Source organism: Apus apus, chromosome Z (genome assembly GCF_020740795.1).
Source record: "Apus apus isolate bApuApu2 chromosome Z, bApuApu2.pri.cur, whole genome shotgun sequence".
NCBI lineage: Eukaryota > Metazoa > Chordata > Aves > Apodiformes > Apodidae > Apus > Apus apus.
The window spans coordinates 879348-1123140 of record NC_067312.1 but is presented as its reverse complement, the minus strand read 5'-3'; the positions used below and the strand labels follow the sequence as shown (position 1 = coordinate 1123140).

General features: G+C 46.8%; 1 protein-coding gene across 23 annotated transcripts; it reads right to left on the bottom strand.

Moving 5' to 3' along the window:
* Window positions 1-409: 409 nt before the first annotated feature.
* On the bottom strand, window positions 410-224861 carry TCF4 (transcription factor 4). 23 transcript variants are annotated; one of them, XM_051642456.1, is made up of 21 exons: window positions 224791-224861; window positions 222189-222280; window positions 220310-220382; window positions 151886-151947; window positions 149178-149274; window positions 113441-113505; window positions 90922-90981; window positions 88575-88704; window positions 88070-88119; window positions 37807-37912; window positions 35542-35675; window positions 32112-32244; window positions 26137-26204; window positions 24699-24777; window positions 22077-22153; window positions 19759-19962; window positions 5178-5313; window positions 4035-4197; window positions 2256-2485; window positions 1357-1501; window positions 410-868 (listed from the first exon to the last, which is right to left on the bottom strand). In XM_051642456.1, exons 2-20 carry the CDS (start codon window positions 222258-222260, stop codon window positions 1365-1367), a joined length of 2076 nt encoding a protein of 691 aa, XP_051498416.1. In that variant the 5' UTR covers window positions 222261-222280; window positions 224791-224861; the 3' UTR covers window positions 410-868; window positions 1357-1364. The 23 variants fall into 23 exon arrangements, with proteins under 23 accessions (XP_051498416.1, XP_051498414.1, XP_051498417.1 ...); XM_051642454.1 differs by lacking the exon at window positions 224791-224861 and adding an exon at window positions 224047-224373; XM_051642457.1 differs by lacking the exon at window positions 224791-224861 and adding an exon at window positions 223472-223509.
* Window positions 224862-243793: the final 18932 nt, after the last annotated feature.

Below are 243793 nucleotides of genomic sequence, written 5' to 3'. Positions count from 1 at the left end.
TCATAGGTCTATAAGATCCATCTGTTCCTCCTACCCTAAGGAATGGCTAATGTCATCGCTTCAGTTTTCGTTAGGACGTTTGCTGGTTTCGTAAATATCTGGGCAGCAAAGCTTCCCTTTTAATATCCAGTAAGTATAAACACTAGCTGTCTAGCACACCAACAAAAACGCTCATTTTTGTTTGTTTCGCTTCGTTTTGTTTCTGGTTTTCCCTTGTCTTCAGAAGTACACTTTTTCATTATTGCAAGTTTACAATTTTAAATTAAATATTTCTTTTTTTTTATTTCTTTTTTTTTCTTCCCCCCCCCCCCCAGGCTTACAAATTAATTCTATTTTTTTTTTTGTCCCTTTCTTCTTTTTTTTTTTTTTCTTTTTCCCTTTTTTTTTTTCCCCCACCCCCCCCCTTTTTTTTTTTTTTTCCTTTTTTTTTTTTCTTTTTTTTTTTCCAAAAGAAGAAGAAGTTTAGGCACAAATGCATTGTCCCACAGTGTGGAGAGGATTGCCATTCAGTCTCTAGGCTGTGCACGTACAGCTCGTCACATACTGCGTTAGACATTCTGCATGATATGTTAGAGAGAGTCGTCCCTCAAGTTGCACTTTGTTGTTGGTTGGTTGGTTGGTTGGTTCTGGTTTGTCTGTCGTTTTGTTTTGTGGTTGGTTTTGTTGGGGTTTTGTTTTTGTTTGCTTGTTTTCTCGGTCGTAATAGTCGGGAATGCTGAAATCTCTTGCGTCTGCGATTCTTAACTACTCAGACTTGTCTTATATTACAAAAAAAGGGGTTAAGGAGAAGTGTTTATGTGGGTTTAAGATAATACAGCTGTTAAGGAAGTGGTCTCTTGCTTAAATGAAGAAATGTGGCAACTTGGACCTGTGGAAGAAGTAAAAAAACTCATCAGTCAAGGAGAAGGAAGGGTATGACTCTACCCCCCCCTCCAGCAACCCAACCAAACACTGCTCTGGAAACCAAGGGCACTCCCAGGGAGACCCAAAAATCAGGTTATTAGGGGTGGGCTGGCACATCCCCCCCCCCCCCCATGCAGTACCCCGGGGGTGATCCACCCTGGAATGGGGGCTGGACTTGGGGAAACCCCCTGGAGCAGAACAGGAGGTTTAACCTGAATATGAGAAAATACTTCTTGACTCTGAGGGTGACAGAGCCCTGGGACAGGCTGCCCAGGGAGGCTGTGGAGTCTCCTTCCCTGGAGACTTTCCAGAACCCTTAAGGACGTGTTCCTGTGGGATCTGCTCTAGGGGATCCTGCTCCAGCAGAGGGGTTGGACTAGATGGTCTCCAGAGGTCCCTTCCAACCACCCCTTCAGCGCATGGCTGAGAATCACGGAACGAGAACAAACTTGCCTTTTTTTTTACATCTGTCCCATGTGATTGGAGGCATCTCCCATCCCAGGGTGGGGTCCTGCCAGGGAAAGTGGAGGAGGATCTGAAGATACTTTCTCTTCTTCCCTTCTTTTCAGACACGCTGCTTTAGGATTCAGGTTTCTTTCTGTCAAATTGAAGCAAAAGGCCATTTCAAACATTCACATTTTAATACCAGATCGGGCTGTTCAGGGCCTGGACGTTTAAAATAAGGAAGCCACAATTATTTGTCCCAGTCCTGCTCCAGGAATTTAGGGGGCTGAAGGATGCAGCCTGGTCAGGGAAATGCAGTAAACTCCATCCACGAGCTCTGCAACCCCCTCCCTGCTTCTGCTTTGTTGTGGAGTAGCCAAGCTCAATATTGAATTTAGATCCTGCTGAAGAACGTGCCCAGGCTGCCGAGGACCTACACCAGCAGCCCTGGAGCTGCAGGGGAACACCAGTGCTTGGAGGGGTCAGGATGGCTCTGGGTGCCAGGGTCAGGTCTCTCCTCTCTCCCTGGCTGGCTCTGGGTGCTCCTGCCTCTCTCCCTGGCTCTGGGTACCAGGGTCAGGTCTCTCCTCTCTCCCTGGCTGGCTCTGGGTGCTCCTGCCTCTCTCCCTGGCTCTGGGTACCAGGGTCAGGTCTCTCCTCTCTCCCTGGCTGGCTCTGGGTGCTCCTGCCTCTCTCCCTGGCTCTGGGTACCAGGGTCAGGTCTCTCCTCTCTCCCTGGCTGGCTCTGGGCGCTCCTGCCTCTCTCTCTGGCTCTGGGTACCAGGGTCAGGTCTCTCCTCTCTCCCCAGCACCCAGTGCCCTTGGCCAGCCTTTCCCTGCTCCAGAAAGGTGTGTTTGGCACCGCCGAAGCCCACGAGGGACGTAAGGAGACCTGGTGGCACACTGACCTCTGACTTGCTGCTCTAAGCTGAGGATGACAGCCACAGCCTGGTGTAAGATCAGGAGCTTGGTCTGGGGCTTGTCACTCTTCAGGTGGAGCTGCACCATCCGGCCCAACTCCTTGAAGGCCTCGTTGATGTCCCGGACGCGCAGGCGCTCCCGCGCGTTGTTGGCCATTCTCCTCTCCTTCTCCCTCTCAGCCTTCTGCTCTGGTGTCAGGTCTTCATCATCGTTATTGCTGGGAGACAAAAAGGAGGACATCATTTTCTAATGATGTGAGAAATAAGGAGGGCAAAGATTTTCAACAGACTTTGTCCACGACCAGGGCTGTCAGTCATGGACAGACTTCTGAGCAGTTCTGATTTGCTGCTCCTCGTCCACCAAACCTGTGCAAAATTCAGTCCCCCTTTAATTTTTTGCTGGGTAAAGCTTTGGCTTGTAGTGAAGCTTCACAATCTGCAAGGCAGGACTTTGGGTATTTAAAAGAAGAAAAAATAGAGGTTCTAGCACCCAAGTCCCACGTGCTCCCCACATGGGGCACAGGGCACCGAAGCACCTGTGGGCAAAGAGCCAGCAAAGTAATGAATGGCTGTGGAGGGCCCCACAGTGAACTCCTGCCTTCTCTCTGCAACAAAACTGCTTTCTATCCAGCTAAAACGATGATTTCCAATTGAAAACACATCCACTGGTGAGTCACCGGCACTCTGTAATTTGAATTGGTTATGCAAATGGAGCAATACATCCTCAGCAGCCCTAACAACACCGATTCAGACCTAGAACTAAATACCAGGAGTAACCTTTTAAAGCTGCAAGCATGTCAAAAGCAAAAAATGCTAGCCCACAAAAGCCTCAAAGCCAACATGAATATGCATAAGCAACAGATTATTGGTGGGATGAACAAGAACTATCATGGCTTCACATCAGCGTAAAGGTGCTTTCTTCTTCCTGCTGAGCACACACAAGCCTCACCTCTGCAGATGGTCTCTGCAACACATTTACCCAGAGAACATGTCAAGTGTCAGATATTTGCTCCAGCCCTAAGAGAGGTGAAGGCAATAAAAGGCCTGAGAGCCCCTCCCAGGGCCAGCTCCTCTGCTCAGACACTTCTCACCTCTTTCCACAGGCACGGACAAGGCAGGAGGACACTGCCACTCCATCGGGAACAAAAATCCCCTGGAAGATGCAGGGGGAGGCAGGTGACATTCAAGGGACACAAGTAAAACCTGTCCCTTGCTCAGGGTCACGTTCACCATGGGTGTGGGTTCCCAGCTACGACTTCACTACTACTTCCCAAAAATGTATTCAAGAATACTGCCAAAAAAAGTAAAGCCCTCTAAATGCTCCCCTTGAACCTAGAGACTTGCAGCAATGGAGGGAGTGACTGATTTATTTCAGAGGTAAAGGAAAAGCAGGCTGTTAGTTCAGAGACAGGTGTGATCAGCTCTTGGGCACATTTTAAAGAGGTGACATTCCAACACCGTATCTCAATTTTCCAGCACAGGCAGAGAAGAGGGACAGCCCAATTGAGAGATTTTTAGAGTAACATAATTCTTTATGGATTGTGGAGAACTTGCTCAGGGTCCAAATTTGTGAATTGTTGGAATTTGAGGACATCCTGGTGTACAGGTACCAGAAAGGCACTGGGTGCAGCCAGGACAGCCCTGCCCTTCCACTCAGGCTGTGGCTTTACCTGCCAGGAAAAAACCTCATAGTTTCCTCCTGTTCTGTTCACTTCATCAAAATCCAGTAAAGGAATTAAATGAAGCGACACTATTATATACTGTTACCTAGATCTTGACCTAGTAATTGATTTGATATCCTTCTTGTCATCCTCTAGTTTCTTGTCCTCAGAAGACTTGGTGTCCTGGAGGTTTTCATCTCCCTCGTCATCGGATTTGATTTCGGAGCTGCCCGAAGAGACGCTCTGCCCTTGCAGTCCAGTTGGCATTCCTGTGGGAAAACACACGGGAGGGGATGTTCAACCAACAGGATGGGCTGGGCCCGTGTCCCCTGCCCCTGGTGCAGGGTGACCCACGGCACAAACCCCAGCCATGGGGCAGAGCCAGATGTGGGGCGGCAGCTCCTGAGGAAGGGATTCAGCCAGGGCTTGGAGGTCTGGCTCTGCTCTGTGGCAGGGAGCACAGGATGCCCAGCTGCTCCTCCTGCTCCCCAGTCTCCACAGAACTTTTCCTTTGTCTTAAAAATATCTTTCAGATGTGATTTGCATAAAATAATCAAAATAGCTCTGCTTGCAAGCAAGACTTTGCAAGCCACTGGCCCAGGCTGCCCAGGGAAGCTGTGGCTGCCCCATCCCTGGCAGTGCTGAAGGGCAGGTTGGATGGGGCTTGGAGCAGCCTGGGCTGGTGGGAGGTGTCCCTGCCCATGCAGGGGTGGGACTGGATGATCTTTAAGGTCCCTTCCAACCAAAACAGGTCTGGGATTCTGAGATTCTATAACAGTCTGGGCTCTTTCCTCCTTGCTTTAATGGGAAAATCAGCTCCTCCTGGAATAACAACAGACCCGGGAATGCCCTCTGGCTTTAGTCATCTCCAAGACCACTTTGCAACGGGCCTGCAGAGGAATCTGGCATGTTCAGGGCAGTGCAACACACCTGGGAAGCCGAGGAGAGGCACTGTGGTGCCAGCCAGAGCCGGGAGGTCGGTGGGGCTGAGCTTCCCCTTCAGCTCCCCCCCTGGGCTCTGCGTCCTGCAGCGCTCCCACACTCCCACCGGCCCTGCTCAAAGCGGTGGTGACACCCAAACTCCCTGTCCCGAGGGGTCTGCTGGCACAATTCCGTAGCTGCACCAAACCTGCCACGCTCTGCGCTGCGTCCTGCTCCCCAGCACCCCCCTCCGCGGGTCCCCGCCGTCCCGCCCGCATCCCTGGGGATGCTGCAGCCGGGCTGGGCGTCCCAGGCAGCCGCTACTCACCCCTGTACGGGTCCTGGGGCGGGTTCAGGTCCGGGGAGGTGGCGGACTGCACGGGCAGCTGCGGGACCGGGACCTGGTTTGGCACGAGCGAGTGGCTCCCGCGGAGGGTGACCCCGTCCTCGCGGTGCGCCCCGACCTGCCGAGGGGACAGAGGCAGCGCTGAGACCCCCGCCCGGGGCACCGGCTGCGCGGCCGCCCGAGGGGGCCCCGGGAGGGGCTTCACTAGAGGGCGCAGCAGCACCGCGCAGCACCGCGCAGCAGCACCGCGCAGCACAGCACCGCGCAGCACAGCACCGCGCAGCAGCACCGCTCAGCAGCACCGCGCAGCAGCACCGCGCAGCACCGCGCAGCTCAGCCCAGCACCGCGCAGCAGCACCGCGCAGCTCAGCCCAGCACCGCGCAGCACCGCGCAGCACCGCACCGCGCAGCAGCACCGCTCAGCACAGCACCGCGCAGCAGCACCGCGCAGCAGCACCGCGCAGCACCGCGCAGCACCGCGCAGCAGCACCGCGCAGCAGAGCGCAGCACCGCGCAGCACCGCGCAGCACAGCCCAGCAGCACCGCGCAGCACCGCTCAGCACCGCGCAGCAGCACCGCGCAGCAGCACCGCTCAGCATCGCGCAGCACCGCGCAGCACAGCACCGCGCAGCAGCAACACCGCGCAGCACAGCACCGCGCAGCAGCAACACCGCGCAGCACAGTACCGCGCAGCACCGCGCAGCAGCAGCACAGCACCGCGCAGCACAGCACCGCGCAGCACCGCACCGCTCAGCACAGTACAGCACCGGGCTCAGCACCGCACAGCACAGCGCAGCACCGCGCTCAGCACCGCGCTCAGCACCGCGCAGCCATGCAGATCACCACGCACACCCTGTGATCTCCGTGCACATCCCCACACGCAGCGTGTGCATCACTGTGTGTGCAGCACTGCCCGCAGCACCCCTGCACGCAGCCTGGCACGCAGCCCGTCCCAGTGCACATCCCAGCATGGCACAGCCCATCCCAGTGCACATCCCATCCCAGTGCACATCCCCTCATGGCACAGCTCATCCCAGTGCACATCCCATCCCAGTGCACACCCCAGCATGGCACAGCTCATCCCAGTGCACATCCCAGCATGGCACAGCTCATCCCAGTGCACACCCCAGCATGGCACAGCTCATCCCAGTGCACATCCCATCCCAGTGCACACCCCAGCATGGCACAGCTCATCCCAGTGCACATCCCATCCCAGTGCACACATCCCATCCCAGCACACATCCCCTCATGGCACAGCCCATCCCAGCACACATCCCAGCACAGCACAGCCCATCCCAGTGCACATCCCATCATGGCACAGCCCATCTCATCATGGCACAGCCCATCCCAGCATGGCACAGCCCATCCGAGCACACATCCCAGCACAGCACAGCCCATCCCAGTGCACATCCCAGCACACATCCCATCATGGCACAGCCCATCCCAGCACACATCTCATCATGGCACAGCCCATCCCAACACACATCCCATCATGGCACAGCCCATCCCAGCACACATCCCATCATGGCACAGCCCATCTCAGCACACATCCCATCATGGCACAGCCCATCCCAACACACATCCCAGCACACATCCCATCATGGCACAGCCCATCCCAGCACACATCCCATCATGGCACAGCCCATCCCATCATGGCACAGCCCATCCCAGCACACATCCCATCATGGCACAGCCCATCCCAGCACACATCCCATCATGACACAGCCCATCCCAGCACACAACCCAGCATGGCACAGCCCATCCCATCATGGCACAGCCCATCCCAGCACACATCCCATCATGGCACAGCCCATCCCAGCAGGCCCAGGAGGCTGTGCTGCCCCGCCCCGTGCCCAGGCAGCGCAGCAGCTCCAGCAGGTACACGTCAAGCTGCCTCCCGGGTGCCGCAGCCCAGCGCGCCGGTTCCTCCCCATCTGTCTTCCATCACGTCCGCCAACAGATCTGACAATTATCTTAATGCCCATATGCTTAATTGTGGGCTTCTCAATTCCCCCACCGCCACTGGAAATCCGGCAGGAATTTCAATTTGGCACTTGGCTTTCATTTCAGGGGAGCAGACCTGCCATTCCCTGCCTCCCCCCCCTAACGCCAGCGGTGCCTCTGACAGCAGGAGCTGCACTTCCCCCCCATAACCTGTCACCTGCCTTTCCAGCCTGAGAAGCCCCTTCCAAATCAGTGCTCCTGCCTTTCCCCAACCACCGAGTCCCAAATCCAGAGGGGCACCATCCCTGCCAACGCCATAACTCCAGGTATTCCAGTAAGAAAGGTTTTATGGAACACTCCCTGAACACCACCAGAAGTCAACAGCGCTGGAGACGCAGCCACCCCTGCCCTGGCTGGGGCTCGCTGACACATCCAGGTTGCTCCTTCATTAATTAAAGGAGTTCAGGATGTGACGAGCAAAGCTGTCAGGAGCTGCTCTGATAGAAACGCAGCCAGGGCAGTGACACCTACATGGACATCTGCAGGGACAGACACGTTGTCCACACGGAAAACTCAGCTCTCTTCCTCCTCCAGGCTGTGCATCCCCTGACGCTGGGGTGCCCGGGGTGATAAACCCGGCAGAGACCTGGGAATCACTCCTCAGACTTGAAAAATAAAGACTCGGGCAGATAAAAAGATGGAGGGATGTTTCTAATCAGACTTACAAGATAATATAGGATAATTGTTAGCAGCAAGTCGAGACCGCAGGAAGAAAGATAAAAGGGAATCCTGCCAAGGGGAACTCGAGAAAATCTCTTACTACCAGACAGAATGCAAATACCCGAGAGCAAGTGTAAGAGAGCAGAGACAAAAACTCTCTCCTTGTTGAGACATTTTAATTTGAAGAACGTGTGGCACTAGGCAAAGGCTGGAACTGCTGTTATTTGGTTTTAAAAGGGAATGAGTTGTCACAGGGTGCTTGGAGCTCCTCAGCAGTTCCACTTCCTGAGACCTCAATGGAGAGAGCACAATAAAATCCTGATGACATCCTTCTGAGGAGAAATAGAAGGTTTTTGCAACACATATGAAAGAAAACACCTACTGTGGAGAAAACATCTTCTCCATCCCCAGCAATACCCAGCTCAGCTGGACATGACCCTGGGCAACCCAACCAGGAGCTGGCCCTGCCTCCAAAGGTGGCCCTGCCACGAGGGGGGTTTCACCCCGACCACCTCCACAACTGCCCTACCAGGTACATTTCTCTGTGATTCTCCAAAAGACAAAAAAACTTAGTTTTGAGGTCGAGAAAGACAAAGAAACAACTGACATGACTTCTGGTTGGCCAACAACTACCCTCCTTGGAGCAGAGCTTCTGAACCATGACTGGAAGCTGTGAAGGTGCTTTGATGCCACATCTCACTCTGCATCCCTGCCAGACTCCCCAGGCTCCATCCATGACCTCGGCAGACAGACAGACAGACAGACAGCCCACCTCCTCCCCCAGACCACCTCCATTATGGTTGACCAAAACTATCAGCTCTTTTCTTCTCTCTTACACCCCACCATGTGATCTATCTTGCTTCTTGAGACTTGTTTTCCTGCCAACTGGCAAATTCCAGGCTGGCTTGGTGAGCAAGCCCAACCTCTGTCCATCCCTACATGGAAAAAAGACCATTTCTTATGGGTGTGAAGCCCGTTTCCCCCCCTCCCCGGGTAGAAGGCAGACATCCTGGGATGGGGTGATGCTCAGGCTGCATCACCCTTCCCACCCACCATCCTGCCAGGGCCACAGCACATCCAAAACACCAACACTTCCTACCACTGCAGCTACACAAACCACCACCTTGCAATGGCCTTTCCACAGTGTGTTTTCCTGGATAACTTATTTCTCCAGCTTCAATTGCTTTCAAGAAGACTCAGGCAGCCCCATCACACTGTTACCCACACACAGCGTATCTTCTGAGACACCAAAAGACTTCAGATCCAACTCTACCAGGCTACAAACACCTTTGTGGGTCTGCTAGAGGAAAAGATCAAAACTACCCCAACACCAAGTGGTCCCCACCACCACAGTGCCCAACGTGGCCAAAACCCACCATCTCTGAGGGGATGTGACTTACAGGCTGAAGCCCACCCTGCACCAGGCGTTAGGGACAGCAAGAAGCAACACCTAGAGCTGGGGGGGTCGGCAGGTCCCACCCTCCCTGGGGACACAGGAGATGCTGCAGCTTCTGCCTCCCCCTCTCTTGGCAGCCAGCGGGGCCACCGGTGTGTCTGGTGCACAAAGCCCAGCTCTGCCCTGAGGTGGAGAGAAGATAGGAATCATTCCCCCCAGCCTGGGAGTGGAGACTGTAAATAATACTTATCTTCAGAGAATCAAACTCACTTTGAAGTTCTATTAATATTTTATTTCTTTCCATCTCTTTAAACAGGGCCCTACTGCAGCACTTGGCAGACTGGATTGGGAAAGAAAACAACCCACCCCAACAAACAACAATTCCTAAAATGTGCCGGGGAGGTGGAAGCAAATCTCTGCCTTCATTTCCCCTCTGCCATCACCATCAGAGGGACACGCAGGTCCCAAGCCCACGTGTTGCATCCTCACGGGTGAAGCTCAGTCTGCTTGGGATCGTCTGGCCAAAGGGGAACACCAGGAGAAGCCCCAGTCCTGGGGGGGCTTTGGTTCTTAAGGTTAAAAAAGCTTCTGGGAGATGAATAAATACAGGTAGGCTGATCCCAATATGCAAGGATGAAAATCAGAGAGAGGATCAAAATGGTTCTGCAGACCTGGCAGGGCAGGTCTCTTTGGAGGTACTAGCCTGATGGAACCAGCCCAAAAAACCTGGATAGACAATTCCTGAATTCCCACTTCCATGAAGTCTTTTATGGCATTTTAAAAACGTTAAGAGCTGGAAGGAGGCTAGAGCTTGTCTTCTCTTGGCATTTTCATCTCTATATCCTGTATTCAGCACAAACATCAGGTTTTTCTGGTTATGCTGGTTTGTATGAGTTCCAGATTATCTGCTCTATCTATACGTGCATCGTGACACGGGAAGCTGCTTCAAAAAATAGCTGGAAATTAAATCCTGAATACTCAGCATTTCCTGATGATGTGTACCTTAGCCCAGATGAAGAAAGCGATGCTGGGATGCTGGAAGAAAATTCCCAGTTTGAGCCTCATCCTACAAAGTGCATTTTCCCTTCTTTTTTTCACATCACTGTTCTGCTGCACGGCAGATGGATGTGTCATCCATGTCAAGTTGCACTGCACTGAACCTGGCACTTCAGTCCTCAGGAATATGATCCCAAAAGGAGGCGGGTCCAGCAGGAACAAGGTGAGGGGGGGTTCCAGGGCACCAGCACCCCCACCCCTGTGTGCCAACCACACCTGGGGGCTTCTGCCACCACTGGCAGACTTGGAAGATGCTCTGTTCTCAGGAAAGACTAAGAGAAAAGGTGTCTGTGGGGTGACCAGGCACCCACCGACACGGAAACCGGGTTTGGTGCCTCTGACATGCACCCTCTCCACGAAATCCCAGCAACACCTGGCCTGCCCCAAGCGCTGCCTCGGGGCTGGAGTTCCCTCAAGTCCTCCCTCTCACTCTGTGTGATGGAATCTTTACTCTCTGGAGCAAGGAAATCCCCACCTGACCCCAAAGTGAATCCCACAAAAGTCTCTTTCATCGCTTGCAGATGGGCATGTGAAGCTCAGGCAAGGAAAGGAGCAGACCCAAGCTGTAAAAAGCAGGGAAAAGTTTCCTATGAAGTTATGAGTGTTGCATCCCTTTCCTTCCAGTTAACCCTTCCCATGCTGCCAGGTGGCATCCACATCCACACTTCACTTCCTAAATCCAACAGAAAACCCACCATCTCTAGCCTGGATCACAGCTCTGGGCGACAGCTGGGAAGAGATTTATTCCTAACATGCCAATATCATGAATAAACACAACCAGCAACACGCTTTGTCCTTTTAAAAATGATGACCTTGTGTTATCCAATTAGATAAATAAAAACATGAGGCAGGGAAGTTGTAAGGTGCTGCATGTTAACACGTGTTCCGTATCGTCAAAATTTATAAGCCTGACAGAAAGCAGATTTGTGCAAAGCCCTTACAAACCTCTCCTGCTATAATAAAAAGGGAACAGCACAGGGCACGCTGACACAAATGGTCTCTCACTGTATGTGTGTATTATTGGTCCAAATTATTCACTCTTATTTAACTGCACCAAAGTCTTTCATCTCCACGCTATACAGTAATAGTTTCCATATGAGCGGTGGCTCAGCTATAAATAAGATCAAAAGCAACAGAAAGGATTTAATAAAAAAAAAAAAAGAAAAAAAAAAAAAGAGAGAGAGAGACATTGAGAGTGGCATTAGATCAGGAAAAGAAAAGCAAAGTTCACTTTTTTTCCCTGCAGAAAAAAAAGTAGGGCTGAGTCCTAAGCAGCTCGCTGAGGCTGCGAGGAAAGGGCTGCTTGGGAGCCAGTTGTGTGCAAAAGCCATTGAAGGGGAGCTGCAGGCAGAAGGAAGGGGAAGAAGGTGCTGATGGAAAAAAAGTCCCAGTGCCACGTCTCCAGGAGGGGCTGGGACACTGGCTGGGTGGCAGCGTGCCTGCCCCGAGGCCACGGGAGCATCCCAGGGGGTTCCTGGGGTCTGGAGGAGGTTTGGTTTGGCAGCAGGCATCGCAAGGTGGGAAGAGCCAACTTCCAGCTGCTCCCTCAGCCTCTCCTTCAGCTTCCCAGGATAATCCCCGTCCCCTGGGCAGACCACAGCCCATCATCGCATCTCCCCCAGTTCCCTGGCTCTGCTTTGCCACCATGGGAGAGAATTCAGGGATTTTCAGGGGAAACCAAGTGGTGGCCACCTATTCTGGAGAGAAGCGGGTTGCCATGGAGGAGGGAAGCCCCTGAAATAAGCACTGCGATTTCTTTCCAACGGAGATGATTATTCATGTAAGTATTGGCTAAATCTGGAGATATAAAGGCTCCTAAAGTACAGGATTAACAATATTAACTCTTCTCCACTGAAGGGCTGGGGAGGGAGGGCAGGAAACCATGCTGCAAGCAAGTCCCTGTGCCTGGATGCTTTATTTTCATTTATTCTATGATTTTGGGTTCCAAATCCAGATGGTGGGGGGTCCCATCCCAAGCATGGGGTGGCTGAACCCCCCTTGTTACTGCCTTCCTAGGAAGGGCAGCAGTGCTGCCAACCCAGGTTGGACCAGAAGATCCTTGAGGTCCCTTCCAACCTAGCATTCTGATTCCTCTGGCTCCCCAGCACCTGCCTTGGATCCACAAACCCAATTCAAACGTTGCCCCAAAAGTGGGTTTTTAAACCCAAACCAGCTGCTCCCATGGAGCCTGCACATGCCAGGCCGGCCACGTGGCGCTCGCAGGCAGCGAGCGAGGCAGAAAGGAAACCTGGGAAACCAAATATCAACGGGGCTTTTTAACCATCTGCCTAATTAGCTGGTCGGTAATGAATGGGGGCATTGTGCGAGGACAACGCTCTCCAGAAAAGGTGCCGTTTAAATATTGGTCAGTGGTTTCTCTCCTGGTCAGAATGAAGTTTATAGCTCCAAAATAATTTAGGAATATGATAAGGGCTGTAATTGTGTGGCACTAGGAATGTCAACCAATTAGGCAGAAAATGGCGCTATGTAAAAACCCCACACTGGTGCCTGTTATGTCAGATTTCATTCCATTAAGGTCATTCTGTCCAGGTTTGGGTTTTTTTTTTATTATTATTTATATTATACCTGCTAACTAAAAAACCCAGTCAAGCAAAACAAACCACAGGCCCAGCAGCTACAACTCTGCTAAAAACTGAGAAGAGAAAAAGGCAGCAAGACAACCCAGCAAAAGCCAAATCTTGTCTTTCAAACAACGCCAAGTCGCTCGACTCCTTTTGTTTATATACGAATGACATAACTGAATTACTTCATGAGCTGCTACTTTAATTCCTAGGGGTGGAAAATTCCGTAAGTTAATTTAATGTGGATGTAAGAAAAATAGAAATACACACGAACACGCTCTCTTCCTGTGGGCCCTCGTGAGAAGTGTGCAGCAGGCTGCCTGACGGGCTTCTGAGCTATCTTAAAAAATAATGTGAACTGTTTTCTGCTTTAGAAATTACTTTTGTCACTCTCTTTGTGCACCACTACACAAGAACTGTGCGATTTCAAGGATTTCTCTGCAAAAGTTAGGACCTTGCTGTTCTCTGCTCTTTGATTTGAAAGGTTATGATGAAGCCCCTGCAATCCACACAACCTCTGAAATAACAGGAAGTGTGGAAAGCCAGGAAATTCACAGTTAAAGCTGGAAGTACACGCTTAGCTCATGCCCTTGAGAGACAGAGATGGGCAGATTAAATCACCCGAAACCCCAAGTTTTTACCTTGACATGTGACTCGGAAAACTTTGGCCTCAAGGACCCTTAAAGAAACAGGAATGTCATGAGCAGCCTGACCACAAACCCCCTTCCCACATCAGCCCCATTTCTCAGCCACTTGTGCCTCTTCCCACAAGTTTCTTTGCGGGTGTCCAGGGTGGTTCTGCACCACCTCAACCTGCCTGCAGAAGGGAGGTCACCTCCATTGTGATTACAACGTTTTCAGTCCCATCGATGCTCGTGCACATGCTTAACATCAACATCATGAACAGCCCTCACGGGACGACTCATGGTAATAAAGGAAAGTGTGTTTGCAGAACCCAGGCCTGGATGGGAAACCTGAAACTCCATCTCCCCTGCTCCATTCGTGGGTCACCCCAATTTCCACCACCCCTAAACGCACCCACAAGGGGACCAGCTCTGGGTGAGCAGTTGCTGCACTCTGGCTTTGTGGCTGGGACAAACTGGAGGGATGCTGGGCACACTGGGAGGGACGCTGGGGTTCCAATTCCTCCCCTGCTCAGCCAAGGCAGCTGTACCCGACACCCTGCAAGGGTTTCCCCCCTGAGCTCCTGCATCCCAGGGCTGCGACTTGAAACTTACCCTTCTTTTGAGACTTTATTGCTGCCTTTCTCCTGCTGTAGCCCAGCTGAGCAGGCAGCTCCTCTGGGCTTTCACCACTAAAGCCAGTCTGCTGTAAACCAGCCTGAAACACACCGTGTGTTTCTAAAGGGTGTGAATTACCGCGCCTCGGTTTGCTCACGGCAGAGGGGAAATGAGAACCAGGGCCTTCAGCAAATTCCAGGGGCCTGCTAAAAATTAGGAAATGCTTAAACTCTCTCCTTACTGGGCTGCTAATAAAATAATAATAATAATAATAATTAAAAAAAAAAAAGGCACGTAACAGAAGAAACCCCTTCCAAGCCAGCCTGCTCCGGCAGAGCCCTCGCACAGGGAACGAAGCCGCGCTCCCTGCCGCACAGCTGTAAACCTGGCCCCACGCCATCCCAAGCCCAGGCCTGGAAATTCCCGTTTCCAGCAGCAGCTGACCCCACCTCAGAGCCTTCCCCGGGGCTGGAGGGAGCAGCCAGCCCCCCCAGGGCAGGCAGGGCCCGGCCCCGCTGGCTGCAGCCCCGGGAGGTGGGCACGGCCGCTTCCACCGCCGCACTCCGCAACGTTTCCGGTCCATACCTCCCACTGCTACTTTATTTACTGCAGCTGGCCAGCCTTTTATAGCCTGTTTCATGTATTAAAATTCAAATGTGGAAAACATTACCAGTATCCTCTCCTTGATTTTTTTTTTTTTAAATTTTTTTTTTTTCCCCCCCAAATTTTTCTCCCCCCCCCCCCCCTCAACTTCCTTTTCAGCGTGGAATGTATCAACTGGTCAAAGGCTAACTTCAGACTGACTCCACTCAAAAACTATTTCCTTTGTTCTTCTGTTTTTCCTTCAAAATTCATACCAGTTTTCCAAAAAAGAAACGAGCGGGCCCGACTCCTTCGCCCAAGTTACGGTTTCAGACAGTGAGTAATGCTGCTGGGCAACGGGGCAGGCTCTGGGCTTTCAGCAAAATGTCCCTGTCTCCCTGGCAAAACACCCAAATATCTGCTCAGGGACCCTGCTCTGCCCACACTCTTATTTAACAAAGTCTAAACAAAACCTGTCCCACCCCATCACTCTGCGTTTCCCCTGAAAAGAACCCCCCACCATATTCCTAAAATCACGAGGACGTTTTTCAGACGCATGACACCAGCACTTCCATTTCTCATTGTTGTTGCTTTTGGTGGTGGCTTTTGTGCTTTTTTTTTTTTTTTTTTTTGGTTTCAATCAAACTTCACCTACATCTGGTATTTAAGCGAGGAGCACATATTTATGGAACAAACTGTCTCTGAAGTGATGCCCTGGGTGCATGTTGCATCAGTTTAACATATGCAAAGCGAACAAAGCTACAAAAATTAAACTCTTTTCTCTTGATTGAGAGCAGATATGCAGAAAGAGTTGTAAGGCACAGATCTGGCTTTTAATAAAGCCAGATTCCTTCATTAAAAGCACTATTGTTTAAACACTGGAGGAAAAAATAGCTTTGTACAAACTCAAATCTTAGATTATCTTTATCCCAAGTGTATTTAACACATTACCTGAGGCCAAGCTGAATTACAATCTAGAATTTCCTTTTGTGAATTCTCAGCAACTGCCACAGAGAGCTGAACAATGTCTGGTTCATGCTAATTTTATTGGGGAAGGGGAGAGGAGATGGATTCAACTGAGTTGCTGAAAAAGCATCTTTCTACCTCTCGAAGCCTTTTTCACCAGACTATTTCCAGTTCACACTTCACATTTCCCTGAATCTGCAAACAACGCAGGCTCCGTCGTGGCTTTGACTGATATTTCACCCACAACAGAGTCACTTTTAGCAACATTTAATTTAACAAGGAGCAGAACCTGTCACAATGAAGCTCCAACAAATAAAATAAAGAAAAAAACCCTCCTTAATTTCCTTTCCCAGGTGCTTAATTGCAGCAAACTGATGTTACATTTTAACAACCTGGAGCAACAGAAGCAGCATTTAGCTTAGGGCACTGAACCTGGACCGGTCTGAAGAGGAGAAGGCCAAGGTGAGATGGGTAGGGATACCTGAAAAGCAAAGCTTGTCTTGCAGGGGGGCAGCAGGAGGCAGCTGGGATGTTTCATTTCCATCCAGGATGGCAAACCTCAGTTGCAAAATCTTTGGATGGTGGTCAGGGCTGAAGCTCAGACACAAACCCTTGCCCTGGTGGGATGGGGAGCAGGCAAAAGGCCTCTGCTGGGCCCCACTGGTTCCAGCCACGGGAGAACCTCCCCCAGCACCACATGAGGTTTAGGAACAGCTCTGCTGAGTAAAGCCCTGCTCTCAATACCACTGGAGGCTAATTATTTTATAATCACCTCCCCAGCCATCCTGACAGGTCCGAGCTGGGCATCCCCAGACTGGGGACGTGGTAATTATGGCATAATTGGCCACCAGAAGAAGCTCCTTCCTTCCCCTTGCAGTTACCTCACACTAGGGCATCAAAGTTTTCCTTTCTTTCTTTCTTTTTTCTTTTTTTTTTTTCCTTCCCTCGCAAACAAAAAAATTTCAAAAAAGGAGGAATCCTGTCTGAATCCTGTCAAATAAAACTCTAAATGTTTGCATTTTCCATATGATGTCTAATCCTATTTGGAATGCCTCTGAACATTTGGCCTTGATTACATCTTGGAGCAATGAATTTCACAGGTCATTGTGCGTTGAATAAAAAGTATTTCTTTTGGTCAGGTTCACTGAATGTCCCCTTGTTCTTTAATTATAAGGCAGGATGAATAGGAGAGCTAGATTTACCTTCTCTATGCTGTCCATTATTCTGTGTACCTCTATTATGTCTCCTCTTATTCATCTCCTTTCTAAACACAATCACCACAATCTGTTCAACCTCCCTTCACAGGAAAATCCTTCCATGCTTGCAATCGTTCCTGCTGTTTATCCCCAGACTCCTAATTCCACTACAGTTTTTGGAGACAGGAAAACCAAACCAGCTCCAGGGAAGGCACAGGCACACGTATGTATATGGAAATGCACACTCAAGGCATATACTGCCACTCCACCAGTCTTGGTGTCCTTTCTCATGTGCCTTTTCAATTCAAGGGGCTTTTGGTCTTGTTGTCCGGGGTTCTTGCACACTAGGAGAAATTTCCATGTGACTCTAGCAGAGGCCTATGCTCGCCCTCCACCTATATATAGTTAATTGAAATTCTTTCTTCTCATCTGCCCTGCCTTGCCCTTCCCATGTGGGATGAGCAGGGGATCAATTCTAGTCCCCCAGCGAACTGGTCATGGATCTGTCACGTCCTTTGCTCTCTCCACATCTTTTCCCCTAGTCTTCATTAACCTAAATAGCTTGAACCATCTGAAAATACTGCCAGATAACTCCTTGGTCCCTTCCTGCATCCCACGTGTGGGTAAGAGCTGCTACTTCTGGAATGAATTTGGAAGTATCAAAGCAAACACCTCTCGATCCCATCCAAGCACTGCTCTGGCTCAGCTCTGCACGGGCACAACCTCACCCTTCCTAACCCAGATTTGCCGCTTCTCAGCTCGTCTTGTCCTTTCACCAACTTCTGCTGAGGGACTTGGTGATTTCTACAGCCCCAAACGCATCGTGTGAACTGCTTTTATTTTTCTGACACACTAAAAGGCTGAAGAGCCATGCTTTGCCTTTGCGAGTGAGAAGGCAACTGCGCAACTTCCCCTTCGCAAAGTGTCCTGGAGACCCAAGTGGTGCGTGTTAAGGCAAATTACAGCCCTGATCCCACAGGTTTTTGTGACACACCGCTCACCCAGGCAGCAGAGACAGACCAGGGACTCCCAAAATGCAAGCAGGAGCTCACAAGCCCTTGGAGGGTGTGCAGAAGTATCCTTCCCTGCACCAGCTGTTTCACGTGAGAGAAGGGTCATGTAGCCCAGAGCGAAACGTACGCCAAGGTGAGCACACACAGCTCCAACTCTGGATTACCTTCTCCCCCCAGATTTAATCATGCATTCACAACAAGGACAGGATTACTGCCCATTGCTTAAACCTTAAACCAAACCCACGCCTTACACTGAAACTCTCACCCAGCTTCCCAAGAAGTGGTGAAACACAACGCTACCCAAATCTTCTTGAAAGCAAAAAAAAAAAATAAATGAAAGGAAAACCAAGCATTTCAGGAGCTGGGGAGGAGCAGTGACTTTATGTACAGCTGGCCCAGAAGTCTGAGAATAAATGAGCCCGTGAAGAGTTCACACCCCTTGCCACGAATGCACACACACACCTGCAATCTGTGCAGAAGGACTGGTAAACTGGGGCCGCTGGCCCTGGTCACACGGCCACCAAACCACTGATGGAAAGGTGCAGGAGAGCCCAGCCTTGCTGCTGCTCTCCCTGGCAAGCTCCTGCCATGGGGCAACTCCCCCCAGCATGTTCAACATGGGGCAGCTCCTGCAGCACACTCAGCCATGGGGCAGCTCCTCTCAGCACACTCAGCTATGGGGCAGCTCCCCCCAGCATGTTCAACATGGGGCAGCTCCCCCAGCACACTCAGCCATGGGGCAGCTCCCTCAGCGCACTCAGCCATGGGGCAGCTCCCCCAGCACACTCAGCCATGGGGCAGCTCCCCCAGCACACTCAGCCACGGGGCAGCTCTCCCAGCACACTCAGCCATGGGGCAGCTCTCCCAGCACACTCAGCCATGGGGCAGCTCCTCTCAGCACACTCAGCCATGGGGCAGCTCCCCCCAGCATGTTCAACATGGGGCAGCTCCCCCAGCGCACCCAGCCATGGGGCAGCTCCTCTCAGCACACTCAGCCATGGGGCAGCTCCCCCAGCACACTCAGCCATGGGGCAGCTCCTCTCAGCACACTCAGCCATGGGGCAGCTCCCCCAGCACACTCAGCCATGGGGCAGCTCCTCTCAGCACACTCAGCCATGGGGCAGCTCCCCCAGCACACTCAGCCATGGGGCAGCTCCTCTCAGCACACTCAGCCATGGGGCAGCTCTCCCAGCACACTCAGCCATGGGGCAGCTCCCCCAGCACACTCAGCCATGGGGCAGCTCTCCCCAGCACACTCAGCCATGGGGCAGCTCCTCTCAGCACACTCAGCCATGGGGCAGCTCCCCCAGCATGTTGAACATGGGGCAGCTCCCCCAGCGCACCCAGCCATGGGGCAGCTCCTCTCAGCACACTCAGCCATGGGGCAGCTCCCCCAGCACACTCAGCCATGGGGCAGCTCCTCTCAGCACACTCAGCCATGGGGCAGCTCCCCCAGCACACTCAGCCATGGGGCAGCTCCTCTCAGCACACTCAGCCATGGGGCAGCTCCCCCAGCACACTCAGCCATGGGGCAGCTCCTCTCAGCACACTCAGCCATGGGGCAGCTCCCCCAGCACACTCAGCCATGGGGCAGCTCCTCTCAGCACACTCAGCCATGGGGCAGCTCCCCCAGCACACTCAGCCATGGGGCAGCTCCTCTCAGCACACTCAGCCATGGGGCAGCTCCCCCAGCACACTCAGCCATGGGGCAGCTCTCCCCAGATACACCCCCCACGCCCGCAGGAAGCCAACACCCCCAGACCCTCCACGAAGGCGCTTCCACCACCCCCCTCTCCAAAAAGCTTCAACCCCCTGCAGCCCCGACCCCATTTCCCCCAGAGCACCCAGCAGCCCGTTCCCAGCTCACCATCAGGGAGTGCCGGTTGGCGGAGAGCAGCCCGGTGCCGTAGCCCGAGCCCAGCCCGGCCATGGCTCCGTTGTGCGAGGGCCCTATCAAGCCGTGCATGTCGGCGTGGCCCCCGGGCATGGCGGTGGCCGGGCCCACCGCGTGGTTGCGCAGCACGTGGATGGCGTCGTCCAGCCTCTCCAGGCGATCCTCGATCCGGCTTTGCTGTTGGCGGGAGAGAGGGAGAGCGGGAAGAGCATCAGCAGGGCGGGAATGGCCGCGCCGGCGGGCGAGGGGCGCGGGGGCACGGTCCCTGACAGCCAGTCCTTCCTTCTCAACCCCCTGGTGCTTTTCTTTGGTCGGTTTTGGCTTTTACTTTTTGTTATGATTTTCAAAATTACTTCTCTTTCTCTTCTTTTTTTTTTTTTTTTCCCCCAAGGGAAAGGAGTGGGTTTGCTTCCCTAGGGCCGTGTTTTCGTGGCAGCGTTGCGGGGAAGGAGAGAGCATGGTTAACACGAGTACAGGTTTGATTTTCATGGGCAAAACAGGTTCAATGACTCCTCATGAACATATTCATTACAGTACATATGTTGCCCTCTTATGTCTTTGAAAAGTTTTAGTGATACTTTAAAAAAAAAAATAATAAAAAATAAAATAATTATTAAAAAATAATAATCTATATATACATAAAAAAAAAGAAGTAGAAGTACAGGAACAAATACTGATTCAGTCCCTGACTGGGATTTTCCTCCCCCCGTCTAATCCCAGGATCACACACACACAGAGAGACAGAGGAACTACCGTGTCCTGCAGTCCCTCGCTGCCAGATGGGCAGATCCCTACAGAGACGTGTCCTGAAATCTCTTCTCGTCACTGGTGAAGCAGCAGGAAACACCTTCCTAACAGAGCAGCTTCGGGTGGGTGAGCAGGTGGCACCGCTGGTCCCGGGGGGCGAGGGGTGCAGGGCTGCTCCCACCCCTCAGCTGCAAAGCCCTCAGGATCCCTCCAACCAAGCACCTGGGAAGGACAGGCCCTCACCTTCTGTTGGGTCCAACCATCCTAAAACCCATCCCAGCCCCAGGGAGGGCCTTTGAGGCCCCACTGCTGCTCTTCCCAGTTACCACCTCCCAGCACCACACTCCTGCTTAGCCAGAAACCAGCCCCTGAGGTGTCCTGCCACGGGGCAAGGAGAAGCCTGGGGCTGTGGGGAATGACAACCTCAGGGCTTCAGTCCACCTCAAATGGGTCCCATCTCCAGTGCCATGCTGAGGGAATAAGCACTGGAGAGGAGAAACCCCCCTGCTCTGCTTCCTCCAGCCACACCACTGTGCCCAGCACATGCGGACCTGGGCACCTTGAGCCTTTGCTCTTCAATAACACACAGAAGGGGGAAGCTCAGCAGGGCAGTCAAAAATAACTCAGCACTGCTTACGGATTCTCATCAGCAAAGCTCTCACCCAGCCCATCGCTCTCCACAAACCAACTACTAAACCTCCAGCAGCCAGCCAGCCTAGGAAGCGCTGCAGTCATAAGGATTTCTGCAGCGGGGTGGAAGAACCACTCCGTGCTGATCCCTGAGTCTGGCAACCTTCTCACAAAGCCAACAGGACTGCAGCGTTGCCCCATGCTGGGGTTAAGCACTGGGCCCTTGGGAACTCTCTGATTGCCTTTTTTGAAAGGCAACTTTTCAGTTCTAGCACTATGGATTTTACACCCAACAGTAGGTCAGGCACTTCACACTGATTACTGAAACCCCCTAGACTTCCAGCTGAGACCAACAACCAAGTGAGGAGAGCCAGGCAGAGGACATTGGAGTCCACAGTTCTCCTCTGTCCCAACATGCTTTTGGTCACCTCCAACTCTTATTCAACCTTTCTATTAGGAAAGATAACCAATCTTGCTGAAATCCCTTTAGCCCTCTCTGCCATCCAAGTCTTGAGGACCAGCTCAGCCTGGCCAGCTCAGCCACCAGCTTCTCCCAAGGAGAGGACTCCCAGATGCTCCATCCCGTGTGACAGCCACCACAGCTTTCTATTCCCATTTTCTCTACAATCTATTCCATCTCCCTGCTCATGCTCCCCTCTTTTTGTAGTCCTTGCTCCCTTTTCCCGTAGATTCCAACTCCTGTCAAGCAGGAGACCCTGGCCAGCAGCATCTCAAACCACGTCACGTATCTAGAGCACGGGGCCCCCATGGTAGGAATTTACAGGTGGTAAAATCAAGCCCGAGGGCATAGCAGTCACTAACGAAATGAAAACCTGTGTGAGGAGAATGGATGAGAAATGGAAAGAACAGCAAGTAAAATACTGAGGCAGAGGAGGTCACTAATCAAAACATACCAAAGAGTGTAAGGGACCTTCATAATTGGGAGATGATGACGCTTGACCTCCATTTCTAGACCAAACAGCTGTGCCTGCTAATAGTAAAATTGGAATTACCATTAGAACTGTGCAAACAAAAATGGCTTTCAAACTTTTTGGACAGTTTTGTAGACATGTAAATGCCGTATTCCAGATAGACTATAGAGCAGACATATGGAGAACTTCCAAAATACACACCGATGAAAAAATAATAATAATAATAATATATATTAAAAAAATAGTAATAAAAAAGGTATTTTGTGGCAAAGCACGTAGATGGAGGCCACAAAGTTCCCCCGGGCTGCTCCTCCACATAGAGGGCTGCATTCATCCAGCAGCTGGAGCTGCCAGAGGCTCTGGGAGAAGGAAAGGTCTCAGTGGTGGAAGGAGAAGCAGGGTCCTAGGTGAGCCCAGCCCATTCTCCTAGCCTGGCTCCAGACACGCTCAGGGCCACTGATTATGTCATCCCACCATCCAATTTACAAAAGCTCACAAAAAGAAGTCAGGCCGAGCACTGCACACCACAGCCACGCAGACCCTGATAAGGTTTGAGCTCTCTTCGGACAGATTATTTGGTTTGGCCCAGTGAGACCCTCCAAGGTCTGACCTGAAAACCTTCTGGTTTGTATCCACTGCTCTAAATCTATTCCTGTTGCTGCGGGAAGACAAGGGCTCCTGGGCTCCAGCAGCATCTGCTAAGGAGAAGTTTGCCCTTGTGAAAGGAGCAAACATGGGGAAAAGAGGTTTTTTTCCCAAGTATTTTCCCCAACAGCTTTTATATATACAAATATATGTATACAATTTTTAATGCTCTTTTAATGAGTGATCTTCTGAATGGTCTCATCAAACAGGCTTAAGAATTTGAGATGGAAATATTAGGATTTTAATCTTAATGTCCACATTGAGCAGCATTTGCTTGGACCGAGACAGGCCAGGGTGGAACTCATGGCAAATTTTTTTTCAGGCTCTCAACACTTCAAATTTTTTTTCTCCTAAAAGTCAAAATTGTGTCAGTTCTAATTGAAACGCAACTCTTCCCTTCTCTGGTCCCCATGGAGCTTTTAGTTAAGGTTTTGCTACAGCCCTGAATGGAGCAGTGAACAGCAATCATAACTCCTGAAATAACTTTTAACTAGCCCTCAATATCCTTGAGGGAAAGTGTTTCGCATGCTGGACGCTTTCAGCTTTTATTTAAATGCACTTATACTCCTTATTTTTATTTATTTTGACACTCTGTTCTCCCTGTTTACCCAGCAGAGCCTGCAGGAAGCAAAGCAGCCCATCTCAGAGTGGGACTTTTCTCTTTGGCTCAGCCCCTTCCATTGGGAAGGAGGGCAGGGGCTGGCTAGAAGCACAGCCCAGTGCCAGGGGTGATCACCCTCGAGGGGCAGTCCCAGGAAAATAATGGCAGAAAGGCCTTTTTGGAGGTGTGGGACCCCCTCAAGGTATGACAGGCCAGGTGGACCTTCTCTCTGCTGCTAGGGGTGGCTTTGTGGGGACACTTGGTGACCGGATGTCACCCCAGTGTTACATGCTCCTTCACAGCAGGTGAGCGTGATGGAGGTGGTGTCTTCCTACCCCTCCTCCTGGGCCTGGTCCTGCACAGCCTGCCAGCCAGCACAAGCTTCTCTCCACCTCTCCAAAAGGCTCTCGTCACCACTATTAGGTGCAAGTCTCTGAGGCTGAGGCACCCTTTTAAAGGATCAGGAGCCCAAGAGCTCCCTCCACCTCTGTCCTGCTCCTCATGCCCCATGGAGAACGAGGGATGGGTCACACCTGCCCTACAGAAACGAAGCAGCCTTGCAGGATTCCTGGTGAGGACCCAGGGCTCATGCACAAAGGAGAGGAGACCGAGGCCTTTGGTTACGTGCGATAGAAACCTCGTCTCAAAGAGGGGATGTGAAGCCAAGAGGCCTTCTCCAAGGTGTTAGTGTGGGAGGAGAAGCCTAATGCTTCCCTAGCTGAAAAGTCTCAAGGTTTAAGAAATAGGAACTACACCCAGGTAAACATTTAAAACACCTGATGCTCACGAGAATTACCCTGGGCCCCTGGATCTTTCCCGTCTAGGTCTTTATTAGTAAAGTGGGTCTAGTTAAAGTTATTATAAAGTATATAATGAATCAACTGGATTCACAGGGGCTCAGCTTGTCCAGACAGACACTTCATGGAACAAAGAGGCTTTTGCCTCAGCCCCAGTAGGGGATGGGGGAATATAGAAGGAGATGAATCTGGGGTGGGGCTGCCACGAGGGCCTGGGTGTCCCTTCATGGTGTCCACGGTACGGGGACACGCTCTGCAGAGGGCAGAAATCATCTGCCACAAGACCCCGAGGGCACTGCAGGAAGCCAGGCTAAGGATGAGAAAACCCATGGCTTTGCTGCAAATGCATCCACCTGAGAGCTGCAACCACCTTCTCTCTGCACTGGAAACACAGCCTGCAGGAGACCTCCCTGCTCATCCCTGTGGGACCACCGGGCACGGCAACACGGGACCGCCCGGCGGGATGCCCGGCTCACACCCCGCACCGCAGGAGCTCACTGAGGCATCTCCTACCAAAAATAGGTTGAAACGTTCAGTAAAATAGAATTGTAACAACAATACCTGAGAGAGAAGGGGGAGAACCAACAGGAGTTGAAGGATTTGATGAAAAGCTGTTGTTGGTGTGATCTGGAGAATAGATCTTTAAAAGATGATACAGAATTAATCTAAAGCCATCACAAACTGATGCAGAAAGAAATATGGAGTTCTTATGCATTCAGTTCATTTAAATGAAAGCAGGACAGGTTAAAAAGCCTCTTATTCAAATATTAATACTTTCATAAAGGCAAAACTGTATTAGATGCAGGAAGCTAGACAGCAGACCCCTTCTGATGGGAACAGACACTAGCCAATTCAGCGATGGTTTCTGACTGTCCCACGGATCTGCTACGGTAGATACACACATTTTCATTGCATACACTACGAACCAGTCTCATTGAACAAGGCCTTCAAGAATGCCTGAAAATGGCTTTTTTTTTCTTTTTCCTTTTTTTTTTTGTCATGCTGAAATCCCTTAAAGGCCAAAATAAAGCAAAGGGAGCTGGGCACGGTGAAGCCTGGCACGCAACTCCAGCTCCTCCTCCGCCGCTCGGGCGGGGAAGCCCCCGCGTGCCCCGTGCCCGGGGGGTCAGCACCCCCTGGCACCCCTGCCCAGCACCCGTGCCAGTTGTCAGGGCACCACTTCAAAGTGGATTCTGTACTGTATCAGGAATTTATTGCAGGCAAACTAGAGTCTGACTTTTTGGTCTTTTGTTTGTTTGTTTGTTTCCGTTTGGGTTTGGTTGTTTTGTTTGTTTGTGGTTTGGTTTTTTTTGGTTGTTTTTGTTTGTTTGTTTTTCAATGAAGTATCGAAGGATATGCAAAAAAAATAATAAATAAAGTAAAATTAACTCTCATGAGAACTCAATGGAACCCACTCTGCCCAGAAAATAATTATAGTGGTCCTTATTAACAGCCAGCCCGTGCCAACCGGTCCCGCAGCAGTGGCCGGGGCACAGCAGGGTCTCCTCCTGCTCTGAGCTGGGAAGCTGCAGTGCCCAGGGCACCCTGGGGAGAGGTGGGAACTGCTGACTTTAACAGCAACCACGGGAACTGCTAGGTGGCAACTGAAAAAGAAAAGCTACAGGCAAATCCTGAAGGAATGCAGCCTGCAGATGGCTCGGCAGTGCAGGAGCCATCCTGGTGCTGTCCAGCCCTCCCTCGCCCTAGGAAAGGCAGCGTGTGACTGAGCCACTGCTGCTTGGCACCCACTCACTGAGGCCCAGGCTTCCCCTCTTTCCTTTCCTATTCTAGCACAAGATGAATTCTACAGCTTTTTGACCACCATTTTGCCCTGATCCTTCAGTATTTCGCTCGGCAGCAACTCCAGGCGGGTGACCTCTGAGACCAGATCTCTCCCGTTTGCTGCTCATCTTCGTCAACTCCAGGCGTCCAACTCTGATTAACAAAGTTCCCACTTTCAAAAGGGTAAATGTGAATTCCAAAGTAAATATTTCCTTACAGAGGCGAGTGCTTTCCCCAGCGCATCACCAGTCTGCGAGCTGCCTGCTGCCCCACTTCCTCTGTTTGCTGAAAAACAAGAGACTCCAGGTAAAAACAGGCAGAAAGACAGCACGGACTCCTCTTCCTGGCCCACCCACTCCCCACTTAATGGCATTTTAATGCTAGTTGTAGAAAATTCATTACCATTAATTTGCTTGCTAAGGCAGATATCAAACACATTCATCCTCCATTTTTGCAGGTAAAATATAAACTTGACATGCTGCTTTTATTTAAAATACATATGGCCTATCGATAGTGCCTGGCCATATGGCCTTTATGGCACCAATATATAACCAACATATCAACCCTCATCAACTACAACATCATCTTTGTTAGAGGAAAAACTGAAGGAAATAAAAAATAGGGGGAAACATCCCACAAGTTGCAACATCTATATGTCCATGTATAAACTAAAAGCACAGCTCTGCCTGACTGCTCCCCATGATCAAGAATTCTGCTGTCATCTCCAAGACCCCTAAAGTCAGGTGGCCAGAAAATGAGAAACAGTCAGTAATCCCCCACCACCACCCCTGAAAGCCTGGATTAATGTCCTGGAATGTGAGGATCCTGAATGCAGGGTGGGCTGAAGGGCTCCAGTCCCCTCATCTCCCCTCAAGCCCCTCGTAGGTTCTGCACCAAGAGGCCATGGCCTCCAGAGCTGGGGTTGTCCCACAGAAAAAGGGAGTCAGGGACCACACTGCTCACGTCTGCACCACCAAGTGCGAGCACAGGCACCTTTTTGGTCCCTAACAAGTAATACTGAAAAGCCTTCTCCAAGTTTCACCCTGGCGTTATTCAGTTAAATTCTCAGGGCATGGGCAGGAGCAGGGTTGGATCTACAGCCCTTTGATTTTGGCTACTGGTGGAGCTGCAGTCAGCTGAGGTCTGCCTGTGACAGGGCCCAGCGCTCGGAGCAGCTGAGCGGAGCTGCCTCCACACCCTGCAGCTCCCTGGTCCCAGGGATGTCCTGCCACCCCCTCCAGAGCAACTCTTCTGCTCCACCTCCTCCAACCTTCCCCTGAAAACATTTCTCTCACCCACTGTCTCCATTTAGCTCTTGTATGTCTTTGCTGACTCCCTTTTCTCCCCCTTTTCTTAAACTTTTATTATTGCGCATTTGAAAACGTGCTTGTCTGCCAGTGGCAGCTTATTTGTGATCTCGGCTCAGTTTGAAATCAGGCATCAAGATGTACAAAGAAAGATATATAAAGAAACGTGAAGACAGCTAGAACAGGCAGTGTCAGCTAGAGACAACTTATCAGGGTAATTTAATGTTGTAAATCACAATCTAAAGGTTTGTGACTTGCATAATACCAGGCAGATGTCCAGAAATTCAGTTACTTCGCTCTAAAGTGAACTGTGAATCTAAATGTAAATCATGCATTGTTTTTTTTCCCTTTTTCTAAGTGACTCTAACTGCATTATGCTAAAATTAAGTCCCACATTTGTCTGTCTGAAGGCTGCTTTCTCCTAATGAGATGAGCTATACTGGTCCTGTGGGAGAAGCCAGAGCAGGGACCACAGTCTTGCTCCATGTGCTCCTGACAGCGCCGAGCCGCCACGTCTTGTATCAGTTACCAGCAAGAACAAAGGGATTCTTCAGATAGACTGAATATTAAACTTTTCCTGCAAGACTTTGAAGACAAACTGCTCTGGTAGGCCTGGAAAGCATACCGGGAGAGCCTCAGCAGTGTGCAAAATTCCCTATGGTAGGGAAGAGGGAGCTTCTCTGGGGAAGGGATGCTTGAAGGGGCTTGTAACACGGGGAAGGCAAGCTCAGATCATTTCTTCGTTGCTCACCACATACAAAAACTGAAAGCCACCTATTAAAAAAGGTGGGGGTTTTTGGTGGTGCCCAGTCAGATGGGAAAACTTGTTGCTTTGAGGTATGCTAAAACCAAACATACAAATAGATTTAAAATTAACTGGACAAATGAACAGAAAAGATCATCCGTTGGTGGCTACTGAACACCAGCCACACGCCCAACTGGGGCTGGCTTGGAGCTGCAGGCTGTGAAACCCCCAGGTGGAAAAAGAGGGCACTTCCAGCTGCTGGCCAGCACTCCTGGGTTTGGGTTTTCAAGGACAGTGGAGAAAATGGGCAAAGGAAGGGGACTGCAGCCCCTTCTGTGTGGAAGACCAAGATAAACATAAGCAGACGAAGATCTTCTGAAGTGTTCATGCCTCAAAAGTAGCTGGGATGACTTGAATACAGCTAACTTCTGTAATGCAGGCTTTCCTTTCTTGCATCATAGACCATTTGACACGTGAGCTGTGATTTGCTTTAGCTAGCACTGTGCTAGTGTAAAGGATGTGACTGAAATCTGCAGGTGACCAAAGAAAACCCTGTATTTGAAGGAAGAACAGAAAATTTCAGTCTTAAGAGGAAGCACAACAAGGAGCATAGTCAAAATGAAAGAGGAGCACAAGGTGGAACATCGTGGTGCCAGGCCAAGCCTCCAGGAAAGGTTGAGTGACTTCATGGAGAAGAATGAACTCAAGCTTCTTAAACACTCAGTGCTGCACCCAATGCTGGAATAACTGGGAAAATATCAGATATCCTCACTTTGTTTTCACGTTCCTCCTAAGGGAGTCTAAGAGTCTTTTCTGAAGACAGAACCATCACATAGATGAACCTTAGGTCTGAACAAGATGTTTTCAAGTTCTCCTGCAAAACTTCATACAGCTTAGCACAAGAAACACTAGGAAATGCCTCCAAATCTGGAAGGACACAGTTTCTCCAAGATATTTCTGCATTGGCCTTCAATTGAATGAAGAAGCCAGATCCAGCCTTCAAGAAAGGTTTCAATTAATTAACTGATGATAGACGAGGCAAGGGGAAAGGAACACTTGATGAAACTTGCAGGAGAAGAAATGAAAATGGGTCAGTCAAGTCCACGTCCGCAGCGCAGGTAGCAGGCTACTGAATGCTAAGCTAGATGGGCCACCTGTCTGAAGCAGCAAGGCATTTCTGTCTACCTGTACTAGCCTTTATTTCCTCAAACTGGTCTAAATGTTCTTGGTATGAGAGAATCCAACTGCACACACCTGAGCCTGGACCCTGGCTTCCCCACTCAAGGAGGCACAGCTCTGCTGACACGAAGCATCAGCAGATTTTGGCACGGTGCAGAAAGCCAAGACAACTTGGGAACAGGATTGTAGGAGAAGACTTGAAAATGCACCCCCAAAGCTGTCGTGTCTACTCGTGAGCTACTCCTCCATGCCCAAGACTATTAATGCAGTGAAGCCCTCGTGAAAGACTCAGCCTTTTGATGGAGTGATTCAAACTCGGCTGAGGAGCGTGTTTATTGTTACAGTTAATCTCCTCAAACTTTCTCAGCATGTTTCAGCACAGAACAATTCTCCTCTGGAAGGCAAAGGGATGGAATGATGAAGTGCAGCCTTTTCACATCCTTCTGCTGGGATTCTAATTGTAAATCTTAGATTATTGAATAAACTTCTAGGAATCTGTATCTCAGCGAGTGCAATTATATCTAGTGTAACCGTTAGGCTGGAGCTTTCTAGTAGAGAATTCCAGCCAGACTTTTTATAGCTTCAACCCTCACACAAACTCAGGCTGTTCTCAGGGAACAGTGCTCTCTGCAGCAGCAGACTGGAAATTATGTTTCTATCTTAAGAAGAGTGGAAAAACTTGCAGCATCTCGTTATTCACATCACCCCAAATGATGAGGAAGCGGCATGGCTGGATAAAAGTCACATTCTTCTTACACTGTGCGACCGTTCACCACCCTCCTGGAGCTGGAAGCTTAACATTCTTGTAAAATACACAGCACAGTATTATGTGACTGCTGGGGTAATAAAATTACTGTGCAACCAGGGCCCCAAGGGGCAATGCACATCGTGCTCCTCCTGGAAAAGCTGCACGTCACAGCGCCTCATGTCACACAAACAACATGGCAGGAGAAGTGAGAGCAGCAAGGGGGATCCGTGCACACATCAGAGGGATCCAACAGACCTGCCCGGTGGCTGCTAAAGGCTCTGTCTCCAGAACCAGCTGCTTAAACCTGGCACTGCTTTGGACCTTTGAACTGGCGTTACAGGAACCACCGCCGGTGCTGTCCTAGGGTCCCCTGGAAGGGTTTGCTCCCTGCTGCCTTCCAGAGCTGAGTGACCACAGGGGAACACAGCCCATCTGCCCCAGCCTGGCTCACCAGGCTCTGTGTCCTCACCCGAGGCACCGGGATGGAGGCACATCAGCTCCCAACCAGGTCAGCTCCAACAGCTTTCTTGGGAAAACCAGGGGAAAAAGCAGAGTGTGCCCAGACTTTGGGGTCTAGGAGGAGAAAAGGAGTTGCACTGAGATCCAAGAAATACTTCTGCAATCCCCAGGTCAGACGTAGCCCAGCAGTACTACTTGTTGAACGTTTGCAGCTGCTAAAGGAATCCGCGTGTTCGTCCGGCTGCTCTCCTGGTTCACACACTGGGTTTTCCAGGGGATGAAGCCAGCTGAAAATCTGGATGTATTTTTAAGATGGGGATTTTAGGCAGGATTTTGCACCCCCAAACGTTCTCTGTAAGGCTTGGGCACAACTGGTGCCCAGAAGGCTGAATTAAATTCTCCTCTCCGAGGCTCCTTGTGAGGCAGAGAGGGGTTTTCCTCCACTGTGTGCACAGAAGCAGCAGCACACTGAGAAGGAAGAGCTCTCCATGGAAGGAGAAGACTGAGTACAGAGGTGCTCTCCTGAAACGGGACACGTTTCTCTCAGACAGTGACAGATTAAGCAGAGACTGAATTTAGTTCCTCCTTTGTTCAGAGACCTTGACAAACCTGATGGCCATGTGTTAGGGCCTGCACCCACCCTCCATCCTTACTGCCTGAGCCCTGCTGGTGGTCACTCAGGGCAGGACCACGTGTGTAATATCCAAAACGTGTGTCTGGTGACGTGTTCCCTATTTGCCCATGATTTAATTACCTGTATTTGCTCTGTGAGATACCAGCAAAGCAGTACTGTTTTCTTTCCTCTACTGAAGTACGAACCAGTACTTGCCAAATATTTCAGTTTACAGAGGTATGCTCTTCATTTAGAGTCACTCTCAGTGAGAGCAGAGTCCCTCCCAGGGACACACTGCCATCCACCTCCCTCACACCACGTGGAACCCGGCAAAGATCTGATGGGGATGAACCTTCTGATACTGAAGTATCACCTCACACAGCAGTGCAGGGGATGAAATTCCTACAGACAACAAACCCAAACTTCTAAACCAGTGGGATGGGGCACAGAGCTGCTGCCACCTCTTCCATCCAAACTCTGAAGCAAAGTGCTTTGCTGTAATTACCTTTAATTATAGAAGCATAGACTGGTTCAGGTTGAAAGGGACATTAAAGATAATTCAGTTCCAACCCCCCTGCATGGGCAGGGACACCTCCCACCAGTCCAGGTTGCTCCAAGCCCCATCCAACCTGCCCTTCAACACTGCCAGGGATGGGGCAGCCACAGCTTCCCTGGACAACCTGGGCCAGGGTCTCACCAACCTCACAGCAAAGAATTTCCTCCTCATGTCTCACCTCAATCTCCCCTCTTCCAGTTTTAATCCATTCCCCCTTGTCCTCTCACTCCCTGCCCTTGTCCAAAGTCCCTCCCCAGCTTTCCGGGAGCTCCTTCAGGCACTGGAAGGTCTCCCTGGAGCCTTCTCTTCTCCAGGCTGAACACCCCCAAACTCACAAAAAGAAGTAGTAGTAGCAAAATAGATGAGCAAAGGAGGTGAAGGTCAACCATAACGTCCACATCTCCATGAAATTCTTGCTCCCTCTGCACTTGGCTGAACTAAGCAGCTTTCCATGCACTGGGATATACCACCAAACCACCCTCCACCTTGATCCCAGCTCTGTGGCCCTAGCACAGTGCCCTGCAGCAGATGTGAGAGGAGGGACGGGGGGAGGCTGGAGAGCTGCAGAGCCCCAGCCCAACTCACCCATGATACTGTCCGTCCCGTTGGCAGGAGGTGTGCAAGAAGACGCGCTGTAATGGTTTGTGCCACTGCGGTGGAAGGTGGACATCGGAGGAAGACTGGAGTTGATGTCTGCTGAGGAGTGTGATGGGTAGCTCTGTGGCAAACAAGGGGGGAAAGAAAGGAAATGTTTTGACTCTTGAGACCACGGAAGGCAGCAGGCTGCTCACACTGCCCCAGTCCCCAGCACTGCTGTACTCCACCCAATGGAGAAAAGCAGAAGGCTGCCCTGAGACTATGGCAGGAACATGATTTTCTACCCTAACGTGACATCTTCTGGAGGAGACAAAGCACAGACCTATCTGGTATGGACCATATCCACCGTGGATGATTCACAACTGATGATGGTGCCATAGAGATGTCTTGAGAAGAAATCCAGAAAGGGAAGGTAGGTGATGTATCACTCAAACCTTTTGGAGAGGGACAGCTATTGGCTGGAGGAGAAGCCTTCCAAGGCAAGCAGTAGAAACCCCATGTTGCTTTTGACATTACACCCAAGATCTGGCTACAAGACACACATGGCTGGAGTTACAAAACATGTCAGAAGAAACACACCAGCACCCCAGGTGAGCAACTGGATCAATTTTCCCTCCCTGAGGATCAGAAGTGCGATGGACCAAGTGCTCCCAACAAGCATGGGAGCAGCACACAGAAGACTTTGGTTGCTCTGTGGCTGGATCAACACAAACCTTCTTTACTGTGACACAACAATGCTGTGGTCAAATGATTTTTGCTGTAGCTGCAGCACTATAAACCTGGCTTATGTTAGTGCCATTTGTCACCCTTGAGTAGTCTTTTCTCAACTGGTGTAAGATGCTGTGTGCAGACAGGACTGTGCCCAGCTTTTATCTCTATCACAGCCTTGCCCGAGCAGAGAAGAGGTCCCACAGAAGACCTCTAGGTTTTGGAGACTCTGATAACAAGCCCCCTTAGAAACAGGGGGAGCTGGAGACAAACAGCAGTACCTGGCTCAGGATCAAGGCACTGAAGTGTCAGAGCACGATCATCTCCAGGCCTCCTGACTCCCAAAGTGGCTCAGAGTTTGGCTGAAAACATCCTTCCCTTCATTTCTACTATTTAATTACTTTTACAGGATTTAATGTAATTAAGTGCTAAGTAACTGAACACTGTAAAGTTATCTGAAAGAATGTAAACAACAAAACCCAAACCTGTTTTTCTTCTCCACAGAAAAACGACCATCAGCACTGACTAAGGTCTGAATAACGTTTTCAGGCTTTGACTCATGCTAAACCTCTCCAGGACTCCAGCCCCAAAGCCAAGGGGCTGCCAAGGGCCCAGCTGAACAGGCTTTCTGATGAGACAGAGCAAATAAGGAGCTCTTAGGTCAATGGTCTGAACACAAGTGAGTTCCTCTGCTGAACTGCTGTTCCACGGCACGTCTCAAAGTGCTGGTTTGGGATTTTCTCATTTCTCAGGGGGAGGCATCAAACCACCACGGCCAAGTATTTTAGGAAAAACATGGGACCTGAGTAGAGCTTAGTGGAGAACTGTTCCCTGCATTTGATTCTATTTAGAAAATCCCTGAAAAGCCTGAGAAAGTAAAAATAACAAACAGCAGCTTTTCTTTCCTTCTCTTGCTGGATGCATTTTCTCCCCAGGTCACTGAGAAGTTAAGGACATTTGCAGGGAACTGAAATCACTCAAACTTTCCTCAACAAGCTGACCACAAACTGCTGACCTGCCATGGATGCTCCAGCAGAAATCATGCAGAGAGTTTTTAAAGCATCACTGCCTCCCTTCTGTTACCTAAAATAAAGAAGGCTCTGCTAGTTTAGACACAGATAATAGATGATTAACATGAGCATCATCAGCACTGAGCACCTACAGCTTGGACTGGTACCAGTGGTCCTCACTGTCTCTGATGTGTAAGATAAATATGATAGCATCTACACAGAAAAAACATTTGGAAGAGTTTAGGTGGATCATCCCTACCTGTTTTACATTGCAAAAACATTTTAGCTCTTCAGAAAAAAACCCTACCTGTTACAAACCCAAGAAGCTCAGAACTGAGGTGAACTGGAATGCAGCAACCTTGGCAGCCTTGCCCCACGAAGGCACTCTGCTGTCTTACCTCTACCCTGAGCTGCTGCCATGAAAAGCCACCTAATTCTGATGAATGAGCACCAGTGTAGATAACAAATTAGATTAAATTGGGTTTTAAAAGTTACGCTCAATTTTTATTATATATGCTTGTCACTTCAGAGCAACGTTAAGTTTGCTTAGTGCCTTAATTATGCCTTTTATAAGGACATGATTAAGCAGTTTTTGAGGCAATTCCTTTTGCTTTTGACTTCCTATTAATTTTGCATAGCAGCGTGCTAACCTCGTTACATGTGAGACTTCAAAGATTTGTTTTGCAAATGAATTTCCAGTTTGCAAGAGTGAGTTCAGTTCTTCTTGTTCCCCCCAAGCTGGCTCTGCAAGGCTCTGCAGCAACAGACTCTTTCCTCCCTTGAGCCCAGCACTCCTCTTTTTTAATGGTTTTTAAGAATGAAAAGTAAAGGCCCAGAGGAGAAAAACATGGCTCGTGATGTCTCACATATATTGAGAAAAATGACTTCACTCTGGCTGTCCATTTCTTTAAATCCTACTTCAAAACAGAACCAAACCAAAAAACGGAGGGGATTATGTAGAAATAACACTGGGTTCCATCACTTCAGCCATGATATTAGGAGAATATGCCCTAAGCCGTGCTCAGATCAGATTTAATTCCCATTTTATTCTGTTCCAATACAATAGATGGACTCAGTCCCAGCAACTTCCTCCTGCTAGGGATCAGGATGTACCGGGGGAAAGAAAAAAACCCTCCTTTTTTTAAAGCAGATGCTAGATAGTTATCTCTCAGCCCAGAGCAGCAAAGGAGACTGGCTGCCATCAATTACAAAGGCCAAAAAGCTCTGGCATGTGCAGCTCACGGGCAGGCTGGTGGCCACAGGATGAGCAGAGGGTACAAACGTGGGCTCAGCCCTCATCCTGCAACGTCAGCTGAAGGAACAGTCCACCCAGGAATTTTTTTCCCCTCTTTCCATCTCCCAGTTGCACTGGGAGAGGCTCCACAGAGAGGTGGGGATCTGCAGTGCTACTGCACAGAGGGTGAGGTTGTGGCAGAACCTCAGAACCATCCTTCCCAGGGCAGAGGCAGCCACCTCCACCTCCACTCCCGGGGGCTTCCCAGCCTGTCCTACTCCTCAGCTCCAAACTTTCCTTCCCTCAGCAGAGGGGGAATAAAACCTTCAAGCCAAAGCTGCCTGAGAATTCTCCAACTCAGAGTTAGGAACACACATGGAGAACGTTTCCATGGCACAACTGGAGAAGTGGGTGGGGAGGTGGGAGGTGCTGCCCCCCACCCCGGGCCCCCCTCCCCGTGCCTTACCAAGCGGTCGTGCGGGTGCAGGCTGCAGTAGCTGCTGGACTGGGGGATGTGGGAAGAGTTGCCCAGCATGCCCCCGTAGCCAGGCTGGTTCATCCCACTGGAGGAGCTCCACGGGTCGCTGCTGTGATGCCCATCTGTAAGACAGGAGGGAAACTCTGCTGGCCACCAGCACCAGAGCCCCCGAGCCCCCCAGAGCCCTTCCCAGCCACCCCGCCGGGGCATGCTGCTCTAGCACAGAGCCACCTACTTCAGGAAAAATGAAGCTGAACTGAGCAGAGGTGAACACTCCTGTGCCCCCCTGCAATGCTTCAGTCCAGCCACAGCACTTAGGCTTGAGAGCTTCCTGCTGCTGTATTCCTGCTCTGGCACCAGAAGCTCATATACATAAACTGCCTTGTGACAAATTTCATCAGAGACAAAAGTCTGAAGGTTGAAATGAAATACACTGAAATATAAAGAATGAGGAGCAGCTCAACCTCCTAAACGATCAGCTCATTCCTGAACTTTGACTGTTTCCACAGCCAGGAAACGGAGCTGTTACACTGTTGCTTTTGTTTGGTTTGGTTTTTTAAAAAAATATAAAGAGTAGCACCACTGGTGGGGTTTCTTCCTTTTCAGGATTTCCCAGCTGGTGTCTCTGCACCTCCTGAGCTCAGGGCTCAGCCCTGGGGCCACCTCACTGCCCAGGGACCATGGGCACCACAGAGTATGAAAAGGGCTCCCCAGATTTCACCAAGGAAAACAGCTGGCTGCATTTAACGAGACATGCTGAAATGGCATCAGAATAATGCAGGGAGATGTATTTTCTACTGGAAGCACGCCAGCCTGTGAACAAAACAAAAGCAAATCAAAAACCAAACCAAAACAAAGGTAACTTTCCCATAACTATCAGCAGACCTGCAGAAGGGGCACGGGGGCTGGAAAAGTGGTCAGCTTTTTCAAACTACAGGAGCTGGCCTCATAAAAAATTCTTGTGCCTCACCCACAGCCCTGCCTTATTTATACACTTCCAACAGCCTGGCAGCAGCAGCACTCCTAGCATCACCTTCCCGGGGCTGTTTGAACAGTCATTTAACACAGATTTATGTCTTCACCAGGAATCTGCCAGAAGATAACATTTAAACCCACAGAATGGCTGAGCACTACAAAGGGTAAATATTTGATATCATTAGAGGCCTATTAATCCCCAGCTTTACAACTCCAGAGGAGTTTCAAAGCAGGTTGCTCTTTGGGCAGTATTTATTCATGTTTTAAGCCAGGAGCATCATTTTCTTTCCAGTCACGGTCCATATTTCCCACCACCACGAAGGAAATGGTCCTGATGCTGACCCCCCAACACAGGAGGTGCCTCGTGGAAACCCAGAGCTGAGCATCCTTGGAGAGGGGGTGGAGCTCTGCAGGAGATGGCCCAGCCATCCTGGGACAGGGAGCTGAGCCATCCCTGGGGACACTGAGCAGCACCCATCACCCTCAGGGTGGGGTGGACACAAAAGGGGGTTCATTTTTATTTTTTTTTCCCCTAAGGGTGGGAATTGGAAAGTGTGTATTTCTGTATATAGAATAAAATCCAGTCCCCTGACCTCCAATACCTTGGCCTAACAGTTCTGCTGATTAAACTGATTTACTTACCCTTTACTTACTACTTTACTTAGCCTAAAGCAGAGTATATATACAAGTGCTTAGAAACTTATCCTTTCACCCTAAATATGGCAAAAGATGAGTACTCTACCTGTGTGTGGATCTTTCCAGTCTCCAGGAATCTTATTGTCTAATTTTCCTGTACTTGCACATAATCATTATGAGAAACAAAAGATTGGACACGTGCAAACTATTAATCCCCCCTCAAAGGAGAGAAACAGCTTCATTTTTTTTTACAGGTTGCTCTAATTCCTCACGCACACAAGTGGACACACTTGTAGTACTTTGCACAAGGCAAAATCTTCCTCATTAACATAAAACAACAATGCACAAATTTGTGTGTGTTCAGTATATGCATAATATACGTGCACACGCTGGGAAAAAAATGCTCCAAGAACCTCAGGTGATAAGAGACTGGGAAGTTATTCATTATGCTGCTGCACTGCAGGATCCAAACAAGATGTGCAGAGGCAGGATGGTCAAAGGTAGATGCACAGCTCTTCATTTTAATGGTAATATTGCAGACCACCAGATGACATTCCAGCAGGTCTCGACTCCTTATAAACCAAAATACAAACACAGAAAATGTATTAAAAGAGAATTCCCTTATTGAAAGCAGCATCCTACCTTGCATGAAGAAGGAGCTGGGAAAAGTGCTGGCTGCTGGTTTTGAGGATGGATAACCTGGTGAATCCCTATTGTAGTCGGCAGTGCTTGCTGACGGGGCATAAACCTAAGGAAAAAAAGACTAATTTAGTGTGCCTTTAGCAGGAAGCAGGGAAGAAATATTGAGTTTTTACCTTGCTCGGTATAAATCAGTTCACAACACCACATAATTCTTCTCTCTGAACACAAAAACCTCAGTGTACGTGTGACTGGAAAATAAATTTTGAGCTTCAAAAGAAAACTCTAGCCTGACATGTTCCAGCTCTAAACAAGGGTATTTGCAAGGTATTTGTCAAACTATGTATTTCTGTAAATAAAATGAACAAACAGATGGACATATGTTCTTCCTAGAGCATTACAGAGCTTAAAATAAACAGGAACTCGAAACAACGCTGATTTTCTCATATGAAAGGGCACAGACTTCACCCACTTCAGAACAAAACTGAAAGCACTGCAGGGAAGTAAAAAAACTTCCTTTCCCAAACTAAAAAAAAATAAATATTAAAAATACGAAAGAAAAGAAACGTAGAACAACCAGCATTATCAAGAACACTGCAAATGACAAACATATCTTGGGCTATGAAATTCCCGTGGATCAACCTCCTTCCAGAGAAGCTTGAAAGGACAATTTAAAAACCTGGAGCTACACAAGACCACCAACACAGTGTGTGGACACACCAGGGGAAAAAAAACCCTCCTTTCTTAGGACTTGGTGTATTTGTCTGTGCAGTAAACTTAGTGCATGTGCCAAAACACTCGTTTACTGTTATTTGTTTGCTAATCCACCAGAGCTTTCTGCAGCTTGCTTTTTATTTCTTTATTTCTTGCTTTAGATTGGTCCAACCAGGACAGCATTGAAAAACAAAACAAACTTCCCCCCCCCCAAAAAAAAAGAAAAAAAAAAGAAGAAAAATCCCACCCAAACCAGTCTGGGCTGATAAGAGTAATTTATGATTTCAGTGCAGTTTCTTCCCTCTGCCCATAAGCTCTCTCTGCTCCTCCGCGCTTTGTTTCTGCGCTGGAGGTGCCTCTCTCCAGATGGTCAGGAAGACTGAAGCACTGTCATCTCCTTGATGAAAATGGATACCTTCCTGCCTCCATTTTGAAGCAGGCAGCAGATCACAAAATTGGCAGAGCGCCTGCTCGCCGGCGTTCGCAGGTCACAGCAAAAAGGAAGAGAAATCCACCAGCCAAGCCTGGCCGCTGGAGGGGCTGGAAGAGCCTGGTTCTTCTCCTCTGCCAGCATCCCCCTGGCCAGGGCAGGGGGAGCAAGGGGCTTCTCCCCTTCTAAAAAAAAACCCAAACGGCACCCAGAACTGAAAAGCAGGGAGCAAAAAGCTGAGGGATGTGGTGCAGGTTCCCTAAGCAAGGAGGCTGGCACGGCAGCTCCCTGGGATCTGTGAGCCTGAACATCACCCACACGGGCAGGGCCAACAGCAGCTCCGTGTCTGTGACACAATCAACTTTACAAATCAAAGCACAAATCAAAGCCATCGTCTTGTTTTCTTTTGTTTTGGTGTTTTTTTTTTTAATAGTGCACCTTCTGCCTCTGTTGAGACCAAGGTGGGTTTGGGGTGCTCAGCACTGGGTGCTCAGGAGGAGAACTCCCCACCACCTGGGGTGCAGACACAGCTGGGAGTGAGCCCCAGGAACCCCTGAATCCCAGACTGGTTTGGGTTGGAAGGGACCTTAAAATCATCTGCCCCACAGGCAGGGACACCTTTTACCAGACTAGGTTTTTCCAAGCCCCATCCAACCTGGCCTTGAATGCTTCCTTCTCTGGCAACCTGAGCCAGTGTCTCACCACCAGCACAGTGAAGAATCTCCTCCTCATGTCTAACCTAAATCTGCCCTCTTCCAGTTTAAAGCCATGAAGAAGAAGCCATTAAGAAGACTATTTGGATGGGTGAAACAAGAAACAATGTGGCTCTACACCCAACCCACGAACCCACCCCCTGGGGGGCTGGGTGGGAGACACCAGCTTGGGATCCAACCAGTAGCACCAACAGCCACCATGATCAGGTCAGCTTTCCCTTTGGCATGCTGAGTGATGCATCAAGCTGGAGCAGTATGTTAGTGATGGCTTCAGCCTGGGGTCAAGGGAAAGTCCCTCTTGACATCAGCATCTTGCAAAGAAGAGTGCTGTGCCTCAGCTAAGGGAGGGGAGGTCAACAACACATCCTGGGAGGTAGGATGAAGGAGGGACACCCCTTCCCAACCCTGCACCCTCTCCCACTGCTGCTCCCTCAATGCCTTCAATAAACGGTCCATGGAAGTTCTGCACTTACCAGAGAACAACCCTACAGAAATGCAGGTACCTGAATGCTGAAAGATTAAAGATGGACTGAAAGGAGATGAAGAAGAACCCTCCCACATGCCCTGCCATCACTCAGCACCACCGCTCCCTCCCCTGCCCCAGGACAGGGACAGTCCCTTCTTGGCCACCTCTCTCCCCACTCAGGCTTCCCACACAGCCCAGCCCACCTGCTCACAACCATACATACCCTTTCACCTCAGCCTAAATGCCTGTTTCTTCCTACATGCCTGCAGCCACCCAGCCTAACTGCTTTCAGACATGACTTCAGCTCAACAGAAGTTAGGATGGGGCGTCCTCCCGCCGACGGAGATTCAGCTTTGCACCTCAAGACCTGCCAAGTGTGACTTACAAAGGTCTAACAGAGCCCTGTGCAAACAGGGATGGATTTTGTGCCTCTTGCTGACTTATTTCCTAATTTATGCATTGGCTCTGCTTCGTTGCATGTTGTCAAACCGACCCATAAAGCTGCAGGGTCAGAGTCTCCAAGGCCACGGCTGTCCCCGCACCTCGCCGGGCCGACAGGGCTCAAGAAGAAAACACTTCAGAAACAACCAAATCTACAGCAAGCACAACAATGAATTCACCAAAACCACAGCAGCGGGAGGTGGTGGAAGCTGTGGAGCTGGATGGGGCTGCCCACGCAGGAGCAGGACATTGCCTTTGGGTCCCACCTGCCTGCAACCTCCCTGTCAGACCAGGGGACGCGCCAGGTGAAGGAGGTCCAGCACTTCTGGGGATTAATTTCTTACTGTTCTTAGCAGTTGTATAAAACGCTTGGTGAGGCTCTGGCATGGGCCAGCCCGGGCTCCCCTGGGTGTGCAGGCTGAGCAGGGAAGGGAAGGGAAGCATCAGGAGGAGCAGGGGAGGGCGGATGATGGAGGCTGGTGGTCATGAAATGATGGGAAAACCAGCCAAAATAAATGCCAGCTTAGAAAGTGTCATGTAACTGGGTGGAACCCTTCCTCGCTAGAGACAGATCCTTGATTTATTCCTCTGTTGGTTTTGCAGCTGAATTTTCACAGTCAAAGCCGCTGGGCTGAAGCAAATTAACTCATTTCACTGTGACAGGCTCAGTCATAGGAAGAATTTGAGGAGATAGAAGGTAGCGTTTTGAAAAAAAAAATCTTTTATTTCCTAAAGAAATGCCACTCTTCCAACATAAATATTCAGTAGTTTCAGATCTTTACCACAGTGAGATTCTCATGTTATCACGACATCAGCTCAGAGCACGCATGGAACTTCCTCTCATGTTAAAATGTGGAGAAGTCTCCAGATTTGTTTCCCTCTGTATCACAGACAGGCAACAAAGAGAGTGTAGGAGACAATTAACTGGATGAATAATATTCTGACTGGCCCCTGCCTTTTTGTCATTCTTCCACAGAGCAATGTTTTTAAAAAAGCAAGAAGTGTATTATTATTTGATCCCATTAATAATCTCTCCAAAAAAGTTTGCCAGGCAATTTTACCGAGAAGGAATCATGCCAAGAACCCCATTTAAATAGAGACATAAATGATCATGAGTAGGTGCTGATAAAGAAAACAACCCAGTAACTTGATCCAGGATAGTGAAAGTAAAACAGGTTAAATTTATGGCATTGGTAAAGATGGTAACATGCTGGCTACAGAAAGGCAAAAGAGAGTAAACTGCAGATGTGTACGAGTGAGTTTCTGATTTGACAGAAAAGATATTATAGATTTAAAGATGTTAATATTCTCAAAAGAGAGCCTGAATTTAGAAAATCACTCTGACTCATGCTGGGAGGTTTGAAGAGATGATGAATAATGATCTGGGAAAAACAGATTCTGTAATATGACACAATGAAAAAATTATCACATTGTTGCCATTTTTGGGAGCCTGCCTCCAAGTTCCAAACACCTTTCCTTCTTCAGCTCTTCCAGAAAGTTCACTGTCCTGGGAACACATTTCCAGGATCTTTCATTTGTCAGTATTTCAGAGACTCCGTTTGCAGGGCTGTAGGTGCAACAGGCACTGCCCCAACACGTCCAGCCAAGCCAAGCTGAGCATCCCTAGATGCTCACGGGCTGGATGCACCATGTGCTTGCCCTCTGCCCATGGCGCTGTCCTCAAGTCTCGGGGATTCGGAGTCCACCAAATAAAGGATAAACTGCCTTGAAAATGCCCATTCATAACTTGCATTAGCTACTGAGAGAACTGGAGGTGTCCTGGTTGGTGATGGCAGGGGCTGAGGGGGAGAAACCCCAGCTCCATGGGCCAGGAACACGGTTGCCCCTTGCAGACCCCACTGGCCTGTGCTGCCAAGAACCAGGAGAAGCCTCCAGCAGGGATCCCTGCAGGGTGGGCTGTCCCCCCAACCCACCACAGTCTCCTCAGCAGGCTGGCTGAGGCAGCTGGCCACAGGCACTTGGGAATCCAGCTCGAGCAAGGAGCTGTGAGACATTGCCTTCTCCCCTTCCCTCCTGGCTCCTCAACTCCCTCCAGCTCCCCTCTGCTCTCAGGCCCTGGCCATCCCACTGCCGGAAGATTCCCCCCAAGTTGAAACGCCTCCATTTTCCCACTCAGGAGATGCTCTGAGCGAGGCAGGAAGGACGGGAGGGCTTCCCTCTGGTGTGAGGGCTGTGCTGGTGCAGCAGGGCTGGGACAGCCCCATCCTGGCCCTCACACCAGAGGTGAAATGAGGAGAAATCGACGACCTGCTGTGGCACAAACCTAAAGCAGAGCCTATAAAACAGCTGTGACCGAGAGCAGCGTATTTCCATGTACAGAGCAATCCCCTACCTGCTCTAAGGATCCATTTGCAAAGAGAACAAACCCATCAATCAGCAGCCCGGAGACTTTACAATACATGGCGAAACTCCTTTAAAATTAAGATCTCAAAGAGAGCACTTATTAAATTATAAGTGCATTACCAAATGGCAAAGCATAGCGGCTATCCGAGCTGTCAGGAGGAATAAACCTGCTCGCTGGAACAAGCTGCCCTGCATTAGCAGATGTCAGCTTCGCAGAGAAGGAAACACTCTCTGAAGGGAGCAGCTGCCCCAGCAGCCAGCCCTGGCTGCAGGAGGCCCTCAGAGCTGGCCCCACCAGCCGGGCCACGCTGCTGCTGCCCACCCACCTCCGCCTCGGTGGCACCTGTTGGCTTTTGCTAACTGGACCGGACACCTGCAAGCCCAGAATCACTCGTGCCCTCAGGTCTTATCATTTTCTTGGTCACAACCATGGCCAGGGCTGCTCCCCAGTGCCTTGATAGCCCAGGAACTGCCCATCAAGAGGAGACCTTCTCACTCTTTGCAACCGCCTGAGAGGAGGTTGGAGCCAGGGGGGTCGGGCTCTGCTCCCCAGGAACAAGGGATGGGACAAGAGGCAATGGGCTCCAGTGGTGCCAGGGGAGGCTGAGATGGGATCTTGGGCAGCATTTCTTGCTGGCAAGGGTTGTCAGGCCCTGGCCCAGGCTGCCCAGGGCAGGGCTGGAGTCCCCATCCCTGGAGGGGTTTCCAAGCCGTGTAGATGTGGTGCTGAGGGACATGGGGCAGGGGTGGCCTGGGCAGGGCTGGGGGAACGGTTGGGCTGGATGATCTTGAAAGGCTTTTCCAACCAGGACTCTATGGGTGCTAGGCTGGAGGCAGGAGCCCAGCAGACGACGTGTGCCAAGGCCAGATCTGCCCTGGGCAGCAGCAGGGGATGAGCTGGTGTAGCAGCAGGGTCCCCAGCCAGAGCACGCAGAGGGGAACACTCTCCCCAGAAACACACACACACAAATAAATTAAATAACAATATAACCCCCCCCATGATTCCTTCCTCTACAAGCACTTGAGGGACACACTCAAGCCCTCTCTCCTCCCAGCTCTGCCACCCGACCAGCCACTGCTCCTCCAGGCTGGGGATGGACTTCCCCAGCTTTTCGTTACACACGCAAGAAACGCCTGCACTTTTAATACGTGTGAGGAGCAGACCCCCCTTTCGGCGGGCTGACCTGTTCCAGGTTTCCAGCAGAAGGGCACTTTTCAAACCGCAGGTCCCTAATTTCGGCCACATGTTGCGAGGGGGCGGGCGGGGGGGGGGAGAGGAAGAGGAGCGGGGCGCGGGGGCTGATGAAAAGCCCGGCCCCACCAGCCCAGCCCGGCCGGGAAGGGGCCGGAAGGAAAACCCACCCACCTCACCCCACGTTTCTTCTATCAACCTGCAATCGGCGCAATCAAAACCAGATGTCGGCGCTTCCAGATCTTTCTCGCAGGACAAACACGCCAAAGGCCTCGGGCCTGGCGTTGCCATCAAATGCTAATTGGGACCAGATGAGGCCCGACGCGGAAAAGCACATGCAAACCACCCCCCGGCCCCGTGAGAGGGATGGAATTGCAGGTCCCGCTGAGCCGCTAAGTGCGCGGTGCACCGTGGAAAACAAGTGTACGGGGCCAGGGCAGCCACCTGTACGGCTCGGCATGGCCTCCCCCCCGCCGCAGCCAGGCTGCCTGGGGGCCATGCCAGGCTGGGTCGGTGCTGCGGGGCCGGGGGGAAGGCTGGTTCCAGACACGCATCCCTCCCCCGGCATCACCGCGGCCTTTGGGTGTCCCGGGTTCTCGGGTACCCGCCGTGTCTGCAGCGAGCACCCCAGCCCCGGGGCTCTGCCGCGGGGTCGCTCCGGCCATTCGCTCCTCTCCCGCTGCTGGGGCTTATTAAAAACTCAGCAGGCCCTCCCCGAGCAAGGCTGCGACCTCGTGAAGAGGTCTTCTTCTTCTTCTCCTCGTGAAGAGCCTCTCCACGAAGGCTCGGCCCCCGGGATGTTGGCATGGATGCGTTCAGGCTTCCTGAGGGACTGGCCCAGCACACGTGGAATGTCGCCGTTCCCTCCCGCGGCAGCATCGGCCGGGACACGCTGCCCTGCCTGTCCTCCACCTCGCACAAAGCCGGCGAGGGGCAGCCTGCTAAGACTGACACCAACTCGAAAGCAAATTGAGTGGCACTCTAAGCACCAGCTTCCCAAACCCCTGCTCGCTGGGAGGTGAAAGGCTGCAACGGGGAGCAAACCACCCATCTGCTGTTCTGCCCAAAGGGCTGCCCCGCGCTCAGCACACCCCGAACATTCACTGCCTTTTTTTTTTTTTTCCTTCCCCCCTTATCCCACCCTATACAATCCTCTAAGTCCACAGATCCTGCTCAGTTAAAATGTCTTCCAGATGGGACTGTTGAACGCTGCATCTCGTCAACGCCCAAAGTTAAAAAGGGGTCAACTAAATTAGAGAGGGAAAAAAAAATAAATTACAACATTATGTCATCCTTGTGCAGTAATACACACTCTGAAAAAGCAACAATAACATAAATAGACCCAGAGATTTTCTATTCAGACTCTTGATTTCTTTCTGCCATTTGTCTTTCTCACCCAGCTGTCCTGGACCATTCCCAAAGCAGAGTGAGAGCAAACGCCAACCCTGAGCAAAGCCCGGCCAGGGCAGGCACCACAGGTGAATTCTGCTCTAACATGTCCTGGTTTTTGTGGGATATTGGACAACTCAGGAGAGCTCACCAAACGGTCCAGCCAAGGCACAACTGGTTTCCAATAGGCATTAAGGAAAGAGAAGGAAGAGCGAGAAAAGGAGAAGAGCGGAGTGGCTAAGGAGAGACCACCTATGGCCAGAGGAAGCCCCAGGGACGAGGAGCAAAAAGACAGGAAAGCAAAACAAAAATAAGAGAAGAAATGAGGGGGAAATTTCATACCTAACTAGCAATGGGCCAGAGCAATGGGCACAGCAGAAAGATTTCAGTGTTTTTAAGAGTATATTATGGAAGGAACAAAGCAAAGGAGGATGCACAGGACTGCTGGGACCACCAATGGTGAGAACAAAATAACCAGAGAGCAGCTCCAGCCAGCAAACCTCCAGCACAGCTGAGGGACACAGCTGGGCATGGCTTTGCCACCTGGTTTTCTTTTTGAATTTATTTCTTTTTTTTTTTTTCTTTTTCTTTTTTTTTTTCCAAGCCACCAGGTCCCAGGGATGTGAGGATCAGCCTCTGGCAGGTCAGAGGGACAGGAGCAGAGAAGAACTTTGAGAAGACTTTGAGAGATCTGCCCTGACAGCACTCCAGGCTTGAGCAAGATTCCAGTTGTGCTGAGACACAACTCTGCTGTCCCCAGCCCTGCTGACATTTGGAGAACACACAGGTGAAGGGATGGAAAGACACACCAGCACAGAAGGTACAACAGAGGCTGTGGAGAAACAAGAGAGTTCTCAGATTTTGAAGATGCTGACTCCATGAAAGCTGATGAGAAGCTGGAGACTGAAGAGTGGAGAGAAAGATTTTACTAACTTACCTAAAGCATAACCCTCACGGAGAGCACTGGCTAGGTCAGCCTTGCCATGGTGGGTCTCAGGGAAGGACCCCGAGGATGCAGAGGACAACAGAAAGGAGCAGAAGACATGTCCAGGAGGAGAAGCAAGAGAGCAAAACTGAGAGGGAGTGGGCAGGAAGAAAGGACAAAAGAGCAGGGGTGTGACCGGAGAGATGGGACAAAATTAAAAAATGAAGCTGACATCCTGCAGTTACCAGGATTTCAACAGTTGCAGATGCTCGGCAAGGCAGAACCAGACCTCCAAAAAGGCAATAAAGAGGGAGCAGAGGGAAAAGAGTGGGAAAAACAGAAACAAAAGTGATGAGGCAAAGAACAAAGGTGCCACATGGCCAAGTTCCAGACGCAGTTTCCATGCGTGAATTCTTCCTCACTTTTCACTAAGATAGTTTGGTTTTAAGCATCTATTGTTTTTCTTCCCAGAAGAAAAGGAAAAGGACTATTTCATGCATTTTCCTTCTTTTTGGGATCTGCTTTCTAACTTCCTTTTCTCCACTGTGTTTATTGAGAACCATTTTGTGTTGGTTTTGTTGTTGTTTGTTTGTTGTTTTTTTTTTAAATCTTCTATGCTCTGTTTACAACTACACGCAGAGACATGTAGCAGACATCTGCCCAGATTCTCCTCTCCAATCTCTCCACAAGAGCCTTCATTTTGCAATCTTCCAGTGTTTCCGGTCATTACCTACCTAGCACAGTGGGATCAAATAACTGGAAGCATACGTCATCATTAATTAGACCTTAGCTGTCTGCCTGAGGTCCCCAGACAAGCTCCTGGGCTGCACACCCAGGGGTGTGCCCTCATGGTGGCCATCAGTCCACTGAGCTGGTCGCAGGGCCGTGATGTTCATCAGCAGGGAAGGAGAGGACCAAAGAGGGCACAAGGTGAGCTGAGAGGGGCTGGGACAACCCAAAGGAAGCCGTGCTTCACCAGAGAGCACCAGGGATGGAAACACCCCCACTTAGGACTAAGGCTGATGGAGGAAGTTGGCAACAAACTACTTCCTCACCATCAGGGCCTGCTGCCCCAGCTCCAGCCCATCCAGGCAGAGAATCATAGAACATCATAGAACCATTGATGGAAAAGACTTTAAAGAATCATGGAATGGTTTGCGTGGGAAGAGACTTTAGAGGCATCCAGCTCCACCCCCTGCACAGGCAGGGAACACCTCCCACCAGCCCAGGTTGCTCTAAACCCCATGAAACCTGCCCTTGAACATGTCTAGGGATGGGGCAGCCACAGCTTCTCTGGGCAACCCGGGCCAGGGTCTCACCAAAGCTCACTGAGTCCAACCTAACACTGCCAAGTCCACCACTAGCCACGTCCCCAAGCTCCACACCTACACCCTTCTCTACAGAGAGGTGGGTGCACCTCCCCACCAGGGAAGCCAGGATTCCACCCAGTGCCTCACGTGCACTGGGTAACTCCAGGATAACTGGATGCTCAGCCAACTCAAGCGGAAAGGAAGGTTTCACTGACAGGCCCAGAGCAGATTCCGCCTTCCTGCAGTTTGCTTTTTAGGAAGAGGTGGGTCCTGATCCCGACCTGGTGCCTCAGGCTCGTCTCAGGTCATGGATCACAAGCTGTGCCCCCTGCGGAAACGTCCTCATCTCCGGGAACGCCGGAAGTGGGGTGACAGCAGTTTCAGGTGCCGAGACACAATGCAAACAATGAGGAAAGAAAATGTTTGCTTTTTGTGTCAGCCAAGATGTCAGTACCCATTAATAAATCTATCTGCTAAATCTACTCTTATTCATGTGGGACATCACCAAGTTAAAGTAAAATAAATTATCTTTAATTAAATGGAATTGTCGTCTTCCTCCTGCTATCATCCCCAATTATTACATCCTAATCAGCCCTTTTGGGAGAAGGCATGAGGGAAGGCTGAAAGGCACATTTACTATAAACAATTTCTCTCTCTGTCAAGAGATGGAAATTTTATTTTAATTATTGTTTAGGACTGTGATTTTCACCCAGTTTCTGATGAAAGGGATTAAAAGTTGAAAACGCCATCATTCAAAGAAAGAAAGAAATCTGCTCATGTCATCGCCGGGGAGCAATTTCCTCCTGGTCCCTCCTACAATTAAAGCCCAGAGGAAAGGCAGAAGCAGTTTGGAAATATGCAAGTCATCTGCTGAAACTTCTTTATTACAGTTTCCAGCGGGAGATTTACGTTATAAAATATTTTGACTGAAAAAAGGAGGTAAATGCATTAAGTTGGAGGAGAGGGTGGGAAGGGGATGTTTGGAGGGCAGCTCCCGCCAGACCAGGCTGCAAGGATTTATGCTCTGCCCAAGTCCCTGCAGCAGCACTAGGTTTCAATAAATGCATCAGAAGTTCAACCCCCTTGAACCTTATTTCTTGGGGTGATTTGCAGGCAAAAAGCAGCCCGTGAGCTTTCTTCTTGGGCACCTCGTGCTGGGGAGAGGGGGCAGTTCTGAGCAAACTTGATGAATAGCAAGAGTATTGGGACTGTGGGAACCTGCCAGGTTCCAAGGTGGCCATGGGAAGTGCAGAAGGTTGAAGGGCAGACCTGGGCTTGGCCGAGTCTGATTCAAAACTCAAACTTTGTCACGTGAGGATGGGAGGATTCAAATGGGAAAGAAAAAAATTAAGTAAATACTAGTGCTCCAAAACTGTTGCAGTGCAGTACTGGAGAGGTTGGTTTGCTGGTGTTTAAAAAGCTCTCTGAATGAAGGGGTCTCATTTCCAAACACACTCCAAGCTGTGTTGTCTCCATCCCCATGACTGTGTGGAAATGAAGCACTTGTACCCCCAACTCCTTCCCAGCCCTTTGTACCCGGCTGTGCAGTCACTGCAATTGTGCACACGAATTAGGCACACAAAACAGCCCAGGCTGGAGAATCAAGTCTTACAGGAGGGAACAGTGTCACGTACTCAAAGACACCCAAAACTGGGGGCTGTGGTTCAAAGTGATGAGCTCTGCTTGACTTGGACAGCCCAGAAAAGCCAGGGGATGAACCAGCGAGGACACGGACAGGAAACCCAACAAGTGGAAAACTTAAAAAAAGAAACAAACAAATAATAAAAAACCACCCAAACCACAGTTTTCTTTCAGAGCTTAGCTAAATAATGTTAATAAGGTACTATAAAATATTACTACTGTAGCTTAAATAACTGCAGTTAAAGGAAAGCTAAGACAAATACACATCCTTTGAAAATCCCAGCCTGCTTCACCCGTATTCTAAGGCGAACTCTGCTCATCTAGCTGATTTTTAAGTTCCCTTCCAACCCAAACCATTCTGTGATTCTATGATCAAAAACTCCACCTCGTTTTAAAATCTGCTCCACTCACTGTCAGCCCTGCTAACCATGCTCTGGCCCCACGTAGCTTCTACACAAAGCTGGGCATTTAAGACTGACTTTGCACTGCTGACTGAGCGTTCTCATCTTTGCCTTTGCTCCAAGCTTACTGCTGAAATGCCTGAGCTCTCTGGCAAACAATAAAAATCTAACCCAAAGTATTTTTAGAGGACACATTAGAGCCATCACCTGAACTGTGCCCTTCTTGAGCATGACGTTCACTTACCAGAAACCTTTTAAGCTGTCGCTCTTAAAATAACCCCTGAAGCCAAACGAACCAATGATGCATCGAGCCTTTTCTTACGTTACTGCTGTTCAGCATCACCAGAAGTTCAAGCTGCACTTCTCTAATTAAACCTTAGGCCCTGGACGGGTTTTAAAACATGTTCCTCCCTCTGCCAGTTTTGTTTTCGCTCGCTTGTCAACTGTGGAGTCCCCGAGCACGCTCTGAGCAACTGCTGCCCAATTACGAAACCAGATATATTTCAGATAATGAAGAAATTCTTCACCAGAGAGAAAATGCAGCTTATGACGAGCAATGGAACAAGGAGGAGCCACTGAATCCTGATTAATTAATGCAGCTTTTTTTTTTTTTTTTTTTGAAAAATGCACTTTCCAGGGTGTAGCACTGTTTTCATTTAGCCCTGCTTTGAATCGCCGCCTACAGAAGTTAAAAAAAAGAAAGAAGGGGGGGGAAAAAAAAAAAAACACAAAACAAGGAAAAGAAAGAAACCACAGCTATACAAGCCTGCTGACTTCTTATAAAAGAACCAGTTTTAAACTTGTTTACACTACTGATTCCAAATGAATTCAAGATGGTGGCTAGTTAAAGAAAGGGATACCATGCCAAGGATTTTGATCAAAGAACTTCAATTCAACAATGTTCAGTTTTAATTGACCACTAATTAAGCTACATTAGTCAAAGAAAAGTCTATATCACTTCTGAGTAATGAAGAAAAGAATTCATTTAACCCTGTCCTGGCCCTCCTTCAGCCAGCTTGTAGAAAACCCGCTTCTCAAGTATCAGCCTTGGAAGCATTTCCAATATTAATATGCCAACAAATTTTTTAAAGAAGTGGAGGGGGGGAGAAAGAAAAAAAGTGTGAGGAGGGCAAGTTTTTCCCAGCTCACATTCCTTCTTCTGCCGCGTGAGCCTGCTCCCAGGCACTTCCATACAGCAGGGAATAAGCAACCGGGGGGAGAAAATCCCAAGAGTTCTCAGCTGCTGTGGTGGGAAGAGGGAGAGCTGCACCGGCACAGGGCGGCAGCGAGATAGCCCCATATGGACATGCTTAATTTTGACAAACCAGAGAAAAATCTATAAAAAGGTCCCCCCACCCCGCAGAGCCCCCCGGGCAGCTCTGCTGAGCCGCTGGGATGCTGAGCTCCCTCCCGGACCTTCACGCCTGCCTCCAGCTCAGGGTGCCAAGGGAAACCTACGCCTAATGAAAAGTCGGCTGCAAATCTGGGCTCTGCCACGCTTTGGAGAATGAAATAGTCCTCTGCAATTTAGTGCTTATGGCTTTGAAAAGGCTGCAGGATCAGATAAATTAAGGGAACCCAAGAGACGCCAAGATGAGCTGGCGGAGAGAGGGAAGGTTGGACCTGGGAACGCTGAGAGATGGCAGAGGGACAGGCAAGAGGGTTCTGAGACACGCCAGAAGTTCCCAGTATTCCCATTCCACGGTTAGGGAGAGAAGTTTGCATGATGCCATCAACACCCCCACGGCTTTGCAGCTCTGCAGTGCCACAGCACTCTTTGATGAGGACCCTACTTGTGGCCTTAACTTGCATTCAATTTTATCCTAATGATTTTTGGCAACAAACTCCTGCATTTCATAGAATAGAATTTAATGAGGACCATATCTTTTTTTAACATTCTGCCAAATGCTCATTAAAATGCACTTGTTTTTGCAACGCAATAGCTAGCTATATGAAACCAAAATATTAATGCAAATTGGCATTTCTAAGTTTAAAGTGGTATTTGCATAACAGGAACCAAACGTGGTGCAAGCTGAAAGAGAGCACACAACACAAATGCCTCTTAACACCGTAATTATTGCAAGGGGAAAAAAAAAAAATGATGGTTTGTGCACACCACCACGAGCTCCAGGATAAAGCATCTGCCAGTTTGTGACACTGTTATCTCCCAATGCCAAGTCTCACCAAGAAAAGAGTGTCTGAAAAGACTCTGCCCTCATTGGAGCTGATAAATGAGATAGGGATAAAACGCGATTTTAATAAATATTAACGTGGCTATGCAAATATGACCAGCACAAAAAATGACAAGAGGCATTTGAATACGTGGCTAGCAGCAGCAGGGAAGGATCAGCTTGTTAGTCGAGAGCCACAATCCCAGCCAAAGGTATTCCTAGCCCAATAAAGCACTCATTAGCTGCAGACATCAGGATCTCCAGGTACACACGGTTATGAACCAGACTTCAGCCTCTGACGCAGCAAGATTCAAAAAATGTGTCTGCACCACAAGGGGAAAGGAGCTACTCAGAAAGCCAGTTACTCCCCACCTATTAGCAAACGGACGTCACCAGACCAAAGGATGTCTCTGCTGTGGCATCAGCACCTGGAATAAATCTCCAGAGCTTCCCCTGGGGCATGTGCTGCTTTGCTTAACCACGGAGAGGAGCGGGCAAGGCTGGGATCTGCAGCTGGCACAGGGTGCAAGCGGGAGAGCTGAGTCTCAAAAGCAAGCTGGACAATGCTGTGGCTGCTGTCTCAGAAAGAATAAAAGTAACTCAAGAACTGATCTCACTATCATTGCCCTCAGCAGCACTGCAGACCCTCGCCAGCGTTTCTCAGGTGGTTACTGGTCATGCCTGTGGCTGATGTGGAAGGGAGTCACACCATCCAGCCTTCCCACTGTTCCAAGGCAAGCACTCAAGGTAGAAATGTTCAAAACTTCCCACCTGAAAGTGCTCCCACCTGGGTGCTGGTAACAGCAAACACACCAACACACACCTCAACATCAGGATTTACAGCTCCATTCTCTTGCTTGCAAGGAAGTCCTGGGATCTCCTCCAGCTGGGAGTTTTAGGATGCCCAGATTTCAGCACGAGTATTTCCAAGTAAGCCATTGCACCTACATGCTTGTGAGAACCTGGTCTACATCTTACTGCAGATTAAAACAACAACTATTTTTTTTTTTTTTTTTAAATCCCTTTTTCTGCAATTGACAGCCTGACAGAAGTACCTGAGACATTCTCAAATTGCACTGGGTGACCAGGCCACCAGGTTAAACAGCACAGATGGAAACCAGGATGCACAAACAGTGCAAGTCCACAGTCACATATAGAATAATTAAACATCCGTTAAAGGCAGCTCAGAACTGCAGCTGACTGAGCCAGCAGCCCAGTTGCCACCATCCACTCTTTCTGCATTAAACTTCCTGAACTTCCCCAAAATATTTTTCGTTAGAGAACGGTTGTGCTTTGACTGCACTTAGAATCTGCTTTTAAACACAAAATGTAACTGCTGTGGTGCTGGACCCAGGCTGGGGCTTGTCCAGACCACATCCCTGCATCCCAGCCCTCCACAAGGAACCTGGGGCAGACACAGGCTACTCCCCCTGGATTAAGGAGTTTGTCCCACAAGGCTAAAAATGCTGTCATTTCCTCTCAGAGCTACAGGAAACAAAAAGGATGATTTAACATGGTGTGATTTTATTTATTGTATCTTTCTTCCCTTTATTTTTTTTCTTTTTTTCCTCTAGCACAGCAAAAGTTGCTATGAAAAATAGTTCAGGCTATAAATAAGACACTGAAAGCAAATTACCATCCTATGAGTTAATGGCATACCAAATTAAAGACCTCAGTCTAGATCTTTTGAAGATCTACAACTGCAGCCTCAAAACTGTGGCAGATCTCTGCATGCAACCGGAGCAGCAGAACTGATTTCACATTCCAGCTTCCACAGATCTGTGTGTGTGGTTCAGGCAGCGAGGGGGATGATCAGAACCAGGCTTCTGCCAGAAGTGATCAGCACAGAGCTGTCTGTACATGTGTAATTTTATTTTCCCCTACAAGGTGCCCTCTCTTGGCTTTGGCAGAATCCACAGCCCTTCTCCAGGAGACAGATGTGTGCTGGCACGGCGCAGATTCGTTAACCAGGGGAGAGGATGCTCCCCGGGAATGGGGGGGGGGGAGGTGGGTGATATTTATTTCTGCTCCATGCTGCAGCAGACTATTATCCTGGGGATCCTTCAACCACACTGACTACAGATTGTCTGTGGTCACAGGGATGTTCAACAGTGGCCACCTCCACTGCCTTTCTGCTTGGAAGTGACCCGCTGCTTCTAATTCCTGTGCCACTGGTGTGAGAAAGGGGGCTGGGAGGAAAGAAAAAAAGAAAGAAGGGGGGAAAAACAAGGAAAAAAATAAAAAGGAAAAATATAAAGGAAAAGGGAAAAGGAAAAAATAAGGGAAAAGGAGAGGGAAAAGGAAAAAAAAGAGAGAAGGAAAGGGAAAAGGAAAAACAAGGGAAAAGGAAAGGGAAAAGGAAAAACAAGGGAAAAGGAAAGGGAAAAGGAAAAACAAGGGAAAAGGAAAGGGAAAAGGAAAAACAAGGGAAAAGGAAAGGGAAAAGGAAAAACAAGGGAAAAGGAAAGGGAAAAGGAAAAACAAGGGAAAAGGAAAGGGAAAAGGAAAATCAAGGAAAAGGAAAGGGAAAAGGAGAAAAGGGGGAAAAAGGAGAAAAGGGAAAAGAAAAAGGAGAAACGGAAAGGGAAAAGAAATAGAAAAAGAAAGAGGAAAAAAAGAAAAGGAAAGGGAAAAAAAAAACAGAGAAAAGAAAAAAGGAAAATAATCAAAATCATCCTACTGGATGGTGACCATCAGTCACTGGGGGCTGGCGCTGAACTGGGACCAGTCACCCTGCACCCAAGCTCTGCCTGAAGTGGATGAGCACAGACACGTTGCATTCTAGCCAGCTGCTGGAAACAACGTGTGCTCAACTTCTGAAGCAGTGACCAGTTTGTGAAATACTGAGTTTGGAAACCAACCAAACAAAAAAAACTAACCCAAAAAACCCAAAGCACAACCTTTACTGCTGCTTCCTGATAAAAATAGCCATTGGTAGGTTCTGTCCCAGAGATGGATTTATTGACCTGGTAGAAGTCTCAAATGGTGGGAAAGAAAAAGTCATATTATATTTGGCAACTCAACTTGCCTGGGAGCCCCCACCCCAGCAGCCTCAGGAACTTCCCTGCACCCTCTGCAAGGGGTTCAAAGGGAGGGTTCTGTTTCACTTTGGGATGGCTGGGAAGTGGGATTGCAATCCCAAAGTCCGGGTACCAGCTCCCATTCCCCCGCGCAGCCCGACCCCATCCCTTTTTCAGGTGTTAATGGGAAAAGCAGTTGTGCATCCTGGCAGCTGCCATCACTCCGACTCTCCCAGCTGTCCCCATTCCCAACCACACACACACACACGGATGTAACAGCAGAGAAGATGGCTGATCCATACGTATCCCTCCCTTTGCCAGCCCAGCTTCCCGTAGGGAAGCAGCAGGAGCGCACGGACATCTCACAACAGGCTGCACTGAGCCCCGAGGATTGCGGACACGAGGGATTTACCTGCTGCACTGGGCACGGGCAAGGTTTAAAGGGCAAGAAATTGATTTGGTTTTCTGCTTACATCCCCCTCCCCTCTGCCACAGCTGAGGAGTGTTTTCTCATTCTGGAAACAGCGTTAATCCTGACAAATCTCCACCCCACCAGCCACGGCACGACTGAGGACATGTTCCCGCGAGCAGTTTGCTGAGGGGCTGCATGAGGAACCCGTCAGGTGCACAGAAATCCTCGGGATTCAAATCCTGCTGCAACTCTAAATCTGTAATTGTCTAAGCACCTCAAACAACCACCACTTAAGAGACATTGATAGCTTAATCATTTCTTCTTCAGCTCTCCTGTTCTACCCACTTTACGTGGGGGCGGGCAACATTTGCGAGCAGCTGAACTGGAATATTTCTTTCCTCCCATTCCCAACAATCTAATGCAAGACGGTAAGAAGCAGAGTGTGCAGTAACAAATGTTTAGCTAAAATGCAGAAGTGAAGAGGAAAACCATGTCAGCCCTGGGAGAGGGAAGCTCCTGGGCCAGCACCCCAGCATCCCCTCAGGACAGTGGGATCGGCTGGGAGAACACTCCGATGTGCTTCCAATGGCAGACAAGGAGCACTTGACAGCAGCTGTATGAAAGCAGCTTCAGCCTCACCAAGCTGGGATCCTGCCCTAGATTAATGCTCTCTGCTGATGGGAATCTGAATCCTTTGGAAAACACAAGGCTCTCCTCGTGCACCATGGACAGTCATTCCACCTCCTTCATCTCCGTGATATTTCCTTGCAGGGACCTCACCCGGCAGGTATCCCAGAGCACCACCTCTCCCCTGGACACGGTTGTTTGGTTTTTCTTCTACCATCTACCAGAATGAGCTACCACAGAAAAAAAAAAAAAAGCCCACCCCCACTTGAAATCCACTGCTGGTCCCTTCCAGTGGCTCCCAGAGGCAGCCCAGGGAAGCAGCCCCGTGCCCCGTTTGCTCGGCAGCAAACCCGACTGCAAGGGCAGGTGCAGCCATAATAACATGCTGGGAAATCAACTTTCCCCCCTCTGATTTGTCAGTTTAGCTTCCCAACACCATTAGGAATGTAAACATTCCTGCAATTTCTATTTAAGAGTCAATAAAATAATGGGGTGCAGAACTTACCCTGTTTAATTTTTTAAGTAATACGTTTGATTATTTTAATCACGTCAGTACTTAACTGAATGGGTTTAAATATGCATGTCACAGCAATTTGGTTTGTTTTATTCATTAGAAAGCCATTGAGGAATTTTTTTTTTTATTTATTTATTCTTTTCTTTTTCTTTTTTTAAGGAAAAAGGTAGATATGCTGCACAAGGCCCTTTCCATGGGGTCGGCCTTGAGGGATGAGTGATTTGTGCCCCGTGCCTTCCAGGAGCTGTGCCTGCTGCTCGCGTGGATTTCAGAGGAAAAAAAAGGAAATCGGGCTAATAGCAGAATTTAATACCGATGATGCACCAGCTGTTGGATCAACTCTTCCCACCGCAACTCGGAAGGGCCACCCTGGTGAGCCCAGGGCTCTTCCCGCAGCAGCCGAGCGCGGGTCCTCCCGGCCGCGGCCATCCCCTTTGTCAGGCTCCGCGCCTCCCGCCCTGCCGGCTGCAGGGGTGAAAAAGCCAAGTCCAAGGCGAGCCGGGATTGTGGGATTGTTCCCGGCCCCTCTGCACTCGCCTACAACGGCGGCAGCTGCACAACACCCTGTCCCTCCGGTGCCCGGAGCCGCCGCGGGGCCGGGCAGCCCGGAGGAAGGAGCCGCCGGGGTTTGTTTTTGGGCAGCCCCGCAGCTCCCGGCTCCTCTCCCTCCTACCTGGGGCTGCAGAGCCCGCCTCGCCCCTCCAAGCTGCTTCTCATTACCGAAGGGTTTAAAGAACAATTTGATCTCGTGCACATGAGTTCTCACTCCTGTGCAGGCACCTCATAAAGCTCTGCAGGTGCACGAAATTTCCTCTGCTCAAACTTTGGGGAGGGTTTTGGGGTTGGTTTTCTTTTTGTTTGGTGGTTGTTTTTCCTTTAAAAAAAAAAAAACAACAAAAAAACAACACCACAAAACAACATTACAGGCAAAACGAAGGTACCTGAAGAGGAAAAGAATTCAGAGCTCAAATGCCAAATCGCACACTCCCAGTTGCAGAGGGTATTTGCATTTGTGTGCCTGCAAGTTTGAAATGCAGAGGGAAGGTTGGTGCTGGGTTTCCCTCTGCCTGGGAAAGAGCCATGAGCATCCAGAGCTGAAGCTCTGCCCTAGGAAACCAGAGAACCCCCAGGACAAAAGGGCAAATCCCTCAACACCAAAGGTCTCGTTCTGCTCCTCCTTAAAACTTCCAACATCCGAAGTCCCTTGGACATACAGGAGATAAGGCTGGAATAATACTTTCTCAGGAAAATAAGCCCACCAAAAAAACCAAAACAACAATAAGCAAAACCAAACAAAACCCCAAACACTTCCCCTCCCCAAAAACCAAACAACAACAAACCCCCAAAAACCTTACAAAGCAAGACAGATGAAGTAAATAAGATGAGAAAAGCAAAACCTGCCCTGAATTTTTGGGGGAGAAACCTTTCCCAGTGAAATCCCTGCTTTTGGGGAGAGTCTGTCTCGCTATGCCAGAACAAAGCTCAACACTAAATATCTGAGCTACCTGCTGAGGTCTGGGCAGGGCATCTTCCCCCCAAACCCCCAGAGACCTACAGGAACTTTTTAATGAGCCTGAGAATTTCTCCCCCGTAAAAAGGAGCAGGACAGAGAGGGAGATCATTCCCAAGGTAACGATCTCAGCCATCCGGGAGGGCAGATCTTTTGATCAAGCTAACAATTATAAATACAAGCACTTTTGATATGAAAACACTGGGTCCACACTAGCCCAGGTCAGTCAAATACAGCCCCTGATTATTTTCAGAAGTGCAGCACGATTTTTTTTATTACTGGGTGTTGGGAATGATGTGTTAAAATACAGTCCTGTGGCACTGGGATTTTGACAGGAGGATTTTAAGCTTGCTTCTACAAGTCTGCTTGGAAAAAAAACAACCTACCTCAGTAGTTGAAAGATGCCCTGGCAGGGCCAGGAGAGGAAGGCCGAGAGCCAGGCAGCAACCTCAGCACTGCAAAGTGCACCCTGAGAAGCAGGCACACGTGTTCTCACCGGATCAGCTTTATAAAAAAGCTTGTGTGTGTGTGTTTTTTTTTCTAAATAACCAAAGGAAAGCAACAAAACGGGTGGGCACCTTGTGCCCGTAGCAGTTTCCCCACAGCACTTTCCCAGCCCTGCAGAGAGGCTGACCACGGGTGCTGCCTTTCCCCCGGGCTGCAGCACTGCACCACAGTCCCCCTTCCCATCACCCCACCAGGCTGCTAAGCTGCTGAGGCTGATTAAAAATATACCTTTTTTTTTTTTTTTAATTCAATAATTAAAAAAAAAAAAGCTCCACCAGTATCATAAAATCCAAAAGCACCCGGCCAACATAGGTTACAATAGTCACTTTTTAAAATAAATGCCCTGTGCACACTAACCAAACCCCTTGTCTCCAAAGTGCCACGGCAATTTTACAGTAAACCAAGTATAATGCAAACCAGATTTATACTGAAACAGGAAACAAACAATTCTTCTGCACAATTTCCTGTAGATCAATTGGAAAGGTATTTAAAGACTGCACCAGGCATTAGATCTTTTGTTAACCCCCCCAGCCCTGCCCACAGAAAAGCAGCTCATAATATACACTATTATAAGATGTCAACACCCGAACATCATTTGCCATGTCGACCACCAATCTATAACCAAATAAAATACAATTCCATTTATAATTTCTTTTTGAGAAAAAAAAACAAACCAAAACACACAAAAAAAACACCCCCAAACAAACCACCATAATAATTTCCAAACTGGCACAGATGCAGAGGTGAAGTTCACTTCTGATCAGCATATGCAAAGCATATTTAAAACTACGATTCAACCTAACATCCTGCAGGAATATTAAGCTTTAATAATTCCTAAAATATTTCAGCAAGCTCCAGCTCTGCAAACGTGAGGCCACTCACATTCCCACCACGTCCAACGGGAAGAAAGCGATCAGACCTGCCAAGAGTAAATTTTAATTGACCAGTGAGGGATCCTGGCCCTTAAAACCAGTGCTACAGCTATTTCTGCAAACTCAAAGATTCAGAATAAATTTGTTCTAGTTCCCTTCCTCCAGGATGTAGAACACAAACCCACTGTGTCAAAACGTGTGCGTGTAAACACATAACTACACATATTGGTTTATGTATATAGCCTTAATTTATAAAATTGCTTGGTTGCTATCAGTAGGGAGCCCAAAAGATGATGCTAATTTATGATACACACATACAGTCCTTCCACAAAGCCCCCAAATATTAGGGGGCTCTTCCAGATATTCTGGCTCGCCCTGACACCAGAGTATTTTTCTACACCTACGTACATCCACACAGATGGATTTCAAATCATGCAGCCTGAGCTGCCCCTGCGTGGATGCAATTTGATGAAGGCGCTGTGAACTCAGTGTTACTTTGTAACAAAATCGATCCCTACATTTGGGTGGGGGGGGGGGAGTTTAAAGTCTCTCGTAACTTTTGCTAATAAATATGTTTTTACGACCGGTCGGTGCTTCCAACGTGCCCGACAAACGCGGCGCTGACGCTGCCCTGACAAAGACAAACCATCAACCTCACGCTGAATTACAGCTGGTTCAGCCCAAAGGGTGCCAGGCCCAGGGTCCCTCAGTCTGATGTTGAGGTTTCCTCCTCCTCGGGCTCCGAAAGCCACCATTCCCTGTGCCATTCACAACTCTGCACTTGTCAGTCCCCGCGCCTGGTACGTGGAATTATTGCACTCCTTGGCCTAGCCCAGGAGCAGGAACGATACCACGGAGCATTCATCTTCCTCCAGGAACTTTATGGAGTTGAAAAGCTTGCTAATAAGAATAGCAGACGGAATGTAAACAGGAAAAACTCATTAGCATTTACTTTTTTGTGATTTGATGACTTGACAAATAACTATTTCAAAACAACTAGTTCTGAGAGATGGGTTGAAGCTTGTTAGGATAAAGCAAAAAGAGCAATTACAATAATTATAGGTTTCCCTATATGATTTAACACATGCGCGTGGTGGGAGCGGATGGTGTGATCTTAAGATACCATTAAAAGCAAATTTTGCCACTTTTGTTTTTCATTTGCAATAATTTCTCCTCTGCAGCTCCCCACATTTCGATATATTGTCTGTGACCAAATCACACTTTATTAAAACCTCGGAGAGACGCAACTGAAAACCAGCAATCCTGAAAACCAGACAGAGGCAGGGATCCTACATCCATCCCCTTCCAGGTCATGCAATATGGCACGTCCTAAAATATCCCACACAGCTCGGGTAACAAGCAGCCAGGATTTGGGAAAAAATGGCTCTCCCGGTCTCATCGCTCCCTACGTAATCAAAGTGCTAATCTAGTTAATCACAGATAATGGTGCACACTCCTAACTCCATCGCTCCAAAGCCTTTTTTATAACATTTTAGGGGGGGGGAAAAAAAAAAAAAAAGTGATTCAGCAGTTCAACGATTCTACATTTTCTTTCCCCCAGCGCTATCACCAAGCACCAGCTTCTCTGCCTGCTTTCTTACTTGACCCGGGCAGTTCCGATATTGTTTTCAGGTTTTCTAAAGCAAATATCCCCCCGTCACGAGAGATGGGAAGGAGATTTCTCCCCGATGAGCAGCAGTGAGCAGCTCCAGGCAGAGAGCTCTGCCAGGGAGGGAGCTCTGCTGCAGCACCCTGCGAGCCAGGGCAAAGTTGCAGAAAATCTCTTCTGCCAAGCTTGCCTTTATGGCAGCTTGTATTTTTTTTTCCAGCCATTTTTTGGTGGCTCCTGTACTCAGCTGCACTCCTCTTCCCAAGGCAACTTCAAACCAGAGGGGTCTGGAAAGATTTTGCCTATTTTTTGTTTTATTTTTTTTTTTCTTCTCCCTTCTTTTGTTTATTCCCAGGGAAGACCTGCTTCTGCTGCCTGCTCCCAGCTCAGAGTTCACATCGAACTGGAACAAGACATTGAATTGTCACTGGGAAAGAATAACAAGGGAAAGGAAGGAAAGGGGGGAAAAAAAGGGGAAAGGAAGGAAAGGGGGGAAAAAAAAAGGGGAAAGGAAGGAAAGGGGGGAAAAAAAAGGGGAAAGGAAGGAAAGGGGGGAAAAATAGGGAAAGGAAGGAAAGGGGGGAAAAATAGGGAAAGGAAGGAAAGGGGGGAAAAATAGGGAAAGGAAGGAAAGGGGGGAAAAAAAGGGGAAAGGAAGGAAAGGGGGGGAAAAAAAGGGGAAAGGAAGGAAAGGGGGGAAAAAAAGGGGAAAGGAAGGAAAGGGGGAAAAAAAGGGGAAAGGAAGGAAAGGGGGGAAAAAAAGGGGAAAGGAAGGAAAGGGGGGAAAAATAGGGAAAGGAAGGAAAGGGGGGAAAAATAGGGAAAGGAAGGAAAGGGGGGAAAAATAGGGAAAGGAAGGAAAGGGGGGAAAAAAAGGGGAAAGGAAGGAAAGGGGGGAAAAAAAAGGGGAAAGGAAGGAAAGGGGGGAAAAAAAGGGGAAAGGAAGGAAAGGGGGAAAAAAAGGGGAAAGGAAGGAAAGGGGGGAAAAAAAGGGGAAAGGAAGGAAAGGGGGGAAAAAAAAGGGGAAAGGAAGGAAAGGGGGGAAAAAAAGGGGAAAGGAAGGAAAGGGGGGAAAAAAAGGGGAAAGGAAGGAAAGGGGTGAAAAAAAGGGGAAAGGAAGGAAAGGGGGGAAAAAAAGGGGAAAGGAAGGAAAGGGGGGAAAAAAAGGGGAAAGGAAGGAAAGGGGGGGAAAAAAAGGGGAAAGGAAGGAAAGGGGGGAAAAAAAGGGGAAAGGAAGGAAAGGGGGGAAAAAAAGGGGAAAGGAAGGAAAGGGGGGAAAAATAGGGAAAGGAAGGAAAGAAAAAAAAAGGGAAAGGAAGGAAAGAAAAAAAAAAGGGAAAGGAAGGAAAGAAAAAAAAAGGGAAAGGAAGGAAAGAAAAAAAGGGAAAGGAAGGAAAGAAAAAAAAAGGGAAAGGAAGGAAAGAAAAAAAAAGGGAAAGGAAGGAAAGAAAAAAAAGGGAAAGGAAGGAAAGAAAAAAAAAGGGAAAGGAAGGAAAGAAAAAAAAAAGGGAAAGGAAGGAAAGAAAAAAAAAAGGGAAAGGAAGGAAAGAAAAAAAAAAAGGGAAAGGAAGGAAGGGAGAGGGAATTGGAAAAGCAAAAGGAATTGTTTAAGAAGGGGTGGCAAGGAGAAGGAGGCAGGACTCCGAGCTCCCTCCCGCAGAGCGGGGCAGCGCAGCCCCAGCTCCGCTCCCGGGCCCGGCCGCACCGGGGCCGCGTGCCGCACAATTCCCGCCTGGCATCCTGGCATCCCGGCGCTCCGCACGCCGCCTGGCACCGCATCAAGAGCCGCACAATGCGGAACCGGAGCCAGAACAATGCCGGCTCGGGAAAACACAGGGACCTGCTTGTCAAGCGGACGCGGGGATCCTCGCTCCCCTCGCCGAGGCTGCGGCGCCGGCCCCAGCGCCCGCGGCCGGTGCAGCTTCCCAAATCCCGGGCAGGGGTGGCAGGGATGGCAGGGTCACCGTCCCCCCGGGGACCCTCGCCCTGCTCTTTGTGCTCTCCCGGCGCGGGGAAACGCCGAGGCCAGGCTGGCTTTTCCCAAACACCTTCCACACCGGCGCCTGTCAAGAGTTCTCCCCGCGACAGAGCGATCCCGGGCTTTACGAGTCCCACCTTCGAGAGGGGGGGGGGGGGGGAGAAAAAACCAAACCAGCCCACAACAAAGAAGAGGGGAAAAGGCCTGGCAGCCCTGCGGGGTTTGGTGGCCCTATGATGTCATGTTCTGCAGTTTTATGTAAGCGCGACGGGACGGCACGACGGCCTCGGGGACACCAGGCAGGCTGCCCGCCCTGCTCCGTCCTGAGCCGCTTCTCAAAAATAAATCCTACCTATATATACACACACACACACACTAATAGAAGGGGGAGGACACCAACATCTCAGCCCCAAAGGGGAGCCCCGGCTCTCGCCGCCACCTCCCCACAAACTCCCTCTCGCCCCCCGGCTGAAAAAGCCGAAGAAAAATGAAGTTGGTCGAAGTGTTGAAAATTGTTTGCCGGGGCCCTGCCGCGCCGTGCATCGCTGCTTCCTGTTCGCAGGGGCTGTCGCCAGGGTTTTATTACTTACTGAGGGCGAACAGCAGCGTTTAGGAACTTTTGCTTCCCAAGCTGCTGCGGCTCCTGGCCGGCCCTGCCATCCAGGGGGATGCCAGGTAGACTTCAGGTGTAGCTTCAACAGCTCCGGGAGAGGGGGAGTTCAATTGGAGGGGGACGGGGGGGCTGGGAAGGGGAAGAAAGCCTCGCAGCAAATGTACACATCTTGTTGCATTTTTAGAATTTTAAACCCCGACTGGTTTTCCTGCGCAAATTCCCTCCCAAACAAGCCCAGCGCCCCGCGTTCCTGCCGGGCGGTATTTGCAAGATATTCAAAACAAAAGAGGAGGCCCACGGCTCTCCCCAGCCAGCATATCTGGGGATGGGGGTGGGGGGGGGGCGGTGTTTAAAAATCTCAGTTATTCAAACAGATGTTCATTGAGGAGAGCGGCTTCCCGTCCCAGCCCACCCCAGCCGGGTGTGTGATAAACACAGGCCGGGCCACGGCACAGATGCCTGCACAGCCACACGCAGCCGGCCGGGAGCGTGAGTTTTTAGCTCCAGCCCCTCCAGCTCCAGCGGCTTCAAACTCTCCCAGTTCCCTTCTGGCCTCCCCCCGCCGCCCTGATTGGGATCAGATGAAACGCGAGGGAAGTTGAAAGGCGGCAAGAGAGGAGCAGTTTGCGCGGCTCCCTGCTCCAAACCCCCCCTCGCTGCCCTCCCTTCCCAGCATTTCCCGATTTTATTTTCCTCTCCCTTCAGCAACAGTTCCCCTCCTTACCTCGCCCTCCCCCCCCCCCCCTCCAATCTTTTAAAATACACTGAAATCCTTTTCCTTCGCAAGACCCAGCCAGAGAGAGGAGGGGAGGGGAGAGGAGGGGAGGGGAGAGGGGGAAACAACAACCCAACATAAAAAAAAATAAACCTCCAGATGGCAAGTATGAACCTTCTGCTGGGGTTATGCACAAAACACCAGACACTTTTTTCCTCCCCCTTTTTTTTTCTTAAATAAAGCGTTTCTGTTGCAAGGGCGGGGGGGGGGGGGAAACAAACCCAAACCCTAAAAGGGAGGGGGGGACCGAAGTCAGACACGGGGTGTCTTTTTTTGGGTCATTTTCTGTTATCTTATGGCTACCTGGTCGGTGCCCGTGGAACGAGAAGGGGGTCCCGGGGCGGGGGTGGGGGAGCCCCTCTCGCTCCGCGGCCGCGCAGCCCCGCTCCGCTCTTCTCATTTAACTTCACCCCAAACTTTTCAACCCGGCCGGACACAGGGGAAAAAATTAAAAAAAAAAAAAAAATCTATATAAAAATTGAAAAAGAAGCAAACCCTTCAAAAAGCAGAAAGTAAACCCCCAAGGCGAGGTAGAGGCGCAGAAGCGGCGGCCGCTCTGCCGCGGAGGATGCTCTTCCCCACCCCCCCCCCGTCCCCAAACTTCTCCAAATTACACCTTTAATTACCGCGCCAGCTTACCGCTTTCCCATTATAGTAGTACATCAAAGAGTTGCCGCCCATGCCGGGGATCGTGTATGCGCAGTACATGGTCCCGCCGTCCCCCTCCGCTCCCGCTCGCTCCCAACTTTTTTATTTCAAACTCGCTTCTCCCTTTTTTCACAACAATTCCTCCACTCGCATGTTCCCATATGGCCGGGCCAGGCGCGCTCAATATGCAAAGCAGGGCGAGACCATTCGCCGCGCGGGGGCGGAGGCTGCGCGCCCCCCCGCCTCTCCCCCCCCCACCTTCCCCTTCCCCGCGCACCGCCCCGCGCCCGCGCACCGCCCCGCGGAGCCGGGCCCGCGCCCGAGCGGAATACAAATGCGCTTAATTGCCTCCCCCTCTCCCTCTTGTTTTTCACCCCCCCCTTTTTTTTTTTCGGCCCCCCCCCCCCCCCCCTATTTTTTTTCCTTTTTTTTTTTTTTCCCTTTTCCTTTTTGTTGTTTGTTTTTTTTTTTTCTTCCTTTTTGTTTTAATTTGATTAAAAAGCGAGTGGCAGGAAGGGAATCGTATGATGCACATCTAATAACTCCGCCATCTGTCCGTGCTGCTGGCGCGCTCCCAGCATTGTGCGCAGCTGCCGCGCCCCGCGCAGCCCCGCGCAGCCTTTCCCCTCTTCTTTTGGCTTTTTCCTTTTTACGTTTTATCGGTTTATTTTTATTTTCCTCCCCCCCACCCCCCCCCCCGGGCTTTTCAAGAAGAAACATCCCGCGCGGTGCCGGCGCGCAGCGCCCTGCGCGGTGCCGGCCCGGCCACCGGGGGTCGAGGGGAGATAAGGGAAGGGGAGGGACGAGGGAAAGGGATGGGAGGGGGGAAATAAGGGAAAGGGGGGGGGGGAAAGAACCCCCTCTTTCTCCCCCCCCCCCCGTCGGGACTCACTTGCGCTTGCCAAATTCAGAGCATCACAGGAAAGGAGGGCCCCTGGGAATTGATCCCAAATGAAACTAAATCATTTGCATATGCCGAAGCAAAATGCCATCCGAGCATCCAGCCGGTCTCCGGGCTCAACTTTAATAATTCAAAGCACCTATTTCCTTACCCCTCGCCACCACATCCAGTATTAATCAACGACAAAGAGCTGGTGATGTCAACACCGAGCTGTTGTCTCGGGCGATGGCAAAGTTTTCCTGCTTACTTCCACCTCCTCCCCCCCACCCCCAGACCCATCGGGTCGGCTCTGGGGGGCAAAGTGGGGGGAACCCAGGAGGGAAGGATGAGCAGAGGTTTATCTAACTCACTTGTTCTGCATTTATTCGGGAGGTCCCCAGAGGTTTGGGTAAACAGTACTTGAATTATAATCACACATTTCATTCAGATTTCATGCTTTGAGGATTTTTCCCCTCATTAGAACAGTTCGTTGTCAATCTGACACGATCACATTTGTAACCTTTACGCCACCCTCGGCGTATGATACATAAGGCCAAAAAAACCCTGACTATGACAGGTCAGCCTGCAACAAAACACTCCCCTGCCAAGGGGGAGAAAAGGCTCCTCAATCCCGGGGCTCGGGCAGAACACTGACTGCACCAGCACATCCACCTTCTGACACTAACTTCCTACCACCGTTGGTCTTCGTGCTCTGGAGGTGAAAGAGAAAAAAAGTGCTCTGATGGTTTAGTTAAAAAAAAAACAAGAAACACACCAGAAACAAATGACAAATCTTGCAAGGTTTGTGATAAGCACCTAGAAATAAAGGCAGCTCTTCCCTTCTGCATCTGCAAACTGCAAGCCAGGGTGTTTTCCTCCCATAATAAAGGCTGTAGTTTCACAGCTCCACACAAAGTTACACAACTAGCACTAGGTTTGAGGACACATTTTATCACGAAATCAGATCGGATGGACCTTTAAATCATCTCACTTAATCACTTTCCCGCCACGGAAACAGCCCCTTTGCTCCAGCAGGATATAAGCTTTTTCTGGCTGCCACCAGATAACTCTCAGCATTCCCTGCATCCACATCTCGGGATGATGGAAAGGGAGAGAGACCCGTGACTCGGCACAGCCATCCTGGAATCGCCACCAACGTGGCAGGAGGACGACTGCGGGTGTTTCAGCTTGGGCTGTGCAACCTTGGGGTGGGGAAGAGCCCAACTTCCTTTGGATCCTGTCACCTTAGTGCCTCCATCCTCCTCAACAGGGAAATTCCCAGAGAAACAAACTGTACGTACCAGGAGCAGGAGTTGATGTGGTTTGCAGGGAGCAAGCCCAGAACTGGAACATCGTTCTCAACACACGACAATACAAATTCATTCCTTTACCATCTCTTCTTTGCATCTGACATATACATTGAGATAACCTGAATGTCTTTTCCCACCTCGCTCGGGAACCTGTGATTGTCCTGGATATTTTTCCCTTTTTTTTTTTTTTTTTCTTTTTTTCAGAAATGGAAATGGGGATCTTGCAGAAAATCCCTACTAGGAGCCAGGAATCTGATGGGAGAGACACCCGCTGCATGTGGGGCTCTGGAGGGATGCAAGGCAGGGCTCTGTGAGCCCTCTGCCTGCACCCACCCTCCCTGCACCCCTCTGTCCCAAAGCACCCAGCCAGGGAGACCCCCGTGGCACCCTCCAGCTTTCAGGGGGGCAGGTGGGCCCCTGGCATGGCTGAGGATGTGGCTCCTGGCTAAGGGGAGCCTGCCGATTAAAAGAGCAAACGGCTAAAAATCTAAGGGCAGTTATCCGAGGAGAAACAGCCTTTTGGAAAAAATGTTACGACTTCAACATTTTGAAAAAAAACCAACGGTGGCTGCTGCAGCCTGGGGGCTGCTGGCAGGGCTGGCTATGGAGAGCCAAGCTCCCAGCAGGACTCAGCACCCAGCAGGCCAGGATTTGCTGCTGGGATTCAGCTCCGGCCGTGCGGGTGCCAAGCTGCAGGGGGATGGTGCAGGTGCAGCCCCCCCGCAGGCCCGGGCAGCACAGGCACCTCCCAGCCCTGGCCAGGCTGCTGTGATTACAGCCCTGGTGTTAACGAGGGGTTGGCAGCGTGGGGTGGGCAGGGAAGGGTGACATGAGGACGGCACGTCCCACCATCCCGGGCTCCTGCCAGGCACTGCGCTTCCCTGCGGTCCTGCCTAACCAGCAACTTGTCTCCATTGCCCAAAAGGTACCTGTTGGCCATGGAAGGGGTCAAGGGTGAGTGTTTAAGCCTTGTATGTCATGGGATCACGGAATCCCAGACCCAGGTTTGGGTTGGAAGGGACCTTGAAGATCATCCAGTTCCAGCCCCCCTGCATGGGCAGGGACACCTCCCACCAGCCCAGGCTGCTCCAAGCCCCATCCAACCTGCCCTTCAACACTGCCAGGGATGGGGCAGCCACAGCTTCCCTGGGCAACCTGGGCCAGGCTCTCACCACCCTCACAGCCAAGAATTTCCTCCTCATGTCTCACCTCAATCTCCCCTCTTCCAGTTTTAATCCATCCCCCTCATCCCATCCCTCCCTGCCCTTGTCCCAAGCCCCTCCCCAGCTTTCCTGGAGCCCCTTCAGGCACTGGAAGGTGCTCTAAGGTCTCCCTGGAGCCTTCTCTTCTCCAGGCTGAACACCCCAACTCTCCCAGCCTGGCTCCAGAGCAGAGCTGCTCCAGCCCTCCCTTCATTTCCGTGGCCTCCTCTGGACTCACTCCAAGTGATGTCATACTGTACCCACAGAGGATGCCACCAAAGGGCAGGGGACTTTAACACCCATGCAGCCTAAGAGATGCAAAAATCACCCTGATAAATCATGATTTCAGCACTTCTATGCAAGGTGTCAGCCTTTCAGCATCTTCTAGGTCACAACAGAAGAAGGCTGATCAGGTGTGACCCAGCCATGCACTTACCAGCTAAATATGTTCCAAACACAACACAAGCAGGGATGGATTCAGGTTGATATGTCACCTACCTAGCATGACACAAATGCAGGATGCCAGGGCACGTGGCCACATCAGAATCCAGTTACTTTTGCATCATACCAGTTAACTACCTCTCCAGCCCTCCCATTCCACCTTCCCCTTGCACTGCTGGCCACCTCAGACCAGCCACCAAGGTATGGCAAAGTAGTCAAGGGCAGAGAAAGCAAGTAGGGCTGCCTAGAAATAATCAGTGCTGTGACTTCTGTACTATCATTTCAGTGCTTAGGTCTCTACAGACCCACTTCCACTCTCTCCTCGTTTCTCTCATGTCAGATCCCAGTGGCAAATTCCTGAAGAGGGTTAGAAAACATTCAAGAAATCCAAGAAGAAGAACAGGAAGGCAGGTTGCTGCAGCTCCCACAGGAGATCAACTCTCCTGGTCCAGGAGGGGAGGAAGGACAGGACAGTCCCTGCTTTTTCAGTGAGGTTTTCAAGACAGAGAATTTGGAAAGGGTCTTATCCTGTGAGCTGCTGAGCACCCTCCTCGATCACCCTGGGGTGCTGCAATGGATGATGCTCTGTCATCCTGATGGAGCAGCTCCACCACTGGGACACTTTGTCTGGAATCAGACTTTCCAGAAAGTGATAGGAAAAGGATGATGGAAGGAGGAGGCAGCAGTCACGTTCCTGACACTGCTGGAACTGAATTCCTCAGCAGAGGAGCAAAGAAAGGGAAGCTGTCTGCTAGATGACAAGCTTACAGCCACAAATTGAAATGGATGATGGTAAAGTATCAAGTAAGATGACTAAACCAGCCAGTATTCCTCTAAGTCTGGGTCATTCGGATAATCTCATCCTTCTTACACAAATCCTTGAGTGTAGTTATTAAAACGCACCCACTAGGGGTAGAGAAGTGGCTCTGAACCACCAGATGGGAAGGATTTCACCCAGCTGAGTGACCAGGACCTCCACTCTGAGGTCCCATGGAGACATGCCCCACCTCACACCTCACCAGCCTTTTCTGACCAGCTTCTTTCCTATTTCAGGCAAACAAAACGAGAAGCAAAGCCCAGCTCTGCTCCCCACAGCCAGGTCTGCTTTAGGAGATGCCAGAGCTGGGCATTAAAAGGTTTATTAAAATCCCCCCCAGATTGAAAATCCAGGTGCTGGATAAACACCAGAACAAGTTGCACTGTATGTACCTGGCCCAGACATACAGATGGGGCACGTTTTTGGTAGCACACCTTGTGGCCATTTTCTGGACCTGGCTTTTTTGGAGGATCCCAAATTGAGTCAGAGATTAACCTCCCGACCTCCAGATGACTGAACTGACAACGGCCTTTTTTGTAACCATTGCCACTAAAGGTACCATGCATTCTCCTCTGTTTCTGTGCATTCATATTCCCTCCTCTCTCCCCAGGAAGAAGTTCATACTCGGAGCCTTGTGCACCACAGCCTGAATACAGTCTAAATATCTAATTATACAGATGCTGGATGAATAAATCAGATCCTGAAAGTCGCAGTCTCTAAAAAGCTACTTTAAACCAGCCAAATGTGGATACATCTGCTTGTGTATTATCAACTACCTACTGATGGCAATCCTTATCAACCTGATAATCCCACGCCTTGTTTCCAGGCTTATCTCCCAGGAAGAAGCAAGCCTTTTTCCCAGCACTGAACCTAGCTCCTCTCTTTCTTGTTAACTCTCTGCCAGATGTTTTCACCGGGAGCAGCTCACGGAGCTGCCGGGTGGTTATTCCAGTGGAAAGCTGGGATGGCTGGCAGCACTGCCTCAGCCTGCTCCTGAAGGAGTGGGGACAGAGCTGGGCAGCACCCCTGGCCACCCTGCTACACCAGTCCTTGCCAGCAGGCCTGCTTTGTGCATGACTCAAGCCACCATCACAGTACCCAGACCCTGCTAAAGCTCATGGTAATTTCAAGAAAAGTAACTTGGTGAGTTTTTTTCTAAAAGGAAATGGTCAGCCAGCTCTGGCTCATGGGTACGAGCGTGAGTGCCAATCCCACCCAATTCTTGTCCACGTTTGGGTATGAAAGGGCACACTTGCACTGGCCAGAGCAGCCTGGGGCAAACTGCCCTTTCAGCAGCGACTGATTTGGTGACATAATGGCACGTTCTTGCACTGTCCAACAGCCAATAACTGGCTGAGGACTGAGGTTTGAAGCCAGGAATATGGCAATAAAGTCAGGCTCAGATGGCCCAACTACACCACAGGTCATCTCTGCAAGCACCCACCAAGTTTAATCCATAAAACATCAAACTACTTTGACCTCAAATGCTATCCAGGCTAAATTTACTAGAGAGCACACGGTGCTAGTAACACAATAAAACCCAAGATCAGAACTAGCTATTGCAAACCAACCCAGCAGCCCATGTTTGCTCTCCAGATAAGCCAGTTTGAACACAGAACGGGGCTCAGCACATCCCCTCAGCTGTGGTACGAGCTGGGCTGGAGCCCCAGAGCTGGGCAGGGCACCAGCAACTCTGGCTCATCCCTCACCTTCCACAAAACTTGTCTTCAAAAAAAAAAATAAACCCACCCAAAACCCCCAGGATAGAAACATACTTTCCAGTTAAACTATTTTAAATAAAAAGTGTCTATCTAAAATACCCATTTGCCACCGGGTTTATTTTTGACTACACTGCTTGTGAAAAGCCAAGAGAGAAACTTAAACCACATGGGCCAGGATTTCTCCTTGCACAAAGGCACTATTGCCAATTTTTACTGTTTTATCTTGAACATTGGAGTGTTTGGTGGGCTTTCATTTCTGGGAAGCCAGAGCTGCTGCAGTCACTGATTACAGGATGATCTCAGATTTCGTATTTTGAAGCTTCTAACTCCAGTAAGTGTGGAGGAGAGCTGGGAAGTGGGAACTCGGAGGCAGAAAACCCCAAAGGCTAATAAAACCAACCCAATCTTTACTATTTTTAAAATCTCATGATGTCTTTTTGTGGGGATGGGAGGGAGACTGACTCAGGATACTGGAACCTTTGAGGTTAGTGATAGGGCAAGAGCTTTTCCTCATTGCTCTGGCAACACGAGCAGGCCCTGCAGTGACTCCGAGGTGGCACTGGGGCTTCCGGGCCAAACTCTGGAATTCTGCTGGCCTAGACTATGGGCCAGAACATCCATTCAGGATTCACTATGGAAATAGACAGGCAAGTGGGCTGAAGGTTCACTTCTGACCTTTTCTCTGTCATCCCGTGGCACAGAAAGTGAAGTGATGGGAGATTTCTACCCTTGGAAATTTCTGTGCCACGGGTCTCGATGTCAGATCGCGGATGTTGTACCATAGTTTAGGGTCCACTGAGGAAGTATTTGGCAAAATAAAGGAACAGGGTAAAACGTTTAGTACTTCACACAGTGCTGAGCAGGTCACTGATGGCACACACCACACAACAAACAAGGAATTTCAGATTACAAGGGATTATCTTTGCTTTTGCAGTTGGAAGAACAACCCGGAGCGATCAGGGCTGTAGTCACTGCTAGTCTTGTGCTACTGAGAGGTTTCCACAGATTCTTGGTCAATTGTTCTCCATTAGCAGTAGCTGCCATTACAAAATAAATACATGTTTTTTGAAGCATAAGGCAATCAAGGACCTGATCTTATGTTCAATCTCAGGGAAAAAAAAAATCCCACGGCAATATAATGATTTCATGAGTAACAACATCAATCCTCTCAAGTGGGTTCTGTGTTTTATAAAATGACAAATAGCTCCTTGCACCAGAACTTCAAAAAGAATTGACAGTCATTATGCTGGTGCACAAAGATTTTTTAAAACAATCAGTGAAAAAAAATAAATGTGGAAACAGTAAGGAAAAGTTGTGGACACCATGCAAGCAAACACATGGCAAATGTTAAGAACCAGAACGTGGCCTTTTCTTCAGCCACATGCAGCAATTTGTCTACGTAGTAAACCCTTAGCAGAGCTGATCAAAGCGCTCCCAAACGTTTCTCACTACCCTCCTTTCTGCTAAATGATCTGCAGGACTCACCATAGATGTGGGATCCTGCGAAGTCGGACTCGTTCCCACTCTGCCACAAGAATCTGGGAAGGGAGCGGGCGAGGAACACTGCTCCTCATTTATTGCACATTGCCATATGGAAGACTTTTCAGCTGTTACATAGTTAGGCCTCACAGCCCCTCTATCTAGCAGTTAAATATTATTCTGTCACCGTTTCCCTTTGTACAGACTGAGGAACTGAGCTTTGGTGAGGCCAAGGGCACCACGTCGGGGCTGCAGTTACAGCCAGTCGCTGGGCCCAAAGGATGGCAGTCTGGGCTCCCTGGATCCACTCCTCCAGCACGTGGCCTCCCAAGGGGAATGGCTCAGGCTCTCTGCCCCCACTACAAGGGAAAATATGAATTATGGTCCCCCTGGTCCTGGCAACCCAAGCCCAAGGTGTCTAGGAGGAGCATGTGCTCATGGTAAAGGAGGCTGGGCTGCCACCCTGAGCTCCTGGGGATGCTCAGGATGAGGAGGTGACATTCACACGTGTGTAACTTCCTCAGAAGATGAACTTTGTAGGTGGAAGTGGCTTTTACTTGAAATAAACTCCCAACCTCCGGAAGCCAGACAAAGATAGAGGAAGAGATGGTGCACTTTTGGAAAAAATTGGAAAACAAGGTAAATTCCTTTCACCTTTGCCCGCCCATGCACGTAGAATCCTAGAATGGTGAAGGTTGGAAGGGACCTTAAAGGTCATCAGGTTCCAACCCTTCTGCAATGAGCAGGGACACCTCACATCACTCTGGTGAGTGTTTGCTGCTGGGTCCAAGGATGGGCACTACACAGAGAGATCAGGCAGCTGGGAAGGATGGAGGCAAAACTGAACCCCATTCTGCATTCACCACAGGAGGGCAGCCCACGTGGAAGGGGAGATGGGCAGGGGAGAGGGAAATGGCAAAGGGAGAGGTCTGCTCCAAGTGGAGACCATGAGCCTGGGATGCTGCTCGGAAGAAAGAAGAGGGCCTGCAAAGCTTGCTTTAAGGACACTGCTCCAAGAAAGAAGAATCCAGAATAATAGGTATTTCATGAACACAAAATGCTGCTCGGTGATCCCAGACCCTACCCAGAGATTGCTCCTGTGCCACGGGGAAAATCAGGGCCTTGGCTTCCTACCCGTGCCAAGGAAGCACCACTCCCTCCACAGCCCAGACTGGCGGGGCTGTGTTTCTGACTGACAAAAATGGAATGAAAAGGCTTTTATAACACCCGAACCGTTCCTGCTGGCCCAGCTCTGGATGTGAAAGAGCTGCAGCATGGGACAGCCTCGAGCACATAGAGTCTTGTTTTTTTTATCAGTTTATCTCTACTTTAAGAAACATGGGAGATATGCCTGAGTCAAAAATCCACACCCTGCCACAGAAAGCATCACCTGATACTGTGCCAGAGCTTTTTGCTTTTATTTGGGTCTCATTACTCATGGTTACCTCTCATCCTCTGCTAAACCACATCATTTCTCTTCTCTTCTCCAGCTCTCTGCCCGCTGGGCCAGACCGGGCCATAAGCAACGTGCACATTTTTGTTTCATACAGTCTTTTTCCCCCTTTCTTTGCATCAAATGGTTTTGTCTCTAGTTCTCCAGGAATATCGCCCGGAGGAGGGAAACTGTCGGGTATCTATCTTCCCTTGGAGATCTTCAAACAAAAGATGTTCCATGCAACATTTGTCAACTCTCCCATTAAAATGAAGAATTTAGCTTTCAGAGTGGATTTTAACCCTTTGGGTAGTAAAACTGGATCAGATGAGATAGAAAGATAAAAAGCAGTGGATCATTGCCCAGACTGGGAGGGCGGGTGCAACGGGAGCCCCGCGCTCCTCTCCTGCCTGCTGCCCACACAGGGACATGCTCCTGCACCCAGGGGTGCTGCACATGGTGCCTCCACGATGGCCACCGAGTAGCTGTATCAGAAAATGAGAACACTTGTGACTTCTCTCTAAATCAGGCCACAAGTTGCACTAATTAAGCAACTCCTGCCACGGGGAGGGTTTGTGTCGGACGCCCTGCGTGCGTGGGGCATTGCCTGCACTTTGGCTGGAGACATTCCTGCCTGTGCCATCTGGGAAGCACAGGGTCGAGTGCATGGAATTTGGCCCGGCCCCACCATTTTCTTGCCTCTGTAGATTTGTCCCTTAATGATATTTGAACATTCTTTTGTGGTTTAACACGGAATCGCACAGTGCGGGAGGATAATTAGTGGTAAGTGTTAAGCAGTTTATGTTCTTCTGTGATTAGAGAATAAGTCTGGGAGGTCTTCAGGCACTGGTTCCACGATGGTTTATTTTTACTACATAAAATCCTTCAGGAGAAAAGGGTGTTTGTAGCTTTGATTTCACTGGGCTTTCCACAGTGAAGAATGTGCTGAAACGGATCTTGCAACCCGGCTGGTTGGGCTGAAGATGTCAGGCTGCTGGCTCTGCTGACACCAAGCTTCTGATTTGGTAATTAGGGCCAGGCAGTGGTTTCACTGGGTATTTCTGTTAAATCAAATCCTCACATTTTTTATTGATATACAAACTCATGTGCCTAAAACACACAGCAGACCAACTGTAAACAGACAGATACGACAGAAGAAACCTCTCACTGAAATGACACGCTTACACTTTCCCATGAACTTTTCCTTTCAGCAACCCTAATGACTACTCCAAAAGCACTTTTTTAATTACACAAATCCAGATGCTGTATTAAAACACCTATTTTCCCACCCCAGCCATACGTAGAAGCCGCCCTGTGATGCACAGGCACTGTGCTGAGCTGGAGCCTGACCTGCAGGGGTTACAGCCTGGATGAACAAAGGCTGCCAAAAAAAAAAAAGGCACCCAGAGACGAAGCCACTTGCCCCAAAACTCTCTCTCAGGTAGGCAGCAAGCTTGGGGTGCAACTTCCTAACGCTGAACCATGTTCCCCATGACTGCTCAAACTCACACTTACATGCCTGACACAGGTTAGTGCCAACTCCTGTAAGAAATTCTGGTTATTTGGAGGTCCTCTGAAACTGCTTTTCCTTGAGAAGCAGTTAATGTATGGCCAAAACAAAAAGGAAATCAACGGCTTCCTGATAAATCCTCTGTAGCCAACTCCTGGGATTTTATCAGGAGACTTGCAGTATTTCCTGTGCTTTTGAGGGTTGCTTTTTTTCTAAAGCATCAGCTCCCAAAATTCTGTAATTCCATTAAAAATGGGGATTTCATTTAAAACAGCAGCTTCAGGCCCCCAGAGCTGTGGACAAAACCTGAAAGTGTGATCAGAGCAGAGCTACAAGTCCAGAAAGCACCAAGAGGCAAACGCCCACCATTTCCATGCCCCCCAGAGCCTGCTGGGTTTTGTGAGGTTGCATCTCAGGAACCCGAGTCCAGGTTTCTAACCTCTCTCTGGAGGCTGGCAATGGCACCCAGGTGCCACCCAAGCAGGGTGGGAAGGCAAAGTGACAATCCCCATGAATTCCCACGGCAGTGTGAAGCCTGGAGCCAGGGGCAGGAGTGATGCTGTCCCTCCCAGCAGCCCCAGCCACTGCCACCACCTCACCCAGCCACCACCACTGCCCCTACCTTCCTTGCCCACCCCCTGCCTGATTTTAGGCTGATCTCAGCTCTACATTAGTGCTAATTTTGGTAGGTATTATTTTTGCACTTGGAACGTCCTTGGTTATTTACTGCAGTAGCCACAGCAGAGAAGCCTTCAGCCATCAATTAAGTGCAGCTTCAGCCTCACTAATAAACCACAAAATGTCCCTTGCATTTTAAACTCTTCCTCCAAATACCACCAGCGAGGGAAATCAGGAGGGATGGCTTGTGTCAGGGGCAAAGCAGTTGAGGAATAGGCTCTCAAAATAACACAAGTTGTATGAAAAATGCAGGCTCTGCAGCCCCACGACTGGCAAGGAAGGGGTTAACAGACATATGCTGTATAATTAGGAGATGCATTAATGATTATGAATAGTAAATGACTTGGTGCAAGGGAAAAAAAAAAAAAAAATCTAGTCAAAAGGGACATGCACCTATCTTACATGTTTATTAGAAACTGTATATAACCAGAGAATTCTGCTATTAAGAATCTTGCATTATTGGTGTAAATACTTCCAAGGGTACATCAAATTGTAATCTTTCATACGACATCCATCAAACCAGGCTGGAGATTTTGACAAACATTAAACACAGTAAGGAGGCAATTATGTATGCATGATTTAATCTGCAACTAATTAATATGCAAATTTATTCATATGTTAGTTACTAAATTAAAAATGCAAAGAAGCCCTTATGGTGATTCTCAAAATTTTGCACAAACAGAACATTTAAAATGTAAGGAAAAAAGGAAGTTTTTGGGAAACCTGCGGCAGAGTTTAAATCTTGGGAAACCTGTTGCACGCAGACGGATCAAAAATATTTACTTAAATACCAGAGAACGACAAAAGGTGCATTCATTTGATCTTCCAAGGCGGTGGCAGAAAGGTTAAACACAAATCCCTGAAAGTCTTGGGAGATGTGCACTAATTATCAAACAAACTGAGTGCCAGACCCAACTCCCTCCGCCTGCAAAAAAGCCCAGCCCGGCTCGGCACGACCCGCTGGTCCTGCCGCCCCCTGCTCCCTTTGGGGGTGCCTCTCTGCCAAACCCAGGGCTGCTTCCCCACCCCCCCTGCCCTTGGAAACACTCTGAGGGTCAGGGACACAAAAACCCAGCCTGAGTGGGTTTGATGTTGAAGAAATCTTCTGGAAAGATGGGGAAGAAGAGGTGTGAGGGAACGCACTGGGTGAAGGCGGACAGGAACTGCCTTTAATTCTTCTCCAGATGCATCTTCAAAGAAAAACAAGGAGGCAAACAAGAAGCAGACATGTAGAATATTTCCTGGAGAATTGCTACAGCCAGGATTCGGAAGAGTTTCTAGCCCTAGCAAAGAGCAAGAATTAAGGCTACGTTACACCATTGTTTGCATTTGGAAGGTATCTGGTCAGGCGTGCGTTTCATGTGCCAGAATTCCCTTCCAGCCGTATTTCCAGGGAGAGTTCCATTGTATTCTGAGCTCTCAGACCAAGCCAGAGCAGCCGGCAGAGCCAGAAGATGAGGCACAGGTCAAGGACAGAGGGAAGCACAGGCAGTACTTCCAGGCTGTTTCCTGGGCCACTGAATGGTCACCATTTCCTTTTTTTTCCTTCTCCAAAACCCAAAAGTCCTCGGCGCTGCGGGCCAGCACCAGGAGGAGATGTTGGCATCAGCTGCTCCTGCTCCCACCGCCTGGTTTGGCCCCTGGTGCCAAGGCTGTGCCAGAAAACCCCCATCCTGGGGTGCAGCCCTTGGGAGATCTGCTCCGAGACAGGTCCTGCTGGGGATGGGAGCCAGGGGGGACCCTCAGGGCTGGTGTGGGTCCTTGCGAGAGCAGCTTCACCTGCTGGGTGGGACTGCACGTGGTGCCGCCACCCCAGGGACATTTATTACAGAAATGACCAATTCTTCCTCAATTTTCATCACTATGGTTGGGGGAGCTCTTCCTTCTGTTGTGATTCCCCCCTGCAGAGCACTTTAAGGATCAGGAAAGAGCAGCCAAAGATCACATTTACCCCATTTAAGGGGGAAAAGTCTAGACTGGAAGGGAAAACTGCAGCAAAATCGCATTAAAAATAGGAAGGGGCTTGGTTGTACTTATTGAAATCTGCTTTGTTGTGCCTTGATAGGGGATTCTCGATTTTTGTTTGGGCCAGAACCGAATGTAAGGCTTTTAAAAGCTTAAATGTACACATTTATGCATTCATTACACAGTGTTAAATCTAATTTGTTCTTTTTACTGTCACAGGAAGCACATGTTTAAAGCAATCTGTTTCCTCATATGAATGCTTTCCTGTCTGTTTGAAAAAAATTGCAACACACTTTACCCCAAGTAACCAAGAGGTGATCATAAATATCCCTAAATAGCATTAAACAGATATGAAAGACATTAACACTTCCAGAATGCCAAAGTAGTATTAAAAAAAATTCTAACAGATGCTCCTAGGTCAAAAAGTGAAATGTGTGTTTCCTGAAAAAACACTCTCATCAGAATCATAAATGAACTGTGAGTGGAGAAATGAGGTGTTGCAGAGCAAACGAGAGGATCTTTTTGGTTAAGGACTCTCGCACACTATTGCCAAAGTGTGGTTGCAATAAAAGAGCCAAAATTAAAGGGGACTTTGCTGAAAACCAATATCCTTTGTACTCCACCAGGTGGCAATGGCAACAAGGGAGGGCTCTGGACCCCCACCTGCCCCGCTCCTGGTCCTGCTCCCAGCCCAGCACCCGCTGCACTGGGAAGGGCCACCTCAACCAAACTGGAGTGGGGCCGAAGGATTTAACTTTCTCTTGGCACTTCGTGGCTTACACTAAGCAGGGAAAAGATGTTCTCATCTGGAAAGGCAAGTCAAAGTGTTTGCAAGATGCAAAGCCAGCTCCAAATACCCCAAGCCTCTCTCGCCCCTGAGTGGGGACACACGCTGCCCTGCTTGGGGGTCTCACTGTGGCACCAGGTGATGCTGTGACACACAAAGGCCACCAACAAATGGCTCTTTGAGGCACCTAAAATAGTCAAGTCCTTATGATTTGCTTGAAAAGCAGCAAACATGGGAGCCTTCAAGCCTCCTCTTATTTACAGTGGCATCAGCAAAACACCCATGGCTGAGCCATCCACTGAAATAGGGTGGGTGGGCTGTGGGTCCGTGAGGCCTCCTGTCCCCATGGCCAGCTGGGGACCCTCAGGACCACCCAGGCCACCTGCGTGTGCCTTTGCAGAACTGGAGATTAAACCCATATGCATGAAATCCCCACCCACTAAATACACAGCACCCACAAACTGAGCACGGAACATCTCAGAGCACGGGTGAGTCCGCCCAGGCTGGGAGAAAGGGGTATTCCCCAGGTCCTTCTAGGTTTTCCCAGCAGGAGAGTGGGTGACCACAGCCCAGCAGGAGCTGGGTGGGGAGCTCAAGCTCTCTTGGAGGTGCCCATGGGGCTGAAGCTTTGGGAAGCAAAATGCACCAGGCCAAGCTGCTGGGAGCAAAGCGGGGTCCCCTGCGCCCAGCGCTGGCTCTGTCCAAGGGCACTGGGTGCCACTGGGTAGAAAATAACAATTAAAAAAACAACCAGCCATTGTAGGCCTCCTCGAGTTCGTGCCAAGAAACTGTCAGGGGAGCTTTGCTATGCATTTAACAACGTTAGTAGTTATTGGAGCTCTTTATGCATTTTTTTTTTCTATATTTTAGCCACGCTTTTTTTTTTTTTTTTTGCTCATTTGCTGCTTCGGTGTAAAGGCAAAAACCACTTCAGAGCCAAAATTAATGTTCCTTTGATAAAGCGGAGAGACTCTGCTAACGAATGTCACTCCAGTCAGAGTGCAAGGGTATCAATCTTGATAAAGGAGTATCTGAAACTTCCACACATAACTTCTGCCTCGACGCCCTGCTCCCCCCTCCTCACCCTGCATCGCTCTCCCCACCCCGACCCCCCGGCCAATCTATTCTGAGACAGAAGAAAAACTTCAAGCAAATGAGATGCTATCAATAAAGCCCCAGCCCCAGCAGCCATCCTCTCCTAAAACCACGTTGGAGAGGCCTGATACAAGATAGGATTTAAATGCTGCTATCTGAGAGGCTGAACTGTGCTAATCGGGGATCCGACGGCGCTGCACGGCTCCTCACGGATACAATCTACAGATAATGTTGAAAGAAAAGCTGCAAAATCAAATTGCTGCACAGAGAATTTTATCTCTAAATGCCATTTCCTCACAATTCTCCTCCAGTTCAAACAGGAAAATTAAGCGCTGAGTTTTACACTCGTGAAACTCAGCTTAATTCCAAATTACAGATTACACAGCTACGGAAGGGAAAGGAGTGAGGGCTGGACACGGCTCTGGATGTTTCCATTTGTTTCCTGAATTAAACACTATTTTCTGATTGATTCTTGTAGAAGGGAGGAGAGGGGAGCAGAGATGTGGGGCTGAGCTGCTGCTCCACCTGCTCACCACTGGCATCGCCCGCTTGCCTTTTGTTCTACTGGGACTCTTGTTTGATGACAAGTTTAAAGAAAAATATGCGTGTCAAGTGGGGAAAAACCAAACCAAACCAGCAGGCGTGGGCAGGCAGGGCAGGTTTCACCCCAAAGAACAAACCCTGAGCCTGCTGCTCCTCAGGCACCAGCACCATCCTTACTGTGGCCCAGGAGCAAACGCTGCTCTGCCTAAAAAGCGATTTTAAAAGAACTGCCTTAAAAATACTGCTGAGTGTCTGCTGTGTCTCATTTTGCCCTGTTTGCAGGTTCTTAGAAATCATCTGGATTTGCTGGCCAGAAGCTCCAGCCCCTGAAGCCTCGGTGCCTTCTGCACTACCCGCAGAGCTCTGAAGAGGGAGTCTCTGCTCAAGCTAAACAAAAAACCCCCACTAATCCCACACCTCTCTCACCAGCTGCTCGGAATGGGCCAGAACTAGTCACTACCGGATTATATTCTATTTTTTCAGTCCAAAATAGTTAAACGGTTAGAAAAGTGTGAATTCTGCTGTAACGGTTTGACCTTTAAATATAATGTGAGGCCAAGACCTAAGACAAACACAGATATGGGCCCATCCCTTTCCAATGGCTTTCTCCTGTTGAACAGACCCTGTGCACTGCATTAAAACTCACAACTGAGCCACCTTCACCTGCCTTCTCTCTACCTTTTGATCCGTTTTAAAACCACAGCAGCCCAGCATTCTGTCTACAAAAGGAATGCTCAGCCCTTCAGGGGTGATTTCAGGGGCCGTTGGCACAAGAAGGTCTTTTCACCCATCACCTCACCCATGTGGAGGAGATTTTGTCATTTCCTTAGCTTGACTTCACTCACCGGGTGCTAAAGCTGCATTTCCAAAATTTGCTTACTGACTTTGAAAGCAAAAAGCAGAGCTTTGTTACAACTGAAAAAAGAAAAGAGCAAACCCAAACCAAACCAAAACCTGCAAGGAGTTTAATAAGGTGCTAGTTTTCAGATGGAAAACCCCCAAATCATGATGCAGGACGATTTAGATGGCTGGCCAGAAGGACGAGGAGGGATGCTAGCCAGGCTGCTTCCCCTGGGGCCACTGCATGAAGAGGATCTTGTCAAGCAGATAACAGGAGGGTGACAGCCCTGAGGCTGGCAGAGCCTGGGGAAGGACAGCACTGCCTGAGCTGGGCTCAGGGAGAAGGTCCAGGCTGCTGGGAGGCAGGGAAACATAAGACCCTTCTGCAAGTGCGGTGCAGGGCTTGTCTCCCTGCTGTGGGCTCTCAGACATCACTGAATTGGCCTAAAACATGATGATAAAATTATAATATTAGTCCCTGTTCTCCTCTCCTTAACCCAGCCCCTCCCTTTCTCCCACTCACTTGATGCAAGTTGTTAGCCAGGTCCCAGTGACCCACCTCTGGAGTTTTCATCCCCATTTTGCCTCTGGATGCCTATCTCCAGGAAGGTCCATTCTGTCCCAAGGAGACTTCACCCCATGTCACTGGTCCTCAAAGACCCCCTGACCAGGATCCCCCACCAGGCAGGTGCCACACCACCACCTCAGTGCTGTTTGGCAGCTACTCCAGCAGATCTCCAGTGGGTGACAACCCACCACCCCACTGCTGGACTCCAGGAACCTCCAAAGCACCAAACAGGTCCAGCGTGGAGGAACATCCCTGGAGATGCTGGCAGCAGCAACACCAGCACCCCAAGACTGGCTGAGTTTCTGCTAGAGCAGGTGGCACAGGGAAAGATGGGGACATCCTATCTGCTTTGGAAAAGTCCTGTAAAAGTGGGATGTTTGGAGGGAAATTCACAGGGCTGTGTTTTTTCACTTGAGGTAGGAAGTGTGCAGAGTCAGCACAAAAAGCACAAGCGGCGCTTCCTCACCTCCCAGCAAAATTATCAAGGCTTCTCCTGTGGAAATCAGAAGAAAGCTGTGGAAAAACTCCAGGTGGCATCCCAGTAAGTATTTCTCTTTTCTTGCCTTTTGGAACCAAGCAGGTGTTTCCTTAGGATGTACAACTGAGTCATACCCTTTCCAAACTGTCTGGCTGGCAAGGTCAGAGCGGAGGCACCTGCGAGTACACACAGCAGCGAGGGCAGGCAGACATCTCCAGTCTGAGGACACCTCAATTCAGATGACAGAAAGAGGCTCTCGCCATTAAAACAGGTTCGGGAGAGTCTACCTGCTGATTTGTCAACAAAATCAATTAATTTTTCAGTTCCTCACTTCTCTTTTAACACAACTGAGATGACATTTGACTTCTCCCACTCCGTAAAATCTTCCCCGCAAGAAGCTCTCCGTGTCTACACTCAAAATTATGTCTGACAACCATCCAGGCTGTGGTTGCAACCCTGCTCCTTGGGGCAGACCTGGTTCCTTCCCCTTGAGCCCACTCACATCTATCTGATGAAGGAAGAGTGGAGTAAGAGCCTGGGGCAGAGATGAAGCCCTGGGCAGAGGAGGCAGCTCAGCCCCAGGTTCCCTTCCCAAGCAGGAGGTTGCCCATTTCCCCAAGAGCTCCTATAGATGCATCTTCTAAGGCCATGGTACAACATGCCATGAATGGGGGATCAAACAGCTGTAAATACCCACTCTTCCCCTGGAGCTAAGGGAGCAGGAGGCTTGAGAGTGGTCATAAAGGGAAGAGTGTCCAAGGAGAATGAAGATGGAAAATGAATATATTGTGCCCTAGTGACTGTACTTGACAGCAGGTTGACCAGATGACAATCACACCAAAAGAACAAGCACTGGCCATGGAGGAAATGCAGGAGCTGAGCCACTGATTGTGTCTTGTCATGCTTCTGGAAAGCTTGGCCACAAAGAAGAGTAACTGGAGAGGCAAAGAGCCTGCAGATGGCCTGCGCTGGGCACACGCCCTCAGATTCTATGCTTCTGTGATTTTTCAGCTTTTTATGCTCAATATATTGCTTTGTCTTACAGGTCCTGTCTATTGGAAATCCACAGCTGGGCAGCCACCACTTCCCTGCCACAGTGTCAGTGGAGCGGACTTAAGTCAGGACGATACAAGTTCCTGTAAAAACACCACTCAAACATGACATCCACAACCAAAGTCCTTCCCTCTTTGCTCACTTTTTCCCCCAAAGACTTCCCATTCCACATCCCGTTCCTTCACAGACACTTCCAACAACACATACCAAGCCCAGCTTGCTCCTTCCTGGGTCTTACTGGTCAAGAGAAGAAAGGTAGAAAATGTCACATCACTTGGCAAACACTTAATGTAAAAGGTCAGATGTGGTTAAACCATCAGCAGCTAAAACAGATGAAGGCTTCAGCTTAAAGCTAAAAGAACAGCAAAGGCTTAGGATGAAGTGAAGGGTGAGGAGGTGGTTGCAGAGAGGAGCCACCTGGATTGCACCATGTGAGATGACAGCAGCATCTGACACTTGTGAAGAACATTATAGAATCAGAGAATCGTTTTGGTTGGAAAAGACCTTAAAGACCATCAAGTCCAACTGTTAACCCAGCACTGCCAAGTCCACGAAGGGTACAAAATGTTACCGTGTCAGAGCTTGGTAACATTGTTTGGGGACTCAACAAGAAAAAACAAGTTTTAACAGAAACCCCTTGTTTTTGCCAATATGCTCCTGCCCATATCTCATCTTCAGCCACTTCAACCCAGAACTCCCTGACCCTCTCAGCACCGCTCGTGGCAGGGCAGAGCTTAAGGCGGAAAGGTCCATCAGGAAATGGTCCCAGTGAAACCCCTCGCCCCAAAGAGACTGGATAGAGTCTGTAAGTCCAAGGAAGCACGTCAGGCTGTGTTACTTCACGGGCAGAAGCCCAGGACAGAGGGATGGTGTGTGCCCAAGGAGCAGGCAGAGCTGGGGGGACCCGTCCCCCACATCCCACTGCCTGCAAAGGCAGGTCCCGCTGTGGCTGTGCAGACACCTTCAGGGTACAAGACCTGAAGGGAGACCTCCTGCCAGTTCAGAGATGGGAGAAGCTCCACAAAGGACACTGTAAGCATGCTGGGCAAAGCCAGTCCCAACACACCCCACAGAAGCATTCCCCAAGCCCTCACAGTGGTGGGGCAGCCACCAGGGCACCAGGGAATGGCTCACCTTGGTGGGGGTCACAGCCACCTCCAACTCACGTCTTCATTCAGACCAAGCTTCTGGAGTTCAGCCTTTTGGTTTCAGCTCAGCTCCAGGCCTGTCTCCAGTCTGTAACTGCTGTGACGAGCTGTGGCTGAGACTGGCCACAGGAGTCCAGCACAGGCAGGATGGTCACAGCCTGGCCTGGGCTGCACCCTCCACCCACTGCACCCTCACCTTCCCGAAGCCAAATTTAGTTCAAATCCTCATTATTTTCTACACTGATTGTTTCCACCATTTAATTTACTTTATTTTCCAAACTCATAGCCATTTCTTATAATAACGGGGAGCTGATACAACATATTTATTACCATCTATCATTGAAATTTTTATAAGACTACTTATGTATTAATCAACAATAACTGCTTTCACAAACGCTGCTGCACTAATCTCCATATCCACTACATAAATCACATGGAGAACAAGTTAATATACATATTTTAAGGGAAATCCAGCAGTATTTCCACCCTATCAACTAAGTATATTATAATCTAGTTAGTCAATTGATAAATGCATACACTTCATTCAGCCTCATAAATCCTGGCAGTTCAGCGTGACACAATCTAGAACCTAAATATAACGTGACCTTTTATAAAATACTTGTTCTGTTTGAGACACACAGGTGCCTTTTCTAAATTTCAAATGAAATGTGTGACTCATGCTATGTGGAGACAAGGAGCCCCACATACCTGTGTGTTCACCTCAAAAAAGGCTTTCTCTCCTTCAGAGCCAGAGGGTTCTTGCACCCATATTACTGGACTTGTATTTTAATTTACTTATTCTTGGAAGACAGAGGAATGGGTAGTTAAAATATTCAGGAATGCCTTTTTCTATTTTATTTCCTAATAAATTGCACAGCTCATTAAAATAATTTGAAGTATTTATAGTGCATATTCTCCTTTGAGATAATTTGACTTAAAAACAAAACCCCTGTTCAAACAGGGAGAGTGCTGAGCTGCAGGAGTATTTCCATTCCGTACAACAATTGTATTCACAGAAAATCCAAGGAAGCACACATTTGAGACTAATCTGCCACCAACACAAATGGCCTTTCATTCTTTCCAAGCAAGAAGCAATCCACAAGAAAACTTTTGCAGGGGTTAGAAATCCCCACACGCTGACATTTCCAAAGGGAATGTGGCCACTCTTCCCCTGGCAGGTACCATCGCACCGAAAGCCTCTTTCATAACCAGGATGCTAAAATATCCCTGGAAACATCCCGAGATGGTCACCTCTCTACAAAGCCCTATTTAAAAGGAAAAAAAAAACCTGCAGGTTTGGGGTCGGTTATTTTTTGTTGTTGTGGGTTCTTGGCTGTTTTGTTTTTTTCCTTGCAAATGGCTAAACAAAACCCCAGCACAATTCCTGAGGCGGGAGGCTGCGGCACAGGGATGCGCCCGGCTCCGCTGCCTGGCACCCCCAGCCTCGCCTCCCAGCTGGCAGGGACAGAGCACACCAAGTTGTCAGGAAAACTAGTAAAAGCTAAAGTTTCATCCAAATTCAATCCACCTCGGACTGCGAGCACAAGAGTTCTCATAAAAAGCTTTGGGGAGGATATTAGCTATTGCTGTAAAGGAGGGCAATAAAATCCAAGCCCAAAAAACACACAGTGAAACCCATTTAAAATACACGTGCGGGAGCTTATTTTTAATTAAAAAAATACAGTATTATTACTTGCCTGGAAACTGGCGTTTGAGAATTTCCATGTTTCAGCAACTTAGCAAAAGATTTACGTTTGTCTTTGTTTAACATTCTAAAGATTACAATAATCCGAGCGATTGAATTAGGACGTTCACATGCTGTTTCCTCTTTCAGATTAAAATTGTCTTATTTAGAAAGTGACCAGTAATGAAACTACTTGTTTAGCACAGTCACCACAATAACTGAAGCCTTCAAAGGATGCTGGTTTGCAAACTGCAAATTTATGTGGATTTATGGGAAAAACATAAACCCCGTCTGAGATTAACACGCCAATTTGTTATATATTCCGCAAGATTGATTGCCACTCCGCTCCTCCTAATAACCAGATTTAGAGATAAAACAAATAGACTTATCAGGTATGAAAGGGAAGCTCTCCCCTCTGGAGTGGCTTGGTTTCTGTTTGCAGATCCCAGCAGCAAAAATGGGTATTTTTAAAGTAACGGTGGAGAAAGAATTAGAATAAAAATACTAGAATAAAATGCAGCGTTAGCCGTACTACTCTTTGTGCTGTACTTACTGAAATGTTGGTTCACATCTTTTAAACCCACTATTTTTAATGGATTTAAAAATAAACCCTCTCGAAAGACGTACTGTACCTTACTACAGTTTTTTCAGGAAGAAAAAAAAAACAACCCACCAAGTTTTTCCACAAGGATGAGACAACGAAAACTAACAGAACAATCATTTGGATCCTGAAACAAAGGGCTCCACCGAACCAAAGAGAAACTCCAACTTCTGCCTGCACGGTGCCAAAATGTCACCATCAACACGGAGAACCGTGCCCGGGGTAGCTGGATGGCACCCGTAACCCTCCTGACAAAGTGATATCAGGGATAGTCTTCAAAATATTGGGGCAGACCCTGAGTAATTACCAGCTTGGTCATTACCGTGGAGCAACCCACAATGCCTCCGGCAGCAGCTGGATGCCAGCGGTTGGCACCTGCTGTCCCCCAGCCAGCTTCTCCTGCAGGTAGCCCAGCTCGGATCCTCGCGGGAAAAGGAAGGTGTTTGCCCCTCATCCCAGGGAGAGACCCCTGGAACTGTCTCAGCAAGCCCCTCCACACATCTCTTTTGGAACATATCGAGCCCACCGGCCCCACCACGCGGCCCGCGGGAGCGGCTGGCCCCGCGCAGGTGCCCGCTGCCCACACCGGCTCTTCGGCGCCCGCCGCTGCAGCCCCACGTCAGCAACACTAAACATCTTCCAGCTGGGACAAACGAGGACATTTCCTACCTCTCCTTACCTTGTCCTTCAGCGCCAGGCACCCTGCGAGCCCGGGGGCTCGCTTGCCTCTATCTGCCTGTAACCTAACAAAGCCACCGCGCGCAAGCGAGCGAGCAGACGAGCGGTACTTACTGAAGATGGCAAACCTGGAGGAACTTTTCGAACTTTCTTTGTTTGTACTTCTGAAAAAAAGACAAAATGGTGTCTTCATTAGACAGGCTCTTTTTTATTATGTCCTCCCCCCCTTCAGATTTTCTACAGCCCCAGCTGCTGCTGTCTCTCGGCAGCCTTGCAGCAGTTTGGGTCACACCGAGCGAGTGCCACCACCTTGAAGTCCGACAGCGAAATGCTGGAAAACTGATCCTATTTAGGGCTCGAGTGTTAGAGCTTTTGCTTTCTCCTTACAGGGATTTGCCTTGAAAAAGCAATTTTCTTAAGGCTCCTCCACACAGAGGAGCACCCAGGCACTGATAAATAAACCCCTCGGAGAGCCGGGGCGGCGTGCGCGCCCGCGCCGCCACTTATTGTATTTATTTCCAAGTATCGCTAAACAGGACAAAACTCCCAATTATTTGTTGAAATGGGGGGGGAAAAAAAAAAAAGCCCCACAACAAAGGTTGAACACAAAGTCACTCACCCATAGAGGTGCTGTGGAGAGGCCTCCGCCGGGGGTTATTGCTAGAATACTGATAGTACTGGGAGCCAGGCTTAGTGGGGGAGAGCGCTCCTGGGTTGCCAATATCCATGTCACCTCCAAGGAGACTTTGCTAAAAGATTAAAAATACATACGTGTGTGCATGGGTATGTTAAAGCTGACTGTCCTCATCATTAGCTATTTCTCATCCCTAAAAATATCACAGTAAAGAAACCTTCATGAGCAACTCAAACACGGAAACAAGAACCCAATTTTTAAAGGAGACATCACAAAAATTCCCAGTTGAGCATCTTTTCCTTTACCAGGAGAACACAGAGTAGTTAATTTAAAATAAGATGGGTTACATTTAAAGGAGACTTCTTGCCTACTTATTCAAATGCAATCAGTGTTTTAAAAACTTTTGGAGCTCTGTTAATATATTTGAAGGTGCAGTTTCTCCACTGCAAGCAAGACAGTTAAGTGCACAGATTTCACAAGGATAAAACTTAAAGACAGTTGCTGCTGTTGAGGGAGCGGTTGGTTCAATGTGCATGAAACAGCCTCATTGTCTCTCCCCGGGCGAGGAAAAATCCGTATCTGTGAAGGAAACATCTCAGGTTTTGCAAGACAAAAATCCACACAGCAGGCTGCGTGGAAGATGGGATTCCATGTGAAAATGAAATGATACATTATTAATAATTTTTGCAAGGCTAGCGGGGAATAAAAAAAAAAAAAAAAGAAAAAGCAGCACCTCAGAACCCCCCAAACAATTAACGCTTTTGTACAGCAGCAGCAGCAGCAGAGGACTCTCAATATATCCATTTTATGCCTGTCCCATTAACTAACAAGATGCATCCCAGCAAACGCAACATTTTCTCGGCCACCAAAGGACTGTGGTTCCCCTGGAAGAGCAGGAAACATTTGCTGACCCCCGCCAGAAGAAAAAGGAAAGATCTTTAAGAGACTACGACAGAAGAACAATTTCCTGAGTAATGTTCTATTTGCTATAAACTACGTTCAAACTTACCCATAATATACAAATCCCCTGATTATACTCTGCATTGAACACATTGTTCTTTTAATTATTCTGATAGGCAATAAAACAGGTGTAGATTCCACCATTTATATTAAGAACAAATTTACCATTTAATAAAGAAATTTTAAAATTAAGTACCAAAAATCTAACTTTATCGTTACTTGTAATCAACTTTTACTGACTGAACTAATTACTGTACTTGATAAAGTACAGAATGTGTTTTCCCTAATCTAAATTCTAATCACCATGTCACTCACAACAGACTTAGTAATGCTTCACTAACACACTATTCACATGCAAAATACTCTAAATAGGCCAATTATGACTCTGCCCCTGTTCCCTGGTTAACCCGCTGAGAACTGAAAAATTTCACAAGGCAGTCACCAACTAAAACAAAGGCTCCTTGTTTGAAATTAAGACAGTCTTTTTGAGTCCTAAATAGCTCAACAAAGTGGCGTGTCTTCTGCCGAAAGCAGTTGGTCAAATATGACCCACGAGCTGGAAAATCAGAAATTAAAACACCCTTTGCCTGGGCTTATTCTGCGAAAAACACGGCAAGATAACTTTTGATTCGACAAAACTATATTCCTCTCTTTTCTTTTGTTGTTTCGGTTTTGGTTTTTCCTCCTTTCCCCAGGGATGGACAAATGGGAGTGATGGGGGCTGAAAGCCCTTCTTGGTGCCAGCCTCACATCTGCCTTTGCAGACCCCGTGGAGCAGGACAGACAGACAGACAGACACAGCCAGGCACTTGCTGCCAATATCTTTACCTTCAGCTAATGTCTAAAATACACCTGCAGTGACGATGACTTTTAATAAACAACACCTGCACAAATGGTTGCAAGGCTCTCACGCGATGGCAGAAAAATGCACGCAAAAAAAAAACAACCCATACCAAAACCTGGTGGAATTATTAAAAAAAAAAGAAAAAAGAAAAAAAAAAGGTTCAGGGTTCCTTGTGACTATTCCCTGCAAAAAAAAAAAAAAAAAAAAAAAAAAAAAGGGATTTTATGGCACGTCTTGGAGCATTTCAGAATGAAACGGCACTAACCACAGAAATTACCTCCAGTCATATATTTTTATCACGTATACGTTTTAACATAAAGACAGACCTGCTAAATCTGTGCCTGCTTGATCCATATGTCGGGGAGTCTGAAAGACTTGGAGCCATCAGCTGTATGAATTCCTACACCCAGCCTACTCCATTTCATCTGACTTGAAAAAAAACCCACCCCAAAACGTATAGAAGACAGCGTTTGCAAACTATTTTAGATTAAACAAGCTTCACTTTAGGAGCAGAAAACATACACATACCCTATGTTGTTTTTGTTTTCTCATCCAAACATTTTTCTCTATAAAGAGCTGCAGAGGTTTCTACAGGAAAAAAAAAAAAATCCCAAACTTGGGTTATTAAATGAGAAGGAAACACATGCAACAGTCTTTGAGGCTGGACACCTTTTGTTCAGCAGGTGCCTGAACGTGTCTCTTTGCCACCAGTTGCACTTTCTAACCCCTCTTCACCCAACAGGTAGGGGTCAGGGTCACATTTGGCATTGCCTGCCTGAGGGTTTCCACTTAGAAGAGCTGACCATGAGGTTTGTGACCCCTTGGGCTCCATCCCTGCTGGAGCTCCCACCCGGAAGGAGGTGTCCCTGCACCCATGGGTGCCTTGGCTGCAAAGTCTGCTCCTAATTAATGCTCCAGCTCTCACCACCAACACATTAAATCCAAGTGCTACGTTATTGCTGTTTTCTACAACCCAGATTAATTCTTTTTTTTTTTTCTTTAAACCACATCTTAAAATTTTTCCTAACTGTCACAGACTTTATTTCTCCACTCTCTTAAAGAAAATGAACCCCCACACCCATCACCCAAAGCACAGCAAAGCCCCTTCCTTTGTCCTCTAAGGGACAGGGACATCAAAGGGACCTCACCCAGCACTCGGGGGGAGGAAAACTAAGGTAAAAATATACCTGTAGTTATTGTGAGCTGCTTGTAAAAGGAACAATGGGCATTTATTACTACATGTCACCCTGCTAATGGCCTGCAACAGAGTGAGAGATAAAACATTTACCAACCCCAACGCCACTGATTACGCTGCCTTTGCTCCCGCTCAGATTGGAGAAACGCAGGGAGTTATGAGGCATCCCAGTTAATATTTACCCCTAAGAACCAAGGAGCTCAAAAGCCCGGAGTGACATTCCTTACACACCCCTCCAGCCTTTAACCCGGGGTCTAAGGTGCATCTAGGCCTGGCTGTCCTGGGGGGCAGGCAGGACACAGGAACCTGCACATCCTGCGGCTCATCCACACGCAGCACCATCCCTGCGTTACACGCACTGCACTCCTGCAGCCCACCTGTCTCATCACACCCCAACTTAAGAATATATTCCATTTGCCAGTTGAACCTGAAGAGGTTGAGATAAGAAATAACTGCAGAAGAAAAAAAAAACAAAACAAAACACAACAAACAAAACACCAGCAAGAGAGCAAAATCCATCTTCCCATTGAGCCAGGCAGCTGCGTTTTGTGATCCATCGTGGGGCTCTCGCTCCACGCAGCCCTGCTGGCAATTTGTGAAGTCACTCACTAGTGAATCCAACACGGGAAGAACCAGACAAAGAATTAAAGCTGGGGAGGGTGAAAATATCCACGTGCTACCAGGGAGCAAGATCCATACGGATATATTACCCCTCCTGGAAAGAAAGAAAGGAAAGAGAGAAAGGAAAGAAAGGAAGGAAAGGAAGGAAGGAAAGGAAGGAAAGGAAGGAAGGAAGGAAAGGAAGGAAGGAAGGAAGGAAGGAAGGAAGGAAGGAAGGAAGGAAGGAAGGAAGGAAGGAAGGAAGGAAGGAAGGAAGGAAGGAAGGAAGGAAGGAAGGAAGGAAGGAAGGAAGGAAGGAAGGAAGGAAGGAAGGAAGGAAGGAAGGAAGGAAGGAAAAAAGAGAGAGAAAGAAAGAAAGAAAGAGAGAAAGAGAGAAAGAAAAGAAAGAAAGAAAGAAAGAAAGAAAGAAAGAAAGAAAGAAAGAAAGAAAGAAAGAAAGAAAGAAAGAAAGAAAGAAAGAAAGAAAGAAAGAAAGAGAAAGAAAGAGAAAAAGAGAGAAAGAGAGAAAGAGAGAGAGAAAGAGAGAAAGAGAGAAAGAGAGAAAGAGAGAAAGAGAGAAAGAAAGAGAGAAAGAGAGAAAGAGAGAAAGAGAGAAAGAAAGAGAGAAAGAAAGAAAGAAAGAAAGAAAGAAAAGAAAAGAAAAGAAAAGAAAAGAAAAGAAAAGAAAAGAAAAGAAAAGAAAAGAAAAGAAAAGAAAAGAAAAGAAAAGAAAAGAAAAGAAAAGAAAAGAAGGAAATGCTGCTCCCACTGCAAAGCTGAATCATAGAATCATAGAATCATAGAATCCTAGGGGTTGGAAGGGACCTCGAAAGATCATCTAGTCCAACCCCCCTGCCAGAGCAGGGTCACCTAGAGCACATCACACAGGAAGGCGTCCAGGCGGGTTTTGAAGTTCGGGCTTTTCCAAGGACAACCCTGTGCATTTCACCTCAGTATTTGTTTTCAGCCCCAAGAGGCAGGAAATACAAAAGGATACAAACTGACACAGATTGGCAAAAATGACACAGGGTGATACAACTTCACAAAAACAGAAGCCCCGATACTTTACAAAAAGATAGAAATCGACACAAATTAACCAAAGGATACAAATGGCTACAAATTGACCAAGCAATGACTCCGACTGATACAAATTTCCCAATGGCTCATTTCCTTTTCCTTTGCAACAGAAACAGGTGAGGTTACAGCACCAGGGAGGCTCCCTGCTGTCCTGAGGGAACCTTAATTCAGATTAAAGGCGCAGGGCCTGTGACCTGAAAGACTCTGAAACACCCACCAGGGAAAAACACCCCAGAAAAGGCCTTTTTTCTTTTTTTTTTTTTTGCAGGCAACCTGGATTAATTCCTTTTTTTTTTTTTTTTTTTTTTGACGCTGCGATCCAGTACCGAGCAGAACATCCCGGGAATGTTGCAGGCAGGAGGAACAGAGGAACCCAGAGGAAGGTCCTTGCCTGAACACTTGCCCAAGGGAGCTGGGAGAAGCAGCAGGAGCTGGGACGGGAGGCAAAGGGCCGTGGTGCCAGGCAGGATGCTCCTGGCTCCCTCCCACCCGCTGCAGCACGGGGCTTCATCCCTCTGCAGGGGAGAGGGTGAGGAGTGGGGCTGAAGGCTGAGACCACCCAGGTCCCAGGTGTCTGCAAGCACGGCCAGCAAAGCAGGGGGAGGCAGCCGGGGTGGCATTGTGCCCTCAGTCCCTGCGCCCAGCTGACAACGTGGTGGGGACATCCACCCCCCTGGTGACAAAGTGGCTGAGGGTGCTGGGTCCCCCCCAGCTCTGGGCCAGCCCATTCCTGCATCCACACGCTCACAGGTGTTGATCCCAACTTGACCAGCTTGCCCCAAATGGAGCATTTTAAAAGCAAACCTTTTTTTTTTTCCCCAGTAAATCTCACGTGTCTGATGAGAACTCGCTGCGCTTCATCAGCAAAAAAAAAAAAACCCCAAACCACAGCCCTGCTCTTTTTCATGATGTCACAGCATTTTTTTGAAGTAAAACTCTTGATGCTTTTGAAGATCACACCTTGTCCACTGGCTTCAGGGACACTGAGGCCTCCCTGGCTCCATTGTTCCCTCTGCTCCAGCGCCCACGGCTCCCTCGTGGGCTGGGAAAGGAGGTCAGGGAGGTTGTGGCCCCTCAGAGTCCTCACTCACAGTGACTGAATTCTGGTTTTTTCCCAGGAAAAAGAGCAGAAGGGAAGGTGTCTCCTAAGCCATCTCCCCCAGCCTTTTCACCAGCCGGTCTGTGGCAAATTTGCAAACAAAGCAACTTGGATTTGTGGAAATCACATCTAATCTCTGCTGCAAGAGATGAATAGGAGGTAGTTCTTGACAGATTTTGATTTATTTATTTTACATACTACAGATTTCTAACTGCAACTGTCCTGTTTTCCTCCCCTTCAGGAAAATCACAGGATACAGGATTACATCCCATCATCCAGATTTCAGCTGCTCTGATGTGCTCTCCCCTCAGTTTATGAATTTTCACTTAAGTCAAGTTAACTAAGTCACGCCGCATCCACAGCTGAATCATTTCTTGGTTATTTCCTTCTGTGATTTCAATCCTCTGTTTTTAATCAAATTATGAAACTAAATTTCCACTTATCATGTGACTATCAGGGCATCTGTTCATAATCTGTCCAATTCCTACAAATACTCCTTTCTTTGGCTTTTGGAAATTTGGCAGCTCTCTGGAAAATCTTCTGTGTGTCATTTACGTCCAGTATTTCTCTCTAATGCCAAGTGTAAATTGCAACCCACTGATGGCAAACACAGAGAAACAATTTCCCTGGGTTTTGCTGAGTGTGTTTTCAAGCTAAGGTACTGTTTTCCTTTTCTACTCAGCCAACCATAATTCTTAAAATTATTTGCAGAAAAATTGTGACTTTTTAGAGAACAAAAGAACTTCTCTCACTCAGCTTTAATTTTTCACTTCCCCCCCCCCCAAGAACCCTCACGTGTGTGAAGTGAGAGAAATTTTAGTATGTGTATTTTCTCTATCTGATGGCAAATAACCTTTTGTTTTATTTCTTCTGCCTTCTAGGGCAGCAACTTCAGATAGCTGTGCTCAGTGTTCAGCAGTTCTCTTTTGACTTTGACCTTTTCCATTAAAAAATGCTTGCAGGTATTATCAAATAATTTTTCATGTTCAACCAGCCCTTGTGCATTAACACCAGCAGTACTACTTCTCTAGGTTGGTTTATATATATATATATATAAAATTCTGTTTTCACTATCTCTTCCCCTGCATAATTTAAAATTGCTCTTTAAGTTTCAACCTTCCTGGAGTCATTTTTCCCCGTGGTGCTTTCTGAGCACTGAGTACAGCACCAGCACAACAACTTCCAAAGCTCACTTACTGGTTTCAGCAAGTATGTCATGGGCACAAAGAGCTGGGGTTCAACCACCTCTGGCCAGTGAGGATTTCTGGTTTGGCCCTGGTTTCCCCTCCCCTGCTGCAGGTGAGCAGGAGGAAAAAAATCGGTTCTAACTTCTTCCCTAATTTTTCCCACATTTTCTCCCAGTCTTTGCTTTTTCTCATCCCTTCATTCACCCCAAGGCCTGATGACTCAGATTCCTAGCTCTAAAGGTTAGTCTCTTGTTTGCATTAACCATCCCCATTTTTCACACCTACAGTGAAGGATTTGCACCAACAGTTGCACAGACTTTGCTGTTTTTCTAATGCTTTAGTTGAATTAAAATCTTTCTTTTCCCAGGATATAGGAAAAAACAGATTAAAAAAGGCCCTCGATGGAACAAGTTCAAGGCACAAAAATTTCAAAGGGAGGAAGAGACTTTCCCCTCCACTAAGGAATTCTGTAAAACAGTCTGTGCCCAAGTTATTATTTTCTGCTCTACAGTTTAAGCTTGAAAACTTGGAGCTGGAGTTCCCTCCTTTATGCAGTGCAAATGAAACCCCCAGTGCTCTCACTGCTGCAAAGATCAGCAAAACCTGGTACATAGATCCTCATATATATCTCCTTATATTTGATGTGTACTGTGTCTGTAGGGATGTACACATACATATACAATATAGAAATATTAATATATGATACATAAATATATATTTTATGTGTGTGTATATATATAAAATTGGGTGTTCCCCCAACTTCCTGAGTTTTCTGGACAGTGTCTCTGCCTTGTTATTAATCTTTCAGAATCTACTTTTCCTTTACAGGCTGCAATGGAGCCAGGTAATTGCAGTGTATAAAAACACAGGGTGAAATACAGGTGATACTCATGTAACTATGTCCCTGTGCCAAAAGGGAAAAGCCCTGGTGGTGACTGGGGAAGAGGGATGGGGTGGAGAACATGCCATCATGTTCACCCTCCAAGGGCCTCAAAAAATACCATAAAAACTAAGGAAGCTGCTGGGTTTGTTAGTGCCCAGAAGGGCTGGTGGTTGGTGGGGGGACTGGGGAGGACAGGGCAAAGGGATTCTGGTCACAACCCAGGGTTCTACACACACAAAGTTCTTCCATGGTGTTACCAGTGCCCAGGAGAAGAGCAGGGTTTGGGTTTTAGTGGGTTTTGCAACCCCCTGACACTGCAGCTGGCCGAGCAATGCAGCATCAGCTCCAACATTTGCAGCTGCTCTGCCTGGCTCCAGCGAGGATTATCCCACTGGGATGGCTCCAGGCACTGGGATGGTCTGGATTAACCACCCACGGCAGCACCTACAGCCCCCTGGATGAGGAGAAATCACCAGAGGAGCTGTGGGCCCCCATCTGACCTGCAGTCAGTGGAACCTGGTGACAATTCAGTGCCTTGGAGCTCGGCAGGGCTCCCACATCTCTGCAGAGCACAGGCAACGTGACTTTGCAACCAGCAAAATGAAGCAAGCTCAGAGCAACTGCAGTTCCTCAGTCTGCACAAAACCATGGAGCCAGGTTGGCTGAAGGCAAATTTTGTCTGAAGCAAACTGGTGGAGTCACTTTCCAGGACAGAAGATTGGGTATGGAATTCACCAGTCCTCAGTTTAGCCCAGGATAAATCAGATGAAGTCACCGGGGGCCTCCTGGGTGTTAATGAGGGAAGAATTTGGCTCCCAGACAGCAGCTGGATTTTTGGGGATTGCTGAATCCAGGGAAGCACTGTCTGCAGGATTTTTACAGTGCTTCTAGCACACAGGCTTGTCACTCCATCAGAGAGCTCAGCTGATCTCCATCATCTTCTGAATTGTTCACAAAATCCCTTCATACCCATTCCACCCAAAAAATGCAAGCTAAATATGAACAGTAGGATGTGCAATATGAGAGCATTGATCTAGGGTACAAAAAGGACACCATAAAAACTATCCCCCACTGTAAGGTCGAATAATAATCAGATACATTTCCTACAGGGTTAAATAATAATTAGACAAACCCAGTATTTGCTGGGGTGTGTGTATAAAAAATACAGATATGTGTATCCATGTATCTAGGAACTGCTTGCTAAATGATGGAACACACTTCCCAGTACCCCCCTGTTTTTCTCAGAACCTCCCAGCACACAAATATCTGTATTTCTGTGCAACACTGAAGTTCAGGGCATCTTTCAGTGCCCACTTTTTCAACCATCTCCAATCCTATACCATCTGGTAGGTGTGGTCACTTAGGGAGGGGGGAGATGGAAGGAGAGAGGGAGGACTCATGACACCCAGCAATGAATGCTGAGCAGAGAAGGACCTTTCTGTACCACTTTTCCCCGAGAAAAATACCAAAGCCTTGCTGGCAGGACCTGCTTCGTTGGGCTCTGCTTTTTTTCAGTTCAAGTAAGCACTTCAACATGATTCAGTGAGGATGTCCTACCACTACTTGCTTCAAAACGTTCCTCTCTGGCAAATCATTACAAACCCTAAAAAAAGACCTGTTAACCTAACAAGTCAATTATCATCCCTCTTCCCTGTGTAAGCAGCCGACTACAAACAGCTTACAACAAAAATCCTGGCTCGGGTTGGCTCAGACAGGGTGAAATATCCTGACATGCCTCAGTCTTAAAAAGGTGTTTGGTGGCTGAATTCCCACTTTTAATGATATAATTATTGTTTTCCCTTTGAATAGGAGAACACAGGAAAGGCTTACTGAAGTTCCAATGCACGGGAAACAGTGCTTTTCTGAAATTATGTTAGTAATATTTTTAACCAAAGAAAAGTTACCATAAAAAACATCTGAGAAACCAAAGAAACTTCCTGTCCAAAAAAATAACAAAACCCGTGCTGAACACTTTAAGTGCCTCAGAGGAGGTTGGTTGGGATTTTTTTTAGCTTCTTATTATTCACCAGCCCAAACCAACAACCTCCCTCCCGCTTTTTGATGGGGAAGCAAGACTGTGTAGGGAAAATAATCCTTCTCCTCAGCCTAAAAGCCATTTGCATGGCCTCAAATGATGGAGCACCGTGCAAGGCTGATGGCTGGTGTGGCTGTGTCACCCAGGTTTGGAAAGAATCATGGAACTATGGAGTCATGGAATGGTCTGGGTTGGAAAGGACCTTCAAGATCATCTAGCTCCAACCCCTGCATGGGCAGGGACACCTCCCACCAGCCCAGGTTGCCCCAAGCCCCATCCAACTTGCCCTTCAACACTGCCAGGGATGGGGCAGCCACAGCTTCCCTGGGCAACCTGGGCCAGAATCACAGAATAGCTTTGGTTGGAAAAGACCTTTACAATCATCAAGTCAAATGTTAACCCAGCACTACCAAGTCCACCACTACACTACTAAACCACATCACTAATGAGAAAGGAAGCTTAATTAGCTCAAGCTCCCACATTGAGGTGATAGAACATGTGTCTGCTCTGGGGTAAGGAGCAGGGAAGTGAAACCTTGGTCACTTGTAGTAAAGGAAGCAGATGGAAGAAGTGGGACTAGAAGCCAAAGGTACTTAAGGACTGGAAACAAGTGAGGCTCATGCACACTGTGAGCCAGCAAAGCCAGGCCCAGCAGGGTGGGCCAGGGAGAAGGAAACCCCTGACCCACCACCAGCTGCCCTTCCAGCTCCCTGAGCCAGGGGAGAGCCCTCAGAGGAACACAAGAGCTGGAGGAAGGACAAACGTGTTCCCACTTGCATGAGACAACTGAGAACATGGGGTTATTTCCAGAAGCTCAGCAATGGCCTTCCTAGGACAGAGGGAATGACTAGGCAGGAATGATGCAAAGACACGACACTTGTGTACGTTGCCACCATTTTCTTGGGAAAGGACTATACAGAATTTAAACTGGAGCAGTTTCAGTAGCAAAATCATGTTTCATGTTACCAGAACCTTCCATTTTCAGTGTTACAAAGTCACATTTATTTTTTACAGAACCATGTTATGCAAATGCACCTAAAACCAACCAATGACGCTTGTGGCATTTAAAATAGGAACTTTCTTTTCTTCCTCTCTTCTGAATTTCCCTCTGCTACTGCCACTCTTTTTCCCACCCAGCTAATGTCCATGCTCCTCAAAGGGAAGGGGCAGGTTCTAACCCAGCACACAGCTGAGGCTGAACCAAGTGCAAAGGCACATTCATTTCGAGCCCAGTCTGCAAAGCTGAGGTCACCTTGTGCTTAAGACAGGACGAAAAATTAGAGTCACCCTACGACAGCAACAAAATTGGCAAATTCAGCTGCTATGAGAAATTGGAAGGGGGGGTGGGGGAAAGAAGCCCCCTTTTGTGCTGACACAGCATAAACAGAACAAGCTGGTGTTTCGGGGAGTGGATCCGCTCCAGCTCACCGTGCTGCAAACAGCCTCCTGGTTGGGGCAGCATCACGGGGGGAGAAAACCAAGGGTTTTCAGTAAGAAACAAAGCCTGCCATGTGTTCCAGGGAAAGCTGGAGCACAAGAAAAATATACCCATGGAAGTGCTTGGCTCAGTCCAAAAAAGAGAAGTGAACTGGGAGAGGAATGAGGCAGAAAAGAAAGCAAAGAGCCAGAAGAAGTTATATATCAACATTTTAAATCCAGGTAACTTCAGCATAACATTCTAGTAGCTAGAAGACTAAACAATACCAGCCCAGGATTGCTCTCCTGTGCAGCTGCAGAGAAGCCTCACTCAGCCTTGCTGGGCTACTTAAAAATATGGAGCCAAAGGTGTCTTCCCATCCAAGGTTTGCAGTCCCCAACCTCTCTACACATGTCCCATCACATCACAGCTGCCACCACGGTATCAGGATGTGCCACACTCCCATGAAACATGACAAGCAGTAGGTGTTCCCATGTGTGACTCCAGCATCTCATGCACAGGGATGAAGAAGAATGCAGGTGCCACAGAACCCTGCTGCTGCCAGAAGTGGGGAACCACACCAACTGCACCTCTGGTTTCTCACAAGGCTTCCGAAGCTGGGCTGGGAATCAATAATTTTACAAAGCCTGTCCAAGACTGGTCATCAAGAAACCAGATGCCTGTGACTGATGTAAACCAGAAATCCGTATTAGAAGGAAAATAGTAAGGATTCATGGAGAATGATCATTCTTCCCTGTCCAAGGTTTAAAACAAGAGGAGCAGTGAACCAGGATGCAACTACTGAGTCCTGTTGTGGACAAAGGTCACTGAGAGGACAATGGAAAAAGACCAAGGAGCTCAGTTCCCAACAAGACATGGGCAGAGGGTAAGACATGGGCAACTCTTCTTGATGACACAAGTTGGCCTCACAAAACCTTGGCCTGAGGTTCTAAACTTTTACTTTTCAGGACCAAGAAGGCAAGCAGAATTTTCCAACCCTGGAAACAACTTATTTTGCATCTTCTTGTTCACAACAGCTACATCAAAGCCTATGCTGGTGAGCTGCAGCACCCACCACTCCTTCCCCAGCAAGGAGAAGACACGACAGTACAGTGACATCAAGCAAGGAGCAGCTTCTTGCTAATCTTCTCTGCAGATGGCTGTAAAATGCTAGGCAGTTAATTGCCATTTTCAGCATTACATGAAATAATAACAATATAACTCTCTCCAGAAACTGGATTTGTCCCAGCACCTTGTTAGCCAGTGCAAAGGTAACCCTGTAAACTGTAGTGTGTGTGAAAAAGAGGCAGAGAAATACCCGAGTGAGCTGTATCTCAGTGAAATAGTTGCTTTTATACTGGGTTTTATAGCATTTTTCCCCAGACACTTTTGAAAGACAAGGATGTGGGAAATACCCACAATTCTACCTGTAGCATAGCCTGTATCTTTACTTTAAAAAACCCCCCACAGTTCTCTCCTGACAGTCACCTAGGATCCATTTTCAAAGCAACAAAATAGTTTCACAAAACAAACCAAAGACAGACCCAGAAGCACACAGACAGATGGCTAGATTCTGTCATTAACTTCAAAATGAAATAAAAATATTAACTTCTCCATTGTTGCTAAACATTCTGCAGCAAGGCTGGATGCCTGGCAGACATGCACCTCAGCTGCTGCAAGGGCATCAAGACATACCTGCCTCCCGTGTTATTATTTATTATTTCTTAAGCACCAACGAGGTGTTGGGTGTTTTTTTCAAAGCCAGGGAAAAACCCAAAATGCTTTCAAAACGCTGCTCCCAAGGTGGGTAAGGCTGAGAACACAAGAGCAGGAGGGTGGCACGATGGGAGCACAGGCTGCAGCTGGAAAAAACACCCATTTGAAAGGCACAAAAGGCTTCGAGCCTTGTTCCTCCACCTGCCTGAGACACATCCAGCCCTGACCTGGAGGCCTCACCTCTGACCACCGGCCCCAGACTGCAGCAAAACACCAGTTGGTTACAGGGAAAAACCAGCCCTGAAAGGGGAACCATGAAAATCGAGCAAAACAGGAAAGGGGAAGCGAGAAAGCCCCACCAGGAGGCCTGGCAGAGTCGTTGGCAGATGGCCCCCCGCCCACAGATGGGGAGCCCTCACTTGGCCATTGCTGCCCTGAAATTGGGGGTTTCTGCTCCCAAGTGGGGGGTGAAGGGGGGGTGGTTGAGCTGAGGCAGCTCCGGGAGCTGCTCACTGCACCAGAGCCACAGTGTGTGGCCGTGATGGCCAAGCCAGAGCTGCTGGGCACCCCCCACCACCTCTCCCTAGCCTGCCCCTCGCAGGGAACGGGGGCTGCTGGGCTCCCCTCGCTCCTCTGCCCCGTCCCTCTGGGAACACAACCCCCTGGGAGGCACCAAAGGGCCAGCAGGAGCAGGGCAGGGATGGTCCCCCTGTGCTGGGCACTGCTGAGACCACACCTGGAATGCTGGGGTCAGGTCTGGGCCCCTCAGGACAAGAAGGAGATGGAGGGGCTGGAGCGTGTCCAGAGAAGGGCAAGGGAGCTGGGGAAGGGGCTGGAGCACAAGTGTGAGGAGGAGCAGCTGAGGGAGCTGGGGGTGTCCAGCCTGGAGCAAAGGAGGCTGAGGGGAGACCTGCTGGCTCTGCAGCTGCCTGAGAGGAGGTTGGAGCCAGGGGGGTCGGGCTCTGCTCCCCAGGAACAAGGGATGGGACAAGAGGAGATGGGCTGCAGTGGTGCCAGGGGAGGCTGAGATGGGATCTTGGGCAGCATTTCTTGCTGGCAAGGGTTGTCAGGCCCTGGCCCAGGCTGCCCAGGGCAGGGGGGGAGTCCCCATCCCTGGAGGGGTTTCCAAGCCCTGGAGATGTGGTGCTGAGGGACATGGGGCAGGGGTGGCCTTGGCAGGGCTGGGGGGATGGCTGGGCTGGATGCTCTGAGAGGGCTTTCCCAACAGAACAATTCTATGATTCTATATGCAACACAGGTGGGACCCAGATCCTGATGTACCTGGAACCCACTGCACTTTGCTGCCCTACAGAAGTATTTTAATGCTGAATCAAACCAAGCTGGGAAAGCATCTTCAGTGAGTGAAGACAAAGAATCAGAAAGCAGGGAATGATCCATGACAACTCCCCAGCCATTTGACGCTGCTTGAGCATTTGAGGTATCAGAGATTCTTCTTTTTTTAGGCAGGCTGATAGCAGAACTTAGTCACTGTTTGTCCTTATTCTACACATAAATAGCTGTTAGGATTCATATCCTCATACATTCCCTGAAATCTCTTCTTGTCAGAAGCAGTTGCTCCTTTTTTTAAGCCAAGAAGCAAAGGAATAAACCACACGACAACAGGAGCATGGCTGGAGTGTCTCCTTCCAAAGAAAAAACATCAAGTAGGTCAGTGCTGATGTCAGGCTGGCCCAATGGCAAAGGAGGGAGCAATGCTGTGACACAGACCTTCAAGTGGGTTGGGAACATACTCCTTTTTTCTCCAGCTGTTAACAAGAAGGAGGGTAAAGAGCTTTCTGTGAAAATCAGGTGGTGAGAGTTTGCTGGAAAGTGAAAGCTCTTACAAACCTACAGACTGTGGGCTTGTGTTTATCTGGACCTTCCCAGCACATGCAGTGAAGCAGGTGAAGAAATCCCCCAGGCAGTGCAGGAAGAATGAGCTGCTGTCTGCAGGCAGGGCCCTGGCTTGCTCAAACACTGACCCCTCAGTCTATCCATCTACTGAACTATTTCCTCCTGCTTTTGAATGACTCAAAATGCAATTATTTAGCCCGTGCAAAGCGTAAACAAACAAAGATGCACTAGGTTTTGGAAGTCGGAGAGGTCTGGGCAACTTACAGATTGCTGAAATTGCAACTAGAAATGCTGTGAAGAAGTTTGCACAATGATAAGAGCTTGCAGAAAGGAATTAAGAGCTGTCTCAGAAAGTACAGAGCCCGAGTAAGTTTTATGTGCAGTGTGTGTTTTGAAAATAGTGCTTATTTTAATAACTAGAGTTCTGTATCGATCTGTGCCTGTAAGGGATCTTGTTTCTCCATCTTGAGCTGTTCTGGATGTGAAGCTCCTGCCTGCAGTTGCATGGCAATTAAGTGTGATTAAAGATGCTATTCATTCCCCTGCAAAGCAGCAGGTAACCACATGTCAGAAGGGGGTGGTGGGAGAAGGGAGCAACTTCTGGGCAGTAAAAAGGCTATTGGCAATGGTCTGTTGGAAATGAGCAATGTGACAGCGTGCAGCCAGGGCTGCAGGAGGGGCCGTGGGGGTTGTGGGAGATCATCACACCCAGAAACATGATGGGGACCTGAAGAAAATGGTATTTAAAATAACCTCCATTTCTGTGTGCACCCAACCCCAGGACTCTGCTCAGAAACACACAGAAAAGCAGCCCAGCAACAGCCAAACCCAAGGGTGACAAACCAACCTGGTGTGTCCCCAAGAAGGCAGCTGTGGAAGGTATGGATGCCTCTGGTGCCTGCTGTGAAAGGGTGACTCCACCACCGAAAGGGTGGGAGATAGAGGGGAGGAACAGAAGATGACTCTCAAAAGACAGCTGCTCCCAGAAGACAAGAAGACTATTTTGTCTGACAGGCGTCAGAAATTCGGAGTTGCAGGAGTGATCTGGAAAGAACATGGCTTATTACAGGGGCCAGGGAAGGAACAGGTAGTTCACCACCAAGACATGACCACATGGCTTCATGGGAGACCGTACTCTTTGGAGAAAGCAATAGATGGTTGATAAAAGGCACTCTTGGCACCATGTGTGCAATGAAAATGGCTTCAGCTATTACTCCACTGGACCAATGCTTTGCTTTTTAGGGTTTGTGCATTTCTACCAACAAAACCTGCCAAACCACACCTCCTGTGCCAGGCAGAGCAGCCCCAGCTCCCACCCTCGTGCGCCGCAGCAGCACTCAGCGGTCGATTCCAAGTGCTGAAAATTGCCAGAATTAGTCAAAGCACAGCCTGCCTTTCACTGGAGGTGTTCCATCAAGCACTGACCAGCCCTGAACCAGTCCTGTGCAGCACAGTGAGCCCAACCCCGCCACGGTCCAGGGGCAGGCAGCACCATCCCCCTTTGTACCACGTTCAGGAAGTCAGAGTGCAGCGCCTGCGGAGGCAACCCGAGCTCCTATTAGCACTCAAGCACAACATAAACCTATTATTGCACGTTACAAATCGCAGGGTTATTCTGTTGCCAGGTTATAAGCTCCAGAAAGGTGCCCTTGGAATGCTCACTTCCAACAAAATAGCCCTCAGCTCAATATTTGATCCAAAGGGCTAAGAGAAAAGCACTCCTTTTACCACTAAATTGCAGTGTTGGGTTTTAGCATTTCTTCAATTATGATATGGACAATGAAACCGTGTCTTTCTGGATGCATGAGGAATTCTGCTAAATGAGCCATTCAGACATCTGAACTTAAGTCTGTTCCTTCAATCCACTTGATTAACATGGGAATTTTATCTCTTATGTCATTATTTTAATGCCGTAACATCAAAAACATTAGTCCAGAATGTGCCCATGATCACAGGAGTACGGTTTATGGGTGCCAGAACTAATTTCTGGAGCAGAAGCAATGATTTCACCTCCCAGAGCGAGATGCTCGAGCAGAAACAATGACAGAGGTGAATCCTCTCCAACTATAAATTACCACAGAAGCTACCAGGAGAAACTGTGCTTCCCATGCCCACCGAACTCCACGGGACTTCTGTGACTGACCTCAGGTTAGCCAGAACTTTATCGTAGAATCATATCACAGAATCCCAGCCTGGTTTGGGTTGGAAAGGACCTTAAAGATCACCTAGATCCAACCCCCCTGCGTGGGCAGGGACACCTCCCACCAGCCCAGGTTGCTCCAAGCCCCATCCAACCTGCCCTTCAACACTGCCAGGGATGGGGCAGCCACAGCTTCCCTGGGCAACCTGGGTCAGGGTCTCACCACCCTCGCAGCAAAGAATTTCCTCCTGATGCCTAGTCTAAAACTCTCCTCTTTCTGCTTAAAACCATTCCCCCTTATCCTATCACTACAAGGCCTTGTCAAAAGTCCCTCCCCAGCTTTCCTGGAGCCCCTTCAGGTACTGGAAGCTGCTCTAAGGTCTCCTCAGCTGTACTGAGAGTCAGGGAAAGCCCAAGTCAGCATCACCTACTCCATCCCCTTACTCCATGGCTGCAACCATTGACGAGGAATTCTGGACTCCAAGGGAGAGCAGCTCTTTCTCTTTGCATTTACTTCAGCTATACGTACAATACAGCACAATTATGTGTTGTACCATGTTTCCTGTGGAGCACATCCCATCCACACCTGGCTGGGAAGTGCATACCACCCAGTCAGGAAGCCAGTGTTCAAATACTTAAAAGCAAATAAACATAGCTCTGGAGCTTTTGTGAAGGGCATGGACACTGCCCATCTCATCACACAAATGGATTAGTAATAGACCTCATAGGAACCTAAAGTCCTTGCTACATGAGGTCTCCTTTATCATTTTATTACAGTTTTTCAGTGTCTTTTATAAGAAGGGAGAAGGTAGGAGAAATTATTACAGGTAAAGGAATTTTGCCATCAAAATGTGAGGAAACCCAGTTATTTGACTAAGCTAAAAAAGACTAAGTAATTTGTAGCAGAAGAATAAAATGAACTTGCTGCATCTCCAGAGGTCTGCAATATGATCTTCAGAAAAGGTAGCTTGCCAATTTAATTGAGGTAGGAGTTATTTAATTTTTTTATATACAGGTATAGTTTTCAATAAAGCTACATATGCCTATAATACTGCAATGGCAGATGTGTCTCGATTATTAGAGGTGGGCTCTGGGGAATATATACAATGGATCTTGAAATCCGTAAGCAGCTGTTAGGAAGGGAGGGGTGGAACATTGCAACACACACACATGTTCCTTAAGTGCAGTAATGTTTTGTTGTTTTACTGCAGGTGTATTACTGAGATGAAATTTAATAACTGACTGTATACAATCCCAATAAAACGGAAGGATTCCTTGCCGTTCCTGAACGAGGTACAAATGAGGAGCAGTTCAAAGAGCAGCAGCTCCGTGCACAGACACACACCCCCCACACACACCTCAGGTTGCACCTTTCCTCTCTGCCCTTTGTTATTGTTTACTATGAAAAGGTGGGCAGGCCATAAAAAGAGGGGAGAAGAAAGAAAAAAGCAAGCAAGCCCTCCAAGTGCTCTGCAAGACCTTGAAGGAGGGGCAGCCCTGCCAGACGCCACCAGAGTTATTTTTGTAACAGTTATTCTTTAGCAGCTTAAATCAGAAGCCTGCTTTCAGAATATGCATTAGTCTCAATCTCATGCTGAATGAAGCACTGAAGAAGGACCTTTGAAAAGTACGTATCAGATAAAAAGATAATCCCTCCTGCTTTCCCCCCCCCCTCTTTCTGTCTCTGCAGGACTCCTCTTCATAGAATTAGAGGAGTTGCAACAATTCAATAACTCACAGGAGAAAAAGGAAGTCCCCAGCACTTCTGGAAGAAAAAAGAAAATGGGCAATAGCAACTTCTGTCCATTCCCTCTCAGCATGAGAAGAACAGCCTTATGAAAGGACCTCCAGCCTCCCTGGACACACAGCCAGGCAGGCACGGGCAGCTGGGCTGACTGAATCCATCTGCACCGGCTGCTGGAGCCGCCTGGGCCTTTCATTTCCATTACACTCACTTCCAAGTTTTCCAGCAATATTTCTGTCACTTCTCCACACGGTCTCTGTCAAAGGTACGTCATATCCTCCCTCCACTACCCTCGCAGAGACGCATATATTCAAAAATTAAAACCCAAGGCTTTGCTTGTCTCCCTCCATGGGAAACGTTCTGACCGCGCTGGTAGGCGGGGGACAGGAAGGGACGGGACAGGAGGGGAGCGTGTTGGCCCCACAGACACCTGCTTGAGGAGAAGGAGCTAATGATTCTTCCCCCAACACAGGGAGGATAAAACATCCCGTGCAACTAATAAGAAAACCTTCTGAGAAAGCCTCTGGGTTGTCCCAGCAGAAGGGAGAGGGGGCCACAAGCCCCATGGTGTCCAAAGGCTCCTCTCACCCATCACAGAGGGACAGGGGAGTAGGAAAACATGGGAGGTAAAGGAGAGAGGATCCACCACCACGCAGGAGGAGAGACATCCAGAAAGAGCATGCAGAGTCTGTAAAGAGCCTGCCATGTCCAACGAACGTGTGGAGTCAGATCCGATGGGAGGAGATGCAGGAAAACATTGGCAGCCACAGGAAGGCTGGATTCCCCTTAGGTCTGCAGGAAGATTTAAAGGAGTTTCTAGAAACCTCAGCCCAAGCTGGCACATCCCTCAGCCTGGCAGCCTGCTGTGCCCTTGGTCTCAACCCCCCTGGAAACCCACACCCTGCTCCCAGAGGGATGGCGAGGGGAGGAGGGTTTGGAGCCAGGGAAGGGAGCACAGGAAAGCAAGGAGAGGAGTCGTAGGAAAAGCACCGCGAGGAAGCAGGGAAGAGGCAAGTGAAATGATCTGCGCTGCGTCACGGCGCAGAGGTGCCCTCGGAAGAAACACCCTCCTGCCAGCCCCATCCCCCTGACTTCTCAGGATCTCGGAGCCTACTCCATTCCAACCGGGATTCCTTGACTAAACTGCCACCACCACGGTCCCTCAGGAGACCCTGGGAAGGCACGGAGCTGCAGCAGGTTTGGGTGGGCTGCCCGTGGATGCCTCGGGCACTGTGAATGCACAAAGGAACCATTTTGTTGCAGGCTCTAATGCTGCTCCTTCGGGCTGAAGCTGCAATCAGCTCCCAGTTGAGCACCATGCCTACATCAGCCTGGCCTGCCTCTCCACCACGGTATCTTGAATCCAGCTGAAGGCCAGCAGATCTGATCTCAATCTGGAGAAAGTTACTGTACTTTGGTAGCGGTTGTGTTTTATTTAAAAATAAAAGGAAAACAAATAAAAAATGCTGGCTGAGGTTGTACAACTCCACCAGCTTCTACCTTCACACTTCATTCCAGAGTCAGCTTTTTACAGTGGAAGGCTTCCAACTGGCCTCCAAGAGTATTTCTTGAGCATTAAGTAAATCAGTACATCCAAAACCAACATTTAGACTCACTTTCTAAAAAGACTTAGTAGTAAAAACAAGTCATTTTAGGATTTGGGGATTTAGCTTCAAGTTAAAACACCTTAAAAGCTAAGTTTACTGTGCCTTTGCCAAAGAGGCATAATCCAAATTTTCAAAGGATTGCCTAATTTATTCCCACATACAATCTCATGCATTGCCTTGGAAATCATGGTGTATGTTTCTTGGCCATCAGGCTCATTTTAAAGTTCTCCTCAGCCACTGTTTTTCTGCATTAACCATTGCACACAACAGCACAGGATTACTCTAAGTTGGTCTCATCAACTAGTAACCAACTAGTGGATCCACACTTCTGTAAGCAGCACACGTTACCATGAGCCTAATCATAGCATTTTGTGTATCCAGATCCTCATGCACTATGGAATATCACTGGTTTATAAATTAACACAGCTCCTCTCCAGCTGGAAACCAAAGCATGGGACTGACACAGCTCGCTGTCCTCGGGAGCATCTCCCTGCTCCCACACACCCTCACACCAGCCCCTGCTCTGCAGCCACTGATGCTCTACCTACCAGATAATTTCTTTTATCTCTTCCTGCCATTACCTCTTCCTGGTGCTGATTTACATGAAGCTCTCTCAATCAAGAAGCAGATGTGTTGCTCTTCACCACCACGTGCAGACCCCCACTTACAATCTGAGCACCCAACCCAATACAGAGCAACACAAGAAACCAGGATAAAGTTGGAGAAATGGAGATGGAGCAGGTATGTTTTTTTTAACACTACTGCCTTGCTAAACCGTCCCCCCCCCCCCCCCAACTCAGCACAATGTTAAGAAAAGGATTGATCTTGGGGGAAATGGTAAGAGGCACAGAATTAAGACAACAGGCAAAATCCTGACTTCACGGAATGAAATGAGATTTTTGTCATTAACTTCAATGAAGTCAGTGTTTCAAAAGTGTCTTGACAACAACTTCGGTACGTGTTTCTTAGATGACTTCTCTCTAATGGAATTAAATAGTTCCCAAGATGAGCTTTCTTCCATTCCCACTGTAATCAGTGTTGTATTTGCTATGGTTTTCAGTGAGAGCCCAATTGGGCCCTAGGCTCGGAAAGAAAAATCATCTGGAAGTAAATGGGTTGCTGCAGATCTGACCTCTTCTCTCATTGGTGTGAAGACAGCGCGGGGATGAAACCTCCCATCATTGCTGCTATTTGTGTGAAGTGAGGTTGTTGGGTTTTTTCCTACCAGAAGATTAATAGGTAGCAAGTTCAATATCGTTAGGTATTTAGTTTTCCTTAATTGTTCCAGGAACTCATCTACAGAGAGCAATGCATCACATCTGGAGGTAGCAATTTACCTTTCAGAAATCAACAAAATCTGCACGCTCCTCCTGGGCTTAGGAGAAAGGAGCTCACACAGCTCCTGCTCCTCCAGTCCCTCGGCTGTCTCCAGGCTCCAGGGGATCCTCAATGACCTGCCACATCCCCACCAATATTTCCTTTGGAATTCACCAAGTTTTCATCCATATCTTCTGTCTAGCTAAGCTAATCTTCCTCCATACGTGTGAACGCACATCCCAGAAATCCCACAATAGGCTTGTAGCTTTTAATTTTCTTTGCAGCCTGAAGGTTTGTAGTTGTTAATAATTTGGTGGATCCTGATAGTTCTGCAGCCTGAAGAACAGACAACAGATGGTCCAGCCTCAGCATTAAGCATAATTCCTTCTGTACCTTTCAGGAATTTGAAAGATTCTTATTATAGAAACATTTTTTCTCCTTCCTGTCTGGGCCCTGGTCATCAGCTTCATCCACTTTTCCATGAGCCTTCACAAAAACAGATGCATGTGGCAGAACCACACACTCTGTGCCATGGATGGGAATTTTTACTATTTGGGGTGTTTCTGGTAGTATTTTCCTAATATCCTCAACTTTTCACAAATGAAACCACAGTAAAGGAGAGTGGGTAGGTAGGGTTTTCTGCATCAGTTCTTCACTGACCCCACACAATAAGTGCTGCCACGTAGATACAATCAAGGATCCACCCAGAGAGCTGACCATGCCTGTGCCAACTGAACTCTGAGGGAGCTCCAGAACTGGTCCACCAGTGTAAAACATTATTTGCTCATTGTTACCATCCAGGAAAAAAGAATAAATGCATTCAATCTGTCATGGTTTTAGCCAGTAACCAGGTGTTTATAGTTCCTAGAGTCTGTGTGGCTACAGGAAATGTTTATCCTGGTCCTCTCAAACCAGGACACTCTGTGGGCTTGTTTCCTGGAATAAGGGATCCATCTGTGCCCTGCAGATATCCCCAGATACAGGTGTGCAAAATGATGAGTCACATGAAGCCTCCAAGTTCAAGGCACACAAAGACCGTGTAAGTTCTTGAGGTCTAATGTCATTTTCAACTCAGAAACAGCTTCCACCTTCCTTGCAGCATCGGGAGATCATGCCAACACAGTGAGAGTGAAAGAAAAGCTAAGAGCAAAACACAGCAAAGAAAAGGTGAGTTTCCAGATGCAATGTGAAATGGCAGCAGAGCCAAGACAGCAGCACAGCAGGATCTCCAGAAGGCTGGAGCTTCTGAGGAGATGGGACTCACCCTTGCATGGGTACTAGAACATCCCCAACCTGTGCAAGCTCTGGGGAAAGGAACACACCCTGCTGCCTCACAGCAACAGAAAGCAAAAGCATCTGAGGATTTAGAAGTGAAGAGAACTAGCTAGAAATAGTTCCTAAAATTGGCAGAAAGGATGTGGGGCTCATGGCCCAGATTCCTGCCACTGCCACTGCTCGCCTTCCTGGGATGCTTCCCTGCACTGGATGGCTGCGTCCATCTGGCCACAGGAGCCCATCCATCCACAGAAACCTGTCCATCCATGGAAGCTCATCCATCCATGGAAGCTCATCCATCCATGGAAACCAATCCATCCATGGAAACCCGTCCATCCATGGGAGCTGAACCATCCATGGGATCTGGACCATCCACGGAAACCCATCCATCCACAGAAACCTGTCCATCCACAGAAAACCTTCTATCCATAGAAATCTATCCATCCACAGAAACCAATCCATCCATGGAAACCCATCCATCCATGGGAGCCTGTCCATCCAGGGAAGCTGAATCATCCATGGAAGCCCATCCATCCATGGGAGTCCATCCATCCACAGAAACCTGTCCATCCATGGAAACCTGTCCATCCACAGGAGCACGTCCAGCTGTGGGAGCCAGGATGCTCCTGGTGCAGCCACAGGGCTGCAGAGAGCAGGGGCATGGACCATCAGCTGAGAGCCCAGCCCCAGCCTCCAGACCCTGCAGGTGGCTCACATGTGCACACGGCCAATGGAAATGTCCTTTTCATTGCTCAAATGGTTTCATTTCCCTGCACTAAATGTTTAAAAAATACAAACAACAGACAAATAAATTGTTTCCCCACATTGTTAAAGAACACGGACATACAACAGGAAAGAGGGGATCAAGTATTTCCCTTTCCCACAGGGAAATAATATGCATTTTGGCTGGGTTTTTTGGGTTGTTTTTTTGTCATAGCATTATTGTTGGTTTTATTCCCTCGCAGATTTGAACAGTATAAAGCTTTGAATATTAAGGAGGCTATTAAATTCTCTCAATAGTTTTCCAAAGTGCAAAGCTACTGCACTTAAAAAAAAGGAAAGGCAGCCTAGCACTCTTCAAGAACAAAATGAATTTGAACACACGATTAATATTGCTCCCGAAATTAAAAAGAAAGCGTCTCTAAATAAACAAACCACAACAATTGTCTTGAAACAAAGCACAGACTTTTGGCTATTGATAGTATTTTTAGACTCAGACTTTCTCTGGAGACTTAAAAGTATGCAAATGCAAAGTGCAGAGAGGCACAGGCACACACATGCTATACCTTTGTATTACATTGGCATTTTATTATTTAATTAAACTACTCTTATTTCTCTAGCTCACGCAGGCTTCCCTCGAGACGGCTTTGCTGTTAGCCTGCTGGCCTTGACTTCCAGCCAAAAACAATTCAGAAACAAAAAGGGACAACAAATCATATTTTCACAGACATTTTTATCCCTCAATACAACCTTGTTTTCACACAACATCATACAGATTCGATGAAAACTCGAATTTACGACAGTAGCCACCCCGAGCTGGGGGCTGACACCAGCGCTGCCGCGTTTCCACCGGTGTCACCTCCGGACTGGGGCTGTTGGGAGGCCCAACAGTGAGGCTTTGTTGAAGGGACAGGAATCAATAGTTCCCAGCAGCCCTGACTAGGGGGTATTAGTTCAGGCCAAGTATTACTGGTCTCCAGTAACTGTATCCTGGCTAGAACAGCTCAGGCACGAAGCTTTCAAACCTGCATTGGCAAAGAAAGCCCCTTTCTGAGGAGTGCACGTTGGCAGCCACCACCGTTTGTGGTGGAGCCTGTCCCCAAGATCCACAACTTTAAGAAGCAAGCCTCATTGATCAGAGCATTTATCACAACCCCTCTGCTGAGCAGACTTCCACTTACCTGGTGGCAACCCTGTAAATTCGAATCTCTTCCATAGGATGAGTATGAGCCCCTTTCTGTTTTACCTGTTAACAACAAAAAAAAAAATAATAAAATAGATGTAGAACTGATACCAACACATCTTTGCAGCTTCTCCAAGCACTTTGTATGTTCTCCACCTTTTCCTCATGCTGTTTACGTATGTAAAATAGGCACTGCTGACTGCCTAATGCACAGACGCAACAGCAAGGGCTTAGCATTTCTTCATGCTGAGAATGGAATGTGAAATAAAGTTCCTAATTTGGCTGCACTGCTCCACACACTTCCTGGAACTGGGATTGGGTTGGGCACCCCAGCACCCTGTCCCACTGCCTGCCGGGGACACGGTGAGTCCCTTGTGGGACAGCCAGGTTTGCCCAGGAGCTGCTGGGGCTGTGGTTCCCTACCCTCCTTCCCAGGAGAAAGTTCCCCCCTGATGAAGGTGCTGTTGGAATTTACACCTGGGAGAGAGACACTGGTTGGGAACTGGCCTTTCTCTCCTGAGGCTGGGGCTGCCCCAGCAGCTCTGGGACTTGAGCCCAACGAGTGGCGAGACTCTCTACCAGCTCCAAGAACCCTTTTTTCCCCCCCCTCTTTTTTCCCAGGAACCCTTCAACACTCGGCTCCAACAGCCTGACGTGCAGCACCGGCTACGGTTGTGCCATATTTACAAAGGAAAAGAAAGGTTCTTTCAGGTTTGAATGGCCAGACTCGAGCAAAATCAAGAAGGGAAGAGGTGGTTTCTGCAAAGCATTAAGTCATGGCTGAGCAGCACCGCACCACGTGCACCCGAGACAAAGAGCAGTCAAGAGGGCTGATACAAAACATATTGACACTAAAAGACCACCCTTATGGTGAGGATAATCACGGGAGGGGGGAGGAATTATCTAACAAAACATCCAAGAGCACAGTAAAAATCACTCATAAAATAAAGTTTCTATTATAGGCTGGGGCATAAAACCCACAACACACAGTCCTAGTTACCAGGGACCAGATGCTCGGTTTATCTCTGCCTGCAAGTCCCAGCGATGCTGGGGACCCCTCTGCACCTCGGAGCCAGGTCTGTGTGGCTGTGGACCCCCTGTCTACCAGAGGAAGGTGACAGCCCTGCACCAAATCCCCTCTACACCTGCCCAAGCCATTAAAAACATCCTTAAACTGCGTTTGGAAAGATCAGCTGATAATAACGACAGCATCTGCTGACAACAAATTCCAGGGGCTGGAATATGGTGGGTGATGGGTCCCTATCTGGCACGTCCCCTCGTGTGTCCCCACACCATCCAGATTTCATACAGGACCCGGCGAGGCAGATCATTAGACAAAGGCTGATAGAGTTCATTTAAAGCATTCCCAAAATGGTGTGTCCACATTCAGGCTTCGCAAACCTTCCCTTTCATATTCAGTTCCTGGGTTTGGTTGCCATTTAGAGGTATTAATTGATAAAGTTTGACTACAGGGAGTGATTTGGAATAAAAAAATCCTCTTTCTCCCCATGATAGTGTAAGTCTACAGAGTTTGCTTTTGCTGCTCAATTGTTTCTGTTGTTTTCCACATAAAGTAGTTACTTATAGAAGGGAACCTCCAAAATATATTTGCATTTCATAGGACGTTTGCACATGTAATAACTTTTGAAAGCACTTGTATCTGGTTATACAAAAATGATGGATCACTCCCTCCATAGCCCCCCTCAGGTTCAGAGCACCGGGAGCCTTTGCAGAAATAATTCAAGATGGAAATGGCGATGAAATTTTAATCGTGAATCTCCGAGTCCAACACCGAGATCTGAGAACAAAATGTCTTGCTGGCACGCCTGGAGTTACGTGTGCTACTTCCCGTCACCCCAAGAGGGCCAGAAAGTCGATGCAAATAAGTGGTGAGGATGGAGGGGGGGGCGGGGGGAAGGTAGAAAAAAAATCCCAAACAGAAAAATAGGGTGGAAGGGAACCAAGTAGAAGCAGCACCACAAGGTACTTTGCAGGCGGTTCTGGCTGCTGCCGGGGCGGCAGGAATCTGCTTTTCCATCGTATCAGACACAGGCAGCCTCATCTTAATTTCAGTTGTTAAAAAATATTTATCCAGATACAAAAATAAACCCACTGCAAATTACAAGTTGTCAGGGTTAAAATCTACTTCTATTTGTGTGGGGGAGGATAAGAGAACAGCATAGACATGAATCATTCTCAGTAATTTGAGTGTTTCCATGACATCAATGGGCACTCGTCCAGGACTCTGTCGAAGTCTGTGAGGTACCAAAGCAGCACAGCAGCCAGCAGGAGATTGACTTTTTTCTTTTTTTTCTGGGGGGTTTTTTGGGGGGGTCGTTTTTTGGTTTTTTTTTAGGATTATGCTCCTTGTAAAGATCTCTAGCATCCACTTTTACCACCAAACAGATAGCTTTGGAGACCACGAGTGAACGCATTTCATTCTGCTAGTGTAAGCCTTTAACTTTATTACATGTGTTGCTGTTGTTCCCACACGCAGCTAGAAATCTGCCTCCTCGATTCAGAACAAATAACCAAAATTGATGAAAAAAAGTCAAGAAACCATTAAAAAGACAGACACACGTAGGTTTTCACTACCAACTGTAATTATGAAATTATCATACTTTTTGTAATGGCACTTCCTTTTGGGGAGGGGGGAAATATCTTTTGTATAAACTGTCCGTTTAAAATTAGCTACAGTCTTGATGTTGATTTTCTGCTTAAAATTCACTGGCACATTTGTTTCAGATAATAAAATTTGCAAGAGTGCTGATAATATGCAAGAGTAGGCTCTTTCAGCAACTATTTGTGCTCACAAATACAAAAGCATCCCCTGAATTTCTACGTTTACTGTACACTGTGCATCATTTCCAGTCGCTCGAACGCCCCAGCCGGTACGGTGCCTTTTCCGAGGTCTGCAAGAGCTGAAGATTCTCTCTTCCCACATCCCAACCCCCCCCCCTTTTTTTTTTTCCTTCTTTCTTCTTTTTTTTGGTTGTTGTTTTTAAATTTAAAAAAGCAAAATGTTTTAAAAAAGAGAGAGCATCTACAGCGATGTAGACACCCGACGCATTCACTGCGGAATTTTCGAGACAACCCTCTAGTACTAGAATGCGGCAGCCGCTGCGGATATTTTTTGGCACAAAGACAATGGTGGCAGTGCCAAGCCCCATGGCTAAAACTACTCAAAAGAGGCATAAGGGTAGCATTAATCGTTCAAGTCTTTTACTGCATGGAGTACTGTTGTCCATATTTTACAACCTAAAAGTACCCGTTAGTAATATTTGTTGTAAGCCAGGAAAATGGGGGGGGGGGGGGGAAGTGGGGTGTGGGGAGGAAATATTGAAAGAAAGAAAAAAAAAAGGCAAAAAAAGGAGCCTGAAATAGAGACGAGTAACAAACCTTGTCAGACATCTGATTAATTTTTTTCTACCTAGAGGACCAAATGCTAAAATGTGCCATTTGTTACCAGCGCTCCGAACACGCCACACGAGCCATACCCTTCCATGGCTTTATGATCTGACAATTGAAACAAAGCTCCATGGAAGAAGTTGACCTACAAAGGCTGGTGAATAACTTTCCAGTCTGCACTTGTTCCTTAGGTAAGGCAAAAAAGCATCTCCATTATTACCAGAGGCACCAACTTAGCGTGTGGGTAAATATATATTTATATATATATATATATATATATATATGTTTTTTCCATGAATTGACACAATGCATGCCAATCAAAGGAGGGACAAAGAAAGAACTCCATGCAGCTCCTGTTTTCTGACAAACACTGGATCTCAAGTCTCTGATCCCTAAACATCTTTAGAAAAACCCCTGCTTATCTTCACCAAACTAGAATGATTGCTTCATAAATATTTTGTTTGCATTTTTGTTTAACTGCAGAAAAGCAAAGCAGCACAGGATTGCCAATCAATCAATAAAGAAGCCACTTGCCTTGCCATGGTGCACTTTGAAAAATTAATCAAATTAAGTAGAAAATTTAAGCAACTTCCAAAGCAAAAATGCAAGTCCTGGATTCCCCACTCTCTTTTCCCTGCCCTGGGAGATAGGGCACCTTGGCTTTTTTTTCTGGTAGGCAGAAAGAGAGGCATGAGGCAACTCCTTCCATCTGCAGAGAAAAGGAAGTGAAGCTATTGCTAGAAATTACTTCAATTCAATGTTTACATTGATTTTGGCTGGGAAGTATTTTTTGAGAGATGAGTTGGACCCGAATATTCTAACTCAGGTTTCTGCTGCCCTGCATTTGGGGTTTAGTTCTTGGTTAGAAAGACGAAGGAAAACCTGTCTGGGGGAAAAATACAAGTAATTGTATAAGGGATTGAAAATTTAACGGCTGTGAATTTTGGTCTGTTCAGGTCTGCTTAAATCTGCAAAAAAATTACTGCATTTCTAGCACCTTTGGAAATGAATGATTGTTCCCTCTGATGCCTGAAATGCATCCTGAAAGGAGCCCAATCGATTCCCCAACAGAGAATGACAAATGAAAGAAGAATTCAGTGTCCAAGTCAGAGCAGGCAGGAGGAACAGAGAGCTGGAGCATATTTGGGTAGAAGTTGTGAGCAACTGAAGAATGGGCTGAACTTCATAGCTGCACACTTGTCTGGATGTAAGGAACACACACGTGTGATCAGCTGCCGCAGGGTTTATTTGCATCGTTACGAGGCTCATGGAACAGTTTCCTTCTGCCTCAATCTATAGTTCTTGCTTTCACTTTTTTTTAATGCTTGCTTCAGTTTGGTTGCACAAGAAAGGAAGGATGCAAGCACAGCAGGGAGCGAGTGCTGGACTCATCCCAGTACTCTCTACTGGGAGTGAAGGTCCCCGAGCACTGGCCCTGCCTGACAGGAGGCACAGGAACCTCTGACAGTGACAGCCACCTTAGCACTACTATTTTTTTTTTTTTACTTTATTTTTTTTTGCCTCCAAGTATTGAAAACCTGACTCATTTTTCAGCAGAGAAATCAGGTAAAAATTCGCACAGAATTAGAAAATTCTTATTGAAATAAACGAGACATTTCACACTATAGACTGTAGCTACCAACACTTCACTCTTAAGAGAAATATCTATTTATTCCCTGTGCTCTCCATGAAGAGCCTCCCCGGAAAAACAGTCTGGCCTTGCTTGCATCAGAGCAGCCAGCAGGCCACTTCTTTATTTTTTCAGAACTTTTGAATAGTCTGTTCTTTCAGAGAGAGAGGAAATAAAAAAAAAAAGGGGGGGGGAAGAAAATGTTTTTAGTATTAAATGAAATTTCTGGGGCTCTTGATTGCAGGATGCAGATCTGAGCGCTATCCCTGGCACCAGGACTAACAGCTGGCTGAGCCTTCTCCCCCTTTGTGAGACAGCTCTGAGCTTTGCTGGGCGGCTTCTGCCTTGGCTGTGAAGCTGGGCAGGCAGGGATGCTCCCCAGGCGGGCAGGGATGCTCCCCAGGCAGGCAGGGATGCTCCCCAGGCAGGCAGGGATGCTCCCCAGGCGGGCAGGGCTGGACACTGGCTGGAGCAGCTCCCCAGCAGCAGGGAGCTGGCAAGGGAACAAGTGGCCCTTGTGCTCGGGCTGAGGAAAAGGTGCTGAAAGGTTGGGTGGGCACCATCCCCACCACCCAGGGGGACAAGCAGGTCCCAGCAGTGGCTGCTGACCCCGGGGCCTGGCTCTGGTTTCTCCTCCTCTAGCATTTAAACAGCAGCTCCACTCGGCTGAGTTACTCCCTCGGGCTTGACCCGGGTTGTATATCCAGACTTCCAGACTTCCCCAACACTTACTGCTACAGGATGGACAATCAAAATACCCGATTTATTTCGGTGAGGTTTTGAACAGCGTATTTTACATCACAAAGAATCTCATCCGATGGCAATGGAAGTATCATGTTAATGAGCTATTTCTGCTTTGTGCTCTACATGAGGGACAGACAACACGGAGGAAATCAGAAAGATTTTAAGGAAAGTTGGTGCAGTAACGTTCACAAAACTGTACAAATGACACGGTACCTCATCCAGGGAAGGTCCGCAAACTAGACACAAAGCAAAGGGAAGGTATTAATCCCAATAATCAGAATGGCATCGCAGCCCAAAACGTGGCACAAAGATCTTTTTGCCCTGACAGAGGATTTCTGCACTTGCACTGCTGTGCAGTAAACACTAGTGGTTCTGAAAGAGACGTTACGATGCCAGAGCAAGCACCGTCACAAAGGGAGAGGCGTTTTGTTTGTTTTTTTAAACAGTACCACCAAAATGCAAAGGGAATTCAATTCTAAATAAACTGAAATAAAGCCACAGAGCTCACCTGAACAATCTGAAGAAAACTGAGTGCCCAAGTGGCACCTCAGCACTGAGTCAGCTCAACGGGCCAGAGCTCATGCTTCAATGGGCAAGGCTGAAATGCCCCGAAGGCCAAACTCCTTCCTTACACACACCCCCCCCATACGTGTGTCCTCCCTGCACATACACACACATACATCTTGCTGGGAAAGGCTGCACTGTCTGCTGAAGGGAAAGGACTGACCCCCCCAGCTCCACGCTCCTTTCTATCCCTATTCAGTCACTCCACCAAAATATCAGACCCTATTTTTTTTTTTTTTGCCACTGCTGTCGGTTCCCGAAATATTGGAGCTCATGCAAAAAGACTGAGGCAAACTGCTCCATCTATTTCTGTAATCTACCGAACACCAGCTCTGCTGCAGGGCAGTACGTGGTCTCCCTGTTTGCCTGCTTTTGACACAAAAACTACACTGGAAAAGATAACAATGTGAAGAGAGAAAATCAAAGTCCATATTCTGCCAGATTTATATTGAATGGTCCCTCAGCCCTTGACTAGTCTCACCAAAACCGATTAGATGGTAAAGATTATCACACTATCCCATAAAATAAAGGTCTGACGCTAATAGCTGGGTGCTTGCCCGGGTGATACAGCTGCACTACAGGGTGGATTGTGTCTCATCCAGCCCAAACAAGCTCGCTGCACCCTTTGCAACAGGTTTTCAGCACCCTGAAGTTAACCAGAGGACACGCAGGTCTTGCCATTGCGCAGCCATCGCTGCCGTTGTGCAACCAATAAATAACACCCCGGACAGGGAACATTAACGAGCTTAATATCAAGTACATGCACTAATTGAGACCAGAATAATAAACTTTCATAATTAAATTAGGTATTTAAACAAAACAACTGTTTATTTCAATGCTGCCTGAAGAAATTATATTTAACAAGTGGAAGGAACCTCCAAGACTCCTCCCTGCCATGGGCTCTGCTGCTCGACTGGCGGAGGCTGATGCTGCTCAAGTGGCCACGTCCAAGCGAGCCCCGAGCAACCAGGCACCTCCACTCAAAAAGCTGTGAAGGGGAAGAGCATTTCTGGGAGACAATCCCTCATTTAGAGCGAAGATGCGTCTGACTTCATAAGCATCTTTAGTCTCCTTTCCTTTTCATGTGTGCAGAGATTTTCAGTCTAGAGGAAATAATTATGATCATCTCAGCCTGAACACCTGTATCCCGCTGGAAATAGGCACATTTAGTTTGGAGAGAAACAAAAACTCTTAAGTAAACCCATTCACCACGTTTTACCCTTCTCATTCTTGGAACCTTTAAAAGTAAAAAGATGGGCAGGGGATGAAGACAGGCACAAACCACAAAAAATAAACCCAAAGTATTACCTAACATTACAGAATCAGAATAATAAAAAGGGGCAACATCTTCATAAAGAGATGGGATAAAAACATGTTGTAATAATAGTCCAGACCTGAAATCAATATATAAGAATTGAATGTAAAGCACTGGATATTGTTTTATCCTAAGTAAGCCTCACAGGGCTATTTTAAATCAAAATACACGGCAGGGTGATCCCTCATCATTTGTTCAGGGACCAGTTCAGGAGATCTTTATCACGGATCTGGAAACCTGGGGTTTCACTCGAGCATGAAAACAGAATCGCTTTAAAACAAGTTAGATAAGGATCTAAGGCCATGAAAGACACGGCATTGAAAGGGGATGATAAACCTTCCCACAGCCCAAGCCCGGGCTCTAAATCTTTGGTCTGTAAACCACCCCTATCCAGTAGCGTTTATTAAAAGGCTACTAAAACAAACCAGGCTGGACACGAGCGAGGATAAAGAGATCAAAAGCCTTATCGCTCAGATTAGGGCTCAAATCCACACCTCAGCACGACAAGCACAAACCACCCTCCTTGGGCAGCTCCACTCCTCCCCAGCAGGCTCAGCCTCGGGACTTCAGGTGACGGCAGCAGGACCCCAAAACCACCAAACCCACCCCCCAGCTCTGCTACTGAGCCCCGCTCCTGCCTGAAGCCCAAACACAGCCCACAGCACCATCCACACACCCAAGAGAAGGGAACAAGCCCCGGCCACCAGCGCCCACAGAGCTTTTTTAAAAGCAAAGAGAAATATTCAAGTTTCAACACCAAAAGCCCCAGTGCCTTTGCAGCAGTTCCCCTCCTGCTTTTCCCTCATTTTCACTTGCTCTCTGCATACAGACAGAACTACCTGGGCCTCTAACACTGCCTGATTATTGAGACTAAAAAGCTATGCATTGCTACAGAATTTGTATTTATTTGTAACACTGTTCAGTACAGAAAAATAAAAACAAAAAACAAAGCTAGCATTTATTTTTGTGAGCATTTTGGTGTTTTAAAAACAATGGATTGGATCGTTTGGGTTAGCTAAGCAGACAAAACAAACGACAAGCTTCCCAGTGTATGGCAAAACATCAGGAATGATGTGGTAAATATACTGTAATATTATGAAATACCCAAGAGTCTCCAATCGGCAATATCCAGCAGAGGGCATGCAGACCCTAATAAGATTTTTACACTTGAGAACTGACATTTCCTAAACATTTGGGGAACAAACAATTTGGGCTGAGACTACAGGGAAACTCGCAGCACGGGTACACACTCTCTCCAGCCCTAGCAGATCAAGAATGGTAAAGTTCACTGGTAAAAAGACACCAGGAAGGTTGATACCTGTGCTGAAAAAAAGAAAAGTCCTTGAGAGAGGGAGTTCCCACCTCCTCCTGCTGACAATTTTCCTTTGGCTGCCAAATGCAGAGATGATGACGCTGATGAAAAAAAAAACAACAACAAACCACAAAAAAAAACCCCTGACCATTCCTCAATTCCAACTTCACACCTGAAAGGAACGCTACGTTGCAGAGCAAAATGCAGACTGATTCCCAAATACTTCATTCTCTGCAGGTGAAATATTGGCTGCCAATTTTAAATAAAACTGAGTATCTTTAGCAGGGCCAGATTTGTATCCTAATGACTTCACAGAACGGGAAAGCAGTATTACCTACGGTTTCTGGACAATGTTTGATTATTTTTTATTATACTTCAGTGAGGAAAAAAAAAATTTAAAAAACCGGATCCAGGGAAGACTTTGTCATTTATCATGTTTGTTTCTGAAACGACTTGCTTAACTTTCTCTAGAAACTTTTTAATGTCTGCCCAAGCTTTAAGGGTCCTCCAGTGAAGCCCTTTACCCACGGCTGCCAAAGCAATTCCCCCCTCCCAACCCCAGCACATTCCCTGCCTTCAGAGAGGTCCAAACACACCCAGGAGGAACTTCCATCTCCTGGTGCAGCCCCAGAACTAGGATGGTAATTAATTGCTACCAGCCTGTCTGGGGAAAGGATCGCTCCCAACCTTAACCTCTACTTTACAGCCCAGAGAGTAATGGCTCTTTGGGTTCCTCATCAGATCCTATATTTTTTAAAGTTTCAGTAGTCCTGGGAGATGAACTTGATTTCCAAGGTCTACAAGGCAGGCAGCTTAGGTTACATGTAGGTCACAATAAATAATACTCATCCCTGGGCCAGCGCGAGCGGCGCCGCTGCAGCCTAAGTTGAAATGACAAGGCTTTATTATTCCTAAGCACTTGATTCGGAAACATTTGCACAATCTGTTAAGTCCAGACAAATTTAAATGGTTCTGACATGCAGCCTGCTAGGGTCAGTGACAGGGATAATGCCTCTTTACGTGGGTAAAATTTTGTGGCATATAGGTCACTCTCTTAAGGGGAATCAACTGCGTGTCTCTTCTTTGCATTTCCACCACAATCCTTCATCCTGCAGCCTGGAGCTGAGACTGAAATGCAAGAAAGGAGCCGAACGCTCAAAGCAAAAATCTGCTTCCAGGACAATCCATTATATCTGACAAGTTAAATGTTCCATGGTAGACCATATGGCATCGGAGCAGGGCCGACGATGGAAGAGGGAAACTCAGCAAATGCATCACAATTAAGGAGTTTGACTATAGACTTTACTTTGATTTACTTTATTTTTTATTAAATCCTGGGAATTGCAGCCTTCCAGTTTTCATACAGCCCTTCCAAAGCTTCCACCCTCTCCACCAAGCTAGCTGTACAGGCACAGGTGGTTCACCAAAAGCATTTTCTCCAAAATCTTTTGGTCTTACTTTAAATAGTACTCCTGATCAAGCCATTTTTATACCTGGTAACCTTGCTAAGTGTTGGGCATGTCTCTTATTAACTACCACAAATGTTATTAGCACTTTGCTAAAGACCAAAGAAGACAAGAAAAAAGAAGCTAACAGCATAAAATCCTTGTCTCCAAAGCCTTGGTGATGAGTTCTCAGTAGAACCACCACCCCATCGAAGGACACGGACCCCTGAGGCTGAGGGCTAGCAGGAGCCATCCTGAAGTCACCCTATGGAAACCCACCTCCATCTCTGGGTAGGTATTTTTTACCAGACTGGCCCCTTATTGCCAGGAGAACTGCTACAGAGGCAAGGTAACAGCACTGATGGTCTGAAAGATCTTTCCAGCTCCGAGGTCCATGACTCTAGGACCTATGGCAAAAAAGGTGGAGCCTTCTCACCCATCAACCTTACAGAGATGTTCTCTGCACACAACTAGACCCAACTCTGAGCAATCACCAGGCAGGAGCCCACAGCTCCATAAACCAGGAGGATTTTGTCTTGTTTGCCTTGCCAAATCCTACCACTGAATTAACCAAAGATGCCAACAGTAAATTAAGTCTTTCTGTACAGCACCCACCACCCATCATCCCTTCCTTTTGAACAGCCAGAACCCTGGGCTCTTACAAAGAAATCCTTGTAGCCAGCCACTGGAGAAGCAGACCTGGAATACTGGGAATAATTAGAAGAAAAAACATGCAAATTAGCTGCACGTAAGGAAGTTCCTAAATAATTTGGAGATGCAGGGCTGAAAACAGTAACTAGTCTTTCCAGAGCTCCTCACAAAGACCCTCCTCTGTGCAAGAGCACAGAAGGACTTCCATGAACTTGTCATTATTCTGGTCAGATATCAGACAGGTCTGCTACCCTTCAGAAATAAATTCTGCAGAAATAACTGCACAACCATCTTTGGGCGGTGCCCTGGGGTCACGATGCAAAAAATAAAGTAGGTAACCAAAACTCCATCCTTATTTAGGCATTTAAACAAAATCTCATCAGCAGGAGTAAATCCAAGCCAGTGTCACTGGTGGCAGTGGAAGCTGCTGGTGCACAGCTTGCCAAAGCAAAGCCCTTACTGGGCTCTGGGATGTGTTCTTGTTCGGAGTTAGTAGCTCCCATCATTTTTAAGGCTTAAATCAGTATTTTTTCAAATGAATTTCATTCTACCTCTCATCAAGGCTCATGGCAGGGTTCCCTTGCTGGGATGGCACGGCCCTGAAGCCCACCAGCCATCCCACCAGCAGGAGCTATCCAATGAGCAGGGAGGCCCTGGGGTCTGCTGGGAACACTGGGAATTGTTTGATGGGAACCTGGGGGGTTTTATAAACACGGCTACCGTGGTGCTGTACCTGTCACACAACACCCTCTGACAAGCTCAGTGTCTACCCTGACAGCGACCAAATCAAATCAAATTTAACTTTAAACCCATCCCTATTTTAAGATGCTGGGAAATTGAGACTTAAAAAAATCACTAATACCAGAGGTTACTTTAGTGAAGCAGTCACTGATGAACTTTGAAAACATCCATTTCAGTGGGGAAATGTATTTTTTTAAAAATATATTTAAATGTGTTCTGTCATTCCTTGTAAGAACATGTTTTCAAGTTACTTTAAATCTATCATTATTTCTACATTTTTGCCAAACCATCATTGTTTTTGCTACCACAAACAAAACAATCAAGCAGGAAAGGAAAGAAAACGCTTTAAAGATGTTAAAAGTCCTTAGGTAAACCAAGAAGTTACTATTTTGAACTGGAGAGCTCAGGCCTAGCCCAGGCAGAAGGCGAGGTGAAGGGCAGGCAGGGCTCCCAACGCCTGGCAGAACAAAGAGCATCAGGAAGCCAAGGCTGAACGAGTGGGATCCATGGCTCCAGTGCTGCAGCCCTACACACAGATCTTCCATTTATTATTGATTTAGCATGTAGTCCTGCAGGCACTGGAACAAAGACCCCTGTCATTATAAATGCATACTTTTCTGGCACGTTTTAATTTTAAAAAAGGGACTTTCCCCCCCCCCCAGAAAAAAAAAAACACAACTAAGAAAAAAGATCCCTGTGTATTAAAAGGACACCAGCTTCTTCCAGAGTCACATCTTTCCAACCACGTTTGTGCTACTGCAGGTCACTGTCTGAGATCACAGAGAAGGGGTTCTGTGTTTGTTGGGGGCTGTCACAGCCACAGGTCTCATCCCAGCACCCCGATGAGAAATGTATCCCTAAGAGTCCTGGGGAAAAGCAAGGAATCACGGATCACCCTCAGCTCTGCTGGGATAACCAGCTCGATAGGAAGGGAACCATCCCACAGGGCTGGAGACAGCCTTCCTCAGCTCCCCAGTCCTTTGCACATTCAAGGGCAGTTTATTTTGTCTGGGATTCCACTGTTTTCACGGAGAAATTCCCAGGCAGCCCGAGAGCGAGCGCCTGTGCCATTCTAAACTATTTATTGTTTAATTGGGCACATCCCAAATAGATAATGGCTCTTTAAAACACTCCTGGCATCGGTGAGCCACTGGGCTAGGACCAAGCAGAAGAAAAACGGCTGAAAATGGATGTTTTCTGGAATCTAGCTCTATAGGCTCGTGGAATAAACTCGTTCCTTCAAAATCTCCCACCAACAAGACAAGCTGCTTGTCCACCGACAGCAAGAGATGTGGGCACAGAAATGGAGCAGAGAAGGGAGGAGGAAAGAGAAATACAGCAAATTTCACACCAGCAAAACAAAGCCAAACGAGGCAGATATTTGTGCTTTGTAGATGCCACTACTAAATCCTGATCAATGTTTTTATTACTAATTAAAATGTCCATATGGTAAGACAACACCTGATCCAAGGAGCTTTTAAGTGCAGCAATTGTCAGCGCTAAACTTCTGCAATTCATTAGCAAATCTGAAATTTGGGCCTGGATTTATTTTGAAATGCACGATTTTCTGAGCCATTAATGAAAGAAAACAGAAACTTTGGCAGAGCATTTATTTCCCTATTTCCAGAGCATTTACTTTCCCTATTTCCTAGTTTTAAACAATCCATGTTGAAAAAGAATGGAAAAGTGAAGTTAAAGGAAAAGCCAGGTACTGTTCTTTGTCTTCTTATCAAAAAGCTACATATATCAGATATAAAATTTAATGCAGCTAAAAATTATTCTAAGTACAGACTTAGGATGTTGATGTCCAAAATTTCATGAAGCAATTATCAGAGACCCAACACCAAGAATGTGGAAGCTTCCAGAATCCCTAGAGCCACTACCAAGCCCCAGGCTGCACCTCAGCCACCTCCCTGGGACATAAGACCACACTTGAGCACAAGTTTCACAATTTTGGGATATCAGGAAGGAAAAGCAAGCTACATGTGACACCCCTGGTACTTGGTTAGCATCTTGGTATCTGTATTTATGACAAATATGCTTTGATTTTCAGAAACTCTGACCTCTCATAGCTCCTTCTGTGGGTGATCAGTAATTTTGAATTATTACCCTAAGGAATTCTGAGGAAAAAATATTCTTACAGCAAATGTGCTCAGAAAGGTGCTGGCAGACTTAACCTGTCACCTGTAAAACAGCCAGAAAGTTCCAACATTTTAACTTTCAGCCATTTTTAAACCCCTTTAACTGTTCTGCAATGTTTTGTTCCCAGGAAAAACCCCTGGTAGGACCAGGGTTGGTTCACCCCCAGCTTTCCACTCTCTGCCTCAGCAACTGCAGCCAATATTTCTACTGCTGATCATAAATTATTAGTTTGCTTTTCATTCCCAGGTAGATTGTTACTGGAATGATAATATTCCAAAAAGGTGCAATCTGGAAGCCAGGCAGAACTTGGAAGAAGGTTTGCAAGTGTCAGAGCACTCACACAGAAAGTGCAAGGGTGTTTTTTCCAAGGTAAACCAGAGTGCCAATTGACTCAGGACTTTGCTGTGGATTGGAAAACGAAGGCTGTCATTCACAGGAAATGGGATTAATTCCCAGAAAACAGAAAAAAAAACCACAATGTAAGGGTTTCAGGAATTAAAGCATAAAATATCCTGGTTAATTATAAAATTTATTTTTTACAACAATAAAGAAAATACCAGAATGGGCCTGAAACAAAGTATTTTTGAAAAAAATCCTGAATTAGAAGAAGATAACCTCATCTTCTTGGGTTTCCTCTTTCACCAGGGTTTGAAAAAGATAATTTCTGGGATAATTTCTTCTTCTGCCCTGCAAAAGCACTGAGAACCCCTGGATGCTTCACTACAGCCAGTGCTCCCACCTCCTGCCAGCATGGCACTGGGAATGGGCTTCTCACCACAAAACACTGCAAGGAGTTAAAAATGATCCTATCCTTTTATTCTTTTTTAGCACTGCTGAGCTGGTTATTTCTTCTAATCCCATAAATTCTTCTTTTCCCCTTTGGCAACAGTCACTAATTTCAGATGCATCCCTTTAAGGCCTGATTACCAGAAGAATGAGGTATTCCTAAGTTAAAGTTTCTGAGAGCACCCTGCTTTCCTCAGACACCCGGAGTGTCACTCAGCACACGCTGAAATCAGCACTCAGCTCTCAATATTCTACCCCACAGTGCCCAGTGATTTTATATGATCAAATAAACACATGTAAGATGCACGGGGTGCTTAGATACAATGGCTTCTCTCCCTTCATGCCAAGTACAAAACCATCTCTCAGTCCAGTCAAGATGCCGTTGCTTTCCATTCCCCAGAAATTGAAATAAAGATGAAAGAATACTGTTTTATTCAGCTCTCCCCCAAGAAAAAACATACAAATCAGGCCTCTGATTTTTTTTTAAGGTATTTGTACAGGAGAGATGCATGTAAGCCTACTAAGTTATGCACAGTTTCTTTGTAGATTTTTAAATACAAATCCTTCTCACCGTACTCCTGCCAGCAGACCCCTGGAGTCAAGGGGCTGCCTGCAGAAGCTGACCAGCAGTGTCTGACCCTCCCCAAGGCAATTCCCAGTCCTTACCAGTGGGCAATCAACTCCTGGGAAGCTGATGGTACCACCACCAGCTCAGATTGTTAAAGCCAGTCTCACACCAGCACCCTGAGGTCCCACCCAGGACCAGGCACACATTGTATGAAGTGGATCTGCTGGAAAGACAAATCTCCCAACTGACCTAAACGGACATCAGAGCCATAAGAACCTGGTAAACTCCAGCAAGAGGAATTCATTTTTTTGCCTCAGAAATAACTTATTAATTGCACTTTTAAGTACCCTGATACATATAATTCTTACCAATAGGCTTTGATTTTCAGAAACTTCCAACTCTCACAGATCCTTCCACGGGTGCTTAGAAATTTGGAATTCCTACTCTAAGAAATTCTAACAACAAATATTCCTAGAGAAAACTTGCTCTAAGAGGTGCTGGCAGTTTGTTTTTATTCATTTTTTTTAAAAGGAAACATTGAACACCTACAACTAAAACATTCTGCATCTAAACAATCAAACATGTTTCCAACTTGTTGTATTACTTCCCCACTGACACTTTTTAAAGATGACCAAGGATTTAATCTCCTGCCATTTCAACAATACTGGGAAAGTTTCTTAAACCACAGATTTTTCACTGAGCCCAAACCCACAGAATCTGGGGGGGGGGGGAGGAAGAACCAATGGCAGCAGGAATCTCTGTAAGAGGAATCATAAAAAGCAACACCATCTTGAACAGTCTCCCCGCGATGGCTGTTCCCTATAGAAAGGAAACACAAAGCTCTGCGAAATGTAAGAATGAACCTATGGATTCAGATTGCTTACAGGTGACATTGCACCATCTGCTTGGGCAGTTTGCCCACACAAAAGGAAACTAAACCAAAAAAGTCAAACCTGATAGGTTTCAAAGAATAACTTACGCAAAAAAATGACAAAATGATTCCGCACAGAAGTAGGAATTAAGTCGCACAGTACTGAGCTCCAAAAAGTTCTCAGAAGTCCCACGACCTGTGCAGAACTGATGCTCAAAAAGCAGCCAGAGGTTTGGCTTTTGCTGCAAAAGCCCTGGCAAGAGTGGTTTGATCACCCCTGCCCCACCCTGGGCAGCCCGAGGTGCCACAGTCAGGTCCCAATGTCCATGGCACGGCACGAGGTGCCACAGCCAGGTCCCAATGTCCATGGCACGGCACGAGGTGCCACAGCCACCCTGAGAACACTCAATCTTGCTCCCCGTGGGGTGCTGGGGGATCCCAGCGACTCAGCACTTTGCAGCACAGTCCTCAGGAAACACCCAGCCAAGTGCCAGAGCCCCACCAGGTGTCAATGCTGGGGACACAATTCCAGCCCTTTCCCAAAGCCAAGGCAGCTGCAAAGCCAGCTTTCCTGGAGGCCTGGTAAGGAACTCACTGGCAGAATAGCAGAGGTGAATGCCTGTCCTCTAAGGAGCAGGGAAGAGCTGGGGCCACATCCTGCTCCCCGTGCTCAGCCACCATCCAGCTGATGCCAATGGATCTGTTCAAGCATGAGGAAACCTGGGATGTATAAACAATTGTAGAATTAATTGGATAAGGCTGGGAGAGAACAGACCACGTAAGATGCCTAATTTTCTCAGAGTTCACTAGGACACAGGTACAATAAAAGTAAAAACAGAGGGGAGGAAAAGAAAAAGTTGGACAGAAATTCCCATAACCTGAGAAGATTCAAGAGCTCTTTCTGAGAGACCCTGATGTTTACGCATCAAACTATTTCTGCACTGGGGCTGGTGCTTTTCTTTCATCTTTTTTTTTCTTCTGTTTTTTTTTTTCAGGGGGGGGGAGCCAGTTCGGGGGATAGGGCTTTAAAGAGTTAAAGGCTCCCTACCATTAATTTGCATCTGGTGCTTTTAGTGTGTGTGTGTGTGTTTTTTTCTTCCCTGAAAAGTTGGCAGAGCCGCCGATTTTCCATAATGCAAGCATTTGGGAATTGTGAGCGGAATGAAACCGATCCAATCTCCTGACTGCGACATGAATTTTCATTAATTACAACCTTGTCAGCAAAAGCATTATCAAAGCTGAATATGAAAATGCTAATGAGTTCTCATTTGCATATTTTTCTTTGTTGGAATGTCATTAATTATTACATTTTATGATGATGAATGCAGCTGTCGAAGCTCTCCGATGCATAATTAGCCATCAGAATGCCAGGAGCCGATCAGCATTTTTGGGGCAGAAAAAAAAAAAAAAAGGAAAAAAAAAACCAAAACACCCCAACAACCAACGACCCACCCACAACCCCAGATCTCCCTTCACCCCCTCGCACTCCCCGCTCACCCCCAAGCCCCCCAAAGTTTGCGCTGCTGCCACTGCTCCTGCCACCAGCCCGGTCCCGGCGAGACCGAGCACGGGGACAGATTTCTCCTCCTTTAATAAAAAATGATTTTGTTTTTGCCGATCATGCGCTTATACAATTGGAGCAGCTCTTAATAAAAAAAAAAAAAAAAAAAATCGTTATTCCAGCTTAATTAATGCCACGCTTAATTATAACACCATGATGTCAGCGGTTTTAATTAAGTATTGGCTCGGTTACAAAAAAACTCCTCGCTGCAGTAAGAGTCACTATCCACAGATTTGTGCAAATCACTTCACTCCCAGGTTCGGGGGCTCTCCCGGTTCCTGCTCCAGCCGGATTCCAGCCGGGATTCAATCCCGTGCTGGAGCAGGAAGCAGCAACTAAGAAGGATGGTGGTGCTGTGCTCCTGGGGCAGCCTCTCCAGCTCACCTCCTTGACCGCTTCTTTCTGTGGTGGTTTGTTGTTTTTTTTTTTTGAGCTAAAGTGTAAGTGAAGATGACAAACCCGAGCTCATCCTCTCCCAGCCGCTGGGAACGGTGTTTATAAGTAAAAAAAGAAAAACAACACGGAGCAGATGGGACCATTACACATGACCAAACCAATCAATCACAGATGAAGGGCCCAGGTGCAGCGCAGCCGCGCAACAACGCACCATTTCACAGTCTGTCAGACACATACACATGGTCGTACATGAATGACCCTCCTCGGCTCCCCCAGGACCTCATCTGGAGCGCGTCTCCCCTCTCGCTGCCTCCGCTCCGACTGACGTCTTCATAATCGCCCTGTCTGGGCTCCGGCGCCGCGTGGGAGGGGGGCCAGGGCCAGGGCTCCCCAGCCCCCTGCTGCCCCCGGGGCAGGGCACGGGGCTGGAGGGGATGCTCCTGCCCCACTGCCCTCCCTGCCCTGCCCAGGGGAGGTTTGCCACCAGAGCTGGACGTTCTGAAGAGGCGGCAGGTTGGGGTGTCACAGGGAAAGGAACAGACCACGGCTCTGGGTGGGTGACGGGCACCGTGGCAGCCAGGAGAAGAAGGGCAAGGAAGGGCCACCAGACACCAAGGCTGTGGCTTGGGCACATGGGTACCACGACCCTGAGGTGCTCCCAGTGGGCTCCAGCACCCTAGAGACACCCAACAGCCCAGAAGGACAGATGGACACCAAGAAGAGGCCACGGCCCCGTGCCAAGCCGGGGGTGCATCCCCACTCCTCCCTGCCTGAGCACCAGGATGCCTGGGCACTGCTGCAGGAAGTGTGCAACCAAAGGGAATATTTAAGCCTGTTCTGCCCAAGGAGCAACAGTGGGTAATGTTTACTGAAAGCTACCTTGTCCCCTTCAAAACATTTAGCTGGATGGAAGGAGAATGAATTCAAGCGATGGCTCCCACCACCACCTGAGCAGGTTCTGCTGTCACGCAGCAAAGCCACCGCAGCCACCTCCTGGGCACTGACAAAGCCCAAGGAGAGCAACCAAAACCCTACCGACTGCAGCCACATCACCTGGGCCACCAGAGGAAGAGAGATGACTTGTGTTTGTAAGACAAACCAAGAGAAAGCCATTTGTAAGTGCAGGGGGGGAAAATACCAAGTCTCAAACCCTTGTGCCAGCCGATGAGTTGGGCAACTCGCCCACAGCCCAGCGCCGGCTCACCCCGCGGCGACAGCAGGGATACCTGCTCCCACCCAGGAACCCCATCAGCAAAGCTAAACCTGCACAACTTGAAACAAAAACCTGGTCTTTCCATGGTCAGAGAGATTTTGCCAGTCCTTTGTAACTCTGCTGAAACCCTGCTGCACCAGTAATGTAAAGAAAAGGGCAATTTCCAAAAAGACACCAGGAAGAAATGAAGGCAGCTGGGAGGAAAAAGTCCAGTTCTCAAAGGCAAGCTAAAAACTGGTCATCTGATTTGAGTGTGCAGGTCTGAAAGTTGTTCTTGTCACAGAGACACTCACCTAAGGAAAGGTGAATGTCTAATGAAATTTCTTTAAACTCTGAAAATATACTCCAGTCACTCTGCATGAAAATAGGTTAATTTAAAAATAAACAAACAAAACCTTTCAGGTTTATTTTAGCTCTGCTGTCACACAGACCCACCAGAGCTTCTTTACATATGTTTTAAGATATACATTTTTATTTATACTGTATTATTTCAGAGAGTGACCAAGCTCCTGTTTGGCAGGTTTGACAGGGAACAGGAAAAAAAGGTACATGGGGGCAATTCTGATGGAACATCTACCTGAGCCAAAGCCCATCTCCTGCCTGCTTTTCTGTCCAATGTGTCTTTACTCAGTTTTTATGCAAAGCCCCCAGAAAAACAAGTCACATCGCTTAAGTCATGTTTTGAAAGTATCTACCTTGGATTCTGGATTGTGTTCAAGTTAAAGGCACAACTAATTTTACAGCACGTTGGGCAGCAGCAGAGCAACTGAAATAAACCCCCCGCTCCCTCACGGGCAGCGCAGGCTCCTTCCACCTCCCCCCCCAGGCAAGCTCACCGAGCTGCTCCGTGACACGCTCGTCGCGTTGTTTTTAAACTGCTTATTGAGAGAATTTCCCCTCCCCGTTCTTTTCATTAGCACCTTGGAAATACCCATATATTCTACTTCTGAGAAAATGTTATGCTCCCAGAAGTGTCCTACCATTTTATGCTGCCTGCTTGCTCACCCAGAACTTTGCCTATAAACTCCACAACGCTCGCACTCATCAGACCTATTAAGATTTTCTAGTGCTATAAAGGAAGTCAACTTAGGTTTTGAATGGGCTTCCTCCTCTTCCGACAAGCAGAATCCACACATTTGCATTAATAAATGTCTAGGTTTTGGCTCCAAAGAAACTGCAGCACAAAAAGCAGATGCGTACGTTGGATTCTTTCAAATTAAATTTCCAAAAGCCGAGCCTATTCTTGCTGCAGATCAAAGGCACTAAACCCGCCATCTCCTCCCCCTCCCAGGGTAATTACAGAGGCTTCATTTCTCTGGGAGAGCCGAGTGACAACAGGTAAATCTCTAGACCTGAGCCACAACCATCAGCTGGTGCCGCATAGCCAGGTCTGCCCCTCCGCACCGCACGCCTGCTGCTGCGGCTGCCCAGGGATGGGAATCATCTGCCCCATTCCTGGAGGTTGCTTTTCCTTCGGAGCTTGATGCCAGAGCTGCCGAGAGGAGCGTACTCGGTTACACGTTGTGTTCTGGCAGGGCTGGAGGAGGCTGGGGGCAGGGGAGAAGCAAAGCTTTTAACACCGATAACACGCAAACTGGCAAGGGAGGGCACGGGAGTCTTGCGAGTTCAGATGTTGTCAGAAAGTTATGAAAATGTAGCAGTTTGCTACGTGCCTCTGAAGAAAAGAAGTGCTCAGGCACAAAAGCACACAGCAGAGATCCAAAGATAATATTTTTAAAGAAAAATACACACTCCCCTCACTGCTGTTGTCCACAGCACTCGCTCCGAGACCCTACGGAGCAGCACAGCCAGCATGAGGCCAGGGCACGTAAACCAGGAGGAATTTCAGGATAACCTGCCCGGGTTGGTTGGTGTTTGTGACCAAACCACTAACCAGGATATTTATTAAAAATAGAAATGTATTGGTATTTGGAATTGCTGATGGTATCTCATTCTAGTGCTGGCCATCAGTGCGTCCCTATATTACTTTCTCTGCTGGAGAACTGTGTGCAATTCCTGTCACATCTGGCCTTTGCTCAGCTCCAGCCTCATGACGTTTGTCACTAGGTCAAACAGCCTTGCAGTGTCCCCCCAGCCTCCAGAAGGGACCTCCCTGAAGGAGGCAACCCTGTCTTTCCCCTTCTCTGAGTGAGGGAGGTCTCAAGGTGGATGCTCTGGTTAGCCGGTGGCTGTAGCACCTTTTCTGGTCCCATGTCATTCCGAGGCAGGTACAAACCCACATTTCCAATCAATGAATCATCACCCAAGGAGGTAACCAAACAACGAAGAAACCAGCTCCACCCACCCAGTGCAACCCTAGCAGACAGATCATTTGCTCCAACCAGAACCAAGGCAGACCTGGGTCCTCTGTACACCCCACCTACAGGCAACACCACCAGCCCCGTCCCTTCCCGCTGGGCAATCGAGGAGGGGACAGAAGGCACAGACCCCTCCCGTGGGAGCTGCTGAAGGAGGGGGCAGAACCAAGATGGAGCACCTGGCTGTACCGGGGTCTCTCAGATGGATAACAGCAGCCAGCAATACCAAGGAGGAGCAGCAGGATCCTACTGTCCTTACAACCTGCAAGCTCAAGTGCCTTCAATTAAAACTCTGAGCTCCCAAGAATGTAAAGTCACTAACTGAAGCAGGAGACCAGTATTACCTACTGCCAGAACCTGGACTTCCTGCCCCTCCTTACTGGGTTTTATTCCAGTTCTGCCTTTGATTCTGCTGTTGACCTTGAGCAAGCAGCAGCTTCTCTTCCCCTAATTTAGCAGAATCCACTCAGCCCGTTCCCCATGGCCCAGCCCCCAGGGCCAAGCCCTGGGGAAAGCAACTCCCACACGCTCACCCTGCTGATGGGGCACAGAGACCCTCAGAGAGAAAATCATGGGGGGGGGGGTTTCCACAGCCAGGGAGCACATCCCTACCCCTTCCACCCAACCTCCACGCTAGATGAAACAACATCAGCAAATAACATCTCTCTGTCTCAGCAGCGTGTTTGTGAGGCTTATTTCATGAGCCTGAACGCAAGACTTTTCAGCCCTTAGACTTTTAATCTTGCTGGTATGCAGGCACATCAAAGCCTGGGGATGGGATGTGCAGACCAGGAACATGTTCACAGCCAGCACATGCACCCAGGGACTCTGGGGCACAGGAAAAGAAATGAAGTTGGGGGTGGGAGGGAGTGAATTTATGAGGGAGAGGTTAAAGGAGAAGTTTACAAATTAAAAAACAAATGTGAGAGCACAGGAGAGGGGCTGAATTTATTTAATTCTGGGAACTGCAAAGAGAGCAACAATGAAGGACAAAAGGGAAAAGACAGGATATGTTAAGGAAGGGCTCTGGAGAAAGCAGAAAAGAAGAAATGGGCTCTGTACTCCTTTGTCCTTTTTTTCCTTCTCTTTTCCTAGTGTCCTCCCCTTCTTAGTTTTCTGCTTTCCTGACTCTTCTGTCCTTCATTATCCTCTTTCCTGTTATTTTGCCTAAAACTGGCAAAAATTACAAACTGCACAGGCGTTAAAACTGGCCTGAATTCCAAATATAAGTCCAAATCTAGGCCAGAGGTATATTTGGCAAATACAAATCCTTGCCAGATTTACACAGCTCTAATAATAAGGTGACAAGAACCGTGCACAGGATTACGGATGTGGCCTCACTCATCCCTTATAAAGTGCCAAAATAGTTTCCTTTGACTTTTATTCAACCTTTGCTCATGAATCTCAGGCCATTAGCTTCAGAAACAAATAAATAAATACCCAAAGCAAAAACGAACCTGTTTTGTATTTGGGTGAAGGTTGAAACGCGCTGTTTTCCATCAACCCTCAGATCTGTCTCTCTCCATTAAAGAGCAAGAGGAGCCTGCCCAGAGCAGGGAAGGGGCTCAGAGTGCAGCCCCTCCAGGCTGCTCAGGACACCCTGGCCAGAGCCTGCTCCTCACTCTGCTGCTCAGCTTCTAGCTCAGCTCCACAGCCAGCAGAACCCAGGTTCCTGCTTGCTTTGCTGCTCAGCGTCATTGCTCTTGGGTTTGATGCAGTTTGATTCCCTCCTCTTTCATCTCCGTAGCTGAATCAGAAATGTCCTCTTTACATTTTTAAAGCCTCCTAAGATCCCACACGCCCCTTGTTCCTCGCAGGGGCCCGTGGCTGGCTGCTCTCTGTCTCTGGTCAGGAGAGGAGAGACATCCACTCCTCACTCCTTGACATCTGGAATAACCTCCCAGTCTCTGAACCACCAGCTTTTTCCAACTACTTCCACCAGCACATCTTCCCTTTCCTCCCCTTTTGCTTTCGATCTCTCTTTACGTTTAATGAATTATTTTACTCCACGTTTTAAAAATCTTGAAAGCATTAAGAAAATCAACTGTAGCAACAGAACCTCACAACCAGACTTTTACTGCTACTCAGGGCCGTGTTCAAGTCAACAGGGCTCTGCACCGTGGCAGGATGGATCCAACTGCAGGCCTGTGGCCAGAGCTGTATTTTATATTGCCTCTCTTTTAAGTGCAGCTTGCTCCCCTCCGTTTTGTATCATCAGCAAATCTCATTACATGATGGAAGAAATATGTGGGCTCTTATGAGAGAACAAGTCCAGCTTCAAAGCCAAGTCCGTTCCCAACATGTTACAGGTGTGCACCACATGAGCAGGCCCCCAAATTGCAACTGTTCAGGGTGTGATGACAGCTCCATATAACGTGATCAAAACCATTTCACATGTTAAAAAAAAAATATATCAAAGTCGGACAAAGAATAGTTCTGCCATTCAAAGAGGTGAAACCTAGTCAAACAAAACACACAGGAAAGGGCTGGCTATTTAAATGAGCAAGTTAAACAAGAGGCAGCTCAGTTGGCCGTGCTTGGCTGGCCTTTACAGACCTACCAAAGATCCTTCCATTGCCTCGCTAACCTGGCACCCCACTGGGCTGACCCCCAGGAAGGGGGGCAGGAAGGGGACTCTCCAGGCTGACCTAAACCCAAGCAGATTTCATGTGCTTACTGTAAACCCAGGACTCTGCGGGTGATAAGAGCCCCTTGCTCTCTTCTCCAGAAACAATTCAACCGTGGATTTCAGGTGCATTTTCTAAACTTAGTCGAGGGAAGCCCACGGATGCAAAAGCTGGAGCTTCATCACCCTGAATCCAACCACAACAAAAGGGCCAGAATATATTTTAAGATGGATGGAAATTTGGGTGTGTCATACATGTGGAAAACTTTGCTTATGGACATGAAGAGAGGTGGCTTTTATATTGACAACAGGAGGCCAAAGTGCCTCTGTAATTAAATTCATCTTCATCTTCAACAGCCCTAAGTCTAGCACACCAAATAACCTGGGCATGCTCTGGAGAAAAACTGACAAATTTTATATGTGACTTCTTCCTGTAGCCTCTCATGCTCTGAAACCTCTTGGTTTTCTGCAATTTCCATCAAGAGTGGAAATGTAGTGGATTCAGCATATGGACTCCACTGAGCAATAAAGATGCTATTTGGTCACGACCAGGAGGGTGACAGGGAGCTCCAGGAATTTAAACACGGACAAGAGAAGGGCTACAGGCAATAAGCTCAGCCTCTGGTTGCATTTGGGTGTTTCCACACACAAAGCAAGGATTATGAGAGAATTTATCACCTATTCAGAGATTCCTCTGCAATCCCTTGCATCCCAAGAGATGTTATTTCAGAGGCTGGTGATGCAAGAGAAGGCTGCTGAAGCCAAAGCATATTCTCATCATGATAAGCAGGCATTACAAAGTGTTACCCAAGTTACAGTGCATCTACAAGATACTTTTCCAGCTAAAAGATCTAGTTAAATTTAGCCAGAAGTTTCATGAGATCTATCTACTCAGAGTACTTCCATTCCTTAGATACTAGCCGTCATCAGTTGAGATGCTACCAGCAAGCGTGGGTGGAGGTACCAGAAAGTGTCTCCCTTCAGGATGACCAGCAAAACCAAAGCACATTTCCACTCTGTAGGACAAGGCAGGAAGAGGAGATGAAGGCAGTAGTGCCTCTCTGCTGGAACCTTTACCCTGCAGCTGCAGAGATGAGAAACCAGCAGAGAAGATATGTCCGCAGCAGCATTTGGGAAGAGGGTAAAACTCCACTAAGAGGACAGCAGAAAGAAGGGATTGGTCTTCTACAAAAAATATCCCAAATAATGGAGAGAAATTTCTGCCTGAGAGGTGTGATATTTGATCTGGATTATACTTCTGAAGTATTGCAAAATTTTAAACAAAGTGTTTTGCTGAATCAGCTTGGTATCCAAATGTCAAAGATCTCCTCTGACAAATGGACAACCTGAGCTCAGTCTGTGCTAGTTTTTCCCCAATCCACCAAATACTGGTAAATGTTAATTGATGTTCTTCTAATGTACATGCCAAGGAAGATCACTATTCTGAAGTCCACAGCCCTGCACAGCTCTGTGTTACATGTTCTACTTGTTCCCTCAGTCCTCAGGTTTGCCTGGTCAAGGGAGATCAAGCCTCTCATTCTGCCTCCAGCCTCAGCGCTACTGCCTGCCAGTCCCTCAGACACACAGACCTCAGGAGAACAAGAAACTAACAAGTCTGGACCACGAAGAGGCATGGGAACCTTTGATACCAAGTTTGTGAAGGCAAAAATGCCTCTGGAGAGACATTGGACTCGAGGATGAAGCCAGCAAAATGACCCAAGATGAAAATCCATTGTTACATCCAACACTTAAGCTCAGTCATTCATGGCAGCGTGAAACTCACTCAAGTTCCTACACTGAAGCCTGTGCCAGCCAGAGTATGATTCCTCTAGATTAAGAGACTTGGGAAGAAGATCATCAAAACTTTGGACATCAGTTCTTCACAGAACCAGGTCCAGACTGGCTGAGTGCTCACTCTGAACCGTTGGGTAAACCCAGCAACAAAACAGGGGGGTTTGTGTGCCCTGGTCTAATACCCTCCACACACCACTAAGAGGAAACCATTCCATGACCTGAAGTCTCTCACCCTCAGATGGGAACATCAGACCACACAATATCAACCTTCCCCTCAGATGAAGAATATGCTTATTCTGGCAGAACTAAAAGGCATCCACGATTTTCTCTAAGGAGGCAGCACACACCATCTAGCAGAAACCATTTAGAAAGGCTTTACCTTCTGTTTGCTGATCTGCAACAAGTCTCCTCAAAGACAATTTTCTCCTGACCCAACCGAGCTATTGCCTAAGGATGGCCCCAGACTCAGTTTCCCTTCCAAACAGGACAGTACATTTCGTGGAGACCAAACTCCTTGTTGCAAAATATTTTTAAATAAGCAAAACAGGCACACAAACACTTGTCAATACAATTCTTAAGGGACAAAAGCATCGTGCAGTGATGGTGGAACACAGATCTCCCCTCAGCAGTATCTGTGGACAGCCAAGGGTACTAAGGAATGGAGGGGAGTTGTCTGGTTGGTTGGTTTTTCCCCATGAACATGAAATAGTCCTTTCTCTTACCTTAAGAACTCTGTGATGGCTCCTCTATAGAGTTTAATCCCTCTACTGATGTTCTCACCCACCGTGTGATCACCCATTCTGGAATAATCCCTGTTTCCTTCAATATTTCTTGCCTCTCTCCTGGGAAATTTATATCTGATTCTGGCATCTGTTCCCCATCCTCTTTTGTGAACACTGAGGCGAAAAATCCATTTATTTTTTAGCAGTGTCTACATCATCTGTCAATAAATTACCCTTTCCATCTCTAAGAGGTCCTAAAACCTACTTTACTGACCTCCTCTTTTTTATGCATGGCAGTAATCTCTCATGATTATTTATCTTCACCTCATGTACAGCTCTTCCTTTCTTCCTCTCTTTGCTTTCAGATTTTCTTCCAACACTCATTCCACACAATCCCAGAACTTGATGTTCTACATCATATATTCTTGCCCTTCCTTCTTAGTTACTTTTTGCCAAGCTGCTTCTTCACTATTAGGATGCTAATATGCTTTTCACCATATTATTTATTTTGAGTGTAGCTGTGCAGACTTGCTACACTTCTCTTCTAGTAAGGACCAAGTCCCCTTGATGCTGTGCCTTTCCACAGCATCACTTTTGCATTCCCTGTGAAAACAGGTTGGAAGCAGCACAGCAGCCCATGAGCAAGGCTCAGAACACCAGCTGCTCTGTCTGCACACCTCACCCCAACAGCAGCAGGTAACTTAGGGCTTTAAACATTATTACAAGTCTTGTCCTGGCTTTAAGCCCACTTCAACACTCAGTCAGCAACAGCTACTCTGAACTTTCACTCATTTTCTCACCTTTCTTCCTTTAGTTTTTTGTTTGCTTTGTTTTGCTACTTGAAATAAAGAATGATTAAGCAGATTGCAGCCATCAGGCCAACTCCTACTGACACCTGCACACTTCTCCTAAAACCAGCTCTCTCCCTAGATTTTCAGTTACCTTCTGGGTGCTGCTCCCCATACCATGGAAGATTTGTAATCTCAGCCAATTACAAATGCAGGCCAAAACTGGCTTTGGAATCAATTTGCTGTCCATGAGATGTACATGAAAGTGAAAATGTAAAAAGGAAAAACAAACAAAAATCTCCTAGAGACATAGTTGGAAAAGTAAAATTTGCTGGCAATGTGAATCAGAATCAGGAATCTTCAGTTCTAGTGATGTAAAAAATGAAAATATAAATGGTAGAACAGATATGAACATGTTGATACAGATATCATCATTAAAAGGTATTTAAACAACAAATTAAAAATGCTTGCAACCAAATTCTTGCTGATCTGTTTACAAAGCTTCCTCATCCAAGAACTAATCAGAACTGCTTTTTCTGGATAATTCACACACATATATATACACACACAATGCCACTCTTTTTAATATTTGATCATTGGCCTAATTTCCTCTTTATCACATTTAGTCAGCATGTTTGCTTCCCAGAATATCCTTCTCCATCACTGCTCGTTCTGTACTCTTTTTAGAACCATGGAATATGCTTCAGACCACAATCACATAGTAAAAAGTTTGCAGAATAAAGAAATATATCAGAGTGCTCTGATTTAACTTAAAAAGAAATATAATCTAATTAAAGTACTGATGGTTCCTGTTAAATGCATGCTCCATATCTTTTTATTTCACATGGTATAAGGATCAAAGCCCGGACCTCGTATAGCATCAGCCTTGTACAGTGTGAGAACTGGTGCTGTCCCTAATTCAGACCATATGGCAAGATGTATCTATTGGCATGATGCTGTGGAGAATTACTGTACCCTCCTGTCATATCCTTTTTATCATTTTCACTAGAACTGTTTTATATTTGATTTTGTAGACTCTGTGCATCTGACCAAATGTGCCAAGTCCCAAGCAGACACGAGGCTGGGGACGAGAAGCCGTCACCCAAACTGTCACAACGAGTTGCAGGAAAGGGAATTAAAAATCTAACCACAAAAGTGATTATTTTTTTTCCTCCCAGGCTATCGCATCTTCCTCCAAAAAGCAATGATGGTTTTCCCTGCTGGACGTGCCCTTTGATACAGAGCAAAGCCCCAGCAGGCAGGAGATGCAGCCACGCTGAGGGCAGCGGGTCTGGCCCAACGCGGCGCAGCCAAAGCCTGTGGTGATGCTCGACCGTGGCCGGGCAGGAGAGGCTGCAGCCTCCTCTGGGGTTTGCAGGGGAACACACCAAGCCCCGGCAAAATGAGCTGCTCTTATTTAGCTAACGCCTCATTCGATTCACCCTCTCAACATGCTGTGAAGCTCAGACCTGAGGTACACCCGGGCTCAGAACCATTATTAATTATCCAGCTCGCTCGGCATTGTTTTACACATTCTGTGCCTTAACTAGAGAGCAGAACAAACCCATTGTTTTTGCCTGTTTAACGGACCATGACTAGAGCAGCTATGTAAATGACCTAGTAATTCACCAAATTTGTTTTGTTTCCCAGATTTTCCCACATGTATGCATTCCAGCTGCAATGCAAATCCAGCCTGCACCCCGGCCAGCCGTGTCCCCCAGCCGCTACCTTGAGGTGGCTGCTCACCCCTCACATGACTGCCAACAACTCAGAAAAACAGGAAGACTGTAGCTCATTTGCAAAACCCAGGGGCTTTGGCAATGTTTTTATTTTAAAAAATATTAAAATTGCCCAGTAATGGTTTTCCTAGCAGGGTAAGATTTTCTAGAAATTGAATTTTGTCCCCTCTATTAATATTTTAAGGAAATCACTCACAGGTTTCTTTTAATGCTCAAACAGGTGTGAGCTCAAATTCCCTCTGCCACAAATATCAGCTCAGCTGGAGAACAGCAGCAAACCCTTATTTGAAGCCAAACTAAGTTCATGTATATAAAGGGCAGAAGCTCATTAACCATTAAAGCCCCTTCTGGATGTTACTTTAAAAGCCGTGTCTCTACTGATGTGCTTGCAAGGCAGAAAAAGGACGTGTCTCAGGCAGATAAAACCTGAGCCATGAAGCCTGGCTGGACCTGGGGAGCTCTGCACGCTTTGTGCCTGGGTGAGGTGAAGCCCAGTGAAGGTTTCTGAGCCAGGAGCAGCAATTACCCACCACCTCCACAGTTTATAACTCAGCGACTCCACGCTGCACAATCCAATCCCCATTCCAGGGCCACTCCAACGACAGGCTTCAACACCTCCAGCTCTGCAGAAGGTCAGTGCAGAAAACAGGGCTGGATGATCAGCAGGAGGATGGTCCTTTCTGCCTCCGGGCAGGATATCTCCAGGCAACGCTTTGCAAATTTCTAACTTGCACTCCAAAACCAGATCAAATGCATTTCAAGTTCAATGCATATTTTTTCACCCAGCTTCAGCCTCTGCCACGCAGAACACAACTGTCCCTCAAAATAACTTACTAAAAATGCTTGGACTTGTTTAAGAACAAAATACAATGGAATGTAAACTTCACGGAAAACTATGTAGTACAAAATAATATTTCAATTCTTTGCTCAGCGTGCAGACATTAATTGCCACAGTCTACAGTTTCTATTTATACATCTGCTGCTCATTCCCCAAATAAATGGAAATGTCCTTGTAATTTCTTCTCTTCAGGACTGTATGAGAGGCTGGGGCTTGAGCTCAGAATCCTAACTGGCAGTGCCTGCAAGACTGACTTGCTGCAAAATTTATTAACTCTTGATTGGGAACTGGCATGTATTTATACCTACACCTACAAGACACTTTTCACACAGATTTGTTCTGCTTCTTTCGCTCACAGGCAAGCGAGACAAGAGGAGCAGCAGGCAAATTCCACAGCAAGAAGGGACACCTGAGCCAGTGTTTTCTACAAAGCATTTTTCAGGAATCTTTCAAGGTTCCAGCTGACAGTAAATCGTGTCATTTTCAGTGTGGGTATCTTAGAAAGCGAAAGTGTTACTTTTAAACTCCTCATGTCTCAGGCTTGACACCCTGCATAGCTCAACTCCAACTGCTCTCAGGGTTATCCAGAAGCACTTCTGCTTTGTTCTGCAGAAACAACTAAAACTAATCCAGAAAAACAGGCTGGAAGAAATCTTGCAGCTGTTCCTGGGAAGGGGAGGGAGGAGCACAGAGCCATAACTTACATGTACATTTAGAGCTGTCCATTACACAGCAGAATAAACCATGTTTGAAATCAGTTGCTGTTTTGTAATCCAGTTCTTGGAGATGCACTTAAAGTGCCCAGCTCTCAGAATACGCAAGGAGCGCATTTATTTCTCAGATTAGCAGTGTGTTTAAAGTCTGGAGACAATGAAGATGAGATCTTTTGGTTGGTGAAACAATTCTAGACTTGGCAAAAAATCTCAAAAAACTACTTTACATGGAATTATAGACTGGATTGGTCTAGCTCCATCCCCTGCACGGGCATCCCCTCCCATCAGCCCAGGCTGCTCCAAGCCCCATCCAACCTGCCCTTCAACACTGCCAGGGATGGGGCAGCCACAGCTTCCCTGGGCAACATCTCCCAGTGTCTCAGTCCTTACCATGCTTGATTAGGAACCGGGACACCAGCACCTCTCCACTCCCCAGCAGTTTGGCAGTTGGACCCTACTGCATCCACCCCAAACCTCATTTCCAGGTGGAAACTACATGGTTGGATCACTCCAAACATTTTCCACTGGGCTGGGGAATTCCTGGGCACTCAGCTGAGCAGTTGGCAGAGCACCCCGTGGGATGAGGCTCTACCCCTTTGGAAGCTTTGGCCCCATCATGCATCGTCCTTCCAGCGGCTTCTCCTAAACCTGCAGGTGCTGTGTCAGCTGCACCCATCTAAAATACTTGAAAACTGGAGCCTGGGGTTTCTAGTCCTTTGCTTTCTAAAGGCCTTTCCTCACCTTTTCAGCTGTTAGTCAGATTTTCTGTTGTCAAAACTCAGCTTAGTTAATGCTGTAGCGAGTGAGACAGTCCAGAAAAACTGGAAAACAGTTCTGCTTGTGATTCCTGAGAACTCACCTCTGACTGCTTTTTTCCAGAAGTTGTGTTTCTTTCTGCATGTCACATAGGATTTACTTTTTCTCAAATACAACAGTTGTTTCTTTGTTTTCTCTCCACCATAAGCTGCTAGGCTCCTCACAAAGCACATTGCCACGGAAAGGATTTAGGAAATAAAATAATGAAAAACAGATATGTTTTGGAATAGAAATAACTAAACAAAAAGAAAAAAGAAGAAAGCAGACACCACTGAGATAAGTGGCTGCTGAGTGTGTCTTCCCCTAACATGGATGATCCACATGAGAGATCCCAACTGCCTTTCCCCCAAGCAGTGGCACCTTTGGGTGCCACCGGAAGCAAGAACCCAGAGACCATTGAACCCTTTTGCATTTCAAATTTGCAACTTCAAATTACTGGGCAGTTTTTTGACGTCTCCCTCATGGTTCCTCACAGACCTTCACTTCTCCAGCTGCAAAACGGGAACCAAAGCCACCTGACATAACAGAGGTGGTGTGAAAAAGAATTAATGCTCGTGATGTGCCAGACACTAACTGAGAAAATCAAAAGTCTGCCAGGATGAAATGTAATCTCATTTTAGGAAACGTTGAAATCATTTCTGCAGAAGGTTAAAAAAATAATAATCAGGCTGAGTCAGATACACAGCATGGAAAATTTCATCCCAAATGTTTATAGTTTAGCAATTGAAAGCAAGGCCTTATAATGCTGTGTTGAGTAAACTTAACTAATCTGCAAAAATTCCAGTTCTACTTATAACAACAGCAACAGAATCAAAGCTGAACAGATTCAAAGCAAACGCCACAGCAATATTTGCAGAGACAAGTGCTATCATAGCATTAAAAATAATATTAAAAATTGGCATGTATATGGAGTATCCAAGGAACTCAGGATGTTTTCCAGACAGTAATTCATCACTTCTCACAATATCCCTGTGAAATCTATTGTGCACGTTCTCCACACACATTAATAGGAAGGTGCATTGGAGCACAAAGATGTGCAACAACTTGCCAGGAGTGTGGGGCAGATCAGCAACTGAGCTGGGGGGGCCAGGAGCCACGGGGGCATAGTGGGCAGCCCACATATCCCAGCCCTGCTCCATCACCCCAACTGAGAGAAAATGGCATTTTCTCCAAACTAACAATGCTAAGAGGAAAACCATGGCTTGGAGATTTTTGAAAGAAAATGGGAAAGGCAGGTATTTATTTTGCAGTACAAGTGCCAGTCGCTGGCAAACACCCAGGACTGCCCTCCCAAAAGCACATTGGGCAAGTGGCTGTGAGGCACAACCCACAGCAGCACAGCACCCATCTGAGGCAGACAGCCAGGAGGGAAGTGACAGCAAGCCATGGTACCTGCTCTTTAGTCTGGGTTTAGCAGCAGAAAGAGAAAATCAACACAGGTAAAGATTTTGTCTTCACATACTAGCTCGTCGAGCAGCCCCTAGAGCTGTTAAGAGATCTACATGCAATGACCTTGCATCCTTTTACAGAGTCTCAAAGCACCACCAGAAATTAAAAGCTGCTCCTAGTTAGTAGTGTAGGAACTTATTTTGTGCAACTTACTGAAAATAAGATATGTAACATCACCACTGTGAACACCAGAAACATCACACGTGGAAGGAAGGAGCACACAAACTGTCGGTGCAAGAAAAGAAAAAAGTGCTTTTGATCTTTTCTACTCTCATTTTTAATACATTCAACAAACTGGGTTAAGCTTTGTAAACCTGAGGGAACGTTTCCTCCTGCCATCCCCTCCACTGAGCTGCCTGTCCAGCAGCTGGTGACCAGAAGCCTTCCAGCACTTCACCTGGTTTGGAGCCCTGGGTTGAATGCAGGGTGGATGGAGCACTTTGAAGCAACACAAACCTAAGTATTCCTGGTGGGCAAAACGAGGAGAGGAACTGAATTATAATGAACCAGCAGCTGTCACAATATGACCACAGTAACCAAATCAAAATATCAACCACTAACCCAGATGAGATTCAAAGGTCACCACATAAGCCAGCAGCTTTCTTCAGCAGCACCCAAAACCTCCAGCTAATCCTTGCAGTGAAATGCTCCGTTAAGATACAGGGCTTTAGGAGCAAGTAACTGTATATTGGGAAGTGATTTCATGTACCAGCAAGATATCCCAAGGAGCAGGGTAAGGAACACTCCCAAAGAGCACACCTGGAAGCAGGAGAGGCAAAGGGAAGCGACAGCTAATGGGCCATACCCATCCCAGCTCTCTGCCCATGCACATTTTATTGCTGGGCAAAATACCCACTCTTCAGATCCTCTCAAGAGGGCCCCAGATCCCCAGCAGGGATCCTGTCCAGCAGGACCCCACGTGCACCCAAAGCTGGAGCAGCCGAGTAGGGCAGCTCTGAGCCTTCCTTCTGCTCCCCCCCCCCCAGGCCTGCTCCACAGCTTCATGCACTGGCCACATACAAATGTATTTAACAAACAAGTATCTGAAAAATAAAATACAATCTACGTCCTCATTTAATCATACCCTGCCTGCAAACATCTGTGGTTTGCAGGTATGGGGCCAGGAAGATCTATCCCCCACTGGTGACAAATGGGGCCTTCTAGAAACATTCAGTGTTTCCAGAGGTCCTGATCAGTTTATTCCATGGCTTAATTCTTTAACCGGGTGCCTCCAAGCATGTTCTTCAGAAACAACTCCCTCTTAAACCAAGTGAAACCAGTATTTTCACTAAGATTGACAAAAACAATCAGAGAGAGGAATGAGATTTTTCTGTAACCCAAGGGCAGTCAGGAGAGAGAGAGAGACTTAAAAGTTCTCCAGGCTCAAATTAAAGGTTAAGCTTGAAAGGACCAGGCAGCCCAGTGGGTTTCACAGAAGTGTGTGGCTATTTGCAAAGTGTCTCTGTGCACTACCTAAGCCCCATGGCGTGAGTTAAGAAGGGAGTGTTGAAATTTCCATGCTTTTTTTGGCTTATACTCGACCCTCTAAAACTGTTGTAACCACATTTTGTACGTGAAAACATACAAATGACTACAAGCTCCAACATTGTCCTGTATGTTGAACAACTCGCAGATATTTCCCAATATTAAAAGACAAGGCAGTTTTTAGGGATGTATATTAGAGCTGAGGAATGATATATCACAGTTACAGCTCCATGTTTGTTTTGGCTCTCATTCAATCCTTTAAAGCAAAGCATTCGGTTAGTTCATTGACAACTGCAGAAGAAGGGTGTGATCTTGGCCAAGCACAAGCATTACTAATATTTTTACATCATATATTTACTTTAACCAAACTCATTTATCAACCATAATTAAAGAAAGTAGCTATCATTCACTTACAAATAATTACAGCCTCTCTTCATATTGCCATGGTGCTTGCTGCTAAGCTAAATGATTATTCAGGGGTGTCAAAACTTTCTATCATGGGGTGTGGGGTGGAAGGAGGGTCCTTGCCAAACGCCCTGGGCAAAGTCTCACTCCTCTAAAGCAGAAAAGGCTGCAACTGCCCTCGCCTGCAATCCAGGCGTTTGCAGCTCACAGGTCCCAGCAGGCAGTGATCCGTGGGGCTCCAAAACCAACAACGGCTTCAGGGTCCCTCACCAGTTATTTATCTGTTCCCTTTTGTGAACACAGATTTATCATGTGTTCAGAAACCCTTTTCTACTTTAAAAGTCCCATTCCGAGCATGTCCCGATCTTCCCCATCAACTGGCTGCTTCTTGGAAAAGGAAAGGCTGAGCCTTAGGAAACAACCATTTCCCTCTTTCAGAAACATGGCAGTTACTGCATCAAAAGTCACGTCCCTCTTGCAGCAAGAAAACAGTCTGTGCAATAGAGATCACAGGTGTGCACCTTGGAAATGGCATGAGAGCTTAAAAAAATAAAAATCCACCTTCCCACCCTTCCATGCTGAGTACAATCAACCCCAAAAATGAGGACGAGGGATTTGAACCCTCTGAATTTTCTTTCTGATTCACTTATGCCACTTTTAACAACACGGTCAAGTTAGGAAATTTGATTTCTTACTTTGTATTCTGGAATTGACAAAGGGAGGAGAGAGATTGTCATGCGACCCAAGGTCTCTGCTCGCCATATGATCATAGTGAGTCCCATCTCCATAGTTCTGTTAACAAATTAGGAAAAAACACAATTTTACAAGTTTAAATGGCAGTTTTCAAAACCTACAGGTCCCTACTTTCCTCCTAAGTTTTAAGCCAGCTAGAAGAAATAATGTTCCCTTTATTATTTTCCCCTATTGATTGTGCTGGAAGTGAGATGTTCCAGAACATTTTAAAACTGTTTCAAATTTTTATTTCGTTAGTAATTGACTTCAGTTTGCTGTGTGGATAATCCTGAATGGGTGACTGAGATGAGGTTCCTGGAATTTCTTGCTGTGCAACTCAGCACTCTCTCATAAGAGTCCTCTTGCCCATAACACAAGCAAGAACAGCAAAGAAATATTTAATTTAGCGCTTTGCTTTTTAAATCTGTTTTTATGTAGAAATTTGCCATCTTCATGACCTCACTGCTATACATATGCATTGGCCTAGAAAAAAATAAATCAGAATTTTTTAAGTGGGTGTGGGAAGCCACTTCTCACTGAGAAAATACCTGGGCACAGCACTCCTCCCTGTGTGCAACCTGAGCATGGGAAGTGAGCAACAGGGACCCTGCCCGCTGCATCGCCTTGTCACCCCTCACCACTTCCCTGGGGAGAAACAGCACCAGGCTCTGCCCACAGAGCCAAGAACAGCTAAAACCTTGGCAGGATCAGGCCCTGAATTTTTTTGCAACAGTCTTGGTGCAACCTCCTGCTCCCAGTCACTCGATTAGCAAAAGCTTAAATTGCACTCCAAGCGCCGGCCAAGCACAGCAGTTATGTCATGTTTTGTTTCTTGGGTTCAGAAGAACACACGAGAAACTAATTCTGCTAATGTGGAAATAGCATCATCATTTTACAAAGGAGGAACGAGAGAGAGGTCAGGCTGCTTGCAGAATAACTCTGCAAGTTAATGCACAGTCTTGATTGAAACTCCAGGATTCTTCCCAGGCTCGTGCTCTTTTCTTTATATCTCCAAACTTAATTGTATGCTCACATTCAAGTTTTTGCATGCATAAATAATTGTGTGTGCAAATTTAGAATTTACTTTTCAAAACATTTTTCCCTAGGACGCAATACAAGTGTCAAGTGAAAAAAAAGGGATAAAAATAAAACTGACAGATGTGAGCAGTAATGACGTAATGGATGCTAAGCAGGATGGAAGAAGAAAAGGTGTCGGGCTTCCCTCCCTCGGCGGCAGGGCCAGGGTCCCCCCGCCACGCTGCAACTGGGGGACCCCCCTCAGCTCCCCACGGAGCAGGCAGGGGCTCAAAACCTGCCCCAGGGCAAAGTCCACTGAGGGCAGGACCTGTCCCAGGGGAAAGGACAGGCTGAGGATGAACAGGGTAACTGCACTGCCCTCCAGGCAGATACTTGAGGGCACAGAGCTCCCAGCAGCGCTGCTCACAAGCCCTGATCCTTCATGTTAATTAGAAAACAATTAAAAAGCAATTTAAACAAACTGTTTAAATAAGGGCACAAGTAAGAGTGAAGCCACTTTTTGCCCAGCCTAAGTGTACTTCATGCATTTGCAGGATGTAAACAGAAACAATCATCTTGGCACTGAATCACAGGCGGTGCCTGGCCACGGGGATGGGCAAAGCCAGGATGCTCCAGGTGGAAAGGCTGGGGAGGACCATGGGCAGGGCTGCCCACATGCTGCTGCTCAGGAGCAGGGCACAGTGCCCAGCTGCTCGGCTGGAAATAGCACCACTTCCCTACCAAAGGGATCAGCATCCCCAGCCTGAGGTGGCTGAAGAATGTGGATAACTGCCCACAGCCAGAAAGGCAACGACTGCCTCCAGCTGTCCTGCAAAGCCCAGGGAACACCACGTCCTGCTGAGACAGACAGCAGCTCAGTGCCCACATCCCCTGGAGAGGGATCCCACTTGTGGGGAGCACAGGTGTCCTCGCCCCATCCTCAGGGTGCCTGGAGAGGAGGCAGGCAGGCTATCGGGCTACCTGCTCCACAGCTTGGATGGTGCGTAGGGGGGATGTGATGAACCATCCCACCTCAGTTTGCCAGCCACCAGCACCTGCCAAAGGAGAAGGGTTTGAAACCCCCCCTCACCTGAGACAGAGAGCAGCTGAGGTTCACTGCTGGAAGGGCAGGGGCACAGCCACTTGGGTGGGCAGCCCTGGCAAGGTGGGACAGCCCTGCTGGCCCCTTTCCAGCTTCACTGACCTAAGCTTGGGCCTTGGGGTGCCTCCAGAGTGGCCCGTGGGCTCCTAAACCAGGATGAGCACAGCCCACAGTGGGGGCTCTGGCCCACTCCACAGCTTTGGTGACACCTGCAATCCCTAAAAACCCAGCTGCAGAGAATGTAACTCTGCAAAATCTCTGCTCTCCCTGCTCTCCTAATGGTAGTGGTGGCTGAGAGAGCCTAGCAAGAAACAAACAGTTAATATTCTCACTACCTGTTAGGAGGAGCAGAGCAGGTGCCAAATTCAATCCCAGGATCAGGTTTGAATGTTAAAAAACCCACAAAAAAAGCAATTTGAAAGGGAAGACAGGCTACAGCCAACTTTACATGCCCATTTTTCTATGCAATCAGGTGTGTAAAACTCATATTTAAGATTGTAAATTTACATATGCAGGAAGTCTGGTTTGGGGAAAAAGATTAGATATACTTACCCTGGATGGACTAGGATGTCCTGTATTCCCCCAGGACCCTGAGCTAGTTCTGTCTTCTACATCTAGGGACAAAAAAGTTCTTTAGGCTTTATTGCAATAATTCTTTCCTTTTGTATAGGCACTTTTAAATTAATGTTTCGAATTAATCTCCTGTTGCCTTTAATTAAGAATCAAGCACAGGGCTACTACGATGGCAGTGGCTTCTGACCCACTGCTTAAATTAACTCATTTAAATTCACAGCAGAAGTGAACTGGACCCCTCAGGAACCTGAGGTTTGAACATAAAAATTAGTTCAGCAGCTCAGTGGTTCTCGACACTTTAACAAGTGGCTGCACGGTACCAGTTAAAGTCCTCCCAAAACCTCCAGCACAAAACCAGGTATTGTCAAACAGCAAAAACAAAGCATGACAAAAGAGACAAAATCCAGAGGTTAAAGTAAGGCATGTTTGGGGTAAATGTACCTTTCACCACCTCATCTCAGCCTCTGCTGCAGAAAAGCACTTCAGCACATACTTGTACATCAAGAAAAGAAAAACGCATTCCTAAAGCTGAGCACACAGGGGGTGTTTCTGGTTTTTCCTCTATTGTTGGATAGAAAATTCACTGCAATCCTTGGGAGACCCTCCAGTCATTTCACACAGCCCATTCTGGGATGTTTTTAACCATTTTTTCCCCTGTTTGAAAGAGCACCTCTAGAAATTCCACATTTGTGCCCTGAGGCAGTAACACCTGCCATTTCAGGTACAGCCCGAAGAGCCAGGACTCCCACAAGCTCCTCTAAACTTTGCAACACATCAAAGAAACGTCCCAATGTGCTACACGATGGCTTCTTCCAAAGACACCCCAACTGTACAGGGCTGTCCCTCTTGGGTACCCTCAGCAGTGACGTGCACCTCCAAGGCTGGCCACACTCCTCCTGAGGAGGCACCAAGGGCCAGGAGAAGCCACCAACTCAACCCTGAGCCACCATGGAGGCAGAAGGCAGAAAATCCCCCTGGGTGTGCTGGGAGAGGTTTGTATGACCACTGCCATCACAACACCTCCACTGAAGGAGCTGGGAGTCTCTCAAGACTTTCCACTGGGCTACAAACTTCCTGGATAAACACACCACCAGTTCAGCAAGGCACTTGCATGCAGGTTTAATGGCAGCCTGAATAATTCCAGAGGAATTCCCGAGTTCATTCTTGTGTTAATTCAAGTAAGTGAGATCACTCATGCTTAACATTAAGCACATCCTTTAGTACAGTGAGGGACTGGCCCATGCTGCTTAAATCCATTACCTTTCTTACTTTCAGGACAATAAATATCAGGAGAAGTGACTGACACTGATCTAGAACAGCATCACTGCACATCTCAGGGCCATTTCCCAACTTGCTCCTCTGTCCCCACCAGCATCCTAATCAGATCATCATCTTTCTTGCCTTTTGTCATGCACAAACTGCAGCTTTAGTCTAATTGGAAAAACACTTATTTGGCCTTGCTGGCTAGAGGAACTTTCTCACAGTGCTGCTGAAGTCCACACATGTGAGCAGCTCCCTTTGCCCCATAGAGTTCTGGATGAACCAGTGTAAGATCAGCAAGAACTTCACTTGTCTGAGAAGCAGGTGTGGTTATTCCCACTTTTAAACACAGGGGCTGTGACCAAACCAGGTTGATTTCCAAGATAAGAAAAAAAAAAAAAGCACCAAAACCCCCACAGGTTGGTTTAGTTCCATGCTTTCCCCCAATTACAATTTCTATTATCTCAATAACAGATGAATGTGTTAATAGCACAAGACACTCTTAGGTAAATATTTAATTAAGCTCCAGAAAAAGAAAGAAAATGTGTATCATTTACCTGACAGATCAGATCAACCATTCTATTAGGTTAATTAGGCATATTTTTAAAAAATCATTTGTGTTATGTAACAGGCAATTAACTCTGTAGAGCCCCAATCCATTGCCTGCTAAAAACCAGTGGATATTATCCCACTGATTTTGATGGGCATCGTCCCACCCTCCAGCATGGCTTCCAAAATCCATCTGGAAGCAGAAGTGCTCAGCCCTGGGGAACAGCACCTGGGGACAGGACAACAGCTCCAAGTCCACCTCCAGAGAGGTGACCAACCCAGCACCTCCAGGCTCCCCTGCAGCCTGCCCTGCTCTCAGCTGTCTCCTGCAGACCCATGAGCCAAGCACTTACACACCAAGAAAGGTTTCCAGACTGCTATACTACACATTTTAATTATGTTAAGAATATAAATGCCACAGCCTTGCATGTACTAATGGGTCACCTAAAACAACATTTCAGGGCTGTGTTTTGGGCAGCACTCCTTCTCTTGTACTTGGAGCCAGAAGGGAGAGCAGAGAGGACTGGGGACAGCCCCACACCAGCCCAGGCAAGGGGTGGGCATACATTGCTGTGCTCTTCCCTCTGGGAGCTCACCACCCAGCTCCAGCCAAGAGGCTCCTGTCACCCCTTCCACAGATGCTGGGCTTATACACACCATTGAAACCACTCATGGGGTCTCAAAAAGCTTTTTTCCAGGCATGGGGAAGGGGCACCACACTGCCCAGGATGCCCAGTACTTTCCAGCAGCACATGGAAATACTGGCTTCATGGCCAACCACTGGATGGCCCCAGTGATGTGAAAGGAGCTTACGCTCCAACAGAAGTTTTTGTGGTGAGCTGAATTCCTGCCCCACTGTCCTTTCCAGAGCCTTTTGCTGTGTTATCCCTACCTCTCCCTCAAGCCAAGCATGACCAGAGGACAGGAACAGCACATACCTCAGGGCTGGGGTATTCCTCAGCTCTGCAAACAATCCAGATTGAGTTCCTGGGCACACCCAAGATCAAGCCAGAGAGAAAGTCCTGCCTAGAGAAGGACACTCCAGGCAGGGAGAGGGACAGCTTTTGGGGATGCATCCAGGGAAGTGAGCCAGTAAAGGTAAGCAGACATCATTCCACACACCCAAGTGTCCTACCGTGGGCAGAGATTAGCAGACTAACCGCACCAAGTCATTCTGTCAGATTTACCTAGACTTCACATTTTTTAGGCCTCTCAAGAATCTGGCTGAAAATTCCTCATCCTTTACCTTGCTTTAATCTGAACCCATATCATGCTCAAGTTCTTCTACCACAGTTAAAAGTTCTGGAGACTGATCAGCAACTGACAAGAGATAGCTCTTGTGCCTTATCTTCAGGGGTCACGTCTTAGCTTTCGACCAATTTTCTTTATATTTAGACTTAAATGTGCAAACTACACTATATTACTCTGCAAAACATCAATGAGAAGGCTTAATTAAGTAACACTGACAGATAAATCCATTTCTTTCGCAGTAATCAAATCAAAGCAGGTTGACATAACACAGGAACTTAATACAGTTACTCCCTTGTAATTGGAAAAAGGCCCTTTACTTCTCATTAAAGCAATCTTCTGGGTATTGGCATAATAAGAAGGCTCAGGGCTTTAATACTGCCCTATAAAAGCCCCAAGACACAGACCCCTTAAGCAAACATGCCAGATTATCTAATTCCTTGATCACAGTGGAACATGTAGTTATTGTTTTAAACTACTAATTCTTTATCTCAGCTGCAGACAAAAAGGAGGAACTCGGTCTGAAACACGTACCATGAAGCTCTATAAAAATGCAAGCTCCAGCTGGGGAAAAAAGAGGCGTTTTCAGAAATACCCTACATCTTCAGCTGAGAAATTGAGAGCTTAGCAAGAAGAAAAAAATCATTCTTGGACATAAAGGGCAAATCATAAAACACAGTTTTATTGCATTTGTGAATTTGCTGGAAAATATTAGTTGAATGAAAGTGGTGGTGGCCAAAGCCCTCCTGCTGTCAGCTCCCCACTGCCCCAGGGCAGGAGGCAGCACCTGCCTGCAACCTCACAGACACACAGCTTCTCCTCAGCCTGGGAGCAGACTCGGGTGTCACCAAGGTGGGTTCAGTGTCTGGGTGATGGGTCATGGCAAGCTCAGAGCTCTGGGCTGCTCCCCATGGCCATGGAGGGGGATGTGGGGGGGCAGGATGGGAGAGCTGGAGGAACAGGTGGGTGCCTGCCCCTCGCATGCCTGCTCCTTGTCTCTTCTCATCTTGGTTACAAGTTGTCTCCCCATGACCCAGGGAGCTAGTGACACTCTAGGGCCAGCTAACTTCTGCCCCCTCCAACCAGCCCTTAAATCAACAGCACTGCTCCCAACACAGAAAAGGAAAAAAAACCCCTCACTAATTACTACCTAGTCAATCCAGCCTAGTTTAGTAATAATTGAGTATGACAGATACTACAAGAAGGTTTGTAAGCTCCTAAACCTAATTCCAGAAATACATTATGCACCCTGTAAGTACTGCTGCTTTGGTAATTAGAACAGTGAAACCCTAATGACACCCAAGTCAATGCAAAATTCTCTGGTGACTTATTCTCAGAGCTTGGATTTATCCCCGAGTGCATAAACTTGAACACATGTAATTTTCCCCAGAATCTGGCTCCTGTAAATTAACCTCAGTTAATCACAAGCATCAGGCAATGTGACATCATGGATAAGTTTGGTCACTTTTTCAGAAGGCAGCTATACATGATAAATTCAGGGTGATTTAAATAACTTCACGCAGCATCTCAGGAGTTCTGCCTAAAAGAAGTGACCCTGGCACTTAGATGGAGTCAAACCACTCTGAGCATTTAAAGCAGAAAAAGCATATTCCACTCAATCTAGATCTCCAGTGCTTGAGACTAAGATTGACTGGATTCAAATCATATTGCCTCTGGGAAGAAAAGACTTGCAATCCACACTGATCACACCCCAGTGCTGAAGGTACTGCACCTTCAGAGAGGACACCAACACTTCAGGATGCAGGGAGAAATCCAGAGCATTGATTCTGGGGCTACAAGCTGCACTTCTGCAGAGGAACGAGTTCTAGAAAGCCTCTGGTTGAGCTGGCACCTATCCTGAAAAATACATTTCAGCAGCCTGCTGAGCTCTGCTTCTTGCACCTAAACTTGACACCTAAACTGAGGTGGGATGCCCTGGGAGCCCCCGAGCAGGGCAGGAGGTTCCAGCCAGGCTGGGAGATGCTCACACCCTGCCCAGACCTCCTGGTGCTCCCATCTGCTGAGCACACGCCCAACGTGCCCAGCGAACACCAACAGGACCTCTTTCAGCAAAAGCACGACAGAGACCACATGGTCCACCACAAGGCTGAGGTGTGAGCACTCCAGCCTGCAGACCATCACCATCCTACTCCCACCTCCACCTGTGCTTGAGGGAAGAAGCATCAGCCTGAGCATCAGGGGTCTTTAAATAGCCTCCATGCTCTGGGTCCACAATGAATAAAGCTGCTTAATACTCATCCTCCCAGCTCCAGAAAACAAAAAGTTCAGAATTAGGCAACCTGAAGTACAACTTACTGCTCAATACACGTAATTTCAAATTATTTTCATGGCAGGCCACTGGCTCTGACACACTAGGTGATCCTCTCAGCCAACACTTTAAGTCATTGTGATGCATAAGCTGGAGACAACATGTACAGGTCACAATACCCAGTCCCTTGAACTTTTTGGTAAAAGTTACACTTAATCCCTTGAGGTGCCTCCAGAGACTTTAGAAATAGAAAATTAGTGTTGTTGTTTTTTTTTTCTGGAAAAATACCCAAACCCAGAAAAAAAACCAAACAAACAACCAAAAAAACCCAAACTTCTCTTTGCAGGAATAATCCAAACAAATACTTGGGAAGCCATCCAAGACTGTAGCAACAACACAGGGCAAGAAACTAGATGACTGTGGAATATAATCTTGTTTGAACCTCCCACCACCTCCAACAACAAATTTGAGCACATACATAAAATCCTAAAGTTACAGGCTTGGAAATGACACTCCCACACTTTGGTGAACAGCAACAGGGATATCACAGGCACTTTGTGCACGGAAGGGTAGGGGGAAAAAGACTCCTGGGGAAGCAGGCATTTAGCTACCGTGGTGCTCAGGGTGGTATTTCAAGGAGGGGATTTGGGCTGTTTATTGAAGTACAGAGATCACTGCCCCAACCCTCCCAGGTGAAACCAGAGCTGACTCAGCACCTCTTACCATGTCATATGGTGCTTGCTGGAGCACGGTGGCATTTCATGGTGCCCTGCAAGAGCCCAGGCTCCACTCCACTCTCCCAACACCATCATCCCAGCACAGGTGCAAACACAACCACAATAACCTGACCACTATGCGCATGAGAGTAAACAGAAGGAGAAACATACACACAAATACAACCCTTTTTCTACATGTTCAAACAATAAAGGGAGCAGAAAGGGCAAATTCAGTTTGCGTTGGCTGAACCTCCTCGCTTTGAAAAGACAGGGGTGAAATGCTACCTCTGTGGGAGTTCTTCATTTGATTTCAATTAAGACTAAAATGTCATCTCTAGTATCTGTGCCCTCTTAATTCCGAATAAACAATATTTTACATTTAAAACAGCAACATTCAGAGAAGCAGCACAATCAAAATCGTGACATTTAATGGCTGCAGTAACACAGATGCTGAGTGAGCAGCCTGCACTCAGAAGTGTGCCTGGGAGAAGTCTGGCCTTTATCCACCAGCTTCAGAGCAGCAAATACTGAATTTTGTTCCTTTAACTTCACCTCATTGCTAGGCCATCTTCTTTTAAAGGATCTGAACAAGCTACATATCAAGCCAAAGAGAATTCTTGAAGAAGGGTCATTTCATGTACATAAGGGCAAAATATTTATTGGTATCTTATTTGACTTCCTGGCTTTGGAACAGAATTGCATGACTGCAATTCCAAAATACTGTCACAAACTTGGAAAACATTTAACATAAGAGTAGAAAAATGCTTAAATTGATGCCTTTTTGTCTTTAATGAATTAACTAGAACATGCATCTCAGAGACAAGTGTTGTGCTCCTCAATTTACCCACAGGGCAAATGGGATCAGTTGTGGAAGAGCAAAAGGAAAACCTTCCACATGCTTGTTGGTGAACTCAGAGTCAAATTACTGAAGAAGACTTTCCAAAGCAGAAAGGTAACATACTCTAGTCTAAACTAATAAATTTGCTTAACCTCCCAAAAACTGCTGTAATGTGTTTGCTTTGAGAAAAGATGCCAGGGAAAAAGGAGGCTCCTTCCCAGCAGCTGACTTCTGCACACAAGTGGTGGGTGTCTCCTGGACACCATGCTTGTGCTGGGTGCAGGTGCTTGCTGGCCTGGCAGTTCTTCCTGGCCTTGACCCCAATAATTCTCCCAGCCTTCACACTCTGCACACATCTCATCCCCCCCATCCATGCCAGATCTTGCAGAGGGCTGCAATTCTGAGGTGGATACAGAAAAGTCTGGCTTCTCCAGAAGCACACAGCTTCTGGAGGAGATTGAGAGGTAACTGGAGGTCCAAGTCTTTGTCCACCAGAAGGACTGGTCAAGCAAGGGTTTCTGGTTCTGACCATAAGGGTATGCAGCAACAGGACAAGGGGCAATGCTTTTAAACTGGGAGAGGGGAGATTTAAGTTAGACATCAGGAAGAAACTCTTTGCTGTGAGGGTGGTGAGAGCCTGGCCCAGGTTGCCCAGGGAAGCTGTGGCTGCCCCATCCCTGGCAGCGTTGAAGGGCAGGTTGGATGGGGCTTGGAGCAACCTGAGCTGGTGGGAGGTGGCCCTGTTGGGGGGTTGGAACTGGATGATCTTTAAGGTCCCTCCCAACCCAAACCAGTCTGCAATTATTGCCAGGGTAAGGTGTTACACACCACGCTCTCCACAGCAGACCACAGGGCACAGAACTCAGCAGAAGGAGCAGAAAGGAAAACCCAGCAGTCACACTGTTATGGAAACGTGGCACAGGAACACAAGCAGGGTAGCCAGCCAGCTAATAGGAGCAGCAGTGACAACTGAGGAGGTCAGACAGGGGTAACCCACACTTACTGGGAAAAAGGTGCTCTCAGAGCCATGAAAACCCCTCCCTGGACTGGCTTTTATGGTAACAGTTTGGGAAACAGAAGAGAACAGAAGGATGCATCCCCCCCTTGCCAGCAGCAGGTGACAAGAGCAGTTTGGATTAAAGGAAAAGTGAGAGTGCTTTCTATGGCACTAGCTCAGAAAAGCTGCTGGCTGTCCTGCCCCTGGGACAGTGGGGGCTCCTCCACAGTCCTAGAAGGGCTCTGGGTTACTGAGGTGGGTCCAAACTGAGGGGCTCTCAACACTGAGGTCTTTGAAGAAAGTAATTTAGAATAACAGAATATGCTAAGTTGGAAGAGAACAGTAAGGGTGTGGACTACAAAGCAAAAAAAAAGCAAAAAAAAGCAAAAGCTGCTTTTTTAGAATTTCAAGGTAGAGAATCAAAGACATATCTGAAAATATAAGATTACAAAAATACAGAAAATATGGCAAAATCCAGAAGGTGTGTGGCAAGCAGGGGTCTGTGTGGAAGAGAGGCATTTCAGTTCTGCAGCAATCCAGCCAGCACATCTTCACCTGCCTCAGCAAACCCTGAGCATCTCCCCAGGAGGGACTGCCAGCTGGGCTGATTTACTCACATGATCTAAAACGCACCAAAGAGAGGGAGAAAGACAAAACATCCTCAGATTCGAATCTCATCTTCAAGAAGAAAAAAAAATAGTGTATTAAATAGCATATTAACCAATGAAAATCATTTTACATGGGGCTTAACAGTCAAAATATCCTTACATGAGAAGGACAAAAATCTCTCGACCCGAGAGACTTTTTGTACACATGCCACACTAACACGAGCACTTCTCACTGTATGAATTAGTTGTGTCAGAAATGAGAAGGGTGGGAAAAATCCTAAACTCTAATTAGAATGATCATTCTTAGACAAGTACAACAAACAGATACTTTGGGATTGCCATTCCCTTTGTGCTCTGCAGCACCTCACAAACAGCACAGCAGATACTGCTGATGCAAATTAAGTTAAACACACTTGGTTTGTGGATTGAGACCTTTTCTGCTGCTCTGTTTTTCAAAAGATTTTTTTTCTCAGAGTATTAGGTTTCTCAAGAAATAAATGAAAAACAAGCTCAACAAAAAAAATAAAATACAGAAGGATTAAAGAGCAGTAGATCAAGGGAAGAATAAATTGGTAACCTGCACATTTGGTAAGCTAAGGGATTGGCAAATTTAAAATGCTTATCCATTGATGCAATCTTTTTTGAAGATTTTGCTCTAAATATCATCAGGACATGATAAAAAGAAAAAAAGAGAGGGATGTGATCTGGAAGAAGGGCAGTATGAAGCTTGAAGGTGACAGAAGCAGTCAAGGACTGGCTTCATGGAGTGAAAGGAGCCAGGAGATGGAGTCGCAAACAAAAGCACAGGCTGTGATGGGCCATGGAAACCAGAGAGGAAAACTTAAATATGACATGGGAAACAGAGGGGAGACAATGAGGGGTTTTATGAGGAACCAAACGTGGTTTCAGCATCAGACAATAGTGGGGATGTTGACAGACTGCAGAACTTGCACCAAGTTCAAGCACCAGTTCAGCTCAAAGAAGAAAAGAGGAACAGACAAACTGTGAATCCATGAAGTGCCAGCACATGGGAAGTTGTGTATAATCATCCTTGCCATGACAGCCATGTAAAGAAAGCACAGATTCAAAATGAGCAACTTCTACTACTTATTTAATAAACAATTTACTATTGGTTTGCTCAAGGGATTAGACACAAAGCTTAGGGTTTGTTGTTTTGGTTTTTTTCTCCGAAGAAGCAGGACCAGCTGCCAGATATATACAATACACTCCAATTGCTTCTGTTAAAGCCACAAATCATTGGAAAATTCATTTCCATCAGATGGTCATTTTATTTCCTGCCTGAGTTTCCCCAGTCCATACAAATACCCACGGAGAGGCTGAGGCTCCACTTGACGCCTTTGCTATGAAACGTCAACAGTGTAAACAACCCTAAACTGTTCTCAATCTTAATACTCCTAACAAAGGGTTGCATTGTCCTGCCATGGGATGAGGTCATAAAACCTCACATTGTCTTTAGGGGAGTTACACAAGCTATTTTCTAACACACATATGACATGACTTTGTGCTTGTGAGGACAGATGACTCTCACGTATCCGTTCCCTTTGCGTAACTTTGGCATTTCACCAGTTTCCAGCAGATCTGCTGGAACTACAAGCAAACAGTGGGGAAGTTTAAGGTTCTAGTTATGCTGCCTTTTTCAGATTATCAGGTTACTGAAGGTTTGATTTTATCTGGCTTCGGATAGTCTGTGAATAGGGAGTGCTGGGGGAGAACAGTTCCCTGAGCAAGTTTTCTTACTTTCACAGAATTATGGAATGGGTTGGAAGGGACCTTCAAGATCATCCAGTCCCACCTCCTGCATGGGCAGGGACACCTCCCACCAGCCCAGGTTGCTCCAAGCCCCATCCAACCTGCCCTTCAACACTGCCAGGGATGGGGCAGCCAGTGTCTCACCCCACTCACAGCAAAGCATTTCTTCCTCATCTCTCATCAAAACCTCCTCTTCCAGTTTATTTTCATCTGAGAGGACACAGTTTAGTAGGAAAGTATCTGGTTTTTGCAATTTTCAGTTATAAATTTAAAGTGGTTTATAAACTGTGGTTATCTAATAAGTTTGCTATATATTCATATATAATCTATATTCATGCCAGAGTAATTAATTTCCACTTGAACCCAGTAACACTGCACACTCCAAAGCTCTTCTAAATAAGTTTCCCCATTTGTATTTTGCACATTTATGCCATCTATGAAAACAGAAGCTTCATAAGGAAAATCTGAAGTCAGGTAGAAGGTTCTGAGGTGTCCTTGCTCATAGCTGGAACCTGATGACCCTTAAGGCTCCTTCCAAGTTTCACCATTCTATGATTTGCTGAGAGACACGACCACATGACAAGAAATACAAACAAAACCTGTTTACACATGAAAGAAAAATCACTGCAGAAATCCAACTTAGGCACCCAGCACCAAAGGCACCATGTCATGTTTAGCCACCTTCAATGATAATTTATTTTTTTTTAGACATTAAGTCTCCAGAAGCACCACTAGTTGGATATCCAGATGAAATATTAAAGTTACATATACTTCTACAAGAATACTCCAACAGTGCTGTACGAATGGGAAATGTTACCCTCCAGCTGTGGCAGCTCTTGGGGAAAAACCCTGTCCCACAAGGTGAGGTAATCAAACACTGGGCTGTGCTTCAGTTGAGAGGGTCAGTAGAACCATGATGTGTGATTTACTGGGCCAGGAAGTAACAGGAAACCCTGTGCCCTTGCAATTAAAGCTAGACCATTTACTCCTAAGGTTTATAACCTTAACTCCCTGCACGAGCCCCCCGGTTCCCTTTGGCAAGGCAGAGACCTGCCCAGGGCATAGGGGAGCACTGAGCACCACCACCCCATCAGCACAGCTGAAGAAAGAGCTGAGCACTTCCTCACTCCTCCCACCACACTCCAGTCCAGGATTTCTCTCCCCAGCTTATTGTGAAGTACATAGCCCAGTACCACCAGTGATGCAATGTTTAAAATGTTGCATTTAACTCCTAATTGACAAAAATCATATAGGAGGGGTTCGATTTACAAAGAGCACTCCTCTCACAAATTGCTAAAAGCAGCTGAATAATGGTAGGAATAGTATTTAATAACTTGCTGCCCAGTTACACAGCATCAGGAATCTCATTAACAGTTTGGCAGCAACGCTGCAATATATCACAGCAAGCTGGGGAGGGCACCAAGGCTCCCACAAGGCAAGGGAAAGAACAACCAGGTTGATGTTCTGCTCATATACATTAAGGAGATTATTTCATGGGATAAGTCAGTGCAATAATTTGTAGCATCCTGTAGAAAACAGCATGTTTGCTGACACATGGTAGGCACTCATGACATCCATGGGCCCTGACCTGCAAAAAGGCCCAAAACAATGTTCTTAAACTTCATGTAGGCAATTTAACCAAGTAAGTTTATATTTAAATATAAATAAGAGACCCACTGTCTCCAGCAGAAACCAGGGGAAGAAGTAGGAAGATGGGCATTCTCAAAATTAGGGACTATGTTTAGGTGCTGAAATATCTCATTAAAAACTTAATCCAGGCACTCACAGTTTAATCCAAGAACTTCTATAAAAACCAGGGTCCTGGCATCTAAATAGGACTGGATGAAACCTGACACAGAAGAGCTCAGCTGCAACTGAGCTGGAGAGTGGACTCTGCAAACAGACCCTGCAGACAGATTGATGGTGAGGGTGCTACAAGAACAGGGCTTTTTCCTACCTGTTTGAGTGACTGAATTATTTATTTTTAAAAAGTATTTGTTTTCACTCAAGCAGTTTTGCTTTAATTGTCCATAACTACAAACTACTGAAGTTGACTAATGGCTTTGAGGTTGTAAAAGCAACTAAATGAAACTCTTAATTAATAGAAGCAATTCAGTGGGCTTAATACCTCTCCTGCAAAGCCTCAACACAGAATTTAGCTCTAAATAGTCTATCAAAACCCCTGGGGAAAAAGGGTTAATTTCCCACCATGCTGGCTGGAAAGCCACAGGAGCATCACCCTTTTGCCTGCTGCAAGGCTGGAGGATCCTGCCAGCTGCAGGGCCCTGGGGCTGGGGCACAGGAGCTGTCACCATGCCACCCCCACGTTGTCACCTCCATGGGACCCAGCCAGAGCTGGGCAAATCCTCCGTGCACAGTGGTGGCACCAAACCCACCAGTCAGAGCCTGTGAACTTCCCCTCTGCTGTGTGACTCGGGGGATCTGGCTACTTTATCCAGTATGAAAAAGAAAAGAAAATCAAGTATTAAAAAAAACAACACAAACTTTTTTTCCCCGCACTTACTGGTGGGGAATAAATTGAGTGACCAGCTCTTTCCCTTTGAACAGACAGCCCAGAGCCAGGAGTGCATCTGCTGGGGCTGTTTCTGTGCACACTTCACTACGATGCTGTTATCTACACCAGATTTCTCACAGACCACACCAGCAGCTGGGTTTTGTACCTCTCTGGCCAGTACATGACTGGTTAATTCCCAATATTTATGTTTCTTGGAAACAGAAAGATTAGCAAGGAATGTGTAACTGGAAAAAGTTGAGGTAAAGAAAAAAAAAAAAAGAAAAACCAGCCAAAAACCAGCCCCCCCATCCCTCCCAGTCCAGCTCATCCTCCAAGTGGCTGCTGCAAAAGTCACAAATTACACCAACTGCAGTGAATAGAAGACACTGTCCTGACTGCAGAGCCTGCAGAATCTGATGAAAGGGAAATCAAAAATCAACAGAAGAAAAATATCTAATGAAACTAAAGGACGTTTTCTGCTAACCTTGTAGTGTTCAGAGAAGAGTGCTTTAATTTCAGCCTACTTTAAAATTACTTCATCTACATGAAAATCCCATTAAAACTGCCCTGGATGTATTTGCATTTAAAGTGTGCTAAGACAGCCCTTAGCAAACACTTCCTATTTACTGGACACTTGCTATCCAAAGACAATCCACATGTTTCTGGGCAAAGAATATCAACCATTGAGGGAAAAAAAAATCTACCAGAAACCAGCTCTGCAGAAGCTGCAAGTGAAAGTTGCCTTTGCTTTGCTGGGGACCTGGCCAGCTGGTCACAGTGACTCCCCCTCTGCAGATCCATCTCAACCCTTCCAGCCCACTTTTTGCTCTTCCCTGTTTATGGTCTTTTCACAGAATCACAAAATTGTTCTGGTTGGAAAAGACCTTTGAGATCAAGCCCAACCATAACCCAACTCTATCAACCATGAATCTAACTCTACCAAGTCTAATGCTTAAACCATGTCCCTCAGCACAACATCTACATATACACCTCTGAAACACCTCCAGGGATGGAGCCTCAACCACCTCCCTCAGCAGCATGTTCAGCATTTAATTACCCCTTTCAGTGAAGAAATTGTTCCTCATAACCAATCTAAACCTCCCCTGGCACAACTTGAGCCCATTTCCGCTTTTTCTGTCACTTGTTCCTTGGGAGAAGAGACCAACCCTCATTTCTCCAACCAGAAGGATTCTGTCCCCGAGCTCACCCACACACTGTGCTCTGGCTTTGGGCACTAATAAAGATGAAAAGAAGGGATGAACACATGCAGAGCACATGTGGAAGGAAGCTGGGGGTCCTGAGGAGCCAGCTCTGTTAGAAGCCATCACAAAGCCTTTGCATTTCCCCATCACATCCATGCTCAACGTGTGCCAAAACCTGTGTTTGCACTTAACACTTCAGAGATTTGGCATGATTTGCAATGTTACAGCACTACTAAAAACATAAATATCTTTTTCTTCCCAGAATGAGTATTTCCAAAGTTCTCATGAAAGCTTTTTAGGCTTCCCTTGATCTCAGAGGAAATGACTCCTACCCTTCTTCATGCACCTGTTCTGAAGCTGCCCACATGGCCCCTCTGAAAAGCTGCAGACATCCAGGAATATATATATTAATAAAATGGGTTTCAAGCACCTGACTTGAAAAAGATCCAACAAAAGCATTCCTTCACTGGTCAAGAATCACCTTTTCTGTCTTCTATGATTACACTCTGATGCAGTGGGCTAGATTTTGCTTGGGCTGAAGCTCCTCCTTTCTCAAATACAGGCTTAAGCTCAACCAGCAGTTGATGCAGGAGTTGGGTCACTTTACACATGACTGAACTCAAACAGCTTGACTCATGACTGGTTAAAGACATACCTTCCCTTCTTTGCCTTCTCCATCTTCTTTGGGTTTTATGGTGCATTAAAGCCCAGCTCGTGTATTTTTTGCTTTTCACCACAAGCAAAAGTGAAGAGATTTCCTTTTGGTTAAGAAACAAAAAACCAAAAGCCAAGATAACAGCATTGGTTTTGCTCTGGTCAAATTAAACACTGAATGTTGAGTCTCAAGGTGCAATGTCAAATTGGTAACACTGCCAGCAGGATGATAATGCTCTGTTGACTTAAAAAACCTGTAATTCCTTTTCTACTGTTTCTACCTTCTCAGGTCCAGATCTCACTAATAGTGAGGTATTCCATGAAGAAGAAAATCCAGGCAACTGTCCTGTGTCTAGAAGGCTTCAGAGAACATCTCCAGTGAGAAGTACACGTTTTGTCCAAAATCTTAATATACATGATACATAGAAATACACCTGAGAACATCCACAAATTAAAAAAACCACACCTGTTTAAAGGCTTTAAAAAACACTCCCTTGATGCAAGAGTCACATTTCAAACACTTCCTGCTGCATCACGAGCTCAGTTTTAAACCAATGTTCACTGTCTCAACTCACCAGCACGTCTCCCAACGGGAGCCCTTGACCAGTGGAAAAGAACATGCATGTGCCATCACACGCCTTCAACAAAAGAGGGCAGAAAAGGAGGGATAAATAGTATCCCTTCAAAAGAAGAGACACATAATATAGGTACAGATATTCAGCAACTGATGTTTGGGGAGAAAAAAAGAGGCAGCAAAGGGCTGCACTTCATGGCTTTTTCACTATTAATATTTACACAAGGAGAAGTCTGTTTGTCTTCAACGATGCCACAAATTGACAGTGCATTCAGATCTGGGCATTAGGTAGCAAACAAATAACTCCTTATTCCAAACTGTGTGAAACCAACCACATACTAAACCCTCAGAGTTTGCTCCAGGTAACCACGTACTAAAGCCTCCAGGTTTGCTCCTACTTCAAAGGAGGCTGGCAGAAGGAGAACAGCAACTTGCAAACACTGTGTTGCTGCTGTGCCATGGCTGTCCCCACACCATGAGCCTTGCTCCAGAAAAGGCACTTGCAGCAGAGAAGGACACAGCACAACCAGGTTATGGTGGCAACCAAATCACACATGTAGAGCTGCAAGCGTCTACCAACCAATTCTGCGTTGTAAGAGAACAGCCTAAATAAAGAGAGCATGACACCCACATGAATGCCAAACGAATTCATGCTGATCAGTGCTACCACAATGAACACCAAATTAATTTGTCACTGCAGAATACACAAAGCACTACCCGCTCATTACACTTCCTGCTGCAAAGTAACAGGATGCTCATCCTGAGCAGCTCCAAGGTAGGACCGACCATGGGTGCACTCACTTGCTCCCTGGCCAGGAAGCCTCTCTTCAACACCCTGTCCATCCATCAGTGCTGGCTTTAAATACAGACTCTGAGCACTGATCAGGCTCTGTCAGCTGAGGAACAGGGCCACCCTCCACACAGCACCCACTCTTTCCCCACTAATGACCTCTCCTGTCTTCAAGCCGAATGCTTTCATTAGTTTTCTCAAGGCTCTCTGTTCTTCTTACAGGATAATAACAAATAGCAAACAATCTGCAGAACTTCCTCCATCTTCAGTACCTTCCCAGTGTAGCTTCTTGTATCAAACACGTTCAGACTGCTAGGCCCTTTCAACTGGGCTCCTTTGAGGCACCGTAACTCAACTGTGTTTGATAAAACCAAAGTTTGGGAAATTGTCACTTTTTGGAAGACTTTCACTCTTCCACAAACAGCTGAGGCACGACTGCAAACCCTGAAGCTTTTGCCAGGGGTAACTTCCATAATGGCAGCATTTTATTTTGAACTGGAAGATCACTGAGCAAGGGGTTCTTGAAGCCTTCTTCATCTCCAACCTTCTGAGGCTCTGCTCTCTGCTCATATAGCAGCTGCTACTTTTCAGCCTGCCCATATGCTGCAAAGAAACTTACAGGGCTGTGAGTCTCTTGCTGTTCTGAGAAGGCCTCAACTCCTTTGCAAGAAACTCATTAAAAGATAATAATTTAAAAGCCACCTGTAAGGGAAGGATGGAACTCCTCTCAGTGCCCCATCCTCCTTGCTGGAGTCCAGGCCCAGGTGTCCAACCTAAGGGAAATCACTCCTAGGGAAAGCAGGGGCTGCTGCAGGGACAGCATAAGGAGATGTTTCAGTTACCTTGGTGGAAATCCTGTCTTTAGATCATCATTCCAGTCACCTTGCTAAAGTCTAAGGACTTTGGAGAATGCTGCTGAGGATTAAGCCTAGGAATGAGTCCACGGCTTTCTGAAAAGTGTTTTCAGCAAGTTCTCTACTTTCTCATCTGATGGGTTACTAAGAAAGAAACCATCCTTAGAGGTATCCTTTGAAATTAAGTTCCAGCACTTAAAGCTGCCAAGATGTGAAACTGAGTAAGTGATATCCCTCCAGCAAGCAAGGCCATTCTCTAGCAAGACATTGCTGGATGATCTGCCACTCAGATGAAATACTTCTTCCTGCTACATACCTTAACACCACTGAGTGAAAAACAACCACAGGCTGAGGAGATGGAAATTTTACACCCACCATGTCTAAATACAAGTTCCTCTCAGGACATCCTCCCTCTTAGCTACCGAATTTGTTAATGGAAGGATTTTCCAGCAGAATTTGGGGGACATTGTCCACCCTTCCTCCTCCTCTCTCCCTTTACAGCATTTTGATAAGCAAGACAGTAAGAATCCGGACATCATTCCCAAACCAAACCTGGGTATCTTTAAGGGTAGCAATGCCAGCTAAGCTTCTCATCTTGGAAGAACCGATTTAAAAACCAGAGCATTATGTCCTTCAGAGGATCCAAAGATTATTTTCAGAAGTGCTGATAACAAGCAGCCACTCGCTGAAGAGACCACTGAGCAGAACTGTGAGCTGGTTCATTTCAGCACATCCTGTTTACAGCCTGTGCTACTTTCTAAGCCATTCAACCATGACAATTGTTGTCCTTCTGAGTATGTTAATTGTGATATTTTTATACAGCTCCAGAACATATTTACAGACCACAACAGACTTTCAACAACAATGAAACTTGTAAGCAGTAAATATAGGACAATCATCCAAAAACAACCAGCTATCCTTCAACACATCTTGGCATTTGGGACACCGTCTCCATTCAAAACATATGTCAGAGAAAGCTTCACAGCTCCAATAGCACGAGGTGCTTCTCTGCCTTCTGCTTTTGGTTTTGTTGCAGTTTGAGAACCTGCCATACAACCACTGGTGGTTGATCTCCACTTGCCTCCACCCACCATGCAAAGGGAGCTGGCAAGAACCCACCGCAGGGTTTCCACTGGGGAGGCCAAGTGTGAAGATGCAGAGCTGGTGGTGGACACCTCCAGGACACCTCCAGCTCACCACGGCTGTCAGAGCCAGCCTGGACAAGCGCTTAAATCCACCACCTGGCTCCCCATGAAAATTTCACCTTCACAAAATGCTGGGCCCATCTCCTGCTGAGGTGCTGGCAGCTTTTTAGGGCATTTCTGACAGCGACAAACCCAGAACCAGAGCCATGGAGAGAGGTACAATATTTTCATTATACAAGTTTAGTTTACAAGAAAGTAAGCAAAGAGATCAGTTTAATGAAAGAGACCAACATAATGGAAGCAGCTGGGAGATTATTTGTTTTATCCCCAATCGCTATTTCTTCCATTAAAGTTACTTCTGTCCCCAAATAAAGCATTTTTTACATATGACATAAATGTAAACCCATTTTTTGTACACTGAGCACAGGTACCAATGCAAGAATCTCAGCATTAAAACCTCTAAAGTGTTATGAAGTCAGTGTATTTTCCCCCACTTAATTTATTTAAGGCTTCTCTTTAAAAAAATCACTATAAATTTTCAGCTCTAGTGGCAAAAGGTTTATTGGTCTTTGTACTTCATTAAAGGTTTTTTATAAAGTCATGTTTGTTCTTTGAGTAGCAAATAAAACTACTGAAAAGGGCAGGTTGGATTTTAAAAGAGACAGATATGACCTAAAGGGAACACATTTTACTGTAGTGAAATAAACGGAGGAAACAGTTTGCAGATTAAAAACCCCTTAAAAGGAAGCATCATCTTTGGAAAAAAAAACAACCTTTGCTGAGGAAAACAGCTGGAAACAGGAAGCTCTTGTGCTTTCATCCTCCCTGCTTTGATACCACCACATCCCTGCACCATGAAAAGGCAAAGAGACCGATGGCAGCTGCAGCTTCTTCCAACTGCACAGGACAGGGAGATGCTCCATGGGCAGGACCAGCCTCAGCCCAGTGCATGAACTCACACCCGTGCACACGTGTATCCACAGACACACCCCAACATGGATTTATAGTCTTTAAATAATAGAATAACAGGGAAAATGAGAACATGTTCCTGATCTCTCAGCAGCCTGTGCTCTGCAGCCTCAGCATGGTTAGGAAGTCACCTGGTGTTACTGCTCCCGTGCCAGTCTGGTGGGGCCTTAGCACCTCCAAACTCAGACTCAACACCACTGGGTGCTTTTCCAGCAGCAGCTTTGTAACTCCAAATTGCCAGCTGTCCTGGTGATGAGTGATGCCACCAGCTCCTTGATTTTAGGATTTCTTGCTTGTGCTGCTTCAGGTCACCTTCTCAGCAGCAGCCATGGCAAAGCTGCCTGCCTGGTGTCCTCAGACAAGCCTTCTTCCCGGGAAGCTTTGCACATGAACTCTTATTCATACAGGACAAGTCAAACATGGCAGGAAAATATGACACAAAACCTTCCAAATCTACTCTAATCTTGGGCAAGGCAACAGCATTTTCTTATTCTTTCCAGGCAACTAACCAAGCGTTTCTCTCTCTCTTTTTTAATGCCTTCCCTTATGATAGTTTTTCAATGCCCTGCGTGATGTTTCCCAAGAAAACAAGAGGTATAGACACAAGGACTGACAACCTGCCATTTGAAAGTTTCCATTAATGGAATTAATCATGTTTACACAACTTCCTGCTGTTAAACTTATTTCATATCCTCATATCTTTCATCCAAGCTATTTCCCCTACCAAGAAAAGAACAAGAACTTCCCCAAGGGCATGGGATCTAGTCAATTGTTAGCAGTAAATGCTCTCTCCTGCTGTCTCTCTCTGTCAGCCCGTTTCAGATTTCTCCTGGCTGCAGTCAGCAAAGGTTGCTGCTGCTCCACTGACTACCTGTCATTTTCTGGTTCTGAGACCCTGCTCTTCTGTTCCCAGTGACACTGTTGCTCCATTGCTGGTCAGAGGTGGCTTTTGCCCCCACACAGCAGCAGCACTGTCACTTGATGTGCATTATCTCTCCTTCCCAGCTAACCAGGGAAAACAATTCCCTGACTGCAGTCTTGATGCTTTCACTCGGGGTCTTCTTGGGAAGAAGCATCCAGAGAAGAAACAGTTGTTTCTGAGCTCAGTTCTGAGCTTAGAGAGAGAACAGCCCTCAGCCACATGAAGAACAGTGTCTTCTCCACATGCACACACAGAATGTACCCCTCTTTCATACACCTGCCCAGCACCTGCAGCAGGCCCTGCCAGCCTGAGGCCAGCAATGAGCAGGGCAGCAGTGTTCACATGAGGGGTAAATCACCAGCACAAGTAGACACACCAACTTTTTGAAGCTCAAAAGCACTAGGATCCTGAGCTCTGGTTTTGGCCCACTACCTGTGAACCACGTACACACTTAAATAAGCAAAGAACCTACAAACTGCTGTATGACCAAACAAAAACATACAGAGGTGGAAGTAAATCCCACTGATAACAACATATATCTTTGCATACGTTGCATAACAAGTCTACTTTATGAGCACTGAGTTTTCAGTATTCTCCCCTAAGAACACACAATTATGAAGGTGAAGAAAGGTAATGGCTTTAAAACAACACACTAATCCCAATATTAGTGCCTTGGAAAGGGAAAACTGCCAGGAATTTGGAGTAATGCCCAGTTATCTGTCTTACCTTCAGCAATAAAACTGTACAATAAACATGAGCGAGAGAGGATACACTTTGGCCTTTTTTTTTTTTAACTGTTCTTCATAACACAAGTGATGATCTACTGGCTTTAAAAAACCCTGTAGGTATTAATCAACATGCCAACATGAAGCCCTTTATTTAGTGTACATATGTATTTTAAAAGTCTAGTTTATTTCCCTCTCACAAATGACTGTTTAATTCTTCAATCACTTAAGCTACCGAAACAAAAAAAAAACCCCAAACAATGTTGAAAATGGCCACAGCTGAGTCACTGTTCTGAGTTATTCTTGGCTGTGGGACCTATCTGATGAGGTGTAATCCCAACCTAACCAACCTAGAGACTCCTCTGGGACCGGGCCAAAGTACCTGGCTGCAGAAAGTGGTCCTTCCCTTACCCTTCTGCCTCCCTGGGAGGCAGAAGATGCTGTTACCCCAGCTGGTGGCACTGGGACCAGGTTTGGGGTCAGCTCTGCCCTGGCTGTCCAGCTCGACTAGCCACCATGACATGGAAGCATTGCCTGACATTTAATCTCCAGATCTAGTGTGAGCTTGAAAAGAACACAGTCCTGAAGATCTTGCATGTTGTTATAGCCTGAGAACTTGCTCTGAACATGGGTCATGCTGAAGAGTGGGAAGAGAACAGCCAAACAGCCACACAGTACAAGTAGGGAAAACACAAAATAGGAGAAATGAAGGTTAAAATGTCAAATACGGAAATACTTGTAAACCAAGAAATTGAAATAAAGGGAAAGTTTTCCTCACAAACAAAGGGAAAGTCTTCACAGAGGGTGTGCCTGTGCAGTGTGTCCCTCTCGCAGGCTGGCTGCCTGCTGGGACTACCTTCAGCTGAGGTGGTGGCAGCCACCCTCCTGGCTGGGCTGGAGCCTGGAAAGGAAGTGCCGTGGCCATGTCAGCCAGAAGAGGCTCCAGAGGGGTCTCATGCAGGACAGCCTCCAAGGCCAGATCAGGTCAGGCACAGCACTCTGCATCCCAGCTGCAGAAACCTCTGCAGCCTGAGCTCCCACCACGCCCTGACAGTCACCACCAGCTTCACACCCAGTCTGAACCCCTCAGCTTGATGCTGACACCCCTATTATGGCATCTGACACTGCTGGGAGATTATGGTGTCACCCTCACTGCAACTGCTTGCTAAACAGCTGTACCTGGTGCCTTTTAATAAAGCTTTTATTCTAATTTTGCACCTCTTCTTCCCAAAGGGTGAAGGACCTGGCACACCCTGAGGGCTGCAGAAAGGAGTTAGACCAGCTCCTGTCAGCACATCAGCTGATCAAACGTAACTTAGAAAGGAGTCACTGTGGCACAAATTTAGTGTGAGGACTCCCATCGCTTCTGAATGCAGGAGGTTTAGATAAACACCTCCAGCCAGCAACGAAAACTCGGCTGACACAGAGTTTGCATCGTGGTCTTTGAATGGAGATGTGCTCAGATGTTGAGGATGCCTCTAAGGACACACCAGCCTGTTCTGCACACAAGACATGTAATTTCTTAAGTTTTACTGCTCCAGCTTTCAAAACTCTAGTGCCAGTGCCCCTCCCATCTGCACCAACAGATTTAGACTTTCAGCCCTGGTGATTTTGTGTCACTTAAACACTTGTAGTTTACAGAAGATGTGTCACTAGCTTCCTACTTTTTATTTCTCTGATGTCCCAGGTTGTGGTTAATCAACCTGAGCAACAGTCAGTCCCCAAAGGGACAGGACAAGCTTCACCTTCACTGCTGAAGGGGCTCCCCCTTGGTCAGGAGCTCTCAGGGTACCATGTTTCACACCAAGCTCCTTGTCCAGCGTCCACAGGGCTCTGTGCACAATCAGACTCAGTGTCTGCACTTATTAATCTGGGAGATAGCATAACTGCTGTATTGCACCACCACAAAACATATCAAAATAGTGCCTGGCTTTCCAGGCCTGTTTTGCTCTATGTGCCTAAGCCATCCTTCAATAGCTGCAAATAAAATTATAGCAGCAGTTTGTTTACAAGCAACATCACGATTGGAACAATAACTGACTAGTAACAAAACCAACAAAAATAAAATATGAGTCAACTTGTTCTTTGCCAGACTGAGGTCTCAAGATGGGCTTGTTCTGCCCCTCGGGAATCCCAGTGCTATAAGCACAATAACAGCAGGACATGCCTCATTTCCTTCAACTGCTCAACATGGCTCTCTCTGAGATGTTTGTAAACTTCCTTCCTCTACGCATCAGGCTGTCAAACTGTCGTCAGTTCTGGGGACTAATAATATCCTGTTGATGTCTGCAGATCAACTTCTTTAAAAAAAAAATCATCTATGTGCCCTTGTGCACATGCAGATCAGCTAAAAAGAACAACCCAGCAACAGACCCATGTAATGCACCTCAGCATCAAGCCCAGACAAAGCAAGGGAGCCAAACACGGGGGACTTGGAATTTCATGACAGAATAAAGAAAGAACCTAAATAAATCAGTTCAGTCCTAATACAAACCTGGACTGTAAGAGAAAAGAATATTGACCAAGTGTTTTGCCTGATCTGACGCTGCTTCTTGTACCAGCAACCTTCAGGAGCCCAGAATGTGTGGTTCCAGAGTAATTCCTCTGGGACAGATAAACAGGCTCCAGCTCCCCAAGGGCAATGCTGGGTTTTACAGCTTCAGATGAATCTAGGCTTGGATTATAAGCTTGGAAGGAAGTTCACACACACCATAACTTGAAGCCAAACAAAAGCTATTGTGTGGAGAGAAGCATTAATGAGAATTAATATGGTTTAGATTAACTGTTAAAACATTCTTGAGACAGAACTTGAAGGATTTGGATGGGGGGGGAAACAACAAAAACATTTGCTGAAAACCTGAATTGACAGGATCAGATTTCCCCTCAACGTTGAGGAATTATGTTCACCCCACCTCTGCATAGCAAACAACAGAAATGATTCTCATTCTCTTGCCTTTGGGAAATTGGGTGCAATTCTGATTTTATTTATACAGGAATTAATCAAGAATGGCTTCACAAAGAACAATGTGGCCCTGCTTGCTCAATCTCTCCAAAAACTGCACATTGCAGGGCTTACTTGTGAAATTAGGCATCCCCATAAATGTCAGCATCTTTATGCTAAATGACTTGTCTACAACCCCCTAATAAAGACATACACACTAGGACCAGACCTGAGGCTTTCCAGGGCTCCCGTGCCAAGTTTCAACAGAGCATTTGAGATCCTAAATCATAATGCCCCTTGGATCTCAGTTTCTCCAGTGGATGAGTGCAGATCCTTTGGAAGGACCTGCCTGAAGCTCAGGCACATGAGAGCCCATGAAGCCAATGCTCCCAGCAATGCCTGGAGACCACCACCAAGCAGACACCCCAAAACAACAACTGGCCACGGGTCCAAATGCTGCTCTGCAACCTGGGATGGACACCCTGAAGCAAGGTGCTGTGCAGGGACCAGACCCCATGGGATGAGGTCCAGAGGAGCATGAGCCCCCATCATCTTCTCTCCTGGATGCTGCTCATGCAAATGCCACCTACTCACCAACACAAGCAAAAGCTTTAAGAACATTTACCTATTAATCCTGCAGGCATAAAGGAAAAAAAAAACAACAAAAAAAAACAACAAACCACCCAGGAAAATTTTGCAGTTCAAATACATTGAAATATAAAACATGGAGAGAGGAGAAATAACCAGACACAGAGAGAGCAATGAAAGAGTGTGGGGTGTGAAGTTCTGCATGTTTATATGCATATTCCTCCTGGATCATATCCCTGCCTTCCCCCTCCAGTGTATTATTGATAATTTCTGGGATGAATGAGTTTTATTCAGAAGGATTAGTAAGAGACAAGGAGAGCTGACTTACCAAAGGGAAGAGGGGGAACTGCTTAGAAAGGAACCCTCACCACTGGGCAAGAGCTTCCCCAGCCCTCCAAGAGCCCTGGGGGGAGTATGGACCAAACCTGTCCCCCCTGCACAACCTCCCCATACAAACCAGCCCAGCATATCCACCAGACTGAACCCTACATCAGCTTTAAGATCACACAGACCTTCCAACTTTTATCCAAGTTAACCTTTTGCAACAAGAGGTTTTGTACAAAAGAGACATTAAAAGTGCTATGGACTCCAAATCTAAAGATACAGTTGGCTTGGTGTTGTGGTGGTTTGGGTTTTGTCCTTATTTAAAAGGTTCAGTGATATTTCTTTTTCTCAGACTATTCACTTTTCATTACCATAGCTCCTTCCTATTTTGTATTGTAAAAAAAATAATTTGCAATTGTGCAAAGTAAATCAACAATTAGGCAAAAAATAAACCCAGTAGGATCTACCAAGAGCAAGCTCTGAAAAGGCAGCCATTAGTTTGCTGTGGCAACATTTATTTTTTATAGGAAATCTGTATCATGGAAAACACACACAACCCCTTGGAATTTTCCTATAAATATCTAAGTACTCTGAATCACTGAACAGAATGCAAATACACTCTTCTTTTACTTCTTTCAGGAAATTCTCAATGACTTCCTGTCATAAAGTCCAAGAATCACTGTCACTTCTCTAACATTTTATAATTGCTCTGCTCCAAATGTGAGTCTCAACTTACTTTCCAGGATTAAGTAGAAAGTCTTTTCTTTCCATCTATAACTAGTCCATGTGTTTTCACACAACACTTCAGTAGCCAGAGCTGCATTTGCAATTTTCCCTGAGGATTTCATGTGATTTTATTTTACCATCATTAAAGTAAACTTGATTTCAGTCTCATCTAAAGAGATTCATACAGGTATCGTATTTTCACTATTGATGAAAGTAAATCCATAGATGCACGAGTGAAAACACAGCCCTCTCAGCCTTCATGCCTTCCTCCTGTGAGGAAAGTGCTCTTCTGCTCAAAAACAAACTCTCCACAAGTGCAGGGCAGGGTGTGTGTGTCAACAGGAACACTTCTGTATATTCACACCAGTGATTCACAGAAATCCTTCCCTGATTTCTTCCCTTTATGCCCATGCTGGTAATACCTAAAATTCCCAGGAACCCCTCTCACAAACCTTGGTCTTCACCCTTCTGTCTCTTGACACAAACAATATTCTACTTCTTCACATCTGCTTATTACACCTCCTGCTTTCTATAGGATATTGAGAGACAGCAGAAACGTCTCATTACGTATGGGGCTATTGTTCCTTTCTGTTTCATCCTCTGAGCTGGCAGCAGCTATAACCAGCAAGCACAAAGCATTGCTGCTATTATTTAAGATGAAGCAATCAGGCACCACTCCCTAATAATTCCTTCCCCAGTTCTCAGCACTGTGTCTCAAAGCTGGACTTGGTCCCTTCCCAGTCCTCTCTGTACTTTGTAAAAAAAAAAAAACACATGAATTTTGCTCCTATTGCCATAAATAGGCTATAAATTCTCAGGTATTTTTCAGGGATTTCACATGGAAGGTGAATTCCAGAAGTCAGCTTCACTGACCTGTAATAAATATGCACAGGTAATCAACTTACCCTCACTCTACTACCAGTGCCACCTTCTGCAACTTACAGGACTCAGAAAGCTTGGAGAAAGGAGATCAGAGAGGGGGAATCCCAAGTACTCCCAGCACTAGATGCACTCCAGGAATTCGAGGTAAAAGCTTTTGCTCAGGAGAGTCAGCTCATCACAGCCTCCAAAAACTGAGTGCCATTCCTGAGCATAATTTGTGAGCCAAATCCAATCTCACCCAGATGCTGGGAATTCGTAAACCTTATACCATGTAGGTTTGATTAAAAAAATAAAATTAACTGCTGCCTTCTCTACACTGATGATATTCCAGACCAACCTACCCCTTAATTTCCCTTGCCAGCTCAATTTACAGATGTTGCATAGACCAGTAGAGAAGGTGATAGATGTTGCACACTCATAAAGTATTTTAAATCAATTTTTAAAGGTTCAGGTACCCTCCTGTTCCCTTAGCTGAAGGTGCCGCCACAATATCCAGAAGTTGCAAAAATAGGTCTGTCCAAGAGATAAACTACAGGGCTGGAATAAATTCCTGGCACCCACAGGGGAGGGGTCTGCCACACACCACCCCTGAGCTCTGGGAGCATCACATCTGAGAAAACGATGGGTGCTCACTAGATTTCTTGTCCAAGTGCTTTGTTCTGCACGTTGGTTTGGAGATCAGGGCTGAAGAAACATTTACACCCCTTGGTCAGGCTTACTGGGATGGGTGTAAATTTCTACCTGTTGAACACCACACATATCAGGTGTGAATTGCAGTTTGGGGGTGACCTTAACTCCTTACTCAACTGCATGTAAGAGCGTGGGGTTGGTAAGTACATGATTGGTGCTAGACACCAGGGCTGGAGATTCACCAAGACAGAAAAAATCTGATCTAGATGCTTACTAATAGGCTTGCTGTACATTCCTTCCCAGTTGGTGCATTTATCCATTTTCCACAGGCATGCAAATGGCAATGCCAAGTAAAATGCCAGACTTGGCTGTTTTGCCAGACACTTCAAGCCACAGTCTGTGGACAGAGAGGGGAATACCTCACCCTGAGTCTTTACCTTCACATGCTCTCCCTTCTTCACACACTCACTTCCCAGGTCCTGCTGTGAAGCCCTAATTCCCTGCTGCCCTGTTGTGGGAGCCTCAGCAGGGATATCTCCTGGTGCCCAGGGATGAGCTCCTCCATCCTGCTCCCTCCTCCTCTGCAGGGCAGAGCCTAGCAACACCAGCCCATGTGGTCCAAGCACCTTCCCTCCTCCAGAAACCCCTTCCATCACCTCAGCACAACTGGGACAGCACCTGAGCGAACCTGGGCAAGAAGCCTGGACACTGACACTGTCCTGGAGCATCTGAGCACTGCAGGACACAGCTCCAAGTCCAAGCACCTCATTTGTACCATGGCAAAGGCTGAGGACACCCAGACTTGGGGGTGACCTCTGAGAGGCCAGCAGCTCCTGCTCCCCTGGACAGGAGCTGTGGCTGCAGCACCCTCATGCAGGGCCCTGGCATCCCTCCATGGGCAGGCTGCCCAGCACTCCTGCTAAATCCTCTTTGCAGTAACCTACAGCAATGACAAGTTCTGGCCATGAAGCCAACATCTCCCACAGCAGATTAGAAGAGAGAAGACAAACAAACCAACCAACAGGAAACCAAATACTTCTGGCCAGTCTTGAGAACAAGTCTGGGGAAATACACACTGTTTGGGTCACATAAAAATTAATGGCAAGCACTACTGGAATGGACAAAGACATGAAAGTTGACCACAGTGGGGTCTCTTGAGTCAGGAGTTTATGTAAGTATTTCACCCAGAGTTTGCCAAGTGCACAAACAAACAAGTATATGCACGACATGCTCCCATACAGAGACAAAATGGCATCACACTTGGTGTGCCCAGCTCGGGTGCACCAGCACCACAGAGTGAGCACACAGGCAAGGATTCACCTCCACCACAGACAAACTGCTTCCAGGAGCTTCTCCAAGCTGTTAATTGCCCATGTAAAATAATTGGGTAACAAGTCTGGGCACACTACTTACATTGGCAGATCATTACAGATTTTCTCTAGATAGTCTAATAAAGTACTTCTCACATGGAGACACTTTTTTGCAAATTGATCAGAGTACAAATACAGTTCCTCTTGTCCTTCTTCTTGTTCCATGTATTTCCCTTACAGTTAACTAATTAGCGAGCTTACCCCTTCTATAAAAGGAGAACTCTTCCCAGCCATTCTCTGATCCTGCACTGAAAACATATTTGTAATAACAACTCCTTTAATTCAGAATTAACTCAGTTGCTGCTGGAATTACAGGAACTACATCAGAGGAGTTTCCTTGAAAGAGACATGATGTCATTCACAGGAGTGTGACTTCAGCACAGGAAAAGACTGAAAGAGAAACTGGGCTGGGAAAGAAGTCCTAATAAAAAAAAACAGATCTGCAATAACATTAAAAAGATGTAGACGTTTAATTGTAATTTTTAAAGAAATAAATAAGTGTTAAAAAGAGAAAAAGCAAAGGCAGCTGCAGGGCTCCCACACCTCCCGAGGCAGCAACTGTGCAAGGTGCAGTGCAGCACAGCCCAGATGCCTGGTGCTGCCAGAGCAAAGCCCGCCATGAATATTTATATTAGTTATCAAATCCAGAGCTCTGCCGCCGACTTCTTCTGTGACTTTAGGCAAGTGACCAAATCTACCCTTATCTGCCTGCTGGTGTGCCCCAAGGGCTGCGGGAGCAGGAGCCACCTGCTTGGAGCACAGCCCTGACGGCGGACGTGGTGCTGCTGCCATCCACACCGTGGTGAGCACAGACTCGTAGAACAGTGGAGGTTGGAAGGGACCTTAAACATCATCAGGTTCCAGCCTCCCCGGTAGGAGCAGGGACACCTCCCACCAGAACGGGCTGCACAGTCTTCATCCAACCTGCCCTTCAACACCTCCAGGGATGGGGCAGTCACAGCCTCCCTGGGCAACCTGTTCCAGCACCTTCCTACCCTCACAGGGAAGAATTTCTTCCTGATGTCCAACCTAAATCTTCCCTCTTTCAGTTTAAAACCATCACCCTTTGTCCTATCACTGCCCTCTCTGGTGAAAAGCCCCTCCCCAGCTTTCCTGGAGCCCCTTCAGGCACTGGAAGGTGCTCTAAGGTCTCCCTGGAGCCTTCTCTTCTCCAGGCTGAGCACCCCCCACATCTCTCAGCCTGTCTCCGGAGCAGAGCTGCTCCAGCCTTTTTGAGCATCTCTGTGGCCCTTCTCTGGCCCTTCTCCAACATCTCCATGTCTCTCCTGCACTGAGGGCCCCAGAGCTGTACACAGCACTCCAGGAGGGGTCTCACCAGAGCAGAGGGGCAGAAACCCCTCCCTGGCCATGCTGGCCACACTTCTTTTGATGCAGCCCAGGATGCAGTTGGCTCTCTGGGCTCAGTGGCTTCTCAACTACTGCCACCCCCAGGTGCTTCTCCTTAGGACTGCTCTCCAGCCCCTCTCCCCCCAGCCTGGATTTGTGCCTGGGGTTGCACAGGTGAAGGACCCTGATGATGCTATCTGCACCCAGGGACTTGAGCAGGGATGCTGGTAGACACAAGGAGGTCACAGAGGAGACACTTGGAGCAGCAAGGTGCAGAGGAACCTCTCCTATGTGCAAGAGGATGAAGGACATTTTTCTCTCACTAGTTGCCCAAGCAAACAGAGCTGAATTAATGAGTTGGCCCTTTTGCTCACATCAGCATCAACCTTTGGCTGGGGCACTCGTCCCTCCTAACATTAGGAAAGAGAGGTTGCCCTGCAGAACCAAGCAGAGATTTCTGAATCTGAACTCCTCTGCAGAGAAATGTTTTCAGTTTTCTCAAATCCAAATATTCTCAAGACTGACCTCAATGCAGCCTGGTAAGCTTGTTCCAGAGATTTAGATACAGTTTATGGGCTGCAACATGACTAGTTAAGTCAACCCTTTAATAATCTCCTCTTCACAGATCTAATAAACTCTGTTCCTTCCCATTTAGAATTTATACTGACTACAGGTTTTGATGCTTGAAATATGTTTTGTAGATAATAAACCCCACCAGTGCTTTTTATTTCCTTCTAATGCAATCTTTCTGCCACAGCCTCCTCCCAGCACGCTGGGGACAAGGAGGATGAGGGGAACAAACCAACCTCCATTTTAATTTCCCAGCAATGGACCTGCAAGGTCTACCCTGTGGCAAATGCTTCCTTCAAGAGAGCCTTTCACCCCACCCGTGGTATTTTCACACAGTGATCCTGTTACTCCTCATGACTTCCAGAATATGAGAACAGAGGAAAATTACACTTGGTTCCAAAAAAATGAATAATGCATCAAATCCATCATTCCAAAAGGAAGCCTGGCACAAGCTACCCAAGCCAAGGAGAAGCTGGTTGTGCTGATTTAGGGTGACCAGAGCTGGTCCCTTCCCTCACCTGGGCTCCCACTCACTGCCTTGACAACTCACCTTCTAGTCTAACAAAATGAACAAATAATTTAAATAATGCCATATGCTGAAAGAGCCATTCCACCCCCAGAAAAATACAGCATTTCCATCCAAAAAGTGTTCTTGGGCTGTAACATCTTCTGCTGAGTTTCAGCACAAACACGACTCTTGGACAAATTGCCAGTTGAGCCGCATGATTTATGAGAGTCTATCAAAACAATGATACATTTCTATGCTATGGTAACAAAGCATCTTCTTAAACTGTCTAACTCATTTCAGAAAGTAAATTCAGCGCAGTGAAAGGTAAGACACCTGACCACTGACTAGCTCCTCTCTTCTTCTGATTAAGTTTTCCCATTTTCAATACTTTTTGTCTCCTCCGGCTGCTCCGCACAAGCAAAACACACAGGGAAGCTAGGGACACGGAAAATAAATACAGGAAATAATCTCAAATGTACAAAATAAACCCATTTGATAGTCACTATTTATTTTTCTCAAACCTTTGTCCATCCTGATTTTATATGAAACTAATAAGAGCTGGCAAAAGTGTCTTGAAGCAGCCCCAGGTTTGGTGCTCACAGTGTCAGGTTTGCAGCCAGTGTTGTCCCAAAGGCTGTGCTGGCATTAACATATTTAAATAACCCCTTTCATAAACCAAAGTGTAAGTGACTATGAAATCATGTTGCCTGTGCTTAGTACCTCTGTTTCACTACTGCTTCAGAAAAAAAAGCAGTTAGTGCTTCTCACTTGTCTGTCTTCAATCAAAATGCATCATTCCCCAAGATGTTTTTTCACCAAAAGGAGGAGGGAAAACTTTGCAAAACAAAGAAGCAACAAAAAAGGGAGCACAAAATAAGCAGCTCTTTCTACAGAGATGCTTGTGACTGCATTTACTAGGACCATGGGGGGAAAAAAAAATTCCCCAGGTCAGAATTCTTAAGATGTTAGTCTAAAGATGCAGCTTAATCGGGTTTTAAATAATACTTTTCTTGATAAGATCTCTTGTCATTGGGGGAAACTGAAGATTTCACCAAGCTTCTACAAGTTCTACAAATACCTGTGTAGTTCTACAAGCTACCTGTGTGTGTTTGAAATACATGCAAGTAACTTTGCTGGATGTAAAACTGAGCCCTCTGTACAGAAAAATATTCTGGGTCCAATTTTACAGATTAATTTTGCCAAAACGCACCAGCGTGCAGATGCATGTATTTATATTTTTACACACACACACAAGGGGAGCCTGCTTTAGCTGGGGAGTTGGACTAGATGATCTCTAGAGGTCCCTTCCAACTCTGACAATTCTGTGGTAAGTCATTTGTAGGATACAACTAACAAAATTGTGAGCTTCACCAGGGCTGAATTTGGTGACCTTCCCTCTTTCCTCAGCTGCAACATATCGTGTGCTCTGAAAGAACCTGCATTAGCATCAGACAATTTGGAGGGGTGTGAAGTTTTCCAGTCTACCTGCTGTTTAGGTTTTTTTTTTTAATTTCATCTTTCAACTTTTAATATCTTACAGGATTTTTCACTGCCATTGCCTATCCCAACTCCCTTGGCTATGCTACACAAGTGAAAACTAAAGATTCTAAGGGAAAACTAATACCAGAATAAGGAAAACAATTACTTTTGTCAGTCAGAAATCAGACTTCCCACATTTTTAACTAAGTATTTTATTTTCAAAAGGATTCCATGTAAATCTAAAACTTTGGTATCTTTTAAGACCTAAACTTGCAGCAATTCATATAAATTATCAAAAAGTTAATATTCAAGCATTGCAAATTGGGTGTTCACATTTCAAGGAAATGGAAATAACCAGCCAAACTCCTGGCACCCTGAAACACAACAGTGTTTTTCCACATCACCAGCCTCTTCTCTGAATGCAGACAATACTTTCCTCATTTCTATTTGCTCTCCCAGCCCAATGGCCAATGTGTTCAAAAATATATGGTAACTAATCTTTTTCTTCCACTATCAAAAAAATGATAGCATGAGATTTACTAGTTCTGAACCACTGAAGGACACCACTCCAAACCAAGCAAGGCACAGCACAGGCAATACAACACACTAACGACTCATATTTTAGTGCCACTGTTCATTTCAATGCTGCAAAATCTGGTAAGCTTGTAGTCAAGCTACTAAAAACTATTTAAACTGCTTTTATCCAAATGCAGGACTCGCTGGCAACCACAATTTGATATCACAACCAATTAACAAACGAGTTTCATTTCAATGTCTCACAAAGATAACTTATCTGAATTAGCAACATAATTGCTAAAATCCAAGGGATACACACAGAATCACTCTGCTTTCTAGAAAATAGCAGGGATGAAGATCTCACAGGGACTGAGCACAATCAGTGCTTTAACTCCCTCTCCATTAAATGCCTCCACCTTTATGGAAGCTTAGTCCTTTTTGTGCTCTGCAGAGACAAGACTCCAAGGGCCATCAAAGAGAAACAACACCCAGGTGGAACCAGCCACCATGTAGAGGGACAACAGCAGATGAACTGGATTATACAGTGAACTGTGCAGAAGAAGGTCCCTTTGGACAAGCCTGTGTAGCTGTGCAGGAGATGGAGAATCCCGTGCCCTCAAGGAGGAACAGTCGCCCCCAGGACAAACGGCATCACTGAGCAACCCAGAATGAGGAGAACAGAGGTTCGGTTTAAATCAGTATCCAGAATTTTTCAGATGTTTATCCAAAGTGTCTAGACTGCTTGGGTCTGGAAAAGTGAGTGGGAAAGCTCAGACGAACAGTCTGTCTCATGGTATTTCAGCACTTCCACTTCTGGTCCTGGCCAACCCCAGGAAGTGCAGAGGCGTACTCAAGAGCAAAATGCTGGGATAAAAAACCCTATCAGAACATTTTCCACCAACTTGCAAAAAAACATTTGGTTACATGTGAATTTTAGGCACAGGTTTGCAATATCTGAGGATCTTTTCTTCTACGGAAAATGTCACAAGTTCACCACTCTTCAGCAGCCTCAGAAAAGGAGAAGGGAGATGTTTGGCTGTGGTTTGGTTGGTTTGTTTCAGAGAAGGGCGTTGTGGAAGGGAGGGAGCCAGCACAACCAAAGGCTATAAATAAGCTACCCCTAACCTCGACTACAGAAACGTGCAGCTTCTCTAATGAATTCTGTCTTTTTGGGAACCAGAGAGAAGTAGAGGTCTAATAAGCAAACTGTGAGTGCTGTGGTGTGGGCAAGGCTGTGCTGGGTGGTGGATTGCTGGTGGCAGTGGGGGCACGGCCGGCTGGCCGCAGGAAGATGTGCTCACCCGGACAGATGCCGGGCTGGGAGGAAATAACATTATGCAGTGATAAACAGGGATCATCAAGCCAGGAAGAGGAGGGTGGAGAACACGAGAGAAGAAAATCAAGAGAAATTAGCAGATTAGGAAGTTACTTGGAGGAAGTTGGTCATTTAACTTGCAGACACTAAACCTCAGGTGAAAGGACTCGCTATTTTTTGCAAAAGCCAAGAGAAACAGAAATCCTGGAAGTTGAAATATCTGTTTAAAACCGAATGGTAATTTAGAATAAGTTATGAAAAAAGACAGAAAAAGTCAAGAGATTGAGCTTCCAGGAGACAAAATTAACAATTTCTCCCCAAAATGTAGCCATTGTCAGGGCAGGTGCAAGAGTCCAGAAGGAGCCACAGATGACGGAGTAACAAAGACACGGAGCTCAGCAACTCTGACCTTCTACAGATCAAGTGCAACCATTGAAGAGGTGTGAAAAACAGCAAGGAAGTAATTTGGAAGCCATCTTAGAACAAACTGTTTACATTCTTTTGGATAATTGTTGCTCAGGAAAATAAGGTACAGAAGAACAAAACGTAACGTGTTTGCAGCTGAAGTACTTTTCGGGAACATTTTCACATTTAGGAACATTAATCTCTGAAAAGGCCACGAACCTCTGGGAGTAGAACTAATCAATGTTATAGATGAAGCCTAGGAGCTGGACAAAGATAAGCTCTGTCCAACCAGCACTGATCAAGTGACCACAAGCAGAGATCCCAAGAAGCCAACCAGCCAGGAGAATTTCTTTGCTTGTCCACAGACTGCCCAGCTAGACCCACTACAGAGAGAATGCAGTGCTTATAATTACAAGTCTTTGGGGTTTTAAAAGCTTTATCTGCAGAGAAGCTGTGGCTGCCCCATCCCTGGCAGTGTTGAAGGGCAGGTTGGATGGGGCTTGGAGCAACCTGGTCTGGTGGGAGGTGTCCCAGCCCATGCATGGGAGCTGGAACTCAGTCTTTAAGGTCCCTTCCAACTCTGACCATTCTAGGATTCTAAAGACAACCTGTGTCCACCGAGTTATTTTACACAAGCTCTGGAATAAAGTTTAAGTTTCAAACTTTTAGGTCTCTTATTTTTCTTGTTAATATCTCTGAAGCAAACAAGAGACAAACAAATTATTTCTTAGAAGAACTTTAAAGAAGTTGAGTGCATAATTAACCAGAGCATTAAATTAAATCATGAGTAATAACCAATTAACTGTGGTTGGCAGCTAAAATCTACATTTTCTAGCAACTGGGAAGCTGTGCAGGAAGTTGTCAGGACACATTTGATGTCTACAAGAGACACAGCACTGCCCACTCTCTGCGTTGGCGACAGCAGAGCACAATCCCTGGCTGGGGTGGCCGTGTGCTGTGTTACCTCCTGGCTCTGCATTTCCCCCACCATATTCAGCATCATGCTCTAGTCAGTGAATGGAGATTTTTCTGTGTAGCAAAATATATTCTCACAGAATCTTAGGGGTTGGAAGGGACCTGGAAAGATCATCCAGTCCAACCCCCCTGCCAGAGCAGGATCACCCAGAGCACATCACACAGGGACCTGAATGTCTCCAGCCAAGGAGACTCCACAACCTCTCTGGGCAGCCTGTCCCAGGGCTCTGTCACTCTCAAGTGACACACTCAGATTTTGGTCAAGCCTCAACTGTTTGCCACCCCTCTTGTATCACCTTGAGCTCAGCTGAGCCCCAGACCACTCTGCCAGTAGCTCCCAAGCCTTTCTGCACCTCAACTAGTAACTAAACCCCCCGAATCAAACCCAGCGACTTCACTACAGAGGATCACACCGAGGATGGAGCAGCTGCCAGCCTGTCCACCAACCCACATGCCATAAAACACTCTGTGCTATCACCTTGCTGTTCCAACCAGTGCCAGTCAGCTGTGGGACTGCCACTCTGTCCCCTGCTCCACAAGCATAGGTGCTGCTGCTCTCAGAGCCTTCTGTAGGACATCAGCCTTTGCTGGCGTTTTGGCATCTCTCATCAAGTTTCCATGCTTATTCTTCTCAATTTTAAAACATGACACCAGACAGAGTTGAAAGCAGGTTTTGTTACACTGGAAGTGTCAATGCAGGTAAAGCTCCCCCCCTGCTCCAGCAGGAGGGACTCAGCCCTGCACAGGGAGGCCAAACCTAAGGCAAATGAGCTCGTTGGGCTTCTCATTGATTGTAAAGGGGAGAATGATATTTGAGAAGACAGGCAATAAAATGCATTTCTCTTGCAGGCAAATCTTACAGTGGATAGAAAAACAATCTTAGTCTCTTGCTAAAGGCACACTCACTAATTGAAACAGAACTAAAATGAGGAAATAAGAAAGAGATAAAGCTACAAAGTTATATCTTGGTCCAATTAGTAGGTAGGGAGTTAAATTATCAGTTAAAGACGTTCTACGAGTTCCAGTGTTGAAAATTGGAAGAGCAAATACATGCTGTAAAACAGCAACCACCTGGTCTTGATAGCACAATCCAGAACTTTTTCAAGTAAAATAATATTTTAACACCTTTAGACAGAGTCCAGCAAAAAATGCAACTGAACACAGATGTACAAAGCCCTGGTGGGTCAGGTACTTCATCTATTTTCTAGGACAGCCTTCTTTCAAGCCAGCTCTCAGCACTTCAGCTCTGATGGAACCCCATTCTTCTTTCCCCTAATACACAGACCTTCCCCCAGGACATACCCTGCCTTCACTTGCCTAGAACATCACTGCACAACATGCCACCACCCGCCCAGTGCCCTGGTTACACTCCATGACCCACATTTTGGGGGACAGGCTTTCTAGGGACAGGCTCCCACCCTAGGAAGGAGATCCTGAGTTGGGCTCCCTCAGGGCCTTGCTCCCCTCTCCCCTTCCAAAGCTCCCTCATTTCCCTCTCTATCTCTGGCCCAGCATGGCAATGCCTGGGCTCAGCTCCTGCAGAGACAGCCCTGCCTCCCTTTTCTGCCCACTCCACACCTACCATCCTCTTTTACATTTCATACACTTCTCCCTGTACAGCTGCTCACCAGCCTGGGGACAGACACCACTGCTCTCTTCTCTGTTCTGATTAACGACATTAGAAATATCACTTCTTCAGCTATTACTTAAAATCTCCAAATCCACCCTTCCTACAGATCCTGGGTTGGAAATTGTCGTGTTAGTGTAGCCTCATCTCTAGGGCCTTTTGTAGTGCCTTAAAAATTAGTACAGAGAACCAGCAACCATTTTAAATATATTTCTACTGCTATTGTTCAGATTTTTGATTTTTTATTTAAACATAGTACAATAAACTAACCAAATTGCTAGGCAGATATTTTAAGTAATTGAGTTTTAATGTTCTCTAAGTGACAAGGCATTCATGTACTTGCTATTTCAAAGTGAAATACTAACAATTAATTTGCATAGTATGTTGCACTGCATACACTTAAATATTAAAGCCCCACCATCAGCCTGTATGGTAAGTAGATACTATTCTACCCTGACCCAGGAATTGAATTTCTTCAGTTCTGTGGATAATGACAGACCTGACTTTTTATTCCAAGTGGCCATAAATCACTCCATTAGGATCACAGCACCACTGTGCAGAGCAAACAAAAATAGACTCTGAGCAGGAGGCTTGGCAGGTAGGACCCAGAGAGCCAAGCTGGCTCAGAGCAGCACCATGGGGGCTGCAGAGACAGCCCACCAGCCTGTGGGAACAAGCCCTTCTTGCAGGCTGGCCACTCCTCCCAGTTTAGGGTCATAAGCAAACTTACTCAGGACACACTCTGCTCCCTCACCCAGGTGGTTGATGAAAATATTGAATAGTACCAGTCCCAGGACTGACCCCTGAGGGACTCCACTAGTCACAGACCTCCAACTAGATTTTGTCCCATTGACCACAACTCTGACTTCTTCCTTTCAACCAGTTCATGATCCACCTCACCACCTGACCATCAAGGCCACACTTCCTCAGTTTATCTATGAGGATGCTGTGGGAGACAGTGTCAAATGCTTGACCGAAATCAAGATAAACCACATCTACTGCCCTGCCATCATCTGCCCACCTAGTTACTTCCTGACAGAAGGCTATGAGGTTGGTCAAACATGACTTCCCCTTGGTAAAACCATGTTGACTGCTGGCAAGTTAAAATTATTTTTTCATTGTCACAGCCTCCCAATGACAGAGGCTCTTGCATGAACACAGCACGTCCTGACCTCACCGGCTTGCTAGGAAACCTTTCCTCCTGCCAGCCAAGAGCAGCCAAGTGCCTCAATCACCAGGAGATTAAGAGAGCAACAAGAACCACAGAGCACACGGGAAAAACTCTCAACTCTGTTACTGGAAACTTCCCCTGAAGTGCCATGGTGGGAGCCCAGGTGGACAACACCAGCTCATCCCTTACTACCCTCACTCAGAGCACCAGACACATCCCACCAATGCTGCTGGCATCTCCACCAGGACTGCCTGCCTTTCTCCACAGCCCCTCCAAGGTGGGACCCTCCACAAAGCAAAGCTGGGTCATTTTTCTTTTTTTTCCAAACCTGCCATGCGGCTTTGAGGTTATGGCAGTGACACTCCAGGGACTCAGTCCTCCCTGGAGACCAACCCCGCTGCACTACAGTCTCCAGAGCACCTGAAAAGCTGCTAACTTGTATGGACTCAAATGCAAGACACTTGCTGTGACAAAAACCATGAGATTTGAACACGCTTCCCTGCCAGCCTCAGTTATCCACCCTCCAGCCCATATCAGGCTTGGAGACCACAGCTTTAGTCCCACAGACAGAGCAGGGTGCCCGTGCCAGCAGCTCCCACAGCCATCCCACCAGGCACGCTCAGCCCAGGTGTGACTGCTCCACAAACCAGCCCCAAGCTGCAGCGTGACACAGACCAGAAGGGAACTGCTTTTATTTTCATGCTGAATAGCTGCACGAAAGCAAAAGGAAATACATTCTCTTAGTACAGCAGAAATATTCAAGTGTGTGAGTCAGTAGTTCCAAAAATACATTTCGTAAGCTGCAAAACAGCTATGTATGTTGCCATGGCACTTCAGCAAAAATTAACAAGTCTCAAGCTTGTTTCATATAGGAATAAAAATCCAAGTGATCATAGTTTTCTCTATCCTCAGCTGCTTTATTGCTTGCACACTAAGGTCAGTTTTGCCACTGATTTCATTTGTTTGGGTTTTTTTCTGGATTTGACTTTCAAAGCAAGACTCCTAAAGGGCATTTCAAGTTGCAGGCAGGTGCTTAGCAAGGTTTCCCCAAGCAGCTCAATACCTGGCTCCCCAGCGATGGTTAAATGGCTCTGTGCTCCTCCAAGTTCCATAGATCCCTGTCTGCAAGTCCAGGCACCAAATGCCCACAAAAATCTGGCCCTCAGACTGTGATCCTGCACTCTTACAGTTAATGGGAGCTTTCCCACAACTTAAGCAGGATGGAACCAGCCCTAAATGAATGCCTTAAATTATCTCTTGCACACAAAGAGCAAGGTGCACTTAGGTGGGTGTTAACAACAAGCAAAACAAAAACCACACACACAAAAAAAGGAAAGAAGCAAAAAGAAAACCACATTCATAATCCAGGCTCTTACTCACATCTGCTTAAGTCTGGAACAGCTCCAACTAGGCTTACATTCCTGCAGCTAATGCCAGTAGGAGTAAGAGCAGAATGTGAACCCAAGAACCAGGGTAGCACACAGGGGTGGCCATGCCAAGGCTGTGGATCCCCTCTGCAGGATACCAGCTGGCTCCACCAAGGAGCTCCCAAATGAGTCCTGGTTCAGGGAGCACAATCCTGTCCTCCCCTGCCCAGCAGGATGGAGACAGCCATGTCACCTCACCTGACCCCATCCCTCTGTGCTCCTCAGCAGCACAGCAGAGCCACCTGCATGAAGCACTGCCCTCAGCCTTGATGGCATCTCACCTTCACACCCTGAGGTGCCACACTTCCTTTTCCTCCCCCACCAGCAAGCCCTAAGCCTGCTCCTTGCTGAAGCACCCAGCCTTTCAGGATTCCTTTTTACACTGTGTTATCTTCTCCTGCCTCAACATCAGTTAATTCAACAGACCAAGGGCCAAGTGCAAAGGGCAGACAGCTGCTTGTCCCCACTGTCCGAAAGCACATCCAAGCAACAAATCTACCTTCAGCACAGAAGAGATGATTTGTGTGTGTATACATTACACAGCATGAACATGCTGTGCTTGCAAACAGCCAGGCACCTGCCTGGCCTCATCCACACTTCACTGTACCAGGACGGTTCCCACCACTTCCTGAAAACTGATCAAAAAAACCTGTATCTTCAGGATCTGCCCCTGCACCAGCCAGACCCTGAGCACTAACACCAGCACACAAACTCTGTCTTCAGGACTTGGTGTCACTATCCCTCAAAGTCCTCCCAGCTGTTGGAAGGATCAGATGTTGCCAGCTCTTCCTTACCAGCACTTGTGCCTGGGAGCAAACCCATCCAAGGGAAACAAAACAAACCCTGTGAATCAGTCTTACAGGATCCTGCTCCAAGTTTCTTCAGAGCTGGCAGAGCCAGCCTTGCTACACTGGGTCCGTTTCTTAGAACAAAAGGTGGCAAGATGCTGCACTCAGTGCTCTTACAAATGCATGTTTGCAATAATTCATTTTTAGTTAAGTCATCCCATAAAGGAAAGCACTGGAGCTTCCAATGTGCAGCATGCAGAAGTGGGAACCCAAATATGATCCCACTGAGTTCCATGAACAGCCAAACCAGGTAAGAATCCTTCCTATGCATGAAGGCCACGTGTAGCTTGCATGCAAAAGCTATGAAAATTAAACCTCTTACAATCTTCCTTGAGCTCAGGTTTCTAAATTAAAGCAAAAAACAAGAGGGATGGATTTTTTTTTTTCCTGCAAATGTGGAAAGCAAAGTCTTGAAATTTTTTGCAATATGCAAATAGTTTCTCAGCAATTCACTTGTTTTTGAAGATGTGTGTCACTATAATCATGCACCATAAATCAAAATTAGGTGAGAAAAATAATAAATTAGCAATTTTCAGGGATTTAATAACCTTGCCTTTATCATTCACTCCAGCATATCAGCACCATTTTTACATTAACAGCCTTACTTTCAAAAATAGACATAACACTATCGTAACATTTTATGCTTTCAGGTTTTTTTAAGGGATGTCAAGAAACAACTCCCAGTGAGTGTTTCCATCAATCAAAGTCAAGAAGGAGGGGGCAGAAAGGAAGAGGCAAGGCAAGCCCATGCCCAGCAGGAGGACCTGCCCCCCAGCTGCCAGAGGGACCCCCTCACCCCAGCACCCACCCAGCCCCCCGCAGCTCCAGGACAGCTTGGGTCAGCTTCCCACCAACCACTTCCCTCTAGAAATGTGGGGAACAGTCACCCCTGTTTGCCAAAGGTGGTGGCAAAAGATCGACTATAAATGACTCCAAAGACCCCACTGAATACTTTTTAAGAGCAGTTAAGCTACCAATTGCTTTTATATCTACCTTTAAAGTTCAAACACGCACTGATTTGGATTACATTTCCATTACAGTTCACTGCAATGAGCTAAAGGTGTCTCAAGTTGTCATGTCACTGTATAAGCCCTCCTGAAGACTCTTGGAAGAAAGAAAAATTAGAGTTTGAGGAGATGGGTTATTTCTGTACAGCTCATCATGCTGAAGTCACAGGTTTAAGAAAATTTGGCTGGATGCTTCATAAGCAGTAGGAAAATAAGAAAATGTATTTTAAACTAAAAAATCCCCTTTATGCATTGCAAAGCAAGAGGAGGGACAGATACTGCATTTCCACCCTTGGCTCAGCACCTTCTCTGTGATGCCTGTCCCCACCAACCCCAGCCCCTGCCGTTTGCTGGTGGAGAACCAGACAGCATGAGTTCAGCTTCAGACACTCTGCCAAGCTCCTCAGCCTGGTCCTCCTTCCTGATTCAATAGAGCGAGGCTGGCCAGAGCACGACAAGTACAAGGACATTTGCTTGATGCTGGCTCTAGATATCTGAGTATTTTTGATTATGTAGGGTATTGCCTTGCATCCTTCTCCTTTGTTTTCCTGTTTAATGCTACTGGCTTTAGCGGGTGTGAACTTCTGGAGGGGAAAAAAGCAACCCTAAAAGTCAGCTGAACAGCAAAGGGGGCTGTGGGGAGAGAAATTACCTGTGGCCAAGGAGGTGCTTGCTATTGACTAAAACACACCTCACAGTAGGGCTTCAACTATATTCAAAACTCAGCTTCTACATAATAGGACTCTTAATAATAAACCTATTTTTTCCCAGCAACACTTCTTCAACTCCCCCTGTGTTATCACATCACTCCCCTCCAACCCCCACGGATTGATTTCTTCCCTCAATGTGACATCTGTCCACACTCGACTGCAATATCCTTGGGCGACTGAACACGCCTCCTTAGGAGTCTATAAAACTCCTGACACAAACATGGCACTCTCCAAACAAACAAATACTAACAAATAGCTGTTAAGGCACTCAAGACCTCCAGAGCTTGTGGCTTCGTTTCACCATCTGAGACGTCAGGGGCACGTCCCTGCTTCCCTTGCCAGGACAGGTCTGTTCCAGCAGCAACTGGCAGGGTCACGTGAAACCCTTCTCACTGCATAAAGACTTCCTTGTTGAATTAAGTTTGTTCATGCTACAACCCGAACACCACATCTGGTGCTCACAGTGACCAAAACATTCCTTGTTAGCTTCCCAGTAAATAAATTATTTTCTGCAGAAACACTCCAGTGACTAAGATGAAAATAGTGTGGAAAAGGAAATGTGCCGGACCATTTCTGGCGCTTGGAGACGTGGCTTGCTGGGCAGAGCGCTGCTGAATGCCAGGCTGCAGCTCCATTCAAGTGCTCCTCTGTCATCACCAGCAGCTGCAGCACCCCCGAGACTGAAACACAGCCCTCCCATTCAAGCTCATTTCACCCATTGTTACTTATAACATGAGCCAAAGGAACATTTGCAGGATTTCATAGAAAGTTTAAATGTTGTTTGATGAGAGCCATTAGATATTTAAATCTGAAAGGAATGACATACAGCAGCGAGAGAGGCAATCACAGCACACCTCACAGAGCACTGCACTTCATGGCTATCATCTCCTTTCTGGCTGATGCTCGGAATGCCACGTGTGGCACCTTCACAGCAAGCAGGTCCTGCTGGATGAGGCCCAGATTGACACCAGCCTGCATGCAGCTACAGAGACCAACCAGCTTTACACCACGAGCATGAAATGAACTCAGCAAGGAAGAGGTACTTCTTATCCTTTTTCAAAGCCATCCCCTTGAAACCCAGAGGAAGACCTACATTCCAAGGGTGAGGTATTGACTGGCACAGTTCTGCTGTCTAAACACCAGCACTCTGAACTCACAGCACTGCTCTTCCACCATTCCTGCCACAAGAGTGTCTGGAAAAGACCCTATCCTAGGGTGCTGCACTGTGCTTCCAAAGGCACCATCATCCAGGGAGAATGTGGCCTTCACACATGTACAAAGAGTTCTCCATAGTTCACAGCCTCTCCATACCATACTGCTCCCAGCTATGGCAAAAACACCTAAAATCCTTATCCAGCACTCTGCAATCCAGCTGGTACATTTTTCCTCTCCCACTTTTGCCCCTTCCAAATCTACCATTAACCCTTCCTTGCTCTTATTATTTCAACAGCATTGCATAAATACTCTGCCTCGTTATCTCATAGAATCATAGGACGGTTTGGGTGGGAAGGGACTTTGAAGATCACCAAGTCTCTACATCTGATGGGCAATGCCTACTCATTTCTGTGCACCAAAGAGTTATCAGTTTATGTTCACCAACATTCCTGTTAAATCCCTTCCCACCTAACTCAAGGTGCCATCTTTCCTGATTCAGTCTCCAAACCAGTCAGACCACAATTTCAGAGCAGACATATTACCTCTCCCACCTCCCAGCCACCCTCTGGCTTTCTTCTATGCTCTTTTTCCATTATTTTCAACCCCATAGGGGATGACTGACCAGTTCTCATCCCTATTCTTCCTGTCCATTCTTTCCTTTTTCCCATAGATGGTTCTCACCACAACTCTTCTCCACCTTTGAGCCCTTTGTCCCTCCCTCCTATGACAAAGGAGCTCCTGCTGATTCCATCCAGCAGTACCAGCAACCACTTGCTTTACCTTCCTCTTTGGAGTGGGCTGCATGGAAATCCCACTGCCAGGTAGATGTCCTTCACCACAGACAATTGCTCTGCTTCTGAACTTCTGTGCCCTTCCTCCTGAACACCTCTGCTACTCCAACTTCATAGAACGACACACCCACAACCCCAGCTGCCTTTTCTCTGCCTTTTCCTCAGTCTCCACTCCCCTTCATTCTCCTGGCTCTAGCTCTCCCTCAGCACAATGCTCTGCCAATTCCTTCCAAAGAATAACTTATCAAATAAAACACGACTTCCTCCCTGTTCTTCCCCTCTCCCTCCTACAGCCTTCTCCCTTCATCCTCTCTCAAGAACAGAAGGTTCTTCTCAGTTCTCTCTACTAAGCCCATCGCTATTTCTTCCAGCACTGCAGTCCACGCTGGCTCCTCACTGCCTGTCTCGCCATCTCTTCCTCTGCTCTGACCCTAAACTTCATTTTCTCTCCTCTCCACCTCCAGCTTTACCCTCTCACAACTCAGAGGTACCTGAAAACCCTCTTGACTGCACTCCCCCTTTGCATCTCTCTCATGGTCTCCCCATCCCATCAGCCATCCATTATTCACCAGCCCTGGGTTTGGTTCAGCTGCCGGGAAGAGCCGAGCACAGCTATTTATGCCGAACAATACCAGCTCTTTGTTTTCTCCTGCTCTCCAATCTGGCTATCCATCTGTTCTCCCTTGTTTCATACTACAATTTTAAGCTCCTGGGGAAGGATCCTCCTCTTTGTTTTGGGCTTGCTCAGTCACAATAAGGTTACAGTTCAGGACTAGACCACCCCAGTGTCATGATTTTTCAAATAAATAAAACCCAGATTTTGCTTGGATTCAACTTGTTAAAATCTTGCTTTTAACAATATCAACTCTTTAATCAGAGCAGTGATTTTCTCAGCAATATTTTTCCTCAGCATAGTCTAAAAATGAACCAGCTTAGATTCCTGGGAAATTCTGTCTGAAAAAAGAGTCAGAGGGAAGCAAACAATTACAAAAGGTAGCAAACAAGACGACTTGCCTCGGACAGAGATGGAAAACAATGATATTTTGCTTCCTGGTTTGCCTTTTTTTCTCCAAAACTTTTAAAGAAAGTGTAACAAAGATAAAATTACGTTTGTCAACATTTTTTTTTGTTGATGAAGAGGATTTCCTATTTGCTTCTTGTCCCACTTCTGATCCTCACTGCCCGCCGGATGAGCAGGGTTGGCCGGTGAGACCAGCCAGCCCCGAGCAACTGGAGCGGAGTTGGGTGGGAGTAGAGGACAGGCACTGCCACAGCTTCACATCTGCTCTCTCCCTGCTGGAGCAATTTCCCTTCAGGAATGCACATTATGGGGTAAGAGGTACAGGAAAAGCTGAAGAAGCAGCACTCCAGGGCAAGGGACAGGCCCTTGGGGTAAAAGGAATTAAAAATAAAGCATTCCTGGTTTCTGCTCAGGACAATTGATTAGGAAAAAACTCTTTAAAAGTACCTTTAGTGCATGATTAGTCATGACAAACAGTGTGGTGTAGGGGAGAAGTAACCCTGTGCTGCTCTGGAGGTACAGCCTGTCTGGCTGTGAACAGAGCTGCTCCTGTGTCCCTGCTGCAACCAGGGCTGGCTCTGGGGAAACAGGTGCACACCAGCCAGGGAGTGAGCAGGAAGCCTTGCAGCACCAGGACTCCCAAAATGCATCCAGGGATAGCCACGGGAGCTTCTGAGGCACTTGAGGGGCAGAAACACAGTCTCCCAGTTCAGAACTCAAACGAGGGACACATCACAATTGCCAACTTTAAACAGCTTGAAGCACTGCCTTCTCCAAACTTGTGGATGCCAGGCTGGGATGGCCAGCCCCACTGCAATGGAGCTGGGGATTTCCAACCCACCGTCCATGTCCCCTTGTCCCCCCCAAGCCACGATGGACAAGGAGTAAAAAATCTTGTGCTGAAAACCAAACTGACAAACTGCTCTCTCTCGAGAATGAAGTCTAACCTTTTTGGAGGTCTATTAGTTCTGCAGGTCTTGTGGTGTTTGGGGTTTGCTGGTTTTTCCATTTTACAGACAGGCCAGTTTACTTTCCTTCCTTTCCTAATTAAGCCAACTTTAACTAACAAAAATAGCCCACTGTCAGTACGGTAAAGCCATCAAACCTGGCAAGAATTAACACACAGGGGAGAACTCACTATACATATTAATTGATTTTCAAAATGAGTTTAATGTGTTCTTCTGTTTCAACAAAAGAGCTTTACATCCAAAGGAAGAGCTAATCTCCAGCACCTTCCTGGACAGAGCCCAGAGGGTAAGCAAACCAAGAGTCACTTCTCACATTCTTGCTGCTACCAGACAGGTTTTCCAGCTCGGGGTCCATGCAAAGTGACCTGACTTAACCAAGAGACACCAACAGCTAGGCACTCACCTACAAGAGCTTTTTCCTGTCATCCAAACTAAAAAGCACTCTTGTAAGCCTCCTGCATGTGGATATTTTTTTTTTCCACACTTCTCATACTTTGTTTAAATGCTCCAAGGAAGCAGCAGAACAAGGAGACCCTGCTCATGCAGTGTGTTATCTCAACATGGTCTGTCTCTTCACAAATTTGTGATTGATAAAAATCAACCAAAACCAGCTCTTTCTCCTTTAAAAAAAAAAAAGAGTGCACTGAGCCAAAGGTTGCATGCTAAAAACTGAGCCCAAATTAAACTGGCCCAAGGACAAAGCATCAGGAGTTCAAACACACAACATGTATTCTTAAGGAAGAATTTGATTCATTAAGACGAAGATGCCTCAGTCATTTCACTTGTAAGAAATGTCAGCTATTTCCCTGCACATGCCAGAGTGCAAGATACATTCAAAGGTATCTAATCAAGGCACTTCTCAGAGGTTCAAATCTATGATTTAGCTCACAGAGCAAAAGACTGACAACTCAGTTAAGTTTCTTATTATAGGCATCCCCTAACGCCCTAAAAATGCACTCCCCATTCACTGTGTCACCAGGCACTTATTGCTGCTACCAGCCAGAGGAGGCAGGGCCACAAAGTGTCCCCAGCACAACTACACCTACACCATGATGTGGGGAGGGGAAAAAATAAGAGCAAAAAGAAAAAGATAGATAAAAACAAAACCTCGCTTTTCCACAACCATCTTCTTGTGATTTGTAATTAAATTAGGTATCAAAGTTTTTCCACTGTGAAACATTGTGCAGCAATTTCATAGGTTTTTTTTTTTTAATTTCTTAATATTCAGAACAAGGAAATGAAGAAAAATTCATTGATCCATTACCTACATGACTTGAATCCCATAAAAAAGGTAAAAATAAGCAGTTCAATGTTCTAGAGATTTTTTGACTTCTAATATAATACTGTAATAGATGAGAACAGCATTTTCCTTCATTTTAAATAAGTCTTCTACTTGATATTATCTGAATAAATACTGCCAAAGAAGAAAAACATCCCATTTACAGGATAACATCTACTTATGATTAAGGCCCTTCCAGGCTTTAAACAAAAGAGACTATCCAAGAAAATATTGATATTTATCTTTTTCTTCTTGACATAAAAGCAAGTCCTGCCAGATCTCTGAACACAGAATTCACAGGTCATAGTCTGAAATTCTGCTCTGAATCAAACAAGAGCAGCTCTGGAAATTCCCACTTTTATCCTGAGCCCTTCACCTGTGGATTGCCACTGCCCAGAAAGAACACCAACAGGTGACCTATTCTGCTAAGGTGACTGCTCAGCTTTAAGAAACAAGAGAATAAATTATATAATCAAGCCAAATAGCTCAAGCCCCCCACCCGAACCCTGTCATTGCTCCAGCTGACTTACCCCAACCAACCCCCCCAAAGAAGTTCCTGCAGCCCATCTCACACCCCAGTGAAGAGCAATCACTTTTCCAACCACTTCCCTGGGACTCTGATGGCTCTGGGGGTTTCAGTGGGACCACAATGACTTACACCCTCTAATGATCTAACCTCTATGAGCCTCAGGAAAACTTCAGTTAAAGGAATTTGCAACACTAGTAGCCCTGAAATAATTTGAAGGGGTCAGGGATCCTGGTCTGCAGAAGGAGCTCAGCCCCGAGAGCTGCATCAACAGACATTCGCAGATAAATATTATGAAAGCTGAAAAATATTTTTACGTTCAACCAAAATAAAGCCTTGGTGACCATAACACACCTGTAACCCAGACTTTGTTCCTTCAGCCCTGGCTCATATTTCCCAGCTGAGGATGGCCCAGCTCCAAGGAGAGCTCCCAGCGTGGCTGCACAAACCCAGGAGGCTGCTCCCCACCAAGGGCACGCGGGGCTGCCAGAGCTCACCGACCTGCAGGCTGCCCTCCTGACCCTTTTGGTGGGGTTCAGATCTTATTTTAAGAGGCATGGAGTTTTCCTTCCTCTTGGCATCACACCTTTCACCTCTGTGTCCACAAAGGACTCAGCACAAGCCCCCGACCAGACGGAGCCCAGCACGGGGCACAGCCCACATCCTGCCCCTCACCTGCAGCCACCAAAACTCCCAGGGTTTAGTAGGTCCCACAGCATTAAATGAAAATGGAATTTAATCTTGTGCATTTATATGAAAAAGGGCAAGTGGAAAAAAAAAAAATCCTGGTGCTTTTAGTCCCTTTTCAATAAGTTATATCAAATAATGTCTTTTGCTAACTACATTAGAGAGCAATTATGACTTAATGGCTGTCTAAATCCATTATCAGTGTACATTTAACCTTTCAATATTTAAAGATAATATTTAATTTGAGCAAATTAATGGACTGCCTGCGAGACCAAATATATCTATTTAGTCTCTCTGGTTTTCCATCAGTGATATTTCCCTCTAGATATCAACTTGTGTGACAAGCAAACTGGTAAAGTTGCTCCTTGCATTCATGCATCCAATAAACATCAATAACTGTGCTACAATGGCTGAAGTAAAGGCAACATCTCTAATAACTACCAGATTTAGCTCTATTGCTCTTCACATTATTTTCATATCCCTCCAGTTATTCTTGATCCAGCACAGAAAACACATTTATGTGGCTGTCTACCTCCTTCTTACCATTTCCACTATTAATTACTGTTACATTTAGAATTTTACTATGATTCCCTCCTGTTAATATTTCACTTACAGAACCAGTCCCAGCACAACAGACACTCCACACGATCACTAAAGAGTGCAAAGTTGCTTATGGATTTTTACAGACTGCCTCACAACAAAATTTGTGTTTGAAACTAAATTACACACTGAAGGACCGCTGCACAGAAAAGCTGGCACTCCAACAGCCTCTTTTCCCTAAAAAAACCCCAAACAAGTAAGAAACAAAGCCTGACAACCTAAAGACCAAGGGATTCATGAAAGACCCTCCTCTTTTCATATTTACAGTTGCCATGGAGTCTTCCTGAAATTTCAAATTAAAATATACACCACTCAAGACCAATTTTCATGCTTGTCCCAGTGACCAAAACCTCTCATTATGTCAAATGGCAGATTTAAAGCAAGTTTTCCACACCTTTATTTTTGAACAGCTCAATCAAAAGCCAGGTTTCCAGAACTGAATGTCTTCCTCCAACTCCCTGATAACAGAATGTGGAATTCAGATCACTCACTTGCATGATTAATTCTCTAGCAAAGGAGGCTAGAACTGCTGCTGTAAACACTGATGCAGATACAGACATTTCAGTTTCAGGAAGAAAACATGGTCTTCATTCCAGGGATCTCACAATTCAGTTCCATAAAGGAGAGACAAAAAAGCAGGGAACACCTTAAAAATCCTCATCCCTTCCCAATGGAACTGTCTCTGCATGATGCTCCCATGATGTCATCTTTGTAGTCTCTCTCCTCTTAAATAAAAAGGTGAGAACGTTCAAAGTTTGCACTATTTAAATAAACACAGGCAAATTATTGCACTTCACCAATGCAAGCATTTAAGTGACTGCAAATGTCTTCTCATGTCAAAACCTGGTGCAGCTCCAGAACTAGGTTGACATCTTATTCACATATTGAAAGGTTAGAGATGTTCCTCTGTGAATAAGGCACTTTAAATATAGTTTGACTTTGCACATTGTGCGCACTTGGATTCTCTGGCACTGCTGAGCAGGTTCTGTGACAAAAAGCAAGGAAGTTTTTCAGTTGCACAAGCACCAGTCAGGCACGAACCCACCAAACTGAGGGAAGTCCCACCCAGTTTGTGCCATTGCATGCAGGGGGAATTCAGCACATGGCTATTGGGTGGGAGCCCTTCTGCCAGCAACGCCAGCGGGACCCTTCCTTGCACAGAAGCCCTTAGGATTGGGACCAGAGCTTCAGAAAAATTGCATCTAGGTTATGGTTTGAGCCCTGCCCACCACAAGAACTGCAGAAATACAAACTCTGCTTAGCTCAACACCCAGGAGCACATTCAAAGCCGGGGGAAGTCAAAATGCAAGAGTTTGCTCACAGCCCCATGACAAGGAAGACGGTTACACTGCTCTGTGAAACTGGGAGCACACAGGAGAAGCTAAAGAAAATAGTGGGAAGAAAAACTCAACTCACATACACTTAAGCATCTCCTCACTGCTATCCAGACAAGCTTCCTCACCACTTTAACCTCCACCATGGTGGGTGACACGCTGCAAGGATCTACCTCCACGTCCCAGAGAGCCAAGAGCAGAGATGAGGTGCACCAGGATCCTCAACTCAAACAGAAAAGCCTCCACACCCCCAAGTCCAGCCATACAGCAGGTCTGTGTTTTGGGCTGGTATTTTTATTTCAGAAAATCCTGCCCCAGGAGATGGGATGCAAGTTTTTCAGCCCTAACGGAATCACAGAAGACAATGACAAAACAGATTCTACCTCTGCAAATAAAGCTCTCTCAAAACCCTACCAATCCATGGCTAAGGAAGGCAGGTTCCCTTAGTTAAGCAAGGAGATTTTAAAAACAACTGACAAAAACCTGCCCCACAGACACATGCTCACATACACACTCTGAACTGCCACCAAGGAACCCCACCTCACCTACTGCAGTCTAGAAAAAAGCAGAAATATCCAACTCATCAATTCCAAGAGAAAGCTTTCCAAGAAAAAAAAAAACAGAACAACAGACCAGCAGGTAAGAGACCAGGAAAGGCAAGCACCCAAGTAGCCCCTTTCAAAGCATTTCCAGAGAAGTCTCCCACTCCCCACTCCTTACCTTAGGGAAGAAGCAGCAATCCCACCATCTGGCCCCACAAAGAAGGAATTCTGCATAAAACCCCATGGACTAAACCAGCCACCTCCACCCCCATCCACACCCCTACCCTAGTGAGCTCCTGCAGCTCGTTGGTAGCTCAGCTTAAATGAGCCCACTTAGGCAGCCCACCCAACACCTGCAGGGTCTCCACCCCCACCGGTAGCTCGGAAGACACCACGAGGAGGCTTCAGCTGCAAGCAATAATGGGACAGGACTTCTTTAGATCTACTGAGATGGCACCTGCTACTACTGCATCGCTCCATGGCATTCTGCTCCCTCCTGGGGAAGAGGACAGAGCAAACTCCACTGGGGCACGTGCTTGCATGCATCTGGGAGACACAAATGTCTGGTTGACTTTTCCCATCAAAAAAGGCACGTTCCTGTAGAGACATGCCACACACTGGGGGAGGGGGACAGATGGAGAAGGGAAACATGCTATTTAAGTGCTGGAACAAGAACAAGTGAATATAAACCGGCCATATTTAAATTTTGTCAAAACATTACAATAAGACTTCTGGCCATCAGGACTGAGATGCTGGAATGCTCTTTCAAGATGAGTTTTGGATCAAAAACCTTAACAATTTGAAGGCAGAGCATGACAACCTAAGCAATATCAGGCACCTGGACCTGCTAATCCAAAACCTCCCTTCTAGCCCTAACTTCCTTTTCAAATACTCTAATAAACACTATTGCTCTACCTCCCCACATCTATAAACACCCAGGAAATGCTCTGCAGGACAAGTCTTCCTTATGAAGTCCCATGGCTGGCAACTGAAGACACAAATGTGGGAATGATTAACTGTGAGTGGCCAGCCTGCTACCTATGGATGGAGAGAGCCTGCTCAGGAATGTGGGATTACCTGTTTTTAACAAACCCATTAGATAAGAGGTTTTTTTTGTGCTGTTACTTGTGACATGAAACAGGAATCCCAGATGATCATGGGAACATATCCTACAATATCTCATGGTTTGTGTTATTTACTCTGGCATACCAAGGGCCACAACAGCCATTACAGCACTCACCAGCGTGGCATGGGCAGGAAAAACGGGGTCATTCATTTTGTTTTCCTACTAGAGCTTGGTTTGAACCAAACACCAACTAAATGTTGCAAGTAGGACCACTCTTGTTTGGTTACATATACATTGGTTTGTTTATTTACTTTCAGAACGGTTGTTTTTACCCAGTTCAGCCACTGCAAATATTTTTCTTCAAGACACTAAAAGAAACAGTGGGAAAGGAAGCAATGGTTTCCAGCTTACTTTGTTGCAAAGTGTTATGTCTAAGCTAAGAAAGTTAAGGTTGAAATCTGCGTTTCTTTCCAGAGAAAACAAACACCTTCTCCCGGCTAAGGCAGGCCAACCTGCAGCACTCCAGAAAGGGCTCTGCCCTTGCCCACAGCCTGGCAGACTTCAAGGCAAGGAGGGATCACTGTGATATTCCTGCCTGAACTCATCCAGGAGCCTCCACAGAGCCCTCCTCACCCTCCTGGGCTGCTGGCCATGGAAGGAAGGAGCACTGTCAGGTTTGAGCCACTTCCTCCAGATTCTTCTGAATCCTTGAGTGCAATGGGAGTATTTTTTCCACTTGATGGGGAAAATAGTTCTGTTTGTAATATGACATCTGCTAACGAGGCTTTGTTTTTTGTGAATGTGTTTGGACAAGAAAAACCACGATACTTGAAATGCTTGAGACCAGTTAAGGTTCTTATTTGCTCTGCAGCACATACCAAAGACATGACACCCAGGTCTCCCCTGGCAGAAACTTTGTCTATAGCTCAGCTCTTTCCTGAGGAAAATACCACAGAGGCTCACTCAAGAGGGAATTACTGCTAAGCTTCTTAGGTGCAAGCTCCGAGCCAAAATTAATCTTGAGACAATTAGATCCAACTCTGTTCAGCAGCAGAGAGCTGAGCCCCGAGCTGTAGCACCCAACCCCAGTGCCCATGAGCTCTGATGGCCACTACAACTCCAGGAAGCAGAGGAGCTGATGCTTCTCCAGAGCAGGTAACTCTGCCAGAGCTGGATGTTTGGAAGATCAAGTTTACATTGGGGCCCCCTGGCAAACACCAGCATCGGAGAGTGAAAAACAAACAAATATCCTTATGCCTTAGCAAACCTTATTAATTTCAGAAATTACAACCTCTGAAACCAATGCCAACAATTAGGAATCAGAGATTGTCCTTTGGTTGTCATCTTAAAAGCTCAGAGGACTGTATCTACAGTCCTGAAAGAAGATAATTGTTGGTTAGACTTCTGTTTGTGACCATCAGAAATGTTACCTTAATTTGGCCTTAATGACCTATAATCTCTTTTAGCATATGGCTTTTAGAATGGTTATTATTCAGCTTGATCTATGGCTATAATGGAGCAGAACAGAACTGTGGGTATAATTAAAATAAGTTCCTGTAAAAGTGGAATATGTAGTACATTGCTAATGTGTAAATGACTAAATAACTTAATTAGGTGAAATGAAGTGCACTTATAACCACAGATGCTTAAGCCGAATCATGATAATGTTGTGTGTGTGAATATATTTTTTTTTAAATATGTTTATAACCCAAACAGTAGGACAAGGAAATACAAAGCATACACTAGTCATAAGGATGACAGGGAATTTTTTTAAGGGAAGTTTTCGTTACGAATTAATGTGAAGCTGGTAGAGAAAAATAATTTTTAAATCACTTCAAAAGGCTGGAAGGAAACACCTTTTCAACAGACCCTTCCAACCCCTGCAAACATCTCCCAGCAAAACCTCAAGCAGAGAATATGAGAAAATGATTCTCTGGGCAAGCCTAGAAGAATGAATAAATAAATGGAGCCATCCTTTTCCAAGCCCACCTATTTATATCATGCCTTCCCATGCCTCTACCTATCTCCTTCATTAGCATGAGTATGTAGGGCAAATAAATGTGTCAATCTGCAGAATTTGGGCAGACAAAGAGCCCAAATCTTCTGACAGGGAAGTCGGCAGGAAAATTCCCATTGCTTTCAATGATCCAAAAGACCAGGTTCCAGCTCAGGAGGGAAGTGCACATAAAGTGCACTTGATGATTCAAAACATGGGGCTGATCTTGACAGTCTTCCATCTGAGACTGTCAAACTGAATATGAGAAGCTCTAAAAATCACTTACAGCACTTGTGTCATCGATTCATCCATATTCATTCTTCCTCTATCACTGAATCCTTACTGGAGGTGAATGTAACATAACCATGAGTATGATGAGGAGATGAATAAGACAAATTATTGAATGTGTGCTTGAAGGAGGCTTCAGCCAAACAAGCAACCAGGAAATGTGTACTTTAATTTCACAATGAAAGAGAAAAAGGAAGGGTAGAAGGCAGTATCTCCACAAGTACCTATGGAGCTGCAACATGTCTTCTTGCCAGAAGGCAAGGATTCTCCTCAATGCCCTCACTAAAATAAAGGTATTTTAGACTTTATCCTATTCATTTTCCAGCAGAACACAAGATTCTCAGATAGTATCAAATGGCCCAACTTGGTGGGTGTCTGCAGAGTGATGCTGATTTATTCCAGTTGTGGATCTGATAGATTATATAAATCCACATCCTTCCCTGTGTTCTCTGGTATTTTATGACTCAAAAGAAAGTCAAGGTTACCAAGTTGCAGTGCTCAGATAATATTTTCCCATCAGATAACTTTCTCATATTTATTAATTAGCTGCCTCTAATGAGCACGAGAAGTGTGATATTTGCAGTACTTCTGAGTGAGCCAGACACAAGTGTGAATACCCACCAGAAAAACCGAGCACAGTTCAGAAAGGCAGGATTAGACAGAAAGCAGCCAGAATTTTTTATTATTCTATATCAGGAACTTTTCCAGTTTCCCTGCTCAGCAAATGAGATGTTCTTCCTTGAAGTCCTCTCAGGAAAGTCTGATTAAATTAGAAAAGATCAAAACCCTTTTCAAGTTGAAAATCATTTGAAAACGCTACAATGAATGCAGGAGAGCAAAATAGCTCTTGTATGTAAGCAAACCCATTTTAAGGCAAAATTTGGACTGAGTCAAAAGTCTCAGAATAACTATTTGGAATCTGTTGCTATTAGTCACCGAGTTGGAATAAAATCAAAAGATGCTAATAATGGAGACGTGTGCTCATGCCTGCACAGACACCCTGCCACTCGGAAGGAGGCATTTACTGGGATGCACTGGTGAGAACGAGATGAAACGGCAACGCAGAGACAATGTTCTCTCTTAAGGTACAACAGGAAGGGAGAGGAGGTGTTTCCATCTCCTGGGAAGTGGCACCCTCAGAAAAAACTCCATTTCACATCTCCTCCTTGGGAGCCAACTGAAATCAATTAACTCTGCAACTGGAACCAATTAACCCTCTCAAAAGCACAACGCCAAACACAGTGGCAGTCTTTAATAAATGTAATAAATACATAAATAACAACATAAAACACTGCAGTGAGAGAACACTTTCCCAGTCTATACGATGGGGGCTCTTGATTCTTTCGAGACATAAGAGTGAAGGACTTTGTGTTGTCAAAAAAACAAAATTAAGAAAAAACAACAGGGATTCAGGTAGACCTGTAAGATGGGACTCGTCTCATGTAACTGTAGCCGTGTAAAAAGCAGGCACCTTGTCACCCAGCTGGCTTTACAATCAGTGCGACGAGCTGGGTGCCCTGAAAAAGCCATCTTAGACCCTTCTCTTCCGAGGGACAAGCCTCCCTGTCTCTGTGCAGACACCATCCCTGCCCACCACACCACACCAGCAGCACCCCGATGCTTCTGGCCGATTAAGATGCCAGCGTGTGACGAGAGGCACAGCACCAAGATGGGTGCCATCTGCCAGGGCACGAGCAGCCCCTCCTGCCCTCTCCCCGCTCTCCCTCGCTGCCCTCAGGAACTCTCCCATCAGCACAAAGGAGAGCCCAGAAGTGCTCTTCCTCACAGGTATTTTTTAGTGCTATGTCTGTGATTTTTAAAATTTTTTATTTAAATTTGCCTCTCTATTTATTCAGCATTGTTATTTCTTTTTTCAAACTGACTTCTGATAAACACGACAGACAAATCTGAAAACGTTCCACAGATTATCCATTTTCATTTTTGCTCTAATTTCCTGTTGGACTGGGTCTTTTCGGCAGCAACGGACAGGGAAGAGGCTTAGGCAGAAAAATATGATTGTACAAATATTACCAAAATGGCAAAGCGACTCCAGAGAGGCACAGTGCTTGTGACCCCACTGCAGAGGGCTGGGCACTGCCAGGGGCTTCATCCCACCCCTGCAGAGGCCGCCAGAAGTTTATTTTTTCCAGCAACAGGGATAGGACTGAGCTGAATAAGAGGGAAGAACTTTATATTAAAAAGAATAAAGCTGCTTCTTTCATAATCCTGCACTTTCTATTTAAGCTCTTTCTATTTCGGATTAAGAAAATAACAATTCTCCATCAGGCACTGCCCTGTTTACAAACACATCACCATTTTACCCAATAGAGCCAGAAGATTTTAATTTGTTTTTACACGGAAGAATGTGATAAAAAACAGATACTTTTTTTTTTTTAAACTTCAGAGTATCATGCTTTTAGCATAATACATCTCATCTTCTCCTTGTTCTCAGATCCTAGGGATTCCATGGCCACATAAAACAGCTGGGCATTCACAGGGAGTGGCACTCCAGAAGTGTGCACAAAAATGCAAAAAATAATCACTGTCTCTGTCTTTTGGTTAAGTTTTGGATTACAGTGTCTTCAGTTCCTTCCTCCATTCCTGTTCCTTCTCTTCCAGATTTTAAAGAACCTTTACTTCACCCTAAGCAAAGAAGCACTGGAATAAATTTTGAATGAAGGGCTTGAGTTACTGTACTAGTCAGATCCAGCCAGCCCTGTGGCCCAGCAGAGGGATTTTCTGGCCACAGGGGAGCCCTTATTGTTGGAGCATGTTTCTCCACTGCCCCACACCAAACAGAGCTCTCTACCCTGGATCTGCACGGCAAAAGGACTACGTCTTGCCCCACAGTGCTCAGATAATGAAGGTTTAATGAACTGCAGTGTTATTCCTGTCCTACAGAGCTTGCATTCAACAAGCCCAAGGAGAGAACAAAAACACGTCAGAAAAGGGGGAGAAATAGAGAGAGATGACAAACATCTGGAGAAGCTGGGACCCATGAATAGGTAAGACGTGGGCATGCTGCTGATCCAACGCTGCTGAAATACCCTGGATTCAACTGAACGCTCAGGAGACTCAGAAGTAAAGTGTGGGTTGTTATGTATTTTTTTTAATATGACGGTGCTCTTGTATTTCAACTAAATTAGGTTTTTGGATTAAAAAAAAATGACAATTTATTGCCAATAAATTTACAGCTAAGGATTTTTAGCCCAACCAGGGAAGAAACACTTCCTGGGAAATGGGGTATCTCTGGAACCAGGCACCCCAGCAGAGCCTGGGTGCTGCTGAAAGCTGTCCTGAGCTGCATGCTTTCTTTCTGAGAACTGGTAACTCTGCCTTGTTAACTTCCTAATTGGATATCAACACATTTTCAGTATCTGTTGTACCCTTCAGTCACAGGCAGGGAGATGTGAAGAAGCATCAGTATTTCACACTGACCAAACCACTTAATCAAATCTTGACATGAGCATGAACCTGAAGCACTCTCACCACTACAGTGCCACCCAGGGCCAATTAACTTCAGTTTTAAACAGCAGAGATAAAAGGAAAAAATAAAAAAGGAATATAGATGAGAAAATTAGGAGAGGGGGGAAAAGACAATGTCCATTAGTTAATAAGCTAGTTCATAAATTAAATGCTCTAATTTGTGGTGTTTACAAAATATCTAATTTTAGGAACATGAATTTTCCTCTGTTTATACAAGACACAGTATTTCCTAAGTAAGTAAATCTTTCCAAAGAGTATAAAATCAACAAAGTGATTAGACACAGAAAACAAAAGTTAAGCAACACATTTGCTAACAACTCTGATCCTGCAGAATGAAGTATTATCTAGACTCTAATCAGGTCTTAACACTTCGTTCTTCCCAAAGGACTGTAAAGGACAAAATGTTGTTGGAAAAAGTTGACTTAGGAGAGCTCAGATTAGCACAAAGAACACAAGTGGTCCCGAACAAAGTAAGTTTAAGGCAAACCAAAACCAAGTACTCTGGCAACAGACTGTAACTAGGAGCTGATAGTAGTCTCAGCATGGGAAGATCAGTTTGGAAGGTCTGACTAGAAAAGCTGCAGCAATGGTACAGGAGCAAAACAAAAGGTGCCAGGCAGGTCACATCAGGAATCACAGGACATATAACTTATTTATAAGATCAGGAAAAAGTATTTTCCAAATCTTTGCTTCCACATCTCCTTCAACCCTCTGCCACAAACACTCAGTCCTAAAAAAGCATCCCAGGGCTCGCTGCAATGGTCTCATGGCTGCAGAACCTAATCAAGTTATTAGGCCACTTTCTTTCCTTTTAGGAGGTCTGATGGTGAATCCGCCTTATCACAAGTGCAGCAGCCTCATCCCTGCCCTTCTCTCAAAATATCTGCAGCATTTAAACAGTTCCAAGGCCTAATGACCGCAGTCATCTAAGGATAAGGAGCATTTATTCCTGATGCAACGCACCTCGAGCAGCACAGCGCTGAGCACTGCATTTCTGGATCAGCTGCTATGGGTAGTCTCTGTAACTGAGAATGCAGATCTATCAAAGAGCTAAAACCAATAAATATTCCTGTATTTTAGCCCCACAAACAAGCTTCATTGCTGTCACTTCTTCCTTCAACGGCAGTCCCCTCCAAAAGAAGGAAACTTGTGCTACCCAGAACTGCGGCAAGAGACGGATGGTGCTCCAGGTGCTCCCACACGGGAGTCCACCCCAACCGCCCTGTGGTACGGCACTCACCCATCAGCCACCCCGCCACAGCCACAGCCCTGCACCTCTTTGTTCCCAAGACCCTGAAGAAACCCTCTTTTGTGCGGCTTCATAAGACACCGAGGTTTCAGCCTCTCCTCTGCCAGACCTCACGGTCATTTCAAGCGGGAGCTGTGCCCAGGGAACTGGCTGGGGTCTTCACAGCACGCCGGGCAAGAGAGGAGTCCCAGGAGGAGCACAGCACGTGGCACCACGGCGTGGAGAGCTCATCTGGGTGGGCTGCATTTGCAGAACAACTCGCTTTCAGGCTTCAAAGTCTCCATGCCAGCCTTCAGGCCGGCTCAAACACCCAGAGCCAAGTCACAAACTTATCAGAAAGGTTTGTAATGGAAATGCTGACAGACCCTTCAGTCTAGTGGCACTGGCAGGTGCTCCCACAATACAAGAACATAATTCAATCAAGCTTTTGCCTGACGTCACAAAGCACAAAACAACTCAAATGCTTTATGAACAGTACCAGAACCCCTGAGATTCAATTACAGTCTTGATATTCGATCAGGAGTCATACTTGGCTGTTTTTAATATAACAAAACCTTTGTACCAGTTATTTATCAAATGGGTCGATCGTATTTAAATGTACAGTCAGAGGAAGAAGCGCATCGTGCCATGTGAACCTGACAATCCCAAATCTTCAGGAACAAGCCAGGCTTTTATTCAAGATAAACAGCACCAGGAGAGAGTTTAATTTTTACATACAGCAGAACAAAAAGAAAGGAATCCCTATTTTCTTAGGGATTACATGCATGCCTAAGAACTAATTCAGTGGTTTCAAGTCTTTTTCCATTTTGGACCCCTAAAATTATTCTCTATGCAGCAAGCAGTACCTCTGCCAGGTTAAAGTATGCAATAGGTTTTTGTGGGGTTTTTAAAATAGACTTTGCTGGAACCCACAGAAGTAGCCCGCGGGCCTGAAAGGATCTTCTGTCACATTAAGAACCCAAAGGCAAAATCTCCTTTTTGAAGCCTCCCTGGTTCTTCACTCTTGTGAATGAAGCACTGTCCAGGGAAGGACCACTTCTGCACCAGGCCACAGAAGATCATCCACTGCAGCTCACAGGCATGACAAAGCAGGGTGCCAGACATGCACGCACACACGCACACACAATGAAGCAGGGTGCCAGACACACACGATGAAACAGGGTGCCACATACACACATATGATGAAGCAGGGTGCCACACACACACATATGATGAAGCAGGGTGCCAGACACACACACACGATGCAGCAAGGTGCCAAGGCTGGCACTGGCACTGGGAAGCGTGCAGAAGGGCAGGCAGGGCCGGAGCTGCTGGGCAGGCTGTGGCAGTGCAGGCTGGCAGGCAGTGGTGACAGCGGGGACAGCCTGCCACTGCTCTCAGAGCCCCACACCAGTGTGACCTCAGCCCCAGAGCAGCCGGGCAGCACAGGAGCCTGGGCTCCTCTGGCCCTGCCCAACACGGGTGCCAGCCAGGGCCCTCCGTGCCCGTGTCTGTGGCGGACACAGACTGTGAGTAAAACCCCGGGTGAAGGAAAGCAGCCCAGCTGCCAGCCCCACTGCAGCCAGCTGGGAACACGAGCCAGCTCCAGGCAGGAGAGGACCGAGCAGCCCAACACGCCAGTGCAGCGCTCGGCATCTCCCCCAGTGCCCTGCTGGGACAGCTGGGCAGGAGGCACCGCCGAGTGCCTGGTACATCAGCTGAACCTTGCAAGCCTTTTCACCAGGTGAAAAGAAAATCATTACGTTCAACAAATCAAGTCTTTGGGGATTAGACAAATTCCACAGGAGTACTCTGCAAATACAGCAGCGCGTGTGAAGCGTTGTTTCCAAAATAGATCAATACCCAGCACAGACAACAATAGATTGCAGCTACGTATTGTCACTGCTACCAACAGCAGTCTTGAAAGATGTTGTTAAACGGTGACTGTCACAATAGCTCTCACAAGAACAATGCTGTTCCTGCACCTTCACCTGAAATACTTTCTCACAGCTCTGAAATCCACCAAGATAAACCCATTCTTAAATACATCTGGTTGTTTGCTATGCAGATCAACTGCTCTAGTGTTTACCTTGGCAGAAAGAGTAAACATGCCAACCTTTCTCAACACTTTTCCTGTTTCTGTAAGTTTGCTAGGAAAAGAAATTACACAACAGCTCTTGAAAACATTAGAGAAATTAACCAAAAATTTGCTCACTGCCACCCCTCTGCTTGGCCAAGAAGCACCAGGCAGAAAGCACTCCCTGCAAACAGGCTGAAGAAAATCCAGCAGGCTGGTGTTAAAAACCACAGATTTGTGCCCAGGCACAACCCCCAAAGCCACAGGTTTGAAAACCTTTGAACAGCACAAATGGTAAGAGGCACATTTTGGCATTTGAGTTCAATCCCGTGAGGCACACAAAACCTCCCAGATAACAAAAAAACCCAAACAACCGGAGGCCCCTCAACATCTCGTTGCCTCAGACTGATGGGCAGCATCAGCTGCACAAAGGCAGGAGAGGAAATTTGGTAGGGACTTTCACTTAGCGGTTAATAGCACAGAATAAATAACACCAAATGAAATTATTCAAGGGACTCCTTTTAGCTGCTGTTATTCCTCCTGTCTTCTGAGGTGCAAGAGGAACTCCACAGCCTATCTACAGGCACTGGCAGATGGTACATACTCTTACATGTATATTAATTTCATATGTCTACATCTTCAGCAGGACATGTAAAACATTCCCAGGCTATGCCAGCTTTTCTCTCTGATGACTGCCCAAGTGAGCTCACTTGAACTAGAAATTCATGTGAGCAGTGACAGTGAGCTCTGGCTGGGGGACCCTCGACAGCCGGGACACAGCAAGCTCGGCACACCACTGGGTCCTTGGGTGGAGGACAGACATGGGCAGCAAATGATTCCCAGTGAGCTGAGCCACCCCGGGGCAGCCTCTCCTCTGCCAGCTCCGAGGAGCCCGAGGAGATGGAGGCACCTGACTTTGGTAAGGCTGCATTTCACAAGCTGCAAAACAATAGGCTGCCTCCCATTCAGGACACAGACCAATAATTTCCACTTCTTGAAATGTAATTTCTATCCCTTTTGAGTTCTACTTTGATTATATCCACCACCCTGCTATCACTGATCTGGGAAAATTTTGGTAAAAGATCTTTAAACCATTACAAACACATCCCCTGTTCTTATTAAACGATTGCAGATCTGTTATCTTGGCTTGTGGGAACTGATCTAAATAACATCATGATATCAAACACTGAAAACCACAGGCCTGGGGCCACCAGGGCTCTACTCTTTTTCTGGGCCTTGCAAAGACACAAATTTCCAGCTACAAAATGTAGTTTACCATTAGAAGTAAATGTTTGATCTGTAAAGCTTACAAAATGACTTTGTTTATCATAGCAGATGAAAAAAAAAAAAGGAATAATTTCAAACTCAAAACAAAACTGTTTATATGACAGCTTTTAGTGCTCCATGATTCTGTGCATTTAAGAGAGATTCAAGCAATTAACAGCATAAACTTTCATTACATAGTTCTATTATATATGTTTATGTGACTTGGTTGTTCATCTGTTATTTAAGTGATTTCCTCGTTACAATAGTATGGTAAAGATAATTGCTGATCTTGTCAAAAAATGTCAGGCAGTTCATTCGCAACATTCCTGGGATCCCAAAGTGTGTGCTTAAATCCTTTTAGTTACTAGGTAAGTAAAATAGCAAAATAATTCCAAAATTCAGTAACGGTTTCAATTGGGGGGGGGAAATTAGTAATAAAAAATTAACACGCGTTTTTTCCATGGCAGAAAAAAATTAAGTGTAAGTAGTGAAAGATTAAAATTTGTGCAACTTGGTGTTCACAAGATGCACAATTCTTTGTGCCTGTTTGATGTTTCTTGGGAATTCAGTCAATGGAAGCTGCATTTGCCTATGACAAAAATCAATATGAATTTGGGAGTGGCACGAGTACAAATCTAATGGGAAGAAGCCAAATTGTATCTCACAAGCTCCCAAATGCCTTTTTCTCCTGCACCCCTTACTGAACACGTTAGACAAGCTTTGTACTCTTACTTAATTCCAAAGCAGACCTAAGTTCACTGGTTTCACAGACACACTTTGCTCACAGATGCATTGTATCCACTGAACAATCCAAAACCTGATTTCTGCTCCTGCTACATTTGGCAATGGCAGCACAAACGCCTCCTCCAAGTGACATTTGGCTGGATCTGGCCCCCGAGCATTTCAGTCTCTCAGACAGCTAACGTGTACGTTTTTTAATTATTAAACATATTCAGGAGTCTTGACAAGGTAGACAGGCAATGATTGTGACAAAACGTATTTTAAAAAGAAGCTGCAGGATCCACCAGGCAGGAGTGAACTGTTCCAGATGCAATCTGCTTCCATCGGATCCAACACAACCTTTCTGCAGGGTGTTTGTTTAGACCCTCTTCCGTTTAGGTTTCATCAGGTTTGTTTTCTCCCAACATCACAAATCAAGGGGATTTGCCTTTTTTTTTTTTTTTTCTCTCCTTTCTTTTTTAAATTAGTAAGACAGGACCTCAGCTTCCTGATTTAAATATAGGTGAGGGATTGTAGGTGGCTGTGTCTCTGGAATGTCCTCTGCAGGATACATGCCGTTTGCCACTGCGACAAAGATACAAACTCAGAAGTAACCTCTCTTCTTTGTAACTAAATATTTAGCTCCTCCAAGTATGCACCACGGTGTCTCAGGCCAATTCAAATACCAGAGCGTGGGTCTCTCTCTGCCCCCACAGTCCTCTCTTTAATGGGACTCGGAGGCGAGGAGGATCGAATGCTCCTCAAGTAAACATAGCTGGAAGGATGGGAGGTAACGAGCATTCTTCTTCTTAATCATAATTACGAAACGTTGGGGATGAAAAATATGGAAGCGGTTGCCTTTGTGTATCTACGTAGCTAAAGCCTCAAGTATTTTTCAACAGGCAAAATGAGAGGAGGAGGATTTCAAAGCACAGCCCCAGGCCAGCAGCAGCAGGACTGGGCAGGGGTCGGAGGGCCCGGGGCTCAGCAGGGCTGTGCCCGGTGCCCAGCGCTGGAGACCTGGAATGGCGCCTGGCAAACGGGGAGCATGGTGCAACATGCAGGCAGAGCCAACACCCACACTCGGGGAATTTGCTCTTTGCTGACATGTACCATTGCAAATCTGCACTGCCCTTGAGAGCCACCCATGGACCTGCACTGGCTGGGTACCTGCTACACCTCTTGTCCTTCATTGTTAAAAGTACCGTGCTGAACCGTAGACTAAAATTTCTCATGGTCTGTTTTGTCATGTTTGTTTTTTCCCCTTTGAATAGCACTTCTGCATTACAACCCCCAAAACAAATCACATTCTTCCCAAATCCTGCCTGTAAAGGGTGTATTCCTCCCTAGCCCACACAGGTGTTATTCCTGCTGACACTAACAGGACCTGTGCAGGCATCCAGAGCTCTGCCTAACCTGAGCGGCTACCAAAAGCTTTGCCAAACAGACGCTGCATTTAACTCCAGTTTTTCTGATCATACACCAATAACTGCAAAATTATGCACCCTTCCCAGAAGGCCACACTCTAAAAAATGAACTGAAAAAACCCCCTGTATTTGGTTATAATTTACTCACAGACACATCCAACATAAATTAAAAAAAACGGACTTCAAAGCCAAGCTGAATTTGTGACTCTCTAGTTAAAGATGTATTAATTTGTAATCACTGTTACTCTAATGCAGGACAAGCCCTAATCAAACTAATGGCAAAATTAAAAGCGAGTATTTAAATCCTTTAAACTGACTTAGCTTTATTCAGTGATGTCTGTGCTAGGAAAGACTATAGATTATTAATTTTTTTGGTGTGCAACTGGAACGGCCAGTCGTAAGAATTCAGTTATTCTACTGCTCCCACACCCACACAATATTCAAACACATACATGGTGGGCAACCTGCAACAGATGCTTGGAAACTTTGGTACAATTAAATACTTAAAATAGAAGAAGCAGAAATTGAACAGAATCAGGAAGATGTGGGCTTTGATTAACAGCTCAAAAACTGAAATATGCCACGTGACAGACCTCGCAAATTCTTTAGCACCACGTTGGTTGAAAAACTGCCTCAAAATCAATTCCCAAAATCAAGCCCCAGCAATCACCACCTTCCCCTTATTTTGCAATGACCTGCACCTAAATTATGACAAATGCTGTGACTGCAGAAGCTAAGGTAAATTACTCAGAAAATTGTAGAAGATCTGGGAAAATTAATTTTATTCTGGCAAGTATCCTAAGAAAAGGAAAAAATAAAAACAAGATGGGGAAAAAAAAAAAAGCCAAACCCCACTTCATTCTACTGGCTGTGTGTTACCCAACTTAAGTAACAGATATTAAATCACTTTACAAATACAATATAAATTTGAGGTAACTCCAGGAGAGTTTTCTTAAAAATAATTTCAGTCCTCCCCAATTCCCCCTGCTAAGGTCAGAGTCTCTACACCAGCATGGCTGAATTGTTTTAGTGCTCTCTGCTGAACACCTGCAAACATCAAACAAAAACTCCTGGTCCTTTACTGGGTTGACAAAAGCCTTTCATGTGAAAAATGCTCCATGGGAATGTCACGGCTGTGGCTCAGGTTACATTCCTTTCTCCCTTGCAGCCCTCACCATTTTTTAACATGGTAAGAAGCCATGTTTGTGAAATTAAAGATTAAAAGGAAATGTGGCTTTACTTTATTTTCATTCACACATTACAAATCACAATAGAGCATCATATATTAGATGAGTAAAAAGCTATTAAGATGACTTTAAGCATGAAATACTGCCACACTACCTAAAGTTCAGTTAGTTTCACTTCACTCCTTGGGATTACTTTTCTTTGGGGTCTTTTTTTTTTTTTTTTGCCTTTTTTTCCCCCCCATGAGAGAAGTTTCGAGTTAATGCAGAAGAATGACATCTGTGGTTCCTCACCTCAGTAAATACACTTTTAAAAAGAGGACCAGAGACCAGCTCAAACTTGAGAGGGTATCTGTCCAGGACGAAGACCGGGGTGCATTCTGCATTATCAATATGCATCATTAGAATTGTAAACTGTGTTCCCATGTTATTAATGGAGCTATCTTTAATCCTTCCACCTAGTTACAGAAAAAAGCACCTCTTGCAGCCGTTGTCTGGGCGCTCTTGTATCAAATGTGAATGTCCCCAGCCCTGGCCCATTCCTCAGGCACCCCAGCCCCCCGGCAGCAGGCAGACTCTGGCACACAGCTTGCTGGCCAGCAAGGGCCCAGGGAAACAACAGCCACGCTTCTCCTGCCTGCAACTCTGTCCTCAGGCCACGCAGCCCCCTCGCGCCCAGCAACTCCCTGGGACCTACGTTCTGGCAACTTTTTGAAATCACTGATGGCTCTCTGCAAAGCTCTCGAATGACCAAGCAACAGCATCAGACATTGAAAAGGAATCTCCTTGGAAGAGCACACCCTGTGCTGCATGCTCCCAACACACCCTCCTTAAGCGAGCAGGGCACCTCATCCTCCACCAGCAGACTGGTCTGCTCAAGCATTTACATGTTGTCCCAGCGTGGGAGAGTTCAGGGGCTATTTTAAATCGTCTCTACCTTAAATATTACTAACGTACTTCAGCTCATTAAATTCTTCATCTGTCCAAAATGATGTGTCCAAGTTATTTTAATGCTTTCAGTTTGAGACACAATAAAACACAATATAAGCTCTCAATCTCACTCACTGCTCAGATTTGCTGCCCTGTGGTATTTCTGATCAAAATGACTCCATAGATGAGGTTTACGATGCATTTATTGAATATAACTATCTAGTCAATTGCTGTTAGACCAAGTGTTAGTTGCTGCATTGACTGGTATATAAGCATGACAAATTGATTTGTCTGGCACAAACACTCCTTGCTTCTCTCTAGTGAAAACAAATACAGTGAATATTATGTATTCAGTTAAATCAGTTACTAAAATTTTGTAATTCAGAAAATGACAAAAAACAGGGTTAAAATCTTTAGCTTGCGAGATATGAAGCAAATTACCTTTAGAAAGTTATGCAAACCTGACAGTAAAATTCCCCGAGCCACTATATTCGTAATATAACCAAATTTGTGAAGATAAAACCCATTATTCTTTTCCAAGTCTGACTAGAATAACGTTCACTAAATGAGCGCTTAACAATTGTAGGCGGCATTTGATCTTGTATCTCAAAAAATTGGAATTACTGACTACCTTCAAATGAGGAAGTCCTTCTCTGGAAATAAAGAGTCAACTGACGTACTAGTGCATTTAATAAAAAAAGCTACACTGAATACACAGGAGAGGTTCCTTTAACTGAGACCAAACTGCAAATACCAGGCATGAAACTATATGCAATGACGTGTTTACATCTAGATATCCACTGGCAGTTTGCAGGGAAGACTTGTCCAAATTTCCCATCTGATTTAGAGCAGCGCTCTGTGTGTAACAATCCTACGTCCAGTCTGCTGGTATGTGGGATTGCCTGGGCTCCTCAGCCACGGCTCTAGCCCGAGATGTCTGTGTGTCCTGTCCCAAACACCACAGCCACAAGGCAGGGAACCCTCTTCAACCAACTTCACGGAAGAGCAAGGAAATTTCCAGTGCCTAAGTGTCTGGGCTAGCTCTCCTTCTAATTTGTCAGGCATATAAAAGCCTCTATATAAAACTCCAGTTGCCAGACAATTATTGTACTCATGTGTTCTACCGCAAAGAGCTCTGATATTTCCTTTGTCATCAAACAAACTCCTGTTTTTATGGAATGCAGAAGTTGCCCATATAGTACAGCTACAGCCAAATAAACAAACATACAAGCAAACAAATCCTCCAGTGAAATTACAGGGACTCTTCAAAAGCAGTTAAATATTTAGAAATAAAACGCTCCGTTTCCCACCAGGAAAATAAAGTAGCCTAAAGATTTTAATTCACAAAAAAATATTCCATCAGCGAGCAGGGATCCCTAATACCAAAGAGCCCTTTTCCCGGAAGAGCCTGGTGTTTATACTCAGATACTTGCTCATTTATTTATTTAATTTAAGAAGCCTTCAGTTCTTATTCACAAAACTAATTCTCACACACCGTGTTTTGATTCTCTTTCCTGACGTACAAAAGCTAGCATCTGAAATTGTAAATAAAAATACCCAACGCTCAACTTTATAAATGAAAAGGAAAAAAATTTCAACCAGTTCACCTTGAACAAATCTACAGAGGAGAAGTTTAGGCTTTAAAAAAAAAATAAATCCTAAATATATGGAAATACTTTGAAAATGTCCCAGTCTTAAGGAAATCAGAATAATAATAACAGCCAGTGCTTAGGAATAATTCCACTCGGATCTGAATGAATCTGCTCCCCAGAAGAGATTAACACAACCACAACAAAGGTAATGCTTATGGATAAATAACTAACAGTATTCTAACGACATACGAAACAAAAAATTTACATACTTGAGCCAGTAAAATGTCCACTTGCCAAGGAAGTTGGTCCATTTTTCCCACTGCTCACAGGAGGTGAAAACATCTAAAAAAAACAAAGAGGCATTACTACTGGAAAGCAAGAGATTCCCGAGTCCACTGTTAGTCAAAAGTTCCTTCCACATTCGCTGTGAACTACGTTAATAGTTTGTCTACCACGAAACATCATCCCCCACAGACCTGAAAACCAGTCAATATTCTTTACAGCCCCCACCAGCCCCTCACCACCATCACCACGGGTTTATTAGGCTCATTAGCTCCCCAAACAAGACTCGCTTCCCGAAGAGTTCGAGCCATCCCCGTCCCCAGCAGCGCTATCCAGGCTGGGAAGAAGGGCTCGCTCCCATCTCCAACTCTCAGGCTGACAAAGGCAAAAAAAGTTTTTTTTTTTGGTTGAAACCTTGGCCATAAATGTAGCAATGTCCATTTCCATCCCGCTCTAGGGGCTGCCTGTCATATGTGAACCCAAATAATAACAATGCAAAGTGCCACCTGCCCTAAATTCTCATTTCGTCTCTAACACGAGAGCAATTTGAAGCAAGGCTCTCTCCCTCTCCCCCTCTCGCTCCCTCTCTCTCGCTCCCTCTCTCTCTCCCCAGCATTTATTTCGACCCTAATTGGTTTCTCTCTTCTTCGACGTGTCTAGTGGATAATACGCACCTTCCCTGAGTCAGAGCCTGCAAAAAGCGAAGGAACAAATGGGGGAAAGTGCAACAAGCAAAGAGGGGGCTGCAAAGCTGCCTCAGGCTACGTTTCCTGGCCAAACTTCCCCAAGCCATTCCTCCCAAGCAGAGGCTGGAGCAGCAGCAGCAGCACCAGCCTGAAGCAGCCTCATTGACACGGGGGGGGGGGGTGTGTGTGTGTTTGGGGGGGGTGTCCAGGGGTTTTGCGGGGTGTTGCTGGTCTTTAGGAACATCCATGCAACTCCCAGCAAACTGATGCTCCCCTTAAATAAATAAATAACGGGCTAGAGAGGTACTCCTGACATATTGGGGGGAAGGGAGGGGATGGGGAGAGGAAGGAAGGGGCTGGGAGGGGGAGGGGGAGCCTGACAAAACTAGACAAGTGCACACGTCCGGATTAACGTTTGGCCTCCAAACCAGCCCGGCCAGCAGCAGCCCAAAGAGACAAAAAGTAATTTTTTTGCCTTTCCCCCCCACCCAATAAAAGAAAAAAAAAAACAAAGGAAAAAAAAAAGAGCACCGTTGAGCTGGGGGGGGGGGGGGGGGGGGGGGCTTCGGAAAAGATTGGAGCAGTTTTAATGACAGCAGAAGCCATATGAGATTTCAGTGAAAACTTTAAACTGAGACAGTCATGGATTTCTTTGCACTTTCCATGTGCCAAAAAACGAAACAAGGGAAGAACTGAAAATAGAATATAAGCAACTAATTAGCAATTAATTAGTTCGTGTGCCAACAACGCTATAAAATGTAAAGCACAATAAAAGTGCTAGATATTGTTATTAACTAATGATGAGAAATGTTCGGTTTTAGGGGCGTCTCTTTTTTTATTAATTATTGCAGACATCCAAGACATTAAAATAAGCTGTGAACACGATTGCATCTCCCATCACATACAATAAGAAATAATAAAAATACTCTAATTTTTTGTTCTGTTTTGTTGTTTGTTTTTTTTTTTTTCTTTTAAGCAAAAAGATATTTACCACGGTTCTAGCTGCTGATTAAAAATTGCCCAATGTACTTAGATCACAGTTTTGTTTTGGTTTTGTTGGTTTAGTTTTGGTTTGTTGTTTTTTGGGGTTTGTTTTTGGTTGTTTTTTTTTTTCAGTTTAACAGATCAGCTAGAAGATATTTTTTTACAGCTGTTGTTAATTTCCACCGTTGTTTCTTACCGCACTGAAATCCAGTAAATCACTCAGTTCTTTGTCCGTCCCTAAGGCAGCCATTCGCTGTTGGTGATGCATTTTAGCAAAATCACACAAACCTAGAAACATGGAAATAACCGCAATCAGAAAGCCAGTCCCGAGCCTTGCAGGAAACACAGTCGGATTTTTCAAGGGGGTGGGGGGGGTGGGGGGGTCGAGGGGTGGGTAGTTGAGAAGAAGGGAGGGAAAAAAAAAAGATGGAGGGGCAGCAAAACCAACAACAACAAGAAGAAGGAGGAAAAAAAAAAAAAAAAAAAAAAAAAAAAGCGATATTGTATTTCCAAAGAGGCGATCGAAACCCGGTAACATCCACTCTTTTAAACCCAAATCCGCAGGAGGCAAAAAAAGGAAAAGCCTCGCTCCCGGAGCATCATTTATGCAACAGGAGGTTCAGCGAGGAATGAATGAGGATCCCGGAGAGGAAACTACAGCCATCCGCTCCCAACTTTTTCCCTTCTCCTTCTTCCACGCAAAGTAGCGTTTAGAGGCAGAAACGGCAAACAGCGATAACAGCAACGAAGGGAAGGAAAAAAAAAAAACACAACACGAGAGAGTGAGATGCAAAGTGGCTCCGGAGGCGCCGGTGCGGAGGGACGCGGGGCGGGGGTGGCGGGGCCGGCAGGGAAGCAGCCTTTGACAATTAGCCCCAATTTCTAATTTGCGGAGAGGAGCGGGCGGGGGGGGGGGGGGGAGGTTAATAACAACAACCCAGGAGCGGCTCGGGCCTGTGCGGAGTCATCGGTTCCCTCCGAGAGCCCGGGGGGAGGGGAGGGGAAGGGAAGGGAAGGGAAGGGAAGGAGCGGAAGGGAAGAAGGGGAAAGGGGCGCGGAGCCCAGCCCAGCCCCGCCGGGAGCGCGGCAGCGGAGGGGCCGGGGGTCCCGGGGGGCAGCGGGGCCCGGGGCCGCCTCCCTACCCGCCCAGCATGGATGGAGCTGCAGATCCCGGCCGCGGCTCCCGCCCGCGCCGCACTTTTCCAGGGATTAGACTTTAAATTTCCCCAGCTCGCGCACACACACACACACACACACACACACACGGCAAAGCGAGTTTATACGAGGCTGCAAATACACGTGATGCGGAGACTTTGCCAAGAGGAACGATATTTTCCCCCTCGTATTACCCGGTCCATTTTATTATTATTATGATTATCATCATCATCATCATCGTTACTCTTTTATTCTGCTTTGTTTCGGTCCGTGATGCCCCCCCCCCGCCCCCCCCCCCCCCCCCCCCACCTTTCCCGTGCCTACCGCTAAATTCCCAACCCGAGGCTTCCCATTTTCCGAGAGCGTTGCTGCAAACTTTGCACAATTCAGCCCTTCGGATTCGCTTTTTACGCTCAAGTTTCTGGGGACGATGCCAGCGGCCCCCCCTCACCCCCCCCAGCACGTTATACTTTTTATTTCACATTTCGCTATTGCAGGCCCGACACACTCCGCAAAGAAAAACAAACCAGAAAAAAAAAACAAAACCAAACAAACCAAAAAGAACTAGTTCGACTTCATTTTCCGGTAGGAAATAAATTAAAAAAAAAACAAAACACCGAGTTCTCTCGCTCGGCGTTTGCACCTTCGTGTGTGTTTCACACGTGTAATTACAGCGTGGATACAGAAGGTGTATTATTCCTACACGCGAGTACTTTCTGGTTTGCATTTACACAGCCATTAACTTGCACCTCTTTTTTTTTTTTTTTAAGCAACACAACTGGGATCGACAATTGGAAAAAAAAAAAAAAAAGGAGAGAGAAAAAAAAAAAGAAAAAAGAGAAAAAAAAAAAAACCCAAAACAAAAGACAAGTTACTCTAACAGCAAATTGTAACTTTACCTTAAATGGCCACAAATATGTTCACAATATTCCAAGGGGGGTAAAAAAAAAAAAGAAAAAAGGAACAAAAAAGAAAAATAATAAAAAAAAGAAGAGAGGAATCTTCTGCCAAAGTGCTTTATTATCTCACACGTGTGTGACCCTCCAAAACCACGAAAAAGTAGTGTAAGTGTCAGTCCTGCTCCGGGGTACTCCACAGCTTTACAGGCACCCTACACCTGGCTTTGTTGGGGTTTGGGGTTCCCGGCCACCAGACGCCCGCCACCAGCTCCCCCACCCAGACAGCCGAGACGCCAGCCAGCGAAAAATAAAATAATAATAATAATTAAAAAAACACAACAAAAATGATAACGATTGGGGAAAAAAAAAAAAAAAAAGGCAAAAAGAAAGGAAAAAAAAAAAAAAGGTAAAAAAAAAGGTCCGACAACTTTTCCCTCTATTGTTTTTACAAACACATGGTGAGTGACAAACTGCGAGCGCCGTGGCGGCTCGGGGGCTTTCCCCTCTGTCCTTCCTTAAAAAAAGAATGAATAATAATAATAATGATAAAAAAATAATTAAAAAAAAAAAAGAAATGGAAAGGGGAGGGGGGGGGGGGAGGGAAGAAGGAAGGAAGGAAGAAAAAAAAAAAAAAAAAGAGGAAAAAAAAAAAAAAAAAAAAGGCGAACCCCCCCGAGCGAGCGCGGGGCCGCCCGTCCCAAAGTTGTTCCAAGTTTACAGCGCTCTCCTCCTCCTCCTCCTCACCACCACGGCCTCCCCCGCGGAGACGCGGATAATAGCATCTTTCCCGGGAAGACACATCGCCAGCCGCTCACATCCGGGCAATGCCCGACGCCTTATAAAGCGCCGCCGCCGCCGCCGCCGCCGCCGCTCGCAGACAATGACGAGGGAGGGAGGGAGGCGGGCGGGACGCGCGGCGGGGCCACCAAGATGGAGGGGCCCGCCGCCCCCTCCGCGCCCGCGGAGCTGCGCGCCCGCCGCCGCGGCAGCCCCGTCCCCGTCCCCCCCCCCGCGTCGCTGCCTCCCGCCCGCGCCAGGAGCTGCGGGGAAAGTGGGGGGGGGGTCCTGCAGGCTGCAAGGCTGTGGGGTTCAGGAGATGGGGGGGGTGTGGGGGGGTGTTTTGGTGGTTTTTTTAGGAAAATGCGCACGGTCTCTGCTCGTGAAGATGCAGGAGTGAATGGGGAAGGGTAAAGGGAGTGAAAGGGAGGGATTTAAGAGGGAGGATCATGGAATCTCAGGTTGGAAGCGAGCTTAAAGATCATCCAGTTCCAACCCCCCTGCATGGGCAGGGACACCTCCCACCAGCCCAGGCTGCTCCAAGCCCCATCCAACCTGCCCTTCAACACTGCCAGGGATGGGGCAGCCACAGCTTCCCTGGGCAACCTGGACCAGGCTCTCACCACCCTCACACCAAAGAATTCCCTCCTCATGTCCAACCTCAATCTCCCTCTTCCAGTTTTAATCCATCCCCCTCATCCCATCCCTCCCTGCCCTTGTCCCAAGCCCCTCCCCAGCTTTCCTGGAGCCCCTTCAGGCACTGGAAGGTGCTCTCAGGTCTCCCTGGAGCCTTCTCCTCTCCAGGCTGGACACCCCAACTCTCCCAGCCTGACTCCAGCTGAAGGACCAAAGAAAGGGGGTTACGCAGGATGATCAGACAGGGAGACAGATGATAGGGCCCAGGCTTGGAAGGGATGAGGAAGGACAGCCAGTGGGGTGCTGCGGGGGGGCGAGAGAGCTGTGGACCCCATTTCTTTCCCTCCAATACGCTGAGAGACCCTCTGAGGTGAAGAAGAGGCTTTCTCCACTCACATTGCTCTGCTGCTGGGCCTGGAGAGGAAAGCGCAAACCCGACAGCAGTGACAGAAAAGTAAAGCTGCCCTAAATTTAAGCCTTCTGGAAGCAGAGGGTGAAAGGCGCCCACAGGGTGCTGTGGGAGCGGGGGGATGTGCTGGTGCTGAGGAGGGCTGACGGAGGGGGCACGGTGGGGAAAGCAGCACTGTGGTCCCGGGCTGCTGCGTGGGGAGCGCTGCCCACCCTGCGGCCCCGGCCGGCGGGACCAGCCGCACCCACGTCCCTCTAGAACTTGCAGCATTCCGGGGCCTCGTTTGTACTAATCGGTGTCTTCCCCTCAATCCTTTCTGGGACTGGGAAGCGTCCTTTCCACGACGGGCCACACGAGTGTGGTGGTTTGTACCCCAGTGTGAAGGGGTGAGAGAAAACCAGAAGGACTTAAAGGGCACAGGGTGCAGACGGGCTGTGTAGTACAGAAAATACCTGGTCACTCTTCGCTGTGAAAATGTCAGCAGGCCGGAGGTGGGCTCTGCAGCTGGAGGCTGGGTTTGTGTCTGGAACCAACCACTGTCCCCCCGGAGACCCACTCCAGTAGACACACTTGTGGGTAGTTAGGGTCCGGCGGCCGGAAGATTTCGCGCTGTACGGAAAGATAAGACCCCTCTCCTAATAGCCAATAGCACTTAGTTCACGATGTAAGCAGACGGAAGTGACACCACAGACCTAACTCATATAAACACCGCGGTAAACACTAATAAACGCCATTTGCCATCCACCACATTGGTGTCTGTGAGCTGATGGACCGAGCGGCCTGGGGTTGGCCGCCGTGCCGTTCTTGAACCAGGTCGTCACGCCTTTCACGAAAGGCAACACACACTCCTCCCTCGGGAGGAGCGCAGCAGCTTCCCCGGTGTCTTTGACAACTGCCTCGATGGCCAGAGTCCCAAGTCCAGCAGGGCGTTGGGTCTGGAGCCGTTCCTAAAAGACAGCGGACGGCAGCCGCGGGGGCCTGGCTGCGTGCTTCATCGCGCTCCCTGCCGCGGGCGTTCCGCTGGACGCTTTCTAGAGGGAGGGTGGAAGCGGGAAAGCCTGCGAGCAGCGCACTCCGTGAGGGGAGGCGGGCGGGGAGCCCCTGCCGGGGTGCAGTCCGGCAGCCCCGAGGCACGTCACAGAATCAATCGCAGAATCCTAGGGGTTGGAAGGGACCTCGAAGATCATCTAGTCCGACCCCCCTGCCCGAGCAGGGACCCCCATGCCAGAGCAGACAGCGGACCGGAGCCGGGTGGCCCCCTGTGCCTCACAGCCCCCGAGCACGGCGGTGACCGCCGCAGCTCCCCAGCAGCGCAGCTCTCCCCAAAGAGCAGCACCTCACAAGTGGGGCCCGAGGAGCAGGGAGGCGTGAGGCCAGGGGCTGGGAGCTGTGGGGAACCGGCCCCACACTGAGCCTCTGCTGTGCCCCCGGGAGGCCCCGACCAAAATGGACCTCCCGTGTCACCGGCAGGGCCCAGGGGTCAGGGGAAAAGGGTGGCTTGACCTCCCCTCGGGGGGAATGGACGGCTCGACCTCCCCTCTGGGGAACGGGGTGGTCTGTCTTCTGCTCAGGGAAAAGGGGTGGCCTGTCCTCCCCTCTGGTGATGGCCCCTCAAGGGCTGTGTGAGCGAGGAGGTGGGCTCTCCTCAAGGCCTGTGGGGCACGGCGGGGTGCAGAGCCGGGGGACCCGGAGGGTTCTGGTGGCCAGGGCTTCTCATACCCTGGAGCTTGGATGTCAAGGGACTTGGCAGGCTGCTAGAGCTCAAAGTGCAGCAATTTCCCTCTATTACTGAAGTTTTTTTTTATCTGTGAGTTATTATTCCCTTGGCACTAACAGTTGTCTTAGTGCTATATGTGGTACAAAGAAAAGACAGGGCCAGTGCCAAGTTGCTTATTGTTTAAAATGCAGATTTATTTTCTGTTTCAATACAGAGAAAACTGGAGTAAAAAATGAAAAAAAAAAATAGTAAGAGCCCACAGAGGAGAGACAAGGCTTTATTTAGTTATTTAACCCAGTAATGCGTCCAGAATCTCCAGATACCACTGAAAAAATGAAGCATTAGTAGAGATTAGGCTTGGAAAAATGGGGCCTCATGACTCCCAGTTTGGATGCTGTTCAGTCCTCGTGAAGAAGTTGCTGTTCCTCTTCATGGAAAGGAGAACGGGGGCTCATGCCCTGATGCCTTCACAGTGAGGGGCTCGCCCACCCTCCCACAGGAGGGTTGCCCCCTGAGGATCGAGGGATCTCAGAATTCCCAGCCCCATTTCCTCATTTCTAAGCCCCTCATTTGTATAATTTCTGTCCATTGTGCTTGGCCATTTCAGTGCCACATGCACCTTGTTTAAGCTTACTACATTTCCTGGACTGCTGCTGCTCTTCATCTTGATTATACCAGGCGTGTCGTTTCAGTGCTTCAGAAGAAAGAAATTGTTAATATAATAATTAAGGATGTAAATTACACCTGATTTGTGCCTGGCCTGTTCGGATATCAACCATGTTTTAGTCCTGGATTAATCAAGTAATAATTAAATCCATTTTTAATATTAGCAATGACTGAAGGGTTGGTGGTATTAAAGTAATGTAAAAACGCACTACTTTCAGGGAAAATAGAGGTAAATATAATTATTCACCTCACAACAGTGAAATATTCATAAATCACAAAATGTAAATTTACAGTGACACATAAGACTTCACACATAGTAACACAAGTGAAGCTGGTTTCTGTAGCAAGACCTTGTCTTTCTTCAGTACACTAGGTTGGCAGACTGAAAATTAATGCAGAAACCATGGTTAATAATGGACTTTCGGGTTTTGTTTTTAAATTAAATAGGAAAAGGAATAACACAACTGCCATAGTGGCCCCAGTATTGTTTATTTTCTCATTTTAATCCTCTGTATTTTATACTCTCCCCATATGCTCGGTTTTCAGCGTGCCACAGAATTTCCTGTGGACCCTTCACAAGTGCAGATGTGGCTGCAGAGTGAGAGGGGCAGCTGGGCCATTTACCAGCACAGGAGACAGGAGGAGGAGTTTGGAACCATGCAATGTTAGCCCAGGTGTTCTGCTAACATGGGAAGCAAGAAGAAGAAGAGGCATTTGGAACAAGAGGGAATGGCCTCAAGCTGTGTCAAGGGAGGTTTAGACATTAGGAAGAACTTCTTCACTGAAGGGCTTGTCATTGGAACAGGCTGCCCAGGGAGGTGGTTGAGTCTCCATCCCTGGTTGTATTTAGAAGTGGTGCTTGGGGATATGGCTCAGTGGTGGACTTGGGAGAGTAGGGTTGATGGTGGGACTCGATGATCTTGAAGGTCTTTTCCAACCTCAGTGATTCCATGATGCTGTGTAAGCGGTGTTCCAAGCGTTAAACAAAAACTCACATCTGGAGGTTCCTGAATGTGTCCATTAGCTGCATGTCTCCAAGGAAGTTTGGTCACCCTGTCAGACTTTCACAGCAGGACAGCAAAGCACTAGGCTGCGTTTTCTTCCAGTGTGAAGCTGTGATTGTGCCTTTGTTCATTCCTATAAAAATCCGTCGAAATGTGGCCTTATCATAAACCCGTGAAAAAAAGCGCAGCGCGCACATGTTCAGTGGATGCTCTGTGTGGATTTGCAGCTAAACTCTTTGGAAAAGTTATCAGACCGTTCTGCAAACAAAGGGGCTAAGGTTATGAAGCCCTGTCGTGCTGCTGCCGTGAAGGGGCCTGGGTGGGGACTGCTGGTTCTGGCCGTGTGCCGTGCCCAGCCTGTACACGGTGCCACTGGCAGCTCCCGGGGCCACACACCAAACCGGCATGGCAGTTTTGCTCGGGGAGCAGGATCAGCACCACGCACGGGACCAGGCAAGGGCCCTCTGGAAAAAATGGCATGGGATGAAGTAATGAATGCCCGTGTCAAAAATGTGTGCTGAAGAACCTGGCTGCAGCCACGGGGTTCGTGCCCTCCCGCCCGACAGCGCAAGTGGTGCTGATGGAGCGGCCACTGCTGCTTGGCTCCCTGTTGGTGTGTCTATGGAAAGCTGCTTCTCCCAGGGCTTTCCTCAGCAGGCCCTCTCTCCCTACAGCAGGACTTTTTTTCCTCCCAACGAGGCAGTGGCTGCCCAGGAGCAGGAGGGAAGGCTCGGCAAGTTCCTCGTGTGACCACGGCTCTGCACAAGCAGACAAAAAGAGCCGTGTTGGGGCCAAGACAGTAATTAAGACAGAGGTCTTTTCTGAGCTTTTTTTCTGGTGAGTCATTTTTAAAGGAATGAGGCTGAAACCACAATATTAATCCTGATGACTCCTTCTATGGGTGTTGCCTGGCTTGGTAGGCTTTAAGTAATGTGTAGTGAGAGGTAGTTTTCAAAAACTGGTGGTTTTGACACCAAGTCAAGAGCATATTTTTGTTTTGCCCAGAGACATCACCTTGCAGTTGTTTCCCTCCCTGCTAGTGATCTTTAAGATCCTTTCCAACCCAAACCATTCTATGGTTCAATTTAAGACTGAAAATGGGCAGAGATCTGTAGGCCACACACATCTGTAAACTACTACACTTCACTTTATTCAGAATGGGGTTTCACCTAGTGAGTGTTAAACCACCAGAACAGAAGAGCAAGCCAATAGTTTTCACAAGGTCAGAAACAAGAAAATAAGACCTAAGGAGTTTATTGCCATTTTTTTTTAATAACCTAATGCCAGGATGCATTAGAGCCTGTGCTCTGGGAAGCTGCACCATGATGAACTCACACCACTTGTGTGGGACTCTGCTCATAGTCCATGGAAGTGTCAGTGAGGTACTGGGAGTAAATTTTGGGACCCTTCACCAAAATGAAGTCCAGGTATTGCAGAGCAGTCCTAAGAAAAAAACTCGGTGGTGTTTGTTCCACACAGAGATGGTAGTGTCACGTAGTTAGGCTACATTACACATGTCTGTGAAAAAATTACTGCTGGTCTGTTTTTGGGAGGAAGTCCAACACCCTCAATGTTTGAGATGTGTCAGGATTCAGGTTGGGTGAATTATAGACTGGTAAAAAATGTTACTTCTCTGCTTCCACTCGCAGCTGCTTAAATACACTAGAATACTCCCTGTGCCTTGGGCCATGCTGCCCTCAGGGCCAGGGAGTGGAGACACAGCGTGGAGACCACAGAGAGTCAATGGAGCAAAGTGGAGACCAAGGTTGTCTCCTCAGCCATGCCTTAGAGCCACACCATCAAACCTGGTGGCAGCCCGTGAGGTTGGAACTTGCTCAGCACCAAGCTGAGGGTGGGAATGGAAAAGAAAAAACAAACAAACGAGGCTCATGAAAGGCTTCCAGACCTACCCAAGGGCAGCAGGATGCACCTTCCCATCTCTGACAGCCCACTGATGTGACTAGGGGGCCAGGAGAGGCTGATTGTTTCCCTCCTGCTCATCTTGTCTGCTAAGGAGAGGTGATCCAGAGTTGCCATCTCAGGTTTTGTGATGGAGCAGCAGTGGAACAAAGTTGACCTTCATCAATTGTGTAGAATAAACCCCCAGACCCTTAAACTGTTTGCTTCTCCACCACCCTGAAAAAAAAACCCAACAAAAAACCACAACCAAAACAAACAAACAAATAAAAAAGAAACAAACCAAACAAACAAAACAAAAAACTCAACAAAACAAAAGTAACAATAATTGTAAAAAGGGAGCACAAAGACCTTACATTTCCGTGCAACTTCAAGTACATCCCTTTGTGCTTCCTTGTTATCTTCTCCATTCAGGAGACAAGGCAAAAAACAAGGGGACAGAACTGTGGTTGAAGTACTTGACTTTGTGACACCAGTAACTACTCTTGCAGCTGAATTATATCATTAAATATATATTGTTTTCTATAGTTTGTATTTATTTTATAATTATAGACATTTTAAAGGCTCTCTTGTTCCACAAGTATGTATGGGCCAATTCCCATTTGCAAGGAGCCTTAAACCTGGAGTATGTTGTGTAGATGGTAAACATTTTTAGTAGCTAAATTCCATACTCATTGGGTCACTATTCTCCCTAGAGCTAAATTCCCATTGGAGCACAGGGGAGGTTTAAGGAAGGACTGAGATCTTGCACCGTGGTAAAACTGCTGGGGACAAAGGAAGAGGAACCAAGAAGTTTCCTAGGAAGAGCCTCAAAATCCTTGCAGCAAACGTCAGTGGCAGAAGTCTGAGGGGATGAGCTGGAGGAGGAAGGTTGGCCTTCACAGATCAGAAAGCTGTCGCTGAGGTCTCCAGGCGTGTTTGCAGTGTCCTGTCCCCTGCCCTGCTGTCACAACAGCTGCCTGCTTCACAAATGCCCCTTCCAACAGAAGACACTACCAGCAACAAAGCTTTCCCAGAGCTGAGGGTGGGACTGCATGATACATCCTGAGGGATGTGTCCGAGTCCTGTGAGACATCTGGTTAAATGGCTGTAAATTTTTACTGCTGACTTGGAGGGGATTAAAGAGGTCTTAAAACAACTAAAATCTTCCCTAGAACTCATCTGAAAAGTCTGTGAGCCAGTGAGAAAAGCACAGGGTTCTTGGGAGAGTGAGGACATGCCACATCCATCACCTGTACCTCTGGGACTTCATCTTGAGCTTTGTGACACGTCAGCATTCTACAGTTGACATTTCTTTGTCAGCTGTACCCCTTAATGTACTGTTTTTCCTTGTATTTATATCAATCTGCTTCTTTAATAACCAAGAATAAAACACTTGACAAGGTCTGGCCCTTGCATATACTAAGCTGACAATTTGGTACCTCTTCCTGGAGTCCAACAGAGTGTGTAGGAGTCCAGCACACTCTGGCCAGAGGAGGTTGTGCAAGTCAGTGCTGCACGGTCAGCACCTTGGGAAAACACTGTCCCTACAGAGATTCATCATGACCATCACATTCTGCGCTCACATCTTCTGTCACCAGAGATCTGCACTGCAATGTGGGCTCGGGCGACTGGGAAATGTGCATGGCAGGAACACAATCTGCGTGTCGTGGGCTGGCTGAGATCAGCAGGAATATCAGGACTTGTGTTTTCCAGAGAGGAAGGTATAGGGATGGAAAAAACACCCCAAGCCTGTTGATTAGTTAACCTTGCTAACTAAGTTCTGACTGTAAGCTCAGAATGACAGCTGTGAGCTGAGTAACCTCATTTCTAGCATCCGAAAAGTAGCAAGAGAGCTCTTAAGTGGCTCGGAACCTTTCCTTCCTGCAAAGGGAGCAGTCAGTGAGCATTGCCTTGTCTGGTGCAGAAAGGTGATTTAGAGAGAGGTGATTCCCTGTTTGGAAGTGGTTTGACCCATGGGTTCTCTGTCAGTGTCATGTCCAGCTGTTACCAGTGTTCAGCAGCATCCACAGCACTTCTTTGAAGCTCAGAAAATTGAGAGATCATGAGTGCTATGACAACCAGCACCAACAGGCTACAGCCCCTCTGCTGGCACAAGTCTCACCTTCTGCAGCTCCTGGGCAGTCTCATTATGGCCAGCCTGGCCTCAGGAAAACAAGTAGTTGTGCTTTCACCTTGCTTCCTTCCTCAGATGTGACTGATTTTGGAACGGACAGCTTGAGAGTTTGGAAGGAGATTCTGAGAGAGCATCTTAGGATTTATGTAGGCAGGAAATGTTCAGCATAAACCAGAATGTGACCCTAAAGAGGAACTGTTGTGCCAGAATGACCTTGTGCAAGGATGTTTCTTTACAGAAAAGAGATGTCTCTTTCTGGTTAATCTGAACCAGTTTATAAAGCAAATTTAGAAAACAGCACCCTTCTTTTGTTCAAGGGCAGGTTGGATGAGCTTGGAGCAACCTGGGCTGGTGGGAGGTGTCCCTGCCCATGCAGGGGGGTTGGAACTAGGTGATCTTTAAGGTCCCTTCCAACCCAAACCATTCCATGATTGTGATTCTGTGATTCTTCCAGCATAGTAATAAACACAAAGTTATTCTAGAGCAGACTTAGACTCCCTTTATCAATAAACTTTATTTAAGAGTCTAAATCTATAGGTCCATATTGTGAAGTTTACGGTAAGTAGTGTGGGTTAGTGAACATATAGCCACTACAGTCTCATTTCCACAGAAACAAAGGAACCAAAATAATGCTTACCATAACTTCACTAATTCCAGCACTGTTTAACTACGTGTTGGTTTCATCCGTTACCTCAAAAGGATTTGCTCTCAGATGGAAAGATAACAGAGGAGGAAGAAAAATATCCTCCTGTACTTCAGTGAATTCCTATTAAGATTTGGTTTACTTCCTTATTCCCTACTGGGAGACCATGTTTGATTTCAATTGAAAGGAAGTGTCATCATTTTAGGAGCTCCTGCACAGTTTTCAGGGGTGTGCAGTTCCTCAGGGCACTGGGGAGCAGCCAGTGGGTTTGGGAAAAGCCCAGTGGCTCCAGGTGATGTTTTGCACTTGGGGTGACAATCCATGCCTGCCTGGATTCCACCAGCACACCCAGGGCACTGGGTCTCCTGCTGCCTGCCCTCCTTGGTGGCTGTGGGGTTAGGGCTGTCTCTGCTAGACCTTTCTGGGGAGGGATTGCCCAGATCCCTCAGCCTGATCAGCAGTTCCCTGGGTCTGAGCAGTCCTGGTGCAGCTGGGAATGCTGCCTGCTGCAACATCCCCTCAGTGCCTTGGTAGCAGCGGTCACTGGTGATGCCTTGTCCTCTGGAAGGCTGTACAGTGTGTTCTGCAAGTGAGGAAACTCCACACAAGTCCTTTTCAACATAGAAAAATGCTTTGTTTTTAAAAAGAAAGTACTCCGCTCACAGCCTCATCCTACACATTTAATATATTTTTTTTTCAATTCAAGAGGTTTTTCCATGTATTGAATTTTTTTGCCAATTAGGTTTGTCATGAGGAATTTCTTTCTGAGTCAGACAACAATGGGATTAGTTCTGCACATTCACTTCAGCCCAGCAAATGGGCATCTGCAGGTAGTTATGGAAATGCATGGGTCCTGATGACAGCTTGGCTAAGAATACAAAATCTGCAATAAAGCAATTTCTTATAAAGATTTCAGCGGGTATCTTTAATATTTCCTAAAGAACCAGCATCTGGAAAAAATGTTTTTCCCTAAGAAACATTTTAATCTTTTTATTTTTCATTACACGATAGGGAAATATTATTTGGAGGTATGTCATAGCTGGTTTACTTAGCAAAAACCCAGCAAAACAAACATTATTGTTACTGTTTGTCTACTGCTTGTCATCTAGTTGCTGACTAAAGCACAGCAAAACGTTCTTCTTATAATAATATAATTTATTCTTTTCCTCAGAAAACTGACACATGAAGGGAGGAGAGAATGAGACGTGGCACCTCAAATGTTAGGGTGTCAGAGGTTATTTCTCTTTAGATTTTTAATTGAATCAACATTGTAAGTGCATGAAACAAACTGTTCTTTTGTGTTCCTTTGTGTTCCATTTCCTTTCTGTTCTTTCTTCTAATTTGGAATTTGGGAGTAGTCATAAATATCAGTGCACAGATATCCCAGTGACCAGTTCCAGGACAACTCCATTGTAGTGTGTGAAGAGAAACCTTACTTTCCAAGTAAAGGAAGAAGCTTTGAGCTGTGAGATAACATCAGAACGACTTCCCATAAAAGATGTGTTTCAGAACACATGAGCTCTGCATGTGTTTTGGGAAACGTTCAATGCCCTTATTTTTCTTCTGTCAAAATTTCAACCAATTTTTAAATTCCAATTTAAATTCTCATTTCAAATATGGAAGATAAAAGTCCTTGCTCACCTCCTACTATGCCAGAAAAACACACCGTGCAATTTCTTCCATAAGGTGAGAATCGTCTTTGAAATACCTGGAATTCTACTCCATTGCTCTTTGGAAATCTGCTTCAGAAACTCAGGCTTTTGATTAAACAAACAAACAGTCCTTTAATTCCTCATGTAAACACAAGCAAGACAGTATTTTTGTTATTAGTATCACCCTGTAACTTCAGTAGTGCTTTCTCTCTGGTGTTTGCTTCTTGCATTTGTTGATGAATAACAATGCTAATCGTGTTAATACAAACATCAGGTTCCTTACACGGTAGATTCTCTGCTCTCCTCTAAGTAGCCTTGCCCTGCCTTGTGCCATCTCCTCACACAGGGCCCCACGTATGGCCCTTGTGGCATCTCCTGCAATGCACTTCATGGTTACCTCTGCCTGCTAGAAATAACCTGGATCATATCCTGAGATCAGTTGGATTTCTTACAGCTGTATCATAGTGATAACTGATCTTTATCTTACAGTTGATTAGCATGTCCAGAGCATTCTCCTGCATTTTTTCCAGCTGGCATCTTTCAGGTTATAGCCTTTTTGTTATGACTATCAAACTGGTGGCCTCACCTTCCCTGGTGTTAGCAGGCCAGGTGAGGATCCTTAGCTCTAAAAGAGGTGTTAGCAGGAACTGTGATGTGTCACTTCTGGAGGGTTCTCTGTCTAGCTGCATTGACTAGAGATTGTCTTCTGAATGAGATGTTAGATGAGGTGAATCACTTACTAAGTATATTTTTCATTATATATCATTAAACCTAATCTTCTTTCTATTGCTTCAGTCTTCATTGTGCAGATCTTCCAGTGTGGTGCTCCTGTCTTTGCCATTACCTCCTTAATTTGTCACTGGAACATTTCATTAGTTACTCCTCCCCTTACTACAGAGATCATTGTTGAACTGAGCAGTAAGATCAGTTCCAGCAATGATCTTGATGAATATTGTCTGTTATATTCAGCCAGTACATTCAGAAAACCTGCTGTCAGCTCCTCTTTTGTTAGTTAAATACCATGTTTTTTCAAGCTACCTAACACCACTTCTGTGCTAGATTATCAAGCACTTCCAATCACACTACATCTGGATTGCTTAAACCACAAGGTTTCCCCTCAGAGGAAAACACAAGATGATCTGACACAATCTGCCTTTCAGAAGTTGTTCTCCCACTTATGTCCATGTGTATAATTGTTGTTTTCTTCAAAAACTTTTCTTAAACTTTCTATTTTAAAGTCTAGCTAGTGGTTCTGTGCCTGCTCAGCATTTCTCAAGAGATGTCCATGTTTGCCATGGTTCAATCATATGTTTGTGCTGCTGGTTTGATAGACTGCTGATTTACTGTGCCAGCTCCTCCAGTCATCTGGGCTGGAGGTCCTCCCCAGGCTGCTCAATCTCAAGCCTTTGAGAGCTGCTTCCATCTCAGATGCCATCATTTCATTTCTGGGGCTTTATTCTCATTAGCAGTCATGTCTGCATGTTTGGCACCGAGCAAACACCCTTTTCTGTGCAAAGGTAGGACAAAGCTTGCACATTTACAAGTCATACTGCCGTTGTTTCAAACATCTTTTTCATGTAAATGATGGCATTTGAATAGAGACTTAAGATTCAAAGTCTATTAGTTAATTCTAGCAGGTACTGAATTAGATATTAAGGACCTTTTTCTAAGAGGCACTGGGAACTTGAATCTTGTTGACCTCTATGTCAGGGAAGAGCTTCATGGAAGGTTTTAGCATCTTGTGCCAATGGTCATTGAGGCTATCTACAGCTACTTCCCAAAGACCATGGGACTTAAAATATTAATTGATTTTAGTATTTCAAAAAGTTAACATTTTCTTTAATAGCTGGAGAAGCATGTATCTCTGTCTTCTGAACAGTTTCATTTGAGAAAAAAATACTCTAAAGAAACAGTAGCAGCAGAGTGAGCAGGTGGAGCCTGGGCTGGGGCCACCAGCAGCTCTGAACCCACAGCTGGGCAGTGCTGAGGTGCTGCAGCTCATGTCTTCTGAGAGAGGGGACGAGTGTCACAACTCACACAGGGACAAATTTGCTGAACCAATAATGCAAGAATGCATCCACTTGGGGATTTTTATGGGCTTTTTTCTTCCTAGAATGTAATCAAACAAGAAGAACTTAGTTACTTGTTTTTGTTGAAATCAAAGATGCTTGTTCTTCACTTGCAAAAATAGGAAACTTCTTTCCATGTGACGCTTCCTGAAAGAATTCAAGCCTGCAGCTGCTGTGATTAAAAACCCTAGTGATGGCTAATTCATTGGAGGTGATATGTTTACACTCAGGGACAAGGATCATAAAAATAGCTGCCTAGCTTTCTTTTCCTTAATGTGAAGAAATCCACCACATAATTTTCAGGAGGTCTGCAAGAGTTTTGCCCAGCTGAAATGGGGGTCTGACAACCAGAAGTGTCTTCTGGCTACTGTTCCTTTTTATACACGAGTCTCCAGCCTCCTAGTACACAAAAAATGATTTGAAACTCTCTAAGGCCAAGAGGAAAGTTCACAGTATTTGATAGAGCCTGATTCAAAAATGCCAAGTTCTGTGGCATCACCTTGGCTCGTGGCTCATGTGGAGAGACCCTCTTAGCAAGATGGTGGGATTGAAAAGGCTGCTGACCCAAATTGTGGGATTAAACATTTTGAGTGTTATTGGACATCTCTACATTGATGGTAGAAAATCGTTATTACTGCAATATATGTAATATTATATATTATATATATTAAGAACATACTGGTTTTATTATTGAGCCCAGATGCACCGAAGATGATGAGAGATCCTTGGGTTTGGGCACTGACATACACTGCTTGTCCTTATAATCTAATTAAAAAATGGTGTTAAAAATACATGGGAATAAGAATAGAAAAGGGATGAAGAAGAAAATAATTGAAGGAATACATGGTGGTTGGATTAGTTATTTTCACAATTAGCTACTTGAATTAGCTACTTGACGAGCAATACGGAAGAAAGAATAAAGGGCTATCTCTGACAAGGACAGTTTGTAGTGGAGCTGCTACTGTAAGTGTATTATGATTTAAATATAAAGAGCTTCAGGTTTCAGTTAAATGGATTTTGATTCTGCTTATTTTTCTAATGCTAGATTTGTTTCATTTCCATATTAAGCCCCTTTTATTAAACCACGCAGCGTATGAGGGAAATTCCAGCCTTTGTTCCAAGTGCAACGGAGTTTTCTGGGAACAGGCTGGGACATAATCTAACTTAAAAAAATAAAATAAAAGTGTATTTGTGCTTAATAAAGAGATTGAATTAAAATCTTAGGCTTTTTATTTAGATACTGTGACTGGAAACACAAGGACATTATTTCTAGATCTCAGAGAAGGTCTGCTTGGCCATCCTTTTTCCAGTGTTTCCTCTGGCATGGTCAGCAGAGGTTTGATGGTATTGGTCTCTCTAGATGGAGTGCCCCATCCACAGGGGAAAACAAAGGGAATAGCTGCGTGGAAACTGCCCCAAAAATCGACCAGCATTTGGTAAAAATTAAGTTGATTATTTGGAATTAATCTGGAAGGAAATTCTACTAGAATTAATGTTCATGGCAAACCAGTTTCAATGGATTGGAGGGAACCAGATTCTATATAAAACTCATGTTGGGAGAAGGTCTTTGTTCATCCACTCAGGAAGAGGAAAGCTGACATTGGATACATGTAACCACATATTTATGGAGATATATATATGTGTGTGATCATATTAAACACATCTTGAATCATATATGTTATGTGTATGTTGATATCTGTAACCTGTCAGAATTAGCAACACATCTAAAGTTGCAGGTGGGGTGTGTGAGACACTTGTTCACAGGTGAACTCCACAAAAATGTTTTCATCATGAATTACATCAACAATCACAACCTTTCTTTTGCCCTTACCAAACCCATGGGATGGTCAGGATAATATCGACCCACCACAGCAAATGTGCATTTTTACCAGTTCACAGAATGAACTGAGGTGATCAGGGGCTGCCAGGATTTTATATGGTGCAACAAAACTATCCAATAAAATAGAAGAATTTATCTGGAACATGCTTCCCTTCATCATAAATGGATTTTCCCTAGGAATTTTAGAACATGGTTTAAAGCAATGGAAGACTTCTGGGAGTTCGTGACAGTGACAGACTAGCACTTTGTCATAAGACTAGCCTTGGAAATTAAAGATGGTTATAGAAAACAATTCAGCCACTTCCCCTAGAGTTGTAAGAGAAAGCCTGTTAAAATTCATCTCAGAGATGAAAAAAAAGAGCAGCACTATCCCAACAGGTTGTTGTAAAGATTCTGCAACCAAGTTAGAAGTTGGCATGGGGCTTGTTGGTGTTAGCAGGAGAGTTTCTCATTGTCAGGGGGGGCTGAGCTCATCTGGGCGATTTCTGTAACTGTGGAGGGATAGTTTGAAACACTTGCTGGAAGCCACCACATTCACTCTTACCTTAGTGGGATTTACCAGGGTTTGTACCTTGTTCCTGTAAATTGTCCTTGAAAATTTCAGGGCAATCCGCAGTGGGAAGTGTGAGTGTCCGCTGGTGCTGGGTCAGACTGCAGCTCTTTGCCTGTACTCTCCATGCACTGCTTTGTGCAGCCTTTGAATAACCACACAGTGAATGCAGAAGAGGAAACATATACATTAAAAGAGTAAATATATCTGCATCTTTCCTTTCCGATTTCAAATGTTATCAAAGCAATAAAGTATCTTCCAGTACTTGATGGAAAACTGGAGCGTTTCACGGAACACTGTGAACGTCTGTGTTTCATGCCATGGAGCTGGTCAGAAAATTGTAGTGACTTCTACATTTCAGAGAGTCTGGTCAGCAAAAGCAGGTAGTGGGGACTCAATTAGAGAAGTGTACTGAGAGCAAAAAAGGTTTCTGTCGGTCAATTTTATCTGTTTTTTGAAAGTATGAACAAGCCATTGTAAAGTATGAAACATGCGTGTAAACCAGCAACATATGCTACCAAAGTAGGCTTTTTCATCCTGGCACAGTTAGTTAAAAAGCTTCATGTAAAGAGAAAATAAAATGCTCAAGGAGTCTTTTCATGGATGCCAGGATGTCTGGGGAAGAACTACCCAGAGCCCAACCCCCAGCTTTCAGGAAATACACTGAGGGGTATTTTCTGGATTCTTAATTGAAACTACCTGTTCTTGCTAATGACAGGAAGGAAGATGCCGTGCCAAATTTGGCAGTAGGTATTTAAATGACCAGTGAGACAGTTCTAAGGACTGCAGGACAATCTGTCCTTGGCTGCTGCTGGTTTGGCTTCTGGGAAGTCCTCCCTTCCACCCAAGGCATCTGGGTTCAGTAAAGCACGAGCAGCAGGAACGTGCAACCGTAGCTGACCAAGCAAGAGCAGCAAAGCCCATTGTAGCTGCATATCTCACCGAACCCACAATAAATCACAGGTCTGATCCTCTTGACTATTCAGAATCCAAAGAAACCATCTGGCCAACATTCACACTTTTGGCTAATAAGTACCTTGGAAGTTGTCCCACTATTGTGTCATGTGGACGAATCTGCAAGACAGAGGGATTATATTCTCCCTCTACAGGGTGAGAATACACTCTGCAGCCTCACTCTGCAAACTCTCTTCTGTTTAAATTTCACATCTACTCAGGAGCTCAGCACTGTCAAATTCAACATGCTCACCCCCACTTACCAGTATCACCATCCCTCCCCACAACACAGTGACCATGGGGGTCTTTGCTGTCTCATGCTTTGCATAGTGTCCACTGTCACTGCAATAAACTCACCCCAAATCCTCAGGGATCTCATCAAACAAGGAGTTATTTTTACAGCCAGCAGTTCTGGGTGGACATCCTACCTCCTTCCCTTTTCCTAACAAAATGTCTCCTCTGCACCTTTGAATCCTTTGGCTTTTGCATTGAGTTTCTTTCTTCCCTATCCCTCCTTTTCAGGATTTGAAGTTGGGAAACGATCTATCTTCTTGCAAGAACACATTCAGTATGAAACCAGATGCTTCCTTCCCTCCATCTATTTTCCACCCCCCAGGCTTTACTCAGAGGATTGCAATGAAACAAGCACTCTCAGCGGATGTCTTTGGACCACTGCAGTGCTTTCCATGGCAGTGGAGCAGCCTTTCCTGGGACAAAGCACCCCTTTTTCTTATGCACAGGGACAAGGAGACACTTCAATGTATGCTCAGAAGTAGGGACAGGAGCAGTTTCATCTCTGGTTCTAGGCACACACGTATGTGCTTAACTCTAAGGGTGGATTTTTCAATGCCAGTTAAGCGTGTGCTGCTTGCTTAAACATCGTGTTGACTCAAGATGGGAACACACATGTGGTTAAAATTAAACATGTATTTAGTGCTCTTTTGGAGGCAAACCCAAAATGGCTATTTTTAGGCTGTGCCTCAGGAGCTGTGCCCTCTTCCCTTCCTATGACTTCAGCATTGAAAGAGCCTCCTCTGACAAAGTGCATTTTTCTTTATCTCCGTGTGGGTTGCAGACATGCTCTCTGGTTGCAGTAACTTCAGCTGTGGTCTGAAGGAAAACCCTCAGAGTCTACAAAGCTGAAGCTTGCACACCTTGATAGATGAGCAGGAAGAAGCTCACTGTGTTGGATTGTTCCTGGCTCAGGGCAGCAGACAGCAGCCTGTCAGAGCTTACCCCAGCCATGGGTCAGTATAGAAAACCTTCTTTTCAGTACCCTCCCCATCACATTTTTTTCCCCCACAGGTATAAAAAGAAAATAAACAGAGAGATGCCAAATTGTCCCTTATCAGGGGAGTAATGCCATTTCCCAGCAGAACTGCAGCCCTGGCTGTGTCAGGGAAATAGGAGAAGCAGGACTGGGGGGGCTGCAGACCCCAGTGATTTTATTAGGCCAACAGAGAACTGGGAAAAGTTGTCAAGTTTTCAGTCACAGCTCTTTCACCAGCTCTGGTGTTTCACTTTCTTCCCTGCTTTAGGAATAAGTATGTATCTGTAAGCAAGGGACGTGACAAAGTTTTGCTCAAAAACATGATGTTTCATCAACTCTTTCCATTGTCTGAATTAAAAACACATGCATAAAAACGTTCCCTTGTCACCTTGCCTTCCCCAGACCTGCAAGGGCAAAGAAAGAGATTTTGGCAGCACTGATACAAAGTAGAAGTCTGGAGTGTTTAAGACAAGGAAGTTGAAGGATGCCTGTTAGGGAACAACAAGGTTCTGGGCATGAAAACCACATGCCAAGGGCTCCAGCACTAGTGGCGTGGATCAGAGCACACCTGCCATATGGAGCATCAGATCATTCCAGATCATTTTCTCTGTGAGAGGCAGTGAAACATGCAATTATCTTGTGTTGACATGTCATCATGTTACCTTCAGGTCAGGGACATGCTGATGTTTGAAGCTTCCAAACACTCAGATTATTTTTCTCTGTGTAAAGTGATGTAAAGGAGAGGAAGGTTCTGAGCTTTATTCAGTGATTTTCCAAGCAAGGGGATTTGTTTGTTTGTCTCTCGGTTTTTAAATTGATGACAGTACAATGTTGTTACAGTAACAAGATTGGTTTGCTCTGATGAGTGACTGAAAGCATGAAAAAGAGGTTAATTGCTCCTTAAAAGTCAGTTTTCCCTGCTATCTAAGTGGTATGGAAATCCCTGCTCCCAAGGGGTAGCCCACTGGTAACTGTGACACGACTGCTCCGGCTGGGCTACCTGGGAAGAGGAAATGCAAAACCTGAGCTAGGAGACCTGCCTTGGAAATCTGCATGACTTTTATCAGCCTATAGCCCTGCCATTGACAACTGAGGAAACTCTTAAAAATTAAACTTCAGCATTTCAGTTTCTAAAATTCAGTTATTTTAAGAACTTACACTTCACCTTTGGAATGCAAGTCTCAAGTTCTTCTCAAGGTGACTGTGACCACGACTGACATAACTAATGGCCTTTTGCCCCTCTGTTATAGAAGATTAGGCATCATTTATTTTACTATTCTGTGCACTTGGGTATTTTTTATAAACCACAGATTTCCATACCTCCAATCCGTAAGGTATCATATGCCACAGGGTCTTACCACCTCTTTCATTGCTAACCATCTTCTCTGTTCAGCAGATGCTAATGACATTTTTCTCTTCAACTGGCTAATTGCAGCACACCTACACTTGAAGCAGGACTCTGCTCAAGTGTTCCACCTGTTCTTACCCAGACATTTCCCACTTCTGTTTCAGAGTGGTACAATGCTC

Excerpts from the sequence above, each read along its gene's own strand:
- TCF4 (XM_051642452.1), bottom strand. The coding sequence starts at position 222,290 with ATGTTTCTAGGTTTGTGTGATTTTGCTAAAATGCATCACCAACAGCGA. Across the intron at positions 22,154-24,698 it reads TTCTCCCCCTTCTCTCTCAG|CAGGCACAGCTGTTTGGTCT; the intron begins GTATTGTTGTTA and ends TTTTACTATTAG. Across the intron at positions 5,314-19,758 it reads CCAACCGGCACTCCCTGATG|GTCGGGGCGCACCGCGAGGA; the intron begins GTGAGCTGGGAA and ends TCCCCTCGGCAG.